Consider the following 267,289-nt stretch of genomic DNA (forward strand, 5'->3'; position numbering starts at 1 on the left):
GCACAACGCCATTGAAGCGTACGAAGAAAGGATACGAACTGGAAAACTACGTCCGAAGAAACGCATACTGAAGACGGCAGTAAAGTCTATCCCGATACCAGAGGCATCCGCAACGGAAGCGGATGCCATCTTAGAATCAACAAAAGTACCGGACTTGGTTTACGGGAATACAACACTTTCTCGACCGACGGACGTTGGAGATGATGGCCACTCTCCAACAGAACGGAGCGGTGACCACGGACCAGATACAGGAAGCACAACGGACATGCGAACCTGTATTGGCCCTCGCCGAAGACATCGACGATGAAGCTTGGGAATGGGAAGACGAACGAGTCCCAATCCATCGGCAGTACATGGAATACGGACTTCCAGTACCACGCCCTCTGGAGATACCCTGCCAAGAACTAGGCGGAGCACTCTTCAGTTACATGCGACAAGTACAGTTGTACGGAGAATCGACTACAACTGCGTTTTGGAAACGGTACGGCGAGGACACCTCAATAACAAGGACGATCCCCGACCCGTTACCGCCAATCACGGAACACTTTCCGAAGGAAGTCAAATTCGTCAATGACCTGAAGAAGCCAACTGAGCACACGCAAATTGGCGAAATTGACCGACCTGATCGCTGCATAATTTGCAACGATAATATTGATGGAGTCATCCGGACGCTGAAGACCCATCATGACCTGACTTGGGTTGACGGCAGACCGTCGTCACCAGCCCTCCGCAACCAGAACGGAAGGCAAACTCAAGCCGGAAGACCAAGTCGGTAGTTAACCAATGGCTGAGCAACATAAGCTCACAGCCATCCGACCTGGAGAAACAGGACGAAGAGAGTCGACCGACCCAACCGAAGGAAACGGCCGACCAGGGTGCACCGACCACGGAAGTCGGAGAAGGTAGTGCGCCACCGACCACAGAAGTCGGACACGGCAACACACCTGACGCTAACCCTGAAGACGAGCAAGAATCCGAGGAATATAACTCGGACGTCTCGGACGTACAAAGTTCGAGCGATTCACCGGACACAGACTCCGATAACCAACCTTCGGAAGAATCCGAGGAAGAGGATGATGATGAGGAATTCGACCCGTCAGTACGAAACTGCAGGTCGGATAAACCGCGGAAGGATGACTCGGATGACTCATCCGAGGAGGACGAAGAACCGACCTATGACGTCCGGCTGACAAAAGCCTTGCGGTCCATCATCCACACTGAATTCATAGTCGACCCTCCCCCGGAACAAACCGGACAGGAAAAGCCAGTCGATGTCGAACAACAAGCGGAACTCGAACAACTTCAAATTTTACGGGAATTTGAGGAGGCCAACCGGAGGAACACGACCTCCGACCTCCAACCATAGTAACCAGCAGCTGTCAACCGAACAACCGACCTCGGTTAACTTAACTGACCAACAGAAGTCGGAGCAACCGCGCCCACAGAAGGTCCGGATTGCAAAAGTTAACTCGATTACGGAGTTGAACTTGGGCAACAAGCACCCACAAGTCCATCATCTAGCACTGGACCCGTTCATCGACTCGAAGCCGCTAGACCGACAGGTGGTCTTTAACAGCGAGCGAGTCTCTTCCACCTTACTCAACGTGTTCTATCAAGGTACGGACAGCCAAACCAATGGACCCGATGAGACCCATCTACTTCTACACTTTACGGCGGAAGCACCGACCTATCCGACCGATAGAAGCTAAGATCGAGATCCGACCTCAGATCGACACGGCCTGGATAAACATCCAGAACATGACTCACCTACCGCGAATATTGAAGAAGGGCATAAAACTTGGCCATATGCAATACAGCGACATGTTCGAACCGGATATCGACAACCAGTACGTCGAATGGGAACTCCCACTTGGAATTGCCAAGACTTGGCCACCCAAGCCGGAACCAAAGCCATCGCCGAAATTTGAAATCTTCGAGGCGACGAGGTTAGAGCTCAACGGAAAGTGAAACTCCTACCTCGGGCGATAACCCAAGTGCATGTCGTAATGGATGTTGCAGTAGCCACCGGACAGAAACTCATGTACCTTGGTGGATCCGACCCCAACGAGACGGAGTCGAAATGATGGATGGCGTAACTAAACATGATGGGAGACGATTTACCATCATGGTAGCCAACCACACTCACCGTGAGGTCACCTTACGAAAAGGTGCACCCATGGGTCGAGTCGAACCGTTCCAAATGATGACGGACGACCAGAGAATCGAAGAAGCGAGAATACGCTCGGCTCAAGTAGAGGAAGAAGACGCGGAATCCCAGGAGGAGCGACGAAGAATCATCGACTCCATGAACTTCGGTAAGAACTTAACCGATGAGCAACTTGCCCAACTTAAGGCAGTCGCCTGGGAATACCGGACCGTCTTCCCAACCTCAAAGAAACCATATGGAGATGTCAAAGGTGTAACACACACCATCGACGTCCAAGGTGCACAGCCGATTAAGATGAACCCCACCAGAACAAGCTGGAAAGGAAGGAGTTCATCCAGAAACACGTACAGGAGATGCTCGACCAAGGAGTCATCGAACCCTCATCGGCTGCATGGAGCTTCCCCGTCGTCTTAGCCGCGAAACGGAACGGAGACGGCACGGTTGGGATCTCGTTTCTGCATCAACTACATAAAGTTGAATGCAGTAACAAAGAAGAATAACTACCCGTTACCGAACCCGGACGAGCTACTGGACCAGTGCGCCGGAATGGAGTACTACGGTAAAGTAGACTGTCAGTCCGGCTTTTGGCAAATTCCCATGGACGAAAACTCCAAGGACTACACAACCTTCGTAACACCGGAGGGAATGTGGAGATTCAACCGTATGCCATTTGGAGTCTGCAACGGACCAGCGACCTTCCAGATGCATATGGATAAGATAACGGCATCAGCCCGGAAGAAAGGCGTGTTTGCATACATTGACGACATCATCTTCTTCGGCAAAACTTTCGAAGATTTTGTCGAGGCTTTCCGAGCGACCCTCGAATGCCTCAGAGATGCCGGATTCACCATTAAGCCCTCCAAATGCGAGGTCGGAACGGATAAAATGCTGTTCCTCGGACACGTCCTTAGCAAAGACGGAGTCCAAACCGACGATGAAAAGTAGCAGCCATAGCTCAACATGATTACCCGAGGACAGAACGCCAACTGAGGTCGTTCCTGGGATTGGCTAACTACTACCGTAAGTTCATCCGAGGATACGCCCAGAAGACATCAAAGATGTACGAGCTCCTACGGAAGGACCAAAACATCAAAAAGGATTGGAGGGAGGCCCACACGGCTGAGTTCAACGAAATCAAGAAGGCGTTAACAGAAGCGCCCGTACTGGCGAAGTTCGACCCGACAAAAGAGACCGTCATTGAATGTGACGCAAGCGGAGCCGGACTTGGCGCGGTGTTATCCCAGGACGGACATCCGATCGCCTACGCCAGCAGAGTCCTACACGGACCTGAACTCAACTATGGAGTCACAGAATGGGAATGTTTGGCCGTGGTATGGGCAGTGCAAAAATTTAAGCACTACATCGACCATGGACCTTTCACCGTACAAACGGATCACCGAGCATTGCAGAATCTGCTCAGATGCGAGTCAAACCGACCTGGCATCAACCCTCGACTAACACGATGGGCACTGGCTTTGCAAGGGCGGGACATAACCATCAAGTATAAGCCAGGAGTCTTCTGCGACAATGCGGACGCCTTGTCGAGGTGGCCACTCGAGCGGAGTGATGACAAAGATCCACACGAAGAGTTGGATCAGGTGCCTAACTTTGAAGATTTTAAGGACGAAATTAAAGTCTGCACCATACGGACCCTACGACGTCTGAAGGACAACGCTTACAGGAAAAAGAAGAGGGATGAGAAGGAACCACCGGAAATTCCACTCCCACCACCTCTTCCCGGATGTAACGTCATCTCGGACTGGGATGACCTAAGTACCACAGAAGTACGGGTCGTCAACGTACCAGCTCCGAAGACGTCGGACCTCAACATATTGGAACCGACCATCCGGACCGCAAATACGGCGGAAGAGACGGACGAGTTGAGCCCACATGGCGATATACTCGTACCGCCCGTGTCAACGAACGCGGAATTGCGGAAAGCACAGCTGCGAGACCCGCACCTGAGGAAAATTATCGATGAACTGGAGAACCTGGATAAACTCGACTACAAGTCGAAGTACACCGAGCACTACCAGATGGCTCAAGGACTCCTGTATCGATTGAAGGTAATAAACGACAAGCTGGAACGATGCTTCGTCGTACCTCTCTTCATGCGAACTAACATCATACGTTCGCTACATGACGGGAAAACCGGAAACCACTTCGGACGCGATAAAACCGTAGAAGCATTGAAGTTGCGCTACTACTGGGAACGGATGTCAACCGACGTGTTCGAATACATTCGGAAATGCCGACAGTGCATTTTGGCCAACAAGGTCCGACGTCCCCACCGGGTAAACTCCAAAAGATGGAAGTTGGTGAAGCTTGGTATCGTATCTACGCGGACTTCAAGGACCTTTACCTCGAACGCAGACGAAAGGATACCAATACATCGCAGTGGTAACCGACCAGCTGACGAAGTTCACCATCGCCCGGGCAACCAAAACAAACACCGCGAAGGAATTTGAAAAGTTCTTTGTGGAAGATGTCCTGCTGAAGTACGGAATGCCGACCTTCATCCACTCGGACCGAGGGACGCACTTCACGGCGAAAACATTTGCCAAGGTTGCGAGGATCTTTGGCATCCAACACACGCTTGGAACGGCCTATCACCCGGAAGGTCAAGGACAAGTCGAACGGCAAATGCAGACGATATGGGACGGAATACGAAAGTTCTGCAACATAAAGGACGGACACCGTTGGCACAGAGCCTTACCATACGTCGTCTGCGGGATGAACAGAGCAGTCCATGCCTCGACCAAATTTTCACCTTACCATATGCTGTATGGTCGGGAAATGACCATGCCACAGGACTTAGTGGCCGGAACAAATGCACCGGAACAGTATACGGATAAGGAACATTACATCAGGCGGATAAAGGAACGACTTCAGATGGCTCACGAAATTGCGCGCATCAACATTGATGAAGCCTTTGAACGGAGCGCCGAAGTTTATAATAAGAAGAAGTCATCACCGACCTTCAAACCACGGGATAAGGTAACGGTGGAATTCCCAACTAAGGACCCCGCCAGGATGGAACGATACGACGGAGAGTGGACGGTCATCAGCTACGTTGGCCCGAACAATCTACTACTCCGAAGTGAGGACGGACGGGAAGACACCGTAGCCGTCGACCGAGTGAAACATTTTCCAGCCGACGCACGTCGACCAGTAACTCGGTCATCTGGTCAAAAGAAGCCGGATAACGACCTGGGAACCGACCCCACAGAAGGGAAGGCAACCAGTAAGTCGACTAAAAAGCCCGAAGTAACCATCGAACAATCGCAGAAATTGGACTTAACCGACCAACCCGAAGTAACGGTTAAGAAAAGAGGTCGAGGTCGACCTCGGAAGAAACCGCCGATGGACTTCGAGACACCAGCCCTGCAGGAATTGCAGAAGCAAAATGTGATACCGGATGAACCAGCCGAACCGACCTCGGAGAAGCCTAAGGAGTCGGACAACAAGTCCGAAGAACCGGTTCAGCCATCCAATCAACCCACGGAAGAATCCAAGAGGTCGGTGACTAAACCGGCAAGAAAGAAGAAGTCGGATAAGACGACCGACCAGGCGGCACCGACCACAGAAGTCGAAGCGGCCGACCCGGCAGTCGCACCAACGAAGCCAAAAAGGACTCACAAGAAAAGGACGGTTAAATCAACCGACCCGGCGGCACCGACCACGGAAGTCGAAGTGACCGACCAGGAGGTCGGACCGCCCAAGCCGAAACGGAAGATCGGAACGGTTAAGAAACCGAAGCTGACAGCACAACAAGTGCTGGAGGAAACTGAAGTCGCTGAAGACGAAGCTCACAAGGAGATCCTCGATAGAATTTCGGAAGGACGAGCCGACTCGGAGAAACCAGTCAAAACAGCAAAATCAAAGACACCTAAACAAGCAGTCACAACAGAACAGACTCAGTCATAGGGCCATAGGCATAACTTAGAATAAGTTATAGGTAGTCAAAAGTAACTACTAGGTATAGGCCGACCTCTGGTGTCGAAATGGAACCTCTTCAGTTGAATTTACGGGAGTTGGTAGAATTCTAACGCGCCGTATTCCTCTCCTTAACAGCAGACAACAATGTCGGGCCGACAACGTAACGACCCACCTTCTAGCGGATCCAACAGTGGACGTAGTGGTAGCGGATCGAACCGATCGCACCCGTACCAGCCTCACCATCGCTCGACTTCGCGATCGGATAATTCGCGGTCGGCAACGAATACACCGCTGCCGCAGGTACATAACCCGCATGCTAACGATACAGCTAATGTCTTTGCAGGTTTAACGGTCGGGCCAGAACGAAGCCCTCAATATCGACCTGTACCACCGCAGTATCTGCCACCGAACACTGGATTTACTACTGGCGGACTCCTCGTCAACTATGGCGCGAACGGTAACCAACCCGTTACGGTAACTGCGGGAGACCCACGGTCAAACGCAACCTTACCGATGGCCGGTACCAACAATGGTTGGTCCGACCTATCCAGTGCCTACGTTAGTGCCTGGAATGGTGAACGTACCACCGCCGATTTTCACAACGCCTACTTTGGCGTCGAGCCAGCCGACATGGGCTGGACCTGTAACTCGATACGTGCCAGTGTCGGGAGGAATGGGAACGATAACTCCGACGTCACCAACGCGATTCGAACGTTCAGCGCGATAGGGCCAAACAATACCCTATCACCTCCCGACTTGGAACATTCAGCATTGCGGGAATGGTTCCACCTTTACCGCTTACGGGACCAGTCTCACCGACTCACATCGGACTCCCGGGACAACCGATTCCATGGGGAATCCACAGGTGGCACAGTACTTGATTCAGTCGCTTAACCAGCACTTGAGTCAGTACGGAGGACAGGCCCCACATGGGACTGTACTGGCAACGACCACAAGTCGTACCGCCGCGACCTCCCCGCCACCACCGACTGAACTTCCCATACCGACCTCTACGCAAAGTAGGTCGATACCAACGGGAGAGTTACGGAAACTCGACCAAATCGCTCGTGACCAGGCGCGTGACTTGACGCACCAGTTGTCGACAATTACACCGACAACTCCTGGTTACCTGGACAGAAGGGTGGAAATCCTGGATCGAATCTCCGGACTCCAGACCTTCATTAACGACAACACGAATATATTCGCGATTCGGAACCAACGAGCGGCCCAACCGACGTCCGCCTCCACCGTCAACGCATCGACGCCCACCCCACAGGAACCGACCTCGTCTACCACACAGCCTGGTAGTCGGACATCCTTCGCGGAGGCCATGGAACGCAGAAAGCGGAGGGATGCTGAGCTGAAACGATCGAAGTTGGACGAACTCCGACAACAACGAGAAGACGCGTGGAACGAAACGGTTGAACTCAGACAGACGCTACATAAGCTGTCTACTGAACAACCTGACAACCATGCCGCATGGAAAGAGGTCATGGACCAACTAATTGGTTGGGACCATATATGAGGGATATGGATGAACAAATCGAGAAAGAGGAACACCGCCCCCGGAACTCGCCATTGTCCCCCGACTCAGCAGATACAACCGGTTCAGCTGAGTCCGACCTCGCCAGCTACGGTGCCCAATATGCCGAACGTGCAACCTCAACCAGCACCGAACCCACCGGCCCAACAGGAGGCGGTAGTAGATCCGATTATACAGGAACTACAGTATCTCCAGCGGGTATCAGACATAATGATGACCCGAATGGAGGCGGTCGGACAAGATCGGAGACTCGAACTGCACGAGTCAACCCGACTGGGAAGGGACTCCCAAGATATTAAGAAAACCAATGCCCAGATCCAACACGTGATCAAGAACGGCATCCCCAAGGAACAACTGCCCTTAGCGACCTTCCACCAGAAGATAGCTCACCTTCGGCAGTTAATGGACCAGTACCCCCAGTATTCCCAAAACTTAGAAGCGTCAGAAGGGCGATCCGAACAACTACGGATACCCGACCCCGTGGCCATCGCTTCCACGCTGCACGAGGCCAGACGACTTCGCCAGGTATGGACCATGGATGAACACATCATGGATTTAGGCGAGGTAATCGGCAACGCACAACGACTTGCCGACCTGGATAGAGCCATCTACTCGGCAGAACGCCTTAGCAGCCGAGGTCGACCAACAACGGACGACGAAGCTCAACGGCTCATTAACATCCTGGAGCGATTAAAAACTCTGATCCAGAACGAACCTTTAATGGCGGAACAACAAGTTCCCCAAAACCGGGATAGGAAGTATCAAGCAATGGCACTCCAAACGGAGGAGTCCAAGCAGACAGAAGCAGCTTGGAGAGCCATTCTCGAAGGTAAAGAAACGCTTCGGACAATCTACGAACGCGTCTTGCTGGGCACCGAACCAAGGGCCTTGACCAAAATTGCCGACCTCCGAGCTTACATAAAGCTCGCAGAGGGCCTGGTCAAGAAAGACCCGTCAACCGCAACGGTGCAGGAGAAACACCAGCTTCGGATGGCGGTCGAGTGGATTGAGAGACAAAATCTCTTTGAAAAGAACCCGCCATCCCAGATACCCCTACCGAACAGGAATTATGTGGTATCCCCGGACTTCTCCACACAGTCAGCAAGTCCAGTGACGTCGCCGAGGACGGCCCCGCACAACAAAGTACAGGAAGACCGCCAAACCCGGATATCCACCCACATTTCGGATGGATGGGACCGGCTCGACGACCTTCAACGGGCATATGTACATCTGACGCCCACGGACCCAGATGCCATTAGAACGGCACGTCAGAAGATCGACACCCCGGCTGCTTACTTAAAGCAAGCCCAGGACCTCTTCGATAAGGTCGATCCGAACGACACTGAAAGCCGACAACTCAGGTCGGTAGTTGAAAGGATCGTGGAAATCCTCGACTCAGAATCGTCGTGTACTCGGATTGCCACACCATTACCTCCTCAACGGCCAGCACCGACCACAACAGCAGTAATGACGTTGGTACGGACGACACCGATACCTGACGTCTTAAAGCATGTTGAAACAATCAACCATGCTGGACGGGACTTGGCCGAAATTTACAATTACCAGCTGAATCGACCGATGTCACCAACGAAAGTGACCGACCTCGAACGAACGGATCGACACCTGCGGATCGAGCTGGATTTCGCTGAAACACTTAGCGAATGGGGCGTCCCAACATGTGGCCAACCCAGAGAACGGTTGGAGGAAGCCCTCCGGTCGATAATCGACCATGTTAAACGGTATCAGCCGGTGCTAACACAAGCACCAGCCAGAGAGGCAACGCCACCTGAAGCGGAGCCCTCCCCAGCCATATCACCGGCACCAGCCGACGGACTCGAATTTGTCGAAAATGCCAGAGACCAACAAGAGGTCGACCTGGATGAGGTTGAAAATCAGTACCGAGAAGCTGTAGACGTGCTGGAGAACCTGGCTAAACAGCTTCGTGACCTCAACTCAGCAGACAAGTCAGAAGAACGCCTGAAGGTAGCGCTGGAACAACAGCACACCATCTGCTCCAGGCGAGTTGATGACTTGTGGAAAATGTTGGAGGCGAATCCAAGCTTTAAACACAAGGCGAACTTGACCGGGAGGAAATGAAGAGGTTGAAGACGGACTTCGCCCGGGCAGAACAAATAGCCGCCAACCTCCAGGTCCAGATCAACAAGATGGAAGGCCACGACCCAACAATGGCCAACGTGAAGAGAGCACTGCAGGATCAACTTAGATTCTCGCAGATACGCGTCGCTGACCTCCAAAACAAAATCGACAAACTGCGTACTGAAGGTCATCGTAGAATGATGACTCGGATAGCAGCAAACCAGAGCCCGACCTCAACGGTAGGACCGGCTCAGCCGAAGCCACCTTAACAGGATTTGGCTACGTTAAGAAGCGCTTTGAGTTACGCAGAAGAAATCGTCGTCAACATGACAGTACGACTCGCCGGCATGGATGACAATGATCCAGCCCAGGCAGCCGACAAGAAAGCCGCTGAAGACCGACTGAAGTCTTCGCAACAACAAGTCCGCGAACTAACGGCAGAAATTGCCGCACTTCAAAGTCAGCAGTCAGCACCGACCTCGACTAGCTCGACTCAGCCGACCTCTACAACAGGACCGGCCCCACCGACCTCAACAGTAGGAACGGTTCAGCCTAAGCCAGCGGACATTAGCGACCGACCTATGTCCCCTGTAACCGAAGCTCGAATAATGTCAGCAATACCGGACCCAGGAACGATGCCAACAAGCGCACCACCTCACTTGGTTAACCTGGTGAATCAGACGATGGAACTCATCACAGAAATGAGAGCCCGTCGAATCTTTTGTGATTCCAACAGCCGGTTAGCACAAGACTTGGACCGTGACATCTTGGCCTGGGGCACTAACGTAAAGTTCCTCCGCCAACTCCACCATCCAGACGCGCCGAAGACTCCCGGCATCAGAGGCCATATAATAAGGACCTCTTCCTGGTTGGAGACGCGAGTCCGAGATTACATTGAAGAACGGGACCGTGACCAACAACGAAAGGAAACCTCTGAAGCATCGCTGCGAACTGCAGCAACGGATCGTCGAGCTCGGATCACACAAATCCAGTCGACACGTAACCCGACGGACCCTTTCGCGGTTCCACAATCCATACCGGATGACGAAATCCAGTTGACTTTGCAGACCGCGGACAGATTGATTGGTGAACTTTACCAATTACGGGACTCAACCGACCCGCAGACTCCGCAGTACTGCCAAATCGACATCAACCTAGGCCACTTGGAGAACAATACCAAGGAGGTCCGATTCATTCTCCGACCTGAGACGCAACGGACCGTCAAGAATCAGGATCGGTTACGGATTCTTAAAGTCAAAATTGACAGCTTCGCGGAAGACTTCTACAAACGCAAACAACAGGAAGCAGAACGCAAGCTGAAAACTCCCGCGAAGAAGATTAAGGCGACACTTAAGCCACCGGTCCAACCTGTCAAACCATTAGAGGTTCAACAAGATGAACCAATGGATGAAGTACCGCCACTCGGGAACGAACTCGAGGTCGGTGCATTCGAACAGGTGGATATGGATACTTCTGAAACACCAACAACACCGCAGGACGGCCAACCGAAGCCAGCTGCCCGACACACTCGACCAACAACCCTGCCGGGACTCTCACATAAAGAGCCCATAGCAGATGATAAAGGTCCGAGGAGACGTCTATTCTCACCTCCACCAGTCCGAACAAAGGAACAATTGTTGGAAATTTTGAAAAAGACTCCAGCGGATGAAACACAACCGGGTCAGTCACAGAAACCGACCTCGGTAACAAAGTCAGTGTTTACGTCCGGAGTCCATAAGAAGTTAGTCCGACAGGCCAAGAACTATGACCTGGAACGGATTCTCAACGAAGCCCACCTAACAGAGGGATTGAGGCTAGGAAAGCTATCCACTGACGAGCAACAAGCACTCGGTCAGCGGATATACGCGCTAATCCAGGACAGGGACAAGGCTCTACGCCGACTGATGTTTGTGAGGTGCGGAAGACAGGCACTACGACAGCTTCCGTTGGATGCGGCCATTATTAAGCCAGCCCAACTACTTCGACACCCTCGCATCAACCCTGCAGCCTACACGTTGGAGATGCCCCCTCAACCCGGTCAACAGGTTACCGAGAAGATTCGATGCATCATGTCCGACAGTAGCGACGAATCTGACCACAACTACAGAAAGGGTGCTCAGATCGAAGATGACCCGACCTATGACGACGACTTAACCTGGCAAGAGACCCTGCTGATGGATGCACAGACAAGCTCCAGGTCGTCATATGGATCTCGACCGGCAGAATCAACGCCGAGAAGGAGTAGGTCCCCGATGAAACAGATCTCACCGAACCGGGCAGCGTCTCAACCGGCAACGATGCCGAGTCAACCTCCGAAGGAACAGCCACGTAGGTTTACGCCCCGGAATACTCCAACCAAACCAAAGCAAACCCCGGAGGAGATGGACACGACGTCTCCAAAGGAGGTCGGACCTGAATCACGGAATGAATCGACCTCGGAACCAGCCAAGTTGGTCATTGACGAATCTCGGACAGATGAACCGGCAACAGCTCCGGGTAAGAGAAGTAAGAAGAAGCAGCAACCGGCTGATGACTTCTCGCGAGAATACCACGACGACCCAGCCTTAAAGCACGTTCAGGACCTGACTAGGTCGGAACAGGACGCGAGTGTGGACACTGCGTTTCCAGAGGACAAAGAACTCTGGAACTCACTCAAGTCACGCCGTGCTAGCCTCGTTGGGAACACCGACGCGGTTCGTAAGGAACATGAACGACTTACGCAAAGGATGGCTGAGGTCATGAAAAGAATGGGAGAACGATTCCGTGCGGAGAAGGTTCGACCTGCGGCACAACAACAGGCCGCTACGACTCGACCGAAACTCTTTGCACCGGACCCGAAGTCGACCTCCACGACAACACGTCAATTGGTGGTCAAGATGAAGAACCCTCAACCAGTAAGGGAACCTTCCGTGCAGATCCAGGACGAATTACTGGATTCAAAGGTGATCAACTCGGCTAACTCGGCTAAGTTGTCACGGAGGGAGAAGAAGAAGGCGAAGAAAGAAGCCAGAAAGGAAGCTGAAAAGGAGGCGACCAAACAACCTCCAAAGGAACCGACTAAACCAAAGTCGGACCTTTCAATTAAGACGCCGAAACCTAACCCGGCTAAACGGCATAAGTCCTCCGACGACCTTGATACCTCAGACGCTGGCCCACAGAAGCCGGACAAAAAGGGGAACGCCAAGGAGGAATTTGACTACGACGCAGCCAAACAGCGGATGCGAGAACTGATCGCCAGAGCAGGTACTGCGGTGACCAAAACGGAGGCCGAAAGACTACACGAAAGGTCTAAGCCGACGCCTAAACCACCACCCAAGCAACTGAAACCTTCCACGTCCAAGAAAGATTCGGACGACGAATCGGAGAAACCGTCGGAACCTGATGACGAGATCTCCGACCATGGAGAAGCCGATCCATACGAAGGATTCAAAGGCGATCGTAATGAAGAATGGAGTCACGAAGAAGACACTGACGCTTCCGAATGGCCAGCCCCTGATGACGTACGTCAGCGGCTACCCGACGCTCAACCTGGCGACCGACCAGTCGGATTCCATACAGTTCGACTTCATGTCGAAATAGTCCGAAGCGTTAGGAACGCCCGAAACGAAGGCAGAGATGTGTACCAGTCATTGGTGCGCGACCTCTCGACCAACTTAAGGATCGTAGGTCGGACCTCACCCTGGCTCACACAGAAACTTATGATGGCTATAGTGGCATGGGCCTTGGACTTCGGATTAGCCGTAGCGGTCCACCGACAATGGGGACGGACCGCCGAGTTAATCGCACCGGACATCATTCAAAAGCTCAAACATGCCGCTGCCAGAGCACTGGACGACCCGCCGACGAGAATCGTCAGATGCATCGGATACGCAAGAAACCCTCGCGGATCCTCCTTACTACATATCGCCCGTATATACAACGTTATGTACGAGAACAGCCAGGGCAATATTGACGTCATAATGGGCCTCTTAGGACCTGTCATCGCAACGATGGTGGCAGAGTTTTCCCTCCATACGACCAACGCGGAACGCGATTTACCACTTCGGTACACAGTACCTCGGTTCATACCGGAGCAGCAACGACGCGATTTCAAACTCCGGATGTCCTTTATTAACCTACAGTCCTCTCCCGAAGGTACCGAAATGATCGTCGAGGAGTACAGCGAGTCGGATGAACAACCATCCGGCGAGGCGGCGGACATGTTGAACATTGCACGGGCGTCAGGTATGTCGTCACAGAAACGACTACCAACCAACCGACCTCGGGCACCGTTCGAACCGGTAACATACGTCAACACCGCCTCAGCACCAGCGAGAGCAAGTGCAACTAAGCCAGGTCGGACCACAACCGGACGTTTTGCGGCGAAAGACACGCAGTCTCTTCCACCGACCTCACCTATGGAAACTTCACCGGCTCCGGAAGGTAAGACTCCACGTAAGAGTCAACCTAAACCGGCGAAATCAACGAAGAAGTCGGCGAAGACCAAAGAGAAGACGCCCTCCGACGAAGAGGACGAAGACGAAGAAGAAGACGACGAGGACGATGACGACACCTATCAGACACCAGAAGGGTCGGAGGACGACGACAACGACGATGATGATCAACCTCCACCGGCTTCGGCACCGCAACAGCAGGGTGAACCGGAGATTTCTGATAATCAGAACGAACCACCGGCCAACAACGGCAATGAAGCTGACGAGCCGATGGAGGAAGATAGTGGTGACGTCTACGTTCCTCAGAACTACCGTCAACAAGTACGGTTAGCACCAGATTCCGACCCGAATCAACTCCTCCAGGAATGGAACGAGGATACCCAGGAAGTCCTACCGTTACAGATTCCTAGCCTACCGAAGGTAAACGTCAAACACCCGACGGTGGCCATTAAACGTGCTCACACTCTACCCCCACGCGTCTCGGAATACGACCCGGGATGGATGTACACCTTCGCGGCCTTGAAGGCCCTGGCGACCTGTGGACCGAAGTTTGCGACACCGAAGATCGCATTCCAGCTCCTCAGGCACCATAAGATCGGTGACATCGGTGGAGGTTGGAGGCAACTAAGCCAGAGCAACGTATACCGGTACTGTAACCTTGGGTATAACGAAAGCAAAATTATACGGACATACACCAGCAGCAAGCGGATGTATTACGAGTTCCCACCGGAGAAACGAGACCCGGCGCCGACCACCTATGAAGGTTGGGTACATGCCATCGAAGCGTGTATGGAAATGTCGTGGCACCCGGAAGGACTGACCCGCGGCGAAGTTCTACATCAGCTGGTAGCTAGGTTCGAGTTTGAATGGGAAGCCAGAAAACCCCAGCTAGTCGACCCGAAGTACAAGCCCGTCAACAGAACGAAAGGAGGCGAGAAGTACATGCTGGGCGACGACTTGGACTTCGTTCTCAACAAGGGATTCTTCCAAAAGAGATTTGGCATCAACCAGACTCGGGAAGGAGAAAGATACGAAGCCCTTAACCCATCAACACACCGACACGGACACTTACCGAAGCATCCACCGACCTCGGAGCAACAGAATGAGTCAACTGACTCTCTCCAGGTGAACCGCGTGGAATCGACTAACGGATGAGGAGACGTGGAACACGTCGGAGGAGTACCACATAAGTACTTATGATTACCGACCTCCTCTCGGACACAACAGAATGTCCCGTCCTACCTCATTAGGCACCACATAAGTGCCTTGGACCAGCTCGAGAACCGACCCGGCCCGACCGTTGTAATCATAGGATGTAACACGTATAGGCTAACGAATCCGAGAAACGGATCGTCTAATTTTTCTTTTAACAGCCGCGAACGGAGGCGTACACGGCGGACTGCCGGCATTGCAGAGAGAACTCAACTCCGCAGGGCAACAGACTCCCATGCGCGGACTGCCTCATTTCCTTCTCGGATGAACATACCCCACAAGTCGGACGTCGTGACGCGATGCAAGCAGCGGCGTTGTACATAAACGTCGTCGCTGGGAACATCAGCGCATACCGACGTTTAGCCCGCAGCGAACGTCTGATTAACCAGTTACGGGCCTACGAACAGGATCACTTGTCGGAAATTCAACGCAACCGCGCTTCCGACCCCGGATGGACTAACACAGTGCCACCGACCTTGACTCATCGGCTTCTGGAATACCGTCAGCAACAGGACCTGCGGCGCCAGGAGGAGGACCGTGCGAAACTTAAGGCAGTCAACGAAAGAATTGCCACCATGAAGGTCCATCCACCACCAACGAAGCATGAGCCACAAATTACTGTTCACCTACAGCAGCCCACACAAGGCCGCTCAGAGTCGGAACAGGTGCTTCATGACGTGAGAGAAGTGATAGTCGGAGACATTCACCGACCTCTTCAATCCGCATCAATCCAAATGATGATGCGACAGGACGACGGAACCATGAAAATGGTCACTCTCTACCCTGCAACGGCGGAGCAGATGGCAACGATCCCACAGAAGGTCGTTCCAGTGGTTACACAAACCCAGCCAGTTGTTCCCTTAGAGATTCCCCAACCTGGATCCTCGGCACAACCAGTTGCCGCGTCGTCGACTCAACAGCAGCGCCGACCTGCCAAACCATTGGCCGGACACGACCTCCGACATAGGCTCGGACACGACGCTCGACACAGAATCGAGGAACGACGAACCTCTGCCGGACACGGCAATAGCGAAGCAACCCGACCTTCACCTGGTAAACGGTCAAGTCCGGAGAAGACGAGCATGGGACTGGTCGTCGACTCAACCAGTAAGTCGAAACGGAACTTCGTCCCACCTGAACACCAATCAGAACCGGAAGCCCACATGGCGGAACCGGCAGACAAACCCGAAGAAATGGATGTGGATGTGGCAAATCAGATGGCCTCGATGCCAACAGTGCAGGTTCCGAGCCAGGACGACCCTCGCTACGATAACGCCCGACGACAGGGAGTCGAAGTCGTTATGCCACATCCGACCGAACGGACGAACTACATTATGAATACCCTGGGATACGAGGAACGACACCGACCACACATTTGGCGAATGGTAGAAAACCTGCGTCAGTTCCTCATCCGATCCGGATTCCAAACCAGATTCCAACTTAACAATTGGATGGGCGAGTTCAACATGAACGACCACCCTAATGTGGAACACCCGATCAATCGAGCAAACGCTTTGCCTTCGGTGCATGACCCGGCGCTGTTGGACGTACCTCTGTCCACACCGGAGAGGACGAGCTTAAGTCAGCTCGGACCTCAAGAGTACTCACGCGATCAACTGGAAAGCGTGGCTCAATTTGTCATCACCGACGCCCACCCGGCCTTCATTATCGCAGCGGCTCGAGCGGCCCTGGACTTATTGCAGTACTTGCCGGAAGAAGAACCGGGACCAGAAGATCGAAATGCAACCATTTTGCGGTACGTCTTCGCAGCAAGGCTAGGCAATTACTTTTGCCACTACACGCTGTGGGGAGCACGTCGCACGGCACATATCCCACCAGAACTGGATACGATCGTCGTACAACTCGGTTCACCCATGCGAAGTATCATCTTGGCAGTTTGGTTACGCGACCTCCTCTACATACAGGAACGGCACGCGGCCAGATACGCCTTCCGCAAGGACTTCAAAGATCCAGACGACGATGCGGCCGAATTCGTGAAGTGGTACCGCGAAGAAAAAGCGTTACCTAGCGGATTCACCTCTAGACCATACGGAGAAGGGATGTCGGACGACTTGGCACCCGGCGCAGTACCTAACGCGCATAAGCTCCGTAGGAAGGTCCAGAAGGCCAAGAAGGCGCGGGCGGAACAACCTGGCCAGGAAGATACCCCACAACAAGATGGGCAACCACCAGCAACATGTAAGCCTGATGTCTTCCGGCGCCTTGGTCGACCACCACCTAAATCTGATGATGACGAGGAGGATTACTTCGGCGGAGACCCGCCGATTGCAGTCCCCTTGGGATAACAGGTTCCCACATAAGGAACCTGTGGTCCCACTTCAACCGTAAGGAAGGGACATTGAGCTGAGAAACAGCGGAGTCGAGAATCGACCTGGCGGAGAACCTGCCCTGCTGAGAAACAGCATCGTCGAGAACCGACATGGAATACTTGCAACACGGGATGAAACAAACACTTCTTTTTACGGATCCTTAAGCAAACGTGAACCACGAATAAGCCAGAAGCGCCAACCACATAAGTTGGCCGGATTCTTTGGTCGGACCCGGAAACGTGTGGTCAGGCCTGGGTAGTTCGGTTCTTTCACCGTACCGTTACGTCCCCCAAGGAATCCCCTGGAAAGAACTGGGCAACCGACCTCAGTTCCCCAGCATGGCATCAGCAGATCGCGAACCAGACCAGAACCACATCTGCTATAACGGAGCCAACAGACGCCCCAGCTTGCTAACACAGCATATCGTGAACCACGTTCTGCTACCGAAGAAAATTACTCCGGCTAACCGACTCCGGAGAACAGACCGAGAGGATTACGCTAACATGGTGTCGAAAACGTTGTCACGTTCTCGACACCATGTTCGCCTGGCACCCGTGGCCGACTTTGGGACCGGGTAACCGACCAGTAACTTTCATCACCGCAGACAGTGGTATCCTCATCGGCCCGCAATGTCACATGGTTCGGAATTGACCACAGAAGTCAAAACCGACCTGTTATGACACGACGCTTTGGATTAACCGAAGGCAGGAACGAAGAACCGGACTCCCGCCCAGAGACCTAACTTCGCAAACCGCGACCTTAACCTTGCCCCGTTACCTCAGTCAACCACAGAAGTTGACCATTCCCGAGGTAACTAAAGGAAGTGACGCAGACCGTGTCACAGAACCACGATCCACTACCTTCGTTGACCACGGAAGTCAGCCAATTTTGAGGTAGAACTTGGACCTCCCCCAATCACGATTCGGATAACTTAGCCGACCACAGAAGTCGGTGACTTGACTTTATTGAGTTCTAGGCGACAACTTAGTCACACAGATAGGTTAATATCATAGGCTCACAGTTTAGGTTACAGTTTTACAAATAACCAAAAGAAGACAAAGCAATATATCTGTTGTTCGGCAGAATTCATCATCAGACACTGAACTTTGACGGGCTAAACTGCATGTCAGTTGTTATCATCAAGATCACGTAAAATTCAAGTAGAATATAACAAGGTTGATAATAGCAGCACGGTTCCCATTAAACATTTTCACATGAGAGTCGACATGAAGTTAGTCGGAAGCGGTGTGTTGTTATGGTGTTGTGATACAGGTAGGGTTTCCAAAGTATGCGAATCCGTAGTTGATCCAAAACAGTTCGACAGAATGGGGACAGTTCGATGGCATTTCGTGCAAGAATGCGCGACGGAATGTAAACACAAAGACGATAATTAGGCAGAGCTTACAATTTAATTTAGCAATTGATTAAATCAGGCAGAAAAGGATTACTGTCAGAGCGAAGTTAACATTAGATTTTGAATTATTTTACATAGTTCCGTAAATTAAACAGGTTGTGCAATCAGTAATCAGAAGCCACAAGCAGGAAAAAGCCAGTACGAGGTTAGGAATCAGCGATATGTTAAGTTGTCAATTAGTTCGTTAATTCACGAAGACACATCCGTAATTTTCGTCAGCATGGCAGCGAGGCGTAAATTCGTGGTCGTGGTTACCATGCTTCATCGATTTGAACTTGGTTCTTTTCCACTTACCGTTTGGGAAGAAGTCGGTGAATTTCCACGTAGAGCAGTCCTGTTTATAGCCGCTTTTGATGGTGCAGAGTGTTGGGAAAACAGCGGAATATCCAGATTTCATGGTGGTGCCGGCAGAGGCAGTTGCGTTAATGTGGCATTGGATTCCGATAGACTTGACGTATTTAAAAGCAGAATTACGGTCGAAACTGCTCGTATTGCAATCCGCGGCATACAGGTCTTCGTTCTGAGGAATATTCGAGGAAGCTTCGGACTGTTCACGTTTTTCAAAATATTTTTGAAGATATTCGCAAATATCTTTCGTCAGTTGTGTGCAGAGGGCAGTGATGTTGTCTTTGATGGCAGTGATGTTGTCTTTGATGGCAGTGATGGTGTCATTAACGTCCTTGAGATAATCGGTAAAATCCAGTTCGGAAGTAATGTCGTGATTATAGACAAACATGATTTAAGTAAAGCATAAGGTGCAGATTAGAAAGGTCACAGTAGCATACGGCAATCGTGTAGCTGTGTAGTAAAGCAAACGCCTGGTCGGGTTCCAATGGTTTACATACGTGAGTAAAAGTGCTAAATTTATTGATCGATCTCGACGTGAGCAAAAGTGAAGTGAAGTTTCAACTTTACATCCGAAGGATAAGTCATACAGAAGGATATATCCAATACAGACCGTGTTGGTTAACCACGATCTACTACCTGAGTTGACCACGGAAGTCAACCATTCCAGAGGTAGATGATCGGAATCAAGACACTCCGGCAACCGGACTCCGGAGTACAAACCAGCGAGGATTCCGCTAGCATGGCCCGGAACACAGCACTGCGGTGTGTTCAGGACCATGCTTGCCAAGGCACCCACGGTTAACTCCGAAATCGGATGGCCGGAAGGATAACAAGTCCGCAAACAACAAGGAGTCACTCGGACCGCAACGGACCGGACAGTGTCAACTACGACCTGCTACCTAGAATCGACCACAGAAGTCGATTTTTTCAACGGTAGCTGACCTTTGAGATGTCGACTAACCGACGTCGGCCTGACGGAAGCACACGGAAATTACAAACGGGATGGCTTTATCGTAGCCTTTACTGACCACAGAAGTCGGTAATGGTGACCGCAAACCGCGACACCCGACTACGATTTTAGTCTGGACGGATTCTCCGTTTGAACCCGGACCTACAGGCTCTCAACCAGGAACCTGTACCTGGAGTCCAACCGCAGTCTCCCCCGGAGGATATCGGATAAACCAACCGATTCACCGGTGACCACGACTACGCGCGGCTTGACCGTGCTGCCATTACCTGAAGAGGAACAGCGACGGTGATTTGGCTACTGACGTACCAACGACTCCGCCGCGACCTGCTTCCCCATGTCTCAAATGGAACATCCTAGGCAAACCGTGTTAGAACACACGGCCTGCACCCCCATACAGATCCCTACGGACCTGTGATGTCTTTCCATAACAGAAGTGGCAAGGCGTCACAGGTTCGCGGAACCGAACGAAGGAACTCCAAACCAGGGAAGTGAAGTGATCTGATTTTATTTCAGTTTGCATGTTGCATGGGGGTGGGAACGGGCAGTCTGACATAAGTCGGGGCCCGAGGCACAACGCTGCCAAGGCGCGAGAACTGTACGCCGGTCTGAAACCAAAGAGTCTGTCTTGCGGAGTGGGACCACAGAAGTCTCTTGATGCCACAAGCGACCTGGATTACATGTTGAATGGCCAACAGACGACATGGAGCTGCCGAACTTGACGGAACTCGGACCCGTCCAGAGGCAAAACCATCGACCCGAACCAGGGCATGTTAGAGGCATGAAAGAGACCATCGCTCCAAACAAACCTCGCAGAGATCGGATGAGTGCCCAGAGGCTTAAACCGACCTCCTGACATACGGAACCGACCTGGATGAAGAATCACCGACCTCGGGTTGGACAACACTATGTCCAACCTCAGGTCGGATGAAGTGGAATAACCGACAACAGGTCGGTTATGAGGATGATTCCACCAAAACGGATTTGTATGGCTCCACTTTGAGCCTGCATACCGTAACTCACTTCGGTTGAACACGGAATTACGGAATCACCGACCTCAGGTCGGATAACGTTGTAACCGACCTCGGGTCAGACACGAGAAGTAACCGACAACAGGTCGGTGGATGGAAACGCCATCGTAAGGATTTACGGAAAATGACTTCCGGATGTAAGAATTCGACCTCAATCGACCTGGGACTTGGAGTAACCGACCTCCAGTCGGATAACATTATTACCGACCTCAGGTCGGAGAACCGGTCCAACCGACCACAGAAGTCGGTTAGGAACGCCGGATCGCTCGGTTCCGCTCGGAACATCAGCGGATTAGCCGGGATACGACCTTCGAACGGACCAGTCACGTGGTAACCGACCTCAGGTCGTATAACATTACCACCGACCACGGGTTGGATAACATCATACCCGACCTCAGGTCGGACATTAGGAGTCACCGATAACAGGTCGGTGAAGGACGACTAAAACTGAAGATTGGAACTGGAAACGACCTCGGAATGGACGAATTCGACCTAACGGGACTGGTTTGGCCCCACATGGGCCTAAATAACACGAGTTACCGAGGTCGACCATGGAGGCGCGTTATCACCGACCTCAGGTCGGATAACATTACAACCGACCTCAGGCCGGATATCCATCCTCAACCGACAGAAGGTCGGATGAACTACCATTGGGTGGAGGAACAAGAAATTCCGACCGGACCTTCGAGCCAGTTCGCATCGGAAGTTACACCCAGGCTCGTGGTAGCAGATTTAATGGTTTTAACCGACCACATTCCATCGGCATTACCACTTGGCGACCACAGAAGTCGCATGATACAAGTACGGTTTTGTCCGACCTGACTTTCTGGAATTCGGGACTTGGCCGAACTCCCTTGCCGCCGGTTAACTTACCGGTAGGCCGACCTTGGTCCGACGACCTTGGTCCATTCCCCCTAATCAGAGAGGATGCTTCGGCATTCGCAACAGCGACAGTGCCTCTCACTCCGGAACGGATGAACACGAGTCGGATGTAAGTGTCAGCCGTGCTTACCCGACCTCGTACGGATTTACCGGTTACGTCATGTAACCCGGGAACCGACGCCCCGGACCTGACACACCGGACTGCATTTAGACAGGAGACCCCGTGGAAACTCAAGACCCGTGGACGTTATCCTAGTCGGAATAAGCCCCCCGGACAGATCTCTTTTTTAGTATTTTTGCACATTTTCTAACAAACGGAATTGTATTTTACTTAGAATCTCTAACCAGATCTGTTTTGCATTTACTTTTTGCTCACTGGAATTGTGATTAAACTTTATTACTTTTTACTTCGCGCTGTTTAACCGTCATTACTTTTCTTTTACTTTCTCCGCGAGCCAACAGAAGCAAGATGCCAGGCCAACAGAAGCAATACCGGTCCAACAACGAACCCCGAGCGGCTTCCAGATTTGCGGCCGTGAGTTGCTTGCCTCTCATGGATCTGGAAGTGAAGGATGGGACGGTCAACAGACACCCGACTCCCACTGGAAGAGGACGCGTACCGGCGACCCCACATGGGTCGACCGAAGAGGTGCGACGCTGGCGCGGTACTGAGTCGGAGCATCCTCGCAGGAGCTCGGATTCCCGCCCAGAGGCATGTTAGAGGCACGACAGCCTGCGTGATAGATACGCCACTTTGCGTATGCGTATCACTGCACACATGCTGATTCGCCCTCTCTTGTACGTACGTGAGTGGCTGCACTGCACTCTCCGCCTAGCGGATACACCGCGGGCGCACTCACTGAGCATACTTGCTCTCTCGCTCCTCTCTCTCGCTGTATGACTCAGCGCCTATACGCTCGCGTTGGATACGAGTCCAGTCTGCGCACTCACATTCCATGTGTCTGGACAGCGTGACGCCGTTGCCGCCAGCACATTTCTTTCTCTACATTTCATTACGCTCTAGAACTAGCTCGCAGCAACTTGACTTGCTGATTTCTGCCAGACACTGGCCTTTGTTGTGTTTTTCCCCGCATTCACGCGGCATTTGCTCCACTTTATTTGTACAATAAAGTCACCTGTGAGCTCTCTGTGATTGCCTGTCACAGCACCTGGTTAAGGGTCCACGGCTGGTCCAATGGCCGCAAAATATAATAATTATCGGTATTATGGTGAATGCCAGTACTGCATAATATTAGTATACAGTTCTATTTGCTAATTTAATTTATGTTAGACCACGTCCAACTGACCTTTGCAGATGAAAATATTTTTTTAAACATACTCGTACCACGGTAGTCAACTACCTTTTCGCCAAAAGCGAAATGTTTTTTGAATTTGGAGGCGGAAACAGTGCCCTGGTCAGTTACACATTATAGCCCGCTAGCCGGGGCCGAGTTATTTCAAAATTAATTTGTTTTGTATCTTTTAAGAATCGGATCACTGCTTTCCAAAAGTTTCTAGTAATCTTTGAATCTCTCAGCGCTCTGCCGAATATTTTTTTTCAATTTTAACAATAACGGCTAAAGAGGTCTCTTAAGTGAGAAATTTTTCAAGGAATTTCAACACTATATTTTAATTTACAGCAAGCCGACTATTAGTTAAATTCCCCCTATTTGCGTAAATACAATTATGAACTTATTAACAGTGCAGCTGTTATCTGTACATAAATGATCTAAGCAACAGGAATTGCTAATATTTTCAAGGTCACCTTGAAAGCTATGCCGCAGCCAGCTTTGGCGAAACCGGCATCGATGGCACGGGCAAAATTGTTTTTTTAAAGAAATAAAATGCATGTGACACAGTTTCGAAATATGCTGAATCTAATGGCGCTTACAGTTGTTTTCATTAAGTTATGGTTTTTCCGATCTCGATGTCTCAGATTTTTTTGTAGTTATATTATAGACCTTGTTCCTTGGTATATGGATTTTTTATGCATGGTTATTTTAAATTATATATGGATGGTTTACAGTTTAGATTTTAGATGGATATGGGTGCGCATCAGCTTGTTACGTATGTTGACTGGCAAACGAACGACAAAAAATGCGTCTTTTGTATTATAACTCTCTCCTCGCTCCCGCGACCAAAGCAATCAAAAGAGCGTTTTTTTTTCAAATCCTCTGTACGTTCGTTATCCTTTTCGGATATCGAATCCACTATTTAATTTGGTTTTTCTTATTTGCAATTTTTTTTGTAGACTGCTCCATTGCACTCTTCGAGCGGAAGCACTTTTCTTAAATTCATTCTCCCTATCCCAATAACAACTGGGATAGGGTGTTACTGGGATAGGGAAAATGAATTTAGGAACAAGCGGCAAAAGCTGTCAGAAGAGAAAGTCAATCCCGAACATTTTGCTCCTTTTCTTTCATTTGAAATATTTCAACTGAAACAAAAGGAGCAAAATGTTCGGGAAGTGGCCGCGGAAACCGCGAGAGAACACGCCAAAAGCCAAAGAGCACTTCCCGAACACGCCAAAAGCCAAAGAATGTTCTCGCATTCTTTGGCTTTCTGGAAAACATGCGACGGACAAGGTTCTGATAGATCTGCAACGATACTTGATCTAATGTGGGTGCGTGCGAGATCATGGATCTCAGCTTCTGAGAAAATTGCGGGCATCGAGACAAAAATGCGGGGAATTTTCTTGTTTACTGAGACAGCTGGGCCACGATAAATAACGTAGTTGACGATTTGTCAATGAAGTTCGTCACGATCAACCTATGATAAAGCGTTGTACGAAGTTAATCTCGAAGAACCTGATTAGCAAATTACAATGATATGTTCTTTTCCGGATAAGTTTGGTCCGATCACGACTGTCGCACAAAACCGTCTGAACCTGATGGCGAATGTAGTAACTTGTTCGGAGCGGTTAGTAAAGCTACTTTCCACAACGGTGTCCGCTGCCTGGATGATCAACAAAGGGCTGCCGTGTTCAGTACGAGAAACAGAAAGGTACCTAGTACGGTTTGCAATGTATGTGGTGGTTAGAGATGCGCGGAGCAGAATGATGAACAAAAAATTAAATGTTCCCGTAGCGTTTTTCCCAGGATTGCTGTTGCATGTTTTATTGTACGAGTACGCAGCATGAGGTTGTACATCATACTTACTCCGTGCCCATAAAATAACGGGCGAGAACATGAAAGCAGAATTATATTATGTAGAGCTGGTTATCACTTATCAGCTTGCTGGTAACTTCTACATAACTTTTATCCAAGCAGTGGCGAGTGTTTACTGCTGGCAGAGATTTTCTCCCGATTTGCGCACTCGGAATCACGTTTCTGTAATACTTTATGTCTTTCTAAAGCTAAGTGATTTGTTTACATTGTTCTGAAAATCGTTTACACGCGCAACATCCGGGTTCCGAGATAAAGCGAGCTAAAAGGGGCGAAAAGTTTAAATGCATTGTTGTGTACTAAAAGTCTGTTTATTACCCGATCTTCTGGAGACTTTGCTGCAAAAGACACATACTTCGAAGAAGTAGTCATAAAGTCGAAAGTGAACTAGGTACTATAATCAATCCTCCGACGAATGGCTTTCGGGATCTGGAATAATACGGTTCCTGTATTCACTATTCAGGTTAGTATCTGTACGTAGATTACGACTTACTAGAATATATACCTGTACAGAGTACTATAAAAATTACAACATATTAAGACGAATATTTATTAATGTGCAGTGCGTGCTCAGCAAACGATATTCCAGCAAGTGGCCAACAGAAGGCAGAAGGCTCTGGTTTTTGCATCGGAAAATGATTCCCGTGGAAAAACAAACGAAATCTTCAGAAGCGAATAGGAAATCTGCAGCTGCGACACATCCCATACGACGGCATATACTATTCACGTTTCTTCTTTAGCCTTAAAAAAAATAAAGGGAACGTTGGCGGAGGAATGCCCGTTACAATGCGACAAATGCCAAGTCGGAATTGTGGGAGACGGAAAATATAGCCCTGTTTGTGCACTGCATCGTCCTTAAACAGAACCGAGAGGAACAGAATCCTTTAAGCACCGTTCCACTCCTTCGACGACCAGTTGCCAGCCGACAAAGCCAAACTTGTCACCAAACTTTCCAAATCCGATTTCCCCGCACATTTCCGCGAAGATTTGACACCGATGCTGAGACAGTTATTGCAAAAGAATCCCAACGTAAGCAAATTGTCAGGCACGGTTTTCCAAAAATGCGGTTGTTCAGAGTGTGACCTTTTGCAGCACATCTAGGTGTGCATCAGCTGCGATCAGTTCCTGACGTGCGGCGGCACCACGGAAGCCCGCGCGTTCGGCAACTTGGCGTCCATCGGGAAACAACGATGCTTACGTCGAAGTCATTACAAATTCGTTTACGAGAAACTGGGAACCGGTGATTCGCGGTAAGGAGAAACGGTTATTTAACTACCGCAACAAATACGGATTTTATTTCGGTTAATGTGAATGTATACGGTGTACCGTTGTAATGTCGGTAGCATCGGTTTAAAGAAATACGTGTTTTTTTCAAGAGTGGCGGGAAAAACGTGATCGTTTGTGCAGGTGTGCGCTGTTTCTCAGCGATCATCCAGCAAAAGTAGTGGGTTTCCACGGCATGACCATTGATAGCTTTGGGAAAAGGTCACAACAGACAGCACCGGCAGCCTATTGGGCCTTGTGACCTTTCTGCTTTTCTCGGCTCTTGTACGCTGTGTAGGCAAATTAAACATTTAGTTGACTTTTCGGCTGCGTTCACGGTTTTTTTTGGGATCGGGGTTGGTTTCTGGCTGCATATGGTAAAAGCATGTACCGGTGAATGTATACGAAGCAGCGTTGTGAATTGTTGTGCAAGCATAAATGGCATAGTTTTGTTTTGAAACCTGCGATTTGCTTAGCACAGCTGTGAACTTTGCGGTTTGGAGACTGTTTTATATGGTTTTCGTAGGCGTTATTATTTCATATTTAAATTTGCATGCATCTGATTGTGAGAAGAAACTTCTTAAGGATCCAATGAAGTGAATAACCAGGCCAATTTCCGGGCTACTGGACATGATGGCGCCTTTGAGAAGTGGAAAATACTGCGTTAATCGTGATCGGTCGACCGGTGTGCTCCAATTTTTAAGAGTATAATACGCCAATTAGCAGTGGACGTTGCAAGACAAGGTCAACTGAATCGTTTTGGAAGATTATTTTTCTTTGGTAAATGCAAACAGAATTTAGCACAAATTGGAGTTACTTGTTCGATTTATAAGCGAGTTCTTCGTTAGCCAATGCTTAGTACACTGCTAAGCATGACCTTTTTGTGAAATCAGCATGACCTTTTCGTACTGCCGGACGACTGCCGTACACGACTGCCGGAACAGTCCATAAATTCCAACCTGACCTTTCCAATACGCACGTGCCGAGTGAGAACGCGCGAGCCTTACCCTTGCACTGTTCATTTTTTACATTACGATGTTCTCACTCCGTTTCCATAAATAACGGGTCAGTGCTCTGGGTGCAGTATAAAAGCAGAATCACTGTAAACTGTCCAGTGTTTGGACTTAATTACTGTTGGCAATGTCGTCAAGGTAATTGCGTATTATTTTTTAAGTAAGTTTCTCAATTAATTTCGGCATAAGAATCGGTCGTAAAAAATAATTAATAATTTTTTTATTCTGGGTTTATTAGTATTATTTTCGTGTTGATTACCGTTGTCGATTTTCATTGCCCGTTAGCACTTGTTCAGTTAATTACCTAATTAATTTCGGCCTGGATATATTATTTATTTTTAATTATACAAGTTTACTGACGTTGCTATTGATGTTGCCTATTGTTATTTAGTGCCTATTATTATCTTTCAAAGGAATCACCAAATTAATTTCGGCCTTGATATACAATTTATTTTTTAATTACATACTGTAATATAATTTTTACGCGAAAGTGCTATGCGCCAGGAAATTTCTCGCAGAATTAAATTTTGAGTTTTTTAAGTTGGTCATATCACTTTACGAAGTCTAAGTATAAGTTTATAACCCATACGTCTAACCGCGATTACAGTCCGTTTCTGTATCACTAAGTACTTAAAAAAATCGCTTTTTTAATACAGTCGCCAATGGTGCTGGTAGGAAGTATACATCAGCTAACATTTCGATCATATATATGCTGTAAATCCAGCTGTTAATACTTTCTAATCGCATCGATCCTTTGTCGGAAAAATATACCGAATATTCTGCGCCTCGTCTTTGCCTGATTGACATGATGCCTTGTTTTTTCAACATTTCATCATCATCATCGTCTCCATAATTTCGTTTGGCCAGTCTCGAAATTTGGACTCTGCCATAATTCGCGCTTTCAATGTGTGCGCTTTTTGAGAGGACATGGTCGACGCAAAGCGCTGCTGCACATACTCCATAAATAACTGGAAGGACACTCAGTTTACAGCGTGCGTAGAAGTGACCTTTATGACGGAGTGAAGTGCTTCCCTGTTAGAGGTTGTTCGCTAACTCCCGGTACGTTGGAGAAAGTAAAATATGCCTGCGTAGGCGTTCTACCAGCGTCGCCACACGTGTAACAGGACAGCCCAGCTTAAGAGAGGTTTTATGGGCGGGACTTCGGCACTTCCCTTGGGCGACGCGTTCGAGCTGCTGCGTGATGAACGCAGACGTACTGGATGATTGGATGAGGTAGCATTTGAACGTTTTCCTCACTTATCCATTGCTTTCAAAGCATCGACGCGACGCTCTTTTACAAACATTTGATGCATTTGCTTCATATGCACGCCTTCATGGGATTGTAATTTTCAAGCTCGTTCTAAGACTTTAACTACGTACATTGCTGCGTTGGGCTCCTCAACACCTTTTGTCTATCTCCCATTGCAGTGAAACATGAGTAGCACAAACATAACTAAGAAGTGTGAACAAATTTTTGGTGCTGAAGTTAGGATATCGTATAAGAATTTTCAACGATTTTCAGATCAGCTGATGAAATACTACTGTGCTGCTAATACTGTACAATGTTGAAAACACAAGTAATACCGATACTCCACTTCTTAGTATTTTCGTAAAGAACGAGTTCTTGGAAAGCGTAGTTTGGACTTTTTCTAATGAATCTTCTGTGTAACTATCCTGGTAATGTTAAAAGTACTTCACAAAAGTGACATTATTAGATTATAAACAACTTGAACAATAAATTTTGATTTTTGGCGGTGAATTTCCGGGCGCATAGCGAAACGACTATGCGCCCGCAATTTTCCTGGCGCATAGCAAATTGACTATGCGCCATGAAATTTCCTCGCGCATAGAAGTGACCATTTTTATTTTTACTGCGGTTGCCAGTTGCTTTTGCCCATTATTATTTTTTATAAATGATAATAATAGTTTTAAAAAAAATTTAAAAAAAGGAATTTAAGGAATGATACTTTAACTTTAAAGAGTTCGTAAATAAGAGAGCTACCACCAGTACTGCAGATAAACTGATTTTCGGCAGTTGATTCTAATTTGTTTTCTAATTTAAAGTTTCTGCTCAGGCTACCGCCAGTATTACAGAGCAACGTAGGTTTATCAATAGCCTATTTCAGATTGCACGGTTTGTGTTAGTTTCGGCTCCGGTTCCATGTGGAACGTTCGTTCCGGGCTGTTTTACGTCCGTTCGCGACGTTAGCAGCTGTAACCTAGCGTCGTGCGGTGACGCGTAAAAACTATCTGCCTTACGCGGATGCTTGCAACGGCTCAGACACATGAGTGAATGGCAGGCCAGCGTATGCTGCCCGTGGATCTTTTCTGAGCACTCAGACCGCCGACCGTTAGCAGGGTGGTCACGTCCTCGCGCGCGCTCGACTCGATTAATTTTTTCGTTGCTGTACGTGACCAAAGTGTAACCGCACAAAGATCTGAAGCAGTTTTCATCCTGCCAACGTACTGCTTATCTGACGCCGTGCGATTCTATGTACGGAGCCTCTACCGTATGCAATCTGAAATAGGCTAATGCTCAATGGGCCGCCAGTGTTGCAGCACAGCGTAGGTATGTGATCGCCTAAACTGCTAAAAAATAATAAAACCACATTTTATAAGCGTTTTATTTGCAAATATTATATTTTTAGGTTATTTTAAAATTTTAAAAAATTTAAATTAATCGAAATCTATATTTAAAATATTTAAAGTTCTTAGACTTAACTAGTTCTTATTATTAGTTCTAAGACTTAATAAAACGTATTTAGAGATAGTCAGAAATGTTTAATTATTTAAAAGTAGTCAGAGGCATTTAGAAGTATTAACAACAGTCAACAGCGACGAAACAATATAAAAAATCGTGGAAAACCAACTCGGTCCAAATCATTGCGAAGTATCTCCAGCTCTGTCAATGTATCTTGACCTTTCACTGAAATTTGAAACAATAGTCGTGAATGGCAAATATAAGCCTTAAGTCACTAAACAACAGGGTGACGAAAACTAATTCTAGCATACGTACTAACGGACTGTACTTTTTGCAGGAAAGAATGGCCGACCTCCAGCCCATTAATCTTTTGTTTCCTGTTTTTAATTTTGGGCACGTTTCCATTCGGTACCTGCCGCACTCCGGCCAATGGCACCCAGCGCCGGGTCCGGACGCGTGGATCCCCGCGGCAGCCCTGGACGCTTGGATCCCTGCGGCGGACCCGGACACATGGATTCCGGCGGCGGCCCCGGACGCATGGATCCCCGCGGCGGCCGCCCAACGGAAACCGGCCTGGGGACGCGGACACATAGAACCCAACGGCGGACGCGGACGCAGGGTTCCACTCGGCCGCGGACGCGGACGCTTGGATCCCGGCCAACGCGAACGCCGCCTAATGGAAACCGGCGGAGGACGTGGACGCATGGAACCCGGATATGTACTGACTTGATCTCCAACTGCCGGTTCACAATTATTCAAAGATTGATCGTAAACGCAATCGGACGACCGTTAGCACAGCGTGGTTATTATTTCGGGGCTTCCGCGCTTATTTATACAAACATTTCACCAAAGGCTAATTTCTTGTAAAGAAGAATATTAACGTGTCCAATGTTACGAGCGTGGCTCTGCTCGTTAACGTTAGGTTACCGGTTGTACGGAGAATATCTTACGATATTCTGTTGTACGCCGATAGCCTAGTGGTGCCTCTCTCGGCCTTAGAGTATTGAGGTTGTGGGTTCGATTCCCACAATCGGCAGATTTTTTGCGAGTTATGTAGCCAGCAGCGGCCATTCTAGCACAAAGATTATTTTCGGAACCGGCCGTCATACAATCGCTCTTCTGCAGTGCATCATCACTAATTAGTGGTGATTCACCACTATTTAAGATTCACCACTATCTAATCACCACTTTCTAATCACCATTTTTGAACCACCACTTAAAGATCTCACCGATTTAATTAAAATCAGCACTTATTAATCAAGAAATCTCTGCTTCTACGTTCTCCTTATGCAAATTATCCCAGTATTTTAATTATTCTGGCACAATTCGTTTGTTAAAAATCAGCTCTAAAGGCAAGCAATGGATGAACGAACACAGCTAACACACAGTCGACGGCGTGTCGCACATTGTGACACACGTTGATTCCTAGCCCGGATTCGCATAATGACCAAATGAATCCCACACTGATAAATAATCGTCCACGATAGACTTTGAACATCAACGATCATCCACATGACCACATCCACGACAATCATCCACGATCATCCCCACCTGAATGCTAAACTTTTTTAGGTATCTCAAAGCACCGTATACCCAGGAAATAATGCCCAATGACCAGCCAAATCAGCCGATGATGCCGAATCGCCATTTCCTCCAGTTCAATTTGCGACCACAATTTAATTTCCACCACAATCCGCCGAATTGTGAAAATAAATTCGCGGTCGAAAATTAAATTCGAGGAAAGTTCGCTTTCGCCCAGCAACTAAATTTTGTATTTAGGCCCACCGGCCGGCCAAGAGAACCCGCTGGGCGCGGGCTATAAGAACCCGCTGGGCGCGGGCCAAAAGAACCCGTTGGACGCGGGCCAAAAGAACCCGCTGGGCGCCGGCCAATGAAACCCCTTGGACGCCGGCCAATGGAACCCCTTGAGCGCCGCCTAAGAGAACCCGCTGGACGCGCGCCGATGGAACCCCTTGGACGCCGGCCAAGAGAACCCATTGGATGCAGGCCAAAGGAACCCGTTGGACGCAGGCGAAGGTAGCCCGTGGGACGCCGGCCAAGGGAACCCGTGGGACGCCGGCCAATGGAACCCGCAGGACGCCGGTCAATGGAACCCGGCGCACGCCGATCTACAAGATTTCTTGATTTTTTGAAAGTCTAACTAGATTTTTTCGCTTTAATTATGTTATTTATGTACATGTATCACTTAGTAGTTTTGCACCTGATTTTTGTCGCACCTAACAAGCAAATGTCGTCCACATGAAGGAAAAGTAATACTGCATGTCATTAAGCTGAAACTGTGTCTCTTATTAAGTTTGCACTTGTTATGTTGCGTTGTCCGTGGCAATGGCACTGAAGGCCGATTTACTGCAAAATTCACGGTGCTCTCAGATATGGTATTTATTTCTACGCGTGTACGAGTATCCGTTATCCGAGTATCCGTTATCCGAGTATCCGTTATCCGAGTATCCAAGTATCAGTGGTGGGAATATATTTCAGTGTTTTATCTTAGTCATAGAAGGAAGACGGGTAATAGATACGTGCGCAGCAGTCGTTCCGCAGATACAAGCGGACCTGATATTTGACAGTTATCATTATATGCAGCAGCCGCTGCGTAAGTTGACAACTGAGTTTGATTGCCTACATGTGCGGGATAACAGGTCCGAAAGAAATGGACGTTTCCGCACTTCCAGGCTTTATATTACAGTCCTATGGAGCGATTACAGTACTAAAATTTCAAAAAAAAATTCGCCGACGCAATGCACCGCTGACTTGCATTCTGTGCTATGTCTACCAGGAATCGTAATGACCGTAACTTTCTTGATGCACCACAAACGGTTGCTCGCTAAGTATAGAATAATTGCTTCATTTTTCCTTCTGAGTGTGTGTTAGGAAAGTAAGAATTGCGTTTATGGTGAAGCGAAGGAAGCGCATTTCAGTAATTCAGTGTACGGCACGTGGTGGAGCTTGTAACAGACTGCCAGCCATCGGTGTCTGACACAAGCAGGTAGCCGATTAATGATTTAGCTCTTCTCGTTTTTTTCTTGCCGTCATTGTGCAAACAGTAAGCACAAACAGAAAACAGAGAGGTACTTGTAAATACGTACACCCCCGCACTAATCGTTCTCCATATATTTTCGTCTTGAGGTACAGTCACGAGCTCGGAAAAAACATTATCGGACCCCACCTTCAATTCCGTAACTGAGTACAAGTTTTTTCTCCATCGTACGCCAGTTTGCAGTCGCTCAGAAAGACCTATGCGGTCGGCGCGCAGAGCGGATGAGCGCCATGATCTTCTGCTTAGTGACGGAGAGGTCCGTACAATAGGAATAATAACCGTAAAAAACTTCTCCTACCGACCTACTCAACGACAGAGTATGAGCTGTATAATCTCAATGTGGCATCGCTCTAAGAATCTACGTGAACGAGAAACTGCATCTCCGTCGATAAATTTAACAGTAAACTCCGACGACTGCAGAATTTAGAACGAGAAAATTGATCCACTGAAGTAATACCACACACGGACTTGTATAGGCGCAAGGCATATCCGTGTACTAACCAAACTGAACCCTGAACAATAGAGAACATTCTAGAAAGTGCTGGGTTTAAAAGCAAGTACGAGGAAAGAGATTAAAGTACGTACTAAACCACTAATCACTACGAGTACGGCTATACTCCGTCATTAGCGCGTGGAGAACCGATTTGGGATCTCTATTATTCGGTCTCCTTCTAGTTACCTGGGTACCTGTCCGGGTTGCTTCTCCTGAGCACCGTGTCCACGTCGTAATGATGCAGGTATCCCGATGTGGGACCGTGGGAGTACGAATGCCACAATGGCTGGCCTGCAGAGGAACGGGTCCTCCCAGAACGAATCATTTCTTGGGATCGCGATCTACAGCCATTACTGCTGCCAGTCGCACTGATGAATGATGATGCATCAAACTGCGAAATTTGTTGTACAGTCTGTAGAAGTTAGTCGTGAAGCTGTAAAAGTTACTTTAAAGAAGGTTATCGAAGGGACTTCCATTCGACTCAACCTTATACGAATGTGGTCTAGAGCATTTCCCAGTTTAGAGTATTACTGATCGTGTACGTAGTTCTGTGCCGTGTGCATGATGCTGCTGTAAGCCCGCATCAACCTCCAGCAGTTGCGTGACGTGTTGCTTCTCTACTGTATGTATACAAGCCTGTACTAATGACTAATGAGCAATTATTGAGCATGTAAAGGTACAGGCTGTACCTTTACATGCACGTAAACTACCGTACACTTTATGCTCACAGCCCATGTTCGACTCATAAAGGTCGTTCAACTCGTAAGCGAAGTATATAATATATACTATATACTTGTATATATTATAAACGTTTTTAATCGACATCGCGTTTGGTTACATTTTTATTGGTTGGTTAGCATTGGTTACATTTTTATTTCTTTGTTTCATTTTGATGCATGAAATAAATATCACCTATACTTCTTGTTTTATTTGGCATTTTAGTCATAATATCTCTGTTTTGCAGGCGGTATTCGGTTCGGACAGCCCGCTACGCCCGGCCAGGAGCGGCAGGAGCAGCACCCACCGCTGTCCTGTTTGGAAGTGGTGCGGTTCGAAAGTTCGACGTAACGCAGCAAACTTCCGCATTGCACCACTACCGAGTCAGCCGTTCATGGGAAAACACCAGCGCGATTCACAGTTCTGTGTGTCCACAGCCTCCCGTTTATTTTTTTTAACGCAGTTTCAAAGAAGCGTTACTCATCACAGAGTACTCAGCACAGAGCACGTTGAGCAATCTGACGACCGCAAAATATTCCACTCATCTTTTTACCACTCGGTGAGTTCTATGAGTACAGAATACGAATAGAGTGTGAATGATATTGTAGCTGTATGAATCGTAATGCAATCGAACGGCGAATTCTCAATCGTACTCGTATTTATTCGGTAATTGCAATTCGGAAAGTCGGATAGTTGGAAGTGAGGAAACTCAGGAAAGCTTCTTGTGGCCAGTGGCCAGCTCAACACATGCACACTAAGAAATGTTTAGGAAATGCCCAAAGGCGATTCTACTGAATGTCCACACCTTTGCTCCGAAGATGCACAAATAGGAAAACAGGAATAACCATTAGCTGTACTCCTATGAATATACACGTATACACACAGAATGTGCCGATGGTAACGTACAAGCGTTACAATATAATATGATGGACAGAAAAGTAAACAAAATGCTATTCATTAACAGAAGCTTCCCTAAAATTAAAATAATGTGTAGTATACAGTGAGTTCTGCCTGCATAATTAGTAAACAAATAGTATGTATAAGTAAATAGTAAAGCTGAAAGTGGCTAAATAAAAGATATTTCTAATTCGCAATTTTGAAGTGCAGCACCGATAACAAAATACACTGGTTATTGGTTAATTAAATCACTAATAATGCTAAATTCATTTGAAAACTAACAATCATTGCAATGATGGAAAATGTTTCACCAGAAAAGGGATTATTCATTTAGCCGAACGCAGGAACAGGAAATCAATTATCAAAACAGCGAATCAACTATCATCGTATCAACAATAAAATTAAAATCTTTTGCAAATTACAATATTAAAAAAGAAATGATTTACCTAAATCGACAGTAATATTCAACTGTCGATTTTAGGTAAATGGAACAAAAAGGCTTGTGGAGAAGGTTGGAAGCGCCACAGGCCAGAAACGCGCGAAAGAGTTTTTTAGACAGCGTCTTTCTATCCAGATACAACGGGGGAATGCGATTTGTGTTACGGGGGAATGCGATTTGTGGATACTATTAACATTGAGGAAGTGTTTCTGTTATAAATGTTTTTCGAGTACTAATACTAAGTTTGTACTTATGACGTGATACTTATTAAAGGTTAGGAATACCATATTCAACTACAGGTAAAACAGAAATAACTCTTTTGAAATCGATAATAAAATTTAACAACCAATCGTTAGAAAATTGATCACGTGAAAGGCGCCAGTTTCGGCGGCTGGTTGCAGGTCAGCGTCCGGCGCACACGGCTGCAAACGCAGAAAAATCGCAAGAAAAATGCGGAAATTAATTCCCAAATATTTCTATAAAAATTTAATATGAACCATTTCGTAAAATCAATAATTTACAAAAGAATACAGACTAATTAAATAAAATATATTACATATTTAGAAATCTGAATACAGAATAAATCGAACATAAAAAGTGAATAATAAACAGAAGTAAGAATTACGGAAAAATCTAAAATCATTTAGAAACGCGCCGGATGTGGAGGAGAATCCTCTGTACACACAGCAGCCGCCTACCTGGTCGGCTCAAGCTCAAGCACAAATATTTTACCTTCGCCAACAGCGGCGATGGTACAGTGACTGTGCTACGTGGAGCTCACTCGGTAGCCAGCGGTTCGATTCCGCTCCATCGCCATTCTTCGGAATTTCCTCAACAGACAGGATCTTCATCTGACCGCACTCCCTCGTTGAGATCACCACGGACAGCCGACCTATGGCTGCCTCTGTGATACGGACTTACCTGACGAGGAAGGTACGGTATCTGACGGCGTCGAGAACCGGCTAATCGGCGGAGGCGAAACGCTGCAGCCGAGGCAGTGCCTGGCCCACATCCGACAGCTGCCCATGAAACACAACACAATGATTATCGCGGATCATGCTGGCGCGCGCACTACTCTGTATATCCTATTTCCACTTAGTCTCGCTTCACAACGCCTAGCTCCTGACGCGCACGAGCGACTTACTTTAACTTGACACGAAATTTTGTGGAAATCAGTTTCCTATCGAACAGATTCGATGTTGCATGTAACATCCATCCACGGTGAAATAGTGCGAATGCTAACACACAGTCGACCGCGTGTCGCTCATTGTGCCACACGTTGTTTCCTAGCCCGGATTCGCATAATGACCAAATGAATCCCACACTGATAAATCATCATCATCCACGATAGACTCTGATCATCAACGATCATCCACATGACCACATACTGTGACATACACGACAATCATCCACACCTGAATGCTAAACTATTTTAGGTATCTCGGAGCACCGAATACCCAGAAAATAATGGCCAAGGTCGAAGTGGCGATTCGGCATCATCGGCAGATCTGGCTGGTCGTTCCTCCAAATCAATTTTCGACCACAATTTATTTTCCACCACAATCCACAGTTCGCTTTCGCCCAGCATAATTCTGTATTTAATTGTGAGCCGGTGTTCAGTTTCTTGCCAAATCGCAACGGAGAGCCGAAACCCGGGTGGCTCCCAGTTGTGGCCGGCCTGCGGCCAAAACTAGCCGCAACCCGGCCAAAACTGGGAATTCGATCCCGGCCAAAACTTGGAGCCATCCAGTGGAAACTAACAATGCCTGATGAAAACAGCCCGTTGCCAACAGGCGCAGCTAGATGCCAACGGAGCGCTCCTTTAAGAAACTTCAATCACTTCAATGGCACTATGCTTTTAATTACGTATTCAGCAGCCGTCGAGGACGCTAATCGGCTAATGTCATTAAAATGAGATAACCGTGGAGGCCAGTATATTTCTATTTAATTTTCACGCAGTGTTGCTGTATGAATAATATAGCTTTGTCAGATTTTTATGCATTAGAACTGTGAGATGATTATTGATAAACATTCATTTATGTCTGCTGTACAACATTTATTCAAGAAAATAATGCTTCGTTTGTCGCTCCTGTTGTTATGAACGGGAAAAAAGTCAAAATTTTTTCGATAAATGTATGGATCAGTTGCCATAGAGCTCGTGACGTCGCGCACCGGGAAAAGAGCCGAACCGTGGCAAAACCGACAGCGAAATTACCCGAAGCGCAAACAGAAATAATCAGCTGCGCCAAATGTAAGCATGTTTTACAGGAAGATGGGTTACCAACGAAATCGCTTATAACTATAACTTTGGTGTTGTAGAAATCTGTGCTTCGACGTTCCCCTTATGCAAATTATCCCAGTATTTTAATTATTCTGCCATAAATCGTTTGTTAAAACCCAGCTCTAAAGGCAAGAAATGGATGAACGAACATCAGCCGTTTAGCGTTGCGGCTTACGGGCGAACCGGTCCATCTACCGTATTTCTTTCACGTGATCAGAGATCACCTGTGGCAACTCATCTATTAGCCATACTCGTATTAAGTTAAACTAAATGATGCATGTACTCGTAAATATAATGGAAAACAGTAGTAATACAGTAGTCAAAAATTTAAAATTGTAATTGCAGTGAATGTTGTATTCTTCACACAATCACACCTATTAATTTCAGACCGCTGATCATACAAAGGTTAAGTAATCATTTTTCTATTAAATGAAATATAATTATTTGTCAAGCATGTATGTGGCATGTCTGATGCACTTCAAAATAACAACGACATGGTTCAACATACAAATCATTCGTCGTGGAATCGAGTTTCTCATTGCGATAATTGTAGTGTAGTGGCTGCCTTAGAAGCGCCAGCACCGCACTACCCTCTGGTGAAGGTATGAGGTACTACCTCATACCTTCACCTGTACTGGCTGTACACAAGAAATTATTCATACAGTTTGCCCAGTTGAGCGCTCCTTACAGCTTTCATAAAAAAATTCATCAATATTTCTGTAACGACTACGGTAGAATTATAAGTAATTTTTTACACATATTTAGTCCAACGTTCCGTCCCAACCGGATGACGCTTGTGCCCACATTGCAAAGTTTATTTTAAAAGCATAAGCGTATTTGTCTTGAACTACGAAGAACGTGTAAAGGAGCTTAAATGGGATGATCTAAAAACGCGACGACTAAATAAAGCGTTTTTGTTTATGCACAAATTAGTATTCCGGGTGGTAACGATGGGCGATCTAATCGTATTACCACTTACATTCTCTGCTGCGGTGCTTGAGTCTGTTGCAGGAAACACCAAAATATCCGATCGCCTAATGAAGGATCCCTGTCCGATCAAACCAGACCTGACAAGTGACAACTATCTGCGGAATAACTGTGACTGCGGTCCATGGATCGTGTCTTAACAACCTAGTGTCCGCCTGGAATGAACTTCCTTTGCAGCCCAACTGCGTACGTTACGTTGGATACCTTTACGGAGGCTCTGCAGGCCGTAAAATGGGATGACCTACCATCAACAAAGTCGTCAGAACTAGTGTCTATACTAATTGTATTCGCTCTTGTACACCTAATTTTTCTGCTGTGCTACCAAGCTTTAGATTAACTGAAGTAACTCAACGGTTGCGAACTACTAGTTGAAACGGTACAACACGACGATTGCGTGCCTAAGTACCCTAGCTTTCATATTTTCCCACGATTTCATTTTGAAAAATTTTTCTGAAATTTGACAATAATTACTAACCTGGGCAGACCTGGGCAGTTATAACCTAACTTTAAAACTTAACGCAACTCTGGTCTCTGTAGCGTGACTCGCTACCAGAAAAACTTAACTCTAGCGTAACTCGCTTAGAATTTGTATATATTGTCTATGCCTCTATGGTAGCGTAACTTACTAGAAAACATGCCCATGGGCCATTGGCACATCTCCGAGTCTCCGACGGAAAGATAATGTAACACGCATTGGCTTGTAGCGTTTCCTTGTTCGTCTGCGAAAGTTTTTGCTCTTTTAAAAACAAATAAGAAAATAACTAGAAGCCGATTAATTACGCAGAAGGGGATATTAGTATTGACAATTTATAAGCACAATTTTCGTTTTTAGGCACTGACTGTCATTGGGGGCTGACAAAAGCAGGCACACGGACACGTTTATCCCTTTATATCGACTTACCCTGCAACTTAGTGCATCCTGGTGCTCAGTCATTAGTCAGGTCATAAATCTATCGCAGCCAAAATCCAGCGACTTTAGCTCAGTGCTGTTTTTGCCCGAGAAATGACAAAATCTCTTCCGGGACCGTACGTTGCTGTTATCGGATAGAAATTAAATGCATATAACGCGTAAAAAGTGTGACGTGGCGGGTATGCGGCATGGAGCTCAAGCGTAAAGAGACAACCCAACTAAATTGTTGCCCCAAGAAAAGCAGTAGAACGCGCTGCGCCAGTCAGTTCGACAATTTTTCGTCCCATGGAATATGACGTTTCGCTTAAAGCCGGGCCGAATACACTCAGCATTTCCACCACTAAGTGGTAAAAAACGTACCGCTCTTCCAACGAAAATGTACCTCCATCGCTCCGCGTTCCCTGCCAGGTGAACCACACCTCCCGCCTTCTGCGAGCTCTCGTGGACTTGAAAGTCAGCTACTGTGCACCAACTTGTAGCATCCCATACAACGGGAATTCCGCGACTACTCTTTTCGGCATCGCTGCGCAACGCCAAAGGAAGTTCAACAAAATTTCAAACCATCACGTTGGTAGCAAGTTAGCAACTAGCTAACATGTCCGTATAGTGATGATACTAGAAAAATGCACGTTGGCGTGCGTTGGCAGACCGGCGTACCCTGGGCAGTGTGTGTACATTCAACATGACATTTTCTGTTCACCGTACTCTGCTATGCACCTTGTGCTGCCGGAAACATATAATTTCCTTTGCTGGTTCTTCAGACGACAGGCAAAATGTGCTATCGATGAAGACGTTGCAAATGCAGAAGAGTTTTCCAATCTTGGCACTATTTTTGACATGTGCAAGTTCGTTTAGTTCTTATGTGCCTTTCTCGGGATTCGAGGGAGTCCAACCACAGTCGCTTACCTCCGAGGTTTACCTACTTGCGCTCAGTTTTCGCATCTCGCTTAACCCTATTTGCAACGATACTTGTTCCGATGTGGGTGCGTGCAAGATCCTGGATTTTTAGCGCCTGAAAAAAAATTACCATGACCGAGACACATATCGGTGCTCGTAATTTTTTTCAGGCGCGGAAAAAATTCGAGAAATTCGGAAAAAATTCAAGAAAATTCGGGGGAATTTTCTTGTTTACTAAGACATTTGGGCGTTGTGGATGTGGAAGGACGACTCATCTCATGCACGGGACACCATTCCAAGGATTACCTAGCCACGATAAATAACGTAGTTGACGATTTGTAATTGACGTTTTTCAATTTAGCGTATGACAATACGCAGATCGTGAAGAACCTGTTCGCAGCGGTTAGGAACGCTACTTTCGTTTTCTACGAAAACATGACTGAGCAACGGTGTCCGCTGTTGTATTAACAACACAGGGCTGCCGTGTTCAACGAGAAACAGAAAGGTACGTACTGCGAAATATCACAAGATTCAGGAGTAATTTCTATTACCCACTCCGTTCCCATAAAATAACGGGCCAGAACATCACAGTAGAATTAGATATCAAGAGTTGGTTATCAGCTTGCTTGGAACTTCTACATAGCTTTTAACCGAGCCGTTGCGCGTGTCTACTGCTGGCAGAGATTTACTCCCGACACCTGTGTTTGCTTCTTGTAGGAAATCAGTCCTCCGAATGGCTTTCGGGATCTGGCATAATACGGGTCCCGTAATCACTATTCAGGTAAGTTTCTGTACGTAGATTACGACCTACTAGAATATATACAGAGACCAGGGTATATTTCGGAATCACTCGTTTACCTGGAGCAGGCTACATTTCACAGTGGGTTTTCAACAGAGCGAGAATTGCAATGACTAGGATTGTTTTTTCTTTAGTCTTAAAACAAAATAAAGGGGAATGTTGGCGGAGGAATGCCCGTTAAAATGCAACAAGTGCCAATTCGCATTTCAGTGGGACGGAAACAGCCCTGTTTGTGCACTGCATCTTTGAACACGATAATATAATTATTTGGTGATACGAGCCGTTCCGTCTCTAACAGAACCGAATCGATCAAGAGTCCATCCATTTTTGCAGCAGAAATACGGTCGTCGGCGGTTGGAAGTGGCAGCATAAACACCGACGTCGAGACCGCATACATACGGCCGACGGTATTTTTTTGCTGGCTCTTCGTCCGTAGACAGAACCGGGAGGATCGGAACCAGTGAAGCACTATTCTACTTCTTCGACGATCAGGCGTGGAGAGTGCGGCTGAAAAGCCCTCAGGAGTTTCGGTTGCATGTGTGTTAGACAGAGCGTTATGGTTAATACGAAGGGCAGTTGTATGTTCATAACTTCATGGCAGGAACATCCAACTGCCTTTCTTAATAACCGCAACGTAACTTCAAGGTTCCCTGTAAATCCCTCAGCCAGCGTATGATGTGCCAGTTGAACTGCTCCGCGCGTCCCAGTCATGGGCCGGTGATTCGATGGTGACGCTCTTCGTAGCGGATGTCGTGATCCTGCTTAAGGGAAGTGGTCCGGTACACGGTACCATTCGTGTACATTCACGAAAACTATCACTTTCGCGCACTCCCAGGCACTTTTTTATTTCGGTTTATGACATTCTGTAGCCAAAAGATTTGTATACACTGGCTTGAAAACGTTTGTGCGCGCAACATCCGGTTCGGGAGTTATGGTTGTTAGAAAATTCCAAAAAGTTTAAATGTGTTCAGGTGTACCAAAAGTCTCATTATGGACCGATCTCCCTCAAATTTTGCAGGTAAATGTACATAACCACGAAGAACGTTTAAAAATCATCCATGGTAGAACAATCCATTGTTCTAGCATGTTTTTCAAATTTTAAAATGAATTTCAAAAATTTTAAAATTCATTTTAAAACTGAAAAAAAGTCAGCGAAGTCTGGATCGGTGTAAAAACGATCTTCATGGTTATGTGCATTTTCGTGCAAAATTTGAGGGAGATCGGTCCACAATGAGACTTTTGGTACCAGTACACCTGAATGCATTTAAACTTTTTTGAATTTTCTAACAGCCATAATTCCCGAACCGGATGTTGCGCGCACAAACGGTTTACGCGCCAGTGTATACAAATCTTCTGTCAACATAATGTCATAAACCGAAACAAAAAGGTGTTTGGGAGGGCGCGAAAGTAAAAGTTTTCGTGCATGTACACGAATGGTACCATGTACCGGGCCACTTCCTTTAACGCCATGGCGTATATTATGGTCAGTGCACGATTTTCTGGTTAAATCTTCTGCGTTGTATCTGATGCACAGCCGAGGTTTGCGTAGTTGCTCTGAGGAAACCGTTGGGAACAGTCGGAAGCCGTTCGGTTGTATAAGATTAAGATCCACAACCGGGCAGTGTACAGTCACTGTACAGACCTCCGCCATACCTGGTTGAAATGATCGACTTCGAGGACCTCTCATCGCAGTACAATCTCCGGAAGCCGAAACGAATCCAAGCCAGGGTGAAACAGAAAATCGGAGAAAGAACTTTTTTGAGCGTATTCAAAATTAAATGTACATATGCTCAGCGTTGGCGGTTCTTGATTTCTGAAGTTTGCTCTGAAAACTGTTGATCTGTTTCTGTTGAACTGTTCTGTTGATCTGATCTTAATGATTTTTTCAAATCTGTTTTAATAATCTCCTTTATAATATTTCGCTGCATTTTTTACCGACCAGACATTGAAGTCCTTAAACGGGTCTTCTTCTCCTGATACATGAATGAATGAAGCCTAACTTAACTTTATTGAGTTCTAGGCGACAACTTAATCACACCGACTCACACACATAGGTTAGTATCATACGCTTACAATTTAAGTTATAGTTTTGCAAATGTGAGATTTTATTTTTCAATATGTACAGCAACGGGACCGCAGTATACAAGTTTTCCTCCTCAAGGGTATTTGAAGCAGTTTCTTCGTACTGTAGACGTTACTCAAAAAAATTTTGAAAATATTCGCAAATATCATTCCCGGTGATTATCGGTAAAATCCAGTTGTAATTGGGGAGTAATGTGCTGATTGACGGACACGATTTTAGAAAAACAGAAACAACCGTTTTAAAGCGTAAGTACTAGAAAGGTCACGGTACCCGGTACGCAGACGAATATTTGAAGTGCCAACAGCATGTCGATAAATACGGACACCACGGCCGGATGATTTTTAGAAAACCTGATAATTTTTTTATGCCCGTGTCTGCATTTTTCGTTGTATATGACCCGCTGTACTGTCGTACCGGATGGCATGCGGAAATCGGAGTGGATGCTCCAGTTATCAACATGTTTTCCTCTAGCGCTACGACAAAAAAGCTTAATGGCGTAATCATGGGCCGATCATTTGTTCACAACCGCCAATCACAGCGTTTCTGCTTATCTATAGAAAAATTGACGCCACTAACCCACAACAACTTGATAATTTTCCTTGAGTTTGGACTCAACAAATCTTTGGCACAAACACACAGTATTCGGACCGTTTCATTTTCTTCTGGCGATAAATTACGACTGGATGTGACGCCGGCCGAGCGTATATTAAATATATCTACATACTGTAGAACCGCGGCTTCTTATAACCGATTACACCGGATTATTATTACCATAATTATTACTATTACTTTCTTAACTGCACCACGCTGACAATGATGCCCGGGATCGGCCGCGTCGACAGCGTTAGCGTTCTGGGCGACGACGGTTACCTGCGCTGCGGCCGCGTCGTGGACGTGGACGTGGCCAGCGGCGGACTGTACGTTGACCTGGATTACCGCGATCGGCGCCGCGAATTTGTCCCGTTCGGACGGGTATTCCGGCCTATCCTACCCCTCCCGGTCGATCAGGGGGCGGAGCAACAGCATGCCGTTGCCGGTACGATTAAAAAGTTAACCTGAATTTTTATTATTATTTTTATTCCGAAGTTAATGATTTTTTCAAATTGATTTTCCCAGTATTTTCTGTTGTAATAGGCACACAACTCACAAAATAAATAAAACATTAAGCAAAATAATTTCTGGTTTTTTTGGTTTTTTTTCTGCCCCAGGTTCATGCTTATAGCTACATATTATTATATCAATTGATCAGTTTCTCCACCCAAAGTTTTTTAATAACACGATAAAAAAGCAAAGTTTTCGGTGCCCGGTTTGATTTTGAAATGATTTGATTTGAAACTGGATATGTGGAACATTTGAAATTGCAATTTCTACCCTAGTGGCCGGCACCACGCCCGTGTACGTGCGGGTGCGGGAACCCGGTTTCGGTCCGTGGATTTGGCTGCCGGCTGCTATGACCCGTTTGGGAGGCGGCCGCCACGACCCCGACTATGCAGCGGCCGTTGTCCAGTGGAGGACACCCGGTACGGATGTGGTGTACACACAGATCGTCCCGTTGGAGCGTCTGGATAAAGCCGCGCCGACCGAGCGCAGCAAGCCGGACGAACCCGGCATGCTGGCCACGGACAGCGTGCCGCTGGAGGCTGGGCTTCCCGTACTGTCGCCGGCAGCGGCCGCTGTGCTTGTTCCGATGACCAACGACCATTTCAGTGGCCGGCGGTGGATGTGCGTCGGGGAGCTGCGGGACGGCCGGTTCAGCGTGGTGGTGCGTGCCGGAGACTGGACCGGGGACGACGCAAATGCCCGTTTTCTGGTACATTGACTTGTCTCCTTAACCGATCACATTCGTTAAATATGCCCTTTCAATCAGCTAATCACCCGCATATTTCAGCTCCCTGAAAGCCAAAAATTTGAGAAATAATTTCTCCACCTGTTCCTAACTGCTTATACTTTCAGTATAATTTATCTTAATTACTACTTATTATAGACCAAACAAAAACTGTAATAAACTCCTGAAATAAAGAATTTAATAACGAAATCAAACTGGAATTACTAATGCATACTGAACAGTAAAAATGTTACATTTTTTTACTATACAGTGTGCGGTAATAATTCCAGTTTGATTTTCTTATTAAACTATTTACCGTTTACTGAACCGTTTACCGTTTACTGAACAGTAAAAATGTTACATTTTTTTACTATACAGTGTGAAGTAATAATTCCAGTTGGATTTTCTTATTAAACTATTTACCGTTTACTGAACCGTTTACCGTTTACTGAACAGTAAAAATGTTACATTTTTTTACTATACAGTGTGCAGTAATAATTCCAGTTTGATTTTCTTATTAAACTATTTACCGTTTTCTGAACCGTTTACCGTTTACTGAACAGTAAAAATGTTACATTTTTTTACTATACAGTGTGCAGTAATAATTCCAGTTTGATTTTCTTATTAAGCTATTTACCGTTTACTATTAAATGTTTCCACAATGCCTGGCACTGTGGAAAAGCAGTAGGTGATAACGTCTAATAAATTAAGCCTGCGATCTGGCCGCACAGTTAACTGGTGTTTCTCTCGCTTCGGATAATCCTAATCATAGCTGCTTGGTGACCTCGCATCCTTTTTCTACCTGTACAGTTGTAAGCTCCTTCGAAGCGCTGAGTAAGTAGTTCGAGTTGAGATACTTCAAGAGCATCGTTTTATTATGGTAACTTTTGTATGTTTATACGCCTATGAGACGCTTTATAGGCGGCCGTGCATGAGCTCAAGTCTTGTCTGACAAGCTGCTGGAGGTATTTGGCGCAGACCGCCGCGGATAACGACAGGATGCCCGAACTCCTAACGGAAATCCTGACGGAGGTCTTCTCCCAGTTGGACACTGTCGAGCAGATGGCGCTGCGACCCGTCTCCGCGCTCTGGAACGCCATCATCTGCCAGCCGGTAGTGGCGCGCACCCTGGTTATTACTGGCTGGCGGGATACCTATTCCCGGTTTCTCCTCTCGGCGGTAAATAAGAGAAACGATAGTAAAGGATAAACTTTGATTAAGGGAGGCGGTGAAGAATTTTTTGCCGGGATTTTGGTTAGGGTTAGACGAGCTAAATGTTGCTCTACCTAATACAAAAACATAGGGCGAAAAAGGTCAACTTCAGCCAGTCGGTTAACAGTTCTATACTTCCCTATTAAATTATGCTCTTAAAGCATCTCAACTGCAACTGCTTATACAGCGCTTCCAGGGAGCAATCGACTGTTTAGGTTGGAAAAGGATGCGAGGTCACGAAGCAGCTATGATTACGATTACCAGCATCGAGAAACACCAGTTTACTGTGCGGCCAGATCGCAGGCCCAGTTTATTAGAACGACGTCCTGTACGAACGGAAGAAGGAATAAACTAAAATCAGGTTTAGAAATAGAATGGGCAGCTTCCGATAATCGGATAATGTGTCTAGTCATGCTACGTCGCTCTTGTCAAGCTGGTCAGAACACGAAGTCATACATGGTGAACCGCTTAGACAACATTCATCCGCTTTAATATAAAATAAGTTAACGCCCGCCCTATTTTGGCTGCGCAGGAGGCGCCTTAAAACCCATAGCTCCTAACTCGTACGAGCGATTTCTTTGAATAACGGGTATTCCGGGGGAAATTACCTGCTTGTCTAACAGGATTTATGTTTCCTCAAAACCTCGCAGCTGAGGCTTTTAACTGACGGAAAGTCGCCGACTTCCGGCGTTTGCCACGGCTCGGTGTGGCAGCGGACTTCAAATTTGATCGGAAAGCTTCAGAAAATTCCCGGTTTTTTCTTTTTGAGTTTCTTCAGAAAACACAATTTTTTCTGCCCCATTTTCCTTTAGAAAATTAAGAACAAATTTGCAAAAAACTATCTCAGGTTGTAAACAGTCTAGGTAAATTGTACTTGAAATAGTACAAGTGTTACGAAACCGTGCTCGAGGGGCACACCACCAGTGCGCAGAAATCGACAACCACCGGATCGAACAGAGATCTGGTGGTTGGCGCAGTATATACATTTCTACTATTCTTTGTATAAATAAGCGTCGTCTCTGTTTTACAGGTCATCTATAATTGTCTGCGCGGCCACACCCGTCACTTTATCGTCGCCGACGGCGAGGAGGAAGCGTTTAGCATGGAGGACATTCTAGCCGTCCTGGGCATGATCGGTCACGTGGCGCAGCAGCAGCCCGGCATCCGTCTGCAGTGCCTGTACATCGGCGCTGTGAAGCTGCGCCTGATGTTGGACGACGCACCCGAAAATTCCCCGGCACGGCGGCCACTCGTGGATATTATGGGAGATCAGTATGGGCGTCTGGCGGATCTGGTGGAGGTCAGCGGCCGCCTGCCGTGTGCCGCGCTGCGCCTGCTGCACTGCACCGTGCGCCTGGGATGCTGCCTGCACGATCCACGGACCCGGGACATGGCCCTGGTGGCGCACTTACCGGCTTACACCGTGGATGCGGCGCTCCGGCCGCTGGATGCCGGGTTCGGCGCGGCGTTGTGGCAGGCGGTGGAGGCGCCGCTGCCGGTATTGCTGCCCGCCGATCTGCAGACGTTTCCGTTGAAACTGGCCGCTGCCCACTGTTTGCCGGGGTTCGCCTGGAGCCAAAACGAGTGTGAGAGCGTCGTTTGCAAGGTACGGTCCTCGTAATAAAGCCAATAAGGCCAACGTCTCGTTAATCGGAAAAATTTCCTCTCACTGTTAACCTGGGCGCAGCAAAGTTTCAAGAAGATCGGGTAATAGCCATACTTTTGGTACACAACAATGCATTTAAACCATGTTAATACGATATATCTCGGCAATCCGATGTTGCGCGCGCAAACGGTTTTCAGAGCAATGTATACGAATTATTCAACTTTAAAAATGACATAACGTATTGCAAAGAAGTGATTCGGAGTGCGCGAAAGCGAAAGTTTTAGCGTATGTATTCCGTTTTTGACACCATATACCGGGCCATTTTCCCTAAACCATTCCCTTTGAGATGACTATTCATTATCGCTTCGGTATGGTAGAAACTGGCCATCAAATGACCAATAAACAGGAAGCGCGCAACTGTGCATAGCTTCATGCGGAATTCAAACACTTGCGCCGTGCACATTTCGGAACTGAAACGAACAACCGATATCTGTAAAAGGGTAATTAAAAGTTGCAAAGATTTTGACACCAAACAGGTTATCCGTTAAGAGATCTGGGAGAAACTCGAGTCATTTTTGACTGTCGTAGACCAAGCATACGATTTGCGTGAAAGCCGGAACCAAACCGTGGATTCAGATCCCATGCTGAGTCTACGAGAAATTTGGGTGCCTCGATTTTCTCTCAGATCGCATTAAGGTCAACCTGTTTGGCATTGAAATCCCTACCTTTTTTTCTCATTCGTTTGAGATATGGGTTGATGGTGTTCATTGGGAAGTTTGCAAAGTGCAAGTGTTAATATCAACAGACTGATGACCAACCGGAAGTGGCTGCTTGAGTACAGATAAGGTGCTTGGTTGCACGCGTGTTTTGGTTGCATAAGTATAACGCCTTTTCGAAGCCCACTGTATGACCCGGCTTATTAAGGAAAATGCCCCGGTACATGCTGTCAAAATTCGTGTACGTGCACGGAAACTTTGCAGGTGCTGTGTGCCGTACACTCGGCTGATCCGCGTCCCGCCTCGCAATATTACCGGAAACGATGGTGTCAGGAAGATCTAAAGCATTTGTCACTAGCGCCACTGTCACGCCTGGCCCAGCATTTTCTTCTCAATCTGGCAGCGGGATTTATTACGTAGCCATTTAAACAGTTCTGAAAAGTACTCATCGTCTGCCGCTATGTAGAAAAAATTCAACGACGTGTTAGAAGATTTCCGAGGTTTCTGATTCCTGTTTTGTTGCTAAACTGCAGAATTATTTTGCATTGATTTTTCGGCTGTGCCTTTTTTAATTACAAAGCACTTGATGCCAAAGAAACCCGTTAAAATTGTTCCCCACGGCGTGCGGGTGTTCTGCACCAGGACGCGGCACAAAATCTTTAGCGGATCACTGTAATACTCCTGTTTTGTATTAATTTCTGATGTGCTACTTGTTGAGCATTTTGATTTTTGATAAACATTGGAGCGGGTGTTGTCTAAGCGGTTTACCATTGTTATGCCTATCTGCTCTTATTAGCAAATTACGTGTCCAGCATAACTGTGCACATGTTCTAAATTCCGCCCATTCTCTAAACGTGATTTTAGTTTCCGTTCTTCCGCTCTTACGAGGCGTTGTAAATAAATTAGGATGCCCAGTGATCTGGTTTCTCATTTGTGGTAATCATAAATCATAATCATAGCTGCTTCATGACCTCGGCATCCTTTTCCAAGTCGTTGGCTCCCTCGAAGCGCCGAATAAGCCATTCGGGTTCAGATGCCTAAAGGTCAAAGAGCATCGTTTCCGTAATAAATAAATACTGCATGTTTTTCTTACGAATGACTAATATTATGCAGTGTCGTTACAAAAGCAGCTTGTTTATCGAGACGGCAGTGAAAAAAATTAGGCCGGGGTCATCCGAAAATTGTTATCTAAACGTTGTGAAGGCCCGTAAATCCGAGACAAATAGGAATACAACTGGCGTCAACGATTGCGTGATACAACAGAAAAAATGTGAATGTGATAAGCGTTTAGTCGGCATACCGATGCCAAGCAACGCTCCACCGTTTGACCCTTTACATACCGCTAGAGACGTGCTTGCCGTTTAACCTAATTTAGCAAAGTTAAAAAGATTACGTAATAATAGTGCAGACAAACCTAAACTCCAAGGTTTCATGCCCATAAATTGATCTTGCATAGACAACATTAATACATAGCATTTTGTGCGCTGTTTACGGGAAATAGCCGCACGTTTTACGAATATTGACAGAACTTGGATGGAAGTATTTCTGAAGCCAACAACTGTGGAGGAAATTTAGCAACAAGTAATAGTAAATCCGCTTCGTACTGGCCAGTAAAGACAGTTAACGGATTTACAGGCAGTGACGGTACAGGCATGTAAACCGAGAATTACTAGAATGAGTCGAAATTGTGGAAGTTTATATACGTGGATGACCGGATATTTAAATTCACGAGCGACATTGTTACTATAAAACTGCTTATTCCTGTTAAATACCTGTGGTTAGGAAATGTTAACACCGTAAACGTAAAGTGTCTAAATTATAAACAAAATCGAAGAACTAAGGAAGAAAATCTCTTGGAAACGTTTCGCATTAGGCAGCATTACGACGATAGTAAATAGTGTACAAGGTGTTCACAAAATGATAATTGACACATTAACGCCATACATGCTCTGATACACAAGTAACACAACCAGTTAAATTCCGACCAGTTAAATACGATCGTCGCTCCACCGTCCGCGGCTGCACTAGGATTATCTTCCGTACGTTTTTTGCCAGTTGGATGAGGAGACGCAGTCACGCTGTTAATCCGGCGGATCGGTTCGCTGTTTATCCGGCTACAGTCTCGTTCCGGATCGGAAGTAGCCAGACAAACCACTTACAAACAAAGAGCGAAACAGTACAACATACTGGCCTTAACTATATCATTATCCAAAGGAAAAACACTATGGGTCATACTCAGCCTAAACCGGCTGTAAACGAACCGTGCCTGGACGCCGGATCGGATTTCTTGGCTATTTTCCAGACTGGAGTCTTGTTCCTTTTCGAACTTAAGCAAAACACATAGAAGCAGGCCGTAAATAAGCATGAAATTAAGCGAGAGCAAAAAATCAATTTCACCCCGTAAACAGCCAGCAAACCGGCAGTTTAAGCCGAAAGGTCACTTCACTACGGCGTTTACCTTAAAATCCCACAGACGACAGAACCCGCGCGCCGGCACCCGGGTCTCCCAGCGCAGATTATCGGCCGGGCCGTTCACCATCAAGCCACGCAATCATCGTCTGTAATCGGATTCCCGGCTGGTGCTCCGCCACGTGGTGCATCATATGGAAGATTTTCAGCAAATCGCCACACTCTATCCTCGCGCCGGTAAAGTCCACCGCAATTCGCCGGGAGCCGCGATGCCGACATTCGAAGATCAACGCCGAGTGGAGAAAACGACGAGCAGGAAGTGGTCCAACAGAGTAACGGTTGAATCAGTTTCGCATGGTCCAAATGGAGCTGGGAATAAATTAGCCGACGCCGATATACCCGATCCATGCGAAAATCATCCACAGGGATAATTAAGAGGAAGAATCCTCCCATTTATCTTCGCTCTAAAACTCCTCATAGTAAAACAGTGGAGTCTGCAAACTCCAGTCTTTTATTATCAGGAGTTTGAGAGCGAAGATAATTAAAGACTGGAGATAATTTGAAAGCGAAGATAATGGGATAAATGACAATATTAGCGCCGTCTTTAATGACAATATTAGCGCGCAGCACAGCATCATCAAGCAGCCGGTTGAATGTGACGCAAATCGCCGTCGGCGGGATGGTGTCGCGTTGCGCCAACACCGTCCGCCAGCGTTCCACCGGCAACGGAGCGCACGTGCAGCTGGTATCCCGGACGGTTGTGCGTACCTCGTCGGAGAGACGCTTGACACGCTGTACATCCATCCAGCGCCTCTGCAGTGTAGTATTAAATTTAATGGCACCGCTACATTTCGCCGAAGGCAACTAGTCGCAGGACATTTGGTCGCAGAAAGGTTGCTGCAAGGCACAAGTTTAAAACGAGCTTTTTGTGACAAGACGGACGTTTTTGACCGTTACACCCGCGCGTAACACGGGCTGATGCACTTATGCATTGATGCACTTATGCAAAATAAACCGAACGATTTTATTTATGTATGTGCTTAGTTATGCAGTTTGTACCTGGCCGATCAGTCTGCGATGATACAGCCGGAGAGGAAACAGCCGAAACTGTAGTCTGGTTCTGGCATTACTACTAGCAATAACGTAACAACTTCCGGGCTGGCACAATCAGCTGCTGACCGTATCGCATTGGAGGAAGGAGTCGCTGCAACGGTTCCAGGAGATCAGCCGTGTAGAAACGCCTATTAAACGAATTTTCGCAAGTATCGTTCGGCTGCCTTGCATGGGCAAAGGCAGTGGACACGTCCTGCTTGTTAACTGGTGTCGGTGCGACATCGCTTAAAAAGCAGAATGAGTTCACTGTAAGCTTGTTTTTCCAAAAGTAACGAGACAGATGATTCGCTGGGATGTGGAATGATACTACCACAATCGCTGTGGTTTCAATGGAAGGTCTCCATCCTCCTCATATGGCCCCGAGATGTCAGCTAGGGAAAAAGCATAATAGCTGTTAGGTTTCCATGTACACAATCTATGGAAACCCCTCGCTTACAAGATACGTTGACGTAGTTTACAAGCGAGAGACTCTAGTCTTATTGCAAATTTTCTCAATGGCTCCATCGTTGCAGTTGGTAGAAAACGCCGGCCGTGTTCAATAAAACTGCGGAACGTGGTCGGTCTGGAAAAAGAAAACTGCTGATTTCGGCCGTTACAATGTCAGGGTGTCCTTTGCGTTTACATCGTTGTAAATCTGCGAATCCGTACTGGACAACTCCCTGTTTCCACAATCTCATAAGTACCATGTTTTCTCAATCTTCACCATTTTATAACATGCTTTTTGCCAGTCTGGGTTTGGTACAAACGGTGTATCTGTCCAGCGGAACTTGTAAAATCAATTGCGTGCACTGGTAGAAAGGTATGCAGCGTGAAGGACTGCAAGAAATATAATACTGAATTTATAACGCGCAATTGATTGGCCGTTCGATTTGCAGCAGCGCACCAATGCTTCCATATAAGACACGAATATGTCCAGAATTTATATTAAGGGATTTGGCCCGGTACATTGCACCGAATTCGTATACATATACGGTAACATTCGCTGTCGCGCACTACCAAACACTTTTTTGCATTGCTTTATGATACTCTGTAGCCAAAAGGTTCCTGTACATAACCGGAAAGACCGTTTGCGCGCGCAACATCCGGTTCGGGAGTTATTAGTGAAATAAAATTCCAAAAGTTTAAACGCGCGAAGGTGCACCAAACGTCTCATTATGAACCGATGCTCTTCAAATTTTTCACGAAAACGCACATTACTATAACGATCGTTTTGGCACCGAACCAGCTTTCCACCATTTTTTTTCAAATTTTAAATTAAGTTTTAAAATAGCATCGGTTCATAATGAGACTTTGGTACACCTCCGCGCGTTTAAACTTTTGGAATTTTATTTCACTAATAACTCCCGAACCGGATGTTGCAGGTAAAAACGGGTTTTTCGCCTTTGTTTACGAATTCTTTGGCTACAAAATATCATAAAGGCATGCCGAAAAGTGTTTGAGAGTGCGCGACAGTGAAAGTTGCCGTGGATGTATACGAATTTGGTGCTGTGTGCCGGGCCAAATCCCTTAAGCGGTTAAACGCTTCTGTTTTCTGCTCCCCCTTCGTTTCCTAACTTAGATAAAATGATCAGTCAATTATCCTGAAACCAGAAATACAAGAAAAGATTGACTGCATACAGCCAAACACTAAATTGCTAAAAAAAACACCACATAACACTATTAAACTTCGCAGTTGTAGAGACTTCATACTCGTACAAATGTTAGCCAGTGAAGCCACTACGACGTACTGAAAAAACTCACAATTTTTCCGGACGATGTTGCTCCGTGTAGATAAAACCAACTGTCCAGGGGGCCTTTGGGAACTGCCGTGTTTTCGGTACGCCACTAGCACTCCGTTATACCTTCTCGAATAGACCCGAGAGAGAATTCCAGTGGTCCTTGAAAACCTGCAATACCATCGAATAATTAAAATTAAAGTTGCAGTCAAGGATGATTTTCTATTTATGACCGAAAAGCATGTTAACTTTACAGAGATACATGTTTTCTTGGAACTGCGCTTTAAGACGTATGAATAAAGACGAGCACTAAGCGGAAGCGACGAAACATATCTCACAAACGTTATAATATTATGAAAACACAAACCTTAAAGCGCTAATATATTTCGCTGTTCCTCATCACCAAATTTTGCAATTACATCGGTCGCAGCGCATTGGTACCTTTCGGGGAATGCGGTAAAAGCAAGCCCTTAACAGTTGAGTATTCACATAGGTATCAAGAGCCGCGACCTAATCAAGCAGATCATTGTGGGAAGCGCAGGAAGCACCGATGTTATCATGAGTTGAAACGTATATATGCAACACCGACTGGTCTTCCAGTTTCGCAGCATGTTCAATGTCCGCCACATTCGATTCTTCTCTACAAAGGTAAATTTCTACACTTTTCTGCTGCTGTCAGTGCAGTGCTCCTGGAAAATAGCGTTCGATCATAATTGTTGGCAAGGTAATAAAGCTGAATACTCGTACTGACGGCAACGAACAAAATAACTTTGAGACTTACAACTTCACAACTATGTACTTACATTGCACAACCAGCGCACTGGACACGTTAGATTTTCTTCGTGGATCTCCGCTATAGTGTCCAGTTTTATCGCAGTCGTTAAAAGGAAACTGCGCTACGTAAAACAAGCATCCCAAAAATAACGGTTGTACATAATGTCAAGAATCCTGCTCACGACTCACATAAGGCCGTTCGAGCACGAGCATTTCGTCGATACTTCGTCTCAAATGCTGATAATAAGCGAGCTAACCGTGAGGTGCTTACAAGTTACACGTTGAAAGACGTTTGTGTAGATCTCAAATGCTGGTAATAAGGGAGCCCACCGTGAGGTTGCCTTCCAATTTTGAAAGACTTTTGTGTAAAATTATTTCAAATCCGGAAAATTATTCTTCGGTAAATGCAGACAAAGTTATAACTCAATCTGAAAACTGATTTCGTTATACAGATTCCAGATTTTGAATGCGTTCCTAAAATGCTCTGCTGAGCCACGATGAAACTGTGTCATACAAGCAAAATGCTGAGCACAACTGACAACAAGTGGCAGTTTGGCAGGCCCGACCGTTATCTTTGCCCGGCCGGGCATCGCACATGCATGCATTCTGTGTGTTCATCAAATTATGGCTTCTGCTGTAAACCATATTCTGACGTTATGCTGCCCGAAACAACTTCACGTATCCGTTAGTGTTTAAGGTGACGCATAAAAATGCTCCTTGTTGTTATACGTAAATCCTTAATACAACATGTTTACGTCGGATGTTGAAAAGAGAAATTCAGATTTTTGCAGGTGTTACCTAACATTTTCTAGTGGCAGCTGAGAGATGTTTCTGGGGACCCCGGCAATCGGTTTGCCGCTGTCTATAATACTGGAGAATTCCTACACTGACGTATTTGGCTCGCTGATGTCCGTTTGTTACACGCTCCCTGGAAGAACTTCCCGACCAGCGATTATATTCATTTCTTTGGCCCATGGTTTCTCCTTTTGAGCACGAGTGTTGCTCATCCGTCCAAACCCGGATGCCGAACGAGACATCGTGTTTGGAGAGATTAACAACGCTCGTCGCTACATAACTTCTACCGAAACAGTCGTAAGCGGAAACTTTGTGTCCTACTTATCCTTGTAATTACAGGTAAATAATGATCGTATCCCAGACAGCAAATCTTCAGATGTGACTGAATGCGATTTTATATGCATTTGTTTAAAGAGCGGGTATGTCACAGCCGAAATCAATGTTTTGGTATTAAACTTAAAATTAAAAACATTTGTTTTATGGCACAAATTTCGCCTTGAATGCAGCTGAAGAACGCAATACGATATCCGGCGCCACAAGCTGCACGGCAGAGTCTGTATACAGAAAAATTCATGCTGAATGTACGCACACTGCGTGGAGACAGTTGCAGACATGTGCGATGGGCCGGGATAAGACAGCAGTCGGGCCTGCCAGACTGCCACTTGTTGCATCCTGTCCTCATCATTGCTAAGTAAGAACTCGCTTCTAAATCTGGAACCTTCATAAGAAAATCAACCTTCCATATATACTGTTTGCATTTGTCGAGAAATTATTCTTGCAAATTTGGCGTACATCCACGAGGTCACGACAGTCTAGTTTTTTGTCTTGCGAGGTCGATGGTGGTTTGATAGTTATACTCTGCAGAATCCGAGTCCGCACATGATCGACGAAATGCCCACTGGAGGAACATCCTTAAGATTACGGTCAACGGGATTACTTCTTCTCCTTGGCATTGTTTACTTGTAACGCAGAGAGATCAAAAGGAGAAGCTGAAGTTTCGATCCGAAGTTTCCGGTAAGTTCCATGGGAATGTTACTGACATACATACTGTTATCGTTTATCGGTGACGCTTGATATGATTTATTTAAACTAGTAAACTAGTAAACCCCGCACAAACTGCGCGGGAAAAAAACTGCACTACAAATAAATTAAATACTGCAACTGTAAGTTATAACTGTTAGATTCCAAAACGGTCTGAAATTCTAGGTGACTACTCGGTAGGTCGTACGAATTCTGGAATATACATATTTATGTCATTCTCAGGATAAATGTTCTCACATTTTCATTCGAATTAGATATTGTACTGTTCAAACTATAACAGGTACATATCCTACATGTACTGTGTAACTGTATGTAAAGCGTCAACATATTACATGGGCAAACGGCTAAAGTTACCTCGTAGTAAAGGACAATAAGCTAATTAATTGTAATTAATATTTGGTCACTTCTGTGCGCCAGGAAAATTCCTGGCGCATAGTCGTTTTGCTATGCGCCCGGAAATTCGCCGCCCAAATTAAAAATTAAATCAATCAATCAAAAAATAAAAATTAGATTAATTACTCAAAAACCGTTTACGTTGTTAATACAGAACTTAATACTATCACTTTGTGAAAGTACTGTTAACATTACCAGCATAGCAACAAGTGCGATTTATTACAAAAAGTGCAAACCACGCTTTCCAAGAATTCTAGGTTTACGAAAAAACTAAGAACTGAACAATCGGTAATACTTGGGTTTTCAACATTGTAAGCGCTCGTTTAAATTTACTAAACACCTCAACATAAAATCCCATACTCATTTCATGATAAAGGCCACACGAAAACCGCGTAAGTTTCAAATCAATTTTTCTATAAAATAAATTTTTTTATAAAAGAAAATATCATAAGAAAACATAAGAAAACACACGAGAAACATCTGAAGCACACGAAAACATAAGAGACAAAAGAAAATATAAGAAAACATAATAGAAGGAAACAAGTTTGTGCTGTACTTGTATAAACTCTTTGAAGATAGTCCAAGAAAATTCAAGGTATTTCAATACTGTACTATTTTCGTTCCAGGAATAATGGGCTAATATTACGTCCGGCCGCACTTTGGCTTTTCTTCTACGGTCTTCGCTGTCGTCCCCGGCTAATTCCTGCACGTTGATTCCTACGTGGTTTTCCAACTTGTTGTAACTCCTGCTGCCTCCCAAAGGTACAGTTGGAACTTGGGGCACATCTTTTGTGGAATGGATACTTCAGCGTCCGGTGTGACAGCCGTTGCTGGGGCTCTAGCGGTGGCGTTGTGGCGCTAAACAATAAGATGGTCAACGTTACGGAAATCATAATCGTATTTTGCAAGACTAATTAGTGCGTGGATAATTAGGGAACGTTACGATTCTGATCCCTTAACGTTCCCGGATTACCCACGTACACATCTGGAAAAACAAATCTGATCTTTCGCCCCTTTTAGTGGTAAGGAAAATGATAAAAAGGATTACGATAGCAGTACATAATGTACGTTTTTTACGAGTACTGCCATTTAAGTGTTAATGTTAAGTACTCTCACAAACGAAAAAAAGGGATAGTCTCTATATTTACAATTGTATATTTTATGTCTCTATATATACTTGTGCATGTTGCCTCAGCGGCCGCATAATCGGCCACACGAACGAGCCTGTTTACTCTGCATTATTGTATATACGAATTCACTACGGATTGCGGTATTATCTTGTTTGCATCCGCACCGATCGTCAATCGCGAGGATGCCACCCTTTCAGCTGAGCACCAGCATTTTCGAATCCGATTTCCGCGCGCTTTTCGACAAAGACTTGAAGCAGATGCTGGGACAGCTGCTGCAAAAGAATCCCAACGCAAGCGAGTTGTCAGGCGCGATTTTCCCAAGATACGTTTACAGTTGACTCATAGTTTGACATTTTGCAGCCCCGCTCAGTATGCTTTACCGATCAGTTCCTGACGTGTGGCGGCACCACGGAGGCCTGCGCGTTCGGCAACTTGGCGTCCATCGGGAACATTGTTGGAAAGGACAATGAGGCTCACGTAGAAACTATACCCGAATTTCTAAAAAGATATTGTATCAACATTTTTCTTTCTGTGCGTTTCGGATTAACCTGACTGCTCTTGCAGGTTCCCGCCGTTCCTCAGCGATTATCCAGCGAACGACGGGGGTTCTCTCGGCTTGACGCTTGACAGCGTTAGTAGAAGATTGCAGGCAGCACCGGCTGCCTAATGGTCATGCTTTCTTTCCGGTTTATAAATGTTGTGCGAACCGCTGTCACTGCAGTTTTTGAAGATTTTAGTCTTCAAACTCGGTACGGGAAATTCAGTAATACTAACGAAATCTTTATATACTGTAGGTACCATTAAGTCGGTACAAGCAAACGCAGCGTAGTCATCATTATCGTTTATATTTATACTCATACGTACTGTATCTGCGTCTGCATGAACACGGACAATCATTTTAGCCGGAACACTCACTCACCTGGTGTTTGTTTAAAGACTGTAAGAAGAGACAACCACAGACATTCGTCTCCAAAAGCATTCCTGCTCTGGCAAATGGCTACAAAGCACAAACTGCTGCGAAAATAATCTGCTTTCAGGAAACGAGCGACTACGAGATCCATCATGCCGATTACGAAGTTTTGCCCGGCAGTGGAAGCGGAAGTCAACTAGACGCACGCAAAGCAGCCACCGGCCGGCATTTTCGTGAAGAGTGTGGCTACAAGCCTACAATCATTCGCATCTGAAAATTATCGTTTGCCTTTCGACGAGGTTTAGAAGGAATCAGGAACCCGAAGCCGCTGTCGCCACGCAAAAACTTGCTGTCTAGGGTGTGATCTTTGCTTAGGTATGTACCTGCAAGTACAAGGAACATGTTGACAACGAGTAGCTGATAGTTTAATTATGCCTCTAGATTATATTAAGGCACTGTAAGGATAGAAGCGGCTCACGCACAGCGACAAAAGTCTTTCAAGGATTTCCAGCACTTTGCGCCGTGGTGCAGTGGCACTACCTACGCGCATCTTACGACGTAGCCATCTATTTCTTTATATCCTGATCAGTAACCAATCATTTATCTAAATTTCGTGCAGCTATTGTATAGGGACTCTGTAATGTATCAGTTGTTCTCCGCTCCTGCCTTTTTGTCATTCTGCGCTTTTTCAAGGTAAACTATCCCATAACAGTTTATCTACTGTTTTTAGATTACCAATTTGGCCACTAACACCACTGGTGCCCTTCATATCCCAGTTTAACGATCAGTACAGATACACCGCGGCTGCGCCATTAGCTTTGAAGAAACGAAGGAAAAATTTAAAGTACTCTAAACCTAAGTGTACCTAAATTGTAAAGCGCAGGCGCAGTGTGTGGCGGTGAGTCGTGACTGCATTTCTCTGGAAACAGTGCAGCCACGGCACTATAGTGGCTCACGTGGCGTGGCGAAAGCACTGTCGTTACTGATTTCTTTACGGCGCAACTGCAAGAAAACGGCTCAACCTTTTTTTAAAAAATTGTAAGTACTTTGTAAAGGGTAAATCCTGTTTAATCCTATATTGAAAAAAAGACTAGGCTCCTCATGCCACCTTTTACCACCTTTGGCTCCTAATACTCCTAATACCATATACCACATTTGGCTCCTACTCCTAGTACCACCTTTTGCACACCACTTTTGACTCCGCATACCACCATTTATTTAGTACTTAACACAATTCACAAATTTCCATTCGAGTGTTGTGGCATATCGATCTGACGGTGGTAACTTTTCACTGTTTTTCTTAGACCAGAATCATTGGGAGCTTGTACTCGTAGGACACAGGGGATAGCGTTTGTTGTTCGTTGACAAATATACCTGTTGAGCACCGTAAAGGTTTCTTTTTGATAACGCGTGAACGCCTCATGGAAAATATGAACGTCGCGAAGGAGGCTCCTTCATACATCAAAGGATGTTCTGGATCGCTTCGTCCAGGAGGTTGCAATGTGAGCTCAAGGCAACGCATTTAACCAGATGCTGGCTTCTGGTTTTGATTGTGCGAGAAGTCGGGCCCTGTTAATTTCATGGCAGCGGAAGTTTTCAAGCAATGCTAACAGCGAAGCGTATCATAGCGGTAAGTCCCACGTTCGCTGTGACTTCCTGAAACCTGGCTCTAGAGTTCCGTCTGCTGAGATTTAGCTTTCCACAGCTCCTGTGCGCTTTCGGCATCCACCACCGAGTGATAGGAAGCAGAAGTGGCAATAGTCCGGATACGGAATAAATCGAAGCCAAATAGGTTGGGAGGGCGAATTCTTCCGCCCGGCGAATGCCAATACCGCCTCTGCTCACTGGTAGTGTCGCTTGCCGCCAACACGCGCGGGTAGTCGTTTTGGTTTGTTCGGACATTGCATAGTGTCTGGAACCACTCCCGCGTCGCTTCGTCCAGCTGGTAAAGTTGTTGTGGCTGCTTCCACGCGTTGCAGCACCGCAGCATGTACGCTATCTTTGGGGCACCGAGGCAGTGCTTCTATCACTCTTCTACCGAAGCAGCATTCTGTTAGTGCACTCCGGTATACCTTCCCGAACAGACCAAGGAGTGAACTCGAATACGAGTCGTAGTCGTTGAAGACCTGCAATACCATTGAATAATTAAAGTTGCAGTCAAGGATGTTTTTTCATTTATGACCGAAAAGCCTGTGATCTTTATACAGATACTTACCTCTTTCTCTTTGAACCGCGCTTTAGACTTATTAAGAAAGACTAGCACCAAGCGGAAGCGACGAAATGTACTTCACAAACGTTGCAATATGAAAGCACAAACCTCAAAACGCTATTTTAATGCGCTGTTCCTTATCACGAAATTTTCGAATTACATCGATCTCAGCGCATTGGTACCGAGAATTCGATGAGAGCCAAGTCCATAGAAGCAACTCACACAGGTATGAAGAGGCGCGACTTAATCAAGCAAAATCACTGTGGTAAGCGAAGGAAGCACGTAATCTCATGAATGCTGCTGACGACTCGCATATTGCCGTTCCAACACGGGCATTTCGTCGATACTACGGACTCCAGTGCGGAAGACCATAGCACGCGAAACTAACGGTGAGGTTGCAGTACACGTTGAAAGACCCTTGTGTAACCTTGTAGGCGTACTTCAAATCCGAAAAATTATTCTTCGATAAATTCAGAGAACGTTTAAACTCAATCTCAAAGTTGATTTCGTCACATGGATTCCAGATTTCGAGTGAGTTCGTAAAATGCACGGATGCGCAACGCTGAGACTTTGTCATACAGGCAAATGCAGAGCACAACTGACAGCAAGTGGCAGTCTGGCAGGCTCTGACCTGACGTTATCTTTGCCCGGCCGGGCATCGCAGATGCATGCATCGATCAGCGGGCAGTGTGTATTCACTCACTATTCAGCAAACATGGCTTTTGCTGCAAACCAGATTCTGCGCTGGAACTTATGCTGCTGGAAACATCTTTTCGGCTCCGTTAGTTTTCGAGGCGACGGACAAAAATGTGCCGTCGATGAAGTTATTATAAATTTATAAGTAGATCCTAGCATGTTCACGACGGATGTTGAAATGAGAATCTCAGATTTTTGCGGGTGTTAAATAACATTTTCTAATGGGAGCTGAGAGATTTTTCCGGGGACCCGGGCAATCGGTTTGCAGGTCTATAATACTGGAGAATTTCCTACACTGATGTATTTGGCTCGCAAATGTCCGATTGTTACGCGCTCCCTTGAAGAACTTCCCGACCAACGATTATATTAATCTCTTTTGCGCATGGTTTTTTGAACACGGGTGTTGCTCATCCGTCCAGATTCGGATGACGAACCAGACATCGTATCCAGAGTGATTAACAACGCTCGTCGTCTGATGGTCTCGTAGAGTTTTCGCCTTGGATCGCTGTTAAAAGTTTTTATCATTTCCCCGTTTTCTCGGATAACGGGATTCTCCAGGCCCCCAATACCCTTGTTTATCAGATGGTAAGGTTCAGTGAGTGTACTTTATTTAAATTTCTAGAATTCAAGACGACGGATCGCGCCGGTTAGTAGCGAAATCCAATACCAGTTTCTTTGACAGAATCTTCTGGTCGACGGACCCCAACTAACAAACAACTATAGTGACTTATATTGTCTATACAATGTAATTTCGAAAAAGGTGGGTATCTATTTGTAACAAATACGTAATCTAGAGGCATAAATTAATAAACTATCTAGTCGTTTTCAACTTGCGTGCTTCATTCTACATAACTTCTACCGGAACCGTCGTCAGCGGAAACTTTGTGTCCAACTTATCCTTGTAGTTACAGGTAAATAATGATCACATCCCAGACAACAAATCTTTGGATGCGACTGAATGCAGCCACACTATCAACGCTAACCGCCGGCCGATGGCCCACGCTGAAAATTGGATTCAGATTTGGATTACTCAAATCTGTATGTGGATCACTCAAACTTGGATTACTTAACTTCCGAACTTCCAAGGTATGTTTTCCAAGGTAAGTACAGTAATTCAAGTCTCTGGGATCCACATCAAAGTTTGAATAATCCAAATCCGAAATCAGTTTTCAGCGCGGTCCGTAAATGCTTGCTCGGTTTAGCAGAACCGGAACCCCGGGAACTGATTTGTGGGACCATTAAAAGCCTGTGCGGTGTGTGTGAAATTAACCGCATCAAACCAGTAAATTAGAACACACAGATACCCGCCGAAATTTGCTATGGCATAGTGCGGTCGGCCGCTCGTGCAGCATTTTGTAGAAAATTATTTAATAGATACAGTGGTTGGCTGCTGTACGTGCGTAGCGGTTCAGTCTGCTGTATGCAAACAAGACAGGTACACTGGAGTTCCAATGGTGTTGCTACATACCCATCCCGTATCATGGCATTAGCGGATGTGGCTGTAACACCTGTATGAAGTCCATCTGCTGCAACTGGAAAAAGTTGGATCTCACTGGTTTTCGTGAACGAACAAAATCCCCTGTAATCACTACTCTTTGCGAGCCTCGCAGTTGACCACAGAAAAATGGTTGACGTTGCAACTAGCAACCTCATCATTAAGATAACTGTCGTGGCCGCACCCTTGTTCTTTTACATGTGTCCTGTCTTAGTTCAGAATGGGCGACGCTTCGTAGCAAAGGACAATGCACAAGTTCAATATCAGGTTAATTTACACTAAGCTAGTAACGGAGATGCAACGAATTAATTAGATTTCTATATACAGTTATTACAGTACAAGCCATTATAAAGTACATCGCCCAGACGTCCAGGGTGCCGGGAAGTGCAGCGGAAATACGTGAAAACCGGAAGTGAGGAAAGTACAGCGGGCTGGCAGACCGTTATATCGTTCACTGGCGATCGAAACTACAAGCACGTTCGGACCACTGACGAAGAAATTCTTCAGAGAGCTGTCGAGAAAGATTATCGACAGTACATGCAACCCCCGATCAGGAGAGTTTTTACGCCAAAGAATAAATAAGAATTCGTATTGAGATTCAGAGAGGAAATGCAGTGTCTGTTCTCGGTACATTCAGCGACACGGTTTTGTTTGTTTGTTTAATCAGCTTAACGTCTACAACAATCAGGTAAACGCCTGCACGAGGTTGCAGACAAACGTTCAAGATCAGCTGCCACAAAGGTAGAGAAGGAAGATGTGTACTTTGCCTTTCATTCAGCGGAACGGAAATGATGTTATGATTTTTGTTAACTGATATCCTTGTATTACACTGTCCAATAGGAAATCAATAAAATCAGAGTGATAGCCATTATAATGGGCGTATCCCCGAAAACATGCACACTGTGCAAGCGACAGCTAGAAAACTTGAAAATTAATTGGTCAGGGATGCACGGCTCCCCAGCCGGACGGCTTGGAAGTCACTCTGTGAAGTTGAAGGATGGAGTGGCGGGCAATACGCGACAGCTTTTCCAGTTCCACATCTCCCAGGCCGTCAACGCACCACTGCTTCCCGGAGTAATACAAAGACGGTCGGATCGGCCGATTGCATCGCACACAACTTCTGCAACAACAGTCATAACGCAGTACTTGTGGAAGTCAGGAAACCTAAAAAACCTTAGAAACCTAAGAAACCTAAGAAATCTCAGAAACCTAAGAAATCTGTAATAATCAATTATACCTTACAGACGAATTTTTCCTGTTCTAGCTCTGCACCCGTATCGCACAGTCTGCAGCCCTTCACCCGGTCCCAGAGTTCGTGCAGCTTCTGTGCATTTAGTACCGGCAGCGCTGCGTTCATGGCATCCCACAGTGCGCATCCAAGCGACACGTCAAAGTTGATGCGGTGAAAATGCAGCCTGCGCAGTCGGATGCCGGTTCGCTGCTGCGCCATATAGCGCACTATATCGCACCGTGTCAGGTAATCGTCGATGGCCGAAAGGGCTCTTCATAACGTGCTGCGTCCCCAGCTGCAAGCGTTTGTAGACCGCTGCCGTGAGTAGAAAGCGGCGAAATCGCCATTTGGAGTCCGTGCAGAATTTAGCGCCCAGCGTAATGCGGCCGCTAAGCACCGGCTCCACGCGGCGCAGACCGTGCGCAGCTCCATCCGCTTCACGGTGTCCAGCTGTGAAAAACCTGCAGCCACAATTCAACCGAATGGGTCATCGAATCAGGCGTTGTCCGCACCTCATCACTCAACAGAGAGGTTGCTGTTACACTGACAGGAGCTGACAAAGAACGTCTGTCAAGTTAAATATGGCAACGGCTTAGCCGGCTATTGGCTAGCCGGCTGGACGACAACAACTAACGTTGGCCTGGATTACCGCGATCGGCGCCGCGAATTTGTCCCATTCGGACGGGTATTCCGGCCCATCCGCCCTCGGCCGGTCGATCAGGGGGCGGAGCAACAGTCGGCCGTCGCTAATACGACTGAAAAACTCAAACATCATTTCTTATTCTTGATTCCGAAGTTATTGATTTTTTAAAATTGATTTTCTGAGTATTTTCTAATACAAGCACACAAGTGACAAGGCAAATAAAATATGAAGTCTAAAATGTTTCTGGGATTTTTCTTTTTCTGCTCCAGCTTCATGCTAAATCGGCAATAATTTGACCCGTTTCTCCACCTAACATTTTTCAATAAAACTGTTTAAAAAAATTAAAACAATTTTCTGTAAAATGAAATAAAATTAGTAAACTGCTTCAAAATTTTCGCAGACCGGTTTGATTTTGAAATGATCTCGTTTGAAACTGGAAATGTGAACCGTTTGAAATTGCAGATTCCACCTTAGTCGCCGGTGCTACACGTGTGTACGTGCGGGTGCGGGAAACCTGTTTCGGTCCGTGGATATGGCTGCCGGCTGCTATGACCCGTTTGTTAGGCGGCCGCCGCGACCCGGACTACGCAGCGGCCGTAGTCCAGTGGAGGACATCCGCCACGGATGAGGTGCACACCCAGATCGTCCCATTGGAGAGTCTGGGTAGGGCAGCGCCGACCGAGCGCTGCGAGCCGCTCGAACCCGGGGTGCTGGCCACGGGCAGCTTGCCGCTGGAGTCGGGGCTGCCCCTACTGTCGCCGGCAGCGGCGGCTGTGGTAATTCTGATGACCAACGACCATTTCAGTGGCCGACGGTGGATGTGCGTCGGGGAGCTGCGGGACGGCCGGTTCCGCGTGGTGGTGCGCGACGCAGACTGGACCGGAGACGACGGCACCGCCCGGCTTCTGGTATATTGACTTGTCTCCGTTCCTTAACCGATCACATTCGTTATATATGTGCTTTCAATCAGCTAACCACCCGCATATTCCAATTCCCTGCAAGCCAACAATTTGAGAAATAATTTCTTCACATATTCCTAACAGCTTATAATCTCAGTATACAATTTATTTTAATTACTACCTATTATAAACCAAACAAAAACTGTAATGAACTCCTTAAATTATGAATTTAATAAGAAAATCAAACCTAATTATTAATGCATACTGTGCAGTAAAAATGTTACATTTTTCACTACACGGTATGCAGTAAAAATTTCAATTTGATTTTCTTATTAAGTTATTTAACGGTTACTATTAAATTTTTCCACAATGCATGGCACTGTAGAAAAGCAGTAGGTAATAACGTCGATTAAATTAAGCCTGCGATCTGGCCGCGCAGTAACCTGGTGTTTCTCTCGCTTCTGATAATTGTAATCATAGCTGCTTCGTGACCTCGCATCTTTTCCAACCTGTACAGTCGTAAGCTCCATCGAAGCGCTGAGTAAGCAATTCGACTAAGAAGCTTTAATGGCATCGTTTTAATAATATGATAACTACTGTATGTTTATACGCAAATGAGACGCTTTATAGGCGGCCGTGCATGAGCTCAAGAATTGTCTTTTGCCGGTTTTTTGGTTTGTTTTCACGAGCAAAACGTTGCTCACGCCTCAAGACCAAAACGTAGGACGAAGAAGGTCAGCTTTAGCAAGTCGGTTCACAATTCAGAACTTTGCTAATAAATAAATTAGCGCCCTCCTAACTCACACGAGCGATTTCTTTCAGAATAACCTGTATTCCGGTGGTGATCTCAGCGAGGGAGGGCGGTCAGATGAAGTCCTGTCTATTCAGGAAATTTCGAAAAATGGCGATGGAGCGGAATCGAACCGTTGGCTACCGAGTGTGATCCACGTATCACAGCCACTGTGCCATCGCCGCTGTTGGCGAAGATCAAGATATTTGAGCTTGAGCAACCAGGTAGGCGGCGGATGGGCGGCTGCTGTGCGTACAGAGGATTCTCCTCTAAGTCCTCTTACACTGTCTATTACTATTCATGTTTCTCCAAAACCTCGAAGCTGAGCCTGGCGGAAATTTGCTGACTTCCCCGGCGCTTTCCACCGCTCGGTGTGGCAACGTAACTCAAAGTTTACTTGTAAGCTTCAGAAAATTTCCCGTTTTCCTTTTTGATTTTCGTCAGAAAACACAACTTTTTTGTCCGAAATTCCTTTAGAAAATAAGAAGAGATTGCAATAAACTGTTCCAGGTTGCAAACAGACTACCCGTATCGTCGTTCAAGTGAAACACTAGGATAAGTGAATGAGCGATAGCCGTTCAAGTGAAACACCCGAAATATTGGATTCCATAAACTGATTTTTTGCCAGTTTGTTCTTTATTCGATTAAATGGCTTTTCTAAGGCGCATTCGTGCTCGACGGGCACACAATCATTGCGCAGAAATCAATACCGGATCGAACAGAGATCCGCTGGTTGGCGCAGTGTATACATTTCTGTCATCCTTTGTATAAATAAGCGTCGTCTCTGTTTCAAAGGTCATCTATAATTGTCTGCGCGGCCACACCCGTCACGTTATCGTCGAGGAGGAAGCGTTTAGCATGGAGGACATTCTAGCCGTCCTGGGTATGGTCAGTCACGAGGCGCAGCAGCAGCCCGGTATCCGTCTGCAGTGTCTGCACATTGTCGATGTACAGCTGCGCCTGGTGTTGGACGACGCACCCAGCGAAAATTCCCCAGTACTGCGGCCGCTCGTGGATATCATGGGAGATCAGTATGTGCGTCTGGCGGATTTTGTAGAGGTCAGCGGCCGCCTGCCGTGCGGCGACCTCCGCCTGCTGCACTGCACCGTGCGCCTGGGGTGCTGCCTGCACGATCCACGGACCCGGGACATGGCACTTGTGGCGCATTTACCGGCCTACACCATGGATGCGGCGCTCCGGCCGCTGGATGCCGGGTTCGGCGCGGCGTTGTGGCAGGCGGTGGAAGCGCCGCTGCCGGTATTGCTGCCCGCCGATCTGCAGACGTTTCCGTTGAAACTGGCCGCTGCCCACTGTTTGCCGGGGTTCGCCTGGAGCCAAAACGAGTGTGAGAGCGTCGTTTGCAAGGTACGGTCCTCGTAATAAAGCCAATAAGGCCAACGTCTCGTTCATCGGAAAAATTCCCTCTCACCGTTAACCTGGGCGCAGCAAAGTTTCAAGAAGATCGGGTACTAGCCATACTTTTGGTACACAACAATGCATTTAAACTTTTCACCCATTTTAATACGATATATCCCGGCAATCCGATGTTGCGCGCGCAAACGGTTTTCAGAGCAATGTATACGAATTATTTAACTTTAAAAATGACATAACGTATTGCAAAGAAGTGATTCGGAGTGCGCGAAAGCGAAAGTTTTAGCGTATGTATTCCGTTTTTGACACCATGTACCGGGCCATTTTCCTTAAACCATTCCCTTTGAGATGACTATTCATTATCGCTTCGGTATGGTAGAAACTGGCCATCAAATGACCAATAAACAGGAAGCGCGCAACTGCGCATAGCTTCATGCGGAATTCAAGCACTTGCGCCGTGCACATTTCGGAACTGAAACGAACAACCGATATCTCTAAAAGGGTAAATCGACACCAAACAGGTTTTCCGTTAAGAGATCTGAGAGAAACTCGAGTCATTTTTGACTGTCGTAGACAAAGCATGCGATGTGCGTGAAAGCCGGAACCAAACCGTGGATTCAGATCCTGTGCTGAGTCTACGAGAAATTTGGGTGCCTCGATTTTCTCTCAGATCGCATTAAGGTCAACCTGTTTGGTATTGAAATCCCTACCTTTTTTTCTCATTCGTTTGAGATATGGGTTGATGGTTTTCATTGGGAAGTTTGCAAAGTGCAAGTGTTAATATCAACAGACTGATGACCAACCGGAAGTGGCTGCTTGAGTACAGATAAGGTGCTTGGTTGCACGCGTGTTTTGGTTGCATAAGTATAACGCCTTTTTGAAGTCCTCTGTATGATCCGTCATCTTAACGAAAGTGACCCGGTACATACTGTTAAAATTCGTGTACGTGCACGGAAACTTTTTGCAGGTGCTGTGTGCCGTACACTCGGCCGATCCGCGTCCCGCCTCGCAATATTACCGGAAACGATGGTGTCAGGAAGATCTTAAGCATTTGTCACTAGCGCCACTGTCACGCCTGGCCCAACATTTTCTTCTCAATCTGGCAGCGGGATTTATTACGTAGCCATTTAAACAGATCTGAAAAGTGCTCATCGTCTGCCGCTATGTAGAAAAAATTCAGTGTCGTGTTAGAAGATTTCCGAGGTACCTAATTCCTGTTTTGTTGCTAAACTGCAGAATTATTTTGCGTTGATTTTTCGGCTGTGCCTTTTTTTTATTACAAAGCACTTGATGCCAACGAAACCAGTTAAAATTGTTCCCCACGGCGTGCGGGTGTCTTGCACAAGGACACGGTACAAAACTGCTAGCTGATTACTTAATACCCCTGTTTTGTATTAATTTCTGATGTGCTACCTGTTGAGCATTTTGATTTTTAATAAACCCCGAAGCGGATGTTGTCTAAGCGGTTTGCCATGTTGCGGCTGTCTGCTTCTGTCAGCTAACCATGTGTGCAGCACTGCAGCGTAACTGCACATCTATCGGAATTTGCCCATTCTACTTCTAAACGGGATTTTAGTTTTCGCTCTTCTTCCGTTCGCACGGGACGTTCTAGGTAAGTTAGGACGCACAGTGATCTGGTGTATCTCGATTGTTATGATCGTAATCATAGCTGCTTCGTGACCTCGCATCGTTTTCCTGGCTGAACAGTCGTCTGCTCCCTGGAAACGCTGTATTAAGTGAACATGTTATTCTTACGAATGACTAATATTATGCAGTGTCCATAGAAAAGCAGCTTGTTTATCGAGACGGCAGTGGAAAAAAATTAGGCCGGGGTCATCCGAAAATTGTTATCTAAACGATCAGAAATCCTATAAAGCCGAAACAAATATGATACAACTGGCGTCAACGATTGCGTGATAGGTGATACCAGAGAAAAAATGTGAATGTGATAAGCGTTTAGTCGGCATATTGTAGCCGTACAAATGAGATCTGTAGTGAAGATGTACATCTCATTGGTGTTAGTTCAACCGGAAACATCTGAATGTGTACTTGTACGAGATGACCAGTTCTAACATAGATTTTCTAGACTTCTGAGATTGTCTGAATGTTCTAAGATCATTCTTGCTCTTGCTCTTGCCCTTGCTCTTCTCCAGTGACTTTTCAACTGATTAAAAATGTTTGTGCACTTTGACAATCGCGCCGGTATCGGTTAACATGTACGCAATTGCAGAACTGACTTTTGGGTAATTCGCTAACTCGGAACATCACCGACGAACCACCAAACCTCGTTTTGTCGTGGTACGGGTGTGCACCCCACTCCACTAGTGGCAGCTTAGAAGTTGCCGTTGCAATATCGATGCCAAGCAACGTTCCACCGTTTGACCCTTTACATACCGCTAGAGACGTGCTTGCCGTTTAACCTAATTTTGCAAAGTTAAAAAGATTACGTAATAATAGTGCAGACAAACTTAAACTCCAAGAATCCATGCCCATCAATTCATATTGCATAGACAACATTAATACATAGCATTTTGTGCGCTGTTTACGGGAAAAAGCCGCATGTTTTACGAAATATTGACAGAACTTGGATCGAAATCATTCTGACGCAAACAGCTGTAGAGGAAATTTAATAATATATAAAGGATAATATAAATCCGCTGGCCAGTAATTACGGTTAACGGATTTACAGGCAGTGACGGTACAGGCAAGTGCGAAAGGTTGTAAACCGAGAATTACTAGCATGAGTCGAAATTGTGGAAGTTTATATACGTGGATGACCGGGTATTTAAATTCACGAGCGACATTTTTACTATAAAACTGCTTATTCTTGTTAATTAAATACCTGTGGTTAAGAAATGTTAACAACGTGAACGTAAAGTGTCTAAACTATAAACAAAACCGAAGAACTGAATAAAAGCTAGACTAAGGAAAAAAATCTCTTGGAAACGTTTCGCATTAGGCAACATTACGACGATAGTAAATAGTGTACAAGGTGTTCACAAAATGATAATTGACACATTAACGCCATACATGCTCTGATACACAAGTAACACAACCAGTTAAATTTCGACCAGTTAAATACGATCGTCGCTCCACCGTCCGCGGCTGCACTAGGATTATCTTCCGTACGTTTTTTGCCAGTTGGATGAGGAGACGCAGTCACGCTGTTAATCCGGCGGATCGGTTCGCTGTTTATCCGGCTACAGTCTCGTTCCGGATCGGAAGTAGCCAGACAAACCACTTACAAACAAAGAGCGAAACAGTACAACATACTGGCCTTAACTATATCATTATCCAAAGGAAAAACACTTTGGGCCATACTCAGCCTAAACCGGGTGTAAACGAACCGTGCCTGGACGCCGGATCGGATTTCTTGGCTATTTCTCAGACTGGAGTCTTGTTCCTTTTCGAACTTAAGCAAAACACATAGAAGCAGGCCGTAAATAAGCATGAAATTAAGCGAGAGCAAAAAATCAATTTCACCCCGTAAACAGCCAGCAAACCGGCAGTTTAAACCGAAAGGTCACTTCACTACGGCGTTTACCTTAAAATCCCACAGACGACAGAACCCGCGCGCCGGCACCCGGGTCTCCCAGCGCAGATTATCGGCCGGGCCGTTCACCATCAAGCCACGCAATCATCGTCTGTAATCGGATTCCCGGCTGGTGCTCCGCCACGTGGTGCATCATATGGAAGATTTTCAGCAAATCGCCACACTCTATCCTCGCGCCGGTAAAGTCCACCGCAATTCGCCGGGAGCCGCGATGCCGACATTCGAAGATCAACGCCGAGTGGAGAAAACGACGAGCAGGAAGTGGTCCAACAGAGTAACGGTTGAATCAGTTTCGCATGGTCCAAATGGAGCTGGGAATAAATTAGCCGACGCCGATATACCCGATCCATGCGAAAATCATCCACAGGGATAATTAAGAGGAAGAATCCTCCCATTTATCTTCGCTCTAAAACTCCTCATAGTAAAACAGTGGAGTCTGCAAACTCCAGTCTTTTATTATCAGGAGTTTGAGAGCGAAGATAATTAAAGACTGGAGATAATTTGAAAGCGAAGATAATGGGATAAATGACAATATTAGCGTCGTCTTTAATGACAATATTAGCGCGCAGCACGGCATCATCTAGACGCCGGTTGAATGTGACGCAAATCGCCGTCGGCGGGATGGTGTCGCGTTGCGCCAACACCGTCCGCCAGCGTTCCACCGGCAACGAAGGGCACGTGCGGCTGGTATCCCGGACGGTTGCGCGTACCTCGTCGGAGAGACGCTTGACACGCTGTACATCCATCCAGCGCCTCTGCAGTGCAGTAATAAATTTAATGGCACCGCTACATTTCGCCGAAGGCAACTAGTCGCAGGACATTTGGTCGCAGAAAGCTTGCTGCAAGGCAACAGTTTAAAACGAGCTTTTTTTGGCAAGACGGACGTTTTTGACCGTTACACCCGCGCGTAACACGGGCTGACGCACTTATGCATTGATGCACTTATGCAAAATAAACCGAACGATTTTATTTATGTATGTGCTTAGTTATGCAGTTTGTACCTGGCCGATCAGTCTGCGATGATACAGCCGGAGAGGAAACAGCCGAAACTGTAGTCTGGTTCTGGCATTACTACTAGCAAGAACGTAACAACTTCCGGGCTGGCACAATCAGCTGCTGACCGTATCGCATTGGAGGAAGGAGTCGCTGCAACGGTTCCAGGAGATCAGCCGTGTAGAAACGCCAATTAAACGAATTTTCGTAAGTATCGTTCGGCTGCCTTGCATGGGCAAAGGCAGTGGACACGTCCTGCTTGTTAACTGGTGTCGGTGCGACATCGCTTAAAAAGCAGAATGAGTTCATTGTAAGCTTGGTTTTCCCAAAGTAATGAGACAGATAATTCGCTGGAACATGGAATGATACTACCACAATCGCTGTAGTTTCAATGGAAGGTCTCCATCCTTCTCATATGGTGCCGAGATTTCAGCTAGGGCAAAAGCATAAAAGTAGCCCGGTTTCCATGTACAAGGTCTATGGAAACCTCTCGCTTATAAGATACGTTGACGTAGCTTATAAGCGGGAAACCATCGTCTTATTGCAAATTTTCTCAATTGCTCCATCTTCGTTACTGGTAAATAATGCCGGTCATGTTCCATAAAACTGCGGAAAGTGGTCGATCTGGAAAAAGAAACTGCTGATTTCGGCCGTTACAGTGTCAGGGTGTCCTTTGCGTTTACATCGTTGTAAATCTGCGAATCCGTACTGGACAACTCGCTGTTTCCACAATCTCATAAGTACCCTGCTTTCCCAATCTTCACTATTTTATAACATGCTTTTTGCCAGTCTGGGTTTGGTACAAACGGTGTATCTGTCCAGCGGAACTTGTAAAATCAATTGCGTGCACTGGTAGAAAGGTATGCAGCGTGAAGGACTGCAAGAAATATAATACTGAATTTATAACGCGCAATTGATTGGCCGTTCGATTTGCAGCAGCGCACCAATGCTTCCATATAAGACACGAATATGTCCAGAGTTTATGTTAAGGGATTTGGCCCGGTACATTGCACCGAATTCGTATACATACACGGTAACATTCGCTGTCGCGCACTCCCAAACACTTTTTTGCATTGCTTTATGATACTCTGTAGCCAAAAGGTTCCTGTACATAACCGGAAAGACCGTTTGCGCGCGCAACATCCGGTTCGGGAGTTATTAGTGAAATAAAATTCCAAAAGTTTAAACGCGCGGAGGTGTACCAAAGTCTCATTATGAACCGATGCTATTTTAAAACTTAATTTAAAATTTGAAAAAAAATGGTGGAAAGCTGGTTCGGTGCCAAAACGATCGTTATAGTAATGTGCGTTTTCGTGAAAAATTTGAAGAGCATCGGTTCATAATGAGACGTTTGGTGCACCTTCGCGCGTTTAAACTTTTGGAATTTTATTTCACTAATAACTCCCGAACCGGATGTTGCAGGTAGAAACGGGTTTTTCGCCTTTGTTTACGAATTCGTTGGCTACAAAATATCATAAAGCAATGCAGAAAAGTGTTTGAGAGTGCGCGACAGTGAAAGTTGCCGTGGATGTATACGAATTTTGTGCTGTGTGCCGGGCCAAATTCCTTAAGCGGTTGGACGCTTCTGTTTTCTGCTCCCACTTCGTTTCCCAACTTAGAATAAAATGATCAGTCAATTATCCTGAAACCAGAAATACAAGAAAAAATGGACTGCATACAGCCAAACACTAAATTGCTAAAAAAAACACCACATAACACTTTTAAACTTCGCAGTTGTAGAGACTCCATACGCGTACAAATGTAAGCCAGTGAAGCCACTACGACGTACTGAAAAAACTAACAATTTTTCCGGACGATGTTGCTCCGTGTAGATAAAACCAACTGTCCAGGGGGCCTTTGGGAACTGCCGTGTTTTCGGTACGCCACTACTACTAGCACTCCGTTCTACCTTCTCGAATAGACCCGAGAGAGAATTCCAGTGGTCCTTGAAGACCTGCAATATCATCGAATAATTAAAATTAAAGTTGCAGTCAAGGATGATTTTTTATTTATGACCGAAAAGCATGTTAACTTTACAGAGATACATGTTTTCTTGGAACTGCGCTTTAAGACGTATGAATAAAGACGAGCACTAAGCGGAAGCGACGAAACATATCTCACAAACGTTATAATATTATGAAAACACAAACCTTAAAGCGCTAATATATTTCGCTGTTCCTCACCACCAAATTTTGCAATTATATCGGTCGCAGCGCATTGGCATTTTTCGGGGAATTCGGTAAAAGCCAAATCCATAACAGCTATTCACAGAGGTATCAAGAACCGCGACCTAAGATCATTGTGGCAAGCGCAGGAAGCACCGATGTTATCATGAGTTGAAACGTATATATGCAAGTTATGCAACACCGACTGGTTTTCCAGTTTGGCAGCATGTTCTATCTGTTCTATCTTAGCCACATTCGCTGCTTCTCTACACAGGTAAATTTCTACACTTTTCTGCTGCTGCCAGTGCAGTGCTCCTGGAAAATAGCGTTCGATCATAATTGTTAGCAAGGTAATAAAGCTGAATACTCGTACTGACGGCAACGAACAAAATAACTTTGTGACTTACAACTTCACAACTATGTACTTACATTGCACAACCAGCGCACTGGACACGTTAGATTTTCTTCGTGGATCTCCGCTATAGTGTCCAGTTTTATCGCAGTCGTTAAAAGGAAACTGCGATACGTAAAACGACCTTTCCCAAAACAAAAACGGTTGTACATAATGTCAAGAATATTGCTCACGACTCACATAATGCCGTTCGAGCACGAGCATTTCGTCGATACTTCGTCTCAAATGCTGGTAATAAGGGAGCCCACCGTGAGGTTGCCCTTCCACTTTTGAAAGACTTTTGTGTGAAATTATTTCAAATTCGGAAAATTATTCTTCGGTAAATGCAGACAAAGTTATAACTCAATCTGAAAACTGATTTCGTTATACAGATTCCAGATTTTGAATGCGTTCCTAAAATGCTCTGCTGAGCAACGATGAAACTGTGTCAAACAAACAAATGCTGAGCACAACTGACAGCCAATGGCAGTTGGGCAGGCCCAACCTTTGTCTTTGCCCGGCCGGGCATCGCAAATGCATGCATTCATTAACGAGCAATGTCAATGTGTGTTCATCAAATCATGGCTTTTGCTGTAAACCATATTCTGCGCTGCAACGTTATGCTGCCGGAAACACCTTCAAGTCTCCGTTCTTTGGGGCGACGGACAAAAATCCTCCTTCGATGAAGTTATACGTAAATCTATAATACAACACAAACTGCGCGGGAAAAAAACTGCACTACAAATAAATTAAATACTGCAACTGTAAGTTATAACTGTTAGATTCCAAAACGGTCTGGAATTCTAGGTGACTACTCGGTAGGTCGTACGAATTCTGGAATATACATATTTATGTCATTCTCAGGATAAATGTTCTCACATTTTCATTCGAATTAGATATTGTACTGTTCAAACTATAACAGGTACATATCCTACATGTGTACTGTATGTAAAGCGTCAACATATTACATGGGCAAACGGCTAAAGTTACCTCGTAGTAAAGGACAATAAGCTAATTAATTGTTATTAATATTTGGTCACTTCTGTGCGCCAGGAAAATTCCTGGCGCATAGTCGTTTTGCTATGCGCCCGGAAATTCGCCGCCCAAATTAAAAATTAAATCAATCAATCAAAAAATAAAAATTAGATTAATTACTCAAAAACCGTTTACGTTGTTAATACAGAACTTAATACTATCACTTTGTGAAAGTACTGTTAACATTACCAGCATAGCAACAAGTGCGATTTATTACAAAAAGTGCAAACCACGCTTTCCAAGAATTCAATGTTTACGAAAAAACTAAGAACTGAACAATCGGTAATACTTGAGTTTTCAACATTGTAAGCGCTCGTTTAAATTTACTAAACACCTCAACATAAAATCCCATACCCATTTCATGATAAAGGCCACACGAAAACCGCGTAAGTTTCAAATCAATTTTTCTATAAAATAAATTTTTTATAAAAGAAAATATCATAAGAAAACACACAAGAAACATCAGAAGCACACGAAAACGTAAGAGACAAAAGAAAATATAAGAAAACATATAAGGAAACAAGTTTGTGCTGTACTTGTATAAACTCTTTGAAGATAGTCCAAGAAAATTCAAGGTATTTTAATACTGTACTATTTTCTTTCCAGGAATAATCGGCTAATACTACGTCCGGCCGCACTTTGGCTTTTCTTCTACGGTCTGCGCTGTCGTCCACGGCTAATTCCTGCACGTTGATTCCTACGTGGTTTTCCAACTTGTTGTAACTCCCACTGCCTCCAGAAGGTACGGTTGGAACTTGGGGCACATCTTTTGTGGAATGGATACTTCAGCGTCCGGTGTGACAGCCGTTGCTGGGGCTCTAGCGGTGGCGTTGTGGCGCTAAACAATAAGATGGTCAACGTTACGGAAATCATAATCGTATTTTGCAATACGAACCTCAAATGTGATTATGATCCCGTATCGTTCCCGGATTACCCACGTACACATCTGGAAAAACAAATCTGATCTTTCGCCCCTTTTAGTGGTAAGGAAAATGATAAAAAGGATTACGATTAGTGGTACATAATGTACGATTTGTACGAGTACTGCCATTCTAGTGTTTATGTTAAGTACTCTCACAAACGAAAAAAATGTGACTGTGTCTATATTTACAATTGTATATTTTATGCATTTAACCGGCGTCACAAACCTTGCATTACGGAACGTTTTGTTAAGATTTTGAACTTACGAAAACGTAATTTAATATGGTGAGCGTTTATATTCACGTGTTTCAAACGGCCGAAAATCCTATAACATACACTGTTCAGTTTTGGAGAAATTTAATTTCGCGTTAAATTTAATTTCGCGATTGCGTGTTCCGTTACATGCAGATAAAGATTTGCAATCACACTAATTAAAGTACTTCTTTGCGTTGTTCTACGTGTTTCCTGATGTGGAACTTCGAAAAGGCGCATGCCATTTGATTTGCTGGCTTTCGCGCAGTCCTCAGCTCCTTATTCCATTGGTTTATGACATTCTGCAGCCAAATGATTTCAGATATGGACGAGTTCGTACGCGTTTAATTTTCCAGAGCATGTTTCTGGACTTATATTCGCAGTATAATTTTTTTACATTTGTTAGAATAGGGAAACTTAAGAAACTTCGGAATTTAAAGAAATTGGCGGGATTCTGTGGGATACGCGATGCACGAAGCAAATGCCAATCTGCCAGACGAGAATTGTCTGCATTGCGGCGATTTCTACTTACGTAACAGCCGGCCGATGGTAGCGTGCCGGGTCTTGTCAACTTCCGCTTCCAATATCCATAACCAATATCCAAATATATATATATATATATATATATATATATATATATATGTTGCAAAAAAAAAGTATGGTTGTTCTTACAGTGTCTCGAAATAAGTTTTTCAGGCATATTGTTCGAGTGGAAAAAACGATTTCGTCGAAAATAATTACCTATCGCATCCCGTGGCTGTACCAGAAGCCTGCAAGGGTGGTCCCAGAAGCGTGCAAGGGTGGTCACGCCCAAATCAAAGGTGCTTGCAGTCACTCTGCAAAGGTTACCCAAGCTTGGCCGAAATTTGCTGATGTATGGTATCTTTTGCAAGGGCATCGAATGACTAACAGTTCAGAGGTACTGATTTTGGACAACAACGTCATTAGAGTTTGTAAGCAAATTTCAACAGGACTACTGCTACCACGCTGAGTGGGTCGTGCCGCTGTTTTCCACTGGTCTACCCTAATTTTGACCTCACGATTATTCGGAAAGCGGTTTCAGCGTAGAATCTCCAAGTGAAAAATATGTCGGACACACACGAGAACAAAAAAAAAATCTATATAAGGAAGTATTTTATGACGGCTGACCTGTGCTAATTTTTTGGAGAAACTGCCCCAACTTGGCTGAACAGGGCTGTAGTACTATTCGCGCTACATCGAATTCCTTGCCACCCGTTTTTAGACCGAACTGGATTTAGATTGTACAGAAAGCTGAAGTTGATTTAGACTGTACAGAAAGCTGACTTTATGTAAAGTACTGACTTTTCCCCGATTTACGGCATGTACTGAAGTACAAAGTACTGACAGTACTTTACATAAAGTACTGGTAGTACTTTACATAAAGTACAGACTTTATGTAAAGTACTGACTTTTCCCCGATTCACGGGTTCACGGCATGGGGAAAGTATAAAGTACTGGTAGTACTTTACATAAAGTACTGACTTTACATAAAGTACTGACTTTTCCCCGATTCACGGATTCACGGCACATGGGGGAAGTCTAACATACTGGCAGTACTTTACATAAAGTATTGACTTCATGTAAAGTACTGACTTTTCACCGATTCACAAATTCACTGCATGCGGGAGGTATAAAGTATTGGCAGTGCTTTAGATAAAGTACTGACCTTTCACCATTTCTCGGAATCAGGTAGATGTGGATGAATACACACTGTGCAGAACTTCACACAATCCCGGCATAGTGTAAAGGACTTTAACATGTGGCGCAATAGTAAAGTTATTTTTGTATGTCGTATTAAACATAATAATGTTATAATGTACGATCGTCGTACGTGCAATCCGGGTCGTACAACTTTTCTAAATACAAAATTTCAACGTACTAAAGTTTCCTCTAATTATAAAACACCTGCGCATAGCTTTGACCTAAATAACAAATAACATTTTCTAGAGGGAGCTGAGAGATCTTTCTGCGGACCCGGGCAATCGGTTTGCAACTGCCTATAATAATGGAGAATTCCTGCAAAGATACCGTGACGTATTTGGCTCGCAAATGTCCGTTTGTTACACGCTCCCTGGAAGAACTTCCCGACCAACAATTATATTCATCTCTTTGGCGCATGGTTTCGCTTTTGAACACGAGTGTTGCTCATTCGTCTCGAACGAGACATCGTGTCTGGAGTGATTAGCAACGTTCGTCGTCTGATCACTCTGATGTTCTCGTAGCGTTTTCGCCTTGGATTGTTGTTGAAAGTTTTTATCATTTCCCCGTTTTCTCAGATAACGGGATTCCCCAGGTCCCCAACACCCTTGTTTATCAGATGGTAAGGTTGAGTGAGTGCACTTTATTTATATTTCTAGTGAAATCCTCTTCTCAATTTCTTTGACAGAATCTTTTGGTCGACGTACGGGTACCCCAACTACCAAACAACTACAGTGACTTAGGTATATTCTCTACACAATATAATTTTTACCAGGGTTAATATCTACGGTACAAATACGTAATCTAGAGGCATAAATTAATAAACTATCTAGTACTCGTTGTCAACTTGCGTGCTTCATTCTACATAACTTCCACCGGAACAGTCGTCAGCGGAAACTTTGTGTCCAACTTATCCTTGTAGTTACAGGTAAATAATGATCACATCCCAGACAACAAATCTTTGGATGCGACTGGATGCAGCCACACTATTAATGCTAACCGCCGACCGATGGCCCGCGCTGAAAACTGGATTCAGAGTTGGCTTACTCAAACCAGGATGTGGATTACTCAAACGTGGATTACTTAACTTCCCATCTCTTAAGGTATGTTTTCCACAAAGCACAAATCACAACAAGTGCTAAGCACAAATCACAACAAGTGCTAAGCACAAATCACAACAAGTGCTAAGCACAAATCCCGAACATACATATGATTCTCGTGAAATCAGCTAGCCGATGTTTTAATAATAAATTTCTCTCCGACGCTTCAGAAACGGATACGGCTTGAACGTATTTTTATCAAAGCAATCACTTAGCTACATTTGTCATCCAAATTGGATTATCGTGTTGCAGCCTGATTTGCAGCAAAAAATTTTCCCTGAAATATGCGAAAAAAATCTGACAAAAAATTTGCTGTTTTTCGAAAAGCCCCAAAATGCGAAAACTGCTTAGCTCATTCAAAGCACGCTCCATGCCAATAACTTTGTTTCTTTGAAAAGCAGCAGGTGTTCGCTAAGTAAATCAGCTGAAACAATTAAAATACTGCGTGCTGGAAAAAAGTATCACCAGATTCACAAGTTTGATTCATTAAGTGTGCTGACATTATGACATAGATTCTGACGATTTCCGGCTCTGTAATAACGTCTGTTTGCAGTTCCAACTGGGGTCACAAGAACGTTCCACTGAGAAGATACGCTTTTATTATGAGCAAAATGGAAAAGCTTCAACATCAGTTCGTACCTTCCATCCAACAGCTGTTCTTGGAAGCTGATCGTCAGTGGGGCCGCATGACGGAATCCTATGACAAGTCAGAACTGATGGGCCATCAGTGCTGACTTGTCATAGGATTCCGTCATTCCGTCATGCCTTAATGGATGCCTTTCGCATCCAGAAGGCTCCAGAAGCTGGCGGACATCACGGGTGCACCAGTGAAAATTCGTAATCCTTGATTCGTCTTCATTCCTCGGCATAATTCTTAAAGGACTGCATTCTCAGTTTATTTGATAACCATAAACAGCACCTTTTGATAAGTCCTGTTTCCGGGGTTGGTATCAATTGTTGCTACGGAGATGCGAGAAGCTTTGACCAGTGTGAAACCGCCTAAGTGACGCGCCATGCCCTTTGCATCAGCGGCATGTACTTGCCACCAGCTCTGCGCTTGTTATGTGCACGCATACTGTACTCCGCTCTTTGCCCAACATAGATAAATGTATTTTATGCTAACCAACCATCGCTATCGTTCCTCAATCGCGACATTATTGATGCCATTTCTGACATTTCATTTATACGACTAGTGTTTATCTGAATCACTGAAAATGTTAATTACTGGAACTCAAAGAAAAAACTACAGGTAGCTGCTCTTCTGATGAGATGATCAATTTAAATCTTGACGATGGGGCCGAATGACCGTAAACGTCCGTTCGCAAAGAAAAAGAATCACGCTCGCTAAAACGAATTCGGTGGGACTACTTTTCAGGAAAAGCCGCAGCCAGCTTTCCAGAACACCTGCTTGCCCAGAATCAAGCTGTGCGGTGCACGGGTGGCGGATGAGCAGTTTCAGAGTCTCTGGACTGAACATCGACCAGGACCGGTAATAGTGCTCACTCCTCGTTGGGGGAGATCCTTGAAGAACACGAAAAGAACGATCATGTTGTGTGGACGAGAAAGTGCCGAAAGCTTCCGTCAATACGGCACTAGCCGCTGCGCTGATGGGCCACATGCTTCGGGATTCCGTCATTCTCTGCTCTAACTCAGCGGACTCAGCTTGGAAAAGAGCGGAGTCATAACCACCCGATGCTGCCTGGCTACGGAGATAGCACCTCTGGTTGAAGGCGTCCAGCAGCAGTGGTATTCCTTCGATCATCTCGGCCATTGTCCTGGTCGAACAGCAGTGTATCCAGTTTCTGTCGGGCTGTGTCACTTGTTTCTGGCATTCTTCTTTCGTGCCAAGTAAGATCTTTACGATTTGAAACCGTAAATTTGTTAGTCGTGAAATTACCTAACGCTTATGATTATCATCCGGGAAGCAGCGACAATTCTGCGGCGGCCAAAATATTAGGTATGTTGAGTAACAAAAGTAGTGGACATTAAGTAAATTAAGCAATAAGCGATGGTCATTAAAGTGGACCACTTGAAATAAAAATTCCGGAAACGCCACTTCACTACACTCAGAGAATTGCAGTCACCGCGGCTGCGCCATTAGCTTTGAAGAAATGAAGGAAAAATTTGAAGTAATGTAAACCTAAGTGTACCTAAATTGTAAAGCGCAGGCGCAGTGTGTGTCGGCGAGTCGTGACTGCATTTCTCCGGATACAGTGCAGTCACAGCACTAGAGTGGCTCACGTGGCGTGGCGAAAGCGCTGTCGTTACTGATTTCTTTACGACGCAACTGCAAGGAAAAGGCTCAACCTTTTTTTAAAAAATTGTAAGTACTTTGTAAAGGGTAAATCCTGTTTAATCCTATATTGAAAAAAAGACCAGGCTCCTCATGCCACCTTTTACCACCTTTGGCTCCTAATACTCCTAATACCATATACCACATTTGGCTCCTACTCCTAGTACCACCTTTTGCACACCACTTTTGACTCCGCATACCACCATTTATTTAGTACTTAACACAATTCACACATTTCCATTCGAAAGGTTTCTTTTTGATAACGCGTGAACGCCTCTTGGAAAATCATGAACGTCGCGAAGGAGGCTCCTTCATACATCAAAGGATGTTCTGGATCGCTATCTGATCTTCTTGGACTAATGCGCCTTTTCGACGTTTTTCAACTTTTCAAGAAAACACCGGCTATATAAGAATCTGATCATTTACCGGTAAAACGATGTTATGACATTGTAACCTTAAACATTTATAAAACATCACAGCAACAAATATTTTAACTTATCTTTTTATTAAAAGCTTAAAAAAACTTATGGTGGTATGGGGAGTCAAACGTGGTGTGCAAAATGTGGTATTAGGAGTCAAAGGTGGTATAAAGGTGGTATGCGGAGCCTTCACCATTATTAATGTATAGTAAAAAAAATGTAACATCTTTACTATACAGTATGCATTAATAATTCCAGTTTGATTTTCCTATTAAATTATTTTTTTAGAGTTTATGACAGTTTTAGTTTGGTTTATAAGAAGTAGTTATTAAAATAAATTATTCTGAAAGTATAAGCACAGTTAGGAGTATGTGAAGCAGTTATTTCTCAAATTTTTGGCTTCCAGGGGATTGGAATATGCGGGTGATCAGGTGATTAAAAATATATAACGAATGTGATCGATTAAGAAGACAAGTCAATGTACCAGAAACCGGGCGTTGGCGTCGTCCCCGGTCCTGCAGTCTGCGGCGCTCATCACCATGCTGGACCGGCCGTTCCGCAGCTCCCCGACGCACATCCACCGCCGGCTACTGAAATGGTCGTTGGTCATCGGAATGAGCACAGCGGCCGCTGCCGGCGATAGTGCGGGAAGCCCCGTCTCCAGCGCCACGCTGGCCGCGCCCAGCATGCCGGGTTGGACCGGCTCGCTGCGCTCCGTCGGCACCGCCCTATCCAGACGCTCCAACGGGACGATCTGGGTGTGCGCCTCATCCGTACCGGGTGTCCTCCACTGGACAACGGCCGCTGCGTAGTCCGGGTCGCGGCGGCCGCCTCCCAAACGAGTCATAGCAGCCGGCAGCCAAATCCACGGACCGAAACCGGTTTCCCGCACCCGCACGCGCACGGGCGTGGCACCGGCGACTAGGGTAGAAATTGCAGTTTCAAACTTTTTTCAGATCCAACTACAAATAATAGTTTTAAAATAAATAAAAAATAAATAAAAAATTAAACAATAATCAAAGCATAATAATAAGAATAATAAATAACAATAAATAAAAAATAATAATTTTAAGATCAAACCGGGCTGCTAACATCTGGATGGGTTTAAAAATTTTATTTTGTACCGTGCTATTTAACAAATTTTCGTGGAGAAACTGATCAATTTACTGCATCGGCCAATTTAAAGAAACATAAAACTGATGCAGGAAAAATGACAAATCTGAAACTATTTTGCTTAATCATTTATTTAATGTTGTGTGCTTATAACAACAGAAAAAACTTGGGAAATCACTTTTCGAAAATAAAAAATCATTAACTTCGGAATAAAAATATATTAAGAAATAATGTTTAGAATTTTTTAATCGTGCCAGCGACGGCAGGCTGTTGCTTCGCCCCCTGATCGACCGGCAGAGGGCGGATGGGCCGGAATACCCTTCCGAAGGGGGCAAATTTGCGGCGCCTATCGCAGTAATCCAGGTCAACGTAAAGTCCGCCGCTGTCCTCGTCCACGACGCGGCCGCAACGCAGGTAACCGTCGTCGCTCGGCCAGTGTCAGGTCCAATCGTAATTTATCGCCAGAAGAAAATGAAACGGTCTGAATACTGTGTGTTTGTCATTTGTGCCAAAGATCTGTTGAGTCCAAACTGAGGGAAAATTATCAAGTTGTTGTGGGTTAGTGGCGTCAGTTTTTTTACAGATAAGCAGAAAAGCTGTGATTGGCGGTTGTGAACAAGTGATCGACCCATGATTACGCCACTAAGCTTTTTTGTCGTAGCACTAGCGGAAAACGTGTTGATAACTGGAGCATCCACTCCGATTTCCACAGGCCATCCGATACGACAGCACAGTGTGATAAGCTGATTGCTTCCAACGGTCGAACAACGGCAGGATGCGTAATCGCTGATACAGCTCGGGGGTTACCCGCTCCATGTAATAAGTAGTGGCCTGCACTGCTTCCCGTTGGGAACTGGCTAGCTTGCCGCGTAAAGTCGAAGATGCTGGTGACCACGTATCCGACCCATAGTCAAGATGTGGCTGCACGCATGGTAAAGACTTCTTCGCTGTGGCATGTCCAGACCATCCTTCGCTGCGTTTATCATTGCGATGCCGTAGTTCACCTTCCACAACACATAGTCGAACTGCCCTAATAATGAAAATTACAAAAGCAAAAAAAAATTGAAGTATTAGAACTCAGGAATCCCGTCTACAGTAGGACCTCACGAAGAGGGAGATTTTACTAGCAAACTTTAAATTGCAGTTGTACATCAGAGGGGAGTCAAGGGATCTCAAATTTCCCCGTCATACGTTAAGACGGAAAATCTACATAGATTGCGTTTACATTGCTCCTTCATTTGTGTTAAAATGCGGCCGACGGCGCATTACAGTCTTAAAAAATTGGAGGTTGGCCAATTGTACCTTGATGATTTATCTCCGGTTTAATTATTCATTCACTAATTGGTTAATTAGCAAGATCTGCGAGCGGTCAGAAAGTCCGAAATTTGCCATTTTCGGACATCTGTAGATTGTAATTAACTTAAGATACAAATTTGAGTTTTCCTGTTACTGCTGCTTTAAGGTACCTCGTTGCCAATTATGTAAAGAGATGTCATTTAACTATTCGCGATCACTTGGAAAAAATTCTGAACACAATGTTGCGCCCTGACGCCAATGCCCGTCAACGGGTTAACTTGGATTCAGATGGGGATTTGGATTATTCAAACTTGGAAATGGATTCCTCAAAGTAGGATCTGATCACTCAGACTTGGATTACTTAACTTGGATTACGTAGCTTAAATAACGTAACTGATTACATGACTTGGATTGCATAACTTGCACAAATTGGATTACATTTTCTTTCGTTTTGCTTTCTTATGTAGTTATGTTTCTTTTTCTTCTATTTTTCTAAAGTTGTTTTCTTGAGTTTCATTCTTATGTTTTACAAAACATAAGACCGACATAAAAATGAAGACATAAACAGAAAACGTAAGAAGGCATTGAAACGAAACTTGAAAAAGAAAAAATAAGAAAGCATCTGAAAATAAATGAAGACATGAGCGAATCTAATTCAACTTGTGCAATCCAAGTTACGTAATCCAATTTAAGTAATCCAGGTTTCAGTAATCCAAGTCCACGTTTGAGCAATCCAAATTCGAATCCGAATCCAAGTTACAGCGGGGACCCTGGAGGGGAGGTCGTGGTTTTTCCCATCTCCTCGTACCACTATTTGGCTGTTCTCACCACTTGGGCTATCCGCACTACGTTTCAACATAAATTCTAACACCACCTTTTAACAACTGCTACCACCGGCGCCAGCTCTTTTGGCTGTTCTCACCTCTTTATTGCATTTTCAAACAATGCGTTGTATGCGTCCAAACGACTTGGTTTCAAAGGTTTTCATAGCTTTGCCGTTAGCAGCGCTTTTTCTTTAGGATTGGGCCACCACCTACCGGAAAAGTACCGAACCGCATTTTCGCCGTGCTGCAAAGCTGTTGGCCAAATGTTTTCGTATGTTATTGAATTCTATTTTCACTGGTTTTCTAGTTGCTGATGATTTTGACCACGAAAGCAATGGAGAAAACGCCACAGTCGCACCATTTTTTTGCTGTTCACCATTCCATAAGGATCCAGTGATCGCCGTCACCCGTATATAAGGAGGTGGGAATAGACCAAATAAGCTGCAAAAAGGTCGTGCAAATAGCCAGTGGTGATGTAAAAAAGTTATGTTAAGTGAAATATGAGTAAAGCTACATAAGTATAAATGATTCAGTTCTGGTAAGTTGACCGCCTACCGCATCTCTTTGGTGTTTGACTTTGGTATAAAGTTTGTGCGGGTGCAGCCAGTTTCGAAGAGGAACAAAGGTGCTTGGAAAATAAATCCTTTATATGCTTACCCGCCTTCTCCTGGATTTCCTTCTTGCGAACCTTTAAGATCTCATCACCACGGGTTCGTCACCAACAGCCACACAAATACAGTTTTATGTGGCTCGCTTTTCGAGAACGATCGTCCAATTGCTTCAGGTATGCTGCAGTGAACTATGTCTCAGTGGGAGCGGTGGGAGCAACAAATTTAACTTCGGTTAACAATTTGTTAATATTATTTTTAAAATATGCAGTTCGAGTTTGCACCACACTCACACAGTAATGCACGGCCCACAGAGCAGTTACTTACAGCGCAACAGGATATTAAACTGTAACGGCGGATATAACATAAGATAGCCCAAAACAGGCTAAGGATTCACTTCAGCCGCTTTCATATCGGTAAGAAAACTAAAACTCAAGAAAACCCTAGAAAACATAAGAAACATTAAGAAAACATAGGACAATAAACTAAGCCCCGATGGCTTAAGGAAACATAACACATTTAAAAACTCTTAGAAAATCTGAAAACGTCATACGTCACATGATTAGAGTGGCCGCAATTACGCGTGGCCGAAATGCACGCCTCTAAAGATTGGCTGCCGATCACTTCGGCCGTTTTCGTTTCGGCCGCGGTCAATTCGGCCAAAGTTTTTCGGCCGCCATTCACTTCGGCCGTCGTTCACTTCGGCCGTCATTCACTTCGGCCACGGATCACTTCGGCCACACTACATTTCGGCTGATGCTCATTTTGGTCTGATTCGAACAAGCGAACGTTATATAAAAAATTGGTACCAAATGATGAATGGACATGCAATCGCGGAAAGTTAAAAAAAACTGAACGAAAAGAAACACAATTGATCATTCGTCTTAGAGGTTAGCGAATTATCGGAATACAAGGAAAAACTAAAGGAATAAGCACAAGACAGCGAAAAATATGAACCAATAAAAAAACCAAGGACGACCACATGAACCCTACCGTCACAAAGGCGAAGGCTAAGAAGGCTAGGAAACACTTAAAACCAAAAATACAAAGAAACCATAAAATACAAGAATGCCTGGAAAAGCTTAAAGAATCCAAAAAAACCAAGCAAACCTATGAAACGAGAGAAACCAAAAAAACCTAAGAAACCTAAGGAGCCTAGAAAACCTAAGAAACCTAAGAAGCCTAGAAAACCTAAGAAACCTAAGGAATCTAAGAAGCCTAAAAAACCTAAGAAACCTAAGAAGCCTAAAAAACCTAAGAAACCTAAGGAGCCTAGAAAACCTAAGAAACCTGAGAAATCTAAGAAGACAGAATACCTAAGAAACCAAAGAAACCTAACCAACCTAAGAAACCTAAGTAGCCTAAGAAGCCTAAGAAGCCTAAGAAGCCTAAGAAACCTAAAAAACCTAAGAAAAGCTACAAAAATCTGCGAAAATTGAATTGCTGCTGCCGAAAAATGTACTGCTGCCGAAATGAGCGGTGGCCGAAGTGAACGCCGGCCGAAGTGAGCTCGGCCAAAATGAACGTTGGCCGAAGTGATCATGTACGGCCGAAATGTAACGCGGACGAAGTGATCGGACGCGCTAAAGATTTACCCAATGATAGTTGTCTGACGTTAGCGGAAGCCATATTGGAATGCTGACGTATTACATTGCAGGCCTAAGGTTCGACACCAGCAAAAAACTGTGGTTCCTTGCTTAACTAAAACGGTTGAATTTGTTGCGCTGTATCCACTAAGATATTACATTTTCATTATGCCACCGTATCCAAAACGAACGGAAGAACGAGTGCAATTCCGTTCTGCACAAGTAGCCGTATTATTATAGAGATCCCAAATTGTTTCTATTTAAGCTGCGCTTTTTTTTGCACCTGGTGGCCGTGGAGCATCTTTATAGTTCGCGGATTACTACGAGCAAAAGCTTCTCTCGCCGGTCTGGACAAGGAATTATCATGGCTATGCAGATGAAGTACGTATGCGGCAATGCATGTCATGGATTCTCGTTATGATTCTGAATAATAATAACTACGCAATCGGCAATCGTCTGGAGTTAGAGCAGGCACAAGCAGCTTGCAGTTTCGTGTTTTTATTACCGATGTATCTGGCCGAACGAATTCAGCCATACCTGCGTAACTCGCTTGGGCGCGATTGTGATGGACATCTAAGAACTCCCTGACAGCGAACCCAACGAAGGTAGTTTCTTCAACTTTCTTTGAGGGTTGCTAGACATCTCTGTAAAAATAAAAAAATTCTTAATAATGTTTTGCAGAAAGAAGTTTCGGCCAATCCAATACAGGTACGAAATATTCAGATCTTATTAAAATGTCACCTTTACCATGGTGCTGCCGCCGCCTGGCAGAGGCGAAGAAAAACCATAAGCACGGATAATTTCAGTTTCTCTGCTTTGGTTTTTAAAACAAAGGGCGTGTGGGGTAAGAAGTGAAATGTAAGATGTCTACACTTGGTAAGATGCTTTTTGAGAGGACACAGGAGAAACGGTCGACTCAGTTTTTGAAGCGGAGATCGGTGTTGTTTTAATGCGAGGTAACGCTGCTTGTGTTCAGGCAACGTTTTGTATCGGTAAGAGACTGGATGAAGTGTGTTATGTGTTGAAATGGTGAAATGTGAAATTCTGCGTTTAACCTATACTAATGCGAATAACCCAATAAATTACATAAGCCTTTTGCGCAAAGCTTACAAACAGTCTTACTGTAGGGGTCGCTAGAATAAAAATATTAGTTTCTTATACTCTTATGTTTTCTTAGTTTCTTAGTCGTCGCCCTCGTGACGGTTGACGCGTAAGGTCAACGGTGTGTTCGTCGACTTGGTGTTGGTTTACAAAATGTCGATGAGTTGTAATCTGGCTTCATTTTCACCAGGTTTTATGTATCTGCTCAGTGCGAGCGTTTTGTTATATCAGGTAATTTTCCCCGATTCACTACTCGTATCATCAGTCGTATGGTCGTTCAAGTGGAACAGTATGTTAAGTGAATGGGAGACGGTCGTGCAAGTGGGACACCCGAATTAACAAATTCCACAAACCAATTTCCTTCTGGTTTTTTTCTATACTCGAGTAAGCTCGAACCATTACTTTAAACGTGTTAAAACGCTTTTAGCAGAACCAAAGCCCATTAAACATTTCAGATTTCTCCACAGTGCCCATGACAGAAACCGCATTACCACGCTGTATCTCTAAAGACAGTCGCTGTCGTAGAAATTCATGTGAGCGGGCTTCTCCAGAATGAGCCCGTAATCTCTGTTCTAATTCTTTGATGATAACAATGGCCGATGGACCCCACGGGCCCATTGTCTCGAAACCGATAGGCTAGGTGCAAAAATAGAACGGCCGTCTAGATAAGAATATAAACTAGACTCTCTCTTCTGCTTGCACGGCGGCCGATCCTGCGCGAACCGATGTGGATTTAATGTGGGAAGCGGCGACAGTATCCACACAGGTGACATCCCATGCCTGGCATGCCAGACACATTCCTCTTTCTCTGCCATGCAAAAGTTGTGCATTCATCCGGACGACGTTCGCGAGTGTGGGAAGTGCCCCGGGGTTCAAGTTTTGCTGGGATTCCGGCCGAAACAAGAGCGCGACATATAATGCTGTTGAGCCCACCATGCCGAGGATGTCTGCCGGTGGAGAAAGGGCAAGATAGGCCGTGATGTCCGTAAGCGCCGACGGGCTTTAAACATTTCGTGCAACTGTGCGGTTCACAAATCTTGGCGCCGAGTCTGAGGCCAACTGAAATCTTTGTTGTGTCATCGTCGAGAAGATTGTCGATGTGAGCGGAAGGTAAGGCGTTGAGCCAAACACCGGCTTCCGGTTTCGACTGAGCGAGGAGGCGCGCCTTGTTGACTTCGTCGTTTCGGTACACATCCAGCAATGTAAGCGCGATGTGCCCTATACAAAGTACTTGAAATTTAAAAAAAAAACTCAACCCGTTTTCTTGCAATTGCATCGGTAAAAAAACAGCGACGAAACGCTTATGCCACGCCACCCGAGCCTCTGCACTACACCAGATATCTGCAGTAACCACCTCATTTGTGCGCCTGTGCGGTTTAATTTGCATTTAGTCCTCTTCAGTGCATTTCATTTCTTTTCTCAAACTTAATGTTTGTTTCTTGAGTTGCGGTGTGATATCTACTGAATAAACATTGATATGGAGAAACGTATCGTATCGGCTTGTTGCTGTCTACGACGTCCGCGGAGGAGATGCTGTCCGAAAAACCAAAGAAGAAGAAAGCGGCACCGAAGCCCAAACCAAAACGTTCCCGTTGATTATCGCTGGTCTTTCAGTGCTTTGAAATTTATTAACCTGTGCTTACTAACCTGTGATTTTTGTTAACAGATAACCGGTGATCCCAATAACCCGTGATTTTTTTTATTAATTTTAGCAAATTTTTTTGTTCTCGTTGATTCAGGCATTTTAGGAGTTGAATAAATGTTTTATTGATTAAAACGCACTGGCGCAGCCGCACAAATGAGGTGGTTACTGCAAATATCTGGTGTAGTGCAGTGGCTCGAGGGTGGCGTGGCTTAAGCGCTTCGTCACTGTTTTTATATCGATGGAATTGCAAGAAAACGGGTAAAGTTTTTGAAAAGTTTCAAGTACTTTGCATAGGACACACTGAGCTTACTCGAGTTAAGGAAAAAACGAGAAGGAAATTGGTTTGTGGAATTTGTTTTTTTCGGGTGTTCCACTTGAACGATCGTCTCCCATTCATTTAACATACTGTTCCACTTGAACGACCATATGAGATGAGTAGGCATGCATTTTGCTAAGGTCAACTGTCATGTTTCTTCGAAGGTTTAAACATGCAATGGAACTGAACTAACACTCAAGAAAAAAATTCGTCATTAAAAGTGTCGGAACGAGAGTCAGAGAATCGAGACCTAAAGCAATATTTGTTTGTTGATTGTAAGCTTAACTTCGACTGCGTAGTAATACCAAGCGGCTGCAAAAATAATTCAGTCTTACTAACCATAAATGCTAATTTTAATCTGGGCCTTGTTGATTTCAATTCAAACTGTTCTGCTGCCATTAATCAGGCGTCCGAGATAACGGCTTTTTGCTCTAAAGTAAATCAATTAGCTAACCAGAACAACTACATAAAAGTTAAATATCTGCAGAAAACAAGAGTATCTGTATTGCCAGTTACTAGGCAAAGTTTTCATGTGGATGTACAATACACATGTAGCCTTCCATGAGCGCAAACTTTGCGCTGCGCAAGTTCTTAGCCATTGAATCCTGAACAATGTTTATCAAAACAATTACTACTCTTAAGTAGCACGTTAATCTAGTCATCAATCTCATTCTGTCAACGTTTTTTAGGGCATCGTAACAATTTTCTGCCAGGATTTCGTCGATGTCGTCCCGCGCTATCTGTCATTTTGATGACTATTGCCTATTAAAGAATCACAAATCATATTTCAACGGTTCGCCTTTATCTGTCGACTGTCCCCATCCCATCCTATCTGCTAATTGCTACCGCACTAAAATTGCATCGATCTGCTTGTATCGGTAAGTGGATAGTTTGGTTAGCAGTTCGCGTTTACGTCTTGGAAACAATTTTTTACGCTCTCCGTTTGAGGACAGAAACTTGGTGCAAGTGATTGAAGGACGGTTCTTCGACCCAAGATAGGTAGAAGACAAACAAACCGACTCCTAGAGTAAATAGATGACAAAGTCACAAAATTTTGTGACGGCCCAAGTGGTCGCGGGACATTTCGTCGTGGGACATTTCGCCACACGTTTCTCGTCCCAGCGGCTAATTTGATTTGGGTTAACTCGTTTTGCAGCCGTTTTGTTGTGTGACATTTGGTAGCCCGACTTTTTGAGAGTCCAAAAGTTATCGACCGATTTATGGCAACGAACAATCATATAACTATCTGCCACAAAAGCGAGTTGTCCTTAGACGAAATGTCCGTAAAACCAAATGTCCCGCAACGACCTGTCACTAAGCCGACAAAATTGCTCTCTAACAAGTAACAACTGATGACAAATTCAACCATGACTTTCCTGGGCATACACACCAGACGCCGACGACGGCCTTATCGAATTTTTTATACACGAACAAGTAGGCGCATAGGGTGATACGACTATAATCATTTTTAATGGCTCCGGACATAATACTTCAGTACCGAAATCGCGACACCACCCTTCATCACCATCAGACCCGCGATACCACTTTTTAATTAATACTTTTTATTTTATTCAGTACAGACTACAGAGGTATTTTTATTTTGTTCAGCAGCAGGTAAAACCGTGAACATAAAACCAAGAAATTTCATAGATAGACAGTAAGACAAATCAGTACACCCATTCTCGTATGAAGATGTTGGACTTGGAGCCAAAGTCAGATCGCAGAATTTTGTCAGTATTCCTTGAGTATTCCAATCCGGGCAAACGTCGCAGTACGTTTGTCTCCGCGGGTAGGGATTTACACTTACAAATTTCGTACGAATCCCTTCGCTGTTCAGCTGGCTGATGATAAAAACGTATTTTTTTACCGTTTGAGAATTTGAGTGTGCTGTGTGCTTAATGTCTCCGATGATCAGGCGTAGGCTGAGGTTGCCTGCACGAGGTCGCAGATTACTCAAACCAGAAAGGGCGTTTACAGTAGCGAAAGCCTAACGCAAAGGAAAACCGTACTCAACAGCGATAATTCAGAGTAAACAGTAACAATCAACATGAGCAAAACATTTAGTCCAATTCAAATTCACCCACTTAATGTCATCAGGAGATACACTGGAGCAGTTGATGTACACGTACAACTCCTAAAGGAGCAGGATCTCGTTTCACGGACTGGCCATAAGGGAGTCAAAACTTGGTTAGCTTTGAAATTTCCGACCATCCGAAAAGTTGGTTCCAACGGCCTGCACAGCGTGAAGATGGACATGCAGCGCTACCATCTGAAGCGTCCTACCTGCAATAAAATTAGAGAAAGCAGTAAGTGAAACTTTTGACTGTCGATATTGCCCGGAGTGGAAGTAGAATGTTTTGTTTTGAAGTGACTTTCCATCTTCCCAGAGCTCGAAGACATATTCCGCTTTAGAAACAGTTGTACTGTATGTGGATAGCTGCTACAGCTCGTCCCGTGATTTGGCATGCTGAAGTGTATAGTGTCCAATTTTGCTCGAATATTTAAGGCTTGCTACTGCGTATATGCAGTATAAAATCTTAGAAATGGGGGTCGGCCTACTTTACCTTTGCCTGTCCTTTGCCTTTCCCGCCCTTTGCCTTTTCAGTACGCCCTTTCCTACTTTGCCTTCGCCGGCGAGATTACCTTCACCGTCCCGGGTGACCTTTGAAAAACACCGTTTCGAAGCTCGTCCAGTAAATTAACCTTTAAACGCATGTACGAACACATAATACTGTAACTGCAAGTCTTTGCCGCTGTATGGTCTGCGTAAAGAACGCGCAAACGTTTGAATAAAGGAACGATAATGCGAACTAACGCAATCGCAAAGTTACCGTAATACAGAGTTCAAAGCAGTGCTGTGACAGCGGAAGACGAAAAGGAACACGCTCAAATGTTTCGTAACGGACTTTTGTTTCAAAAAAAGCTGTCAACTGTTGAGGCAACATGTTCAAAGTTACTGCATGAGAAGTGGTTTCTACAGAAACTTCTACAGTTTCATACGAGTACCATAAAGAAACTAACTGCCTAACTACCGGTAAAACGATTTATACATTACCGTGTTTCGATGTTGTTTTATGTTTGATTGCGTTCGGACTGTTGTAAATTGTGGGGTGTCTGTAGCTTTTTTCGTGGGGATCTGAATAATACAATTGCCAATGAAAATGCGTTTTTAAATTTTATGCTTCGAACAGCACAAAGAATCTCTGTGCTGTGCTGATAGTCGCATCTTTTAAACAGTAGAGTGGCTAATTTTTAAAAGGTTACTAGTAATTGACGAGGCAGGCTTTTGAAACGGTGTTTTGCATAGGTCACCCGGGACGGTGAAGGCAATCTCGCCGGCAGAGGCAAAGGTATAGTAGAAAGGGGCATATTGAAAAGGCAAAGGGCGGGCAGAGGTAAAGTAGGCCGACCCAGAAATGGCGGTATGTCCTTCACACCCACCCCCCTCCGGCTCCCACCGCCAGGAAACCACACAGTTTATGGCCGAATTTCAGGGATTTAGAAATAGGTTGAAGTAGAAAGGGTCAGGCTATTTTGTAAACCCAGCATACTGAGATTCTGGAAAAAATGCGATTTTTAATGAAATTTTATGTCGAAAGGGTGTGCTGCCGCTGCGCGAAAAGTTATATGCTCCTAGCGGAGCCTGGTCTAGTTTGTATGAAAATTACTGTGTTTCGCACATACGTTTGCTCTGGATGAATATCAGTAAATTTGACAGTTAAAAAAAAAGGGTTCCAAGTAAATTACATGAAAGAATAAAATCAGCACAGGGACGAAGGGAGCAAATTTTTGACAAATTAGCACTTGGCTGTCTCACCCTCTGTAATAAGTTCTATCAGATAAGCATAAAAAGTCCATGGCAAAATCCTGATCGGATATCTGGAGTACCTGTCAGTTTAGTGATATAGATATTATGATAATATAATATATTTATGGGTGTGTGTGTGAGGCGTACGGGCCTGCGTGACGTGCTTTGGAGTACTTACTTACACTCACATACATGCTGTATTGCCTCTCTCTTTTGTACGTACAGTACGTGTGCTGCTGCAGCGGCACTCTCCGCTGAAGCGGGTATAAATTAAATATCGCGTGCTCAAACACGAGCCACACTTGCTCTCTCGTCTCTCTGTCGCAGTATGACTCAGCGTTTATACGCTGGATAGAATCTATAGAAGAAGAAGTATGTGTCATATCTGCGCGTGTTACTTCGATTTGAATTGCTTACAGAAATTAAAGTCAGGATCAGATAAAGCGATCCAACGTGTGAACCGTAAAATTTTTAGAAATGGAAAAAAAACTACTACCATAAGCGAGCTGCGCAGATAAACATTTTGAGCAAGTAAGCTGGCCTTGTAACGATTGTTCAGTAACATTACCAGTCTGATAACGTATAATGCGGTGCATTGCCTATAGGCTACAGTACAAAGTAAAATTTACTTCTAATTATTTCGTTTCCCCCACGCCCTGTTGACCATAGTGCATGAATTAATTTTTTTAACTGTTATTCATCTGCATACTCCGGTCATTCTAATCCATAATGCAGTACTATTACATATCATTAAGATCGCTATCTGCAGCTATTCCTTAATCGTTAGAATGCTCATCTAATTTTGATCCGGCCGCCCGTCGAATTAAAATAACTGTAAAGCTCTTCTGCTGCTGGTGTCCTTCAAAGCGAATTAACAGCTTATGCTTATTAAGATTCAGTATGTAATTACGGCTAATACTTTAGGTATCAATGCGAACATATGTATTTGGAAGAAAAACTGTAATAAGAGTAATCGTAATAAGCTGAAATAAGTGTTCCCAATTTCGTTGCCCCATGCTGTGCTATTCTGTGCAACCCATAAGATTTTTATTATAAGTTTAAAGCGCTCATTTAAAATTACTAAACAGCTCAACATAAAATCCCATACTCATTTCATGATAAAGGCCACACGAAAACGCGCGTAAGTTTCAAATCAATTTTCCTATAGAATAAATTTTCTTACAAAAGAAAACATCATAAGAAAACGCAAGAAAACATAAGAAACATAAGACACACGAGAAACATAAAAGCACAAGAAAACATAAGAGACAAAAGGAAATTTAAGAAAACATAATTATAAGGAAACGAATTTTAGCTGAACTTGTGTAAACTCTTTGAAGATAGACCAAGAAAATTAAAGGTAGTTCAATACTGTACTATTTTCGTTCCAGGAATAATGGGTAAAATATTACGGTCTTCGCTGCGACGCTGCCGTCCACGGCCAGTTACTCCATGTTGTGGTTTTCGAACTGGCTGTAACTTGTACTCCCTCCGGTTGCAACTTCGGGCACAACTTTTGGATCAGCGTCCGGTGCTGGGGCTCCAGCGGTTGCGTTGTGGCGCTAAAAAATAAGATGGTCAACATTACGGAAATGATAATCGTATTTTGCAATATGAACCTCAAAAGCGATTATTATTCCGTAATGTTCCCGGATTATCCACCTACACATCAGGAAAAATAAGTCCGCTCTTTCCCCCTTTTCGGTGGTAAGAAAAATTATACAAACGATTACGATTAACAGTACATAATATATATTTTGTACGAGCACTTCCATTTTAGTGGAAGTTACAGTACTCTCACAAACAAAAAGGTAACTGTCTCTTGGTAGCGCCCGTACCGCTACCAAATACTTTTCTGTTACTACTTCTATGTGAAGATTTGAAGTTTAATGAGCCTAGACTGGTCTCTCATACACAGATGCAGCAGCCTTTATAGCTAGCTTGCAAATAGTATTAGAACATTAGTATGACTAACGTGTAACGTCAGAACATAAAATAGCTAGCACCATATATGGAGCATGCAAGATGATGCAACATGCTAAAAAAACGTGGGTTGGATGATATCTAACACCCTATATTTACAGTTGTATATTTTATGTCTCTATATATACTTATACATGTAGCCTCAGCGGCCGAATAAACGGCCACAAGAACGAGCCTGTTTACTCTGCATTATTGTATATACGTAATCACTACGGATTGCGGTAATTTTGGTAAACTTGAGCATGCGCAACTTTTCAGTCATAAACTGTCAGTTGCATACAAAAAGCGTCAGCGGACGGTTTCTCAAATTGTTTGTTCTAAAATTTGCGCTTTAGCACTTCCGTTGCATTGGTAATGTCCGCAATCCTCAGCGGCCGTTTGGCTTACGAACATTGCGACACTTCGAAATAATAAATCAGAAAACAGCCACACCACACGAAAACCGCGTAAGTTTCAAATCAATTTTCCTATAGAATAAATTTTCTTACAAAAGAAAACATCATAAGAAAACATAAGAAAACATAAGAAACATAAGACAGACGAGAAACATAAAAGCACAAGAAAACATAAGAGACAAAAGGAAATGTAGGAAAACATAATTATAAGGAAACGAATTTTAGCTGTATTTGTATAAACTCTTTGAAGATAGTCCAAGAAAATTAAAGGTAGTTCAATACTGTACTATTTTCGTTCCAGGAATAATGGGTAAAATATTACGTTCTTCGCTGCGACGCTGCCGTCCACGGCCAGTTACTCCATGTTGTGGTTTTCGAACCGGCTGTAACTTGTACTCCCTCCGGTTGCAAATTCGGGCACAACTTTTGGATCAGCGTCCGGTGCTGGGGCTCCAGCGGTGGCGTTGTGGCGCTAAACAATAAGATGCTCAACGTTACGGAAATGATAATCGTATTTTGCAATACGAACCTCAAATTCGATTATGATTCCGTAACGTTCCCGGATTATCCACCTACACATCAGGAAAAATAAGTCCGCTCTTTCCCCTTTTCGAGTGGTAAGATAAATTATATACGATTACGATTAACAGTACATAATATATGTACTGTTAATCGTAATCGTTTGTACAATTTTTAGTAATAATATATATTTCGTAATACATAGTATATATTTTGTACGAGCACTTCCATTTTAGTGGACGTTACAGTACTCTCACAAACAAAAGGTAACTGTCTCTTGGTAGTCCCCGTACCGCTACCAAATACTTTACTGTTACTACTTCTATGTGGACAGTTTCTTAAAAGGCTGAAAATTTCCGTTTCGCTGCTGAAATCTTGACGATTTACGAACTCTAATGTGGAGATTTGAAGTTTAATGAGCCTAGACTGGTCTCTTATACACAGATGCAGCAGCCTTTATAGCTAGCTTGCAAATAATATTAGAACATCAGTATGAGTAACGTGTAACGTCACAACATAAAATAGCTAGCACCATATACGGAGCATGCAAGATGATGCAACATGCTAAAAAAAAACGTAGGTTGGATGATATCTAACACCCTATATTTACAGTTGTATATTTTATGTCTCTATATATACTTATACATGTAGCCTCAGCGGCCGAATAAACGGCCACAAGAACGAGCCTGTTTACTCTGCATTATTGTATATACGTAATCACTACGGATTGCGGTAATTTTGGTAAACTTGAGCATGCGCAACTTTTCAGTCATAAACTGTCAGTTGCATACAAAAAGCGTCAGCGGACGGTTTCTCAAATTGTTTGTTCTAAAATTTGCGCTTTAGCACTTCCGTTGCATTGGTAATGTCCGCAATCCTCAGCGGCCGTTTGGCTTACGTTAATGTCTGCACTTTCTATGTAATTCTTTATGATAGAGTAAGGTACTGGCGTGCTGTATGCTACGACTAATCTTCATCGTATACCACATATTGCTAACTGCAGAGCAGTCACGATTCGGCTGGTTGCTTATTGAAACGTTTATGCAGACTTTGTAATTGCTGCTTCGCAGGTTACGCCCGCGCCGCAGCTCGGCGACGCCTTCGGGGCAGTCGCTAAGCTATTCCGCTTAATAGTAGCCTGAGCCAAACCGCCAGATCATAAGCTTATGGTTTGCCTTATGTTGCATATTGAATTCCCCTATATTCCCTGCCGCGTCCCACATCAGTTACGGTCCATCCGGGCTGGTATTGTATATCCGGGATTATTGTTTACTCGGATATCGGCACTAACTTTCTGAAAAACGGGAATAATTCCCTTTCCGGTTGTCGAATGATGTCCATGTTCCGTGATGTTCGAATTCCCCCTCAGCACTGTAATAGAACAACTTCCTGCCAAATTTTATTTCCCTGCCAATCGATTTACTTCCGCATATCGATGGCTAAATCCGCTTACTCGCTTACTGAGCAGTAAGCGCGGCAACCGTGTTCTCTCTGTTCTCTCTTTCACTTTCACGCATGGCTAAAGCCGCAAAACCGGTTCCGAGGTTAAGTAAATTTTGGCGCCCATTGTAATTGTCAACGCGCAGCTGCTTTATGAGGTGTGATGTGATTTGGTCAAGACACAGACTTGCACCTTTGGAGGAAACCGATCACCACACATAGCACAGTTGTTTACGAGAGGTAGGCTGTAGCCCGCTTGAGTTGAGTTTTAATGGTTTCTTCAGCTAATGAATACGTTTTTCTTATAACTGCAGATGAAACGTTTACTCTACGCTAAATCCTCTACAAGATGGTGGGTCACGCATTATTTTAGAACATAACCGTGAATTTTGGCGAATTATTTTATCGGCACGATTGCCGGTTAAGCTTGTCCTATATGAAGCGCTCTGCCTCACTGCCTGTTTGCATTATAAATACACTGCGCAGCACTCGTAAGCGCAGGTATGGCACCCATTTCTTGCTTCTCCGGATACAGATATCTTTACGTCCGGGCATCATTTAACCGCTGCATAAGAGTGGAGTATGTATTTTAGATTAAACTGCAAATTCGATGAATTACTTTTTTTATCTATTTGCAATTTTATTTGCAATAAGTACAGAGACCAGCATCGCTCACAAAAATACGTTCAAATGAAAAATTTATCCCAGTTGGCACGTGAAAGTGAAAGGGACCGTACATAACACACTCATGGCATGAATTATTTATACCTGAACGTTCTGTAATATTATTTTAGTGCTCGCAGTATGTAGTGAGCAGTGCTTATTCACTGCACATATCTGCGCGAAAGCAGAAGCGGATGTGGAGTGTTCTGCCGTAAATGGCCCATAATTAATTGCTTGTTTTACCGCGGTGTAAATTTTGCAGGTTTCCTAAATCAATTTATTTGAAATGTATTTGATGGAATTCCAAATTCAAAAAACCTAAGTTTTTGTAGGACGATACAAATAGGAGACTACTGTGGTACGAAGTACAGACTGTATATTAAAAATAATGTCACTTGCAAAGGCTAACCGTCAGATGTGGCTAAACAAATACAGTATTTAACAATGTAAATTCGTACATAACACTACAAAGTACAGTACATACTGTTACTATGAATTGTTGGCATTTAGCGTAATAATTATTATTTCAATTTTGGGACGACTGGATTCTTGGACATCCACTTTTTAAGCGGAGTAGTAGGTATAACTTAAAAAAAGCGCTTGCCGTCGCTCTTTTCATTGCGATTAAGTGGTGAATCATGAATTTGCATTGCTATAGCAAGTACACTATGTACTAATCTAATTGTTGTTTTATAAAAACAGTAAGCGATTACAGAATATGTTATCAAACAGTTCCTGTTGCGAATGCCGGTTGCAGCATAATGTATTCAGTATTCTACCATACATATCTGTGCGGGCTAGCCAGTGGCCACTGCTGCTTGTTCCTACGACGTAATAGGGGGGCGCTACAGTCATGCAGCAAAATTCACTGCAACGAAGCAGCTGCGCCTTGCTAATTCTGTATTTTTCAGTGTGTATGTATTTTTTTGCATTTGGGAACCGTTGCTCATGTATTCCGTCCGTTTGCGCGGGGTCTAATAGTCTTTTATACTAAAAGATTTATACTAAAAGGTGGTGTGGTTAGCGTGTCTGCAACGATGCACTTACTTTATCTTTAAAATCCACATATTATGTGGTAGCTATAATCTGGTAGATTTTTACAAAATTTGTTCGACTTGAGAAAACAAATCCGTTTGCAAGAAAAATCTGGAAAACCTTACTGTACAAATTCTACGGCGCACCGCGCACTGAAACAGTCAATCAGAAAAATCGGAAGCATCTCCGAATCCCGAAGACAGTTTGTGCTCAAATAACGGTAGCTGTCTCAGTGGCGGTGTGCTTGACTTTTATGTAACAACCCGTCCATGAGGTGGGATAGGTACTCCTTGCAAAACCGGTGTTTTGTGTGCGTGAACGAAGTTCTGTATCTGTACTTGCAGTCTCGTTCCCAGTACAATACGTACTCTGTACAATGTACATATGTATCTGTACATTTGCTGCGCATTATATTAGCATTAGAAAAAATTCTATTGTCAGAGGCGTACGACTGCGCCTGGTGCGTACGGTCCACACTGGACGACGTACTTGCACTCATGCTTGCCGAATATCGCCTCTCTCGCTGTACGTACGTGTGCTGCTGCACTGCACTCATATCCGCTGAAGCGGATATACGCAGCGCATACACTGAGCCACACTTGCTCTCTCGTTCCTCTTTCGCAGTATGACTCAGCGTTCATACGCTCGCGTTGGATTGAGTCCAGTCTGCGCATCATCCCACAGCTGATGGCACACAGCACGTGCTTGCCGCCAGTTGCTTCTTTCACGCCTTGACGGACGCTCAAGAACCCACTTAGCATTCACTTGCTTAGCCATCAGTGCTTTGGTCTTGCATTCTTCCCTGCTATTACGCAGCATTTGTTCCCTTTATTTGTACAATAAAGCATCACTCGTGATCTCCTCGTGCTTGTCTGTTACACTATTTACAAAAACGTTGTTTATTGACATTTTTCGTATCAGTTAAAAGTTTTTTTTTATTTATCGTCTAGAACTGTTTTGGTCTATCACTCGCAGCCGGAGCCGAGCTGCGGCGCGAGCGGAGCTCGCAACGTAAGCTAGAATTTTGCAGAATAGAATTCTGTAATTATGCATGTTAAAGCTAATTTCCAGTGTCCGACGTGGTCGACAATTAATTCATTAACCAAAATACGGGTATTTAGCTACAATGTATTCAATTTGCGTTACAGTATCGTAAAACTGATGTGGTAATAAATCATAAATAACTGCATTAAAATTAGTACACTTTAGTGACTGTAGGTACGCCAAGTAACATTTACGTTTTTCGGTGACTGAGAGTCTGGGACGATTGCCATCCCGATAAAACTGACAGTGAAATGCAACATTATCAAAAATATGAAATAAAATACATAACAAAAATATAATATAACACATTTAAAGCGCAAGTGTTTTTTTGGTAAAATTATCCTGGATGTTGTAATCTGCGGAAACCAGGGATCGGTGCGGTTTCCGATAGTGCAGATTAAAGTTGACATCCGGTATGCGGAATAATAATATTATTATGGTCATATTGCTACATTAGCCTAAAATTACATAGACAACAAATACTAATAAGAATAACTAGCTTATTGTCCTTTACTACGAGGTAGGTTTAGCCGTTTACCTATGTAATATGTTTACCCTTCACATAAAGTACATGTGGGATATATACCTGTTATAATTTGAACAGTACAATATTTAATTCAAATGAAAATGTTACATTTATCCTGAGAATTGCATAAATATGCATATTCCAGAATTCGTACGACCTACTGAGTAGTCACCTAGAATTCCAGACCATTTTGAAATCTAACAGTTATAACTTACAACTGCAGTATTTAATTTATTTGTAGTGCATTTTTTTTCCCGCGCAGTCCGTGCGGGGTTTACTAGTTCACTCAATAATCGCGGAAAAATACAATTTTCCTGCTTTGTGTCAGATATTTAATACGAAATACACCAAATACGAAAAATACGATATATCAGCAAAAAAACTGATTGTGCCTGGCTAGTAGGCCATTATAATGATAATTATGAGAAGAATGCTCTGATTAGAAATTGTTGCGCGTTTTATTCTGACCGCAAATTCTTTGAACGCATAGCAAACTAACTATGCGCTTTAAAATTTGGGGCGCATAGAATGATGGAAATGAGTCAAGTGACCGTAAATAAATCGATTTAATCAGCTCTTAATTGTAAATAAATAAACTGTAAATTCATTAATTAATAAATTCAATAACTGCAGATAAATAAATCGTATCAAGCGTCACCGATAAACGATAACAGTATGTCAGTATCATTTCCATGAAACTTACCGGAAAATTCCTACCATTATCCAAACTGAAGATATCGTATTCGTCAGAATGGTGGGATGATCAAAGAAATGAATGGTGCCAGGAATCCATCCAAAAAAAACAAACTGTGGAGTCTTCAAGTTACGTGACGAGTACGTGTCAGATAATAGCCAGTTTTTTTTTGCGGTCCTCGTAATAAACCTGCTGGGGATAATATCATGATTTTAAAACTTATTCTGGGCTTCGTTTTGAAGAGTTATTAAGGGTCCAGACATCCGAGTGATCAAAATTCACAGTTTTGTCGGTGCTTATGCATTGTAGAGAGTTCTTCGAAAATCCGAATAAGCGTTGGTATCCACGATAGTCATGTAGACAACTGCTGGCATCACGGAAGTGTCGCATACAGAAAATGATCGGTTGTGGTTTGGTTCGGTTCCAGGTTGTTCATAGCGCCCGTGCGTCCTCACACACGCTGCGGCACATTCTACGTAACTTGTGTCATGCACGCACGCAAATCTCATTGGGCTGCTACAGTTGGAGACTGCCAGATTTTATACAAAAGCGGGTTACGGTTTAGCCGGGGTATATTAGGTACCCGAGCCGCAGACCGGCCGTCCCAATTTATTTTTAAGGATCTCATCTACAGGAGATTTCATTTTGCGCACTGTAAAGAACGTGCGCTGTGATACATTCAACCTACTGCAGCGCCCTCTGGCCGCGGATCAGGAGCTGCCAAATGAACACAAATACGCGTGGCGCTTATCAATAACGAAAATTGACCGGTCTTCTAGCTTGCCAATTAAGCTAAGTCCGAAGAAACGTAGAAACTGATGAGGTGCAGTTACGTACTGCCGAACGAAAGCACGTATAAAAATAATATTATGCGCTTTCGTTCGACAATATCTGTACGTGCATTGGAACACGAAACAGTAGAATACGAGACGCCCTCGCGCGTCTATGATAGTGCAAAAGGCACTAGTTCTCGACAAATATAACAAGCCCCCAACGACCGATTCTCACAGCATCGTCGAAAAATTTCTTTGAATAGTACGTACAGAGTACATCCATGTGGACTGTGTACATCAGTGCACATCTATATTAAAAAAAAGCAAAATTAGTAAGAGAATCCGGCCTTCGGGTGTACTGCAAAATGACTCATGGCACGAAATTTGGATACATGTACGAAAACTTTAACATTTGTACGATGCGTGTCTCGTGAATCAGCCTTTGCTAACTATTTTTCCAATATATTGCTAAAAGAGCTGCGAACTACTGTACTCAGTATTCTTGTTTATAGTTTGATCTGAGAGACTGTGTGTTCTGGAGAATTGTTGTTGTTGTGAGCGCCTGCTGTCTCGAATTGTGCATCTTGCCTTGAATATGTGCGGACGTTAAACCATTAAACCTAATACAAAAAGTTAGCGGATCAGCCGCGTGTTGACAAGCGCCCAACGTACCATATGCCGTGAATACCGACTCGCCCATGCCGATGGCACGACCCCGCTGGTAGACGCGGAATTTGACGCTCTCGCAGGTCTTGATGGTCCCGCAGGTTGCCGTTGGCCCGCTCCACCAGGACGCCGAGCGGCTCTACGCTACGACATCGTTGCAGGGATTCCTCAGTGTTATACGCAGTGGCGAACCGATTACCGGATATCTCTCACATTGCTCGCACACTCGCACACTGTCAAACATGAGCATACCTGCTCACGAGCGCGAGGTCACACAGTAGCATTAATAAAGCATTTCCAGATTAAAATTTATTATTGTATTTCTATGTAACAGATACACGAAATTGTGCTACTATACCGTACGTCTTAAATCATGGCACACATGTCGTTCCACTGTGATCTGTCTGCATAGTGCATACAACGATATACAACACTCGTACGTACATGTCAGTACTTGGCAGAAATTGTGCATCGTGTCCATACCCCGGCACCGTGCACAGTTAGCGTAACGTGCAGCACATCAACTTCCGGTTGCACTTACTGGGGATCCGCCGGTCAGGACCACATAGTGCGACGGATCTGGGATATCGGGACAAACCAGGCCGTATCCACATCGTACTAACGCGGTGCAAGAATTATATTTTGTGCTGCTGCAGTATAGTATCTGTAGGACAACGACATGACAGAACTATGTAACATTGTGCTTACCGACATTAAAATTTATTATGCTTTACGTGCACATTGATTAATGAGTGTTAAATGATGCGCAAATTTACAGCTTTCCTGGTTCGAGGCCACTCTAAGAAAAAGTAAAAATTCAGGAAGATTTTTTATTTGTAAATTATTTCCTTTTCTGATGAATCAGGCTGACGATTACAGTATTTTCATAATGTTTTGGTGTGTATCGTTAGGTGTGTCTTGAAAATTCGATATCACTCATAAATATTGAGATATGTTTTCGCCAGAAAATTGTGTTTTGCATGCACATCACATTTGTGGTTTGTTAGATGGGTAACTTACCACGAGGCCGGTATGGAAACCAGGTAAAACCAGCCCTTGTTTTTGACAATTCCTTAAGCGAAATCTAGGAAGTTATCCTTTTTAGCGCTGGAATCCAGTGATTCGAGCAATAAAAATTAGTGATAAAAATTACCAGTAAAAAGAAAAAAAACTGGATTCAACTGAAAAATTACATACACTACGGCAAATGGCGGCGTTTCAGCGTCTTTTGAATTTGACGGAACCAAATTCAGCCATGGGAACGATTCATAACATCGTTCAGCCCCAGGAGCGCTGTTGCACTCTTTTATTATTTCCCCACGTTTTCCCGGATATCAGGTTTCCGGGCCCGTTTACCCAGGTTATAAGTACAGGTACCCTTGTGTATCAGATGTTACTGTGCAGTGAGTGTACTTTATTTCAATAGCACGATAACAATATTATCAAGGTCTAATTATGCTCGAACAAAACAATATTCTCAACGGTACCGCTTACTGAAACAGCATTACCACGTTGGATTGCTAAAGAAATGTTAGAAATGTTCTGTTTCGACAATCCGTTGGTTTGTTGCGAAATCCTCTTCCCAGTTTCTCTAATGAATCTTTTTTTGGCCGATGTACCCCAAGCAGCTACCGTGACTTATATTCTCCATGCAGTATAATTTCTAACAGGGTTAGTATCTACGGTACAAATACGTGCATATCTCTATACCGTCGCAGTGTACTCCGCATGTTATCAATTTAATTTGGCATTTCTGCCGAAAAGAAGACAAAGTACTAATGACAGAAAATTCCAACAGAAGCAGTCAAACATGACTGACTGCGGGATATTTGCGATAGCCTTCGATGTGGAGATACTGTTTGAATTTTAACCGTCACTCTGAAGTGATCCCATCCAAAACTGTGAAGTTGTCTTCAGCGGAAATAAGAAAGTACCTGCAAGACTGTCCTATGAAGGACTCTATGAACGCGGTTTCTCGTGTTGGCTGCAGCACCTACAATGTTGACGTTTCCGCTACAAATATTGTCTGAATCATTTATGCAGTATCATTAACGTTTTGTTGTGTAAAAAGCCGGTGGTCAACTGACTGCAGTAGTGCCATTAGCGAACTGTACTCTCACGGTCGTTCAAATGGACACCTATAGTAAGTGAATGGGCGATGGTCGTTCAAAGTGGCCACCATTTATTGCAAATTCCACAAACCGATTTCCTTCCGGCTTTTTTCTTTACCTGATTCAGCATAGCGTACTCTACAAATACTACTTGAAATTTTTCAAAAATCCTAAACCGTTTTCTTGAATCATTTTAGCCACGCCACTCGAGCCACTGCACTACACCATGATTAATGGAGTCACCGCCAAACGTGTGCGGTTGCGCAGTCGCTGTGTAAGGGACATACGTGCACATTGAAAAGGAAGAAACCTAGCGAACAATTTCCAAAAAGGAATACACTAATAAAGTTGAGCTTAAACGAGTCTGCAATACTCTGCATTATTTTGCGCCGCCGCACATGATTGCCGCTAACTGCAGTAATCATGGTGTAGTGCAGTGGCTCGGGTGGCGTGGCTAAAGTGCTTCGTCACTAGTTTTTTAACGACGCATTTGCAAGAAAACGGTTTAGGATTTTTGAAAAATTTCAAGTAGTATTTGTAGAGTACGCTATGCTGAATCAGGTAAAGAAAAAAACCGGAAGGGAAATCGGTTTGTGGAATTCGTAATAAATGGTGGCCACTTTGAACGACCATCGCCCATTCACTTACTATAGGTGGCCATTTGAACGACCGTACGAGTAGTGCATACGAATTAAAAGTCACATAACGTTTGTAGTGCCATTAGCCATATTGCGATATGGACTGGAGTGGCATTAGCGCTTTATTTTGGACTGCAGTGGCATTAGCCCAAGCCTAAAACATAAGCCAAACCGTTCTTAATAAAAAAATAACATATGAACATTAAATGAAATATTTCAAAGAGCAGTGCAGTAAATACACTAACGCCGCGATTCCAGCAGACCGGGATGATTTTATACAAATATCAACTGGAGAATAAACCAGCACAAAAAATTCCGAATCAGCCGGCGAATAACATGATGAAAGCACTTATGACGCAGAGTAATAGCTATTCACAGAATCCAGGATGGTTGACGCGACGCGATTATGCAATCGTACAACCTTCGCCGCTGTCCGTTTGCAGTGTGTAATTCTCCAAGTGGGAATCCTGTTGCGGGCCGACCAATTCTGGCCGATCCATGCCGTCCGTGTAGATCCGGTACAGACAGCCGAAGCGCTCATCGTCCCGCTCGGTGGACGGCGTGCTGGTAATGTAGGTGTCGTTCCACGTGTGCATGGCGTCGAAGCCATACACCGACTCGCCGCCATGAGCGATGCGCATCACCAGCGTCTCCGCGCAGACGATGCGGGCTTCCGCTGCCCGCACCCACTGATCCGCACGCCGGCGACACGCTGCCTGCGTTTCAAAGACGCCCTTGGCGAAGAACCCCGGCGGCTTCGTCATCTCCGGGATGAAGAGTCGGGAGGCCGGCTGGATGGTCGAACGGGACACGGGACCGCGGTCCGCTCGCTGGATGGCGTAGGCTACCCGCAGAAACCTGCAAAGCGTTACCGTGCTTAATGAGAGGACCCGGTACATGGTGCTAAAGTCGTATACGAGCGTCCTTCTCGCATATATCTGTACATGCTTTCGGCACCCCCCTGCCATTAACCAAAGCTGCCGAGCAAATCTCTGTAACCAACCGAAGATAATTGAGCCTCTGTTTGTGCTCATGGTACGCCATATCTTGGGTGTCGATGCCTTTGTTGTAGCTCCAGCGGAACATGACGGTCTGGACGTTAACCAGGCGATAGTTGGGCGGCACCGTCCCCAACCACTGCTGGACACACCGTAGCACCACAGGAAACGGCTCCATCCGAGGATTGGAGAAGAAGCCTTCTTTCTCCAGCATCTGTGGCACAAAATCCTGGAATCCAACCTGCACATCGCCGCCGGGACCTCGGATGTAAAAGATGCGGATGAGATAAAGGAAGCGCTGACTGGCAAAACCCCGCTCGGTCCAGATGGTGCGATCCGGGTCCAACGCTGCGGAAAAGAGTGGAGATGTCACTGGTGTACTTCATTTTCACGGTCTCTATATATTTCGACGTTTTTGGTATTCGGAGCATCTTCTCAACATAGATGCACGTACCGGGCACCACAGACACGGTATTTTCCACGTTGTTCAACACGACAAAAACTTTTCGAAAAGACTTCATGGGATAGTTAGAGCTTATACAAGTTTATGAACGAAAACCATACAAAAACATTACTAAAAGGTTTTGGAACAACGCGACAAATACCGTGACTCGGGTGTCAGGTACGCGGTATTGTAAAAGCGCCCGAAATGCGGTAAAGTCGAGGTATGCAATAATAACTCCGCAGCTCTGTCCGACGCCAGTGCCGGCGATTTACACGCAATGGATGCGGTGTTCCTGCTTCACGCTGTTTGTTAAAGAAAATGGCCCGGTACATGGTGTCAAAGATGGGATACATACACTAAAACTTTTGCTTTCGCGCACTACGAACCACTTTTTTGCAATGCTTTATATCGTTTTAAAGCTAAATAATATGTATGCACTGTTCTGAAAAACGTTTGTGTGCGCAGCATTGGGTTGCCGAGATATGATGAACTAAAACGTGCAATAAGTTTAATTGCATTGCTGTGTACCAACGTCTGGTTATTACTGTCCTTGAAACTTTCCTTTAAAAGACACATCGCCATATAATCGAACGTGAACGAGTTCCAAGTTCATAGCACTTTCCCATAATTTTTAAATGAATTTTAAAATTTTTGAAATTCACTTTTGAATTATGGGGTAGTATGAACCTGAAATTGGTTCAAGTTTGACTTTATGGCCATGCTTTACAGCAAAGTTTCAATAACCACGCTTTTGGTACACAACAATGCATTTAAACTTTTCGCTCATTTCAGTTCGTTATGTGTCGGCGACCGGATGTTGCGCACGATAAACAGTTTTCAGACCAATATATACAAATTAATTAGCTTTAGAATGACATAAAGTATTGCAAAAAAATGATTCGGAATACACGAAAGGGAAAGTTTGTGTATATGTATCCCATTTTTAACGCCTTGTACCGAGCCATTCTACTTAACGATGTCAGTTTATGACGTCAATGAGCAGCGACCCGAGCGGCCGAGCTCCGATATTTTATATGTCGGTGTTCTTGACTGACCTTTACTGCCCCACTTAATCGGCAGGGTTTCCATCGTGATGATCGTCCCTTTGATGGGGGTGCGATTGATGCGCTGCAGCACGCCGTCCAGTCGCTGAATCGTCCCGTCGTGCAGGATGTCGGGAAGGAAGTTCAGATAGCCGAGCTGTTGCGGCTCCGTCGGATTATCACGCATGACAGGCCGCTGCTGCGTCCACAGACGCAGACCACGGATGTACCGGTTGGTCGCTTCCCCTGCAACTATAGGGCATTAGTGCAGGCCAATTGGTAAAACAGAATTCTGGGAGGGATTTTCAGCTTATCCATCCGTGTAACCGTTGTGCTTCGACGTCGAAGCGCAACCATTACCCAAACTAACTCACATGCACAGATCAACAAAAGTCTTGCGTGTTGGGACCAAAAGTACATACAGCCACCCAGATTCAGCTCCTAAACTCAGAATCGACTTTTTTGACGTAATACCACGTTCACCACATTACAGCAACAATAAAGAGGTTTCCAGTTCCACTTTTCAAAATCTTTCTTGGCACAGAAGCGTACACGAATTACGATTGGACGATAATTTTTTCGCTGAGTCATGGATAGTTTTTAAACGTTCTCCGTTGGCCGATGCGAATCGGCTTCCCAAATGCCAAATGCAACTGGCCTCTACCATTATGACGTTTGTCGAGTCAGGCTGTGTTTACAGCTTGAGGATAACTATCTTGGTTTTGATTTTGAAATACGTGAAGCCGTACTTCCGGTTTTATTTTGGTAACCGTTTTCAGCTTCTATTGTACTGTGATCGTGTGAGTGAAATACGGAATAATTTGAGAATACTGAAGGATATATGGACGATTTCGTACCATTTCAAAACTTCGACCCCTTATTTTTCAATATGTACTTCTATTCCTAGAAATCTCACAAATTCCACCGGTATTCCTGTGTGTTCTCTCTGTATCCAGGTTTATCCGCTCCGTATCAAGAACACGGCTCTCTTTTGCAGCGTCTGTATTCCCGCGTATTCCACCGGTATTCTTTAGTGTTCTACATTGTACCTGTGTTCTGACTAAAAAAAACATGGAGGATTACGAAAGAATTCAGGCACAGCACGCAAGAATACCGGTGCAGCACGCAAGAATACCGGTGGAAAACGCGGGAAATATCTGCTTATCCCGGTCACAATAATAGACTTTAACAAGTTAATGATATATCTGTAGTTGCTGCGGCGCATCAGCCGTATCTTATTTTCCGAGATACTCGGACATTATTGTACGAGTACGTCCATACATTACCCTGCAGGAATACGTTGAGATACTACAAAATTATCAGGATACTTTCGAAAAACATACAGTGGAATACTGAAGATTCAACTTAGCATGCGTTTTGAAGAATTTACCGTGTACGAACCGTGCCAAAAGTGTCAAACTACGCGAATAGCTGAACTAACATACCAGTACAATACTGATGACCCTGTTGCACAGCATCTGTCTAACTTGTCAATAAATCTCGCAGCACTAACGGCACTGCAGTGCCGCTTGTTACAAGGTCAACGGTTGTGTGCTATAGCTACAACCGGCAATGCTAGGATGCCCTCACCGGAAGTGAAAGGCGCGATGGTTTTTACTTGCTTGAAAACAGCGTTCGGCGTGACCGGACCCGGTACCGCACAGGCGGTATATTGATTAGTTTCTCCTGCTAATAACTACCCGTAAAGACGTTTAAGTGGGCCACTATGATAAATGAATGGCAGACCTAAAGTGGACATGCATCGATTACTGTTTCCCCGAGCCGTATGACTGTCGGCTTTTTTGTTTTGGTGGATTCAGGAAAATTTGTGCTTTCAGGAGCAATTAAAATTTTTCAAATCGGTCTGCCCGTTTTTAAGTTATTTGCGTTGTAAAAAAACCGATGACGAAAGCACTTGGTACCCATTACTCAGAAGGCTGCTGTTGCTGTATTTATCACGAGGACGTCCGTCGGCCTGTTATTTCCAAATTCAGTTTTTTAACTCAAAATCTGGCCATCTAATGTGTTTGTACGGGGATTGTGCTTATCACATGTAGCCGCTATGTATAATTGCCATAGGAATGTCTGTTTCTTTTTGGCCCTGCAAAAAAGCTGAATGCATCCCAGCCGACAGCTTTCTTACGGTTGTGAATCTGTTATTATTAATCAATTATTATTAATATGATAACAAAAAATCCGGGGAAAGAAAGATATGATAGTCTTTCTATCTGGATTTCACTTTATCAGCTTGTTTAGCTTGTGTAGTGCATATGTATTTATCGATTAACGATGTGTATCGGATCTCACCCACAAAGCAACTAACTGCACAAGCCGGAAACGATATCGCACGTACACCAGTGATCGCTAAACTAGGCACACATTAAACTGCATACACAATGTCATATAGATATTGGTATTTATTACATTAGGAAAGAGGTGTTCGCACTAAAGTTGGGTTTGAGAGATTCCGGCAAATGTTTCTTTACGCTAAAAATTACTTTCTAAATTAGAATTACAAACTAGCGCGGTACAGTGATCGGCTGCGTCTTGACACGTACAAGCCTGTCGACAAACGGAGCCTTCATACCGTGAATACAGCGAACATTAGAAATTTACGGGCAACGCTTAAATCCGTGCTACAGCGCGTCACGCCACACTGTTTAAACACGTCCCGATATTTTGGTTAGGATAATTATTGCCTGGCACTCTGGCAGGATGTAGCTTGAAAACAGTCGATGCAGTAAGGGACAATCTAACTGCGATGAACGTAGCTGTGCAGTATGGCCATCATTCAAGCGCCGATTTCGCGCTGATATCGCTCTACCTGTACCTTTACATGCTCCCTTTGTCGACAAGCTAGTACACAACGTACCGTATGCCGTGAATACCGACTGCATCGTGTCGATGTCCTGGCCGCGCTGGTAGACGCGGAACGCCACGCTCTCGCAGGTGTTGACACGACAGCGCGGATGGTCGCGCAGGTAGCGGTTGGCGCGCTCCACCAGCACGCCAAAAGGCTCGTACTCGGCGTGGTGGGAGGGACCGTTCTCCCGCGTCATCCGCGGCAGGAAATCCACAGCCTGCAGACTGGGGGACGGCCGGGCGACGGCCGGAAGGGGAACGGCCGGAGTGGGTCCCGTCGCCACCCCGTAGTCCGGCGGGGCGTCCACGTATTCTGGGGGTGCGCGCTGGTGATCGTGCAGCGGTTCCATTAGTTCCCTGCACTGTTTACCCGCTGGACGCGTTCAATACGGCGGATTCGGATAACGCTTGTACGGGTAATGACTGAAGACAGCTGGTAGTGCCGTTAGTTTACACCACGAATTCTGCGTCTGTAGAGGAAATAAATCACGCTTCATGAATTCCGCTTTAGGATGCATCTGTTGATAAATATCACTAACATACAGGGAATGCCACGTTGATGCACGCAGCTGGAAAAGAGGAATACAGTGGAGATGGTACTGGCTTAACGATCTGATGCTGGCTACACTAGTAAGCCGCAGAACATATCCGTGCAGCGTTATCGGCGTGGTAAATCTACGACACGCCTATTTCCGGTGCTACATCACGGCAAGAGCAATTAAGCTGTTCACTAGCACATATGGAAGCGGTGCTCTTAAAGCATCTCAACTGGAACTGCTTATTCAGCGCTTCCAGGGAACAACTGACTATTCCAGCTGGAAAGGAATGTAGAATAATGTTATGTACTCATTTCGTACACCTACCGTATTTCTGGATTGCTAAAACTTCTGGAACTGCTACACTTTTTATTGCAGTCGTATACTCATACATCCACAGAACATCGACGAATATGAAATTCAGCATCATGACTATATTTTGTAGAGGATCGCCGATTTTCCCGCACCGGAACCGCACCGTTAACATTTGGCGGCGTTCAGCGGCAGCGTTGAATAGGGATGATTTTGCTGGCGTACCGTCCGCTGCGTTACCTGTGCCGTGGCACAATGGTCGATCCGCCGCCTACCGCATCCCCACACGGGGACCATGCATACGCTTACCAAACCCATCGAGCGGACGATTTCTGGCAACGCAACCGTTGGAAACTTGCACGAATTCTGTTGTTGTGCCCGAGGTCGTCCGTCGTGTTGCAGCCTATCGTACATACGGACGACTTTGCATTAAGTTTTCCACACACAAGGTGTTTATTGGGATTTACAGTGTCCCTTCGTATCCTGTCCTATGTGTTGGTCATGTATCATGAAAATTTTCACCCCTTTTTGCTCACTGCTGTCCCATTGTCCTTCTGCAGTATTTCCTTAGGTATCCCATTCTACCATTTTTTTCCAATTTTAAATAAATTTTTAAAATTTTTGAAATTCATTTTAAAATTTGAAAAAAACGGTAGAAAGCTGGTTCGGTACCAAAACTATCTTCATGGTAATGTGCGTTTTCGTGCAAAATTTGAAGAGCATCGGTTTATAAATAGACTTTTGGTACACCTCCGCGCGCTTAAACTTTTGGAATTTTATTTCACTAATATCTCCCGAACCGGACGTTGCGCGCAAAAAACGGTTTTTTTGCCTATTTATACGAATCCTTTGGCAACAAGATGTCATAAAGCAATGCAAAAAAGTGTTTAGGAGTCCGCGACAGCGAAAGTTGCCGTGGATGTATCCAAATTTGGTGCTATGTACCGGGCCAAATCCCTTAAACGCGTATCACTTTTCAAGGCAATAATATCCACTGGATCTTTACCCTTATTCTTGCTGTCCACAGCTTGGCTTGTTATATGACAGTCCAGTATTCACGCAATGTACCTCCACGTATCATTCGTATCCGTTATCCGTCGTGCATGCCGGATGCGCTCCGTACCCTTCCTAGGTCACTGAGAATTCCGATATTTTAAGTGGCATACCAGCGAAATACATCCAGCGTACTGTACTTGGCGTATGGACACATGAAGCGTACTCGTCGAAACACTCGGATCTTGGGAATTGGACGCTTCTCGCATGCATGCATGCCTGCATCCTGTCGCATCCTCTTCTCGAGTTCGCTGACCAATGCTCACCGAAATCGGGAATTGGTCACCGAACTCGGGAAGATGACATGACAGGCAGCATGCGAGATACCGGCGATCGAGACTCTGCGCCAGCGGTTCAGCATCAAAATCCAACGCGGAAATGCGGCTGCTTCTGTCATGGGAGCACCACCAGTGTCGGCTGATTTAGGTGAAATTTTCTGTATAATTAGACCGTCTATTTCTGCTACCGGCTGAGGCTGTATAATTGGTACGAGTACTTCTATGTCTTATACTTTGATAGAAAATGGGTTACTTTTGAACCGCCAGTCAACTTAAATATGATAAATTTACGACATCCATCCATATATATATATATATATATATATATATATATATATATATATATATATATATAAGATGAATAAGATACGTCTACATGCTATATATACAATACATACGTATGGCATTACTACGGTATATTTCACAAAACACATAGATACATAAGTACTTAGCATGCATACACATACATACACTATACTCGTATATATATTTATTTACAACATATGTATGTATACTACGTATGCATGTGCGGCAGTTACTACGAAAGGAGATTTTACAGGATACACAGATATTTTAAAGGTGCATCTACGATATAGCGTTGGAACCTAACAGCACTCACTCTTATTACTATTTTCCAACCTTATTTGATTGAATATTCTGCGTAGCCTGCACTTGTTTTGGTATTACATATCTATATTAGTTAGTTCGTCATTGTTCCCACGAAAAACGTACGAATACACGATGTGGGCTGCAGAAAAAAAGATGGGTTTTCAAAAATAGGGATGATACCTGTAGGATGCGTAGATAATGCCGTGGTATACTGATCATACTGCAGATAGGAGTTATTATTTTAAGCATTCTCTTGTACAATTATGTACGAACCGTGGCATGGGTGATAAGACAGCATGAAATCTTCCAGAAACTCGATCTTCGCCATACAGTTTTGTTGCGCGTACCGTGGCTGTTCTCTGCCTTGTCATACAATCGAGCTCATCCAGTTCTTATTTCGTTCACATCCAAATTATCCAGCAAGAAGGCGCTCCGTGGGAATATTTGTGCAGAATCTTGGAACCAATCAAGCCAAGCCATCAATCAAGCCATAACCTTTTAGCTGATAGTACAAAACAACAACAAAATGAGAAGTACATCGTCCAAAGCCACAGCAACGGGAAACAGCATGTAGTTGCTATTCATCATCTGGTATCACGACTTCCACAATATCCCGAGAATCTCGCGAAATGCAAATATACCATTAACGGTGTCGATTATATGTAGGCGAATGGTCACGGATGAAATTCGTTTCCGTTTGGAAGTGTGAAAAATACGTGGATCCACGAATAGCATACGGACACCAGTAGACGTTGCATTCAAATGCTGGATAATCCGGAGCATTAGAAGCGGTAATCACTACTGCAGAGACTGGAGAACTTTCAGATTTCGAGAATAATATCAGGAGACGAAAACACTGTTCAACGCTCGACACGAATCATGGGCAATTGCACACCACGCGAGGTCGATAGCGAAGTAAATTACGGTCGATACGCGATAGCCTCATTTTGGTTCGCCGTTGCAACGAACGAAAATTATAGCACAGGCAGAGTGTGGTATACAGAGAAGGCCTGAATGCACACACAGCACTGCGAAGGTATAGAAGTAGTTCTTTAACGCCGGTGGACGATCGCCTTCCGAGTAACCTGTATTCCCGCGGAAATCACCTTCATGAAAATAATTCCTCTTTCACGAGAATCTCATAAGCTAAGAATTTCAGATGAAGAAAATCCAGGGACTTCCGGCGCTTGCAGAAGCGTCAACCGCTCGGTATGGCAGTATCATGAGTGAACCTTGAGTAACACTCATTGAACTGCAGATTTTATCTCGCAACATTTTGAGAATAACGCTTCTTCTTCCTTTTAGATGTTCATCACAAATACTGACATTCTCTTTCTCGTCACTATTTCTATATGATCTTCGTATGGGATATCTAGCATGCTCCCGTATTATACGGGTGGCTTTCCACCCAGTCGGAAGGTGTACTGCTTAAATAAACTCCAAGTTGTCCAACCGATCATTTATGTATATTGTAGAGCGTGCTGTTTTCCCGTTATGTACTTCTGTTTCAAATTGTAAGCTCACTCACGTACCTATTAGACAAACGGGTTTTCTTGTCAGCCAACATGGTGCAGGTACAATGTACGACAAAAAGAGGTTGAACCGATCAGTCGGTCCGCGGTTCAAATAACCTCGCAACGACACGCCACCACTAAAACTTGGACGCTTACTCACTACTTTCAGACACTCGCGCTCCGTGAATATCAAAGTGCAGCTATACTAGTTGCATATCAAAAAGTGCAGAAAAAAATTTTAAACTTTTGATACTAAACCTGTGGCTGTTTATGGCGAACAGCACAAATTCTAGCCATTTTGCTTTCCCATAGACTTAAGCATTGATTGCAAGCCAAACGGTTATGCGCACAGATCCTGTGCTGTGCCTACGAGAAAGCAAAATGGCTAGAATTTGTGCTGTTCGCCATAAACAGCCACAGGTTTAGTATCAAAAGTTTAAAATGTTTTTCTACACCTTTGATATGCAACTAGTATAGCTGCACTTGATATTCACGGAGCGCTATAGTGAGTAAGCGTCCAAGTTTTAGTGGTGGCGTGTCGTTGCGAGGTTATTTTGAACCGCGGACCGACTGATCGGTTCAACCTCTTTTTGTCGTACATTGTATGTAAAAACTGCAATATGTACTATGTCGTCTGCATAATAATTGCGCGCCACTTAAAAAAAATTCTGGAGACGTGCAAGATTGAATAAGCATCGCAGTCTTTTGAGATGGAAGATTGGCTTCCCTAATCAAACGCTTACTAAGTCTACTTCTAATGCTACAATCACGTCTTGCGAAGGAGCGGATGAATAGTTGCACCTGCAGAGTGCAAATTACGTACAGGCTCTCCGACTTCTCGGAATACTGAATAACTACACGACAAATATTAATTCGTCTGCAGCTGTGATAACGAGTAATCCGATTACTCGTTATCACAGCTGCAGACGAATTAATTATTTATGATATACTACCCTAGACTAAACAGTCAACCTAGATCTCAACCTTAATGTCCAGACTGTGCGGTAATAATAAAATTAGTCCCTGATGCCAAAATTAGCTGAAAATAACGGCGCAAACGACCCTATTAATCCGAGTATAAAAGTTTTAAAACGGCAAGGCAGCGCAAGAATAGTCTTATTCGTATTTTAACGTTTCTTGACCAGTACGGTGTTTTATCCGCCAATAGAAATCTAGAGGTACTGACTTGTACTCTACTGAGAGTATCTTTATTAGCGCAAGCCTGTCAGATCGCGAATTTTGTAACATAAACAGATTTAATTACAACAACACGTTGTTTATTTCAGTCGAGGCTTATGTACTGTATGTTTTGCGGTTATTACTAACGTGAACAACCTATAAAAAAATAAGCGATTCGCTCTGATAAGATATCGCGACATGTCATGGGTCCCTATGGAATGAGCAGCCAGTGATTAGTGAACCGCTGCGGTTAACTTAATCTGCAAACTACACAATACGAACTACATAAGCAAAAGATCCAAACAAACTACATAACCAAATACAGGCATAAAAACAATGAAGATCCTTCCAAATATCACATCCCGCAATCAGGAAGGGAATTCGTTCCAGATCAACCAATCCAGAATAAAATTCCCTTGACATTCTGAGCACTCCACCATCCACGATCTGTATTCCATGAGCAGTAACAGAGAAATGCTAATAAAGCGGCCGATACCGAAAACATAACTGATCCCATGGTCAACACGATTCCATCTGATGCAAACACAATCATTAATAACCGTCGAACGCTTCAAGGAAATTCGTAGTACGTCGATGGTCCATCAAATGCATAAGCTTGGCTACTGTCGCCGTCTACACACGAACAAGTGGCAACGGGATACGCTCCCGTAAAATGCAGCCAACGGCCCTCCATTACATAGCCGTCGATCATGGCAAAATTGCCGCTGTACGCGAATTCGCCTGGTGATGGACGTTGATAGTAATTCCAGTGATTACTGCCGAAAGTGTCCTTCGGAAAAACATAACGCTGCTCTTCTCCGGAACATAAATAAGTTGTATCAGCAAAAGGACTGCGTGCTATGATAGCAGCGGCAGAAAATTCCTCACGGCCGGTCAATAATTTGGCCTTCTCGAGCAGCGATTCAGCGTTTTGGCTCATTGCTTCGCTTTTCATGGTGTACGCTACATGATCATCAACGTCGGTTTCCCGGTCGTCCATCGCGATTTGCAGATACTCCTCCAGACGCTCCAACTGCGCTTCGGTCAGGTTGCCGATGACCTTGCGGTACATGTCCATCTCGTGCATTTCGTCCAGCTCTTCCACTTTAATTACCACCGGACTTTCCGGCGCATTGGACGCGCTGCTGGTCACTGAGGAATTGGAAGAATCGAAGCCGGAATCGGGCGCCGACGAAACTGTACTGTCCCGGTCGCTCTCGGCTTCCGCTGCGTGTTGAGTCTCCCGGCAGTGACGTCGCACACTGGATTTCGTTGTGAACTGGCGCTCGCATTTTTCGAAGGGACAGGCGAACGGTTTGAAGCCCCGGTGGGCGTTGAGGTGCTGTTGGAGGGTGGCGGAACGGGTGAACAGTTTCGGGCACTTGTGGCATTTGAAGGGTTTGGCCTCGGTGTGTCGATGCTCATGCCTTTCTCTCGAACCTGTTGAATAGTTTCGGTTAAACTTCATGACTTTTTTCACGAACCGAATTATCGTGTATTACTGTATCTATGAATTTAGTGACTAGAAAATCTCTTGTAAACTCATCGTCAACTACTCGTAATGGTGTTCAAGTGGAACACTATGTCGAGTAAATGGGCGACCTACCATCATGTAGCTCACATACCGTGAATTTTGTATTCGTCAATTTTTCTTACAAACCAGTAACTAAAAATCGCTTCAGCTGGTTTGAAAATTCTCAAGAGCCCTGAAAACACTGCGATGTGCTTTACATGCTAAAAAAAAGGTTCGGAAGGAAATGGTTGCCCAATGGACGGTATATCGCCCTTTTATTTAGTCTAGCGGCCCACTTAAACTTCGTTGACTTATTAGAGGTATTGTGTAATCGCAGCAGCTGTCCCAACCAAAATAAAGCACGCTTAACAAGTCAGTTTCTTACCGAACTGGCGCAAGTGCTTAATGAAATATGGACAGAGTGAATTATTCCCATAAATTACATAAATACCGATAATTGCCGATAAATGCTTAAATAGCCGATAGGAAGCCATTTTCTTTCCGTGATTGATTTCCGAAATGTCTGTACAGTATCTAAGGTATCATAGCGTGTGTGCTGGTCGGTTCATTAAGTACAACATAAATTAGACTAATTTATCGCCGGTCCAAGGTTGTGGTGCCTCGTTAGCTTGGCGTTTCCATTGACAACGAGCTCCTACAGCTGCAGGCAGTAGACATTAAACTGCATATTTAGAGATCGTCGTGCTAATCCTGCTTAAGGTACAAACAAATTACAAGAACACTGTTTTTTCGTGCTGAAGAAAAACGACCAAAATCCACCCGGAACGCATAAATCAGTCTTATTTGGATGCATTATGTGGTAATAAAAAATGCTAAATGATTATCGCTGCCGGATAATGGAAATGCCGACAAATTTTACTGCGAAATAATGATGCTTGCGTTAATTGGTAATTTCAGCATATTTATGACAATCTCGCTATTGATGACCTTAAAGATCGTTGAAGAAAATAGTAGTCTGTGAACGCAGGGTATTCATTCTCATTAGATCAATAAAACAAATATTATTAAGTTAGGTATTACCTTGCAGTCATAGTTCGTGACTGCAAAATTACTAGTTAAGATTTGGACATGAAACTAGTTTGCAATAAACAGGCTGTCATAAAAATTTTTATTTGCGAGAAAGCAAACATAAGAAAACTTAAGAAACCTAAGAAACCTGAAGAAAACCTAAGAAAACATACCTTTGGAACTGAAACCTTTCCCGCATCTTGAGCAGTTGTGACCTCTTGGGGCCTCGGAGTGTATCCTCTGGTGGGTACGCAGATGAGCTAACTGAGTGAAACGTTTCTGGCAGATGTCGCACGCCCAGTCACGCCGCCCGGCGTGGAAGTCGAGATGCGCTTTGAGGATATTGGTCTGACTAAATCGTTTGGGGCATACGTGGCACCTACAAGGAACGCGGCTTGATACTGAAGATGTTTTGAGCACAATTCCTTCGCGCTTCTTTATAGCATGGTACGAGACCGTTCGACGTACGCGTACGGCTTCTCGCCGGTGTGCTGACGCAGATGGATTTTCAAGCTTTTTCTGCTGGCATACGACTTCCCGCAAATGTTACAGTTGACTCTGGCTTCCTTCTTGGTGGCTTGGGATTCCTGTGTCACCTGGAAGAATAATTATTCCTTCAGCTACGATGAACTACGTATGTAAAGAATGCAGCATAGGAGGCACACATTGCGTATACTAATCTATATGGAGAATGAAGTGTACTGCGATTCCCATACTGATCGTCGGGACGTAAGTAATATATTACTCTAACGAATTTCACCTAACTTAAAAGCCGAAGCAAAGCCAAAACATGAACTACACATAGAGTGGTTGTAGTGTTGCAATCTGCGCACACTGATATCTACATTTACACACTGCGTCGAAAGGGTCGCACTGTCGAGTTAAAGAAGTTCAGAAATTATTTTCAAATATGTTAAAAATTTAATTCGATGTATGTTTAAAATTTTTAAAGTATTTTTTATATATAGTTATTTTTGTTTTAATTCCATTCTGCGTTTGTTCAACACCAGTCTCTTACTATTGAATAATATCGATTTCATATTATTTTTCTGTTTATTAATTTTATTTTTGGAGTGGAGTTCAGTTTCTTTCAGATACGATAAAAAATAACGGCTATCAAAACGCAAGCTAAGATAACGTTCGCACGACGGCCGCTTGTAATGGATGGCAAAATCTTCAATTACTGCCAAGTACTGTGCATATTATGCACAGCACAGTCTTATCGGTTCGAAATGTCTTTAAGTAATTACCATAATATCAAATCGCATCAATAAAAGCTACGTACCTTGGTCTTTACTGAAACCGGCGTTGTCGCGTTCATGATTTGCTGACCAGACAGGAGCAATGGCATGTATCATTCTCCAGGCATATCACCAAAAATAAAATAGTTAAAGCAGAAATCGGCATACGCATATGCCGCATATATACAGTTTGTGCGGTATTTATCGATAACCAGGGATACTGCCTCGGTGTATTTCCGGTGCAAATGAGTGGCTCCAAGTGCAGCGTACAACTGAAGGCGTTTATTATGACGGGCAGCCTGGTGGAGCGGTGCACTCAGTGCGCCGCAGATACTGAACGTGGCAGTCGTCAGCGGCGTGCCCGATGTATCCGTCGGCCGATTGCAAAAGGATTCGGCATCTCACGGTTCACGGGAGGACAACAAAAACACTTGTACGAACAATACCGGCGCGGCCAATCATCCGCCAATATAAATACAACAATCACACCGCGCTGAATACCGTCTCGTTACCGTACAATACGCGCATACAGTGTATTGATGGCTTAAACCGAGCGTCCGCTCGGGGCGACGCCGATTTCACGCTTGGACATTAACGTATATATATGTATGTACGTATGTATGTATAAATATAATTATATTAATATATGTATATCCAATATTAACGTGTATCCATCGTTAACGTAGGATAAACGCATGGACATTAACGTATATATATGTATGTACGTATGTATAAATATATATTATTAACATATGTATATCCAATATTAACGTGTATCCATCGTTAGCGTTGGATAAACGCCGTGTCCGAAGAAAACACACGGTGGAGCTGATGGTAAGGAAAGCTGAGTGAATCAGGACATTAGTTATACTCAAGCGACAGCTTGTACAAGTACAATAGGGAAGATCGAGACCGCTTTGCTGCAACGTATCTTTAATACAGGAAGGGTAAACGGGGCAAAAGTTTCACCATTTTTGAGTACCGTATATCGGCGCCGGTGTACAATATTAATGAGGGTACTGGACCGATTGATTCCCTGAACTTAAGTGGGCTTTGTGAGGGAAATTAACGTAACATGTGTGTCTGGCGAGTCCCTGCCGTAATAGAACGCAACGCAATATTCCCGCCAACCGCAAAGTTATCCGATCAAGATTAGCAGGATTTAGGATGCGGCAGATACAAGCAGTGCTATGACAACGGACGCTGAAGATCTCGATTCTGACGTCGACAGATCCGCAGTGTAAAATTATAGTAGTACGGACTGCAGAGTGCAGTTATACGGAGTCGTGCGAACCATAAACATACGCCGGTTGCTGGTGATATGTACGATGGGATTTGCTTAACAGTTATGGTTACGTACTTGCCGAAATTTCATCTAATTAGAAATTGATGGGCACCGTCAGTTGAACACGACAGAAATGATAGCACTCCACCCGTCAAACACTCTACGCCTGTGCACAAACACGCCACTCGCGGACAGTTGTGAAATTGTTTTGATGGAAGACCGCGAATAACAGTTATCAGTCTGACAATTAGCGTCATAACAATGCGGCTTTGTGTCAGCAAGCAAGAAGCCCTGCCGGTTAAATACCTCTTTATTGCTGGAAACCTGTGAGAACTTTCCTTTTATGTTCATCGTGACCCGTCACAATGTACAAGGAAATAACTCGCTACAAGGTAGTTGCTTCGTATACATGCACGAAAGCTTTCGCTTTCGCACATTGCGAAACACTTTTGTAGCCTAGCTACTTGCAAATATACATTGGCTGAAATATGCATTGGTTGAAAGCGAAAGTTTTCGTGTATGTACAAGCGCGGATCCATAATCTCTGTCGTACAGGTATCGTTCTGTGTTGCACACTAATGTTATAACATACAGGAGTGTCTTGTGTGCTATGAGTGTCTTGTGCACAGTCCCTTCCCACGTTAATTGGGACAAATTCTTCATTTGATTATATTTGTTGAGCGAAGCTCGCCTTGTACATATTGAGAAATAAAAACTAATTACATACAGGAACTTCGGTGTCCAGGCGAGAGAGCTGAGATCCGGTGGTGTCGAAAAAGGTGGTGTCGAGTATGCCGGAAGTTGGTGTCAGTACTGGAGACTCTCGGCAACCGCATTACTACTGCGTTGTATCTGTACATAACCAAGCATTCGGCGGCTTTGCGTGATTGGCACCTAAATTGCGTACCTTCCTTTGCATCTGTATAAACGAACATTAAACATAACTCGTAACTCATCAAAAGATTTATTACTTCTTGTCAACCAAGCGTGTGTCAAATTGTAAAACCCGTGAGGAAGTGACCGGGTTCCCAGAACTTGATGATTTCGATAACCTGACTGAAAATCGATGCACTGAATTTACACGTTATCTGGAGCTGCGTAGGATACGATAGTCGGTTCTCAATATCAAATAAGGCTTAGTTAATACTTGATGCTGACTAAACTCATGGCCAGTATCGCGTTCCGATGTTGCTGGGGATTAGTCAGATCTGGGTTTATCGTTCAACGTTTCAAGCTGCATTTAAGTCATATGAGGTGATAAAAATGTAATGTACCGAACTACACACATTATCTCCGATAAAAATTAAAGCAAAAAAGATCCCAAAACATGTACTTCTATGCTAATACCGACTACCCAAATACTGAAATTTAAATATCGCTGTGGCCCGTGCCGAAACGTACAAGTCAATGACCTACCCAGTATCCGTTACCAAGCGCCCCGCAGTTTCGATAATGAGGTTCCTTAACGATTTGTAAAGCGGTCAACGGTTAACGATGTGTCCGTGTTCTATTAGGAGTCGCAGTCTCCACAGATTTAAAGCGTTCGTTCTCTAACGGCTGAAATTAGGATGGAGAAACGGGATCATCCCGGTCTCCGTAGGATGTGTTCCTGGACGCCTGTGTGGTGTCCTGTCAAAGTAAGTTATCCCTGCTTCAACGGCCGCACAGTCTAGTCGACCACTGTACGAAATCTGTGCAAAAGATGGCGTACATTAGTCGGCCAATTAATCCGGCTTCCATCCGATGAAGTTTATGACGCTGGTAGCTAATCAGTTCCCGTGCATGTTTGATATTATCCACCGGGAATTAGTCCTCGTCGATCTGCTCTCTTGTTCGTGAGTTAACGTAATTTGTAATTGCTTTCCTAACATTTTCTGCGTTGCAACGACATCCTCTGTACCTTAGGACTTCCGGCTAATCAAGGATGCCGCCGCACGCATGAAAATGTTCAACGCGCCATTTGGTAGTATTAGCATATGCTAAGTAGCGGGTGCGTCTGCACGACGCACGGCCGAAACTGTTATACGGCACGTACACACGATAGAGATCGGTACATGCCGAACAGTCTTGTTTTTTCGACCTTCACGAATCGCAGCCCCGAACGTTCCCGGTGATTCCAAGTGTGCTGCACTAATGCGTTTTATGCTTATGAGCGATGCTAGCTTATATATCCATTTTTTGCTTTGTATAGGATTGCTTATGTACCAATCTTCACGATCCAGAATGCCACTCGATCGTTGATGCTGCTAAAATATAACTGTACGATTTGTACTTACAGTATCTGCTTGAAAAGAAGGAAAAAATATTTATTGTCGTCGTGTTTCGGCTTCACGCTCTGGGCAGCACGGCCATGACTATTCTGTCCAAATTCTGAGACCGGATGATTGTCTAGCGTAACGCCGTTGTTAGAAGGCGCTTACTGGAACCCTTACATAAAAAACTAATGCACACAGAAGTAAAATATAAAGTCTCGTTCTGTGCGACTTTGTTAAGGAAAGTGACGCGGCACATGACACCGAATTCGTGTACCCGCACGAAAATGTTCCCTTTCGCGCTCTCGTAAACACTTTTTCCGTTATTTTATGGCACTGTGCAGCCAGATGATTTGCAAATACTGACGTGAAAACCGTTAATGCGAGCAGCATCCGGCTGGACAATTATGGCTGATCCAAATTCCAAATAGTTTAAATTCATTTTTCTGTTGGTGCATCAATACTCTTATTAAGGACCGATATTTCTTGACATTTAGCATGGAAATGTACATCAGCAAAAAACGTTCTTACACTGATCCCCCGCTCCCACAATTTTTCAAATTTAAAATTTATTAAAAATTTTTGAAACCCATTTTGGATTTGAAAAACATAACAAATACAGATATACAGAAACATAAAATAACATAACATAAAATATACGTATACATATACATATACACGTATACGTATACATATACTACATATATCTATACACGTACATAACATATATATTATAACATATACATAACATAACATATACGTATAGATATAAAACATAACATATGTACTTACGTGTATTTTACGGCGCCACGAAATTTTCTACTTTTTTGGAAAGTACACGACGAATACAGCAAGGATACGTGAAGATGCGTTATTAGGATGCTGCTGTTACGAACTTTTTGGATAATATGCTTACTGCATTCAAGTAGAACACATGTAAGTTAAGAGACGGTAGAGTGCACCATGGTATACGGTGGGTACTTCAGTTTTCAAAGGTAAGGAGCATACAAACAGCATTATTTTAGTGTTCTGTACGGATTGGGAATATTGTTAATATGGCCGTTCTTTGTGCATCACGTATTCCACAGAATCCCGCCAGTTTTCTTTGGATTCCGAAGCTTCTTATGTTTTCTTATGCTTACAAATATAAAAAAAATATACTGCGAATGCAAGTCCAGAAACATGTTCTGGAAAATTAAACGCGTACGTACTCGTCCATATCTGAAATCATTTGGCTGCAGAACGTCATAAAGCAATGGAATAAAGAGTTGAGGACTGCGCAAAAGCCAGCAAATCAAATGACATGCGCCTTTTCGAAGAAAAGAAGCAAAACTTGTAGTACAACGCAAAGAAGTATTTTGATTAGTGTGATTGCAAATCTTTATCTGCATGTACCGGAACACGTTCCTTAACGCAAAAATTAAATATTTCCGAAACTGAACAATGTATGTTTTTAGGTTTTTCGGCAATTGGAAGCACATGAGTATAAACGCTCACTATATTTACGTTTCGTTAGTTCAAAATCTTAGTAAAACGCTCCGAAATGCAAGGTTTGTGACGACACCGGTAAAACGCATAAAATATACAATTGTAAATATAGAGACAGTCACCTTTTTTTCGTTTGTGAGAGTGCTTATCATTGACACTAAAATGGAAGTACCCGTATAACATACATTATGTACTACTAATCGTAATCCTTTTTCTAATTCTCCTTACCACTAAAAAGGAGGAAAGATCGGATTTGCTTTTCCAAATTTTTGCGTGGGTAATTCGGGAACGCTACGGGATCATCATCACATTTGAAGTTCGTACTGCAAAATACGATTATGATTTCCGCAACGTTGACCATCTTATTGTTTAGCGCCACAACGCCACCGCTAGAGCCCCAGCAACGGCTGTCACACCGGACGCTGGATATCCATTCCACAAAAAGATGCCCCCAAGTTCCAACCGTACCTTCTGGAGGCAGTGGGAGTTACAACAAGTTGGAAAACCACGTAGGAATCAACGTGCAGAATTAGCCGTGGACGACAGCGCAGACCGTAGAAGAAAAGCCAAAGTGCGGCCGGACGTAGTATTAGCCGATTATTCCTGGAAGAAAATAGTACAGTATTAAATACCTTGAATTTTCTTGGACTATCTTCAAAGAGTTTATACAAGTACAGCACAAACTTGTTTCTTATATGTTTTCTTATATTTTCTTTTGTCTCTTACGTTTTCGTGTGCTTCTGATGTTTCTTGTGTGTTTTCTTATGATATTTTCTTTTATAAAAAATTTATTTTATAGAAAAATTGATTTGAAACTTACGCGGTTTTCGTGTGGTGTGGCTGTTTTCTAATTTATTATTTCGAAGTGTCGCAATGTTCGTAAGCCAAACGGCCGCTGCGGATTGCGGACATTACCAATGCAACGGAAGTGCTAAAGCGCAAATTTTAGAACAAACAATTTGAGAAACCGTCCGCTGACGCTTTTTGTATGCAACTGACAGTTTATGACTGAAAAGTTGCGCATGCTCAAGTTTACCAAAATTACCGCAATCCGTAGTGATTACGTATATACAATAATGCAGAGTAAACAGGCTCGTTCTTGTGGCCGTTTATTCGGCCGCTGAGGCTACATGTATAAGTATATATAGAGACATAAAATATACAACTGTAAATATAGGGTGTTAGATATCATCCAACCTACGTTTTTTTTTAGCATGTTGCATCATCTTGCATGCTCCGTATATGGTGCTAGCTATTTTATGTTGTGACGTTACACGTTACTCATACTGATGTTCTAATATTATTTGCAAGCTAGCTATAAAGGCTGCTGCATCTGTGTATAAGAGACCAGTCTAGGCTCATTAAACTTCAAATCTCCACATTAGAGTTCGTAAATCGTCAAGATTTCAGCAGCGAAACGGAAATTTTCAGCCTTTTTAAGAAACTGTCCACATAGAAGTAGTAACAGTAAAGTATTTGGTAGCGGTACGGGGACTACCAAGAGACAGTTACCTTTTTGTTTGTGAGAGTACTGTAACGTCCACTAAAATGGAAGTGCTCGTACAAAATATATACTATGTATTACGAAATATATATTATTACTAAAAATTGTACAAACGATTACGATTAACAGTACATATATTATGTACTGTTAATCGTAATCGTTTGTATAATTTTTCTTACCACCGAAAAGGGGGAAAGAGCGGACTTATTTTTCCTGATGTGTAGGTGGATAATCCGGGAACGTTACGGAATCATAATCGAATTTGAGGTTCGTATTGCAAAATACGATTATCATTTCCGTAACGTTGAGCATCTTATTGTTTAGCGCCACAACGCCACCGCTGGAGCCCCAGCACCGGACGCTGATCCAAAAGTTGTGCCCGAATTTGCAACCGGAGGGAGTACAAGTTACAGCCGGTTCGAAAACCACAACATGGAGTAACTGGCCGTGGACGGCAGCGTCGCAGCGAAGAACGTAATATTTTACCCATTATTCCTGGAACGAAAATAGTACAGTATTGAACTACCTTTAATTTTCTTGGACTATCTTCAAAGAGTTTACACAAGTTCAGCTAAAATTCGTTTCCTTATAATTATGTTTTCTTAAATTTCCTTTTGTCTCTTATGTTTTCTTGTGCTTTTATGTTTCTCGTGTGTCTTATGTTTCTTATGTTTTCTTGCGTTTTCTTATGATGTTTTCTTTTGTAAGAAAATTTATTCTATAGGAAAATTGATTTGAAACTTACGCGGTTTTCGTGTGGCCTTTATCATGAAATGAGTATGGGATTTTATGTTGAGCTGTTTAATTAATTTAAATGAGCGCTCTAAACTTATAAAAATCTTATGGGTTACACAGAATAGCACAGCATGGGGCAACGAAATTGGGAACACTTATTTCAGCTTATTACGATTACTCTAATTACAGTTTCTCTTCCAAATACATATGTTCGTATTGCTACCAAGAGTAGTTACCGTGATTACATACTTAATCTTAGATTTCCATGATCGCAAAGCGTTTTGAATTGTTACAATTGAAAATGTCTCCCACTGGCATCGCGCGATACCAGCCATAAATTGTTAATGACCATAACGATAAGTTGTTAATTCGCTTTGAAGACAGCAGAAGCAGAAGAGCATAACGGTTATTTTAATTCGACGAGCGGCCGGATTAAAACTGGATGAGCTGTCTAACGATTAAGGGACAGCTTCAAAGAGCGATTTTAATGATTGTACTGTTACTGTAATATGGATTAGAATGACCGGAGTAAACAGATGAATAACAGCTTAAAAAATTAATTCATATGCTATGGTCAACAGGGCGTGGCGAAATCTATCATTATTGGATAGGATCATGGGAATGCAGCGTAGGTGCCTGTTTTCTTGAAAAAAAGGTGATACAGCGCTATGCACTGCCACTGTAATTACCTTCCTCGCTTTCCCTTCCATGAACGCGGCATCCATCCGATTGGCTAAACACGGAATTAAGCGCTGCACTTCCAGCGGCGGTTATTCCCAGCCAGGATGCTCCTGCAACATTGAGCATTGCTGCAGAAGCAAGAGTACTGGGCGTCTTGCCGAACCAGCGATTGATGGGAGCCAGATCGTCTGATTTCTACACTGTTCCAAGATCCGGTTCTTCAGTTACATGCTGTCATCACGGTAGCAGGTATCCCATAAACCTGGTGTACTTTACGTACACAGCATGCGTATCTAACCTGGCCGAACACGCTCATTACCAAACTCCGCTACAACAGGCATATGATACAAGTTCATACAATACGCCTCAGATAACTGCAAGCTTATTGGTATGGCGAGATTCGGCTGTCGCGGGTGGTACTCCTAGGATCAGGACCTGCTGAGTACCCTACATGCCCGTTTTAACTGGCTAGTACCAGTGTATTTCTTCTACAGCTGAACAAATAGCAGCATCCTACCCGTGTTCCTTGAAGTTGACACTATAGAGGTTCAGCGGCCGTCGGGCGCTTTTATAATCGCCAATGTTGATGACGTAGGTTGGCAGGTGACGAGCTGGTGTCTGGTGGCATAACAGTCTCAGCAGGGCGCCATCCGAAGGAAACCGAGAAACGGCCGAAAAATGCACTGATGGGGGAATCTAACCCCGGCTACGTTGTAAGATCCGCGTAGGCTGCACCACTGCACCACGGCGCAAAGTGTTGAGGATCCTTGAAAGACTTTGACGCTGTCCATGAGCCGCTTCTCTCCTCACAACAGCATCGTGGTTTCGTGCGATGCCGTTACACTCGAACATTGCCGGAAGAATGGGCTCTCCCGTCTTTTCTGAAAGATAATTAGTAGAGTAGGAAAAATAGTTCCAGATGCGGAAGTCCAGACCTGTGTAGTTACGGAAAATTCACCCACAGTTAGAGTTATGTCACAAGTAGCGTGCCAGTACAATACGCTCAACTCTATGCTACGGATGCAAGAAACCGAGTTTCGAGTTATACGGCGGGTTACGCTACCATAAACCATACGAGTCGTACACGGAATATTTACGAGGGCTGCGTTAGAGTTAAGTTTTAGGAGAAGTGAGTTACACTTCGGAGTAATATTATAACTCAATAAATCACAACTAACGCGAAGCACTAGGTTTTCCACGAATGTGTCGTATAAACATGCATCACAATAATACTTCCAACTTCCAAGGTCTTCGTAATGCTTCCAATAGCTTCCAATAGAATAGAACAGAATGCTTCCAATAGAATACAGTATATCAGCAGTTATAAAAGATATCACTCCAAGTTACGTTCTTTTGGCAAGGAAATGAAACCGCCATAGCAGCAAATTGGAGTATCGCAGAAAGTATCTAGAAAACGGGAACGTAAAGAACGCGATATATTATGGCGCAGGATCTTCTTAGTAAAATGTGGAGAACTCGAATTGATTAACTTCAAGCACAGCCGAAAACAGAGTGCGCTATGCGCGGGGCGTGGCCACGCCGTTGCTGAACTGTGATTGGACATAGGGTCAAAGACGCTCAGGCAGATACGAGTCTGTATGCTTATAAACTGTTTCCAAAAATAGGTACAGTATATTAAAATAAGCGACCCGGTACCTAGCAATAAATTCATGTACATCCATAGGAAGTATCAGGATCGTTCGCTTTCGCGCGCTTCCAAACCATTTTTTTGATTAATTTCATTTGACATTGTTTTGCAATTTCCGAGAACGGTACACATGCAAAACAGCACGGCTAAAAATAACACAAATGAATGATTCATTAAAAACGATATCAAGCATTCCCACCTATCTGCATTTCCTGATTGCAGAACTGTAACGTGGGCGTCAGTCAAGGAAAATTTCGAATCAAATATCTGGACTCTAATGCACCCACGAGTCTAATGCGTCAGTTTAGACGTACCATAGTCTGGACATAATTAAATATAAATTTTGGCAAACAATACTCCCTCCAAAATTGTTTATAATTGCCAAGTAATAAATATTTACGATTCTTCCTTGCAGCAATCATGAAATTTTCAGAAGCCATACAAAATGCAGACCAGCATTAATCGGTCGCTTTTCAGTGCTCCGTTAAGTGTGAGGTTTAATCCGCGATAACCTTCATAACGGCCGAAAACTGTTCGTGCTCCGTAGTGGTAAAAAAGAGAGTTGACGCACGGTAGTAATGATGATTTACTGCACACAATCTATGCGCGGCCGATTAAGGGAAGTGGCCCGGTACATGGTACCAAATTCATGTACATGCACGAAATCTTTCACTTTCGCGCACTCCCAAACCGTTTTTTCTCTAGTTTTATGACATTCTGTAGTCAAATGATTTGTATACACAGGCCTGAAAACCGTTTGCGCGCGCAACATCCGGTTCGGGAGTTATGGCTGTAAGAAAATTCGCAATAGTTTAAATGCTTTCAGGTGTACCAAAAGTCTCATTATGGACCGATCTCCTTCAAATTTTGCATGTAAATGCACATGGCCATGAAGATCGTTTTTACACCGATCCACTGTTCTAGCATGTTTTTCAAAATGAATTTAAATTTTTGAAATTCATTTTAAAATTTGAAAACATGCTAGAACAGTGGATCGGTGTAAAACGTTCTTCGTGGTTATGTGCATTTACGTAAAATCTGAGATCGGTCCATAATGAGACTTTTATTACCTGAATGCATTTAAAACTTTAAAAGCCACAAATTCGTATACAAACACATCATTCGGCGAAATCACAGCTCTCCCAACTCTCAGTGGGAGTTCTCACTTCTCAGTACGTAGTCCTATTTTTCGTCCGCGACTATCGCATCTCGACAGCATGCCGCTCTTTCAGTTGAGCACCAACCTTTCCTAATCCGATTTCCCCGCGCATTTCCACGAAGATTTGGCAACGATGCTGGGACAACTGCTGCGAAAGAATCCCAACGTAAGCAAATTGTCAGGCACGCTTTTCCCAAGATACGCGTGTTCAGAGTGTGACCTTTTGCAGCACATCTCGGTGAGCATCAGCACCGATCAGTTCCTGACATGCGGCGGCACCACGGAAGCTTGCGCGTTCGGTAACTTTGTTGAGAAGAACAACGATGCTTTCGTAGAAGCTATGCGAATTCGTTTATGAGAAACTGTGAATCGATGACGCGCGGTGAGAAACGGCGCTAAAATATGACTAAAAGAGCGAACAAGATTTCCTATTTTTATATTGGAAAATATGTGGTGGGAGTAGCGTCGTCGTAAAACGACAAGCTTTCTTCCGTAAGCGTTGGAATAAAGTGATTGTTTTTTTGCAGGTTTACGCTGTTCCTCGGCGATTATCTAGCGTACGACGTGGGTTTCCGCGGATTTTCCTTTTTCTGCTCTTGGACACTTTGTAGTCAAAATAAAGCCTGTCATTGACTTTTCTGTTCCGCTCCCGAGATCCCGGGATCGAGGTTGCTTTCTGGCTGCGATGTAGAAGCAAGTACCGGCGACCGTATATACGAGTAAAGAAACTTTGTGAATTGTTGCACTAGCCGTTATTCTACAGTTTTGTTTGAATCCTTCTGCAATTCGTTTCACGCTATGACCTTTGCGGTTTTAAGGAAGTTTTACAAGTCTTTGTATAAAACACTTTGACAAGATGCGAGATATTTCTCCACAAAGGGTCGCTTAATTTAGAAAATTAGTGAATAAACTCCATTCAGCTCTCGCAGCTCCAGTTAATGGCAGCTCGCGCAGTTTTTTCACTCCAATTCTGATATCGCAGGTCGCACACCTAGCACTATATGTGGTAGGATAAACCAACCTGACTTATCGTAGCAAGCAGTAACTGGGAAATGACCCAGTACATGGTACCAAGTTTGAAATTCGTACACACGCTCGAAAAATTTCGCTTTCGCGTGCTCCGAAACACCCGAAAATGTTTTATGACATTCTGTAGCCAGATGATTTGCATACATGGACCCGAAAACCGTTTGTACGCGCAACATCCGGTTCGGGAGTTATGGCTGTAAGAAGATTCCAAAAAGCTGTAATGCATTCAGGTGTACTAAAACTCTCATCATGGACCAATCTTCTTTAACGTTTGCATGTAAACGCACTTATGCACGAAGATCGTTTTTACACTGAACCCCGGTTGTAGCTTTTTTGCGGATTTTGCAATGCATCTCACACTTTTTAAAATTTATTTTAAGAATGTGCGAAATTTAAAGGAAAACGGTCCATAATAAAACTTTTTGTACACGTGAATGCATGTAGAGTTTTTGAAATTTTCTTTCAGCCATAACTATCGAACCGAATGCCCTGTTTTCACGCCTATGTGTTTGTATACAAATCATTTGGTTACAGAATGTCATAAAACAAAGCAGAACAAGCTTAGTATTGCGCAAAAGTGAAAGTTGTCGTGCATGTACGCGAACGTGGTTAGAAATTGCTCAGAAATTCAAACCAGTACCAAAGTTTTGCTCAGACATGCAAATTAATACGAAATTTTAGCGGGCTACATTATCAGTGGCCACAGCAGCCACAACCCGCACAGTTTAATAATAATTCAAGACATTCTTTGCTACAGATAATCTCTTACGGTTTTATTATCTTGCTGAAGTGCTTGGTACAAACAATAACAAAAAAATATTTAAACAGAAAATATTGTGCTAATCTGCTAAGCGAATATTACCTAATCGCAGAAAAGTTCAAACAGCCAAGCCAGAGTCAATTGCGAACGTTAAAATTTACGGTGTTGTTGGGCTCAGGCTTCGCTACCCGTATCCAGTGGTGGGTTGAGGATCAGACGTGGGGCAGAACTAGCAACTCCCGCCTATTTGGCTTCGGTTTATGCCACATCGTCTCTGGTTTCACACACATCGTCGCCGGAGTCGGGGAAATGGCTGAACGCTCTACCTGTGCCCCCTCTTGGAATATTGATGTCGGATGAGAGCTTCTGTGTAGCGGTTGGATTACGAATAGGTCCGTCCTCATCTGTGCACTGACTGTCGCCTGCCTGTGGACGAATATGGCCACCCAGGTCTTTCTTGCGAGAGGAGCGCGGGACGCTTCATCCGGCATACGTCTTTGAACGACGCGATCCGGAGGAGCCGGGTCAACCGGTCAACTGTCAGGCGCGGTTTTGTCGACTTACGCTTGTTAAGAGTGTGACCTTTTGCAGCACATCTCAGTGTGCATCAGCACCGATCAATTCTTAACGTGCGGAGGCACCACGGAAGCCTGCGCGTTCGTTAAATTGGCATCCATGGGAGCTTTGTTGAAAAGCACAGCGATGCGTACGTCGAAGCGCTGTCCGATTTTGTCCATGAGAAACTGGGAATCGATAACTCGCGGTAAGAAAGGGAGGTTTTAAGATAACAATAGCCGCGAACAAGGATCCCGGCTACCTAACTGGTCCCGCAGCGTTACTGCCATTTTCTGTGGGGCTCCGCGGACGGCGATTTTTTGCCTAATTGCTGTCGAAAACCAAGTACCGATGACCGGATAGGATGCGCCTTTCGGAATTGATTGCACAGAAAATTGTGGCATAGTTTTTTTGAATCCGTCTGTGATTTGTTTGGCACTTGCCAGACTTGCACTAAACTTGCACTTGACTTGCTCTAAACTTTCTTGTTTAGAGATGTGTTCTGTTTATCAAACATTCCTATTTGATTTCAGAGCTGCAAATAATTATTCTTCAATAAAACAACATGAACCATCGCGTGTAGCTGCCTATAATAATGCAGTCCTGTATCGTATTGATATACGCGTGAATAGCCAAATGGCCCATCAAGAAATTGTTCTACGTATTATTCCGTGACCGGAAGCGGAAGTTTAACTAGACCCGCAACGCTACCACCGGCCGGCAGTTACGTAAATAGTAAACACCGCTATGCTGTCGTATGGCTGTATTTATTCCCAATTTCTCGATCTGGCAGATTGTCATTGGCTTTTTGACGAGAATCATTCTTCAATGCCAAAATAATTCTCCAGTTTTTCCACTTTTTGCCAATACCTCCCGTATCCCACCGTAACTCTGCAAGCCGAATGTATTCCCTGGGAAACATAAGAACATTATCCGGATCTGGAAAGACGCTCGACGGATAGAGTTAGGATACATTAAGATTGCAATATTGCATTATGATCAAGACAGGCGAAACCGCGAAAATGTGCTATTGATGAAAGTGTTATGACTGTATTGATATTATCGATGCAAAATAATCATGTCGGACGATGGAAGATTTTTTTTATCTTGAAGTTGATACTATTCTCGACATCTCCAAGTTGTTAATTTTTATGTGTGTTTTTTTCGGAGTTCCTTGCGTTCAATATCGGTATCTACCATAAACGTATCTGCATTCTGCAACGTTACGGGATATGGTGTGTAAGAACGTGCGTGACGAGCTTTTGTGGCGCGAGATCATAGAGACTCAGCTCATGAATAAATTACGGGCACCAGAGCTACAATGCCGGGAATTCTCCTGATGATAGCTGCGAAAAGCGGACGTTTTGTTCCAGAAGGAAATAACTACTCTGTGTATAAACTATATGAGTTGGCGATTTGTACTTCGCCGAGTACTTCGTGTGCAGTGCTTATTGGTCTTATTCGGATGGGTTCGTGCTAGTCACGAGTGTTGCTCATCCGTCCGAACCGGAATGTCCAAAGAGGCATCCCGTTCGGAGCGATTAGCAACGTCGTCCGTCCGAATCGTCCGAATGCCGTCGGATAGGAGAACACCGTGGAATGATGCTGTCCGGTGCGGGATGACCGACACAAGGTACCGTGTTCAAATACGACGAATGGCAAGGAATGGCAAATAACAAGGAATGACAAATAATTTATGGTATAAGCAATCACAAGTTTTCTTAACTGAAGTTGCATACTTCACGTATCCCTGCTGATGACCAATGTAAAAACAATGGTTCACCGCATCAGTATTCTGTATTTATATTTTTTGCCCCAGCCATGGTATATTCATAATTATCTTTACCATACTGCTTATGCAATGTTCGAATTTCGCATTATTAAACTGAGCAAGGAAGACAAACAAATATTAGAACTAATGTATTAGCAGATATAATATCTGCCAACTGATGTTGATCTTCTAAGGCATCTTGTCATAGATGGATTTCCATCCGGACAAAATTCCCTTTAGAAGGTCCAGACAGCAAAATAATCAAGCGTTGCTTCGGGATACGCTGAATCGACTCCGATTTGAAAAAGACAGTGACTCCCGGATTGTCGGCTGGTGTGCCGACAATGCGCGGGTTCAGGAAGCAAATTCCGTAACTATTATAAACTGTACAGTATTCCGTGGGCAATAATTGGGTCTCCGGATGGGTCGCCGTCTCCGTCGCGGAGTACCGCCGCGTGTTTATCCCATTACATGGCGGAATTATATCAAGTATGGGTACCCGGTACTGCCAATGCACTGGCAATGCTAATCATGATCACACCACGTAATCGGATAAACACACGCTGGCTTTTACCGTATCCGCGGCGCATTCCACCACCGCGTCCACATCCTGAGTGTATCCCAGCCACCTAACACCAGCTGCTAGCCCTGGTTTATGGAGAGCAGCGGCGCACGTACAGCGACAAAATCTTTTTCAGGATTTTCAACACTGTGCGCCGTGGTGCAGTGGTACTGCCTACGCGGATCTAACGACGTAGCCGGGCTTCGATTCCCCACATCGGTGCATTTTTCCGCCGTTTCTCGGTTTCCATCGACTTGCGCCCTGCTTAGTTAGTCATATAAGGATCTGTCTGTTTACACCGGATTGAACATTAAATACTTTTCTCGGGTAAACACGGATTGTACACGAATCGTACTTTCCTCTGATAAAGCCCGTTGTATTATCTGTCTATAAGGTCACGAAACGATCTTTCACCGCGTCTTGCCACAGCAGTGTATCATTTAAACATTGTAAATGACGCTTGCTGGTTATCCGTCTTAAGCTTACGATTTATGTAGCTATGGCAGCGATACAGTGAGGAACTACCCTCGGAATGTCGGTTTCTAGTGATCGGGGAAACGGGAACCAGGGCGCAGTGCCCGCTGATTTCCGTAGCCGTGATCGCATTTGCCGAGCGCCGGACGTCATCCCGCCAGAGAATTTGACGCTTCCCCGCGATCCTGGTTTGGATTATGGAAGTGCATGTGAATAATAGTTTGTAATTGCAATACGTATATAATTCTTATCACGGCGAATTTTTTATTTTGCTTTTTCGTTGTGAAGGATAACAAAATACTTGTAATATTATATGTGGTGCGGGTACGGCAGTATGAGGCTCCCGTCGAAAATTGATGTTAACCATAAGAATCTGCAGATTTCGATTGCATCTGTATGAATCTGCCAATCAATGCGGAAAATCTGCCATGATCTAACACGTTGCAAGCCGTTGCACACCGTAACCAGTGGGCACCCATCCATCCTTGAGGTTGTTTTTAATACCATATTTACATAAACTTTCATTTGTTCAAGTATAATCTTTTGATATCTCAGCATCTTGCAATTGTGGGAGTTTTAAAATAAACGTAATCGACAGAATCAGCACAGTTTAAAGTACAAAACTGATCGCAGATGCACTCCAACACAATCTGAGAAACCGGACAGGTGAGCATGCCCATTAGGCAGCCGGTGCTGCCTGCAACCTCCTCCTAACGCTGTCAAGCGTCAAGCCGAGAGAACCCCCTTCGTTCGCTGGAGGATCGCTGAGGAATGACGTGAACCTGTAAAAAGCATTCAGGTTATTTCGAAACGCACAGACAGAAAAAATTTAATGCAACAATCTTTTCAACTAATGCAAGCACCAATTCTTATTGCCCAATGCCATTAAGTTATAGCGTTGTTGCTTACCGCGAGTCATCGATTCGGACCTTCTCATGTTTGATTTCGGGTATAGCTTTGACGTAAGCATCGTTGTCCTTTCCAACAGTGTTCAGGGTGGACGCGAAGTTGTCGAACGCGCAGGCTTCCGTGGTGCCGCCACACGTCAGGAACTGATCGGTGCTGATGCGCACCGAGTTGTGCTGCAAAAGGTCACACTCTGAACATGCGTATCTTGCGAAAACCATGCTTGACAACTTGCTTACGTTGGGATTCTTTTGCAGCAGCTGTCCCAGCATCGTCGTCAAGTCTTTGTGGAAAGGTGCGGGAATATCGGAGTGGGAAAGGTTGGAGCTCATTTGAAAAATCGGCATGATGTCGGTAGACGACCGTTGCGAACGAAGAACGTAACTGTTGAGTGATTTCTCTTTGTTACGGAGAAGTGGTCGGTTTGTAGACTGATATGCTTTGTTTCACAAGTTCGTCGCTTATAAAGCTTTTTGTGAAGAGATAGTTTGCTAGCCTCGGATCGAAACGGCCAGACAAAATGCCGGGAGATACGAGTCACACGACTGACAGTACCCTAGAATCGTCCTTAACCGAACGAAACTTGGAAGGTAATTTTATTCTGGGAAGTCACGCTAAAAGTCGTTCGTGACTTACATGGGTACTTAATCAGCCGCACATTAGGTTTTTGTCAGTAAATCTTTACTAATATATATGAACAGTGGTTTTACCACTACAGAGAGTGAACAGTTCAGGTCGCTGAGAACCACTGCGTTATGGCGGATTAAAGCTGGCAGTCCGTGTATCAGTGATAAATGGCCGATTGGCGCTGGTTTCTACCTTTCGCGATGGTTTACGAGGAAATTATAAACGCTGCGAGGAAAATCTGATGGTGGATATCGTTGGCCCGGTAATTGAGTACCAATTCTAGAAGAATTACAGCATACAACGTTATTCTAGATACAGTAATAATATTATGCAAGCAGTAATAGTTAAAAGGTCCGTAAAAGGGAAAGGACGTTAGCAGTAAAGTTCATCTGTTCTGTTCATCTTTACAAAACGTTTTTAAAATGGAACTATTTTTAATGACCCTCTGAGTTTCAAAAATTAATAGACTTTTCCAATACGAACGAGCCGAGCGCGAATGCGCGAGGCTACGCTGTATTCGTACAGTCTTATTGTCAGGAAGCCGTCAAAGCGTAATTCCGTCAAACTTTCACGGGTTATTATGGATAGATCAACGCGTGGTCTGCTCAATTAACTCAAGCATTACTTGAAAGCAGTTTCATGTTTCGCAGTTGTTAAACTGTGATTTTAAACTGTGCCAAAAAACTCCATGTTCCAGAATATCGCCGTCTTACTTGAAAACACGAAGCTCCACGATTGCACGTATGTATCCATCGCGGAGCGCGTGTTTTCCTGCTCCAAAAAGAGCGTCCAAAACGAGTCATACGTTGAGTCATACAGTCATTTCGCCTAGTAGGCTGTCAAGCGTAACTCCCGTACTTTAACTCCCGTACTTTAAAGTAACTAAGTTAGTTTATATGATATACGATTACTATAATTATCATATTTTAGAAAGATTTTCAGTGCAGCAAATGAACCGAGAATATTAAACAAGACTGCCGGAACAGTCCATAAATTTGACTACACGTAGACCTTTTCAATACCTGTTGAGCGCGAATGCGCGAGACATACCTTGTATACTCGTACATTTTTATTATAAAATTAATTATTATAGGAGAAAGCTCGTATCACCACATAAGTCTCCGCACACCGGTTTTCACCATCACCATACTCCGCACACCACTGCTCGCACCACGTTTTGTCTCAGACGTTTTGTCGGTATTTTTTTGTGTCTACAGGAAGCACTGTAGTGTTTTACTCGTACTTTAAAAATGCGTTGCATCTGTGGAATGTTTCAGTTTTGTCAGTATAACGCAGGGCAAGTCTTTACTATACAGCATACATAATGCAGGTGAGCAAGCATAGATATGGCTGCTATACGGGAGGACGGAAACGTTAGTGCCAGAAAAGCGGATCACGGTTAGCTATTAACGCAAATGAAAGTTGTCTAAGCGGTTCAACATATGTGACTACATGTTCTGACCAGCTTGCCATGAGCCCTAGCATGACTAGACATATTATTGGAAGCTATCCATTCTGTTTCTCAACCTGCTTTTAATTTTGTTTTTTCTTCCGTTCTTACGTTCTTACGTCATTCTAACAAAAATTAGACCTGCGATTTGGCCGCACAGTGAATGGGTGTTTCTCGATTCTGGTAACCGGAAACTTAGCTGCTTCGTGACCTCGCATCCTTTTCCAATCTAAACAGTCGTTTGCTCCCTGGAAGCGATGTACAAGGAGTTCCAGTTGGGATGCTTTAAGAGCATCAGGAGATTTCCGTGGTTTTTGTGAAAAATAAAAAATAATAAAAGGTGGTGTGCGGAGCATAGTGCGGAGAGTAAATACTAGTATTCGAAAGAAAAAAAAACACAAAAATGTTAAAATGGAACAGAGAAGCAATGAAAATGACTTGAATACAAATTACAGACATACACTTTTATTCGGCAACAGCCTGTACAGAACTAACCGAGCCACCAATCTTATTGTTGATCGCTGTCAGTTAACGAGGCGACTGCCCTTCGACCAAGCACCTCTTCTGGCCAGAACCAGAACGAGCGGCATGCGGTACACGCGGCATGAAATCCTCTTTGCCACAACAAAATGGGCCTTTAGTTTTTTTGGATTTTGTAGTCGTAGGTTTGTAGCTTTCCTAAATAGCAAATCATCGCCGATATATTCGGCGCGTGGTCTACTAAGAATAAGAATTTTTGATTTGTGCGACACTGATCGCGAATGGTAGATATTGGCACTAACCGGCCATTTACCAGTGATTTGCTGACTGTAGTCCACCGTAATCGAAAAATACTGAAACACTGTAATGGAGAGATGATTTACCGCATGCATTCTTCTGAGCGTCCGATTAAGTGCTGTTGAATGACTATTACCTCACTTTCCCGAATAGTAACCTTCAAAGTTTGCCCGCTTACGGCGTTCTAGGGTACTGTCGGTCGTGTCACTGTCATTTTCCCGGAAGTTTGTCTGGGCCTTTCGATCTGAGCCGCTGCAACTCTCTGTTTCAGAAAGCTTTATACGCGTCGGATTTGTGTACCAACACATCAATGTCTTCAAACACAAAGTGAGTGTTCTCCGCAATATCTCTTCGTCTATGGAAACGATGCCGCTCTTTCAGCTGAGCACCAATCTTTCCAGATCCGATTTCCCCGCACACTTCCACGAAGACCTGACGAAGATGCTGGGACAACTGCTGCAAAAGTATCCCAACATAAGCAAATTGTCAGGCACGGTTTTCCCCAGATAGGCTGGTTCAGAGTGTGACGTTTTGCAGCACATCTCGGTGTGCATCTGCACAGATCAGTTACTGACGTGCGGAGCACCACGGAAGCCTGCGCGTTCGGCAACTAGGCGTCCACCGGAAACTGTGTGGGAAAGCACAACCATGCGTGTGTCGAAGCAATGTCCGCATTCATCTACGAGAAACCGGGAATTCATGGCTCGCGGTAAGGAAGAACGTATATATTTTTAACCACAATAACGAATACGATTCTGTTTTCGGTATAAGTAAAAGTATACATACGTACACATAAAAGTACCGTCTTCATAAAGTATATATGGAAAGTATACTAATATAAAAATTATATATAAAAGTATACATGAGTATACATAAACGTGCAGTATACTTTAAGTAAATACAAAAGTATACATATATAAAAAGTATATATGCAAGTATACGGGTATACATGGGCGTTGTGATGACTGAGCTGTTTTGGCAGGTTCACGCTGTTCCTCAGCGATTATCCAGCGAACGAAGTGGGTTTCCACGGCTTCACGATGGATAGCTTCAGGCAGAGATAGCAGACTGCACCCGCTGCCTACTTGTTCCCTCAGCGTTACTGCCATTCTACTGCTCACAGACTCTGTCCGGCTAAATTACATAGTTTCGTCTATCCGGTCGATCGAGTCCTGTGTAATCTCACTGGGTTTTGTGTTTCGCTTTGGGGTTCCGCAAACGGCGCTTTTGTGCCTGAATGCTGTCTATAACGACGTACCGGCGACCGGATAGAAAGCGCCATTCGGAATTGCTTGCACAAACAATTTTGATTCCTTCTATGATTTGTTTGGCACTTTAAACTTTCTTGTTTAGAGATTGTTCTATGTTTGTATCAAACATTCCTACCTGATTTCAGATCTGCACATAATTATTCTGCCGATAAAAGAACATTTGTCATCGCGTGAAGCTGCTTGAACTAGTATAATCACGCATCGTAATAATAATACGGTATACGCGGGAAAAGCTCGAATGTCCCATCAAGAACGTGTTCTTTTATTTCGTCACCGGAAGCGGAAGTTGAATAGACTCGCGCAACGCTGCCATCGGCCGGCAGTTACGTAAATAGTAAACGCCTCTGGTACGTTGTGGCTGCATTTGCTTTTTGACGAGAATCAGTTTTTATAAATAACTGTCGTGTCCACCGTTTCTCTTCATCTCGAATGTATTCCATTGGGAAACATAAGCACATTACCCGGATACTGGAAAGATGCTCGACGGATACAGTTAGGATACATTAAGATTGCGATATTGCAGTATGGTCGAGACAACAGGCTATCGATGAAGGTGTTATCCATGCAAAATATTCATGTCGGACGTTGGAAGATTTGTCTTATCTCGATACTGTTCTCGACATCTCCAAGTTGTTAATTTTTATGGTGGTTTTTTCGGAGTTCCTTGCGCTTATTATTGGTATCTCCCATAAACGTATCGGCATTCTGCAACTTTCGGGATCTGATGTTTAAGTACGCGCGTGACGAGCTTTTCTGGCGTGAGATCATGGTATCTCAGCTTAACGAGGGAATTACGGGCATCGAGAACCAAAATGCCAGGAAATTCTCTTAATGGTAGCGACGAAAAGCGGGCGCTGTGATCCCCAAGGAAATAACTACTCCTTGTACTCATACACCGTGACTTATTGCGCCGATGTGTCGTACATTGATCGCCGAGTACTTCATGTGCAGTGCTTATTGGTCTTGTGCGGATGGATTCGTGCTGATCACGTCCGTTGCTCATCCGTCCGAACCGGGATGTCGAACCTCGCATCCCGTTCCGAGCGATTAGCAAGGCTCTTCGTCTGAATGTCGTCAGCAAGGAGACCACGGTGGAGCAACGCTGTCCGCTGCGGGATGACGAACACGGGTGTAACGAGTTAATTAATAAATCGTCGACCTCGCGTGGCTTTCCGTTGGGAACGATTCATATCGGCCGTTGAACAATGTTCTGTTCTGTTCTCGTGAATATTATTTCTCGAAAACCAGAAAGAGACTGGAAAACTATGCGATTAAATTTTAAAATCGCACAGTTATCCAGTGTCTTTCTGTACACTGGTCGTGTTTGGTGATGGCAGAATATCCAGCGTTGTCTGCTGTGTGTTTGGCTGTTTGTGGACATGCAGTGTTCCACACTGCCAGAGACGGGAACATATTTCGTCCGCACTGTATGATCGGCGTCGTTTTGTACCAAGGAGTAGAGGGAATCCCCGATGCGGGGTTATTCTCGAGAACCCCGTGTGCAGTTGCCTGATGAGTTGCGTTCCCTGATGCAAGGCAGGGAGCGAAACTCTACGGGCAGCGGCTGGGCTTGATCAATTTCAGTATTCTAATACACCACATATGCCTTCTTGATGGATAGTTTGGATGTGAATGCACTGGAGGTGCTCGCTTTTTCATAATGCAGAGAACAGCTTCGGTATGCGCCACGGAATTGTATGGCGAAGGTCGACCACCATTTTTCTAACACCACCATGTATACGAAAATATCGGCAGTCTAACGACACCACCATGTTTTCGTAGACCGGGAGGCATACAGTGGTAGGTTCGACTCGAATTTATATCTACATCCGACTGATACGAGCCATGTCGGTCGGTATTTTTGTGTGCCGACAGGAAGCGGCACTAACGTTCCCGTCGTCCCGTAAAGCAGCCATATCTATGCTTGCTTACTTGCCTTACATATGCTGTATAGTAAAGTTTGTTGAGCGCGCAGGCCTTACGGTAATCTTCGCAAGTTCCCGTCGCGACTGAAGCGGTCTTGCGCTGAACATCACGAATTTGGGGAGGTGCAACAAAGAACAGCTGTAAAACTTAGAAACGATGGAAAACTTAATCTCCGTAATGACCGGGCTTGGCAGACGCCACCAATGCAGCTTGTGGTTAAGTACTACTGTCTAAACTGTAAAACAAAATATTAGTTATCAGAATTTATGTTATCTGCTGAGCGATGCACGTGCACATGTTGCCAATAAATTTCCCGCGGAGGATTTCTGATTTTCATTTCAGAGATTAACGGTTATCACGGTCTGTGTGTCTGACGAGTTGCTGCCGTAATAAAGAGCAACCCTTGCGCAATACTCCCGCTAACCGCTATGTTATCTGATTAAAACGAGCAGCATTGCCATGCTGCCAGCTGACACGTGAGATGAAGATTTTGATGTTGACAGATCCGCAGTGTCAAATCATCTTAGTGTGGGCTGAAGAGCATACAAAGTCGTATTGCGGACATGCGCCGGTTGCAGGTTAAAAACATTATGTACGATGGGATTTATTTATTAGTTATGGTTTGCTGGTCGAAATTTCTACTCGTTAGAAACTGATGGGCGCCGTCAGTTGAACACGACAGAAATGATGGCACTACACCCGTCAAACACTCCGCGCCTGTGCCCAAACACGCCACTCGCGGACAGTTGTGACATTGTTTTGATGGCAGACCGCGAATAACGGTGATCATTCTGACAATTAGCGCCATAACAATGCGGCGCTTTGTCAGCAAGCAAGAAGCCCTGCCGGTTAAATAACTCTTTATTACGTGAAACCTGTGAGAAGTTTTCCTTTATGTGCGCATTGACCCAAGCACAATGTACAAGAAATAGCTCAGTACAACGTAGTAGCTTCGTATATATGCACGAAAGCTTTCGCTTTCGCACACTGCGAATCATTTGTTTGTAGGCGAGCTAATTGCATATATACATTGCCTGAAAGCGAAAGTTTTCGTGTATGCACAAGCGTGGACCTGTAATCTCTGTCGTACAGGTATCGTTTTGTATTGCACTCCAATATTATTACGGTGCATACAAGAACGTTTTTGGTGCCCAGGCGAGAGAGCTCGGTTCCCAGATTGGGAATCCGATTAACGTTTCGTGCCGAGATTGCAGGAAATAGGTGTCAATTGCAGGAAATAGGTGGGTGTACTGGAGACTCTCGGCAACCGCATACTACTTCGCCCGCCGAGTGCGCCGTACATAATTCTGCAGCGCCTTTGCTTGATTGGCATTAAAACTCCATACCTTCCGTTGCACTGTTGTCGTCTGTACGAACGAAAACATTAATCATTACTCATCAACTGATTTATTGCTCATTGTCAAGAAGCGTAATTTCAAATTGTAAAATCAGTGAGGAAGTGACCGGGTTCCCGGAACGTCATGATTTATATAACCTGACTGGAAATCGATGCACTGAATTTATACAGCATCTGGAGATGTAGAGCTTGGATCTCGGATAGCACAGTTGGTTCTAAATGTAAGCTTTAGTAAACGCTTACTAAAATCAAGGCCATTATCTCCTTCTCCTGTTGCTGGAGATTTCAGATCTAGGTTTATTACCATTACGGATCACTCCGATTTACTTGTTCGTTCAACTTTCAAACTGTGCATCAGTTAAGCCATACAGATATGAGGTAATAAAATCCGGGGTACCGAGCGACACACAATTTTCCTTGCAAAAACTAGAAAGAAGATCCCAGAAATAATGCTAACTATACAGCCTACACTTCTGATTTTATACAGCTTCGAGGTTGGGAGTTTAAATATTGCTGTGGCCTGTGACAAAATTGCACAAGTCAATGACCTTCCCAGTACCCGTTAACTAGCTCCCTGCAGTTTCTGTAATGATGTTTTTAACGATTTATAAAGCGATCAATTGTGCCATCTTGTTCATGAGTTACTGCAATTTGCAATAATTACTTATCCAGAATCTTCCAAATCTGCGCTGCAGCGAAATCCTGTGTAACCTGGATTTCCGGCTAATCAAGGAAGCAGAAGCACGGATGAACACGTCCAAAGCGCCGTTGGCTTTATTTAGCATATGTTAATCAGCGGGTGCGCCTGCACGACGCATGGGCGAAACAGCCATACGGCACGTACTCACGATACAAATCGGTATATGCCGCACAACCTTGTTTTTTCAACCTTTACAAATCGCAGCCCAGAACGTTCCCCGTGATTCCAACCGTGCTGCAACAATGCATTTTATGCTAACCAGCGCTACTAGTTCATATATCATGTTTCGCTTTACGTATCATTTTTTATGTATCATTGCTTATGTATCAGTTTTCAAGTTCCAAAATGTCACTAGATCATTAATGCTGCTAAAATATAATTGTACTTACAGTAACTGCTTGTAAAGAAACCAAAAATCGTTACTATCGCCTCGTTCGGCTGCACGCACTGGGACACTTGCACATCCATGAATATTCCGGTCAAATTCTTGCCGGACGATTGTCCAGCGCAACGTTAACTGAAAGGCGCATACTGAAACCCTTATATAAGAGAAATAGTGCAGACAAAAGCAAAGTCTAGTTCTAGATCGTGAAATATCGCGATATCGGCCAGGACTACGTGTTTTGTACTCTTGGCTTTAAAACGCTCGGGCCGCCCGGACTGGGTGCTGCCCGCACGATAACGGAATTCGGACAGATGATACGACAGGAAACCGTCGAGAAACGATCCACGGAATATGTTTGCCAACGGAACAGCATCGAAATCCAACGAGGAAATACAGCATCGATCTTGGGGACAGCGCCGATAGGGGCAAATTTAGATCAAATTTTCTCTCTGATAAGGCCGCCTCTGTCGATTGATGCTTAATGTGATCGTTTCTGAGGTTATTGTGAAATTTTTCTGTTTAATACATAGCAAGTAGACAGCAGTATTGTACACAAGGACTTACCAGAACAACACGTTTGAAGTAAATGAAAATTCGATTAATAAAATAAAAGTAACCCGGCACATGGCACAAAATTCTTGTACCCGCACGAAACCTTTCGCTTTCGCCCTCTCCTAAACACTTTTTATGTTGTTTTATGGCACAAATGCTGTGTTTATAGTGGCGTGAAAACCGTTTGTGCGGGCAATATCCGGCTGGAGAGTTATGACTGTTCCAAATTCCAGAATGTTTAAATTATTTTACTGTAGGTGTATCAGTACTCTTAGTACGGACCGTTCTTCTACACATTTTGCAATGAAATGCACATCGACATTAAGAGCATTACTACAATCATCCACTGCTCCAAACTTTTTTTAAGTTTAAAATTAGTTTACAAGTTTCGAAAATAATTTTGCAGTTTGAAAAACTTGCTAGAACAGCGGATCGGTGTAAGATTGACCTAGATCGAAGCTAATGTTCGTCTCCATGCAATATATGTAGGTCGATTTTTAATGAGACTTTTGGGACCTCTAAACGGATTTTAACTTTATGGAGTTTTCTTACAGCCATAATACTGTTCTCCAGCCGGATATTGCGCGGGTAAATGGATTTCACTCATGCCTGTGGATACAAGTCGTTCACTTATGGCACGGTTAGTACATGTATAAAATTTTCCGCATGTGTTTGACTTGTATCCACAGTAACCCTCCGTGCCCCGCAACATCTTCAACGTATCCTTTACGTACCCTCAAAATGGTCTCCCTCACTTTGCAGGCATGATCGCGGCATCCATCCGGTTGGCTGAGCACTGAACAAAGCACTAAACATTCAGCAGCGATTATTCCCAACAAGGTTGCTTCTGCAACAATGTACATTGCTGCAGAAGCAAGGTTACTGGGCGTTTTGCCGAGGCAGGACGGCCGAGGGACCGCGGAACTCCATCCGTTCTTCCAGCGCCCAATAAGCATTTCGGGATACGAGCGGGGGCTGCTGAACTACGACCTCGACGGAAATGTGCTTAGTGCCCACCGAGGACGGTCAGCGATCGATAGGACACACAGGAGCCAGGTTATCTGATTTCTACACTGCTGCAGGATCCTGTTCTTGATAAGACTACATGATGTCTACAGCCTGTATACAGATGTCTGCTGCGACTAGAAGAGAAAAAACGATTCACTTTTTTTCCTTTGGTACGAAACGTGCCACAGGTGATGTTACTAAGCAGGTCCTGGCCTTCAGACTACCACCCGGAACAGCCGAATCCACCGCTTCGCTATACAATACGCTTGCAATCCTACGCCGTGTAGTACTCGTATCGTAAGCCCTTCTGCAGCGGCGTTTGGGAACGAGCGTCTTCGGCCAGATTTGGATTCCCATGCTGTGTATGAAAAACACACCAGGTTTATGGGTTACTTGATCGTGATGAAACTATTTAAGTGGCCTGCATTCTTAGGTTTTCTTAGCATGTATAAAGGTTGCCTACAGATGTCTACCAGAGTATACAGACAGCCCTTCTTAAATTCAGCTGGATGTTCTGCCTGTGTATCCCGGTAATCATCTGTAGAGAGCCCGTAGACACCACAGTAGACCTGCTGTAGTCATCTGGTTTCTTCTCGTACAGGGTGTCTACCGGTTATCTACAGCTGACTACAGTGACTACAAGATAAAAAAGAACGCTCCAGTTTTTTTCTTTGGTACGAAACGTTCCATATGATATAGTAACATGAATGCCAGTTTCTTTTGGCTAGTATCTTTTGATGGTTTATTTCTCAATATGTACAAGGCGAGCTTCGCTCAACAAATATAATCAAATGAGGAATTTGTCCCAATTAACGTGGGAAGGGACTGTGCACAAAACACTCATAGTATTACCACGCATAATCTCCAAACTTAAAAGTTGAAACAAAAAACAGGTAGAGCGGCTCTCAGATACTAAAAAAATAAAAAGATACTGCTTGTTCGAAGTATCTTTTTATTTTTTACACAGCTGGAACAAATAGCGTAATACGTACCTGCGTTCCTTGCCACGATATATGTTGCAACGGCCGTCGTGCGCGTTTAGCATCGCGAATGCAGGTGGCGGAGGTTTGCAGGTGACGAGTTTGTGCATGGTGGGGTTAGTGGCATAACATGATTGTTTTTTCCTGCGATGCCGTTACACTGGAACTTTGCCTGGAAGAAAGAACTCTCCCGTCTTCTCGAAACGACAAAATACTATTCGGAAAAAATAATTTAACTGTGGGGACATTTTTATAATACCGTTCCATGCAGAGTATGCGGGAACGTCGAAAACCAGTTAACACAGTAGCCGTCCATAATACTGGGATGCGTCGATTCCATGCATTTTCACCGTCTTTCAACTTGTTCGAAATCAGTAATCAACTGTACCCGTTTCTCTGTATTATCCCGATGTTTTACTTTGTTAAAAAAACGCACACGTCGAGCAGCAAAATGATACCAGTCGTACGCTGAAATAATCGTCATAACTGCACCATATTTCCAAACAGGGTTCGTAAATCGCAAGTCACCAACAACATGGGCTGCATTCCCCGTAAAAAGAGCGTCACATCTGAGGAAAAACTTTTCCTGATACCTTGGAAGGGTGGGACAGGGAACCTGCGGTGTTCCAGGAATGTCTCGTGCAAAAATCAATGTTAAACGGAGACCGTAGATGGGTTACTGTGATGAAAATGCATCACAAGTTCACAACAATGCATTCAAAGTCTCGGTTATATAATATGTCAGCGGTTACAGGTTATAACAGACCTCCTTCTAATCTCTATAACAGATCTCCTTCTAATCTCCTTCTAAATTTTTTGGAACAAAAAATGAAACTTCCACAGCGGCAAACTGGAGCAGAGCCCGAAGGATCTGGAAAAACGGGACCATGCAGATGAAATGGCAAAGGATCTTAGAAGAAATCTGGAGAACTCACATTAATGTTTAACTCCAACCACAGCCGAAAACAGAGTGAGTTATGAGCGGGGCGTGGCCAGGCCGTTGCTGAACTGTGATTGGACACTAGAGCAATGGCGCCAAGCACGGTTTGTGTCTGCGTATAAACTTCTTTCAAAAAACCCTTCAGCAAAGCGACCCGGTACATAGCACTAAATGCATGTGTATCCACGGGAAATTTTGTTTTCGCGCGCTTACCAACACTTTTCTGGATTACTTTGGACATAGCGCAGCCAAATTATTTGTATATATATAGGCGTGAAATCCGGGTCACTTCCCTCCTTTTTGTTTTGGCTCGTTTGTATACAGTGTCTCTTATGGGAACAGGAAAACTACTATGCTTGTACATTACCAAAATATTGGGAAGTATGAAAGGTCATTTCGGAACATTACGCTACGATAGTATATTTGGGGTACTTGAAGCGCTGTAGCATTAACACACTGCTCTGTAAATGAAAATCACCCTAACAAGTGCGATATCAGTACAGTTACCATTCATTTTTAATGGAACTTTCAACCAAAAAGCAGTGAGTGTTAAAATGTACCGATACGGAGATGTACACGAATTTGCTGCTATGTACCGCCGCGATGTTCACTTCACAATATCGTATTACAGCTGATTTCCTTTAGTCTTCCAGCGGATATTATGGGTATTTGGTCAAATGCGGCAGACAACAGACTCATGTCCGCTGGCGAACCTTGACCGTGATGGCCGAGTACTAACAGAGAATTTCGCTGTTGTTCCGCATAAGGAGAATTCGCTTCGAATAGATACACTAACCCGTCTGACCGTAAACTGGTCCCGGTTTTTCAGTCCTGAATGGAGGATGCTACTGATTAAATAACAAAATAGTTATTTATTGCTACGTGTGTGTTATGACGACCGTTTTATTGTAGGAGTACGCAGCAGTAAAGGTCAAAAGATTTATGTATTATCTCAGTTTATCTGTAAGTTTATTTACCGCGCCCTGCAAGGTCGAATAGTTAACTCCAAAACATCACGAAATACACAGTTACACGCGCATTTCGGGTGTATGCAGGACTCAGTGAGCGTGTTAATAAGTAACTGTTTTATTTGATATGAGCATATGTGCAGATGAGAATTAATGCAGCAGCGAATCGCCACTGTGGTACTGTAAATGAATTACAGTCAAGTAGAACAGCTGCTGCATTTCATTTGATTAAGGAATTTGGCCCGGTACATAGCACCAAATTTGTACACATCCACGGCATCTTTCGCTGTCGCGCACTCCCAAACACTTTTTTGCATTGCTTTATGATATTTTGTAGTCAAAGGATTCGTATACCTAGGCGAAAAAACCGTTTGTGCGCGCAACATCCGGTTCGGGAGTTATCAGTGAAATAAAATGCCAAAATTTCAAACGCGCGGAGGCGTACCAAAAGTCTCATTATGAATCGATGCTCTTCAAATTTTGCATGAAAGCGCACATTACTATGAAGGTCATTTTAGCACCGAACCAGCTTTTCCCGTTTTTCCCCCAAATTTTAAATTAATTTTTAAAATTTGAAAAAAATGGTGGAAGGCTGGTTCCGTGCTACCTAAAATGACCTTCATAGTAATGCGCTTTCGTCAAAAGTGAAAAACATCGATTCATAATGAACTTTGGTACGCCCAAACTTTTGGAATTTTATTTCACTAATAACTCCCGAACCGGATGTTGCGCGCCCAAACGGTTTTTTGGCTATGTACGAATCCTTTGGCTAGAAAATATCATAAAGCAATGCAAAGAAGTAGGATAAACAGCACATCTCATATATTTTGTTTATTCAGGAATCATTTCAAATTAAGTATCTGTACTCATACCGTCATACGTACCACAGGAGTCTTAATGCGCCGGTTTTGACGTACCATAGTCTAGACAATATCGTAATTAAATATCAGTTTTGGCAAAAATGTTCCAAACTGTTAATAATTGCCGAGTAATAAATATTTACGATTCTTTCTCGCAGCATTCGTAATACTGTCAAAAACCATAAAACAATACAGACCGGCACTAATCGGTCACGCTTCAGTGCTCTGTTAACTGTGAGGTTTAATCCGCAGTAACCCAAATAATGTTTGATAACTGTTCCTCCTCGGTAGTGGAGAAGAGAGAGTTAACGTACGGTAGTAAAGATAATTTACTGCAAAAAATCTATGCGCCGCCGATTAAGTGCTCGTTCACTTTTATATTAGCGTGAAATTACAGAATAAAGTAACCTTCTCAGTTTGTCCGGTTAAGGGCGACTTGTAGGGTATTGCCAGTCCTGCGACTTGTACCTCCCGGCAGTTTGAGCACAACGAGCTACGCGTTCACAGAAAACTTAAAAGCGGCAAATTTGTATACAGAACACATCATTCTGCGAATTCACTTGTTCAAACACAGTGTTCTCAGCAGTCCCGTTCTTCGTCCGCGACTAGTCATCAACAGCATGCCGCTCATTCAACTGAGCATCAGCCTTTCCGAAACCGATTTCCCCGCGAATTTCCACGAAGAGTTGACAACGATGCTGGGACAATTGCTGCAAGAGAATCCCAAGGTAAGCAAACTGTCAGGCGCGGTTTTCCCCAGATACACTTCAGAGTGTGACCTTTCGCAGCACATCTTGGTGTGCATCAGCACCGATCAGATCCTGACGTGCGCCGGCACCACGGAGGCCTGCGCGTTCGGTAACGTGGCGTCCATCGGAAACTCTGTTGGAACGGGCAACGACGCTTACTTCGAAGCTATGCGAATTCGTTTATGAGGAACGGGGAATCGATGATTCGCGATTATCCAGCAAACGACGTGGGTTTCCACGGCTATTTCTGCTTGTGGACGTTGTGTAGCCAAATTAAGCGTCTCACTGACTTTTCTGTTGCTCTCTGGCTGCGATGTCGAAGCAAGTACCGGCGGCCGTATATAAAGTAACTATGTAATTGTTGTACTAGCAGTTATTCTATAGCTTTGTTTGAGTACTACTGCGATTCGTTTTACGCTGTAAACTTTGCGGTCTTGAGAAAGTTTTTTTTAGTGTTTCCATAGAACACTCTGACAAGATGCGAAAGCCACAAAATGTTCTTCAACGTAGGGTTGCTTAATTTAGCAATTCAGTGATTAAACTCCATTCAGCTATCGCAGCTCGCAAGGCACTGACAGACCGGAGCGCAGCTCTCATGGTAGGGACAGCGATCTCATATGCACAACATCCGGTTAGGTAGTTATGTGTGTACAAAAATTCCTAAAAGCTTGAGTGCATTTAGCTATACCAATACTCTCATCATGGACCGATCTTCTTTAAGATTTGCATGTAAAGGCACTTATGCACGAAGATCGTTCGTACAATGAACCGCGGTTGTACCTGTTTTTCGAATTGAGCAAAAAGTTTTATAACTGCGGCAAACATAAAAAAATGGGAAAGGTTGACGCAGATAATTTCGCTCACGAGGAGTGTGGCGTCAAGTACTATTTACGCTAAGAAAAAATCTCCCGGTATATTGTACCAAATTCGCATACACGCACGAAAACTTTCATTTGTTCGCACTATTAAGCTTTTTTTGGTTTGTTCTATGACATCACCAAGCTTTGTTTCCTGTTTTTTGTGACATTACTTAGCCAAATAATTGTGTACATATACAGAGTCGGTACATAGGCGTGAAAACCGTTTTTCGCGCACGGTTTTAGCATCTTGTTAGAGTCCTGGGTACAAACAGTAACAAAAACATCTTTATACAGCACATTTTGTGCTAATATGCCAAACGAATCGCCATAAGACTCAAACGAAACCAAGCCCAGTTGCTTGTAAGAACAATTTCGAATTTTGAACGCGCAGGCTTCCGTGGTGCCTCCGCACGTCAGGAACTGATCGGTGCTGATGCACACCGAGATGTGCTGCAAAAGGTCACACTTTGAACACGCGTATGGCAAAAACCGCGAGTGACAGTTCGCTTACGTTGGGATTCTTTGTATTTATTACACAAGAAACGCAAGCAGTAACTGCACTGCCGATAAATAAAGGTAACGAAAGAAACGATCGCTGATATGATACTCACCATTCGTTGTTCATGTTAAAATATGTAATTTCATCCGCTGCAAAGCCGCACGTTACAATATGAGCCATTCTACTCGTACATCAGCGGAAAGTAAAAATCATTAGAAACAATTTAAATTTAGTTACTGCGTTTTTACCTAACACGAATGTGCATACACACACAATATTATAATATACTCGTATTTTACTATGCGCCCGAGAAATTACATCCAAATTTACTACTTCACTACCGAGCTATGAATGATTATGGACTATCTTATTTTCTTCGCAGCAATGCTCGCCCAGACTTGTAGTCCCTGATGGGTTTGTCTGCTCTTGTGTCGTAATAAAAATAATAATTTATGATTTTAGCGACAGTGATCGGGAATAGTAGTTCAGCGCTAATCGGCCATTTACCAGTGATGCGCTGACTGTAATCCGCCATAATCGTTCATAACAGAATTTCGCAAATGAACTGAAAAATTCTAAAACCATGTGATCACGTAACGGAGCAATGATTTACCGCATACCTTCTTTTGAGCGGCCGATTAAGTGCTTTTGAATGACTATCAACGTGACTTTCCCGCATAGAATGACCTTCCAAGTTTGCCCGGTTAACGGCGTTCTAGGGTACTGTCGGTCGTGTGACTGTCGTTCCCCGGAAGTTTGTCTGGGCCTTTCGATGTCAGCCGCTAGAACTGTTTGTCCCCCGAAAGCTTTATAAGCGTCGGACTTGTTTACCAACACATCAGTTTTTTCGAACACAAACTGAGTGTTCTCCGCAGTATTGCTTCGTCCACACCGATCGTCGGTCGAACCATGCTGCTCTTTCAGTTGAGCACCAACCTTTCCAAATCTGATTTCCCCGCACATTTCCACGAAGACTTAACGAAGATGCTGGGACAGTTGCTGCAAAAGAATCCCAACGTAAGCAAGTTGTCACATACGGTTTTCCCAAGATATGCTTGTCCAAAGTTTGACCTTTTGCAGCACATCTCGGTGAGCATCAGCACCGATCAATTCCTAACGTGCGGAGGCACTGCGGAAACCTGCGCGTTCGGCAGCTTGGCGTCCACCGGCAACTTTGTTAGCAAGTATAACGATTCTTACATAGAGGCGATGTCTGAGTTTATCTACGAAAAACTGGGAATTCATGACTCGCGGTAACGAGAAATGTATATCTTTAACCGCAATAACGAAACGGTTTTGTTTTCGGCATATATAAAAGTGTACATACGTATACATCTAAGTATACATAAGTATATATAAAAATATACAAATATAAAATTATATATAAATGTATAAAGGTATACGGGTATGATCGTTTTTCCTTGGGCGTCGTAATAACTGAGATGTTTTGGCAGGTTCACGCTGTTCCTCAGCGATTACCCAGCGAGCGAAGTTGGATTCCACGGCATGGCGAGGGATAGCTTTAGGCAGAGGTCGCAGACAGCACCCGCTGCCTAAGTGGTCCCAAAGCGTTCCTGTCATTTCCTTCTCATAGACTTTGTCCGGCTCAATTACCCCATTTCGCCTATCCGGCTAATCGGCTGTGTAATGTACTGGGTTTTGTGTTTCTCGATGAAGTTCCGCGGCGGCGATTTTTTGGCTGATCGCTGTCTAAAACCAAGTACCGGCCACTGGATAGAAATCGCCTGTCGGAATTGCTTGCACGAGAAATTGTGGCATAATTTTTTTGGAATCCTCCCGTGATTTGTTTGACACTTTGAGCTTTCTTGTTTAGAGATTGTTCTATGTTTGTATCAAACATTCGTACCTGATTTCAGAACCGCAAATAATTATCCTGCAATGAAGGAATGCGTATCATCGCCGCATCGCGTAAAGCTGCATATAACAATATAATCACGTATCGTAATAACATGCGCGTAAATAGCTGGAATGACCCATCAAGGACATGTTCTGTTATTCTGTCACCGGAAGCGGAAGTTGGCTAGACTCGACACGCTACCATCGGCCGGCAGTTACGTAAATAGAAATCGCCGCAATGCAGACATTTCTCGTCTGTCAGATTGGCATTAGCTTTTTGACGAGAATCCTTCTTTAATGCAAAAAGCACCTCATTTTTTTCCGCTTATTAATAATAACTGCCGTATCCCAACCGTATCTCTGCATGCCGAGAGTATTCAACTGGAAAACACGAACATTATTCGGATACTGGAAAGATGCTCGACGGATACAGTTAAGATGCATTAAGACTGCGCTATTGCAGTACAATCGAGACAACAGGCAAAAGTGTGCTTTCGATGAAGGTGTTAATGTTATAAATGCAAAATAATCTGTCGGGGGACGATGGAAGGTTTTTCTTATCTTGATACTATTCTCGACATCTCCAAGTTGTTTATTTCTGTGTGCGTTTTTTCGGAGTTCCTTGCGTTCATTATTGATATCTCCTATAAACGTATTTGCCATCTGCAGCTTTACTGGATCTGATGTGTCAGTATCTGAACGTGGGTGACGAGCTTTGTGGCGCGAGATCCTGGATTCTCAACTAATGACGAAATTACGGGCATCAGAACCAAAATGCCGGGAATTCTCTTGATGATAGCGGTGCAAATCGGTAGTTTTTGCTCCCGAAGGATTTAACTACTAAGTGTACTCGTACACTGTGACTGATTTGTCGTACGTTGATCCCAGAGTTCTTCGTGTGCAGCGCGTATTGGTCATGTGTGGATGGGTTCGTGATGATGACGACTCTCGCTCATCCGTCCGAACCGGGATGTCGAACGAGGCATCCCGTTCCGAGCGATTAGCAAGGCTCGTCGTCTGATAAAAGTTCGCAATCGACATAATCAGCTCCTAATCGAGTCGTTGCTATAGCTACCCATCATCATGTATACACAACGTGCATACGTGCATATCCACAATCCATATCCACAATAAATACGGGTACTACGTAATAATAATATTATACCTGTATGACTGTATCTATCTGTTTCCTCAAGTGCTACGGATATACGATACGTGCTCGTATGTGTCATCTGTAGATACCTGTGGAGTATGTACATGTAGATATGTATGGAAAACAAACAAATATTATTTTAATGTATGAGCATATATGAGAATATCTGTTAACACATGTTGATCTTCTGGGACATCTGTTCGTAGATGGATTTCCATCCGGATATGAGAAACCCCTTCAAAAGATCCAGACGGCAAAATAACCAAGCAATGCCTAGAGATACGCTAGCTGACTCGACTCGGATTTGAAAAAACTGCAGTGACTCCTGGATTTTCGGCTGGTGTGCCGACAATCCTTGGGTTCTGGAAGCCAATTTCGCAACTATACTACACAATATTCCATGGGCCGTAGTTGGGTCGCCGTCTCCGCCGCGGAGCACCGCCGCGTGTTTATCCCACTGCACGGCGGAATCATATCAAGTATGGGTATCCCGTACTGCCAAAGCACTGGCAGTGCTCCTCATGATCACACCACGACATCGATTAAGCACGCGATGGCTTTGACTGTGTGCGCAGCGCATTCCACCACCGCGTCGACATCCTGAATGTATTCCAGCCGCCCACCACCCCTTGCTGGTCCTGATTTGAGGAGAGAAACAGCTCACGTACAGCGACAAAATCTTTCAAGGATTTTTTAACACTGTACGCCGTGGTGCAGAGGCACTGCCTACGCGGATCTTACGACGTAGCCGGTTTTCGATTCCCCCGTCGGTGGATTTTGCGGAACATTTCTCGGTTTCCTTCGGATGGTGCCCTGCTAAGTCCGGCATTTAAGAGCCAGCCAAATGAATCGGCTGAGAGGCAGATTGTTCATTTTTTCTGGTAAGTCATCTGACTGGCATCACGTACGTTTGCAATGCGTCTGGTGAACGCTTTTGAACGGATTCAAAAAATCAATATAGAGATACTCAATGTTAGCGGTGTTGGCTTCTTTTAAGTTTGCTCTGAAATCCGTCGATCTGTTCGAATCTCTTTTTTTATTGTTAACCTTTAGCTGTTTTTTACCGACCAGACGTGGTTGTCTGCTCTTGATATATGAATGAATGAATCAGCCAGCAGCCGCCGGAAACGCAGCCATCCGTTCGGCCGTCGGGTTGATCAGATATGAAGGCACAGTAAGTAATCAATAAAATCCGGTATCACGGATTTTAACATTTTCGTATAACGCTTCGATGGCTACTTCGACGTTTTCGCATTCCGGACAGACACGGCATTCTCCGCGTGGTTCCACTTTCGAGAGCTGGATAATCTTTTATCATTCTCGTGTACACGCTTGCATAAACACAATGATTCAAAAAACTTTAGAGGACCCGCAAAAGCGTACAGATGCAAGTAGACATTAGACTTACACCTAGTGAAAGGTAAGAATTGAGAGGATAAACGATTGCCGTGTAAAGCACGTTTATCGTCTGTTTACGAGGTCACGGAAAGATCTTTCAGCGCATCTTGCGACAGCAGTGTAAACTTGTAAATGACGGTGATTATCCGTTTTAAGATATTTATCGTTTTATCCGATTTGTGTAGCCATGAAAGCGATACAATGGTGAGTAACTACGCTCGGATTCTCGAAATGTCGGTTTCCGGTGATCGGTGCAACGGGAACCCAGGGCGCAATTCCCAATGCGCCGCTTATCTCCGTAGCCCTGATCGCGTCCGAAAAGCGCCGAACATCATCCCATTAGAGAATTTTACCCTCCCGCGATCCTGGTTTGGATTAGGAAGAGCAGGTACAATACTTTGTAATTGCAATATGAATATAATTCTTATCAGGGTGATTTCTTTATTTTGTCTTTCTCGTGGTGAAGGATAACAAAATACGTATATACGAAGCACCGGTACGGCAGTATAAGGCTCCCGTCGAAACGTGATGTTCACCTTAAGAATCTGCAGATTTCAACTGCATCTGTATGAATCTGCTAAGCCGTCCGCAATATCTGCCGTGAACTGAGTAGCACTTTACACGCTGCTGCATTCCATAACCAGTTGGCGCTAACATCATCCTTCAGGCTATTTAATAATTATCATAATACCATATTTACATAAACATTCGTTTCTTTCAGGATGATCTGTTGATGACTCAGCATCTGGTAATTGTGGAAGTTTGTGATGCAACCATCATCAAAAGAATCTCCCAACAGCAAAGTTTATAACAAAAATCAGAATCAGTCGGCAGTCGTATTCCAGCAAAACTTGAAAGATCAGGAGGCCCATTAGCCAGCCGGTGCAGGCTGCAACCTCCTCCTCAACCTTTCACTCGTCAAGCCGTGGGAACCCCCTTCGTTCGCTGGATAATCGGTGGGGAACGGCGTGAACCTGTGAAAGCAGTTCATGTTGTTCCGAATCGCACAGAAAGAAAAACGTTGATATAACATCTTTTTAAGTAATGCAAATGCCAGTTCTTATTGGCGGATGCCATTAAATTATAGCGTTTTTCCATACCGCGATTTATCGATTCGCAGCTTCTCATGTTGGAATTCGGGCATAGCTTCTACGTATGCATCATGGTCCTTTCCCGCAATGTTCCCGATGGAGGCGAAGTTGTCAAACGCGCCGTTTTCCGTGGTGCCGGCGCACGTCAGAAACTGATGGTTGCTGATGCACACCGAGTTGTGCTGCAAAAGGTCACGCTCTGAACAAGCGTACCTTGGCAAAACCGTGCTGGACAACTCGCTTACGTTGGGATTCTTTTGCAGCAGTTGTCCCAGCATCTTCGTCAAATCTTTGTGGAAAGGTGCGGGAATATCGGATTGGGAAAGGTTGGTACTCTGTTGAAAGAGCGGCATGATGTCGGTAGACGACCGTTGCGGACGAAGAACGTGACTGCTGAGAGATTTCTCTTTTTTTACGGAGAAGCAATCGGTTTGTAGACTGATGTGCTTTGCTACACAAGTTTGTCGCTTATAAAGCTTTTTTCAAGAGGTAGTTTGCTGGGCTCGGATCGAAGCGGCCAGACAAAATGCCTGAAGATACGAGTCACACGAGGGACGGTACCCTAGAATCGTCCTTAACCGAACGAAACTCGAAAGGTAATTCTATTCTGGGAAGTCACGCTAAGTCGTTCGTGACTTATATGGGTACTTAATCAGCAGCACTTTAGGTTTTTTGCAGTAAATCTTTACTAATATATGTGAACAGTGGTTTTACCACTACTGAGAGTGAATATCTCAGGTCGCCGAGAACCACCGCAATTATGGCGGATTAAAGCTGGCAGTCCGCGGATCAGTGATGAATGGCCGATTGGCGCTGGTTTCTACCTTTCGCGATGGTTTACGAGGAAATTATAAATGCTGCGTGGAATATTCGATTGTGGATATCGTTGGCCCGGTAATTAAGTACCAATTCTAGAAGAACGTTTTTTTGCAATAATTTATATCGGAATTTTATCGCAAGTGTGGCTCGAATAAGTTTGCACATTATTAGTTGGTACTTGATTGCCAATAATTTAATGCAATGACTGAGCTACGTGCGGCTGCGAAGTTATTGAGAAACTCCGTAGAATAACTATTATTGATAACTACATTATTGCTTGCATTTTTCCATACAAACAGGTGTACCGAAAGTCTTATTATGAGCCGTTCTTACACTGTAGCCGTCTGCGGCTGCCAGTCCAGTGCTCTGGAAAATAGAATTCGCAATCGAATCGAATGCTATTGATTCGATCTTAATGTTTGACGAATTAGTAAAGACGAATACTCGCACCGACAAAAACGAGCAAAATAACTGTACTTTACAACTTTCCTGTCGTATAGCAGATAAAGCACGTAGCGTGAAGAAAATCACTTGAAGTTAAAATTAACTTTATTCAGTACATTTAAAAAAAGTTGATTTCGTTGTACAGATTCCAGATTTTGAATGCGTTCCTAAAATGCTCTGCTGAGCAACGATGAAACTGTGTCATACAAGCAAAATGCTGAACACAACTGACAACAAGCAGCAGTCACGCAGGCCCGACCGTTGTCTTTGCTCAGCCGGGCATCGCACGTGCATGCACCGATCAGCGAGGAATGTGTGATACATCGAAACATGGCTTGTGCTGTAAACCATATTCTGCGCTGTAACTGCTGTCAGAAACATCTTTTCGTCTCCGTTAGTTTTCAAGGCGACGGACAAAAATGTGTCGTCGATGAAGTTATTAGACGCAAGTACCCAATGCAACATGTTCACCGTCGGATGTTGAAATATAAATCTCGGATTTTTGCAGTTGTTAACTAACGTTTCCTAGTGATCCCATCAAGAGTCCTTTGTATTACGGAGTCTGCTTGCGTTCGGTGGCTTCTTCTAACTCCAGTTAAGCGCATCGGTACTTTATCTACGGTAGCGTACTAGAACTTGTGGCTTTCGATACATCAGGCCAAGTATCGTCACACAAGTATTCGGTTGCTGGCTTTCCTGTGCGAGATCATGCCAGTGGGAGATGGTAGAATGATCCCCTCGGTTTGCAACTGTCTGTAATACGGGGGAACTCGTGACGTATTTGGCTCGCTAGTGTGCACTTGTTACACGCTCCCTGGAAGAACCTCCCGAGCGACAATTCGAATAATCTCTTTGGCGCATGGTCTTGCTTTTGAACACGAGTGTTGCTCATCCGTCCAAACTCGGATGTCCAACGAGACATCTTGTCTGGACTGATTAACAACGCTCGTCGTCTGATGTTCTCGTAGCGTTTTCGCCAGGAATTCTGTTGTATTTTTTTATCATTTCCCTCCGTTTTCTCGGATGACGGGTTTCCCCAGGTCATCAGTTATGTACTGTACCTTTACGCCAGAAATTAATCACCGGGCTGGTACGTTCTGTAAATATGGCATGATTTGCACAAGCATTTAATCGTCGGTTGTATGTTCTTGTTCTTTAGGAAGAGAAACTGAGAACTGCCCGGAAAGCGCCGATTGGGGAAGACTCATTGTTGGTTGCGTGTGTAAGAGTGATAAATGACCAACGTTATACAACTCTGATTATGGGCCGATCCCCTTTAAATTTTGCATGTAAACCAACATATGTATGAAGATCGTTTTTACACGGAATCACCGCTCTGGAATTTTTTTTCACAATTTAAAATCAATTTTCAAATGAAATTTTAGAATGAATCGTGCATGTACACGAACTTGGTACCATGGAAAGAGTAAGTACCGGTAATATTCTGGCAAAATGATTTTGAAAGAAATTTGCATTTTGCAGAAATTTTCGCAGCAGATGCTAAATCAAGTTTCCAAAAGCTGCCATCTGTTCGCCCACCGGAAGCAGTTGGATTTTGTAAATGGAAGCAGTTGGATTTTGTAATTTTGAAGTTTTTAGTTTACTTATTTTTACAGAACGTCTAAGCAACTGGAAAGTGGAAGCGAACAAATTTACGGTGAAATTCAGGTTAGGTAGCGAGAAATCAACTGACTAGCTATCAGAATCAAATAAAATAAAACCAAAATGTGCTTGGCAGTGCGCTGAAGGGAAAGTTCTTGTGCATGTGCACGAATTAGGTACCACGTATTGTACCTTTCTATCATAAGGATTCTTGTTGTTGTAATTAACTCGATTATTATTAAATAACCTGATTCCCGTCCCCGTAGCGAGTTAACGAACTGCGTTGGAGATAAACCGCTGTAGGATTAGGTCAGGTGGCGTCCTGCGGTGAACTGCTACTGCAGTTGGCAACAAGTGTTTCTTGAGTGAACGTTTCTTAGTGATCAAACACGAAAAACGAGACTACTTAAGTACTAAATACTCAACTTGCATCCCTATCGGCTGTAAATAAATACAATCCGCAAACATATCTGTCACGTATGGCAAATAGGGATACTATTTAATACGACGTAAATGGTAGCTAGCCAGTATGAGACCTGAGCAAAAACAGCCATCAATACAACCAGCACTCAATGCGTTGCTAAGTACTGGTACAACAAAGCAGATACACGGGAACACAACAATGTCATGGATAGAAAAGATTTACTTCACACAATAAGAGAGAAGACATAATGATTAGTAGCATCCCTGGTTAACAGCATCGAAATGCAGCCATCATTTAATGGATTCCGGTCGCACCTTGCCGCTGTGAATTCTGGTAACATGGCGTTTCTTGCCGGCAGCGCTACGCAAGGTCTTCTCGCAGCCATCCACCCCGCACGGAAACAGATCCATGCGCGGCTGCCGCGGACACGCATGCCACTGCAGCGCCGCGGCACTGGCATGCGGCACTAAGCAGACTTTGCAGCGGAATACCGGCGGCAACGAGATCTGCCGTCTGCGTTTCGCCGGCACGCCCTGCGCCGTCCGTGAACGCTGGCCCTCCACCCGATGGGGCACCGTAGCGCCAGTCACGGAACCGCTGGTTCCCGCGGAGACCCGGTTCGTGGCTGCTGCCGTCGAGTTGCGATGGAATTTCGTGTACACGATGGACGGATGGACATCGGAACTGAGTTGACCAAGGAGGACGTGCGGGGCTCCGGGGAGCTGTGCGGACTGCCCAGTGGGGAGGGCAGGAGGCGGGGCCACGCGCGCGTCACCCGAGAAAGGAATGGCGCCGCCTACGGGCAGCAGCGGGGCGGCCGTCGGCTGCTTGTTGGTTTCCACGTGATCGGCGATCGTTCCAAGCGGAAGCGGTGGCACTGGAGCGGGCAATGCAGGCACCAGCTCCGCTGCGCCATCGACACCCGCCACGGGATGCCTGAAATAAAGCGCAAGTAGCAGGAGCGCTGATATGCTGCAGCAGACTTCGAATACAACAAATTTTGCTAATAGAAATTTTGCAGTTGGTCTCTGCTCTGCGTTAATACAGAATACCAACGATGCACCGTAATTGCGCGACGCTTGAACGAGTTTATTTTGCTCCTTACTGTCCAGCAGCGGCAATACGCGGAAATGGAGCGGCCGCCGGCATCTGCGTTGGTCCGACCGCATCCGGGTGTTTGGCGAAGAGCGCTTGCACGGTGGCGTTGAAGTGCAGGAGCTTAGCACTGCGCGCCGTCTCCTCCGCTAAGCGGGTCTCCAGATTCATATTACGGAACTGCTGGTCGCCAATCAGCTGGTTCTTGGCGGCCATCTCCGCGCGCAGACTGCCCACCGTGGCCTGCAGTTCCGCGATGACAGCGTCGCGTTCCACTATTTGCTGATGCAGCGTCCCGGCCTCTGCAAGTACCGATTCGCTATTAATTTTGTCGATGCAACTAGCGTATCGAAAGCCCAATGAATGCCGGTTAACAGAACCGCGCAGCACTCACGTGCGGCGAGTCGTTTGTCCTCTGCCAACATGGTCCTTAAGCGCTGATACTGCTACAAGCAAAGCATTTATCATGGTAACCAGTCGGCTAGGAAGGACCGCGTGGCAGATTCTTACTTCATCCAGTGCCTGGATCGCTTCATGTCCGCCGCTCCTTGACTGGGCTATAAGACAACCAGAAACTTTGACCAGAGTAACTACTACCGGGTACGTCCTGCCAGCTGCCCTACTTCCGGCTACATTAACATCAGCAATCTAGCATCGGATTTTCAGCCTTCGAATTACGATGCTTGTAACTTAAGGGATTTGGCTCGGTACATAGCACCAAATTTGTATACACCCACGGCAACTTTCGCTGTCGCGCTCTCCCAGACACTTTTTTGCATTGCTTTATGATATTTCGTAGTCAAAGGATTCGTATATATAGGCGAAAAAACCGGTTGTGCGCGCAAAATCAGGTATTAGTGAAATAAAATTTCAAAAGTTAAAACGCGCGGGAGGTGTACCAAAAGTCTCATTATGAACCGATGCTCTTCAAATTTGCACGAAAACACACATTAATATGAAGATCGTTTTGGTACGAAACCAGCTTTCTACCATTTTTTTCAAATTTTAACATGAATTTCAAAAATTTTAAAACTTGATTTAGAATTTGAAAAAGATGGTAGAAAGCTGGTTCGGTACCGAATCGATCTTCGTAATAATGTGCATTTTCGTGCAAAATTTGAGGAGCTTCGGTTTATAATGCGACTTTTGGTACACCTGTCGCGCGTTTTAACTTTTGGAATTTATTTCACTAATAACTCCCGAACCGGATGTTGCGCGCGCAAACGGATTTCACGCCTACGTATATAAATTCTTTGGCTACAAAATGTCATAAAGCAATGCAGAAAAAAGTATTTAGGGGTGCGCGACAGCGAAAGTTCCCGTGAATGCACCCGAATTTGGTACTATGTACCGGGCCAAATCCCTTAAACAGCAAACAGAAACCAGCGTTAATCAGTACACAGATTTCATGACTACTGCGTAATACCTGTTTCGGCTGAACGATGCAGTGGCGGTTCGTTAATATTCGCGCCGGTCATGGTGCCGCTATCCGCTATCCTGGGTTCCCAGTGTGCTGATGAAAGTTCTGGACCCAGGCAAAAAATTTATGCCATAAGTGCAGCACAAAATTACTCACAAATGCATTTACATCGGAGGTCGATTAGCCGTTACCGTGAGACTGGAAAACCAGGAAATTACGCGCTTCCACCGAAATAATTGAAAAGGTCGCGATTTTGAAGATTTAATGGGTTCTTACCGTTTAGGCGTTGCGTCTCTTTATACTCCTGCAACCAAACGGCAAACAGTTATTGCTGTGCTGCAGTAACTACTCTAGTAGATGGGTTACAAATTTCGGTGGCGACTAATAAAATAAACCATCAAGGTATCAATTACAATCACTGACTTTTACGGACGAGATGGCCTTCAGAGTCAAGAACAACTTCAAACCGCGTTTAAACGCGCTTTAGAAACTGATAACTGGAGAAAACTGCTGACATGATAGCAGAGACAGGGCGAAGAAAATGCTTGTGCCCTGCCCGAATAAAATAGCCAAGGTCACGAAACAGGATCCGGGCGGTTTTTACGGAGAAACGAAGACGATTGTCCGCTACGCCTTATTTTAAGGAAGCAGGTAACAAGATTACTTTAAATTATCCTGCACCATCCACAGTGCCAATATTGCACACTTAAAGCATTTTCGTCGAAAGACATTACGTGCCTCGTCGAACTACTATTCGGTACTCGCAGTGGAGGATAATTTTCGCATCCGGCAGCACTAGCAGCACCACAGAGTATGGTGTGCTCATACACGTTACAGACGCTTCGGATTGCCACTTGCTGCACTTTGTCCGAGCTGTTAATTGCTGGATACCTATCTGCCAAGGAAGCGGTTGTATTACCATTGCGAATCTTGATTCATCCAGGCGGTTAAGGTGCCCATAAATTTATCGGAAATTTTGTAAGCTCCAGCCATTTTAATCCTACTCGATGATTACTAAACACATCGTTAATCTTTATGATGCCACGCCATTTGTTGTTGTTGACTTGTGCGATCCCAGTAAGGATCGTTCTTGCCCATTAGCTTCGTCAATGAAAAATAGGAGATATCAGAGATTGTGTACTTAAGGTTCTTTGGCATGTATCGGCATCGAGAAGTTGTTTTGCCGTGTTTGTCACGGATTGCGTAAAATCTTGCTGATACCGCATCGGACTACCATGCCATGGCGCAATGCCTGGGATCTGTTTGGATTTTTGTGGATACTGCGTGTTTGTGGGGCATTTTTACGGTCCGAATCCGTCCGATGGATGCATCATGTATGCTTCCGATCGTGGCACTCTGGCTACCCGTTTTGTCACAACCCAACTATTCGAAGACTCAACGAGCGGTTAGTCGTCATGCTCTCGCTTTGAATTGCTGGATCCACCATGTATCAATGGTCTGTGAGGAGAGAAGCGGCTCACGTACAGCGATAAAGTTTTTCGAAGGATTTCAACGTATTGCGGTGTGGTGTAGTGGTACTGCCTACGCGGATCTAACGACAAAGCCGGGGTTCGATTCCGCCATTGGCCCCTTTTTCAGCCGTTTCTCGGTTTCCCTCGGATTGCGCCCTGCCTAGAGGCCCTTGCCATCTCGTGCAGTCACTGCAGTGAGCCCTATGAGGCATCTCGATTGGGATCACGCGCTGGCAGCTGATAGATCGTGATTACTTGGCCTTGGCTGGCCTTAAACTGCCGCGAAAACAAAGCTGGCGACGAACAGTGTTTGTTGATAGCCCACATGGATTAGCCGCTTCATGTGGTCGGTCGACGAAAACTTTCCGCTGGCGACGGATGCCATTTATGCAAATGTAGCAACTGTTTATGCGCGTGGGGGACGCGCGTTGACATACCCGTCGGAGTGGAAAACTGCTCGCAGCTGCTTTTTACTGTAAGTCATCGCTTTTAAAGAAAATATCGATGACTGCACGGTACAAGTGTAATATAAACGTTACAGTGGTGATGACTGTAATATAAATATTACATCCGACGGGAACAGATAGTTCCCGTCTAACTGCTAGTTGGTGGATTCACTGGATTCCTGATTAACCAGCGTGTGCGTTGTGATCCCGTGCGGAAAATGCTTGATTTCCAACCCGACTGGGAAGTATCTGGATTTGCGCGCTTTATCATCGTGTGTGGATGGTGCAAACCATTTCTGCATGTGACACCATCGGGCATACCGGCACAGGCCGTTCAATTGGCTCACATCGACGTCGGCCACCGCGTCCACGCTCCAATGCCGTCCGCGATAATGCGCCGACGGACGCGGGTCGCAGGATTAGTAGTCGGGGAGAATCTGCGCGGAATAATTCAGCTGGATTACACCGTGACACAGTTCTACATAAATCTGGTAAGATCTGGCGAAGTTAAATTCGGACTGGTTGTAATGCACCAGAAATCTTATCCCGGACCGGAGTTTGGTTAAATGGACATGCCGAAACACACCTACCAGCTTGTTTTAGAATTTCTATCGCTTCAGCACAGCGACAAATACAAATTCACGGGTTACGTCAAATTCTCCTACTACAGCGCACAATGCCAACCTATTTGTATTCACGCTCTACATACATTTGGCATGGCTGCTGCACGACAAGCATCCATCTAAATTATTAACTATCGATACAAGATTACAACTTGTAATCTTGTTTCTTGTATAGATTATCTGTTTGTTATTAAAGTAACTTTCCTCCTGATTTCTACCTTAATTATTGCGCGGATTGAATTCGTTATTGGCGTAGTGGCAATCGTTCGTATTGGAATCTTTCACCCTACATCCCGAGCTACCTACATGTTAGAAATGACGGGACAAGCTTATAATATTGTACATACCTCACCTGCACCAACATCTTTTTGCAGTCAAGGCGATCGGTGGCGAACTGGAGCCAGCGATACGCATCCAGGACCAGGGGCGATACTTCCCAGCACAGATGCTTCTCTAACAAATCCGCAATGTCCGCCTCTTCGCTATTCTTTACCTTTTTAAACAATCGAGCCCATCCAGCTCATGTTCGTCCACATCCAGCAATCCAGCAAGGTGTTCGGTGGGAATATTTGTGGTGAATCTTGAAATCAATCGAGCCCAGCCGCTGCACGAGGACTTTCGCTCCATGCCACTGGAGCGGAACTCTTCGGGCAACGGCACACTGGGCTATCGCCAGTATTCCCGCAACGCAACGCTGCTGCAGCACCCGGGATTCCACATCGCCCTCGTCACAAACGTCGCCGTAATACTGTATACGGGCTAGAGGCAGCCAAATTGTCATTTCCATAGGGTTGAGGCTCCCAGTTTCAGCCAGTTCCCAGTTGCCGGCTAAAACTGGGAGCCGCAGCCCGATGGAAACAGGCTGCCAGAGTTCTGTGGTTAATAATAATTTTTATAGAGATCACTAATAATATCAGTCATAACACGGCGGCGACCAGAGATGGTGTACCAAGCTGCATATGCAGTACTTACACAGTTATTAGGGGGGATCCATAAATTACGTACGCTGGTTCTTCGAAAATTTGGACCCCTGCCCCCAGCCTGGTACCCGGGTTCGTACTCCATGTTAAATCTATTAAAGTGTACTTTGTTAAAGTATTACCCTTTTTTATACTAGTTAGTACAAAACAACAACGAAATTAGAGGTACATCGTCCAAAGCCACAGCCACAGGGAATGCATGCAGTTGCTAAGTCTTCACTTGTATCAATCACTTGAATTCACTTCCACAATATTTCGAGAACCTCGTGACATGCAAGTTTACCACGTGGATTACACCAACGGTGTGGCTTATATGTACGAGTACACGGATGGTGCGGACGAAATTCGTTTCCGTCTGGAACGGTCATGAACTGCATGGGTCCATGAACAGCATACGGATACCAGTAGACTTTCCATTCAAACGCTGGTTATTCCGCAGCACTAGAAGCGTTAATCACTGCATAGACTGGAGAACTTTGCGATTTCGAGAGTAATATTAAAAGGGAATATTGTTCAGCGGCCGACACGATTTATGGGCAACTGCACGCCACGCGAGATCCATTAGCAAATTAAATTACGGTCGATACGCGACAGTCTCATTCTGGTTCGCCGTCGCAACGAACAGAATTCACGGTATATAGCACAGGCAGAGTGTGGTGTACAGAAACGGCCTGAACGCACACAAACTGCTCGATCAGCAGTGCCATACGCGGGTAAGTACATTCTGTGGCTCTGTTAATTTCGCACAGTCGCTGTATAAAGTGGACGTCAATTTGTTAGTGAAATAGTGTACGCAAGCAATTTTTTTTCAGTTGGACAATAATTCTTATGAAGTAACAAATTCTCTAGGTGTCAGGATCAGTGGCACAATGTGCCAGCTATGCGGTATGTATTCGTTGTTGTTGAGCTAATAGTTTAGCACACGATTACTTGCTCAACGTTTCCTTCGATGTGTCACACGGGTATTTATCTGTAGAGAACTGTTCATCTAATAAAACGTAAGCTACAGCCGTTTCTTAAGGAAAATGACCCGGTGCATAGTGTCAAAAATGGAAAAGACACACTAAAACTTCGCTCTCGCGAACTGCGAATCACTTTTTTGTAATATTTTATGTCATTCTAAAGCAAATTGATTTGTATACATTGTTCTGAAAACCGTTTGCGCGCGTAACATCCGGTTGCCAAGATATGGCGAACTCAAGTGGGCGAAAGTTTAAATGCAGTGCAGCAAACACACTAACGGCGCGATTGCATCACACCTGGGATAATCTCAGACAAATAACACACGCTGAAAAAGCCAAATAAACTACAGATTCAGCTGGCGAACAACTTGATGAAAGCACTTATGATACAGAGCTGTAGCTATTCACAAGAATCCAGGATGGGTTGACGCGACGCGGTCATGCAATCACACAACCTTCGCCGCTGCCCGTTTGCCGTGTGTAGTTCTCTAACCGGGAATCCTGTCGCGTCCCGACCAATTCCGGCCGATCCATGCCGTCCGTGTAGATCCGGTATAGATACGCGAAGCGTTCATCGTCCCGCTCGGTGGACGGCGTGCTGGTGATGTAGGTGTCGTTCCACGTGTGCATGGCGTCGAAGCCGTACACCGACTCGCCACCATGCGCGTTGCGCATCACCAGCGTCTCCGCGCAGACGATGCGTACTTCCGCCGCCCGCACCCACTGATCCGCACGCCGGCGACACGCTGCTTGCGTTTCAAAGACGCCCTTGGCGAAGAAACCCGGCTGTTTTCTCATCTCCGGGATGAGCAGTTTGGAGCGCAGTTGGATAGTTGGAAAGGACGCGGGACCGTCGGCCGCGCTCTCGATGACGAAAGCTACCCGCAGAAAGCTGAAAAACGGTTTTCAGAACATTGCATTCAAATCATTTACTCGTATGCTCGTTCAAGTGAAACACTATGATAAGTGAATGAGCGATGGTCGTTCAAGTGAAACACCCAAAATATTAAATTCCCCAAACTGGTTTTCTTCCGGTTTCTTTCTGTATACAATTAAGAAGGATTTACCCTTTACAGAGTACTTGAAATTTTCAAAAAAGCTTGAACCGTTTTCTTGCTAATGCGTCGTAAAGAAATCAGTGACGAAAGCGCTTTAGCCCAGCTACTGCACTAGACTCATATAATTGGAGTCACCACCGTACATGGGCGGCTGCGCCATCGCCGTGTTAGAAGTTAATTTAGTTCAGCTTAATTTATATTTAATTTAGGTTTTTTCTTCATTTCTTCAAAGTTGATGTCTTTAAACTGAATTCGAGTTTCTCTAAATCAACTTCTAACACGGTGATAGCGAAGACGCCCATGCACGGTGGTGACTTCAGTTGTATGACCTTAGCGGTCTATAATGAGACTTTCGGTACACTCGAATGCATGTAAACGCTTTGGAATTCCTTAAAACCATAAGTTCTGAACCGAATGTGTACATCTTGATCTGGGTACAAAATGTCATATAAGACAGCAAAAAAGTGTTTGGAAGTGCTCAAAAGTGACAGCTTTCATCCGTATACACCAATTTGATACCATGTACCAGGCCATTTCCTGTAAGTGAATTTAGCATTGGCGGGTGCACGTCAAATACTGACATCGGATAAACATATTTATCGCAAATCGAATAATTTTTCCGATTAAATCATTGCAGGATCAAATGTATCACTGCGATAATCAATACTGTATCTGTGGTTGCTGCTTCCTCAGCGCCTATTAACCCACCGGAGATAATTAAGGTATGTCTTGCGCTCATGGTACGCCATAACGTTGGTGTCGATGCCCTTGATGTAGCTCCAGCGGAACATGACCGTCTGCACGTTAACCAGACGGTAGTTGGGCGGCACCGTCACCAGCCACTGCTGGACACGCTGCAACACCACGGGAAAGCATTCCATGCGGGGATAGGTGAAGAAGCCTTCTTTCTCCAGCATCTGTGGCACAAAATCCTGGAATCCGACCTGGACATCGCCACCGGGACCGCGGATGTAAAAGATGCGGATAAGGTGAACGAAGCGCTGACTGGCGAAACCCCGCTCCGTCCAGTTGGTGCGATCGGGGTCCAACGCTGCAGCAAAGGAGGGTAATGAACTTCATTCTCACCGTCTCACCTTTTACAGAGGGTTGTTCTGCCAAGTGTACACTGCTGCAGTGTATGTATGTACCTATGTACGTAATACCGAAGTGTACGATACGATGCTGTTCTGTTGTACATAATTTCCCGTGTTTCGTTGTGCTATTCCAGCTAGCAACTTCCTGTTCTTTACTGCAGGTACTTAGCAACGATTCCTATTATTCAGTTCAGCTGCGTTTTCTTATACGGTACAATAAAGATCAGATACAAACCGGTGCTTTGCACGGTACAAAGTTACTATACGCAAAGTTACAAAGTTACAAAGTTAGTTAGTTACAAAGTTAGTATACGCACTTCTCAAACGTTGCCATACTTTACAACAGCTTACAAAGAATTCATTTTTACTCGCCGCAATAACATGTTACTTTTCCAAACATTTTATCATAGTGCCAAAAGATTCAGTCGTACTACGAACTGGACCGGGCCAGTTAAAATTTGTTACAGAGGAAAACAATAAATTCATGCCCGGCACTTTGGTAATGTACAAGCTTAGGGGAAGCGGCCCGGTACATGGTATCAAATTTGTGGACTGGCTTGAAAACGTTCGCTTTCGCGCACTTCCAAACAGCTTTTTGTTTTGTTTTATGACATTTTGCCCAGATGCTTCGTATACATTGGCATGATGACCATTTGTGCGGGCAGTTATGGGTGGAAGTTAATTCAAACAGTTTAAAGGGACTCGGGTTACGGGCCGCTCTTCTTCTAGCTTCGCCTGTAAACGCAAATATGCATGAAAATCGTTCTTAAACCGAATCACGGTTCCGGAATTGTTTTCACATTATCAAACGAAGTCTAAAAATTTTAAAAATTAGTTTAAAATGTGAAAAAAAATGCTGTAAAACGTGGTTCGGTGTGAAAACGATCTTCAAAGTTTAGATTTACGTCCATTTATGAGCAAACTTTACAGAAGATCGGTTTATATTGAGACTTTTGGTACACTTAATGCATTTAAACTTCTTGAAATTTTCTAACAGCCATAACTTCCGAACCGGATATTACGAGCAGAAAAGGTTTTCACAAACAAGCAACACTCCATCGTGTACAAATCATGTGGCTGCAGAATGTCCTAAAGTAGAGCAAAAATGTATTTTGGAGTGAGCGAAAGTGAAAGTTTTCGTGTACTTATATTCACGAATTTGGTACCCTATACCGGGTTATTTTCCGTAACCCGTAATTTCTATCGCATTAATGCAGCCGTAAGTACAAATTCACGGGTTATGCCAACCTCCACAGTACGTATTGCTCGCCACGCCACACTACCGGGACAAATCTGTATGACAAAAAAGTAGTTGGCTGACTGCTTCATTTTAACGCACATTTCGCAAACCGAGGCGCATATTGCAGTTTGTTATATGATTGAACTATAGTTCAAGCGGCTGATTTTCATTTTTTGCCGTACATTGTACATCCGTGCTGCTGACTGACCCTTGCTGCCCCGCTTAATCGGCAAGGTCTCCACCGTGATGATTGTGCCTTTGATCAGAGTACGATTGATCCGCAGCAGGACGTCGTCCAGTCGCTGCACTGTTTCATCGCACTGGATGTCGGGAAGGAAGTTTAGATATCCGAGCTGCTCCGGCGCGGTGTCACTCATCGGCACTGCATTCGGCTGCTGCGTCCACAAGCGCAGACCCCGGATGTACCGGTTGGGCGCTTCCCCTGCAACCAGTCCGACAATATGAGTGACTGTTTAAACTTTGCAGGTTAGGTAGGTAATTATCATGGCTCCGATTCTTGAATCATATGAAACATACGTAGCTTTGTATTTACGTTTTGGTAGCGTCAAGCTTTTAACTTCTACTATACGTGTATTTGGTGTTGAAATATCCCAGCAAAACGAATGTAGCGATTCATGTAGCGCGGCACACGGTGGACTGTGATCAGTATAGGGAAACGTATGCTGACAGTATATCTAATAGATATGGACGAATGTGTACACGGTAAAGTTTGCATGGCATTCTTTTGGGAAACGTATCACAGGTAGCCCAACGTGTACGTCCGAAACAGCCCCTATTGTCTACAGGAATATCACTTCAAACAGCCCCTGCATCCCACCAAAACTCACAATATTTTTTATGTATCCTCCATATTCACCGACGAGTTCCCATTCGGTTGACGGTTTAAATATGACCATAATGATTGATAGTATAAATAAACATGAGGCTTCGCTGGATGAAAATAAAGTTCAACTTCATAAAATCTGTACGAGTACCACATAAACGTAAAGGTGAAGTTCGCAATAACGGGGCTATTCGGTAATCGGGAAATCATGTGGTACTTGGTACTTCTAAATTCTAATGTGGTGTATTATTACATTTACTGGAGGTTTTGTTCTTTATGTTAATGTTTAAGTAACACAGGGCTGCTTTAAGTAGTTTATGGCTGTTAAAAAATTCCAAAAAAGTTTAATTGCATTTAGGTGTACGGCCAAAAGTCTCATTATGGACCGATCTCCTTCAAACTGTGCACGTAAATGCACATAACCACGAACAGCGTTTTTTCAACTGTTCACTGTTCTAGCATGCTTTTCAGACTTTAAAATAAATTTTAAAAATCTAAAAATTCATTTTAAAATTTGTAAAAAATCATGATAGTGTGGATCGGTGTAAAACGGTCTTCATAGTCATGTGGATTCACATGCAAAATTTGAAGGAGATCGGTCCAGGATGAGACTTTTGGAACACCTGAATGCAATTAAACTATGTATTTGGAATTTTCTAAAAGCCATAACTCCCGAACCGGATGTTACGCGCACAAACGGTTTCCACTCCAGTGTATACAAATCTTTTGGCTTTAGAATGTCGTAAAACGAAACAAAAGTGTTTGGGAGTGCGCCAAAGTGAAAGATTTCGTGCATGTACACGAATTTGGTACCATGTACCGGTCCACTTCCCTAAACTCGTTAACATTATGTATCCCATATAATTATGTTGATTTCAGTATATGCTATCTCTGACTTGGGTTGAAGGATACCTACAAAGGTTATCTGTGGAAAAATAAACTGTGTCTTACGTTTACATCAGTTAAAACTAGCTGATCAGTTGCGTGTTGACAAGCGCCTAACGTACCGTACGCCGTGAACACCGACTCCACCGTCCCCATGTTCTGTCCTTGACCCCGCTGGTTGACGTGGAATTCGACGCTCTCGCAGGTATTGACGGTGCAGCGGGGATGGTCGCGCAGGTAGCCGTTGGCGCGCTCCACCAGGACGCCAAACGGCTCGTACTCGGGACGGTGGCCATGGCCGTCCTCCCTCGTCATCCGCGGCAGGAAATCCGCCGCCTGCAGACCACTGGCCGGCTGGGAGACGGTCGGGGCGGGTCCCGTCGCCGCTCCGTAATCCGGCGGGACGTCCGCGTCCTCCGGAGTCCCGTCCATGGGGGATCGGTTCTCTGCACTGCTTATCAACGCGTTCCATACGTGCGGATCCTGATCAAACGTTTGTACGCGTAGTTAATGATGCTAACTGCACGGTTAGTTTTCTTAATGTCGCGAGCAACGAATTCAGCTTTTGCCCAGGAAATAAACCACGCTGGATTATTTTAGGCTTCTACGGTGCACATCAGGTGATGAATACTCAACAGCCTTACTCAAACAGGGAGTGCCAACATGATGCACAGCTGGAAAAAAGGAGTACAGTCGAGATGGCAAAGAGTTAACGGTTGGCGGTTGGCTGCAGCAGACAACATATCCGTTGCACTGTCACCGCCGTACTATCAATAGAACACAGACGGAGAAGCGGCACGCCTGCTTCCGGTGCTACGTCACGAGCAAGCTGACTAACAGCATGTTTTACATCACAAAATCTCCATAGGATGTTGGGTTTAACGCTTTCTGGTTTATAGGAGTTTAAGACAAGCTCGCAATAGTTCAAAAGAAAAGATCACGAATTTCGACTTCTTCAGATTTCTCGCTTGTATAAAGTGTGGTGCAGTGCGTGCACAGCAAACAGTGGAAGAAGAACGGCTAAATGAGACTTTTGGTACGCCTGTCTGTATGGAAAATTGTTTTTGAAATTTCATTTCGGGAACAGCTACACAGCCAACGGTTTTCACGCTTAAACATACTGGTTACTGGATGACAAAATGTTCACACAAGGTGTGAAAATGTGTTTGGCTATGCGCGACAGCGAGCGTTTTCGTGGATGTACCTGAATTTGGTGATGTGTATCCGGTTTATCATAATATGCATTTTATTCGTGTGTTACAGATACATCAATATTGGTACTGTACAGTGTACATTTACTGTAACAACTATACTTTTTTGATGCTTAGAGAAACACTTACAAAATGAAGACCATGATTGTTTTCATGAAATCAAACTATTAGCATAACTCAAAATGTACTAGCTTAGGCAATTCACGCTTTCGATAAAATTCAGATATAAGTGATTGCAAAAAACTTCCTTCCGAAATTAGTACTAAATATCATCCATCACATTTTCCTCGCAGCATTTATAATTTCGTCGTAAGACCATCGCTAAAGGTAGAAACCAGCGCCAATCGGCCATTTATCACTGATCCGCGGACTGCCAGCTTTAATCCGCCATAACGCGATGGTTCTCAGTGACCTGAACTATTCACTTTCAGTACTGGTAAAACCACTGTTCACATATATTAGTAAAGATTTACTGCCAAAAACCTAATGGGCGGCTGATTAAGTACTCATGTAAGTCGAGCGACTAATAGCGTGACTTCCTAGAATAAAATTACCTTCACAAGTTTTGTTCGGTTAAGGACGATTCTAGGGTACTGCCAGGCGTGTGACTCGTATCCCCCGGCATTTTGTCTGGCCGTTTCGATCCGGGTCCAACAAACGACCTTTTCACGAAAAGCTGTATAAACGATTAAGTTGCATACTAACACATCATTCTGCGGAGTTACTGCTTCAAACACATAGTGTGCATTCTCCGCAGCCGCATTCTTCGTCCGCACCGATCGTCTGTCACCATGCCGCTCTTTGAACTGAACACCAACCTTTGCAAATCTGATTTCCCCGCGCATTTCCACGAAGACTTGACGAAGATGCTGGGACAGCTGCTGCAAAAGAATCCCAACGTAAGCGAGTTGTCAGGCGCGGTTTTGCCAAGGTACGCTTGTTCAGAGCGTGACCTTTTGCAGCACAACTCGGTGTGCATCAGCAACCATCAGTTTCTGACGTGCGGCGGCACCACGGAAACCGGCGCGTTTGACAGCTTCGCCTCCATCGGGAACACTGTTGGAAAGGACCATGATGCTTACGTCGAAGCTATGCCCGAATTCCAACATGAGAAGCTGCGAATTGATGAATCGCGGTAAGGAAAAACGCTATAATTTAATGGCATCAGCCAAAGTCTAATAAGAACTGGCATTTGCTTTACTTAAAAAGATATTTTTATAACGTTTTTCTTTCTGTGCGATTCGGAATAACATGAACTGCTTTCACAGGTTCACGCCGTTCCTTAGCGATCAGCCAGCGAACGAAGGGGGTTCCCACGGCATGACGGGTGAAAGGTTGAGGAGGAGGTTGCAGCCTGCACCCGCTGGCTAAGGGGCCTCCTGATCTTTCAAGTTTTGCTGGAATACAGCCGCGACTGATTTTGTGTTATAAACTTTGCTGCTGGGAGATTCTTTTGATGATGGTTGCATAAAACACTCGCACAATTACAAGATGAATCATCAAAAGATTATCCTGAAACAAATGAATGCTTATGTAAATATGGTAATAAACCAGCTCAAGGTCGATGGTGTGTGCCAACTGGTCATGTAGTGCAATGGCGTGTATACTGCTAGTTCAAGGCAGATATTGCGCATTGCTTGGCAGATTCCAACCGATGCAATAATTATTAAAATCTGCAGATTCTTAACGTTAACATCAATTTTCGATTGGAGCCTTATACTGCTGCAGCGGTACCTCATTATACGTATTTCGTTATCCTTCACCATGAAAAAACAAAACGAACAAATTACCTGATAAGAATTATATTCATATTGCAATTACAAAATATGACTGGCTCCCGTTTTACCGATCACCGGAAGCCGACATGCCGAGCGGAGTTGCTCACTGTTGTATCGCTTCCATAGCTGCATAATCGTAAGCTTAAAATAATCGCATAATCGCTTAGCTGCATAATCGTATAATCGTAAGCTTAAAACGGATAATCAGCAAGCATTCACAATTTCACACTGCTGTCGCAAGATGCGGTGAAAGATCGCCTCGTGACCTTGTAGACAGACGATCAAACGTGCTTTACACGAAGAAATTACAATTTTTTTAATTATTAGTGTAAACAGATTCCCAGGCAAACTCTTACCAAATACCCAGCAACTAAACGCATTACTACAACCAGTTACATGATGGGCAGTGTTGTATGTATCATCGAGCAACGTATGTACATGCAATTTGTGCTGTCGAAATCCGACAGCACAGTAGTGGATTTTACTGGTCGCTACTGAGACTTCCAACACATTATTTTTAACTCCGCATTCTCGGGCTCATTCGCGATATTCCTGTCGTTTATCGGGAATTTTTCCTTGTCGTGGTGTTATGCCCGAAATTGTTACTGTGCTGAAATCCTCGATGAACGTATTGACTGTAGTCGTAATTCTCACATTTCACTTGGGGTACGTCTTATGTTTCTTGCACCTTTGCGCGGGTCCGCTAAAGTTCTCTAAAACTCCTAAGAAACGTGTTGCAGTTATCTCGGATACTTGGACGTTTTTCGCATTCCAGTCATTGATATTCAAAAACTGATTACGTCATAAACGTCTATACGAGATTGATAAAAGATTATCAGGTTCTTGAATGTGGAACCACGCGGAGAATGCCGTGTCTGCAGTGTCCGGAATGCGTAAATGTCGAAGTAGCCATCGAAGCGTTATAAAGAAATGTCAGAATTCGAGATAGCGGATTTTGCTGACTGCCCGAGGCAGATGACGTACCAGAACAATTTTGGCTCTCCGCCGATGTTGTAATAATCATTTGGCTGGCTCTCCATGCCAAATCCGCGTAGGAAGTACCACTGCACTACGGCGCACAGTGTTGAAAATCCTTGAAAGACTTCGTCGCTGAACGTGAGCCGCTTGTCTCCTTAAACCTGGACCAGCATATGGTGTATGGTGTTAGGGGGCTGGGATGCACTCAGGATGTCGACGCGGTAGTGGAATGCGCCTTGGACACGGTAAACGCCAGCGTGTGTTTATTCGATGCCATGGCAGAACCAGGTACCATACTTGATATGATTCCGCCATGCAATGGGATAAACACGCGGCGGTACTCTGCGACGGAGACGGCGACCCATGCGGATGCAGGCGGTTGGCGGTGCAGTACACTGTTAGCACGATGCTGTGTACATGTAATTTGTGCTATTTGTCACAACCTATTTCCTAGTTAGGACACCATGGCTTATCGTGCAGCTACTCGATCGGTAGGGACGCGCGCCATGGTGGTTTAAATAGCATCGTATGCTGTGCGTGCGTTTCAGCCGGTGTTCCCGCTACGCTGGAACCACCCTCTATAACAGATCAACGCCCTGACGGTTGTACAACTTTCGCCTGGAAAAGAGGAATGTATCTGGCCTGGGATGTGACGTGCGTTGACACAGTGGCCTTTTCCCATCTCCCATCGACGTCGGTTACGGCTGGAGCTGCTGCTGTACAAGCAGAAGATAAGAAGTCCCGACTGTATGCGTATCTGCAAGGGCGTTATATCTTTTCTCCCATCGCCTTTGAAATGATGGCCCCCTGGGGCCCGTCGGCTATCGCCATCGTGAAGAGTTGGGCTAAAGACTTCAAGAGCATACAGGAGAGCGTCGATCGCATGAGTTTTCGCGTCAACGAATATCGTTGGAGATTCAGCGTGGAAATGCTATCCTTGGCACAATGGACGGAGTGGATAGTTTAAATGAAGTTTTGCTGTTGTGAATATGACAGCGTATTTCTTTCTTTATTACCAGAACTTGTGCGATTATTAATAAAGATGCGAATCACCTATTTCCAGCGTATCGTGTTCTCAATGCAGCGCAGATTCGGTGTATTTCGGGGTTTAGGATCGCACGATGATCTACTCCAGTCGCTGAACGATCAGGGTTAGCCATCGCCTGATTTTCATTCTGGAGTGGTGTGATGCCCCAGCGTTAGTTGTTGAGACTTGAGAGATATGTTTTCTGTACAACCGCGAACTATTGCCCACGGAATATTGTATAGTCAGGAAATTTGCTTCCAGAACCCGCGAATTATCGACAGACCAGCCGACAAATCCGGGAGTCACTGCATTTTTCAAATTGGAGCCGGTTCAGCGTATCCCGAAGCGGTGCTTGGTTATTTCGCTGTCTGGACCTTTTAAGAGGATTTTTATTCGGGTGGAAATCCACTGACGAAAAAAATCTGGCTGCGACGCTACTGTTATTCGTCGGAATGCGTACTATGTACAAACAGGCGAGATTCGCAGCCACGAGTTTTTGAGGCAGAATATTTCTTTAGCAATTCAAAGGGGCAATGCCGCTTCTGTTATAGGCAGCGGCGTAGGGAGGTTTCGGTTTTGGGGGGGGGGCCTTAAGTACTGGCTTTGGGGGGGACACGTCCATAGGCTCTATGTTAAAAATTTTCCTTTTGGGGGGAGGGGCACGGCCCCGTGGCCCCATACCTCCCTACGCCACTGGTTATGGGTACTGTAGAAAATGTTGTTTTGTTTAAGTGAAACTAACTCTTGATATTGTTATCGTGCTACTGAAAATTAAAGAACCAGGCACACTATGTACTTACCCGACTGTTCATCGTCGTCTCCTCTGATATCATCATGCAATCGCAGATCTGTACCGACTTGTACAGAATGATCCCACGTACATATCTACATGTACATAATACATATATGTACATGTACATAATATCTAGGTATCTACATGATGATAATTATATATTATAGATACAGAAGATAGTACTATTATCTTCGGTATAGTTGTTTTGTAGTACAAGCCCGTTTTCAAACCTGTAGACCGCTATAAGCGGGATATTTGAGAAACGTGAGCTTGAGCCAGTGCATTCAATGCATCCAGTGTAGAGTAGATAAAATCTTTTATATTTTATTGGGTACATTTAGCTTATACACAACAGTTAACATCACAACGCAGTACACTCAATCAGCAGAAAACAGCCTCGGGAGGTCTAAGAACAGAGAACAACTGATCTAAATTTGCTCCCGGTGGAGCTGTTTCCTGAACGGAGGCCGCGTTCCCGCGCTGGATTTCTATGCTGATACGCTGGCGCAGGTATTCCGGTGCTCTTGCCTCGCCAGTTTCTTGCCGTACCCTTCTACCCACTTCCGTCAGCAGACGGGAAGCTTCCGGTCCGTTTGGTCCTAGCGTTTCGAAGCCCAGAGCGCTGAACAGGTAGTCCGGGGTGATGTTCTGGTACTTGGTTACCTTATCCTGTTCAGCCTTTGCCGCCGCTGCACCAGCTCGCTCGGATGTTGCCACGATATGCGATAATGCCACCGTACAGACGCAGGTGACTAGCCTTACTGTGCGCTATTCACTGCGTCGCGCTTACAGCTGTCTACAGGTTTGAAAACGGGCTTGTACCAGCATGTACCATCATATGGATATGCACGTTATATATACATGATGATGGATAGCAAAGCAGTCAGCCTCGATTATGTCGATTAAGAAAGTTGATTATGTCGATTAAGAATTTTTATTCGTCGGCAGAAACGGAAGGCACCTAGACCATATAGCGCTACGCTACGCCAATGCTTGCATGAATAGTATAAGTCGACATGTGGAGTGTATGGCATCTGGAGATTTCGTATTCGCATCTGGAGATTTCGTCAGTTTATCTGTCAGAATGACTTTCTAATGTGGAACCAAGGACCCACGGCCTTGGAGCACGAATTGCGCGCTCAAAGAAAATCTGCAGCAAGGCGCGGCTACGTACAGCAGCGCCCCTGGGAATAACGCTACAGGAATAATTTTTTTTTGTTTATTTAGCATTCCGCGCCAGCGGAACTATCGTTACTACATCTCCATACAGCGAACATCGTGTTACGTTGCCATTCCTCGTATTTTAACACGGCAGCCCTGTGTAACGTTAAGACTCCACTAGCGTTAGGTGCTGCTCCAGGCACTATACGTAGCTAAGTCTATCGCAGAATTCCCGTATTTTCGAAACACAATTCAAGTGACTGCTAGATGATTTCCAGTGGACTAAACCAGGGTGACCCCCCAGCTTTAGCAAGCTTAGCGACTGTATAGCCACATTCGAATAAAAGTTCACATTAAGAAACTTCTAGAAACTTTTGAGAACATTAAAACGACGTAGCAAGAGATACCGAGAAGACAGTGGAGATCTGTCAAGTTAGATCTTATCACTTGTGCCCAAATATAGAAGTAAATGATATTCGCCCAGATCACTTTTCGCAGCTTGCGTAGCGGCGGCGCCCGCTGTGGCGGAAGTTGTTCTAACATGTGACGCAGCCACTGTGTCTACGCATGTTACATACTGTGAGGAGGAGTGGCCTCTCCGTTCACCCGCGCACAGGCGGCTGCTAGGTTGTTTTGCTGTTTTGCCGTGTTTTTCTCCATCTACCAGATTCTAAATCTGGTAGATTTTTCAGTTGCTAGCCATCGTCGTCTGAGTAACTTGCTGCTCTTTTGGCCCCGCAGCATTCTGCTGCGGGAGCTTCTGTAGTGACATATGAATGGGATAAAGTGTGCAGTTGATTGTCGGGTGTCTTGCGTTTCCGCATAACTCGTAGTATACAACACTGCTCACTCTACAGGATAGATTCCGTTTCTGTCTCTGTCCGTGGATTCTTCCTAGATCCACCATCATAATACCATGCTAAATACATTCCGCGTTTTCCGGCGAATGGCGTCTCGTTGTACGAGACGTTCCGCGTCGCTCTGGTGCTGTCGGATGTAACTCAGTAGTTAAATGTCACTAGTCGCTACGGAGACCTTCGACACATTTTATTCCGCATTCTAGGGCTCATTCCCGATATTCCTGTCGTTTATCGGGAAACTGTGGTGTTATGCTCGGAATCGTAACTTTTCTGAAATCCGCTATGAGCGCATTTGCTGTAGCTCTGTAGCTCCTCTTCTTGTCAGACGTAGCAGGGCCCCATCCACAGGAAACCGAGAAACGGCCGAAAAGTGCACCGATGGAGGAATCCAAAACCGGCTACGTCGTAAGATCCGCGTAGGCAGTGCCGCTGCACCACGGCGCACAGAGCTGAAAATCCTTGGAAGACTTGTCGCTGTACGTACATCTTTGAACCACGACCAGCGTTGGTGTTGCGCGGCTGGGATACATTCAGGATGTCGACGCGGTGGTGGAATGCGCTACGCACTCGGTCAAAGCCATCGCATGCTTATTCGATGTCGTGGTGAGATCACGAGGAGCATTGCCAGTGCATTGCCAGTACGGGATACCCATACTTGATATGCGTCCGCCATGCAATGGGATAAACACGCGGCGGTGCTCCGCGACGGAGACGGCGACCCATCCGGCGACCCAACCCAGCTCATGGAATATTGTATAGTTCCGAAATTTGCTTCCAGAACCTGCGAATGATCGACACACCAGCCGATAATCCGGGAGTCACCATTCGTATCCGGATGGAAATCCATCTACGAAAAGATGTCCCAGAAGATGAACATCAGTTAACAGATATTCTCATGTATCTATATACGTTAGTACATTATTTCTAAAATTATTTGTTTTCCATACATATCTACATGTACAAAACATACTATCTAGGTATCTACGGATGATACATATAGTACATGATGATACAGAAGACAATACTATTATCTGCGGTATAATTATTATGTAGTACCCGTATGTGCCATCATGTGGATTGTGGATTTGCACATTGTATATACATAATGATGGATAGCAAAGCAACAAGACTCGATTAGGAGCTGATTATCTCGATTGCGAACTTTTATCAAGCGACGAGCGTTGCTAATCGCTCGGAACGGGACGCCTCGGTTCGACATCCCGGTTCGGACGGATGAGCAACACTCGTCATTATCACGAACCCGTCCGCACAAGAGCAATACCCACTGCATACGAAGTACTCGGCGATCAATGTACGACACATCGGCGCCATTCAGTCGCGGTGTCTGAGTACATAGAGTTGTTATTCCCTTCGGGAGCAAAACGCCCGCTTTTCGCAGATATCATCAAGAGAATTCCCGGTATTATGAAGTTTCCGGAACAAAGAACCCGGACTGAGATAGTCCTCCGAACAGAGTATCCAGGCTTATATCGGGCTCCGAGTATAAGTTAGGCGAGCTGAGAGTGCTCCAACCACAGTATCCGCGAACTGTGCTCCGACTAAAGTGTTCGAGCTGAAACAGCGCTTCAACAAAATTGTCCGGGTTTGAACTGTGCTCTGACTTAAGCGTCTACGCTGAAAAATACTATTATTAAGTGCCCGGGTCTAAACTGTGTTACCACTAAAGTGATGCGCGTAGTTTCCACATGAGTTGAGAATCCATGATTGCACGCCACAGAATGGCAAATGCAGGTACCTTCATGGGAGATGCCAATAACGAACGCAAGGAACTCTAATAGAATCCGAAAAAACACACATAAAAATTCACAACTTCGAGATGTCGGGAAAAGAACTAAGGTAAGAAAAATCGTCCAACGTCCGACATGATTATTGTGCACTGAAGACACCTTCATCGACAGCACAATTTTGCCTGTGGTCTCGATGATACTGCAATATCGCAGTCTTGATGTATCCTAAAAGTATCCGTCGAGCATCTTTCCAGTACCCGGATAATGTTCTTATGTTTCCCAGTGCAGTACATGTGGAATGCACAGATACGGTGGGATACGACTGTTATTAGTAAAAAGTGGACAACTTGGAAGGTGGTTTTTGTATTAAAGAGTGATTCTCTTCAAAAAGCAAATGCCAATCTGCCAGACGAGAAATGTCTGCATTGTGGCGATTTCTATTTACGTAACAGCCGGCCGATGGTAGCATGCCGGGTCTAGTCAACTTCCGCTTCCGGTGAAGGAAAAAAGAATAAGGTCTTGATGGGCCATTCGGGCTATTCACGCGTATATTATTACGTTTAATTATTACATATTATTAACATGCAGCTTCACGCGATGATACGTGCTCCTTTATTTAAGAATTATTATTTGCAGTTCCGAAATCAGGTAGGAATGTTTGATACAAACATAGAACAATCTCTAAACAAGAAAGTTTAAAGTGTCAAACAAATCACAGAAGGATTCAAAAAAGCTATGCCAGTTGTTTGTGCAAAGAATTCCGAAAGGCGCTTTGAATCCGGTTGTCTGTACTTGGCTTTAGACAGCATTCAGGCAAAAAATCGCCGTCCCCGGAATCCATAACGAAACAGAAAAGCCAGTGGGATTACCCAGGATTCGATTAGCCGGATAGAACAAATAGGGCAATCTAGCCACATAAAGTCTATGAGCAGGAAATGGCAGCAACGCTGTGGGACCAATTAGGCAGCGGGTGCTGTCTCCGACCTCTGCCTAAAACTATCCATCGTTATGCCGTGGAAACCCACTTCGCTCGCTGGATAATCGCTGAGGAACAGCGTGAACCTGCCAAAACAGCTCAGTTATTACGACGCCCAAGGAAAAACAATTATGCACGTATACTTTTATATGTACTTTTTATATATGTATACTTTTATGATATGTGTTTTATGTACACTGTACTTTTATGTAAACGCATGTATACTTTTATATATACTTTTTATAAATGTATACTTTTCTTTTTATATATGCATACTTTTATATCTATATACACCTTATGTATACTGCACTTTTATATATACCGAAAACAAAATCGTATTTGTTACTGTGGTTAAGTATATACGTTCTTCCTTACCGCGAATCCTGAATTCCCAGTTTCTCGTAGATGAATGCGGACATAGATTCAACGTAGGCATCATTGTGCTTTCCAACAAAGTTCCCGATGGACGCCAAGCTGCCGAACGCGCAGGCTTCCGTAGTGCCTCCGCACGTTAGGAATTGATCGGTGCTGATGCTCACCGAGATTTGCTGCAAAAGGTCACACTCTGAACCAGCCTACCTTGGATATTAAACCGTGCCTGATGATTTGCTTACGTTGGGATTCTTTTGCAGCAGTTGGCCCAGCATCTTAGTCAGGTCTTCGTGGAAGTGTGCGGGGAAATCGAATTTGGAAAGGTTGGTGCTCAACTGAAAGAGCGGCATCATTTCGATAGACGAAGAAATATTGCGGAGAACACTCACTTTGTGTTCGAATAAGCTGATGTGTTGGTAAACAAGTCCGACGCTTATAAAGCTTTCGGAGGACAAACAGTTCTAGCGGCTGACATCGACAGGCCCAGACAAACTTCCAGGAAATGGCAGTCACACGACCGACAGTACCCTAGAACGTCGTTAACCGGGCAAACTTGGAAGGTGATTCCATGTGGGAAAGTCACGTTGATAGTCATTCATAAGTACTTAATCGGCCGCTCCAAAGAAAACATGCAGTAAATCATGGCTTCATTACGCGATCTTTGCGTTTCAGTAATTTTCAGCTCGTTTGCGGCACAATTCTGCTGTGAACGATTATGGCGGATTGCAAATCACTGGTAAACGGCCGATTAGTGCAGATTTCTACCATTCACGATCAATGTCGCCAAAGTTGTAAATTATTATTATTACGACCAAAGAGCAGACAAACCCATCAGGGACTACACATCAGGGCGAGCAATGCTCCGAGGAAATAAGATGGTCCATAATTATTCATAGCTCAGTAGTGAGAGTAGTAAATTTTTAGGTGTAATTGAACGGGCGCATAGCAGAATACCTGCTGCATTTATTATAGTTTGCGTTAACATATTTTAACATAAACAACGAATGACGAATATCATATCAGCGAATGGTTTCTTTCGTTTCCTTTATTTTTTGGTATTGTATGTATGCACATTCGTTTTATAAACACATTAACTAAATTTAAATTTCTTCTGATGAATTTCCCTTTCCCCTGATGTTGAACATCTCGTATCGTAACATGCAGCTTTGCAGGTGATAAAATTACGAATGACGAATACCGTATCAGCGAAACTTTTCTTTCGTTTCCTTTTTTTATCATAGCTATTCCTTGGCTTTCATGTGAAATAAATACAAAGAATCCCAACATAAGTAAGCAAATTGTCAAGTACAAGTACCGGTAGCTTTATTACGGACCGATCGAGTTTAGTTTTGCCCAGTGCACGTAAGTATGCGATTGTTTTTACACCGAACCAGAGTTGCGCCATTTTTTTGAAATTTTAAAATGAGTTTAAAATATATAATGTTCATTTTAAAATTCAAAAAAAACGCTACAACCGCCGTTTATTGTAAATACGGTCTTGCGTTTAGTGCATCAGTGCGTTTACAGGCAAACGTTAAAGATCGGTCCATGAATGAGACTTGTGGTACACTTGAATGCATTAAAGCTTTTTGGGATTTTGTTTTCGCAGCCATAACTCCCGAATCGGATGTTGTGCGCACAAACGATTTTCACGTCTATGTATGCAAGTTATCTGGCTGCAAAATGTGATAAATCATGGTTGTATGTTTGAGAGCGCGCGAGAGAGCGAAATTCGCCGAGCATGTGTACGAATCTGGTACCATGTACTGGGTCACTTCCCAGTTATTACTTGCTACTATGAGATAGATTTTTTTGTCCTGCCAAAAATAGTGCTGATTGTGCGAGCTGCGATGCCAGAATAGGAGTGACGGAATTGTGCGAGCTGGGAGTAACTGAAGCTGTGATAGCAGAATGGAGTTTATTCACTGATTTGCCAAATTAAGCAACCTTTGTCGAAGAATATTTTGTGGCCTTGGTATCTTGCCAGAGTGTTTTATACAAACATTAAAAAAACTTCCTCAAAACCACAAACTTTATAGCGTAAAACGAGTCGCAGAGGAATTGAAACAAAACTATAGAATAACTGTTAGTACAGAACAGTATGGAATAGTATAGTACAGCATAGAATAACCGTTAGTATAGAATAACCGCGAATTAATTTTATTCCCAGTTTCTCATAAACGAATTGGCATAGCTTCGACGTAGGCATCGTTGTCCTCTCCAACAAAGTTCCCGATGGACGACACGTTATCGAACGCGCAGGCTCCCGGGGTGCTTCCGCACGTTGGATATTGGTCGGTGCTGATGCTAACCGAGATGCGCTACAAAAGGTCACACTCTGAACAAGTGTATCTTGAGAAAACCGCGCTTGACAACTTGCTTACCTTGGGATTCTCCTGCAGCAATTGTCCCAGCATCATCGTCAAGTCTTCGTGGAAATTCGCGGGGAAATCGGATTTGGAAAGGTTGGTGCTCAGTTGAATGAGCGGCATGATGTTGATAATTAGTCGCGGACGAAGAGCGGGACTGCTGAGAACTCTGTGTTTGAAGAAGTGAATTCGCGGAATGATGTGTTTGTATACAAATGTCCCGCTTTTAAAACTTTGTGCGAACGGGTAACTTGTTGCGTTCGGATAGAACGACGCGGACAAACTGCCGGGAGGCAAAGTCATAAGTCTGGCAATACCCTAGAATCGCCCTTAACCGGACAATCTGAGAAGGTTATTTTATTCTGGAAAGTTACGGTATTAGAATTTAAAAGTGCACGAGCACTTAATCGGCTGCGCATAGGTTTTATGCAGTATATCATCATTACTAGCAGTTTCTGAGTTTTCAACCGCTTCAAAAGTTACTGCGGATTAAACCTCACAGTTAACGGAGCACTGAAGATTGACTGATTAGTGATTGTCCCTGTATTCGCTATGGTTTTCGACAGCACCATGAATGCTGCGAGGAAGAATCGTAAACTTGGAAAAACTTGAAAATTAGCAATTTTGAATGGTGCATTGTTTGCCAGGACTGATATCTTTAAAAATTATGTCGTGACTGTGGTACGTCTAAACCGATGCAGAAAATAAGACTCCTCGGTACATATGAGGACAGAACCACTTGATTAGAAATTTTTTCTGAATACCGAAATTTTCAAATATACAGATATGTACTGTAGCCGCCCGCACAAGTTGCTCCATTGGCAGATCCGGCCGCTGCCTTCTCCCTGCACACACTGCGCTGAACAGCGAGCAATGTGAGGCCAAATATCCGTATACCTCACTCTGTGGGGCAACTTGTGCGGGCGGCTACAGTATAAGATACGCTAGTTATCCTGCAATTCTGCGGTTATGAAATGCAGATATTTCATATGCACATACAAAGCCCAAAACATTATTAACATACTTACTGACACCGTATAAACACAAAATGTACGTGCATCTGTGCATTTCGTGATGGTGTGAAGCTAACTATTCGACCCTGCAGGACACGATAAAATAAGGTCGGAACATATTTAAATTTATTTGGCAACTGCCTCTACTCAATGACAAGAAGCCTGCGCAAATTTAAACTAATTAAAATGATTGAATTTTAAACATTGAAAAAACATCCAAAATCGTTAGTATCATTACGAGCGCGCAGCGTGCCCAAAACGGCCGCTGCGTTTCCTCTGACTACTGCCAGGCTCAAACGTTGTCTCAAAAAGGCCGTAGATCGAGGTTCCCCGGTTAATTCGCGGATCTTCCGGCCGACGAATCGAATCAGCTCCGCAAAAGACACTCCAAATGTCCCGAAAGTCTCGACTGCCAGAGGATAGAAGAGATATCCCAACTCTTCTACGAAATCGTATTTCCCGCGCTTACTGTTTTCGGCCATTTGGGCTACGCTCCCGGCTTTTCTCGAGCTAGCGTTCACGTGAGACACGGCCACGGTGTCCCAGCATGTCGCATCCCACACCACCGCCTTGCCGTCACGCACCGGAATCAGGGTCATACCGTCAGGTCGCTTGCCGTGGAGATCTGACAGTCCGGAAGGCTCGCTTTTACACGGATATCCCGCGGTCTCCAAACCACGCTTAATCTCGTTGTTCATCTCGACATGGCGCGACCACCTACCCTTGCTGCTTGAACAAGACAAGCCGTGGTGACCGTTTGTTTCTACATGGCTTCCGCAATTTACACAGTCGTGTTCCTCTACAACTGGAAGTCCAAAACGGAGGGCAACGCCAACTCTCACCTCTTCGTCCCGAAGGAATGTGCGCAGATTTGGTGCCGGGAGTGCATTTAACCATGCACCGGAGTCACGATGTAGAGCGGCCAGCAGTACAGCTTTATCGGTTTCGTTCGTGGCGGCTAGCAGCAGCGCCGACAGCACAGAGTCAATCACTGGACGATCCCAGGCCCGTTGAAACTTCCTGTTCTCTTCTGCAGGTGGTTCACACTTACTCCTGTCGGTCCACTGCCGCACAACCGGACCTAGGAGCTCAACCGTCGCAGGCTGGTAGATTTCCGACATCTTTTATAACTGCTGACGTGCTGTATAACGGAGACCTTAGAAGTTGGAAGCATTATTGGATACATTTGGCACGAGACATTCGTGGAAAGCCATGTGTTTCGTGTCGAACCATTCCGATTACCTGGAAAATCTTTTACCGTGGATGTGACGCTTTTCTACAGGGAATGTTGTCCATGTGGTTGGTGGCTTGCGCAGTGCGAACCCGGTTCGGAATTATGGTCGACTGGTTTGAGTGCGTTGCTGGACGTGCGCATTTTCTTATCGAAGTAAAACATTTGGATTATGCAGGGAAACGGGCATAATTTATCTCTGACTGTGAACAAGTTGGAAAGCTGACGGAAATGCATAGAATCAACGCAACCCAGTAATATGGGTCGCTGCTGTGTTAACTGGTTTTTGGCATTCCCACCGACTCTGTATGTGACGCTTTAATAAAATTGTTCTCACCTTCCCACAAATGGAATTTAGTTTTCCCGAATACGATTATTAATTATTTCGATTATCTCGTTTCTAGAAGACGGGAGAATCCTTGTGTCAGGCAACGTTCCCTTTTAAGGCATCGCAGGAAACCCCATGGCTGTTAGGCCACCATACAGTATACACAAACTCGTCACCCGCAAACCTCATTCATCGGCATTCACGATTATAAAGGCTTCCGACGGCCGCTGCAACCTACATGGCGTCAAGAAACACAGGTAGCGCGCTATTTTGTTCCAGCTGTATAAGAAATTACACCCATCACACATACTGCGAGCACAATCCGGGATTGTACCCGTAATCTGTGTGATGTGTGCAGTCCCCGACCAGGATAGCATAGAGGAAGAGTTTTCCTTAAGAATATCCTTTTTGTTTTAGTACTAAGTGTGTACTTGTCTTTGATACTAGTTTTATATTAAAGGTATTGCACAGTCCAGAAAGTACACTAATAGTAGCCAATACAATGGGCATTCAGTATGTTACGCAGCAGGTCCCGGTCCTTGGATAGCTCCCCGGGACACCGGAATCCACTCTTCGACGTTATACAATATGCTTGCAATTCTCAGCCGTGTTGTGCTCGTAGCATAATTTGGGCTTCTGTCGCGGAGTGTGGTGACGAGTGTGTTCGGCCAGATAAGAATGTTCGGCCAGATGTTCGGCTTGGTATGGAAGACACAGCAGGTTTATGGGTTACTTGCTACCGTGATGAAACTATTAAACTGTTGAACAGGATGTTGGAACGGTAGAAGAATTGGACGATCTGGATCCTATCAATCGCTGGCTGGCCATTAAGCCACGGTCGCCGTGCTGCAGCCGCTGCTCGTATCCTGACGTGGTAGAACGGCAACCCCGATGGAGTTGCGCGGAACCTGGGCCGTGCTGGTTCGGCAAAACGCCCAGTAGCCTTGCTTCTACAGCAATGTGCATTGTGGGAGAAGCATCATTGCTGGGAATAACCGCCGTTGGATGTGCAGCGCGTAATCCAGTGCTTAACTGATCGGATGGATGCCGCGATCATGCCTGGAAAGCGATGGAGGTAATAATGTGTCATTGCATCCCCTTATTTTAAATGGCCCGGTCATAGCGTCAAGAATGGGATAAATACACTAAACCTTTCGCTTTCGCACCCTACGAATCAGTTTTTGTCAAACGTTATGTCATTTTAAAGCTAGTAGATTTGTATATATTGTTTTGAAAACCGTTTGCGCACGCAACATCCGGTTCCCGAGATATACGTGCTAAAATGGGCGAAAAGTTTAAATGCATTGTTGTGTACCAAAAGTCTGGTTATTACCCAATCTTATTTGAAACTTTACCATAAAAGAGACATGGTCATAAGGTCGAAAGTGAACCATTTTCAGATCCATACCATTTTTTTCCGATTTTAAAATGAATTTTAAAATTTTCGAAATTCATTTTAAAATTGGGGAAAAATGCTATCAAGCTGATATTGGTTCACTTTCAACCATATGGCCAAGTGTCTTTCATGGCAATGTTTCAAGAAGATCGGGTAATAACCAGACTTTTGGTACACAACAATGCAATTAAACTTTTCGCCCATGTTAGCACGTATATCTCGGCAACCGGATGTTGCGCGCGCAAACGGTTTTGAAAACAATATATACAAATCTACTAGCTTTAAAATGACATAAAGTTTGACAAAAAAGTGATTCGTAGTGTGCGAAAGCGAAAGTTTTAGTTTATGTATCCCATTCTTGACGCTATGTACCGGGCCATTTCCCTTAAGAGAACAGGAACCGATACTGCAGTTCATCCCATAAGCCACAGGGATATATTTTTAGCTTAAGTTTAAATGCGCTTCACCGGTTCCCTAGCGAAATATATTCAGGATACAAAAAAAGATGCTGCAGAGATACGCTGGGATACTGTGGGCACAAGTGGAGACACCTGTCCCGATAATTTAACGTGCATTAACTGTGCCGCAGGTGAACGATTTGTATATTGTACATAAGCGTAAAATCCGTTTCTGCGCGCAATTATCCGACTGGGGTTACACCTACAGTAAACGAATTAAACATTTTTGAAATTTTTGGAATTTGAAATGGCCATAACTCTCCAGCCGGATGCTGCTCGCATAAACGGTTGTCACGCCACTGTATCAGTCTATACAAAGCATCTGGCTACAAAGTTCCATGAAACAACGTAAAAGTTGTTTAGGAGAGCGCGAAAGCGAAACTTTTTGGGCGGGTACACGAATCTGGTACCATGTGCCGGGTCTCTTTCCTTAACAAAGTCTTTACTGCAAAAACGAGACTTAGGCTGCTAGAAATAGAGTAGGCTTTTTGCTGTGCTTCTGTGTGCACTGTTTTTCTTATGCAAGGGTTTCAGTATGCGCCTTTCCGGTTAACAATGACGTTACGCTGGACAATAATCCGGTCTCGGCCAGAATATTCATGGATGTGCAGTTGTCCCAGAGCGTGCAGCCGGAACAAAACGATAGTAAGGATTTTTCGTTTCTTTACAAGCAGATACTGTAAGTACAGATACAGTTGCATTTCAGCAGCATTAAATTAATGATCTAGTCACATTTTGGGTCGTAAAAATTGATACATAAGCAATGCTACATAAGCAATGCTACATAAACAATGCTACATCTAGTAAAAAATGATAATTATATGCTAGCTTCGCTGGTTAGCATAAATCACGTCAGTGCAGCACGCTTGGAATCACCGGGAACGTTCTGGGCTGCGATTCGTAAAGATTTAAAAAAACAAGGCCGATCGGTATCGTGTGTACGTGCCGTATTACTGTTTCGTCCATGAGCCGTGCAGGCGCACCCGCTCATTAGCATATGCTAATAAGACCAATGGCGCGATGAACATTCTCATGCGGGCTGCGGCATCCTTGATTAGCCGCAAATCCAGGTTACAGAGGATATCGTTGCAACGCAGATTCGGAAGATTTTGGAAAAGTAATTACTGCAAATTGCAGTAACTCACGAACAAGATCGCACAGCTGATCGCTTTATAAATCGTTATGAAACCTCATTACAGCAACGGCAGGGAGCTTGTTAACGGGTACTGGGAAGGTCATTGACTTGTGCAGTATCACACCGGTCACACCGATATTAAAATTCCCAAACACGACGCAGAGTGGAATAAGAAGTGTATGCTGTGTAATCAGGATAAGTTTTTGGGATCTTCTTTTGCGCTAGTTTTTGCGAGGAAAATTGTATGTCACTCGGTACCTCGGATTTTTATCACCTTATATCTATATGACTTAATTGATGCACAGTTTGAAAGTTGAACGAACAAGTAAATCGGATTGATCCGTACTGGCAATAAACCTAGATCCGAAATCTCCCGCAACAGCTGAACGAGATAATGGCCTTAATTTTAGTAAGCATTTACTGAAGCTTATTCGATATTTAGAACCGACTACGCGATCCGCGGTCCAAGCTCTACAGCTCCAGATGCTGTATAAACTCAGTGCATCGATTTTCAGTCAGGTTATCTAAATCATGACGTTCTGGGAACCCGGTCACTTCCTCACTGGTTTTACAATTTGACATACGCTTCTTTGACAATGAGTAATAAATCAGTTGATGAGCTATGATTGATGTTCGTTCATACAGCAGACATCAGTGCAACGGAAGGTATACAATTTAGATGCCAATCACGCAAAGCCGCGTTTAATAAAGTTTGGTTATGTACAATCTGACTAAATGAGGAGGCTACGGTCTATGTTAAAAAGCCTGCGAACAGCCTTTTTTGCCCGCTGAGGCTGATTGATCAATGCAGCCTATCTGCTGTGACTATAAATAGACCGAAGACAGAGGATTTCAGTGCTACTAAAAAGCGCAAGCTGAATGCTGCCTCGCTGTATCGATCGATCGGCACATGTGCGTGTGAGTGGGTTAATCCGCTCGCATTCACTTACACACGTATGAGTGTGGCCGTCTGTGCGCGTACGAGCTGTACAAACCGGTTTTCGCTGTCTTCGCTAGAACGCACACCCTAAACCCGTAGCTTCCTTTCTTGCTCGCATTGTACAGATGCAGCGCAGTAGTAATGCGGTTGCCGAGAGCATCCAGTATTGACATCTGTTTCCGGCATTCTCAAAACCACCTTTTGCAATCGCTTTAACTGGATTCTCAATCCTGGAACCAAGCTCCCTCGCCTGGACACCAACTAATTTGCTGTATGTACTAATAGTGATGTGCGATACAAAACGATACTGCGCGCTGAAGACCTTTACGACAAAGATTACGGATCCACGCTTGTGCAGACACGAGAACTTGCGCTTTCAACCGATGTATACCCGGTATACATGTATGCAACTTTCTCGGCTACAAAGAAGTGATTCGCGGTGCGCAAAAGCGAAAGTTTTCGTGCATGTGTACGAAGCTACCGAACTTCTACCGAGCTATTTCCTTGTACATGTACATTGTGCCGGGTCAAGATGAGCATAAAAGGAAAATTCTCACAGGTTTCCAGTAATACAGAGGTATTTAACCGGCAGGGCTTCTTGCTTGCTGACAAAAAGCCGCATTGTTACGGCGCTAATTGTCAGGCTGATAACTGTTATTCGCGGTCTTCCGTCAAAACAATGTCACAACTGTCGGCGAGTGGCGTGTGCGCGGAGTGGTTGACGGGTGTTTGTGCTATAATTTCTGTCGTGTTCAACTGACGTAGAACATCAATCATTAACTACCAGTAGATGAAATCGCTGTCAGTACGTACCATAACTACGAAACAAATCCTATCATACACAATGTTTTAGAACCCGCAACATGTCTTTAATTGTATGCTCTGCAGTTCACACTCATAGGAATTGACACTGCGGATCTGTCGAGCTCAAAATCTGGATCTCGAACGTCATTTGTCAGCAGCAGCACTGCTTGTATGGCCCGCGCTCAAGCTCTGACTCAGACTCTGACCGCTCAAACTCTGACTCTGACTCTGACTGAATAACCTAAGAATAACTTAAGAAACCTAAGAAACCTAAGAAAACTAAGAAACCTAAGAAACCTAAGAAACCTAAGAAACCTAAGAAACCTATTAAGACCTAAGAAACCTTCAGAGTCAGAGTCAGACTTAGAGCGGTCAGAGTCAGACTTTGAGTAGTCAGAGTCAGAGTTTGAGTGGTCAGAGTCAGAGTCAGAGTTGGAGTCTAGGCCTGCTTGGGCCCGCCGCATGTCAAATCCTGCTAATCTTAACCGCATAACATTGCGGTTACCGGGAAGACTGCGCCAGCATTGCTTTTGAGTACGGCAGTGACTCGCCAGGCAAATGATACGCTATCCTCCCACAAAGTTCAGTTAAGTTCAGGAACCACTGCAGCGAACTGTAATCGGCAAGAACCAGTAGGTCCAGTACCCTCATTTATATTGTACACCTGCGTTGATATATGGCAATCAAAATGGTGAAACTGTTGGCCGAATGAATGTTGCGGAATGAACGCAGATCCACCGTTGTGCGACCAGTTGTACATGTGTGTAAATAAACTTATCGTTCGCTGATTGTGTAGTGCACCATTTTGATTAAATGTAAGAAGCCAGTGGAAAACTGGGATACAACCGAAATTGAGCTTTATTAGTCTGACCTCGGCAAATTGGACGACAACACGCCAGTCGAGAGGCCCGGAAGGTATACTGCGCGATAATAATAAAGAGTAGATTTCTTTTACGCTTTTTCGTTCACCAGTATTATTAAGGAAAACGGCCCGGTACATGGTGTCAAAATGGGATGCATACACAGTACACTAAACCTTCGCTTTCGCGCACTCCGTATCACATCTTTGCGATACTTTGTGTCATTGAAAATCTAAAGGATTTGTGTACATTGTGCTGAATACCGTTTGCGCGCGCAACATCCAGTTGACGGGATATGGTTCACAGCACGTTCCATTAATTTTAAAGTTTTTGAAATCCATTTTAAAATCTGAAAAATAGGTCTGACATTTGTTCACTTTAGACTTTATGTCAATGTGTCTTTTACAGCATAGTTTCAAGAAGATCGGGTAATAACCAAAAGTTTGGTACACAACAGTGCATTTAAGCTTTTACCCATTTTGGTTTGCCATATAGACTCGGAAATCAGATGTTGGGCGCGCAAAACGGTTTTCCAAAAAATGTAATGATTTGAAATCATTTAGCTTTAGAATTACATAAAATATTACAAAAAAGTGATTGGGAGTGCGCAAAAGCGAAGCGGGATACATAACTAACAATAAGCTCTAAGCGAAGTTTAGTGTATGTATCCCATTTGAGATACATACACTAAACCGGGTCATTTTCCTCAAAGATATTTTGGCAGCAAAGTGGCCTTAATATTCCCTATTGTAAAATTTGTCACTCGAGCATAACTAATGCCCTGATTCATTCAGCATTTCCTCACCATCAGGCCGGTTTGTGATTTTTTTGGACGCTCGTTTTTCCAACCTTAACAATGGATACACGTTAACGTTGATGTACATACATTAATGTACATCCATGTTAACATTGGATGTACATACGTTAACGTCCCAGCGCGACGTCGGTGTAGCCTCGAGCGGACGGTGTAGACTATCAATGCGCTGTATGCGCGTATTGTACGGTAACGAGACGGTATTCAGCGCTGCGATTGTTGCAGTTGTATTGGCGGATGATTGGCCGCGCCGGTATTGTTCGTACGAGTGTTTTTGTTGTCCTCCCGTGAAGCGTGAGATGCCGAATCCTTTTGCAATCGGCCGACGGATACACCGGGCACGCTGCTGACGACTGCCGCGTTCAGCATTGGCGGTGCACTGAGTGCACCGGTCCACCAGACTGCCCGTCATAATAAACGCCTTCAATTGCACGCTGCACCTGGAGCCATTCTTCTGCACCGGAAATACACCGCGACAGTATCCCTGGTTATCGATAAATACTGCACAAACTGTATATATACTGCATATACATTGGCATATGCCGATTTCTGTGCTAAATGTTTCACTTTTGATGATGTCCTTGGAGAATGATTCATGACGTATCGGTCGGGTCAGCAATCATGAACGCGACAACGCCGACGTCCACGGCGATCAAGGTACGTAATTTAAATTAGAGCGATTTGATAAGGTAATTACTTAAAGACATTCAAGCCGAAAACACTGCACTTCGTATGCAGTTGGCATTAAACTATGAATTTACCATCCATTAAAAAGCGGCCGCGGTGCGATTTTTTCGTTTTCAAGCATTTGTGTTGATTGCCTTTTTTGTCGAATTTGAAATACAATAAAATCTACTTAGAAAACATAATTTAAAAAATATTTTTTTAAAAATGATATAATTTTGATCTTATTTAGTAAAACGTTCATAAAAGAATAGTACTTAATAGGATAATAATTAATAAAAAGAATAGGGAGGGCGCAAGTTACGCTCCGATTTACGTTGTTCATGCAAGTCAAACCGAGTTTTGAGTTCTACCGCGAGTTAGGCTACCATAGACAATACATGTAATTTTTATGATAGTAACGTTAAAGCTAGGTTTTCTTGGTAGCAGGTTACGCTTTAAAGTTACGTTAAAACTCGATAACTTGCAAATAACTGGCGTTAAGTTACAGAGTTAAGTTATAACTGCCCGGCTCTCGTGTTTTTAACAAACTCAAAAAAATTACAACAAACAATTTATTACAGGTATGAAAACTTTTTAACAATTTAACATTGAAATAAATAATTTTTGACATAATTGGAAATGACTTCTGAACATCTGTAACCCTACAGAGCGACCCTTTCGACGCAGCGTGTTCGTAAAGATACTTATATGTGCCGATTGCAGCACTAACCAGTCTGTATTTGTGGGTCAAGTTTTGGCATTGTGTGTTTCCTATGCTGCATTCTTTACATAATTATGTTAGTTCACCGCGGTTACAATGCTCTTCCAGGTCACCCAGGAATCTCAAGTCACCAAGAAGGAAGCGAGAGTGAACTGTGGCATTTGCGGGAAGTCGTATGCCAGCAAGAAAAGCCTAAAAATCCATCTACGTCAGCACACCGGCGAGAAGCCGTACGCGTACGTCGAACGGTCTCGTACCATGTTATAAAGAAGCGCGAAGGAATTGTGTTCACAACATCTTCAGTATCAAGCCGGGTTCCTTGTAGGTGCCACTTATGCCCCAAACGATTTAGCCAGACCAATATTCTCAAAGCGCATCTGGATTTCCACGCCGGGCGGCGTGACTGGGCGTGTAATATCTGCCAGAAACGCTTCACGCAGTTAGCTCACTTGCGCACCCACCAAAGGATACATTCCGAGGCCTCACGAGATCATACCTGCTCAAGATGCGGAAAAAGCTTCAGTTCCAAAGGTACGCTTTCTTATGCTTTCCCATGTTTCTCGGTTTCTGATTTATTTTCTTACGTTTCTTAGAGCTCCCTTTATCCCAGTTCACAAACACAATAATTACTACAAGTCGGTTTACTGTTAGATATTATTTTATTATTTTACTATTAAATTTTATTTTTATTCTAAGAAAAGTGCGGACGTCTGGAGGGAAGTGGCCCGGTATATGGTATCAAATTCGTGTACCTGCACGAAAAGTTTCACTTTCGTGGCACACCAAAACACATTTTTGTGTCGGTTTATGACATTCTGTAGCCAGATGATTTGTATGCACTGACGTAAAAACCGTTTGTGCGCGCAACATCCGGTTCGGGAGTTACGGCTGTTAGAAAAATCCAAAACGTTTAAGAAAAATGGCCCAGTACATAGCGTCTAAAATGGGATACATACACTAAAACTTTCGCTTTTCGCGCACTCCGAATAACTTTTTTGTAATACTTTCTGTCATTCTAAAGCTAAATAATTTCTATACATTGTTATGAAAACCGTGAAAACCGTGTGCGCGCGCAACATCCAGATGCTGAGATATGGCGTACTAAAATGGGCGAAAACTTTATATGCATTGTCGTGTACCAAAAGTCTGGTTATTACCCGATCTTCTTGAAGTAAAAGACACATGGCCATGAAGTTGAAAGTGAACCAATATCATATCCATAGCGTTTTTTTCAGATATTAAAATTTCAAAATTTTTGAAATTCATTTTAAAATTATGGGACAGTGCTACGAACCTGAGATTGGTTCACTTTCGACTTTATGGCCATGTGTCTTTTGTAGCTGAGTTTCAAGAAGATCGGGTAACAACCAGACTTTTGGTACATAACAAGGCATTTAAACTTTTCGCTCATTTTAGTACGGCTTATCTCGGTAACCGGATGTTGCGCGCGCAAACAGTTTTCATAACAATGTATACAAATCATTTGGCTTTAAAATGACATAAAGTATTACAAAAAAGTGATTCGGGGTGCGCGAAAGCGAAAGTTTTATTGTATGTATTCTATTTTCGACGCTATGTACCGGGCCGTTTCCCTTAGATGCATTTCGGTGTACCAAAATTCTCATTATGGACCGATCTCCTTCAAATTATCCACGTAAATGCACATAACCATGAAGAACGTCTTTACACCGATCCAACTCCCGAACCGAAAGTTGTGCGCAGAAACGGTTTTCACCCCGTGTATACAAATCATCTGGCTACAGAATGTCGTAAACCAAGAGGAAAAAGGGTTTGGGAGTGCGCGAAAGTGAAAGATTTCGTGCATGTGCACGACGTTGGGGCCATGTACCGGGCCGATTCCCTTAACAGACAAGCCAGTTATACTATGAATTTAGTCTACCGAATAATTTTCTTTGAGCCGCGATACGACTGTTCGCGCTACCCTAAAGTGTGTACACTGTAGCCGTATGTTGTAGCGGTGGAAAGATGTACACTGTACACTGTAGCGGTGGAAAGAGCAAAAAATAATGCTACAGTTCTAGCGTGATCGTCGTTGCGCTAAATTTTGTTGTTTACAAATTAACAACTAATGCATGCACCGTTAAAAATTTTGGTGACAAACCTATTTATAACTAAATTGGTTTGGTCTCTTAAAATAGGACATTTCTTTAAAAGTAATGTTTCTGTTACGAACTGTTGTGGCTGCAAAATAGTTAATTTAACGATAATTATTTGTTTTTTATAACGAGATTAAATATTTTGCGTTCGTAAATCAATATTTTATTAACGATCCTTAAGGTCATCAACAGTGCGAGATTGTCGTAAATATACATAAGTTATTAACACAAGCATCATTATTTCGCAGTAAAATTTGTCGGCATTTCCATTATCCGGAAGCAATGACCATTTAGCATGTTTTATTACCATATAATGCATCCAAATAAGACTGATTTATGCGTTTCGGGTGGATTTGGGTCTGTTTTCTTGTAGTTTTGTGTACCCTCGAGAAGGATTAGGACGACGATCACTAAGTATTCAGTTTTATGTCTGCTGCCTTCAGCTGTAGGAGCTCGTTGCCAGTAGAAACGACAAGCTAACGAGGCACCTAACAACCTTGAACCGGTGATAAATTAGCCTAATTTACGCTGTACTTAATGAACCGACCAGCACCAACGCTATGATACCTTAGATACTGTACAGACATTTTCGGAAATAAATCATGGAAGTAACTAATGGCTTCCTATCGGCTATTTAAGCATTTATCGGTAATTATCGGTATTTATGTAATTTATGGGAATCATTCGCTCTGTTCCTATTTCCATTAAGCACTTGCGCCAGTTCAGTGAGACACTGGCTTGTTAAACGAGCTGTATTTTGGTTTGCGTGGCTAGAAGTAATGCGATTACGCAATGCTTCTAATGAGTCAATAATGTTCAAAAATAAGTAAAGGGGTGATATACGGTGGGCCACCTTGAACTATACCAATTTGCTTACGCAATTTCTATTTCTGACGTGTAAAGCACATCGTACTGCTTTCGGAGCACTTGTAAATTTTACAACCACTTAAACCGATTTTTAGTTATACAGTAAGTCTTGTAAAATACAGTGATGAATATAAAATCACGTTATGTGAGCTGCTGTACATGATGGTAGGTCGCACCGTTTAACTTAATATAGCGGTCCAGTTGAACACCATTACGAGTAGGTAACGATAAATTAACTAGAGATTTTCTAGTCGCTCAATTCATTTATCCAATGATAAACGATAATTCGGCCCACGAAAACAGTCAAGAAGTTTAAGCACTACTATTTTTATATTCAACAGGTTCGAGAGAAAGGCACGAGCGCCGTCACACCGAGGCCAAACCCTTTAAATGCCAAAAATGCCCGAAACTGTTCACCCGTTCCGCCACCCTCCAACAGCACCTCAACGCCCACCGGGGCTTCAAACCGTTCGCCTGTCCCTTCGAAAATTGCGAGCGCCAGTTCACAACGAAATCCAGTGTGCGACGTCACTGCCGGGAGACTCAACACGCAGCGGAAGCCGAGAGCGACCGGGACAGTACAGTTTCTTCGGGGCGCGATTCCGGTTTCGATTTAAATTCCTCACTGACCAGCAGCGTGTCCATCGCCCCGGAAAGTCCGGTGGTAATTAAAGTGGAAGAGCTGGACGAAATGCACGAGATGGACATGTACCGCAAGGTCATCGGCAACCTGACCGAATCGCAGTTGGAGCGTCTGGAGGAGTACCTGCAAATCGCCATGGATGACCGGGAAACCGACGTCGATGATCAAGTAGCGTACACCGTCAAAAATGAAGCAATAAACGAAAACGCGGAATCGCTGATCGAGAAGGCCAAATTATTGACCGGCCGTGGGGAATTTTCTGCCGCAGCTATCGTGGCGCGCAGTCCTTTTGCCGATTCAAGTTATTTGTGTTCCGGAGATGAGCAGCGTTATTTTTTACCTAAGGACACTTTCGGCAGTAACCACTGGAATTACTGTCACGGTCCGTCACTCGGAGAATTCGCTTACAGTGGCAATTTCGCCATGATCGATGGCTATATTATGGAAAGCCGTTGGCTGCATTTTACGGGAGCGTATCCCGTTGCCACTTCTTCGTGTGTAGACGACGACAGTAGCCAAGTGTATGCATTTGATGGACCACCGACGTACTACGAACTTCCTTGAAGTGTTCGACGGTTATTAATGATTCTGTTTGCGTCAGATGGAATCGTGTTGACCGTGGGATCAGTTCTTCGGTATCGGCCGCTTTATTAGCATTTCTCTGTTACTGCTCATGGAATACAGATCGTGAATGGTGGAGTGCTCAGAATGTCAAGGGAATTTTATTCTGGATTGGTTGATCCGGAACGAATTCCCTTCTTGATTGTGGGATGTGATATTTGGAAGGATCTTCATTGTTTTTATGCCTGTATTTGTTTATGAAGTTTATACTGATCATGTTAACCACCGCCGGCTCACTAACTGCATTGGTTGCTCATTCCATACGGAACCATGACATGTCGCGATATTAAATTTTTACCATAACCAATCGCTGGTGTTTTACAGATTGCTCCCGTCAGTAATAACCATAAAACCTACAAAAGTCGTGAGTGAAATAAAGAAAAGGCACATCAGTATTACGAATTATCGGCTGTTATTGGCAGTGTTAACTGTCAACACAGCTTCTACATTATGGCAGTTTGAATTACAGTAATTCGTACGGCAGACAGAACAGCATAACAGCCTAGCAACTTAAAGTACTAATAAGAATTCTAGCGCTGTTTCTTTGACATTTTTGTCATCTGATCGATATGTACGTTACCGTACTTGCACTCTGCAGGCGCAGATATTAATCAGCGACTTCACAAATACGTCTAGCCAAATTAGCGTTTGATTGTGGAAGCAAGTCAACCCAAGATGAGATCTTGCACGGGTTCTTCCTTAAGGATTCGTCAAACAGCGCGCAGTTACTGTAACTATATATGCACTACCGCCGTCTACCGTTATATACTGCAGATTTCACGTACCAGATGAGAGAATCCATGTGTAAAATGCAAATGATGTGTTTGATAAGTACAAGATTAGAAAAATAATTACCTGAAAAACAGCTGCTGCGTTGGAAATCACTCGACACTCTACAATAATATATAAAATGATTGGCTGGGCTTGGTACTCTGTAGAAAGTCTATTAGCATTCCGTTCATCCTGTGTATGGACTGGAACTCTTGTTATGCACCCGTATAACACAAGACAAATCGAGTTACTCCACACGAAAATCATAATTATGGACGTAGCGCAGAGAAAGTCAGTAGTTTTGTGAATCAGCCAGGAAGAATCGAGATAAAATTCCCACAGGACTGCCGCACTGGGCGGTTGCCCCTGCTCTGCGCACCGGAAGTCCCTGAATTTCCTTGATTTGAAATTTTCCGCGGAGCTTTATTAGCAACATGTATATGTGGATCGCTGAGAAGATAGCAGAGATTCTGTTAACTAGGCCAATTTTTTTACAGTTTAGACAGGAGTACTTAACCACAAATTGCATTCCTGGCCGTCTGCCAAGCCATGCACTGCACTGCTGATCGAGCAGTGTGCGTGCATTGATAGCCAAACACACTGTGCCGTGCACGTTGTGCTGCCGGATGCCGTCACTTCCGTTCGATGGGGACGGCGAAACAAAAATTAAGGCTATCGAGTTATCGACCTTAATTAATTAATCGTCGACCTCGCGTAGACGATTCATATCGGCCGTTGAACAATGTTCTCTTCTTCTGATATTATTCTCGAAATCGCATAGTTTTCCAGTCTCTTTCTGAACTGATCATTTCTGGTGATGGCAGCATATTTCAGCGTTGTTTGCTGTGTGTTTGGCTTTTCGTGGATCCATGTAGTTCTTCACACTGCCAGAGACGGGAACGCATTTCGTCCGCACCATATCATCGGCGTGGTTTTGTAATGAGAAGTAGAGGGAATCCCAGATGCGGGATTATTCTCGAGAACCCCGTGTGCAGTTGCCTGATGAGTTGCGTTCCCTGAGCAAGGCAGGGAGCGAAACTCTACGGGCAGCGGCTGGGCTTGATCGGCTCCAGTATTCTAATACCCATATTCCCACCGAGCGCCTTCTTGCTGGATAGTTTGGATGTGAATACACCGGATGTGCTCGATTTTTAAATCGGGCAAAGAACAGCTTCGATACGCGCCACGGAATTGTATGGCCACGATCGAGTTTCTGGAGGATGCTGTCTTTCTATCTACGCCACGGTTCGTACATAGTTTTATTGAGAATATTTTATGGCTTCTGCCTGTAGTATGATCAGTAGACCATGGTATTCCCTATGTAACCTTCAAGTATCCTCCTTATTTTCAGAAGCCTCTTTGTTTCCACCGCCGTATAATTTCTGCAGCACGTGTCGTGTGTTGTACCATGGTTTTTTTTAGGGAACGATCTCGGGAAATATCCTGGTATTGCGCTTGATCTGGAGTTGGTATGTACTTACATATTTTTAAATAATTATTATGTACTTAACTATGTTGTATGTACTATGTACTTATGTATGTATGTATTCTTACGCTAGGTATCCTTTATATATCCCGCTGTTATTTCACTTAAAATATTCGAGTTCCAAGCTGGTTAACACAAGGTTAACGCAAGACTTCCGACATGCGCGACGGATACACGGGTACGTTGGGGTACGTTACGTTAATAGTCTATGCTGAAATGTCTTAAGGGATTTGGCCCGGTACATAGCACCAAATTCGTGTTCATCCACGGGAACTTTCGCTGTCGCGCACTCCCAAACACTTTTGTGCATTGCTTTATGGTATTTTGTAGCCAAAAGAATTGTATACATAGTTGTGAAATGCGTTTGCGCGCGCAACATCCGGTTGCGGAGTTATAAGGGTAACAAGATCCCAGAAAGTTTAAATGCATTCAGGTGTACCAAAAGTCTCATTATGGACCGATCCCTTTCAAATTTTGCACGTAAATGCGCATAACCATGAAGATCGTTCTTACACCGATCCACTGTTATAGGATGTTTTTCAAATTTTAAAACGAATTTCAAAAATTTTAAAATTCATTTTAAAATTCGAAAAAAATTGTGGAAGTCTGGATCCGTGTAAGAACGATCTTCATAGTAATGTGCATTTATGTGCAAAATTTGAAAGGGATCGGTCCATAATGAGACTTTTGGTACACCTAAATGCATTTAAACTTTTTTGGGATTTTGTCACCCTCATAACTCCGCAACCGGATGTTGCGCGCGAAAACGGATTTCACGCCTATGTATACAAATCATTTGGCTACACAATGTCAAAAAGCAACCCAAAAAAGTGTTTGGGAGTGCGCGCAAGCGAATATTCCCGTCAATGTAAACGAATTTAGTGTCATGTACCGGGCCAAATCCCTTAAAAGAAGCAAAAATGTGGCCAGCAGGATTCACAGAGCATACGCCAAGAATACCATACGAATCTCGTGGATACCGAAGCTCCTGAATGTGATGCGCGTCTGAACGTCCCTTTCAATTCGGCCCGTATTTGTATTCCGGTGTTTTTATTTCTCTCTGAACGTGATGATGCTTTACAGGGGCTTCTCACACAGTGTTCTCGCCGAATCCTGTTTCTTGCGACCATGGAAGAATGGCGGGAACAGTTAAAGAAATGACTTGGCCACAGCGTACAAAAGCGTGCACACGCACGCAAACGTACATTCACTTTAGCGCTCTGCCAGTCCCTTTTTTACATCGTCTTTTTTGTATTTTATAGCCAGATCTTTGTATACGTTGGTGTGAACTTCGTTTGTGTGCGCAACATCCGATTGGGAAGCCGTATCTCGAATCTCGGAGATGCACAGAAAGTGATAACTTGCAAGTGTCAGGTAAGCCATCAGACGAATTATAACAATATATACTTCTTATAGCGAAGCTGCAGACAACTTCCACCAGTTACCTCAACTCTGAGCTGTACGTACTGCAGTATCATTATTCGTATCTATTTATCTTATACGTGAACGTTTTTCGCATTCCAAACATACTCACAATGCGAATTCGCCGAGACACCCGACCACACGTTATTCTCCGCGTTGTTTTGCATGACAAAAACTTTTACATTTAATACGTGTTAATTAGTGCTTTTATGCAAGGGAAACATTATGAAGAAGTTATCAAGTTTTCTAATGTGAAACAACGCGGAGGATAACCTGTCTGTCCTTTCCGGGTATTTTTGGTGCAGCGCGTCGCTCGGGCGCTGCACCAAAGTGGTGCAGTAATCCAGTCACGAATAATGAGGTTATTGAGGTACATTACCAGTTTCGTGAACGTTTGCTGAGTAGTTTGCTGGATAACCCAGAGCAAATAAATGTACTAATGCGATTTGCATTTAACCGTGGACATCAGGTTACCTCACACAAGGTCCAAAGTTGGATAGTATTTCAAAGATTTTAATAAACACCATGAGAAGTGATGTAAATGGCGGTTTCTTATACAGTAAGTTAAGGAGTTTTCAGTTCTGTTTGTGGTGTGCTGTCAGTTAAGCAGTTCTTCTCCACGTCTTTCGTTTTCGCAACATTCTTCCCATTTTTTTCCCACAGTAACCGAATCTTCTGCCGATTTTCATGAGACTACCGCATTTTTACATCGCTAATCTATTTTTAGATATAAATTCTTTATTATATTTGAAGTTTCATACATTCACGGTAGGTCAACAACACTACTGTACACACTGTGTATTAAGACTGAAAAAAACAACCAAATTCTCCATTAACAAATTTGTTCCTTCCTGGCAAAGTGCCCAAAACTGCTGCGGCATTTCCCTTCATAATGGCCAAACTGATGCGCTGTTTAAGAAAGGCCGTGGATCTGCTCTCGCCTGTCTTTTCCTAATCAGTCGTCCAAAGAAACTGACCACTTCCTTAGCTGCTTCTCCTAGGACTCCCATCGTCTCCACAGCAAACGGATAAAACCAGTACTGATCTCCCAGCAAGCGGTAGTTATATCGTTTTCGGTTTTCCGCTTGACGAGCTGCTGCTCCAGCCGCTTTGGCCGATCCTTTCAGGTATGACTGAGCTAAAGTGTCTGCACACGTGGCGTCCCATACCAGTTGCTTTCCTTCACGAACGGGAACCAACGTTGCACCATCGGGCCTTTTGCCGTTATCTCTCAGCATTCCTTTAGGCTCCAGTTCGCAAGGAATCCCTGCCGCGAAACAGCCACGTTCAAGGATGGAGTTAAGTTCCACATGCTGACTCCATCTTCCTTGGTTGTATAGGCATGCTAATCCGTGATGGCCATCCGGAGTTACTTTAAAGCCACACCCACGGCATTCATGTTCCGCTACCACTGGCAACCCAAAACGCAGGCCAATGGCGATTCTTACTTGGTCATCGTTCAGGACGGTCCCAAGGCAAGCTGCCGGTAAGGCGTGCACCCAAGCTGCTGATTCTTTTTCCGATGCTGCCAGTAGCAGGGCCATTTCCTTCTCGTTTCTGCTCCGAATGGCTTGCATGCGTACCCGGGAGTAATTCATCTCTACCACGGCCCAGTCCCAGCTCTTCTGGAATTTCCTGATTCCTTCCGCTGGCACTTCGCATAGGTACCGATCTGTCCAAGCCTCCACAGCTTCCTGCAGACCTGAAATGCGGTAGCCTGGGAGTATTTCCGAACAAACTTGCGTTACCGAGGTAGCCGAAGCGATAAACGCCGACAATGCTAGCTCCTCTGCACGCCGTAAGCCCAGTCCTCCGCGACCAACCGGAAGGCACATCTGCAACCACTGCGTATCGGTTACCGCTACGTTCACGATCGAGACGACAGTATTCCGCATTAGACCGTCAAATTCCCTCAGCAAATCCGGGCACTCGTAGGTCTGACTTGTCCGTAATATGTACAGCAGCTTTGGGACACTCAGACAGTTACGCAGCAAATAAAGTGCCTGCTGGGATGGCAGCATTTTCAGCTTTTCCACTAGTCGGTTAATTTCATCAATTTTTGAACGAAGGAATGACGGGACCGCAAATATTGTTACCGGTGCACCCAACAGCGACAGTTTCTCACATTCCAGAATTTCGATATCTGGCCATTCCCAAACTAAACTATGTTTATCCGCTGCGCGCTGTTCTTCATCTCCACCAAAAAAGAAGGCTTCGCATTTTCCATAGTTCAGTACCAGACCTAAAGCTAACCCTTCGATTTCAATTTTCTTGATGTCCGCCATCACGTCCGCTTTTGTTCCGGCAAGTGTTATGTCATCTAGAAATCCTCCTTTGAATTCACTTTTAAGGCTTTTCAAAAGAGGAAGAATCGCTAGACAAAACAGCAGTGGTCCGGCCGGATCTCCTTGTTGGACGCCCCATTCGGATCCAATTACTGTATCTTGACACACCAGATGGGAGACAGGCGAATAAGCCTGATGAAAATATGGTAAATACGTTGGGATTTCCGCTTGCACCGCCTCGAGCACGGCTCTCCGGCTGATCATGTTAAACGCGTTTTTGAAATCCAGCTTTACCATCACCCGCGATTCTTTGTGATCTGCCTCCAGATAACTTCTTGCTGCGTGAACTATTGCTTCGGCTCCGCCTTTCGTCCCGTAACCCATCTGAACAGGGCGAAATTTCATGCCCATCTCTTCCTGGCATCGCGTACTAATGATTTTTGACGCCACTCGTCTCAATACTTCACCCACCGCTATTGGCCGGATTCCTCCAGAGGGCTTCTTCAAAGCCACTAAGTTGGCACCGAACAGAAAGGGGCGCACTTCCTCTGGTACTTTTCCACCAATAACTATATCCATGAGGTTCGTTAAGGCCAGACATAGCTCACTTTCTACGGCATCGCGATGATTCAGCATATCTTTCAAATGCTGAGGTTTCATTCCCATGAAACCACCTGCCGAACCTGCTGGTATGCTGAATACTGCCTCCAGAAGTTCGGTTGGAGTTACCCGTGGTACAGCTGGCGAGGGGTTGAGATGTGGCAACGTAGTATCGGCTGGTCTCGGTGGGTGTTTCTCCTTGAGCGCAGCTATAGTTTCCTCGTTGATCTCCGCCAATGATTCCTCGGAAGCTAGGAACTTTATGATATCTTTTGTCCTACCGTTCTGGAACATTTGCGCGACCCGTGTACGCAAACGCTGTTTATCGTCACTCTTTCCCGAACGCTTTGATGGTCGAGGTTTTGCCGTTTTAGCTGGGTTATTCGTTTCAAGTAGGCCATTCACTTCACTTTCCTCCATTAGCCGAAGGTTGCGCTTTATAGTACTGCTCAGGGAATCCGTGCGGAGAGCCTTCGATTCTGGCAATGACAATGCACTTCTGGAGAAAGTGAGCACGGCGCACCACGAGGCGGTGTCGTTCTTCTGAATGCAGCGTCGAACGCGCTTTAAAAATTCCTGCGTACATAGTTGCTTCGCTGCTTTGGGGATTCTGGAGGATATCTTCGGACGTGGCCCGTTCAGCAGTTCTTTCAAGCAACTAATGGGGGTTAATGCGGGAGCGCTCTGGGTATTCTGGGTCGCCGCGTGGTCCCTGGAGGTTTTGAAGCGCATATCCAGAGATCCATCCTTCTTTCGCTAATCTATTGTTGTTATTCACAGGTTGCAGTATTTTTGATTTAGGACGGGATATACGGTACATTCGTGTTTCTAGCTGGAAACTTCTGTTACTTTATTTCAAGTTCATACGGATGGTTGCCCGGATTTTTTCAGTCATCCACGGGGCTTCGGTTTCCCAACTCGTTTCGGGGAAAACTGGATTGCCATCGTTTCCTGCCGAGGATCGTTTGCCTGCAGCCGATGCTGGATTGGCCGAATGATCTGTGGATGATTTCACCAACCCTTTCCCGCAGGAAAACGTCTGCATGGGTTCTTCGATATACGGCGGACAGGTATTTTTTTTATTGTGATAGACCTAATGTACTGGCAATCGTCCATAGCGCCGACATCGCGGCAAGTACGTCTGCCGTGCGTGGCACGCGTAGTGGAACGAGTGAGGGACCCTCGAGAGAACTGACAGAAACACTACAAGCGAAGCACTAGCCCCATGCGGACTTTTGTGTGAGAGGCATTCCACGACCCACGGGTTGAGGATTCGGACTTTGACAGCGTTAAGGACTATGCGTCCATTGCCAAACAGATCGAAGATATCCACAAGATTTGTGAGTCCTACTCGTGGCGATAGACGATCTTCCACGTTTGCCCGCGTTGAAACGTTTAAAGACATGGCGAGAAAAATCCTGGAACCTGAGATTTGGCCAACAGAAGTGTTTGTAAGTAAATGCGCTGCTGTATTCTTGTTTACAGCTTGATTTGAAATGCTGTATATTCTGGAGAATTGTTGTGGTTGTGAGTGTCTGCTGCTTCGAATTGGGCTCTGCCGTGAATGGGTACGCTGCACGAACGTTAAACCATTAAACCTTTCTTTACCTTTACAGTAACAATTACGGGACAATCTTGTACTCCGGGGTGTTATATCATATATCGCAGCCGGTTTCCATGGATGGATTTATGTTGGACTGTGCTAAATCGAGTAATAGTCGCAAAGTCGGGTTAGCACTACCTGGCGATCGAATGTGCAAATGTTGTTACGCATTATTACGCATTATTATGCAGAACTGATACCTCCCTTCGTAAGAATTTAAAGTAAGCTAAGCTTTTTAAAAATCAACTGTTTGTAAACAGTGCCAGGATGAGTATTGTCCAGTGTTCATTCAGATTCAGTGCGCAGCACCTTTTTTACAACTATGCTTCGCTATTTTTCTCCACTTTCCGGCATATATTCAAAGAATGCAATCCAGTTTTGTTGAAATTAAAGTATTTTACTTATTGTCGGAGTACTGGTCACCTGTTTATGAACTATGGCTTGTCATCGTCTCAATTATCACTGAGTATACGATGTACCATGTTATTCTTGTTAAGTGACATGGACGAGATACATGGTACCAAAGTCAGAGGTACACGGACGAATACTGTCGCGCCTCTCAATCTTTTCTGTGCATTTTTTCTTCACATTCTGTCGCCAAAAGATTGGTGTACAGTAGTGTGAAATCGGCTGTTTGTTCGCGCAATATGCGTTTGGGACGCTATTAGTAAACTAAGATTCACAATTAAACGCAAGAAGGTGTGACGCTAAGCACAGTACATTTAAAACGGCGCACCGCAGTCTTCCCTTCGATTAGTAATAATTTTCCGCACTGCGGTGCCACACGAAAGCCGACTATATCGTCAGCGGCCGCTTTCGTTTCTCTTCTCCACACTGCAACATATTTCGCGGTACCTCAGCTTGTTCATAAGGAAATACAAGTACTAAATACAGTACAACGCAAGAACCAGGCGAGCAAAGCTAGCTGGCAACTGATCTGCGCAGAAAAGCATTCTCTGGGGCTGCACATTTGCTGCTATCTAAGTTCTAGCACAATTTCGGCAAGAAAGTCTGAACAACTCCCGCAGTCCTCAGTGATGGATGATTACGAAGAACCACCTGGTCAAATGCACGTTTGCAACGATCAAACACGTAGCAGAGACCAAGTCAAATCTATGTATCTTTTACAGTTGAGCATTAACTATGTATGTTACTATTAAATGAATGCGGATAACAATTCTCGGGCGACATCGTCAAGATTGATAACGACGATACTAAAAACAGGCTGATGTGAAACTTGTTCCGTGAATAATTAGGAGAGGCCAAATTCTTGGCTGCGTTTATCCAAAAAATGGCTTGTCGAACATACTGTGTTGTCGAGTCAACTTGGCACCTTTTTTTACAGTGAGTCGTAGTACTTAATGCTGCATTATAACTGCAGAGAAGAGGCTCTAACTCGCCGGAAGCGGAAGTCGGTTTGGCAAACCGAACACCACCATCGGCCGGCGGCTCCGTGTCGGACTGTCGGTAGCCATGTTTTCGGGGTAGAGATGTTTGCATTTGCAGTTTTTTGTTGGCTCTCAACACAATGATATTGAAAGTTGAGACTAGCCACCACTGCTTTGTATTAGAGACTTCATGGTATTACCGTGGACCGTGAAAGAGTCCAGGACAGTGATCCAGACTGACAGGACCCTGTGTAGTGTATGACGTAACTAACTAGGGATAAATGCGCAACGCACGACATCCAGTTTACGTAGTACACTTTTATATCCCATTCATATGTCACTACAGATGCTCCCGCAGCAGAATGCTGCGGGGCTAAAAGACCAGCAAGTTACTCAGACGACGATGGCTAGCAACTGAAGAATCTACCAGATCGAAGATCTGGCAGATGGAGAAAATCACTATCGGAAAACAGCAAAACAACTTAGCACCCGCACCAGTGCAGGTGTGCGGGGAGGCCACTCCTCCTTACAATGGTAAACACTAAACACTTTGTTTTGCACGTACTGCTACTGAATCCAATGGCGAGACCCGTACCACAAGTTTTGGAAAGTCGTGTTCTGCTTTAGCGCAGCGACATATTGGCAAAGGCAATGAACGGAGACTTTTCTTTCGTCTTACTTCATGGCTCCCGGGTTTGTTTAAAGTAGGAATCGCAGTTATGTTTTTACCGTTATTATTACCGTTATTATACCGTTATTATTGTTTTTACCGTATTTTCGTAGTTTTCGTGGAACACGGATCGAGTTTGAACGAAGCAGTGCAGCGGTCTGAGGAAATTCGCCACGCGTGCAGTTTACCTCAGTTTGAAACCTTGAATTTCTGCATCTGACTGCACTCTTACCCTTTTGCAGTTTCATTTCACCGATATTTTCCCAACCCGACGACGATTTAAGCCCGCAAACTTTGGTCGGAGCACGTTTTGAACCCGGACACTTTTATTGGATCATGAATTTCGCAGGGACACTTCAGTCGCGCTACGTTTTAATCCCGGACACTTTGGTCGGACCACGTTTTCAGCCCGAAGATTTTAGTCGGACCACTGCTTGTAAACTACTCAACCAACTCTGCGTATGTAAGCATATAACTGATTAATAATACAGAGTCTTGTGACGATTGACTCGAATCTGTTCCCAATTCCTTATTTACTAATTCATTAAAGACTCCGGCATAATGCGTGGTCCTGATTCATGAAACTGAAAGTTTTCCCCAGTCCAGCAAAGTTCGCGTTTTAGCTGTGGAGAGTCTCGAATCGAGACAATGGTGGGATGGTCGGTTTTACGATAGTTCGTTCTTCACTTTTCCCACAGAATATTTGCTCTTTTTGAAATTTTCCTTAAGCGTTTGATTTTCTTCGGTTGACCAGCTACGGTAAATCTACATTAATCTAACGGATATCCAATAATATGCAGACGTAATGTGTATCTAAGCAGGGCGCGATCCGAGGGAAACCGAGATACGGCTGAAAAAGGCGCCGATGGGGGAATCGAAGCCCGGCTACGTCGTTAGACCCGCGTAGGCAGTACCACTGCACCACGGCGCAAATACGTTGAAATCCTTTGAAAGACTTTATCGCAGTACGTGAGCCGCTTCTCCGCTCACATGTAGGTTACTGTATCGGGCTGGCTAACTCGAAACAATTTTGTTTAGATCATTTTTTGTGTTAAGAGTGGAAATTTCGTTAAGGGTTACGCGTTTATTTAAAAAAGAGAGAAACAGAAAATGCAGTTAGCGGCTTCAGGAGATCAAATGCTCAGTAAAATTGATTAAATACGGTTTGCGGCTGGTGAAATTAATCTGATGGGCAGTTTACTGGGATATTCCAGTTAGTAGTTAGTAGTCCAGTTAAAGACCGTAGGCGTGTGTGTCGAGTGCGTATACCTAAGGAACCATAATTATAGTGACAGCGTTTCAAATGCAAAAAAATCAAACTTTCTATTACTTAAAGGCAGTGCTCTCCCATCTTGCAGTGAAAAATGAACCGCCTACTTCTGTTCCAGGTATTTCGACGGCTTCTAATGGACAACAAGTCCATCAGCTGTCGGCGTACCGTAGCAGTTCCAATGGAAAATGATGAATGCTGGCTGGGATATATCCAGGATGTTGCCGGTGACCATGTCCATGTTGACTTTGATTCCGCCACAGCGCCTGTGGGCTACATGCATGATACGCGAGTCTGGCCGCTGCAGTGTATGTCCGGTTATGAAGATAAATACCGCAGGCTCCCGCAGCACGTCAGTATTCACAGCCCTCCGTCTTGTGACTGTGCTGCTTGTGACCTTGTCTCTCACCATTGCCAAGGAACTTACTCCCTTTCCACAAACTTGCCGCTCAGCATCCAAGCAGACCTCTTTTGCAAAACTTACGGGATCCAGTCTTCCTTGCGCCGCCTCACAAGGAGAACAGGTATCGCTTCCACATCCATTTCAAGGCCGATAGCTGCATCCCTGTCATGCTTGAGACTGCGACCATGAACGGCGGGGGTTGCTTTCTCCAATATCTCGTGGCCGTCTTCTCCGATTTTTGCATCAATGTCCCCGCTGTCCACAGCAGAGACGTTGCTGCAGGTAGTGGAGAATACGGCCACAGGTAAACCAACACCTCACCATGACGGATCGAGCGGAGTCGGCGGAGTACCTCGAGGGTTGGTATTCATTGATTGAGTAAAATCAGCTAAATTAATATTAATACCGTATTAGACGCCGATGTAAAATAAACAGAGTATATAATTTTATTTACTGCACAGATAGCATGCGTTTCCTCGTTTCCTCTTCCGCTAGTACCACGGTACTATAGCATTATGTTAACGAAGGAGCTGTCCTGCTGACCGACAACTTGCTGGCGACTTGCTGACCGACGAAACGATGACCTGACTATTTGTTGAAACGAGAAATCGTTGAACGCCATTTCGCTGAATAACTTTTCCTGAACACCGACAACTTCCTTACGACCTTTTCCTGGCTTCAAACCCCACTTTCTTACACCATTTTACTTCAGGTACAGCGGTTTCCGGCCGGATGACAGTCCGCGCGCATGGGAGGATGTCGACCTCCGAACAGTCGATCTTACCGAACTCAGCAGACTGGCGCTGTGGGGAATCAACGAGCTGCTCAACGTCCGGATTTGAATTGTGCGAGGCTGCAAAATGCCTCTTGCAAAAGGCTTCTTGCCAGGTAAACGCTACACGCATCAGCAGCAAATGCATGTATGGGCTATGTTTACACTACAAGGCCAAGAGGTTACATGCAGCCTGCAGAGATTTCGATTTGTGAATTGTTGACAGGGGAAGTATATGTATTGCTGGTGTTATACGGAGTGTGATGACTTTACTGACTCGACTAGCCGTAGTGTTGCAGATATAATGTTCTTCGTGAATAAGGATATGTGATAGTGCCGAATTGTAACCGGCTTGGCTACTCAATAACTAATCAATCAAACTATTCCAACTTGGCTTGGCAAGGCTTAAATTACTGCCGTTAAGAGTTAAAGTCTATCATCGTGCTCCACTAAACATTCTACACGAATTCGTGAATATTATCAAGGTGCTCGTGGTCAACCTTTTTGACAAGCCAATTCCACATTTTTCTCGCATTATCTTTCGTGTGCGTTCCATAATCCCACTAATTCGTAGTTATTTTTTTGCTTCTTTTGTTTCGATTCTTGGTGGAATACATGTGCGTTACGTCAAGGAGACTGCAGAGATTATTTTGGGATACGGCAATGACAGATACCTACATACGTAGAGGATACGAAGAATGTGCAACACTGCTGTTGTACGAGTATTTAGCGGAGAAACGCAATTTGAGGAATTTAGCAGATCCGCTCCAATGAACCACTGACTCACTGATTCGGCTCGTGGAATATTTCCGCAATATCGTGAGCAACATTTGCTGTCCTGTCCATGGCTGCGAAGTGCTTTTGGAAGCCGAAAACAACGAACGTGCACTTGTCCGTCCCGATGCGCAGATGAAAACGACAGCTGTCCCGAATGTCTTCAAAGCTCGCGCAGAATACCGATCCAGTGATGCTTGCGAGCAGCGCTAGATTGGTCTTCGCCGCGAGCGTGGAGGCCAGCAGTAGAAGTGGTTCATCGAACGGCCACCGGCTTATAATTTGGCACCGATGAACGGCTGCAGTATTCGATGCTTCATGGATTCCAGGCAAGCGGGTGGAGATGCTTCGGTTTGTCTCATATTTCGGTCACTTTAAGTGTACTTCCTTTTGCCTCATATTTCTGTACTTTAAAGATACGTTATCGTATTCGGACCCCTGGTGTTCTGGCGGTCCGTTTCGCTTTCGCCCAGCAAAGTGGCCAAGCGAAAGTGAAACGGACCGCCGCATCCATCGCGGAGAGAGGCGAACACCGGCATACTGCAGTACTGGTCGCGATGCAGTTTCAGCCCAGAAGTGCAGCGGTCGCGCTTGCAAAGCATGGACACAGTGTACAGGCGCTGTGGAGTCATCGACGTCCACCAACACGTTGTCACCGTTGATGTCTTGGATGTGTCCGAGCCAGTAGATATCCTTCTACATCTGTACTGCCACGATGTTTCAATAGCCGATGGGCTACTCGCCAACCAGGGGCTGTCGGAATGCATGGGAATCCATTTAACTCACCAAAGTCAGCTACCAGAAAGAACGTGTATACCAATTTGAAAATCGGTGGTTCTTCCTCAAATAATTCAATAAAAAAAATTATTTTTTCGGAAATTTTCTTGACCATAGATCAAGCAAGTAGAGGCTTTTCGCAAAAGACACCATAACCATACCTTAACCATACCTTATCGTGTAGCTAGACACCGCCGTCGGAGTGACAGTGTACAGGATACCTTAAAACCAGCGCAGTTGTTTTCTAGAGATCTTCGTATTTATTTTTTTTTCTCGTGCTACACGGTATGGCATCCTTTGGAACATCAAAATTCAAGTTCTCCGATGTTTTCTGTGCTAGAAAAGCTTAGCTCTAACGAAGTTAAAGTGTATGGGAACTAAGAGGAGCCTTTGGAAGTCAGCTACCATACAACGAATTTGTATGGTATCCGCACTTACCATACGCTCGCACTTAACCATAGCGTATGGTTAAGTGTAGTGCTATGGTTAAGTGGAGCAGTTGCGAAAAATGTCTATTAAATAGGTAGGCTGTGCTTCTCTAAAACTGCTAGAGGACGGTATCTTTATTTTCTGTTTACGAGACAAGGGCCGAAAAAGTATAGACAACACACACTCTCGCCCGGTTGGCGTAAGTACAGAAGCATTCATACGTTTGCTGCTCATACATGTAGCAAGTATTATCAAAAAATCATAATAATATTATCCAAGAGCGCTACAAGTCATGCATTGTTACTACTCAAACGTTGAAGATCTCATAGATTCCCCACAAAGCCAGTGTGCTGAGTTGGTCAAGATCGACACTTCTCAAGTCAACATCATCCCACGCGTGCGGACTGCCATCCGGCCAGAATCCGCTGTACCTGCAGCAAATTAGAAAAAAACCGTCAATTAAATCACTGCTGCAGTTTTTTCTACCGCCCCAAGTTACATGCTTAGGAAGTGACGGATGGACTGCCATTCCTCCGGGTAAACCAGCGTGTTGCGCCAGCGAGTGCGCACCGCCGCCACTTTGGCGAAGACGTCGGGCGTGGCCGGTGGGAAGGAGCGGTCCAGGGCGCACATGAACGCCCGGCTGATGTGCTCCCGGCCGTCGCGCCACACACAAGCCAAGTGCGGAATGGTCAGCGTCCCATTCAGAACCGACTGCGGGTTTTCCGGACTGGCCGTGCTGATGAAGCGCTCTTCGTGATCCGGTAAGGGAGTACAGGGCGTCATAAGGGCATCCACATCCGATCGCATCACGCCCAACAGCGCTCCGCACAATTTCCATCCACGAACGATGAGTTGTTCGCAGACCGGTTCGAAGACCTGAAGCACTGCAGGAACCACGTATGTCAGGCAGAAGGACTTCAACACGAGGAACGGCAGCTTTATGTCGCTGACTTTCAGTAACTTCTGCACCAAGCGCGCGCAGTGCCAGTCGAACAGCTCCGCATCCCAGTCGTGGGCGCGTGCCGTGATGGTGACGCTCTTCGTGTGACGGGTGATGCTCCGCAACAACACTCCCGCCGTGCGGCAACACTGGTGCTCCCCGTACGGTGTCGGAGTCAGGTTCTCGGTTAGAATACTGATGTGGTGCGTCGCGTGGGGATTGGTCAGGATCAGTTGCCACAATGCACACACTCTATATAGCAAACTACCGTTTATCTACAGTTAATTGTTTCAGTTTCTTAGACATTGTACAGAATAATAATTAACAGCGAATTTACCGCATGGCGCGAGCCTGCGTGTGCAAATCCAGAAATTCCAGGATCTCGGTCACGAGTACGAGTGGGAGATGGCACAAACAGCCGGCCGTGCAGGTTGTGCCGGTATCCTTGGCCATCATCTCATCACTTTCTGCGAAGCCCCCAAAGCCTTGAAATAAGAGGAACAGCCAGCATATATGAAAGTTGAATAAATCTTGCAGGATTTAAAAGGCACTTTCCCATAGGAACTGCCGCAGAATATTTGTGATTTTTTGTTTACTTACTGCCGGTCCGAGGAGTCGAATGGCTACCAGTACGAGTACGTTTCTGGCATTTGGCAAGTGCTGCTTATTCCGTCCGTCACATGACAAGCTTTTCGCGACTATCACATTGTATCGCATATAATTTTGTTCAGTTACTAGACATCTCCTGAATTTGAAAACCTGATCAGATACTTTGCACTGAGAAACTTATTGTTGGCGACGCTCTAGACGTGTTGCGATACTAGTTGTTTACTACAAACGGCTGTAAGGATTTAGTATTTCGGTTATTTAAAAGCATTTGTGTGGTTGACGATTAACTTCTCCAATTGCAGCGGAATGGAGCCATACCGCTACAATTTTGGAGCTCACGGTCACCTATCGTCTTAATTTTAAATTACTGTGCCATAAAATTATGTTCAACAAAACAGGTGTCAAATTGGGTATTCTTTTTTTATAACCTTTTATGGTACCAGCTTGACATCCCGCAAATAGGTCCTTGATACCCGAACAGTGACGGTATCAAATTACAAAGTCTGAGCTTTTAGGGTAAACGGTTACAAATGGCATGCAGTAAATGCATATCACAGAAATCTTCTAATCAAAGAAATTTTTTTTTATAAAAATAGAGAATAAATGGGCTGTCTATAGTAACCGACAGCAGGGTGCCGTGCTAAGATGTTCATAAAGCTATCTGTATTTAGTGGAATAAATACTTAACATTAATCTAACGTAATAACCGAGCGCAGACTGCAAGGTGCAACCATTCACGGTTGAACCATATAATAACCGTACGTCGGCGTACTATGCTAGCTAGAAGCTACTAGCCTACTACCACCCCTACTAGCGAGGTTACGTGTGTGACAATGATTGCGCTAGCAATCATTGCCACGTATACACTTAATAGTCTTGTATATAAGTCTTTAGCACTAACGAAACTTATTAAGTTTCGTTAGTGCTAAAGTGGATTTTACTCCGGGAATTAACAAACCCTCCGAGCACTCCGCTGTCTGGGCCACAAGAGCCATGGGCACACTGGCACGGCATGTTGCATGCTGGTCCAGTATATTCCGCAGAATCTCCGCTGTCCATTGAATGGTTGCACTGTCTGTTTGGCTACCCACGACAATGAACGTGCACTGATCCGACCCGATTCGCAGATGGAAACGACAGCTGTCCTCCATGTCCGAAAGCGACGGGTGCGAAGTGTACAGTTGGCGAAATGTGTCAATGAAACGCGTTGCCTCCGTGGCACTTTCCACAACCAATTGTGACGTAGCAAAGGGGAATTCAAGGCGCGTGTAGAGAATGCCGCTCGTTCGGGCCAGCAGCAGCGGCTCGCCGAATGGCAGTCGGCTGACGATCTGGCACCGATCCACAACGGAAATTTGAGTTACCGGCGCTGTGTCACTTGCTGGCAAGCTGTCTGTGGAGATAAAAAACATTTTGCAGTCCTTAACAAAACTCAGCACACTGACGGGACGGAAACGGAAGGGACCATCCTGCTCATCGCGAAGAGCTGCGAATGCTGACATGTTCTCATATTCGACACCTTCACTGGACACCAACTGTAGCGGCCAGACGCGCGAAGCGGGGATGTTACGTGCAGGCACTGTGGACGAATCAAAGTCAACCAGCACCTTGTCACCGTTAATGTCCTGGATGAATCCCAGCCAGCACATATCTTTTGCCATCTGTACAACGACGGTGTTCTGATAGCTGATGAAATCTCTGCCAGCCAAACGTCGCCGGAATGCCGGATACACTGATCTGCGCTCTATTTTGTACTGTAATGGAAAAGCACAAAGGTCAATAATTACCGAACGATAATGTAGCAGATCTGTTATATCTTCAATTGCGCGCACTTTCTTACCATTTGATTGTCGATTTACTGAAGTCACTTTTTTTCGGGGACATATACATGTTAAAAATGTTTGAGCCTTAAAGCTTGTTGGTGTCTAAAGATATCTTCTTACCTGACAATAGTAAAGCATTCGTAGTCTTTGTTGTTTGGAGAGTGGCCAGCTTTATGCTAATTTATAATTTTTTTGATTATTATTTGCGGTTATTTTAAAAAAATATGTGGTACATAAAGCTACGCTTCGGAAGCTTACCGTGACTTCACCAAGCACAAAATATGGCCGATCACCATTCTCCATACATTTACGGTGTGGTGGGTTAACAATACTGCTGCATACTTTGCCATAAGATCGAGGACGAAAAACCAAAATCTTCCCGCTATTAACCATGTTACGAAAAGGATAGATATAGGCCTTGAGAGCCGCAGATTTAGCCGACCGGGCGAGTCGCTTCCCGAAACTATTCCCGAAACTATTCAGAAATAAGAATCCGGACCCGACTTATATAAAAGACTGTTTGTGATCTAAAATGCCGAGCAACAAACAATAGAAAATGTAGGGAGGCACGTGGGACCAGACCCCAGCTTGGTGGGGTATTGCTGAAGTCTGTGACACTGGGTTGGACTGGGTTGGAGTCCGTATGACTTCTGTGACTGTGACCGTCAGGGACTGTGCCAGACTGGGCCTGGAAACGCGGGGACTGCGACCCCATTCTAGGGGTAGTGTTCGTTTCTGCACTTAACGCTAAATCAACGAAAGCGCACTTCCGGTCACTTTTTAACTGAAGTTAAAAATGTGCATATATGCTTTCGGCTCATGCGGTCTCACCTTGTGGAACGTCCACTGGGTGTTCTAAAACACTTCCTAACGCAGAAAGACTTACCTGCCGTATGCCGTAGGGCTGCCGGAAAATTAAAGTAGTCTCATAGGTCACAGTGACCGTGCATTTTCGGAAACTTTTCAAGCTCCGCGCGTTTGCGAACCGGGTTCATGCGAATACAGATGAAAACTAACAAACAGTAAAGCTCCGTAAATGGGTGCCGGAGTAAAAAATAATATCCTAACGCTGAGCTGCCACTGTATTATGCGACTCAGCATGGCAAGTGGCAACGTTTACAAATATTACGTAGCGCATGAGTAGTTCCTTGCTGGGACGTTGCAAAATCTGTGCAAGTTAGTGACTTCACCATAAGCGCCTACGGCGATGTCATTTCGCGGCAAATCATCGTTTAGAAACGTCTAAATCGGCAAGCTGTTGTGTTGGGGCACTTTTGTTAGCAGTTACGGTAGTTGATAGCTAACAACAAGGAGACTTGGAACATTGTGCTATTCCTGGTTCCGTACCACAGAGTTTCAAGTAGTATTAAACCCCGTAAAATTTCTATAACGCTTAATTTTTTATGGATTTTCGAGTATTTGTGATGCTTAATCCATTAAAAATCCGAGTAAAACGCTATCAGTTATAAGAAAACCTTTCGAGAAAATTGTTGAATTGCCATAATAGATGCTCCAACAGCCCGATCCCAACTGAATAACTGAGCCATTTGTTTCGCTCCGATCTGCCCATATATATTAATTAACGTGAAAAACAAAAAAAGTTCCCCGATAAATGTCAGCGGTAAGTACTAAGTACGTTAAGCAAATGTAAGCGAATGCCTATTCGGATCTATCCCTAATCACGCATTTTTCCCTCTGTAATTTCAGTTCGATTTGACCAATAAAAGCAGTAATCTACAAGGAAATAATAAAATGTAAATCTGTTTCTCAGCAAAGACAGTTTTAAATAACTGCCTTAACTGCCTCAGCGTTCCAGAGCTTCTGTATATTTTACGGACAAGTCAGTGCTACGGGTATCCCGATCTACTGAGAGAATTTGATGGTTTAATGCGGAAAACCGGCGTTTCGATTGTGAACGTTGCGGTGACCGATACGCAATGGATGCAGATGTGTCTTCCGGTTGGTCGCGAAGGACTGGGCATACGGCGTGCAAAGGAGATAGCACTGTTGGCGTTAATCGCTTCGACTTCCTCGGTATCGCAGATATGTTTCAGCTGGTGTGCTTGCCAAATTGGAACCACATGGAACATCACACACAACAGATCGTCGTCCCGACGGCTGCACAACTTTCGCCTGGAAGCGCGGTATGTGTCTCGCTTGGGACGTGACATGTGTAGACACGGTGGCGGTTTCTCATCTCAAAACCACCTCCACAACCGCGGGAACGGTAGCGGCACAAGCCGAAGAGAAGAAATCGAGACTGTATTCCTAACAGTACCAGTAACATACCACGAATTTCTGCGACAACGATTGCCGCTAGAAATCCAAAGAGGGAACGCGACATCTGTACTCGGGACCTTGGGCGAAGCGGATAAAATGAATGAGATTTACCTGTTATAAATAACTCTTTCTTTAATACTTTGTTATGTTACGATATCTTGCGCCTTATGTTCGATTTGACCAATAAAGACATATAAAATCATGTTCGGAAATATGTACTTCAACTCCGTGGAGCCACTTCATCTAACGACTACAGCAATTTAATATACCAACTGAAATCTATTGATTTGGATAAAAAAATTAAAATCTAATTTGACCATAATCAACATCCAAACAGCCGATTTTTGGTTATAATCCGGGTTAGCGGGTGTATATATGAACATGTTAATCGATCCTGATCATAACGAAAAGAATTATTTATTTTCGCCTAAAACTATTAATAACCTAGATCCATAAACGCCGAAGTATTAAGCTGTTACAGTTTAAGAAAAACTGATCAAACAGGCTGTTCGTGATGGTTAGCTTTAAAAAAATTTGAAAATAGCGTTCGTTAAGAAGTCCAGAAATTAGATAGCAGCTAAAGAAACTGGTCCTTATCATCTCACGCCAATCACCAATGGGATGCCACAAAGGCTGCTGAGCGAGCGAGCGACCGAGCTACCACTACTGACCGGACATACACCACCGGACACACTCCACTCTTCAGCGAAAATAGTCTGTCAAGTGATTAAGTCATCAAACTGGCGATATTGATTAAACGTTCATTCGAAATCAAATAAATTATAGTGGCCGTATATAGGCGCGGAGGGAAGCCGAAGCTGTTTCTTGTAAGTATAGAAGATATGTTTGTCAGCAGCGACGAATTTAAAAAATTAGGTACTAAATAATAAATTACATGAGAATGTAAATATATCATATATTGTTACGTATATAATTATTAAATAGTACATGAGAATCTCATAGCATTAAGAAAAAGGTCAACCATACGCGCGGCCTCCCCACAGACTGGCAATTCTCTAAACAAAACTTTTTCAAAAAAAATCTGAAACCACAGTTAGATCGGCCTTGGTACAGAAGAGCGGCCTTGGTACAGAACAGCTTCACATGACTTTTTGTTGAATACGTCCGATTAAAACCTTGCCGGTACGATGCCGCAGATCCAATCCAGTTTCAAGGTGACCATGAAACTTAAAAAAATTTTGCCTGGATACAAGACGTAACATAGGTACAATACATTATTAAATACGCAAATTAAACGGAAAAAAAACTGAGCAACACCAACCACAAAATTAAGAAATCACAAGTCAGCTTGACGAGTTTTATTGTCGGCACATTTTTAAACTAGGACGGTTTGGCATGTTGTATTTCCAAACATACGGACAGTGCGCTACAAATATGTACTGTGAGATTTTCCGGCTGTTCGACAATGGTAGGACCACTGTTCTAAAAAAATCGCAAAAAGCAAAGAGACCGAACAAAGTGACCGAGCTCCCACCACTGTCCAGTGAGGAAAATCGCTAATTGAGTGAATGATTTTACGAGTTACCACTACTGTCCAGTTTAGCAAAATCGATAATTGAGTGAATGAGTTACCGAGTTACCACTACTGTCCAGTTAGAAAAATCGGTAATTGAGTGAATGAGTTACCGAGTTACCACTACTGCCCAGTTAGCAAAATCGATAAAGTGAATGAGTTACCGAGTAACCACTACTGTCCAGTGAAGAAAATCGCTAATTTAGTGAGTGAGTTATCGAGCCCCCATCACTGTACAGTGAGCAAAATCGCTTACTAAGTGGGGGATTTACCGAGCTTAAATGTCTGTGTGTTAGCAGTTTATACAGTACAAAAAAATGACAACTACATAATTATGTCACCTGGTTGGCGCCGGCAAGACGACTTCCGAACAATTTTTAATATGCAGCAACCGTCCAAATAAAATAAAACAAATAAACCAGAATCTATCTCCTCCCGGGGGTTAAAAGGTAAAGTGCCTAACACAGATGCAACATTTCCCTTGATAACAGCGAAACTAAACCGTTGTTTAAGGAAAGCAGTAGTCCGCGCTTCTGTGAATGCGCAAAACTTTTGCGGCTGAATTCCATAAAGTCGTTTCAGCAGCAAAAGGTTATACGCAGTAGCCTCACCCACTTATGATGTTCGTTTAGCCCCCTTTTAAAGTGAGTTTTGATGAGAAAGCCGACCTTCCAATAGAGCTTAGGGAACGTCAGCCAGGACCAATGAGCGACTTCCGTCCGAGAATACCGGCATTCAGAACATGTATTCAAAAGTGCAGGGTACAGCGCGAATCGGCTGGAAATTTAGCTGGCCTTACGCAATTCTCACAGTGTACAAGTTCTCTTCAAATGCAGGGTTAGAGTACAGAAAATTTTTTAGAGTTCTCGGTTCTCAAATTCGTTGCGCAAAATCGGTTTGCAACCAACTGATTAATACAATGTAGGACTAAATGATCGCGTACTCTCATTTCCACATGCCATACGCATATGACGCAGTGCACCGTACGATTAAACAAAAATATCCGGCTGTCGTACAAGTGCACTGTACAAGATTGTCCGGTAATTTCCATCGCATCAGAAAACCGAAACACACAAATTCACAGGTTACGCCAAACTCCATACCACGGCGCGCTACGCCACGCTGATCAAACACGTAACATGCTTTTGGCTTGCTGGTGGCTTGGTGCACCAGATAATTTACGAGAGTATTAGTTACTGCCTTGCGGAAGGTGGCTAGAAAATGGTCGGTGCAGTAAGCGACCATCTAACTGCGGAGCGCATTTAGGAAATCTGACGAATGTACGAGTAGTGAAGTGGCCACCGTTATAAGCGCAACCTTCGCGCTAGCTGTACCTTTACGATGGAATTACCGGACAAGCTTGTACCACATGCGTACAGAATGCTGGGGAGGGGGTGCGTGACCGCTTAATTTTAGTTAGATGGCAGTATTTCCTTAATTTTCCATAAATTAGGCAAAAAAATGTTACGAAGCGTCGGTAAATCATGCAAAAAATCTTATAGGAAGCGACATTTTGCAGGCTTTTAAAGAAGGTTGGCATTTGTAGGGTGCGGATGGAAGGACGACGACGTACTGATCGCTCTGACGACTCCGACCGAAGCAACAGGACACATTCCTTACTCACAACCGGAATCCCGGTCAGGCGGATCTTCCACTCAGTCGTCTAATTTGCGCCCGAGTGTGCAGGTACCTCATATAAGAGCTAACTTAACTGATGAACAGCTGGCTAACAGGTCAGTCGGACCGGGTCTACGGGCCGACACACCGCTACCGCGGTCGCAGCCTTTGCCACCTCGAGCGATCCCGTCGCAACACTTGCCGCCAGAGACATTCCCCGATGAAACCGGACTCTTGGTCACCGCCGCAGCAGTTGGCAGTCAGCCAAGCTCTTCGTCGGGTCAATCGATCCGACAACCGCGTAGCCATACTGGCCCGCGACTAATTCTCTATGGTGGCCTACCGACCACTCAACCGATTAGTAGCAGTCGGACCAACGGTCCAGACTACGCCAGTCCACGTCGGACCAAGGCCGTGCTACACTCCACCGCCATACTACAATTCCCACTACGGATATCCACCGTATCCTGCGCCTGGCCCTTCGAACCAGCCGTAGCCGGATCCGAATAAGTGGCGATGCCCACCACCGTGGGCGTATCCGCCAGGACCTTATGGATATCCACCGCCATACGGTGGTTATGGTGGATACGACGAACCGCTCTACTACCCTCCAGCGACAGAACCTGAACCTACGGTTCAGGCGCCGACGGACCCAACTTTATCAGCTCCAAAAACGGCCCCGAAGGCATTCCGATCGGAACAGCCGCCGCCACCTCAGCCGACCACATCACGACTCAACGAGTTACGTGATTACCCATTACAGGTATTTGTGGATGGGGTATATACTGCATACCATCGGCCAGAAGACCTTCCACCGGAAATGGCGGCCCAACTTCGCATTAATGAACCGGACCATACTGCATGGCCCGCACCGAACCCAGTGTTGGCCGGGCGTGACCAGACTTTCCCACCGACAGAACATTGTGTCATCGCCAGCACCACAGCCAGGCGATGTTGTGTGCCAAATTTAGTCAGTGTCAACGCCGTCAACGCGGTCCGAGTCCCCAGATGAACCTTTGGCTGACGGCAGAACGCCACTCGACATCCTCCAGGAGAATCTTGTGTAAGCAGAGAATTCCATCCTAGAATTGGAGACCATGATCCGCGAAATGGACAGACATAACCCTCACCACTGTGAGCAGATTAAACGGATCATTAAAGATCAGGATGGGTTCCGACGCCTAGCGCACGTACTCAGCGAAGAAATCGCAACCCGCCGGGCCCAGCACGAAATATTCCCGTTGCATGACCAAACTGGTCAGGCCCTACTGGCGACATCTCACAGGCTGAGATGGCAGCTGGAACAACATCGGATGGCGCACCAGTTTAGGACAAGAGGGTCCACAGCACCATCGCGTCCGCCTCCAGCGCCATCAGCGCCACCACCTCCATTGGACCAAACCGTCGTAGTAACCGCTACGACGGGGGAAACTTCATCAGCACCAGTGGCCACGCCTGCGCCAACCGACTGGGCAATGGCCACTGGCTCGGACCAGCGTGAACCGACATCATCCCCGTATGGCCTACGGGCTATTCCGGAGTCAACACCCCTGGAACGCGTACTTCACGCTGCGGAGGCCCTCCACGAGGACATCCGCATAACCATCCGTGGCCTAACAGGCACGGACATTGCAGCTATCCGAAGAAAGGTTGCCCTGGACTTAGAACTCCAGCGCACGTTGGAATATATATGATGCGACTTCGACGGGCCATGTTACAGTATATGGAGTAGCCACTGAATACCGGCAACGCTGCGCTAGAAATGCGCAGCTTCCTCAACCGAGGATACCAGCTGGGCCTGATCGAGCAAGCACTCAACCGCGTGTTACCCAAACACCGACCAGGGCAGCCAACACGCGGAGCCCAAGTTAGACTCTTGACGCCGACCCAATCCTCAGGCCGTCGACCGGCGGAAAAACTGAGAGATCGGAACAGGCGCGTCATGCAGATTTTAGCTGATAGATTTGCAGCGGGACCAGTACCCAGCCGACCAGCCACTCCATCCCAATCGGAAACGGAGACTGACAGCGACATTGAATGGTTGGACGGAATCCCTGACCCGATCCCTGTACCAGGACTAGGGTCCCGCATAACCGAAAACTTCCGCCCGAATGACAAGTCGGCCCAACACCGGCCTCATTGCCCCTGCCACCGGAAATCGCGGAACGCCTGGAACACATCATGCGAGCCACAACGGCCCGCCCCATCACCACAAGGGCAGACGCCGTGGCCAGTATCATTCAACTAGCAGAAGCGAGCGAACCAGGCCACCGAACTCTTCGCCAACAATAGGAAGAACAGCAAGAAGCTCGGTGCCAAAAAACTCGCGAAGTGGACACTGGCACGACCCAGATGACGATCCCTCTCAGGTGTTGCGAATCAGGTGTTTTAGATTAAAGCAGAATCTAAAAGAAATCCGTCCAGAATGAGTCTTTTGACACCTTAATGCGTTCAAGCTGTTTGGAATATTCTCGACCGAAAGTGAAAGTTCTCGTTCTTGTACTCGATTCTGGTACCATGTACTTACCCATAGGCGAATTTAGGTCGCTTGGGCGGAAGGGGCACTGGGAATTTGAGAACACAGTAAACAGTAAAATACATTCCTGCAAAAACCGATTGAAATTTTAAAAGTACTTAATTACACTGATTCAGTTTTTGAGAAACTGCATTCAAAAATGTGCGTGTAGAACAAGGTATCGGATCGAAAAATATATCGAAATCAGTGAATTATGATTTAAATATTGCCAATTTTGGCGCGAAGCCAGCAAAAGTTCTCCCTGCAAAAACTGTTACAATTTTTAAAAAAATAGTATCAGTGGCAGTAATTAAAAATTTCCTAAAGTGCACGGTATTAAAGGGCATGACCCCGCCTTGTATCATGTACAGACTTTGAGTGGAAACTGAATTTCGTGCGAAGCCGATGCACATTTCTACTGCGGAAATTGCTCGAAATTCTATATAAAAATGGTTAATTATGACGAGTTTCTGATGCAAAGGATGGTCATTCAATAAATAAGTGGTTATACTTAACCGCATATGCGTGTATTATGGAATATCCAACTGCTAGCTAACGAGAGATTTCGCTGCGAAAAATGCTGGAACATCCTAAGAAACAAACATGACAGGCAAAACATTTAAAGATTGCTTGCAGCGAAAGCTAAAGGGCAAAAAGTTTTAAGGGCTGTATCATGCAAAGAGATTAGAGAAAAGGCGAACATTCGCGAGAAGCGTGAAGCCGACGGGCTTTTCAGTGCGGGGATCGCTAGAAATGCAATAAATAAATACAATAAAAAAATAATTATTAAAAAAAATTTAGTGCACTTCTTGGAGCATTATTTCTTTGCCAGCTGAGCACTTGATATGTGTGCAATGTGGACTACGACGAACTCTTGCCTTCAGTTACGCATGGGTGTCAAGTTCATTCATTTATTAAAGTGCTTGCTTTTAATTAGTGTATACTTTTAATAGTGTAAACATGCGCAGGCAAATTGTTACGTATGCTGGCCGATGCCGAATAAAAGCAGTCAAGTGCTTACTGCTTAAAGAACTTTGAGCTACTTTCGCGCTGAACGCGAAGCTTACAGTCAGTACCACTGCGAAAACCGTTAAAAATGTAACCAAAAATTGCTATGCTGTCCTATTTTTTTGCAAATATATAGCATTTTTCACGGATGCTCCCCTCATTATTTTATAAGTATCCACGTATGAACAAATTCCGGGAGAAAGTGCTTTAAATTTGCCACTTAATGTACTAGGTTACCTTAAAGTGAACAATTTACATGTTACTAACAATTTTTTCGAAAGTGACGATCTCCTTAAAAGTTGAATTTCGAATTAACTGCATTGGAAAAAGACGAAGCAATTTATGAATTTACAGATATTGATTTTAAGTGTAAAGTGCCCGAATCCTTGAACGTTATAATACCTGTATGCACACCCGCATCGTACGATGGCATTTCGAAAATTTTCTTTTATGTACAATGTATACAGTAAGCAAGTATAGAAAGGGTAGTCCACCTGTGACGAGCTACCGCTGGATTTGGCACGCGTTCCCAAGTGTGTTTGGGATATTGATATAGTACAAAAGACGTTACCGAAATATAGGACAGCGTTGGTGAATGGTGAGACGAAGCACAACTGAAAGCAGCCTGCTAACACGAAATACGGCGGGGGATACGGGTCAGTAAATTTCGGCAAGTAGGATCTGGGCATGGCACAATGGATCTGGCAGAATAAACCAAACAAGACGGCAAAAAAACCAAACATTCAGTCTGAAACATAAATGGTTCCAATCTTTTGTTTGTCTTGCTTTCCGGATACTGAAGTGGGTCGAAAAGTGAATCTGGCGTCTGCCCAGTTCCTGCTGGATGCAGTGTTATTGTCTCCTGTATAGCTTTGTCTGAATGCCCGTACCAACTAGACCGAACCGTGCCATTTTTGATTGTTCGATTACTGAGATGTAAACCGAGCTGTTTCTGAAATAATGAGCCCCATAACGTATGACCTAGCTGTCTTGAGTATGTGCACATTTCCTCCAAGTAAGTTGGGTTTGGTTGCAGGGGCGTAATATCGTTGGCCAAGAGGGGTGTCAAACTGTGACAGGGGCACATTTGTTCCCGAAAACCCCCCAAATTGACAGAAGGAATTCAAGGAACACCGCTCATTCTAACAGTTAGTATGTAAAAAACTTGATAGCCCGTGTCAAAACCCCAAAATCAGATTTGACAGGGATATCAACGCCTTAAAACCAAAAATGTTTCAGGTTCAAAACCTTTCGGAAAAAGGTGGGAGTCGAAAGTAGATTAAAATGGGGGAAGAGCTAAGAACAACCAAGTCGTTCATTCACACAAGAAGTAAAATAAAAAAGTAGAATAAAATAAGGGAATAGCTTAGAACAATTAAGTTATTCACAGAAGTTTTAGATCAGTACATTTTTAACAGAACTTCATGTAAAACATTAAACATTCACTACACCCAACCCGATTTAATCAAATAAAAATTTTAGTTGCCATTACCACGGTCGTCTTTCCAGTGTATGACTGCCGGACTGCGTGATGGTGTTGATCCGTTCTTTCCCAACATATCCGGCGTTGCGGTTGAATGGGAACAATTTATGCACTGATGCACATAGTATCCTGCTTTTGTAACGGTTGCGGACCTTGTACAGCCAAACTGCTTCTGACGCCATCAGTCGACTGGAGCGAATATACGCAGCCCAGTTTCCCAGTCCCTGTGATCGGTAGTGGTCCTCACGGATGCGTGTTGCCGTTTCACAAACTACCCCTGCTCCTTTACGGACGTTGCCGAAGAATCCAGTTAGCGTCTGCGAATAAACAATCTGGGTTGGTTTGTGCCACTTCAAAGAAAACGAAAGGAAATACGCAAGTGACAACTATGTACAATTATTAAAAGATGTGCAGCAAATTATATTCTTAAAATTCGATCGCCAAAACATGCGCATATTGCAAGCTATTGTATATAATACTAGTACAGAAATAAACCAGAGTTATGACTAAGAAACCACACACAGATAATACAGTTGGCTATCAGTCCACGCGTTGGCATGCCATGACTAAAAACGAAACGAAATACGCACGCGACAACTATACAATTAATAAAGAATGCGCAGCGAATTATGTTCCTGAAGTTCTGTATCCAGAACGTACGTATATTGCAAGCTATATATACTGTAGAACTAACCAGAGTCATAAGTCTAAGTAACGACACTGATAGAGAGTACTGTTGGATATCAGTTCCGCGCGTTGGCATGTTAAGAGTACCGTACGGCAACTATCGCTTCGATTACAATATTATGTAAGGTGGGAAGCAGCTGACGTAAAAAGGTTAACAGACGTACAGCCGCAGTCTTCAACATATTGCGCCGTGGTATAGTGGTACTGCCTACGCAGATCTTATGACGTAGCCGCGGTTAGATTCCCTCATCGGTGCATTTTTCCGATGTTTCACGGTCTGCTTCGGATGGCGCCCTGCCCAGTATACATCGGGCTGAAATGGGCTGAAACCAGGGACCACTGAGTTGAAGCCGCGACTGCAATACCCGTCAGGCCAGTTTGCGGCGGCGACCGTACGGAGTGGCGTGTACGTTTCAATGATTCCCGTATTTGATACGCACTATATTTACATCAGATCGCAACTTCGGACCGGATTACTAATTATGGCACTGAATTCGCTGTCTTCGTACAGGCACCAATGAACATCGTCCGTTTACAGCAGCGAACAGTGATCCAATATCACGCATGGAAGTCACGATGAAAACTGAAATACCTCTGACAATACAGTAATAGCAGCACGAAGCTAACAACATCGGAAGAACATCTGCGTACGCACGCTATTACGGCTTGATGTACCTGGTAGACGTACGAAGGGGCCCGCCTTTGATACGGATACGACTTAGGGTGATACTGATATTAATTTCTGTTGTTCGGTTGCCTGGCAATATTTTGCATTCCGCTGGATGCGTTCGACGATGAGGTGTTAACTACAGCAGACTCCAGTTCAGTGCAGCGCACAGCAGGGTACCGTCCATGGCACTGTCTTCACAAACCTGGTAAGCATAACCAAAATTTGAATATATAACATGAAATTCATTTCCCATAAGAAAAAGGCATGCTCGGAATTCACGGTAATAATGCGCCCAGCAGCTACAACTGCGACAATAACAAAACAAGAAGTGTGTATTGCTACTCTACAAAGAAACGGCATCGGCTTTCCCTCCAGGTTTGTTGTGTCGTCGGCGCTCTTCACAATCTGAAAAAGCCCTATACCTCGAAGGCCTCACAAAATTCGTGTAGAATTATTAATTTTCTGATAATGATTTTTCATTCTAATTTGTTTTTCATTTTAATTTCGGTCACTATAGCTGATTTCACATGCGACTGTTTTCTAATTTTTGAAGAGGTAAGTAAAGCTTATGCGAATTCTAGCGTCGTCAGATGCTGAATTACACGGTTCCGATTCTGAAGACCTCACACGCATTTTAGCCCGGAGAGGGATATGTGCGGTTTAACTTAAAAGCTCTTGCACTTTTTATGACAACAGAAAAAATCAGCTTTTTTAAAAAAATCGCTTCTATTAGAGAAAGTCAGCTTTAATACGTTTTACTTCTTAGGTTTCTGGAAAGTAATAATTTGCTTAATACATACAAACATATCTGCGCTGACGTATATTAATTCAAATGATTGGAGTATAAACACTAAAAAAATAACCAGATTGTAAAAATCTGTGGACGCGTATTCAGAGTTCCCCGAACGGCCGCCGAATTTCCCCTGACTACCGCTTAACGCAATCGCTGTCTAAAAAAAGGCTCCCGTAGATCGAGGTTCCCCAGTGACTTCACGGATCTTTCGGCCAGCGGACCAGATCACCTCCGCAAAGGCCCTTTTAAAGGTTCCGAGCGGTTGAGTGCCAGAGGGTAGAATGATATCCCAGATGCTCGACAAAAGCATACTTCCGGCGCTGGCTGACTTCGGCATTTTGCGCTACACTTCCGGCCTCTGCTTAATCTTAGTTTCGCACAATTGTCGAACCTGACAGTGTCCTCCACTATCACTACTGCCATCCGCTGTTTTCTTTCGTCCTAAGCCCTTTAAAATTATATGGTAAAAAATTTTTTGTCTCAGTGCTTTTCCTGCTCTGTAGTTGAATTTCTTTGCCCGATGGGTTCCGAAAGTTGTATTACGCAACAGTTTTCAAAAAAGAAAAAAATCGTTCTTTAGTTTTAACGTCTACGAATGGGATCCTTACCGAAAACAGTTATGTTTATGTTTTTGAGAACAAAATTTCCGCATTTCACACAGGAAAACTTTTATTCCACCTTCCAAGTTCCAGCTCCAGAAAATTTCCCCTCTTTTAAATTTTCCTCATTTTTTGGCGCTCGCCAAAATATAAGCAGTTATAACTTAATAAACAAAAGGTGCGACTATTGTCGCCCCCCCCCTCCCTCCGCAACCCCTGTTGACTGTTGTCACTCCCTGTTTTTAATTACAATAAACACCCTCCTTGAATATTGTCATCACCTTTCTCACACCCTTTGGCTATTGCCGCTTCTGCGTTATTTCTATTAAGACATTATGTCTAGGTTGACCTTTCAGCTTCCTTAGTGAAGTATTTTACCAGACCCGTCATCGGCTGAAACTTAAAAAAAAATTCATCATTTGTTTGAAGATAAAAGTAACACAAAATTCTGTAGAATAAGCATTAAAAAATATTTTTAGCTGCTGTCGTCAATAGCACATGGCCAAAATAAAATTCAAAAGTAAAATCTACACTGCGCTGCAGCCTCTATGTAGCCCTAAGTCAATGCACCGCACCGTACTCGCACGTTTTAACGTTTCTGAGCAATCTGACATCTGTACGAGGCAAGTTCGCTCCTTCAAAATTTTTATCCATGCTGCTAGCTTATGGTAATTTTTTTACCCTTCCAGACGTTCCTGGAGATGGTACAGTTTGCACTTTTTCCCATGCTCCTTACTTTGATTGTGTTAGCAATCTTTTTTAAGATTACGCAGAAGTCATAGCAGACTACAGAGGTATTACTACATTTAAAAGCCGTGTGTGAAACGGGTTTGTAAATACCAAATGGTAATTGTTGAGAAACTGCTAACACAAATTATAGTGAAGAGCATATCGGTCCAAAGTGTAAACTGTACCATCTCCAAAAACGGTGAAACAACCACTAGTCTAGTAGCACAAAGCTAAAGCCTAGTCCTGGCAAAAATTTTGAATTAGTACGAGTATTAATTAATAAGTATTACTGTATTACTAATAATTACATAAAACTACTCCCACAAGCTGGTGCCCAGTCTGGATAAAAACTTTGAATTTGTCCGAGACTTAATTATTATTAATTGAATTATGTAGTACGAGAACTAATTAATAATAATAATAATTATTGTTATTAATATATTATTATTATAGTACGAGTAATTAACCAGGGCACATACAGTGTAGGACCCCTCAAATTTCAAAAATTTTCATTTTTTGTAAAAAAATTTATGCTATTGTAGTATTCTTAAAAATATTTCTACCTGCCAACGTCAAGAGGGCGTGGACAAACAAGAGTTAAAGGCCACATAATATCACATTCTTGATACTGTGTAAAGCAGTGCAGTGCGCTGCTATACAGATACAGGTTAGGTATTCGTTATTATAATGACTTTACTTTTTACTAAAGCGCCGTGGACTTTTGCAGCTGTCGAGTAGTGATGTAAAAAAAGCTCACGTACGGCAGCTCTTACCATTGCCTTCTGTAACTTTCTTTTTATTCGCGTTATGAGAAAAAAACTTTTACGCACATTCTATATAAATCCAGAGATAAATAAACCATTGCTACCATAGACGAATTTAACTCGCTTGGGCGGGAGGCGAAACTGAGAACCGATGATCCCCAAAGATAGCAAAATAACTTGCTGCACAACTTATAAACAATTTTATATAAAGCACGAGTTGAATCAAAATTGTTGGTACAGCAAGGTGTCAAGTCAAAAATTACATAAAGTGACATTTTCGCGCAAAGCGCGAAGCCAGCGAACGATTTCACTGCGAAAATTGCTAGAAATTCCATAAAAAATAGCAGAATTAACTGAAATATTTTTACAGCAGAAGTCAAAAGGCAAAAATGCAGTGCGATATTTGATGTACAGAATTCAGAAAGCAGTGAATTTGCGCGTGAAGCGCGAAGCCGGCGGACGATTTCATTGCAGAAACGCTAGAAATGCTATAAAAATTAGTAAAAATAAGCAAAATACAGATATGTATTTCAAATGTTTCAGTAGCGGATGTTAAACGGCAAAACAAAATGCAATATCATGTAGAAAGTTAAGTTAAACATTAAATTTTTGCGGGGAGCGTGAAGCCGATGCACGTTATTACACCTGGGATTACTAGAAATTCTTTAAAACCAGTAAATTATTGTGAGCTTTAGATGAAACTTCTTTTCGAACACGGTTTATTTATAAAAGAAAAAGATAATGCGTGCCCCTGATAATGCGCGCTTCGTGGAATGTACACTTCGTGGACAGTGAAATATACACCTAAATTGTGCGCAATGATTTTGAGTTGTTAAGTTTTACTTTAAGCTATTTTAACTTACAATGATGATGGGTAAAGTACAACACAGAGTCACTTCCGCGCGGAGCGCGAAGCTAACAAACAGTTTGACTGAACAAATCGCTAGAAATTCAGTAAAAAACAGCAATTTCTGCTGCATTTTCCACAGCCGGTAATATTTTTCAAGCAATACCACCTTTTCCAAAAATTCCGGAGGGGGCACGTGCCACCGCGCCCCCTCCCTAAATTGGGCCGTGAATTTGCTACACATCTTCGAAAATTTTTCACATCAATTAATGATTGTAAGCAATAAGTTGTGCAAAAAAACTTTTTTCTACAAATAAGCTAAGTATTTAAATACCTGAATATCTTACTGTTCAAAAATCTAAACATTTAAATATATTTCTATTTCTAAATACTTCTAAATATTTCTAAATGTTTTTAAATGTTTCTAAATGTTTCTAAATACCTCGAAATCCAAGCCGGCCCCGCGCACATCTAAATATTTTGATACCTTAATATCTGAGTGATTAAAATTATTAAATATCTAAACTGATGCAGTAATAGCTGATAGCGCCGCGCTTTTACGCATTGTAATATCTTTTAAATATGCCCTTTACGAAATTTAATATCTTTTAATATCTTTGAACCAGTTTGAACTTCGTAATCTCCTTCCTGTTTCTACTTTCCATACCTAAAACACACCTGGTGGCGCGCTAGCGCCACCGATACTTGTTACTATTAACAATTAGTGCAAATAATTAATTAGTACTCGTAAAACTGGCCTCCTACGGGTTTTTCAGTAAAGTTATAACGTATACTGTGCCTAATGTGGACCTCTTGCCTCCCCTCTCACTGCGCGCCCCGAAGTCGATAAGGGTTACGTTTAGTTACTGACTCAGTTTGACTGTAAATAATTTAATATCACTCTGAAATCAGTTTCAAATAAGTAAAATTTCATAGCAGTTATATCGTTTACTTATTGCCCTAACGAACTACTTTTTCGGTTTGCAATGGGTTAAACAAGTTGCATAGAACGATGCACTATTAATTTTAAGGAAATTACAAGGTACCTGGTGATATTGACGCATCATCGCGATTATTGACATGCTTGATCGAAGCGCAGCGCAGGTCTCCTAATCCGACAAAATTGTGTGCAGGCCTGTTGCGTCCAGCGACGAAACTGAATTCCAGAAGCATGTTAAAAAGTACTTGGGCTGCTGAAAATAAGCTGATGCGGTTGCTATGCCGTTGTTTCTTTTACAAACATACATGTACAGTAGAGGTACGCCGCTCCCGCACCCGGACAACTGGATTGTGACATTTAGCGGCAGTCAAAGTCGACCCACGGCTTTTCGCCGCGATGACATTTCGCCAAGGGATGTATGTGCGCTGTCACGTTGGACACTTTGCTTCGCGGCGAGATGTCTCGGCGTCCAAAGGGCCTCTCGGAAAATGTCTTGCGCCCAAATACCGGAACGAATAAACGTATACGGATGAGGTGTACCGCGGCGGGATGACCTTGCGCCGAAGTGACTCCGACCAAATGTTCTGCGACCAGCTGTCCTCGGCGAATGTCTCGGTGCCACCGCACATGACCTGGTTAAAATAACGCACTCGTAAGTACTGTGTACAGTATACTTATATCGTAAGCTCCAAAAAACACAAACAACACACGTACCTGCTCCAGTTAGTCCACTGCTGGTCGGATTATCAGGGTCGAATTCTTGACAAATTCTTCGAATTGACCGTTTCATCGACATATTTGCAAAGGAAAGAAGAAATGGATAAGAGCGACACACCACTATATTATCTATGGATTATCGTCCAGGTCAAAATTGGCCTGTCGGATAAGGATAATAAACTGCCGGATGGGATGACCTTGATTCCCGTGCGCGATGGTAAGGCATTCGTGTGGGATGCTACATACTGGGACACTGTTGCCGTGTGCACGTGAGCGCCAGCTCGAAGACAGCCGGAACCGTGGCGAAACTAGCCGACGACAGTAAGCGCCAGAAACATGAATTTATTAAGAAGTAAATCAGTTCCTTTTTCGGGCTACTTTTGGACATTATTCAAGTCACTCTAACTTGCGAAAGCCGGCAAGAAACATGGCTGCACGCGCCAGAAAAGGGCCCGCGCTGAACCTTGGATTCGAATTCGGAGTTGGACTACTCAAACTTGGATTCGGATTCGGAGTTGGACTACTCAAACTTGGATTCGGATTCGGAGTTGGATTACCTGAACTTGGATTCGGATTACTCCAACTTGGACTTGGACGTTGGATTACTTAACTTGGATTTCTTGAACTGGACTACTTATTTTTGGGCTCGGATTACGTTTTCTTATACTGTTTTTTCGTGCTTATTCTTTTCCTTTTCTCACGGTATTCTTAGGCTTCTTAGGTTTCTCATGTTATTCTTAGGTTTCTTAAGTTATTCTTAGGTTTCGTGTATTTCTTAAGAAACCTAAGAAACCTAACCTAAGAAACCTTAGAATAACCTAAAAACCTAGGAATAACCTAAAAAACTCAAGAAGCCTAAGAATACCCTGAGAGGAGGAAAAGAATAAGCACGAGAAAACAGTCTAGGAAAACGTAATCCAAGCCCAAAAATAAGTAGTCCAGTTTAAGAAATCCAAGTTAAGTATTCCAAGTTAAGTAATCCAACTTATGTAATCCAAGTTAGGTAATCCAAGTCCAAGTTTGAGTAATCCGAATCCAAGTTTGAGTAATCCTACCGCGAATCCGAATCCAAGGTTCAGCGCGGGCCCTAAATTTCTGGATCCATTTCTGTGCCTGCTTTTAATTTCCTACTTAAATCTGTTGGTCTGTCTTATTCGCAGCAACAAATGCCAAACAACACCCCGATGTCCGAAAAACAATACTCGTACCTTTAATACAAGCAAGGCGGTGGCTAAATTTTCCTGCGGCTCCGGACAGCCGTATCCATTGTTCAGGTGGGAAATATTCACAAAGACGAAAAATTTCCTTTCAGGCGTACGAAGCCGTTATTATTACCACTTATACGATGACATCATCCACTACGATTTTCAGAGATCATCTACGGGTTTGTTAAGGATTTCCGGCAGACGCCTAAAGGAAGCCACAATTATTAGCGAAGTTCTCAGTTTAACCTTACCGAACTCCCATTCTAACGACAGCTGACCTCAAGCGCCGGAAATACGCTTTCGTCGAGGTTTTAGGATATCTTTTTGATCCTCTGGCCGTCGAGACGATTGGGACATTTGGAATGCCTTTCGCCGAGGTAATCCGTTTCGTCGGCCGCAAAATCCATGACATGGGAGCCTCAGTCTCAGCTTTTTTGAGACAGCGTTTCAGTTTAGCGGTAGTCAGAGGAAATGCAACAGCTGTTTTGGGCAGATATAGCGCACGTCCTAAACTCACAAAAGAGTCTAATAATTTTGGATGTTTTTTCAATGTTCAAAATTCGAATTTTTAATTAATTTAAACCCGCGTAGGCGTATTATTATGTGCACTGGCATGTTGCCTCGTACCTCATGGTTTATTAAATTATCATTCTCAGTCTCCATTTCAGAAATTGCCGTGTTTGTTGCTGTCCTAGCAACAAGGTGTTCCACTTAGTGCAGGCCGGTCGTAGTGTCGTACAGTTGGACTCGGTAGTGTTACTCGCTCTCCTTACAGGTTCCCGGGGCAGCTAAGTTCTTACTTATACTCCTCATCATCATTATCCCATCCTTAGCCGCATTCTGGCTACCGATCACTTCGTCCGTTTTCCTTTCGGCTACGTTTATTTCGGCCAAAGTTTTCCGGCGGTGACACTTATCGGCTGGCATGCACTCGGCCGCGATATTTTTCGTCCGACGCTCACTTCGGCTTGCGCACATTTCACCCGTCAGTCAGCCAATGGACTCTAATGCGGAAGCCTCGGTAACTACAGCCAGAAGTTTAAATCATTGTTCGAATGAAGCATTTCCGTCTAAACAAAACCAAAAATATCTAGAGATGGTCCCTTACAGGAATTTCAGCATGTACAGAAAACTGTACGGAATACTAAATAACTGTGTAGATCCCACAAAGTCTTGGGTGAAGGCTAAAAAATCCAATGAAACCTAAAGAAATATACTGCAAGATTAGAAAAAAGATAAATCATATGAAAATATAATAAAACCATAAAAAATAAAAGTCAAATATTATAAAAAACTAATAAAAAAGCAAACATAAAAAGCACAAGAAACCGAAAGCCCAACCAAACATATTTCGGTCATCCTGTCGGCCGCTTCGGGTTTTTCGAGTTTGTTACATTTCTTGGTTTTGTTTTAAATTTTCTTATGCTATTTTCTTAAGTGTTTTGTATTTTTTTTTCATGTTTTCGTTTTTAGGTCTCTGCAGTTTTTTTTACGTTTCGTAAGACCTTTTAAGCTTTCTTAAGTTTTCTTGTGTTTTCTTATTTTTATTATTTTTTGTTAAGTTTTCTTTTGTTTTCTTTTTTATGTTTAATATTAGTTTCTTGCTGTTTTCTTATTTTTCCTTTTTTAATTTTTTAAGTTCTTATTTATTTTGTTATGGTTTCTTATGTTTTCTTATGTTGTTTGTACTTCTTCAGCTTCATGGGTATTTTCAGCCTTCTCCCATGGCTTCGTAGAATCTACACTGTTGCGGTAGTGCCATTATGCAGATTTGTTTGCACCGAGCGCGAAGCGCGTGGTGCTGCAATAAGTCTTCGTCAAGAGCATAGAATTTGTCTAAAGCCACGAAGAGTGTACGTCACGCTTTTCCAATTCCACAATCCCAATACCATTTCCCAGTGGTACTGGCGCTCGCGCTCGTGCAATAAGTTAGTTCGCAACCACCGCTAGTAGTATAGCAGCCAAATTTAAACAGAATACTGTAGTCGGCTTGTATTTTTTGAACAGTGTGTATGCGTACTGAACTAGTAGTGCAGACTGGCGCTCGCGCTCACTTAACAGTAGTACGCACTGACGATGCCCGGCATTTGCTTACGTTTTGAAATTTCACTTTCAGCAGCACTGTTTGCCGCAGACTTCTGTCAGCTGGTGTGCCTGCAAAGCTAGAACCGAGTGGGACACCACACGACAGCCCGTGGCCCCGACGGCTGTACAACATTTGCCTGTAACGGCGGCATGTGCCTTGCTCGGGATATAACTTGCTTAGACACGGTGGAGGCGTGTCACGTCAAAGCGACCTCCACATACGCAGGAGCAGCCGCGGCGCAAGCGGAAGAAAATAAAGCTCCCACGAATTTCTGCGAAAACGACTATCTCTGGAAATTAGAGGGGAAAAGCGGCATTTGTACCCGGGACCATGGGCGAAGCGGATAAATTAAACGAGATTTATTTGTTATAATTACGCATTGGTTTGCTCATATTTTGTAAAAACAATGTGTAATGTTGTTGGAAATTAAAGTTGTGTACTTTCAGCGACGGCTTAGGTTAACAGTGAGCTTCATATAAATTTTGCAGCAAATTTTTAATTACAGTTAACGCGCTATGCGTAGTTTGCGCGTATTACGTACGTGTTATGACGTACGTGTTGTCTGTTCCGTTACGTACGATTTGCTGTTCTTATCTAACGCATTAGATCGCTAATGCGATCCACGATTCTGGTTTGACTAATCAGTCTGAAGTTTCTGACTTCAACTAAATCTGTGAGCTTGTTTCTAGCTGAAAGGTCGTGTGACTCTAGGTTAGAAGGAAGTTCATATCTCGTTCTGTTCTGTTCTGTTTGTTCGTTCGTTCAGTTTGGTGATTAAACATTTGGGAAGTTCCTGAGTGTTTGGGTTTCGGTAACTTTCGTTAGGCACAGCAATCCGCTCGTACCTAGCGGAAGTAGGCAGCAGTACCACTTACGGAGTCCAGAGCATATTCCCACAATTCACAATTACCGTTGGTATTTTGTGGCAAAGTGTTTGGATTTCTCCGTAGTGAGTTTCAATTGCTCAATGATTTCACTCTTCAAAATACGATGAACTCAATGAACGTGACGTCACTATAGTTTGCAGCTAAGAAGCACACTGTATGAAAATACGGCAACTTTAGCTGCGATTATACTAATTATTATTGCAGAGGCTTTGAGCAGAAAACACCCTATCCACACGCCCGGTGCATCGTTGCGCTTTTTGTACCGAAGAAATACTGTATTTTGGTGTAGCTGGCGCTTTACATAAAATAATCCTGATGATTGCTTTCCAAATTGTTCATGCTCATAACACGAACTGCGCAGCATCGCGGACTAATTTTTTCTTGATAAAAAGTTTTCAAATGCTGTTCCGTCATACTCGATCGTAAATTTCGCTGTTATCTGTTCTATAACGCGGGGCCGTATGGGCGCCATGCGTATCCTCGACAGCGAACAGCGGTGAACCCGGATGAGGCTTTATTGCCGAATCTAATGCGCACCGTGGCGCAGCAACACCAGACTAATGAGGAAGGATCCTGCAGCCAGTGCAACTGTGCTGCAGGTCCGTCAAAACAGCGCAGCAATGTGCGGGGTGGAAATCCCCAGAAACAGCGAATAGCTACTCAGGAGGGCGGGGCGTCCCGCCCTTACAGTTCCCTTAAAAATTTGGAACGCCTAAGTTAGAATCATTTTGAGTGATATTGCGCGAATTCACTTTTTTTAAATTGATGGCTTTTGAATGTGACGAATTCTGAATGATGTACAGATGTAGCTGACAGCTTGAAAGCAGAATCGTCGTTTCTCAGTAAAAATGCCTGAGTCCTGATTCTTAACCCGTTGACGGGCATTGGCGTCAGGACGCAACATGGTCTTCCGAATATTTTTCCCAATGATTGGGAACAGTTAATGAATATCAATTAGCATAATTAGCAATAAGAGACTTTAAAGAAGCAGTAAAAACATAATTCAAACTTATATCTCAAGTCAATTACAAATGACCGTTGCCCGAAAACGGCTAATTTCGGACTTTTCAAGCTCTCGTAGATCTTGCTAATTAACTAATTAGTGGATGAATAATTAAACCAGAGATAAATCAACAACGTACAACTAACAACGTTCTATCCAAAATCGATTAACACAGGTCTTGTAAGTTGAACAGTAGAAGACCACAGTCCGTCAAAATATTGTGTTGCGTGCCAACACCATTGCCCATGAAGGGTCTCAGATACACGGGCGGATGCAATTTCGACTGCTTCTCTTTATCACGTAATCAGATCAAGTAGCTGTCGGTACGTACGCAAAACATGCGCCACGCGGTTTTGTTGGTCGGAAGCTGGCAAAAAACGCTTTGCGTATCAATACCCCGGGCGGTCGGCGAAAACCAAAATCGCCTCTAAATTTGTCTGCTTCAGGAAAACAGAACGCTGGTAAAACCGAACATTGTAGTCCTGATTGTAATTCTTCAGACGTTGCAATAACACTGTGAATGGCGGCACAACACCACGCGCTTTGCCGCGTTTCTACATATTGATGCATCGCTTGGGTAAGTTAGGCGAGAGCTGCACAGCTTTTCAGAAACACGAATTTTGTGTGATCAGTCTCGGGTGGTTGAAAACTACAGCAATTGCACACTTACGCGTGCACATTGGGGATCCTGACCTTTGCGGCAGCCTAGCTAGTTTCTTCCGGTCGCTAATGTGTTCCAGAAGGTGCTACTGACCAGTGACCGCTAATATCTTGTTTTGCGCCACTGACCACTGCAGCTGGACTATCCGCGCAGCTTTTTAGATAGTGGCACTTGCGGCCACACCACGGAAAAAAAATGCAAGCGCGCACAATGCGGGCAGTATAAAGGCGGCCAGGCGTGCAGAAATACAGGAAATGCAATGTTAAACTTCAAAAATAATGCTTCGTGCAGCCTCGTATGAGAGTATAATGAAAGTTATGGGAGAGAAATATCGTTAGCATCGTTTATTTTCTGTATTCCATCTGTTAATAGTGGTCAAAATACATGGCAACGGGATTTGGTAGATTTTAATTTTTTTGCTGACCAGTGGTCAACTTGTTGACCACTGCTATGCTCTTGTTTGGAAGTGCTTTTTTTGTACTATTTAATAAAATTATTGCTTTTATGTTATTCCCATTCGTCTAATTATCACAAAATTAAATGTTTTTAAGCTGTAAACCGTTCATGGGCATTGGCGTGGGCAAACACCCTAGTCACGACGGCTGACCTATGGTCAGCACAAGCTTACAAAAAATTCCCTTTCTTAATTGATTTTTTTTATCGGGAAATCCCGATTTTCAAAATGAAACTCGCATTCCTTCGGGTACCGCCCGCTGGAGGGTTAATGGCTGTAGGCTACAGCCATTCTTAACGTTGGCAGCGCAATCGCACTAGCTCGGCTCCAGACGTCGCGCCTGCATATTCGTTTATTGACAGTATTACCATGCTACTCGTTTAACCACTTTTCCGGAAGTTTTCAGTTTACACACCGTGTGTTGCATTTTAACGTGTTTTTCAGGAGCATTGCATTTCGTAAAGTTTATACGACACGATTCTATAGTTACAAGTAACATTTCTGGATTAGAAATTCTATAAAATTATATATATATATATATATATATATATATATATATGTTATAATAATTATAGCGGCTTGTTATGCTTGCACTGGATATCGACAATATCGTGGGAGCGAAAAGACGTGTGCTTTCGACAACAGTAAGCCGAAGCCCAAAAGCCGCAGTGCTTTTACTTCTTAAAATTGATTTGGTAGTTAGTTAGATGGTGCCGTTTTGATGGATTGTTAGATGAAAATCGCAAAAAATAAAAAATTTTTTCAAAAGAAATTTTTAAATGATCTTCGAAAATTAAAAAAATTTATTTATAACCTGGAAAAATGGTAGAAAGCTTGGTTTGGTATAAAATCGATCTTCCTAGTAATGCGCGTTTTTGTGTAAAATTTTAAGAGGATCGGTCCACAATGAGACTTTTAGTATGCTTCCGTACGCCTAAGGGAATTGACCCTGCACATGTCACCAAACTGGTGTACAGAGTACATGACGAAACCTTTCACTTACGTACACTCCCAATTCCCAAACGCTTTTTGCATTGTTTCATGACATGCAGTAGCTAGATTATTTGTGTACATGGCCTAGGTTGTTCACGTTTACATGCGCTGCTTGCACATGCTCGGATTTTTTACAAAGGCATTGTACCCGTGACCTTTAGCTGAACAGGACAGTTTAGCCAAGTGTCTTGTCAGAGCCGTGCAGGAATTCCGTGCCCGCAGCCAACACACTTGCGGAACCAAAAAGGTCGCCCGTGCACACCCGTAATTTACCCGTCCAACATTTAAAATCGATAAATGATAGAATAAGTTTCGATAAAATTTTAATTAAAATTGTCTGTTGACCTACCCGTTGTGTCTCAAATTTTTCAGCGCAATTTTCATCCCAAGTGATGCTTTCTCATCCATTGGACGCTTCATGGACATAATCAGAAAACATGCCGGAGTTCCTCCACTGTTTCATAAGATTTCAAGTTCGGAATTGAATGACTATGGCTTTTACAATACCGAAGAGCTGAAAAAGTAGCGTACACAGCTTATTGAAATATAAATTTTCAAGCGAAAATTGCGTAACAATTGTTCTCGTATTGATTTCCGGTCCAGATTTCGTCAGACATGAAGACCCTCATAACTGAATAGATATATTAAAGACGTTACTAAATGTTCATTACGCTCGTATTTTCTGATTTTTCTCAATAGGAGCAACAGAGACCGTGTTGACCAGGGACGTTCACACCTGAAGCAACGTGTAGTTAGACTTGGTTTCCAAACACTTGCAGACGAAATCAAGCAGGAAGAAGAGCAAAATGACGACTCGAAGTGCAAGCGATTTTTTGTGTTAGGTAACGGGAATCAGAACAAAACTGCAAAGTTTATTTAGCCGATATGAAGGATGTTTGTGATTGTGATATGAAGGAGTCTTGACAGGTCGTAACGCTGTGTTTGCGGTGTCCGATCAAGCAAAATTAGTTGGCATGGAAGACACCAAATTCATGTGGGTTTCGGGTGTACAGCGTGAGCTCAGCCTTCCAAAAACTGGATACCTGAACGGATGCCCATTTCTCTCTTTAAGCCAAATTTTGCCTAAGGAAACTATGTTGTCGATGGGCCTTGTCACAGGTACAACATAGTGCGGTCTAGTGCGGTTTAGTGGCATTAACCAATGCCCTTTTCTAAAGTGTACACTTGATTCATTTCAGAAAAAAATAATAAGCAATTGGTTTTAAATATTGTAATGGAGCAGTTATTTGTCATATCTAGTAATTATTGTAACATACAAAAAACATGTAAAAGAACCCCTGCTATACGTACACAACTATAATGCTATGGCTCATAAAAACAGTCAATGAGCGTTTGTATGGTTAGGAGCTGTGCTGATGGGCTTGCATTCGGAGAAAGTTCGAGAGAAACTCAAGGCGTGTCCAACAATCGTATGCGAAGGAGTAACTGGTACGGGGAAGTCACTATGTACCAGCATGGCGGGAAGAATTATTGCTCCAAATGCCCATGATATTCTGGACTCTAAATCCATCACGCCATCCATGCTCAGGGAAGAAGTTTTCGCTAAACAAAATCTGCAAGTGATACTCCATGACCCATCTGACGTAGAAGTTGTCCAACATTTGGTTGAAGAGACCTTTGAGGCCAAGCCATTAAGCAAACGCGGGTAGCGGCTTGTTCCACACTGCATGGAAATTATTCTTGTAACGAAGATAGGCTGGCAAAAATAAGGGCGACAGGACGGTAAGCATTCATGCGAAATTAAGAAACAATGTAAGCAAATTAAATAAGGACGACGATTCGCGGTTCTTTTGGTAAATTTTGGTAAGTGTTTGAATCGTTTTATGATTACATAAGAATACGTGCAATTTTACTTCCATTTACACGTTGTAATTACAACTTTACCATCTCGGAAAACGATTCAGCTATGCAAACACAAATTACGTTTCAGAATGCGCGTGATGTCGCAATTGGCGTTAATATCGTTTCCCGTCGCTGTCCAACTCACTGCTGTGCAGCGTGTTGAAGTGGCTGATCTGGCAAACACGCTGTCACATCTTTTGCCACGTTTCCTTGAGCTGGATGACGACGATTTTTTGGAGATATGCAAAATTTCCGATAAGCTTCAAGAACAAATTGAGGCCCATCTGGAGAAGTACGGATTACGGGAATCGCGATCACGGATTGCCGGCCACATCGCGCTGTTGTACGCGTTTACAAAAAAGGTGCAGATTTACCAATTTTAAGCCGATAAAGCGTCACCCAATTTTTTTATACAGGCACTGGCAATAATCGGTAAAACCGGCATAGTGCCAAGTGACCTTGATGGATACGTAATGTCAGCCATGCGCAAAACCGCATCGACTTGGCAAACGCCAGCACTACCAAAGCGACGCGACTTGGAAATTCCAACGCAAGTTTCTACGCCAACAAAGCGACCAAAATCACTCGCCTCGTTTGGGACAGTGTTATCTACGGCAGTTTCGGTATCAGATCCCGGCCAGGTAACCTGTTGAAAACGCAAAGTTTATTACACACAACAAATTTGTAAACGGCGGAAACTGTAGGCTTGATATCATTAGTAAATCATTAGTAGTTATTAATTTCTGTTGACCTTTTAGGCCAGACACATATATAAGCTACATAAATTTGTTCTTATACTATGAAGTTGCTATGTGTTGTTACGGCTATTTTTTGCTTCTGTTTACAGATTGGAAGATATGTTAAGCTGTCAAAGGATAAGAAACTGCTGTATTTCCGTGACCGCGAAGCTGAAAAGCTGATCTTATCCCAGGGCGGAGAAGTGGGCTTTCTTAATGGCATTCGTGATGTTGTCCGAGCCATACCAGGTGCAAGTGTTTCCAGAGATGCCCGCTTTATGGGCGAATCTGGAACCCAGAAAGCTATGGCGGTGTCGGTTGGATACATATCTGCCGATTTACTGCAGCAGTTGGGAGGAGACATCGAAAAAGGTTTCTGAATGATATCTAGCATCCGAGCTAAGGTTCATTATAAGAATTTTAGCTGTAGATGTCGAAGGAAAAGTCGCTAACGCTGAGATCGTGGAAGAGTACGCTTTGACCACTGCCGTGCTGGCACCAAGCAAAGTGACGTTACCATCACCGGCAACTTCCGAAGGTAATCCATTAAATTCAGCGAATTTCGATTAAAAATCATAACCAGGAAATGTGTTACTGAACCCTTGGCCAGAACAAAATCCTGAAGCAGCAAAGTCATGCGGCCAACGGACTGGAGGCAGTAGTTACTCGGCAGGGCAACCGTTTCCAAAACCGGTACTGAGCGACGGCATACCAACAGACTCTCACAGGCGCAAACTCGATTTTGGTGATCAAAAAGTGATCATCGTTATGAATAAATTTTCGAATAATTGCATCATATTTTGTTACAGATGTTCCACCAGTTTTACCAAATAATGCGAAAGCCTGCGGGAAGCAGACTGTGAAGAAGAAAGCCTTCAAGCCAGACGTTGTGGCGCATAGTGCTGTAAGTAAAAACTGAATTCGCTTGTTGTTTTGACGTATCTGACTATTTTCTAATACCGTATGGTTGTACAGATTTTAATAATCTATTTAAACATTTTCAGATTTGCTGCACTTGCAAAACAGATGCCACAAACCAGAAGGAAACGGTTACGTGCGTAAACTGCGGAAAGGTATTCCACATTCATTGTGTTATTCCGCGGCGATCAAAAAGCAAGCTCGACAAGACAAAATGGAACTGCAAACCCTGCATTACGTCAGCAGCAGAGTGAAACGGCAGCAGTTCGGCAGCAACTTGTCACCTGTTCCATTGGCACTGCATCGGTTTAGGCCACTCTGTCAACAGTTATTGTCGCATTTAATCATACTGACATCCGAGTTTTTCGTGTATTTTCTGGTGCAATGACATGGTGGTTTAGCTCAAGGAAGTCGCTGTTTCTGTGTTTCTGTAGTAATACAGCTGTTACCATACAAAATGTCGCTGTTTGTGTGTTTCTGTAGAAATACAGCAGTTCCTATATAAAATGTCGCTGTTTCTGTGTTTCTGTAGAAATAACAGCCCTAGATGTCTCTGTTTTTCCGATGTTTCTGTGTTTCTGCAGAAATACCGCAGTACCACAGTTATTATACAGCTCCCTATCGAAACGCAACATGCTTACGAAACAGTTCACTGGTGCCAGAAACGAAACGTTGTACGGATCGTGCCACTTCTGACATGGCCGGGAAAACTGATTGTGCGCGCGATATCCGGTTGGGAAATTCTGTCTGAAACAATTCCATAAAGTCTAACTGCTTTGATGTGTCAAAAGTCTCTCGTTAGGAACGCGTCTTCTACCAAATTTCTTTGAAAAAGCCAAATACGTATGGATTTCGAAATGAACTTTGAATATTTTAAGATTGATTTTATTTGTCAGAATTTATGTTTCGTGTTAAAACGACCTTACCAGGCCCCCAGGGCACATTTTTCTAGTGTAAATGTAAAAAATCTCATCTTATGTTAAACCATAGCATACTGTACTACGATAGTATGTTTCAAAAAATTATTTCATCTGCCATGGTCCGTACTCATAGGGCGTGGCCTAAACAAATCAGATGAGTACCAAACATAGTACTGCAAAGTGCAAACTGTCGCAATGCAGTGCCACAGATGTTTTGGAAATTTTTATTTTGCACCCATTTCATTAGATATGCCCACGAAAAGCTTCTGTTGTCCAGCACTGACTTGGCCCGTGACAGCCCAAGTGGTCGCTGGACATTTCGTCGTGGGACATTTCGTCGCACGTTTTTCGTCGCAGCTGCTTATTTGCTTTGGGAAAAATCGTTTTGCAGAAGTTTTGTTGTGTGACATTTGGTCGGGCGACTTTTGCGGAGTCGAAATATAATCGACTGGTTTATGGTAACGAACAGTCATATGACTATTTGCCCCAACAACGAGTTGTCCTTAGACGAAATGTCCGTAAAACCAAATGTCCCGCGACGACCTGTCACGTAGCCACTTGGCCGATGTCATCGCTGCCAGTTGATTGTGAATTCATTCAGTATTTGCAGCATTTAAAATTCATTCAGTATTTGCAGTCTGTAAACAATGCTTTATGTACGAATATCTGTATATTATTATAAATTATTTAATAAGGTATTCTAAAATTTACAGTTTACCATCGACGGCATCGGCATGGGAAATGCGCGCGGGATTCACATTTGGTGGTGCTGGACAACTGAAGCTGTCCACGGCACTCATTTAATTTTTGTTAGCCAAGCCTGATTAACTATGCCAGATGAAAAAATTCTTTTAAATATACTACGGTAGAATACTAACTAACGCTTTACGAAAGATGGAGCTTTTTTATAATTTAGACCCGGAAAATGTGCCCTGGTTAATATGTGTGTGTCTTTTTCCACCGATTTCAGACGAAGATCGGTTCGTTCTGAGAGTTCTGGTACACTCGAATGCATCCAAACTTCATGGAAATTTATTTCAGCCAGAATTCCCCAACCGGAAGTTGCGCGCACAAACGGCTTTCACGTCCATGAACACAAATCACCTAGCTACAGAATGCCATGAAACTGTGCAAAAGTGTTTGGGAGTGTGCGAAAGTGAAACTTTGCGGGCATGTACACTTAACTAATGTTGTGCCATGTACTGTGTCCATTCCCTTGTAATTGGTGATGATTTCTGTTTAAGAAGGGAAACGTGAATGCGTCCTAGCGATGAGGCTCAACATATTTACGCTTATGTTGCCAGCAGGTTGCAATCCTAATATTTTCCCCATACCAAACGGAATACATGCGCTTCAAAGCAATGTCGACGAAAGGACAAGCAAGAGCGGCGTAAATTCTAGGTAAATTCTACGTAAATTCTAGAGGACAAGCGGCGTAAATTCTAGGTATGCTGCGCGTGCACCATACTTACGGTGCAGCACATCATGACAGCGCAATAAAATTTTTGAGGATGCAGATTTGACACTGGCTATATGCTATAACAAAAGCATTTGAGTTTGCTAGAAACGTCTACAATGAATAAAACACCTTTTCAGAAACTATGCACAAACTAAACATAAACTAATCCATCCAGCTCATGCTGCTTTTCAACAGTTCCCAAGACACAAGCCGCATTACCGCGCTGAATTTCAATACTAAAACGTTGTAACAAAAACACTTTGCGCGAATTTCGCCAGTCTGCTCTCTGATGCGTCTAGCTAGATCTTTAAAAAAATCCATGGTGAGAAGACCGCAGCTTCCCATTGTCTCTAACGCGACGGGTTAAAAATTGTATTGGTCAGCCAAGTCAGCATACTTGCGCACTTCCGATGTTCGGCCGCTTCTGCTGCAGCACCAGCATGATCGGATGTCTGACCAATATAAGTCTGTGTGCAAACGTATCGGCGACAGTTACGTCCCACACCAGCGCTTTGCCGCTTTCCACGGATAATGAGTTAATCCATCCGGCCGTTTACCGTTATTTCGATCCAGACCCGTAGGCTCACGGATAGATGAAATCTTCGCGGATCCGATTGCTCTTTGCGTGATATCATTCAAACGTTCGTGTCGAGGAATCCTCCCTTTACTTCGTTTACATGACAGTCCGTGCCGACCGAATTTATCAACCATACTTCCACAAATGCATTTATGTTCGCTGCAGATGACAGTACCCAAACGCAGCGCAACTGCAATTCTCACTGCCGCTTCGTCCAGCAAATTCCCAAGGCTGGCTACAGGCATAGAGACATATGCTACAACCTAGAGGCATATGCTATAACGTAAACCTTCAAACATTCGTAACATTGTTAATTTTCGCGTTAAATTTTTGTAAAAATGCTTGAAAAATACAGAAAACCTTGATACACACTATTAGTATATATGTTATTCTTTATTTTCCAAGGATATGTGCATAAAATTAACGCAAAAAAACAAAGTTATGAAAATTTGAAAATTTACGTTATAGCACATTATGTCGGTATTAGCAGACCCTGCGCAAAATGTGCGGAATAATTATTTTGTCACCATTGCGTGCGAGGCATTTGGCACTCGTTGTGATGCTTTAGTCGTTTTGTTAAAGGAGATCAATAAAAAACTGTGCATGAGAACAGGCGAGAGTCGTTCCACCTGCTTTCTGTTGCAACGTTTACTTGTTCACGGTCCCTTCGCATGTTAACTGGGACAAATTCCTCATTTGGTTGTACACACTGAGTGGTGCTCGTTGATGTGCATATTGAAAATTAAATTGTGATATTAATTGTAAAACAAGAGCGTAGCGTACATGATATCGATCAATACTTCTAGTGCATTGCCCCTACTTGCCTTTGTAACGGACTTCTAAGTATTAGCTGCATTAGTGGGATGCAACGTGTATTATTAGTGGGATGCAACGTGCTGGGACACTGTAGCCGTCTCTCATGTGCGCGCTAGTTCTTTGTAAGCAGGAAGTGTAGCGCAGATGGCAGAAGACTTCAAGCGCCGGAAATACGCCTTCGTGCCGTCTCTCATGTGCGCGCTAGTTCTTTGTAAGCAGGAAGTGTAGCGCAGATGGCAGAAGACTTCAAGCGCCGGAAATACGCCTTCGTCGAGGATTTGGGACATCTTTTCTACGCTCTGGCCGTCGAGACACTTGCGACATTTGGATTGGCTTTCTCGTAGCTAATCCGTTTCGTCGGCCGCAAGATTCGTGTCATTACTAGAGAGCCTCGATCTACAGCCTTTTTGAGACAACGTTTTAAGTTTAGCTGTAGTAGAGGGAATGCAGCGGCTGTTTTGGGTACATTGGTAGTATGTATGCTAGAATAGCATCCTCGCTCTGATTGGTCAGACACGCCCTCTTCTCTGATTGGTCAGACACGCCCTCTTCTCTGATTGGTCAGACACGCCCTCTTCTCTGATTGGTCAGACACGCCCTCGCTCTGATTGGTCAGACACGCCCTCTTCTCTGATTGGTCAGACACGCCCTCGCTTTGATTGGTCAGACACGCCCTCTTCTCTGATTGGTCAGACACGCCCTCTTCTCTGATTTGTCAGACGCGCCCTCTTCTCTGATTGGTCAGACACGTCCTCTTCTCTGATTGGTCAGACACGCCCTCTTCTCTGATTGGTCAGACACGCCCTCTTCTCTAATTGGGCAGACCCGCCCTCTTCTCTGATTGGGCAGAACCGAACCGAACTGAACTGAACCGGCCCGAGACCGAACCGAGACCCATCCGAATCGGTTCAACCGGACTGAACCGAACTTTACCCCTTTCTCTTGTGTATTTTCCCCCACCCTGTCAGCTTTCACTGAACACATGTATAATAATTTGACCGGTGACAGCTGGCGATGATGACGTAACTGGTATAAGCCTAATACTCACAATCGCATCAACATGAATACAGCGTTTCATGCTAATGAATTGCAAGTAATGGGCATACAGCCTCTTTTTCTATCAAAACAATAAAACATTTCCGCTTAAAATAACAAAAAAGTACCCGTTAGCGGCCCGAATTTAAATTACTGCTTTGTACCAAAAGGCAAGGTAGAAAAGTCAGGAAAAAGCATGCGCTTATCATAGACCATCTGCAGCTTTTTAAATAACTGCACAGTATTGATCTCCTGGGTCTTGCCGTTCCGCTTGATGAACTGCGGGTAGATGACCTGCACATGGCTGTCGCTGCCATCCAAAAGGCGTTGCAAGGCATCAAAGTCCAGTGCTTTCCCCGTGCGCGTAAAGGATTTTTTAATTTCATCAAAATCCAGGATATCCTCAGTGTATCCATTCTGCGCGATCCCCTTGGACTAACACAATTATCAGATTATTTAAAAGTACGAGTATAAAAAGTACAAGTACAGTGTTCATACCTTCAATTCAATCCGTCCGGTGTCGGTTTCGTAGCTGTAGACCTTTGGACCGCATGACACAAACTTGACGATGTGGCTCTCGCCGGCCTGCAACTGGTCGTCCCAATCACCCAGGATGCTCCCGGTCTCTGGCAGCCAGTCCCCGGGGCGGTGGAGGAATACGACAGAGTCAGTGTCGTAGTACATGAGGCGGTCGTCCAACTTCTCCATTAGCGCCAACAACACAAGACGGGCGTGAGCTGTTGTAAACGCGGCCACGGCAACGTTGGTTGCATTGCTACCTTCGTTGTAATCGTCACCTTGGCGGTAGGTTACCATAAGACAGGCGTCGTTGATTGCAAACACGTCCAGGATTTCGACCGCTTTGGAGCGGATCAAGTCCACATAATCTTTCACTTTGTAGATGAACTTTGTCCGTGACATGTCGTCCCGTTGACCCTGTTTGCCCCACAAACAATTGAGACAGTTTTTCGCCACATTGCATAGCCTCAGGATCAAGATCAATGCCTTCCCGTTCTTTGACCCGACGAATGAAATCATCCTTCTGCCGTTGTGTCTTGCACCAACTCGGCCAACCACTTGCCTCCATCTTGACTTTAAGAAATTTGTTCATGTACGCAGCATACACGCCGGCCTCCATTTTCTCCCAGTGCCATACTTCATACACCGTCTGCACAGTATAACCGCGGTCGAGAGCGTGGTGCAGCTCGGGGGTGGTCCAGACACCATCAAGACAGCGTTCGGCGTCCGAGTGACGGCAGAATTCCTTGCTTTGTGTCTCGGCGCAAGTGCGGCACAGTGCGAAGACAAGCTTCTTGTTAATGGACAGGGGCAGCACAGGATACCGACACTTGGGGGGCGGCAGCACTTTACAATACACTAGACCGTTGTACTCCCTGACATCTTTAAAATCCGAAAGAATGATTTCGGGGTGACCAATGGGGTACGGCTTTGTCTTGTTAACGAAAGGATACAGACTGACGACGTCATAGTGGAGAATCTTCTCCACGGGCTGTACTTCGTAGAACAGGCGGCTGGCGTTTGTGCGGCCCCCTTTAAATGCTTCGCGCGGGTTAAGCGGCTCACGGAGATTTTGTGTGGATAGGAAGGCGGCGATTTCTGTCTCCTGGCGCTCTTTCAACCACTGGCATTCCCACATTGTGACCACAGTGTAGTTTTCATCCTCCAGGTACCGTACACGATCCACATACTCTTCGTACACTTCACGCATAAGCTTGCGAGAGAATGGTGAACGATCTTCGGGTTCGGTTCACTCTGGGTGGCCGTGGAACACGCATCCGTTATACTCGTACACTGTACGAGTAGTGGCATCCAGGCCGTCAACAAAGTACGGTCCAATCTTTACTTCTTTATCAATTCGGCCATGCTGAATACGGCCATTTGCGGCACGATTTAATACTTCTAACCATTGCGTGGCTTGTATGCTGGTGCGTCGGTTGCGGTGCGGGCCGTGGGCGGACAGTACAGCTATCTTTTCGGGTTCCAAGTGGTACGTACGGTAGTAACGATTACAGGCTGACGGCATGGTGATACTATCCAGCGGGTTCAGACCCGTGAGTGCAGCAAAATCCTGAACGAACTTGAGTGCACACAGGCGGAGTACGGTGACGTCATTGGAGCAGTAGGACATGATCCCAGCGCGGAAGTCAAAACGGCAGTTAGCGGCTTCTTTGGCTTCGGCGTGCCATCTGAGGAATTCTTGCTTGTCTTTCTGTTTCATACCGTAGAACATGTACATTCCGGCTCAGGCCAGGGCAGGATCTTGTCCCAGTTATCTGGATGATTTAAATTGTGCGGAAAGTCCCCTTTCTTAACGGCAACGTCAAGGCCGACCGCCTTGGGTAGGCTGCTGAGGGGCATGGGCAAAAAGTTTAGAGTGTTGCGAGCGGTTATGTACAGTGAGCGGTACCGGAGCTGCAGCAGCTGATTCCCCCGCTTGATAACCTCGACACCCCGCAACTTGTTGTCGAGTAGATGCGTGAGAACAAAGTGGCCGTCATAACCTCGAAAATTGTGCGCGATAATGGTGTGGTTACGATGTTGTTCTGAAAACAGCCATTCACCGAACTGGCGGCCAACAGCTAAAGTCATTGGCTGTCCGTTGGCCGGGAAACGAAACTCTGTCCCATCCGCATACTGGGCAACTACACAGGCGGGGGTGTGACCGTACCGGATCGTTGAACGTCTCATAGTCGAAGAAGATATAATGCCTTTCCGGCTCGGGACGGTCAGGTGCTGGAGACAGTGGCTTTGGAAAAGTTTTCAAAAAACATTTGTGCGTGGCTTGTTGCACCCATTCCTGGCACACGGTGCAGTACGTTTCTTCACACTGATGCTTGGCGTCCTTGCGAAACAAGAGACTTACAAACTGTTTGCAATCGGCACAGTAGAAGAGCTGCTCGCAAAAGGTCTTTCCGTTGCGGCGGGTTCCTTTGTGAATATCAAAGCATGCTTGGTTATTGAAGCAACGACGACAGCGCTCACAATGAACACGGATACTAGGAATGCAGTCATTTGCAGGGCGGTAGCAGTATCGACATTTGGCACCACAGTGATGTCGCTCTTTGCTGCTGTACGGCAGATCGCAGTCGCCGCAATAGTAAGAGGAATTAAAAATCCCATTAACCGTGGTGACCAGGTCAAAATGATTGTTTTCCAGTAGTACATAAATTTCCTGCATCTGCGGGCCTTTCTTTTCCGGCACACGAGCAATAACCACGTTACCATGATCGGCGGAGATCACTTTAATTTGGTATTCCGGAAAACATTCTTCTTGTATGGTCGCTAAGTCATCCAGATCGCAGGCACGGCCGGTGGGTAAGTCACATAACTGAACGATTTTTTTGGCGTGAGAAGTTAACTTTGTCACACCCTTTTTACCGTATAAGTGCTTCCACTGGTTCTTGTATTGATCTTGTACGTCATGCGTCAGTCGATATTTTCCAAGGTACAGCGCCGCTGGTAAGCATAGGTTATCTTCAGCTCGTACGGTAACGATCGACTTACAGAACCGCTTTGCGTCTCTGGCGATGTGTCGGTGTTTCCTTTTCCACGATCCACCGCTGGGCATAATAGTACGAAAGATACGGATGGTAAACGTATCATCCCTAACAGTGCGTCCCGAGTTGGCCTTGGTGAAGGCAGCAATGAGGTCTGCGAAGTTAAAGTCCGACAGTCTACGCATCGACAGATAAATTAGGTGGTCTAGCGTTTGGCAATCGATGGACACATTGATGCGGTTGGAGGGATCAAAGGTTTCCAGACACAGCTTTAGCACCGCCTCCAGGATCAGTGGCATGAGCAGCACAGTTTCTTCCTTGGAAAAGATGCGGGGCAGAGAAGCAATCCGTATACGGTACTCGTACTCGCCGCTGTTGAATTTCTTAAAACTCCGCTCCTTAACTTTTTGAAGACTGAACAAGCTCGCGAAGTCCGGTAAGTCAGTAATATCATCGATAGTCTGCAAAATTTCCCAGTTTCAATCTTTGTAATTATTAGTTTTATTAAAATCATTATTAAGAAATAAATATTGAAACTAAGCAATGAATAAGATCAGATTATTATTGAATTGATTATTAAGTAGAGAATACTCAAATTAACGTTTAAAAAATTGAATATTACTGAAGAATAGCTTGTAGTCAATAACCAGTAACAAATATTGTTTTTGCGGAAATAACAGCAATCTTGACGTCAGCTTAGTGATAAGTTTTAGTCAGTGCTTACGACTCACCAATGCCTTGGGCGCGATTGGATTTTCTTCTCCTGGCTCATCAACATCCATGTCTTCGAGTGCCTGAAGAGAGTTATTTTATATTTTATTTGTTTACTTTGCTTGGATAATAAAGACATACCGCAATCCTGCCGTCCAGCGCATTCTGGTTTTCTGCACCGCCATGCTGACTGGGTAAGTCCTGCAAAACGTTTAACTTTTTAAAATTGTTTGTTTTATTTTACGGTAGCCGTTGTTTAACGTTGCGTTATGCGCCATTTTTCTTGCTATGCAGAAAAACAAGGCATGGTTATTGTGTATTTTGCTTAGACAGACAGAGAAAGACGGTCTTGATAGAGTGTCAGTTAGGTGATATCTATTTTACTGATCAGAAAAACAAGGCCTTGGTATTGTATTTTAGCTCAGACAGGCAGGGTAAGACGGTTTTGATAGAGTGTCAGTTAGGTGATATCTATTTTACTGATCAGAAAAACAAGGCTTTGGTATTGTATTTTAGCTTAGACAGACAGGGTAAGGCAAGTTTGATAAAATGACAGTTATGTGATATCTATCTTACTGATCAGAAAAACAAGTACTTGCTATTGTATTTTCAGCTTAGACAGACCGAATAATCCACACTCTATAAAATCTCAGTTAGGAATTATCAGTCACTTCGATCAAGCGAGCAAGACACACTGTTGTTTTCGTCTCAACCAAATATCTAGCTCATATAATTTATAAATGTATATTAATATAATCAAAATTATTTTGTTCTTAACAATAAAGACAATGCGCATAAAATCTATTTTATCTAAAAATTTACATTTCTAGCTGTAGATTATTTTAATTTTTCACTCACCCCGGCATCCCGAAACCCTTCAGCAGAAATCGCCGCGCTGTCTTCTCTGTCGGCATCGGTCAGGACGTAAGGGGGAGACTGCCACGGCCCCTCGGCAAATATAGCATCAGTATCCAGGCGGTCGTCATCCGTGATAATATAATCATCCATGGTAAAAGTGTTTCGCACTTGCCAAAAGTTGAACTGAATGTGCAATACAGTGACGCAGGGTCTTTTAAAAACTTTCAGCGCCAGGATGCACTGGCGTTGTCGACTGATTGGCTATTGATAATGATCGCCTCGCCTTTTATTACTGCTCGCCACTGGCGATGGCTGGCAACATGTTCAAACACGCCTTCGCGTGCACTTTGACTCCCACCCACATTTCCCCTGTCTTTGATTGATTTTTTGATGCTTTATTCGTAAACAGTACACAGCCTAGCAGAGAAACAACGAGTAGCGTTCAGTAACATTAGCGCGGCAGACAGGACAGTGATACAAACGATTCGAACAGAGTTTGCAGCACACAGCATGACCACATGGTCGAAACAGTACACTAACATCAGCATCATAACATACTTTACACTGCAGTTTATTAACATCTGTTTGCTCTTCGTACTTCTTTGACGCTTCGCTCGAGAGACGTTCGGATTCGCAATGGAATTTTTGAACAGTTTCGATAATAAAATTCTCGCCCTTCTGCTTTTCTACGTAAGTACAGTCTGGGGCATGGCGGGCGTGCTCTTCCCAAGGCGTATCGTCAGGCACCCAGTCTTCAATTTGTAGTCCACACTGAAAACATTCCGTACGGTCCTTTGTCCCTGTGAAGAAAAATCCGGCCAAAGCCATCTCCCGTGGGTGTTGGGTCTTTGTCCAGCCGGCAAATGTAGCGAAACGTTTTTCCATATTCGCCATGCGCGGTGGGCGTAGGCTAGCACTTGGGGGAAAGACCAACCACGTCCTGGCCCTTATTAATCGGACAGTTGGGCGCCTCGCGTTTATGTTCATTGGGCAGAAATTCATCTCCAGGCCAGTCTCGTGCGCCCCATGTACAGAAAGCACAACGTACTTCATCAGGATAAGTACAGTAGTACAGGCCAGCAACAACCAGTTCCGCAGCGGGCATCAACGGCCACGGCCAGTTGGCAAACGTGAGTAAACGATTGCGTGCATAACGCATATCCATTGTAGCCAGACTGAATAGTTTTCTAAACTGCGAGCGCTTAAGCAAGTTTGACTTCGCCAGTTGGCGTTGGCGATGACTCATCGCTTATCATTACGTCAATGGCGTCCTTAGTAATTCTGGCTGACTCACTTATTCGTGTTGTGTTGTGTTTGACCACATGGCCGCATATTTCCAAAATATTATATACTAAAAGCAAGATTGTCATCAAAATTCCAAAAACAACCGAGATTATTTGCTTGAGTGTAGGTTTATCCATATTTCAATAGTGATTTTATAAAATTATGGTCGCGTAATTTAGTGCTTAGGCGGAAAAACTTGTTTATAAATTTGCAAACGAACCGGTCGTTTATGCCTTTATCTCTGGTAAAGGCTGACATTACATCTCTGTACGAGTATCCATAACAGCGTAGTAATACATAAAACATACAATATTGACCGCACACTGTACTATCATTGTTTTGGCGGGTAGTATTTGACATTATTACATAATCTGTTCCCATCCACTGAGTAATATCTGTAGAGTACGTTCCGGGATTTTGTCCGTACGAATCAAAAGCTTCCAATTTATTTATACTGACACAAAAAAATGCCACCCAGTGCTCTCCTGGACTTCCCGATTTTTGTGTATTTACTATGTATGCTCCGGGGTATTGTTTTTCCGGTATAGTGTCACTGGCAAAGACACCGACGAAATTATCTTGAATTTTGGGATCATTATTTAAAGCCTTTTCAATCTCAAAATTATTCATGGTGCAAAGTCAAAAATTACTTGTCGATTATTATTAATTTCAATAATGTTGTCGTAAATAAGCATTGCGATACATACAGCTGCTTCTGTTAATGGTTTGGCAAAACGCATGCTAATATTCAAATTACCTTGTCGAATAAGCGACAGAGCACCACGTCCTGTATGCCCTCTTGTAAAGTCAAAACCATAAATACAAAATTCTCCTAAAATATAATCAGATCTATAAAACGGAAACTCACCAAAGCCTTCGTGAAGCCGCTCCAGGGTATCAAAAAGACCTTCGAACGGCTCTAAACTTGCACCGTTTTCAAAATCCATATTATAACCGCGTGTTGGAAATATTTGCCCGTCGATTTCTGCGTGCAGGTAAGCCAAACTGAAATGATTAAAGGCATACGGTGTGGATGTATAATCCCCATTGAATGCCCTACTCGGTACCATGGCAAAGAACATAACCTTGGGTAACTGTCCGATAACAAGATTGGGCCAAACATGTTGCTGCTGTCCGGCGAACAACGTGGTTTGACGCATGGCAACACGTTCAATGTGGTATTTTGCATTTGTAGAAATTAACTGCTTAGTCATAGCCCCTAAAAAATCGGGTGACGGCTCGTACTTTCTAATTTTTAAACGAGGGTTTTTGATAATAACAGATTTTGGGTTTGATAAATCACTATCCGTCATAAACACTAAGGTATTTTTATTGCGTACTAATTTAATACTCAACTCGACACCCGGTATCAGCGGTTTGTCCTGTTGAAACAAATCACAATGCAGTTTTCCAGATAATTGCAATGGACGGCAGGCGCGTAGCCACATTCGTCTTAGCTCTGCTCCTTTGCTAAAAAGATCTTTTCATTGTTAACTTTGGCTTCGTAATATGGATCTTGCTTCCACATCAGTGTATCCATAGCAAACCCAGACAGTTGTAATTGTGAAGCCTGCGCTTGCTTAGTGTAGCCTAAAAGATTTTCAATGTACGCCCGCATGTGGTACATGGAGCTGCTGTCAGAGATATTGCGACCGCCCAGAGTTACAATTACCTGCTCAAATAAACTATCCAAAATATTATTGAGGGTTGTCAAGCAGGCATCATCCGTAGGAGCATCCCCTTTAGAATCGGTAACATACAAATCGCAAGAAAATCGAACATCCGCCAAACTAATAAGTTCAGTTTGACACGGAGCAATAGTAAAAACATAATCGTTAGATGTGTCCGACGGGGCTTGTGTTGGCCCGATATCATGATCACGCGTATTCCACCTCTCGGTAAGAGTCGCCGGAAGATGAAATAAATGGCTCTCTAAGAGCATAGAGGGTTCGGAGCCGCTTTCAATAAGTGCCATTATAGTTTGTCTTTAAGTGCGTCAATTGCAAGTTGTCGCTTTGTAAGGACTACTTTGCGTCGTTTTCGCCCCTTAATACCCGATCCCTGCTGTTGCTTCAGCTTGTCACTAATATGCTCAACGGCTTTGTCAATCGCCGACTCGACGGCTTTATGCGCCATATTTTTCATATGTGGCTGCGCTTTTGTTATCAAATTACTTAAATGGGGAGCGGCTTTGCTGAATATTCCTTTGGCAAAACCAATAACTCTTCCCCAAAACCCTGCACCGGTCATGGGGGCGCCACGGTACACCGGCATACCAAACCCATGTTGTCGTCCAAATACTTGTAAATAACGATTTTCATCAAACTTGTGCTCTTGAAGTATCATTGTGTCAGCGTTTCTTGGGGCGAAAATGTAACTTAATTATCGCGGTACCGGGGTGAAACGATACTTCTGTCCCTAAATCATCAGCGAGTTTTATTGCGATGGTCTGAAAAGTGTGTTTGTTAAGTGGTACATAATGGGGATTCTCGTAAATTAATGTTGTCTCGGTATAAGAACTGGCGACGGTGGCGATGGTACGTAACAACGGTACCATTGCATCGCCGACAAATCCGTGCTCAATAATGTCACAATAAACATGAACGATACGACTCTGCGTGCCCGGCCGTAACTGGAAAGTCTGCCCGCCGGCACCAGCATACGAGTATCCTTGCAATAGTCCTAACGCCCGCGTATACTCTGATCCAACAAACGTGAGCTCGACATCGGGATTTACCACCAGCTGTGTTGAGCTTCCGGTCACGTCAATGTGTCCAAAGATGGTGTCCTTTTCACGCAATAGAAGGTTTATTTTTCGAATTAGTTGATTTTCGTCATTGTATGATTCTTTGTTTAGATACCGGCTCTGCCTCGGGGAAGTTGTGGTTTTAACAAACACTGTCAAACCTTCAGTAAATCGGAAACTCATTGGTGGTAAAATAATTTGGGACAGACCCACTTCCCAGCTTCCATCAAGATCAATACCTTTAGCTAGCAAAGTTGTAAATTTCCCACAACGATTGTCGGGGTAAATATTGTGAGACGCGGAAGACGGCAGTGTCATGTAGAAACTCATTCTAAGTCTTCTTTGTTTTCCCAGGAGTCATATGCGGGGCCGTAACCGTACCAACGTATCAGGTATTGCTGCTTTCCCTTGTACATTCTCTCCCTTAATATGCGCGAAATTCGATGATAAGGACGCTCGGTCATGATAAATTTTGACAATTCGCTGGCATAAAAATCACCGTCCACTTTCTCGCCGCCCAAGTCCTCTAATGTATAAATATAATGATTTTGCCGTTTTTTAACTTGTACAACTTTAAAGATTCCTTCTGTGTAATTTGTTTCGTATCCCTTCTCAAACGTTTGCTTGCGCTTGGCAATGCGAACATGATCGCCAACCTCAAAAGTTGGTTTTTTGGCTTGTGGTTCCTCCAACATATCCTGGCGTATGACACGGGCTTCATCCACATCTACCTGACTGGTTGCAAATCCCGTACTAGAGTGAACGGAATTATTATATGACTTTAAAATGTCAGGTAAGATGTCAATGTACTTGTATGTATTGTTCTCTGTCATGTACACGTATAGGCGTTCCTTTATAGATCTATTTAATCGCTTAACCATAGCACATTTTACATCATCATTTTTTGTTGTAAAAAATGTGATATTGTGATCAACAAAGAATTTCTGCAACTGTTTATTAACAAATTCTTTACCGTTGTCACTTTGGCATCGCAATGGCCTATCAGATTCCTTATAAATATTGCAAAGGGCGCGGATAATTTCTTCAGGTTTCTTAGACTTGACTGGTTCAGCCCAGCCGTAGCGGGAAAAACAGTCTACGCACGTTAGTGAATACTTTATATTGTTATTGTCACTTGCAAATTTTTGCATATCTGCCAAGTCAATTTTATGCTGATCACCGATATTAAATGTTTATATTTTTCGACGTTTAAATTTGGATCGATAAGCCTTATGCTGCGTGTAGGCATCTTTACTTTGTAAATATTCTTCAGCCTGTTGACGGGAAAATCCATAATTTTGCGCCTCCTTGTATAGGCGGTCCACTCCCCCTAGACTGCCGGGATTAGATGCATCTAAATAAATTTCGTCCAGTGTTGCCATTATGCATAACTTAACCATCCACCACGCTGTGTTTTCTGTTTTTTCTTAGGTGGCCCTTCGGATTTTGTAACTTTACGCCTTAATGAGTCAACATACCGTTTTTCCACACCATTCTTTGTGTTACGAATCACTGGCGGCTCCTTGTAGGTAAGAGCTTTAAGAACTGGTGTAGCTGGTAAAGCTTGGGAAATTGGCGGGGCCGGTAAGGCTTCTATAGTTGGAGGTGCCGGTAAAGCTTTTGAACTTGGCGGTGTGGGTAAGGCTTGTAAAGTTGAAGGTGCGGGTAAAGCTTCTGAACTTGCCGGTGCCGGTAAGACTTGTAAAGTTGAAGGTGCGGGTAAAGCTTTTAAACTTGCCGGTGCGGGTATGGCCGGGGGCGTTGAATGGGACGGTAAAGCCTCCAACTGCGATACCTTTTTAACACGTATTGTGGGAACCGCATACGGTGCCGCCTTTTTGCTCCCCTGTACCGCACGAGCCTTCCTAGCAACTGGGATTTCGACAGACTCTACCTCTGCGGAGGAATCTGGATAATATTGTAATGCTCCATCATCAGGAAACTCCACAATAGGCGTGGTTGGGGCACGGGGTATCGCCGGCTGTTTTTTCTTAAGTATCTTAGCTATTGGCTTGGGCCGAGGACTCTTGTACACATGCTTAACTAGTGTTTTACCGGGTACCTGTACGTACTGTATGACAGGATCGCGTTCTATGTAATGTATCACAGGATCTCTTTCAAGATATTGGATAGTGGGCTCACTCTGTATGTACACTGGCTCACCTGGTAAGTACTGTACGATTGGTGGTTCACTAACTTGCGTTGCCTCGTCAGTCAGCTGAGGCATGGCTTGTGTACCGTAACTGCGTAGTACAGCGCTTGATGTCGGTGTGTCGTAATGATCTGATTTCACAGGCGGTGGTTCGGGCCTGGGCTGATATGCTGCGCGTGTCAGTAAATCCTGAGTCATAGCACTGCGGATTTCTTCAGCCTTTTTCCACGAAGTGGCTTTAGATTTACCGCTTGACCGAAACTCGGTCTCCGGAACAAGAACGTAAGTCTTCATTTTGATAAAAAGCATGCAACTAGAGTACCCAGAATCGGTAGTATTGCCGCTAAAAAACCGCCACGTTGTTGTAGAATTTTTCGCTTTTTTTCCTGGGGTAGCTTTCGGTCTGCTAAG

General features: G+C 44.3%; 13 protein-coding genes and 16 long non-coding RNA genes across 80 annotated transcripts; 12 read left to right on the forward strand and 17 right to left on the reverse strand.

The window, feature by feature from the left end:
* Nucleotides 1-34,177: 34,177 nt before the first annotated feature.
* LOC129598611 (uncharacterized) lies at nucleotides 34,178-38,148 on the forward strand. Of its 2 annotated transcripts, none has more exons than XR_008691729.1 (3): nucleotides 34,178-34,475; nucleotides 35,020-35,331; nucleotides 36,756-38,148. It is a non-coding gene; the product is annotated as an uncharacterized LOC129598611 (long non-coding RNA). The 2 variants fall into 2 exon arrangements; XR_008691728.1 differs by lacking the exon at nucleotides 36,756-38,148 and adding an exon at nucleotides 36,151-36,357.
* Nucleotides 38,149-39,530: 1,382 nt separating this feature from the next.
* Nucleotides 39,531-40,477, reverse strand: LOC129598612 (uncharacterized). The gene is made up of 3 exons (XR_008691730.1): nucleotides 40,278-40,477; nucleotides 40,003-40,095; nucleotides 39,531-39,617 (listed from the first exon to the last, which is right to left on the reverse strand). It is a non-coding gene; the product is annotated as an uncharacterized LOC129598612 (long non-coding RNA).
* A 594-nt stretch (nucleotides 40,478-41,071) lies between these two features.
* LOC129598613 (uncharacterized) lies at nucleotides 41,072-43,966 on the forward strand. The gene is made up of 3 exons (XR_008691731.1): nucleotides 41,072-41,688; nucleotides 41,901-41,964; nucleotides 42,117-43,966. It is a non-coding gene; the product is annotated as an uncharacterized LOC129598613 (long non-coding RNA).
* A 601-nt stretch (nucleotides 43,967-44,567) lies between these two features.
* On the forward strand, nucleotides 44,568-50,294 carry LOC129598630 (uncharacterized). Its single transcript, XM_055496611.1, has 5 exons — nucleotides 44,568-45,101; nucleotides 45,442-45,875; nucleotides 46,812-47,069; nucleotides 48,133-48,708; nucleotides 49,689-50,294. Exons 1-5 carry the CDS (start codon nucleotides 44,879-44,881, stop codon nucleotides 49,842-49,844), a joined length of 1,647 nt encoding a protein of 548 aa, XP_055352586.1. The 5' UTR covers nucleotides 44,568-44,878; the 3' UTR covers nucleotides 49,845-50,294.
* A 2,313-nt stretch (nucleotides 50,295-52,607) lies between these two features.
* Nucleotides 52,608-53,508, reverse strand: LOC129598629 (uncharacterized). Its single transcript, XR_008691761.1, has 3 exons — nucleotides 53,383-53,508; nucleotides 52,893-53,317; nucleotides 52,608-52,730 (listed from the first exon to the last, which is right to left on the reverse strand). It is a non-coding gene; the product is annotated as an uncharacterized LOC129598629 (long non-coding RNA).
* Nucleotides 53,509-54,604: 1,096 nt separating this feature from the next.
* Nucleotides 54,605-55,869, reverse strand: LOC129598634 (uncharacterized). Its single transcript, XR_008691762.1, has 3 exons — nucleotides 55,465-55,869; nucleotides 55,029-55,301; nucleotides 54,605-54,832 (listed from the first exon to the last, which is right to left on the reverse strand). It is a non-coding gene; the product is annotated as an uncharacterized LOC129598634 (long non-coding RNA).
* Nucleotides 55,870-56,157: 288 nt separating this feature from the next.
* On the forward strand, nucleotides 56,158-60,442 carry LOC129598638 (uncharacterized). Its single transcript, XR_008691770.1, has 4 exons — nucleotides 56,158-56,527; nucleotides 56,737-56,921; nucleotides 57,095-57,244; nucleotides 58,291-60,442. It is a non-coding gene; the product is annotated as an uncharacterized LOC129598638 (long non-coding RNA).
* On the reverse strand, nucleotides 57,863-62,489 carry LOC129598636 (uncharacterized). Of its 6 annotated transcripts, none has more exons than XR_008691766.1 (6): nucleotides 62,022-62,489; nucleotides 61,079-61,830; nucleotides 59,714-60,087; nucleotides 59,343-59,509; nucleotides 58,959-59,278; nucleotides 57,863-58,522 (listed from the first exon to the last, which is right to left on the reverse strand). It is a non-coding gene; the product is annotated as an uncharacterized LOC129598636 (long non-coding RNA). The 6 variants fall into 6 exon arrangements; XR_008691767.1 differs by having other exon boundaries at nucleotides 58,959-59,292; XR_008691764.1 differs by having other exon boundaries at nucleotides 58,959-59,066; nucleotides 59,175-59,509.
* Nucleotides 62,370-63,371, forward strand: LOC129598637 (uncharacterized). The gene is made up of 2 exons (XR_008691769.1): nucleotides 62,370-63,194; nucleotides 63,292-63,371. It is a non-coding gene; the product is annotated as an uncharacterized LOC129598637 (long non-coding RNA).
* Nucleotides 63,372-63,629: 258 nt separating this feature from the next.
* LOC129598635 (uncharacterized) lies at nucleotides 63,630-70,495 on the forward strand. The gene is made up of 5 exons (XM_055496614.1): nucleotides 63,630-63,862; nucleotides 66,441-66,886; nucleotides 67,700-67,891; nucleotides 68,463-69,032; nucleotides 70,006-70,495. Exons 2-5 carry the CDS (start codon nucleotides 66,527-66,529, stop codon nucleotides 70,159-70,161), a joined length of 1,278 nt encoding a protein of 425 aa, XP_055352589.1. The 5' UTR covers nucleotides 63,630-63,862; nucleotides 66,441-66,526; the 3' UTR covers nucleotides 70,162-70,495.
* A 1,328-nt stretch (nucleotides 70,496-71,823) lies between these two features.
* Nucleotides 71,824-74,757, reverse strand: LOC129598614 (uncharacterized). 4 transcript variants are annotated; one of them, XR_008691734.1, is made up of 4 exons: nucleotides 74,529-74,757; nucleotides 74,268-74,461; nucleotides 73,593-74,208; nucleotides 71,824-73,346 (listed from the first exon to the last, which is right to left on the reverse strand). It is a non-coding gene; the product is annotated as an uncharacterized LOC129598614 (long non-coding RNA). The 4 variants fall into 4 exon arrangements; XR_008691735.1 differs by having other exon boundaries at nucleotides 71,824-72,450; nucleotides 72,583-73,430; nucleotides 74,268-74,757; XR_008691733.1 differs by having other exon boundaries at nucleotides 74,268-74,757.
* A 197-nt stretch (nucleotides 74,758-74,954) lies between these two features.
* LOC129598615 (uncharacterized) lies at nucleotides 74,955-76,562 on the reverse strand. Of its 3 annotated transcripts, none has more exons than XR_008691737.1 (3): nucleotides 75,735-76,562; nucleotides 75,387-75,538; nucleotides 74,955-75,226 (listed from the first exon to the last, which is right to left on the reverse strand). It is a non-coding gene; the product is annotated as an uncharacterized LOC129598615 (long non-coding RNA). The 3 variants fall into 3 exon arrangements; XR_008691738.1 differs by having other exon boundaries at nucleotides 75,206-75,538; nucleotides 75,735-76,064; nucleotides 76,179-76,562; XR_008691736.1 differs by having other exon boundaries at nucleotides 75,206-75,538.
* Nucleotides 76,563-77,515: 953 nt separating this feature from the next.
* On the reverse strand, nucleotides 77,516-88,314 carry LOC129598621 (uncharacterized). Of its 8 annotated transcripts, none has more exons than XM_055496605.1 (6): nucleotides 88,048-88,314; nucleotides 87,770-87,901; nucleotides 87,211-87,553; nucleotides 84,364-86,022; nucleotides 78,071-78,121; nucleotides 77,516-78,013 (listed from the first exon to the last, which is right to left on the reverse strand). In XM_055496605.1, exons 4-6 carry the CDS (start codon nucleotides 84,724-84,726, stop codon nucleotides 77,873-77,875), a joined length of 555 nt encoding a protein of 184 aa, XP_055352580.1. In that variant the 5' UTR covers nucleotides 84,727-86,022; nucleotides 87,211-87,553; nucleotides 87,770-87,901; nucleotides 88,048-88,314; the 3' UTR covers nucleotides 77,516-77,872. The 8 variants fall into 8 exon arrangements, 3 of the variants coding, with proteins under 3 accessions (XP_055352580.1, XP_055352582.1, XP_055352581.1); XM_055496607.1 differs by having other exon boundaries at nucleotides 87,668-87,901; XM_055496606.1 differs by lacking the exon at nucleotides 88,048-88,314 and having other exon boundaries at nucleotides 87,211-87,321; nucleotides 87,471-87,553; nucleotides 87,770-88,035.
* Nucleotides 88,315-89,385: 1,071 nt separating this feature from the next.
* Nucleotides 89,386-99,155, forward strand: LOC129598625 (uncharacterized). Of its 2 annotated transcripts, XR_008691754.1 has the most exons (6): nucleotides 89,386-89,911; nucleotides 89,988-90,014; nucleotides 93,058-93,246; nucleotides 94,466-94,674; nucleotides 97,568-97,883; nucleotides 98,856-99,155. It is a non-coding gene; the product is annotated as an uncharacterized LOC129598625 (long non-coding RNA). The 2 variants fall into 2 exon arrangements; XR_008691755.1 differs by lacking the exon at nucleotides 97,568-97,883.
* On the reverse strand, nucleotides 93,967-99,165 carry LOC129598626 (uncharacterized). The gene is made up of 4 exons (XR_008691756.1): nucleotides 99,084-99,165; nucleotides 97,796-99,026; nucleotides 94,453-97,738; nucleotides 93,967-94,355 (listed from the first exon to the last, which is right to left on the reverse strand). It is a non-coding gene; the product is annotated as an uncharacterized LOC129598626 (long non-coding RNA).
* Nucleotides 99,166-108,747: 9,582 nt separating this feature from the next.
* On the reverse strand, nucleotides 108,748-117,908 carry LOC129598617 (uncharacterized). Of its 7 annotated transcripts, none has more exons than XM_055496594.1 (6): nucleotides 117,073-117,908; nucleotides 115,866-116,348; nucleotides 114,022-115,262; nucleotides 111,162-111,401; nucleotides 109,667-110,009; nucleotides 108,748-109,521 (listed from the first exon to the last, which is right to left on the reverse strand). In XM_055496594.1, exons 3-6 carry the CDS (start codon nucleotides 114,359-114,361, stop codon nucleotides 109,068-109,070), a joined length of 1,377 nt encoding a protein of 458 aa, XP_055352569.1. In that variant the 5' UTR covers nucleotides 114,362-115,262; nucleotides 115,866-116,348; nucleotides 117,073-117,908; the 3' UTR covers nucleotides 108,748-109,067. The 7 variants fall into 7 exon arrangements, with proteins under 7 accessions (XP_055352569.1, XP_055352572.1, XP_055352573.1 ...); XM_055496597.1 differs by lacking the exons at nucleotides 115,866-116,348; nucleotides 117,073-117,908 and having other exon boundaries at nucleotides 114,022-114,481; nucleotides 114,555-114,580; nucleotides 114,875-115,509; XM_055496598.1 differs by lacking the exon at nucleotides 115,866-116,348 and having other exon boundaries at nucleotides 117,147-117,908.
* A 1,637-nt stretch (nucleotides 117,909-119,545) lies between these two features.
* LOC129598619 (myoneurin-like) lies at nucleotides 119,546-124,635 on the reverse strand. The gene is made up of 4 exons (XM_055496601.1): nucleotides 123,320-124,635; nucleotides 122,503-122,630; nucleotides 122,208-122,413; nucleotides 119,546-120,932 (listed from the first exon to the last, which is right to left on the reverse strand). The coding sequence occupies exons 1-4, from the start codon at nucleotides 123,383-123,385 to the stop codon at nucleotides 120,064-120,066; spliced, it is 1,269 nt and encodes a 422-aa protein (XP_055352576.1). The 5' UTR covers nucleotides 123,386-124,635; the 3' UTR covers nucleotides 119,546-120,063.
* Nucleotides 124,636-124,724: 89 nt separating this feature from the next.
* On the reverse strand, nucleotides 124,725-132,685 carry LOC129598623 (uncharacterized). 7 transcript variants are annotated; one of them, XR_008691752.1, is made up of 7 exons: nucleotides 132,399-132,685; nucleotides 131,738-132,101; nucleotides 131,229-131,482; nucleotides 129,984-130,299; nucleotides 128,769-128,903; nucleotides 128,529-128,623; nucleotides 124,725-126,251 (listed from the first exon to the last, which is right to left on the reverse strand). It is a non-coding gene; the product is annotated as an uncharacterized LOC129598623 (long non-coding RNA). The 7 variants fall into 7 exon arrangements; XR_008691751.1 differs by having other exon boundaries at nucleotides 124,725-126,189; nucleotides 126,272-128,623; XR_008691749.1 differs by having other exon boundaries at nucleotides 124,725-125,479; nucleotides 125,977-128,623.
* LOC129598627 (uncharacterized) lies at nucleotides 129,197-130,561 on the forward strand. The gene is made up of 3 exons (XR_008691757.1): nucleotides 129,197-129,822; nucleotides 129,994-130,071; nucleotides 130,129-130,561. It is a non-coding gene; the product is annotated as an uncharacterized LOC129598627 (long non-coding RNA).
* Nucleotides 132,686-139,857: 7,172 nt separating the features above from the next.
* LOC129598631 (macrophage migration inhibitory factor homolog) lies at nucleotides 139,858-140,478 on the reverse strand. The gene is made up of 3 exons (XM_055496612.1): nucleotides 140,324-140,478; nucleotides 140,088-140,260; nucleotides 139,858-139,960 (listed from the first exon to the last, which is right to left on the reverse strand). The coding sequence occupies exons 1-3, from the start codon at nucleotides 140,429-140,431 to the stop codon at nucleotides 139,858-139,860; spliced, it is 384 nt and encodes a 127-aa protein (XP_055352587.1). The 5' UTR covers nucleotides 140,432-140,478.
* A 16,381-nt stretch (nucleotides 140,479-156,859) lies between these two features.
* On the forward strand, nucleotides 156,860-157,628 carry LOC129598622 (uncharacterized). The gene is made up of 3 exons (XM_055496608.1): nucleotides 156,860-157,010; nucleotides 157,074-157,177; nucleotides 157,448-157,628. The coding sequence occupies exons 1-3, from the start codon at nucleotides 156,903-156,905 to the stop codon at nucleotides 157,548-157,550; spliced, it is 315 nt and encodes a 104-aa protein (XP_055352583.1). The 5' UTR covers nucleotides 156,860-156,902; the 3' UTR covers nucleotides 157,551-157,628.
* Nucleotides 157,629-158,168: 540 nt separating this feature from the next.
* On the forward strand, nucleotides 158,169-163,030 carry LOC129598628 (uncharacterized). Of its 3 annotated transcripts, none has more exons than XR_008691760.1 (7): nucleotides 158,169-158,990; nucleotides 159,210-160,789; nucleotides 161,123-161,442; nucleotides 161,522-161,683; nucleotides 161,756-161,921; nucleotides 161,980-162,088; nucleotides 162,231-163,030. It is a non-coding gene; the product is annotated as an uncharacterized LOC129598628 (long non-coding RNA). The 3 variants fall into 3 exon arrangements; XR_008691758.1 differs by having other exon boundaries at nucleotides 161,123-161,357; nucleotides 161,489-161,683; XR_008691759.1 differs by having other exon boundaries at nucleotides 161,123-161,357; nucleotides 161,489-161,683; nucleotides 161,759-161,921.
* A 1,836-nt stretch (nucleotides 163,031-164,866) lies between these two features.
* Nucleotides 164,867-168,002, reverse strand: LOC129598620 (uncharacterized). 3 transcript variants are annotated; one of them, XM_055496602.1, is made up of 8 exons: nucleotides 167,720-168,002; nucleotides 167,573-167,600; nucleotides 167,465-167,494; nucleotides 167,303-167,401; nucleotides 166,387-166,433; nucleotides 166,271-166,322; nucleotides 165,887-166,178; nucleotides 164,867-165,717 (listed from the first exon to the last, which is right to left on the reverse strand). In XM_055496602.1, the coding sequence occupies exons 4-8, from the start codon at nucleotides 167,352-167,354 to the stop codon at nucleotides 165,072-165,074; spliced, it is 1,089 nt and encodes a 362-aa protein (XP_055352577.1). In that variant the 5' UTR covers nucleotides 167,355-167,401; nucleotides 167,465-167,494; nucleotides 167,573-167,600; nucleotides 167,720-168,002; the 3' UTR covers nucleotides 164,867-165,071. The 3 variants fall into 3 exon arrangements, with proteins under 3 accessions (XP_055352577.1, XP_055352578.1, XP_055352579.1); XM_055496603.1 differs by lacking the exon at nucleotides 167,465-167,494; XM_055496604.1 differs by lacking the exon at nucleotides 167,720-168,002 and having other exon boundaries at nucleotides 167,303-167,494; nucleotides 167,573-167,710.
* Nucleotides 168,003-171,946: 3,944 nt separating this feature from the next.
* Nucleotides 171,947-179,607, reverse strand: LOC129598616 (uncharacterized). Of its 2 annotated transcripts, XM_055496592.1 has the most exons (8): nucleotides 179,313-179,607; nucleotides 179,065-179,226; nucleotides 178,930-178,992; nucleotides 178,666-178,773; nucleotides 177,023-177,383; nucleotides 175,380-175,613; nucleotides 173,546-173,888; nucleotides 171,947-172,671 (listed from the first exon to the last, which is right to left on the reverse strand). In XM_055496592.1, exons 2-8 carry the CDS (start codon nucleotides 179,218-179,220, stop codon nucleotides 172,218-172,220), a joined length of 1,719 nt encoding a protein of 572 aa, XP_055352567.1. In that variant the 5' UTR covers nucleotides 179,221-179,226; nucleotides 179,313-179,607; the 3' UTR covers nucleotides 171,947-172,217. The 2 variants fall into 2 exon arrangements, with proteins under 2 accessions (XP_055352567.1, XP_055352568.1); XM_055496593.1 differs by lacking the exons at nucleotides 178,930-178,992; nucleotides 179,065-179,226; nucleotides 179,313-179,607 and having other exon boundaries at nucleotides 177,023-177,574; nucleotides 178,666-178,750.
* Nucleotides 179,608-191,258: 11,651 nt separating this feature from the next.
* LOC129598632 (uncharacterized) lies at nucleotides 191,259-192,719 on the reverse strand. Its single transcript, XM_055496613.1, has 2 exons — nucleotides 191,425-192,719; nucleotides 191,259-191,272 (listed from the first exon to the last, which is right to left on the reverse strand). Exons 1-2 carry the CDS (start codon nucleotides 192,305-192,307, stop codon nucleotides 191,259-191,261), a joined length of 897 nt encoding a protein of 298 aa, XP_055352588.1. The 5' UTR covers nucleotides 192,308-192,719.
* On the forward strand, nucleotides 191,756-205,167 carry LOC129598643 (zinc finger protein 112-like). Of its 6 annotated transcripts, XM_055496635.1 has the most exons (9): nucleotides 191,756-192,539; nucleotides 192,596-192,723; nucleotides 192,822-193,002; nucleotides 193,368-193,447; nucleotides 193,515-193,820; nucleotides 199,378-199,809; nucleotides 200,648-200,775; nucleotides 200,865-201,070; nucleotides 203,865-205,167. In XM_055496635.1, the coding sequence occupies exons 6-9, from the start codon at nucleotides 199,741-199,743 to the stop codon at nucleotides 204,728-204,730; spliced, it is 1,269 nt and encodes a 422-aa protein (XP_055352610.1). In that variant the 5' UTR covers nucleotides 191,756-192,539; nucleotides 192,596-192,723; nucleotides 192,822-193,002; nucleotides 193,368-193,447; nucleotides 193,515-193,820; nucleotides 199,378-199,740; the 3' UTR covers nucleotides 204,731-205,167. The 6 variants fall into 6 exon arrangements, with proteins under 6 accessions (XP_055352610.1, XP_055352608.1, XP_055352609.1 ...); XM_055496633.1 differs by having other exon boundaries at nucleotides 191,756-192,723; nucleotides 193,272-193,447; XM_055496634.1 differs by having other exon boundaries at nucleotides 191,756-192,723; nucleotides 193,275-193,447.
* A 14,408-nt stretch (nucleotides 205,168-219,575) lies between these two features.
* On the reverse strand, nucleotides 219,576-227,508 carry LOC129598639 (uncharacterized). 7 transcript variants are annotated; one of them, XM_055496619.1, is made up of 8 exons: nucleotides 226,968-227,508; nucleotides 223,699-223,824; nucleotides 223,071-223,559; nucleotides 222,933-222,988; nucleotides 221,948-222,743; nucleotides 220,718-220,865; nucleotides 219,937-220,632; nucleotides 219,576-219,868 (listed from the first exon to the last, which is right to left on the reverse strand). In XM_055496619.1, the coding sequence occupies exons 4-8, from the start codon at nucleotides 222,948-222,950 to the stop codon at nucleotides 219,745-219,747; spliced, it is 1,782 nt and encodes a 593-aa protein (XP_055352594.1). In that variant the 5' UTR covers nucleotides 222,951-222,988; nucleotides 223,071-223,559; nucleotides 223,699-223,824; nucleotides 226,968-227,508; the 3' UTR covers nucleotides 219,576-219,744. The 7 variants fall into 7 exon arrangements, with proteins under 7 accessions (XP_055352594.1, XP_055352596.1, XP_055352595.1 ...); XM_055496621.1 differs by lacking the exon at nucleotides 226,968-227,508 and having other exon boundaries at nucleotides 219,941-220,632; nucleotides 223,699-224,156; XM_055496620.1 differs by lacking the exon at nucleotides 226,968-227,508 and having other exon boundaries at nucleotides 220,718-220,847; nucleotides 223,699-224,155.
* A 5,466-nt stretch (nucleotides 227,509-232,974) lies between these two features.
* Nucleotides 232,975-242,525, reverse strand: LOC129598645 (uncharacterized). Of its 4 annotated transcripts, XR_008691776.1 has the most exons (11): nucleotides 242,309-242,525; nucleotides 242,001-242,225; nucleotides 241,828-241,891; nucleotides 241,479-241,707; nucleotides 241,204-241,405; nucleotides 239,993-240,303; nucleotides 239,584-239,910; nucleotides 239,385-239,494; nucleotides 234,612-234,808; nucleotides 234,101-234,519; nucleotides 232,975-233,566 (listed from the first exon to the last, which is right to left on the reverse strand). It is a non-coding gene; the product is annotated as an uncharacterized LOC129598645 (long non-coding RNA). The 4 variants fall into 4 exon arrangements; XR_008691777.1 differs by having other exon boundaries at nucleotides 241,828-242,204; XR_008691774.1 differs by having other exon boundaries at nucleotides 241,828-242,225.
* Nucleotides 242,526-246,863: 4,338 nt separating this feature from the next.
* Nucleotides 246,864-251,352, forward strand: LOC129598642 (uncharacterized). 2 transcript variants are annotated; one of them, XM_055496631.1, is made up of 11 exons: nucleotides 246,864-246,935; nucleotides 247,657-248,126; nucleotides 248,212-248,403; nucleotides 248,650-249,027; nucleotides 249,236-249,509; nucleotides 249,564-249,788; nucleotides 249,995-250,256; nucleotides 250,315-250,422; nucleotides 250,495-250,629; nucleotides 250,694-250,788; nucleotides 250,889-251,352. In XM_055496631.1, exons 5-11 carry the CDS (start codon nucleotides 249,237-249,239, stop codon nucleotides 251,054-251,056), a joined length of 1,266 nt encoding a protein of 421 aa, XP_055352606.1. In that variant the 5' UTR covers nucleotides 246,864-246,935; nucleotides 247,657-248,126; nucleotides 248,212-248,403; nucleotides 248,650-249,027; nucleotide 249,236; the 3' UTR covers nucleotides 251,057-251,352. The 2 variants fall into 2 exon arrangements, with proteins under 2 accessions (XP_055352606.1, XP_055352605.1); XM_055496630.1 differs by lacking the exons at nucleotides 246,864-246,935; nucleotides 247,657-248,126; nucleotides 248,212-248,403; nucleotides 248,650-249,027 and having other exon boundaries at nucleotides 249,205-249,509; nucleotides 250,309-250,422.
* Nucleotides 251,353-267,289: the final 15,937 nt, after the last annotated feature.

This window comes from Paramacrobiotus metropolitanus, unplaced genomic scaffold (genome assembly GCF_019649055.1).
Source record: "Paramacrobiotus metropolitanus isolate TYO unplaced genomic scaffold, Prichtersi_v1.0 Parri_scaffold0000126, whole genome shotgun sequence".
In the NCBI taxonomy this organism is placed as follows: Eukaryota; Metazoa; Tardigrada; class Eutardigrada; order Parachela; family Macrobiotidae; genus Paramacrobiotus; species Paramacrobiotus metropolitanus.

Excerpts from the sequence above, each read along its gene's own strand:
- LOC129598642 (XM_055496630.1), top strand. The coding sequence starts at position 249,237 with ATGCGCGTGATGTCGCAATTGGCGTTAATATCGTTTCCCGTCGCTGTC. Across the intron at positions 250,423-250,494 it reads ATCACCGGCAACTTCCGAAG|AACAAAATCCTGAAGCAGCA; the intron begins GTAATCCATTAA and ends ACCCTTGGCCAG. Across the intron at positions 250,789-250,888 it reads ACGTTGTGGCGCATAGTGCT|ATTTGCTGCACTTGCAAAAC; the intron begins GTAAGTAAAAAC and ends AAACATTTTCAG.
- LOC129598616 (XM_055496592.1), bottom strand. The coding sequence starts at position 179,220 with ATGTTGGAATTCGGGCATAGCTTCGACGTAAGCATCATGGTCCTTTCC. Across the intron at positions 173,889-175,379 it reads GATTAAGCGGGGCAGCAAGG|CGTTGGACCCCGATCGCACC; the intron begins GTCAGTCAGCAG and ends CCTTTGCTGCAG. Across the intron at positions 172,672-173,545 it reads ACATACCTTAATTATCTCCG|CTTTCTGCGGGTAGCTTTCG; the intron begins GTGGGTTAATAG and ends ACCGTTTTTCAG.
- LOC129598621 (XM_055496605.1), bottom strand. The coding sequence starts at position 84,726 with ATGACTCGTTTGGGAGGCGGCCGCCGCGACCCGGACTACGCAGCGGCC. Across the intron at positions 78,122-84,363 it reads ACGCCAACGCCCGGTTTCTG|ATGTGTACGTGGGTAATCCG; the intron begins GTACATTGACTT and ends TTGTTTTTCCAG. Across the intron at positions 78,014-78,070 it reads GGATCATAATCACATTTGAG|CGCCACAACGCCACCGCTAG; the intron begins GTTCGTATTGCA and ends CTTATTGTTTAG.
- LOC129598619 (XM_055496601.1), bottom strand. The coding sequence starts at position 123,385 with ATGCCATTGCTCCTGTCTGGTCAGCAAATCATGAACGCGACAACGCCG. Across the intron at positions 122,414-122,502 it reads ACCGGCGAGAAGCCGTACGC|GTGCCACGTATGCCCCAAAC; the intron begins GTACGTCGAACG and ends CGTTCCTTGTAG. Across the intron at positions 120,933-122,207 it reads GAAAGGTTTCAGTTCCAAAG|GTTCGAGAGAAAGGCATGAG; the intron begins GTATGTTTTCTT and ends ACTATTCAACAG.
- LOC129598617 (XM_055496598.1), bottom strand. The coding sequence starts at position 114,361 with ATGGAACCGCTGCACGATCACCAGCGCGCACCCCCAGAATACGTGGAC. Across the intron at positions 111,402-114,021 it reads GTCGGTATTCACGGCATACG|TTGCAGGGGAAGCGACCAAC; the intron begins GTACGTTGTGTA and ends AATGCCCTATAG. Across the intron at positions 110,010-111,161 it reads GATTAAGTGGGGCAGTAAAG|CGTTGGACCCGGATCGCACC; the intron begins GTCAGTCAAGAA and ends TCTTTTCCGCAG.
- LOC129598632 (XM_055496613.1), bottom strand. The coding sequence starts at position 192,307 with ATGTCGGAAATCTACCAGCCTGCGACGGTTGAGCTCCTAGGTCCGGTT.
- LOC129598630 (XM_055496611.1), top strand. The coding sequence starts at position 44,879 with ATGATGCCCGGGATCGGCCGCGTCGACAGCGTTAGCGTTCTGGGCGAC. Across the intron at positions 47,070-48,132 it reads CCCGGTTTCTCCTCTCGGCG|GTCATCTATAATTGTCTGCG; the intron begins GTAAATAAGAGA and ends TCTGTTTTACAG. Across the intron at positions 48,709-49,688 it reads GTGAGAGCGTCGTTTGCAAG|GTGCTGTGTGCCGTACACTC; the intron begins GTACGGTCCTCG and ends GAAACTTTGCAG.
- LOC129598635 (XM_055496614.1), top strand. The coding sequence starts at position 66,527 with ATGACCCGTTTGTTAGGCGGCCGCCGCGACCCGGACTACGCAGCGGCC. Across the intron at positions 66,887-67,699 it reads ACGGCACCGCCCGGCTTCTG|AATAACCTGTATTCCGGTGG; the intron begins GTATATTGACTT and ends GATTTCTTTCAG. Across the intron at positions 67,892-68,462 it reads ATTTGAGCTTGAGCAACCAG|GTCATCTATAATTGTCTGCG; the intron begins GTAGGCGGCGGA and ends TCTGTTTCAAAG.
- LOC129598620 (XM_055496603.1), bottom strand. The coding sequence starts at position 167,354 with ATGACCGGCGCGAATATTAACGAACCGCCACTGCATCGTTCAGCCGAA. Across the intron at positions 166,323-166,386 it reads CGATCCAGGCACTGGATGAA|CAGTATCAGCGCTTAAGGAC; the intron begins GTAAGAATCTGC and ends CTTTGCTTGTAG. Across the intron at positions 165,718-165,886 it reads CGTATTGCCGCTGCTGGACA|GCATCCCGTGGCGGGTGTCG; the intron begins GTAAGGAGCAAA and ends GCTTTATTTCAG.
- LOC129598639 (XM_055496619.1), bottom strand. Across the intron at positions 220,633-220,717 it reads ACGCAGGCTCGCGCCATGCG|AGTGTGTGCATTGTGGCAAC; the intron begins GTAAATTCGCTG and ends TTTGCTATATAG. Across the intron at positions 219,869-219,936 it reads ATCCGTCACTTCCTAAGCAT|GTACAGCGGATTCTGGCCGG; the intron begins GTAACTTGGGGC and ends AATTTGCTGCAG.
- LOC129598622 (XM_055496608.1), top strand. The coding sequence starts at position 156,903 with ATGCTGCTCTTTCAGTTGAGCACCAACCTTTCCAAATCTGATTTCCCC. Across the intron at positions 157,011-157,073 it reads TGCTGCAAAAGAATCCCAAC|CACATCTCGGTGAGCATCAG; the intron begins GTAAGCAAGTTG and ends GACCTTTTGCAG. Across the intron at positions 157,178-157,447 it reads ACCGGCAACTTTGTTAGCAA|GTTCACGCTGTTCCTCAGCG; the intron begins GTATAACGATTC and ends ATGTTTTGGCAG.
- LOC129598643 (XM_055496633.1), top strand. The coding sequence starts at position 199,741 with ATGATTCATGACGTATCGGTCGGGTCAGCAATCATGAACGCGACAACG. Across the intron at positions 199,810-200,647 it reads CGACGTCCACGGCGATCAAG|GTCACCCAGGAATCTCAAGT; the intron begins GTACGTAATTTA and ends ATGCTCTTCCAG. Across the intron at positions 200,776-200,864 it reads ACCGGCGAGAAGCCGTACGC|GTGCCACTTATGCCCCAAAC; the intron begins GTACGTCGAACG and ends GGTTCCTTGTAG.
- LOC129598631 (XM_055496612.1), bottom strand. The coding sequence starts at position 140,431 with ATGCCGATTTTTCAAATGAGCTCCAACCTTTCCCACTCCGATATTCCC. Across the intron at positions 140,261-140,323 it reads TGCTGCAAAAGAATCCCAAC|CACAACTCGGTGCGCATCAG; the intron begins GTAAGCAAGTTG and ends GACCTTTTGCAG. Across the intron at positions 139,961-140,087 it reads GTCCGAATCGATGACTCGCG|GTTCACGTCATTCCTCAGCG; the intron begins GTAAGCAACAAC and ends TGCTTTTTACAG.